The sequence below is a fragment of the Streptopelia decaocto genome, assembly GCF_964273445.1.
Source record: "Streptopelia decaocto genome assembly, chromosome: 23".
Taxonomy (NCBI): domain Eukaryota; kingdom Metazoa; phylum Chordata; class Aves; order Columbiformes; family Columbidae; genus Streptopelia; species Streptopelia decaocto.
The window spans coordinates 278599-506694 of NC_138678.1; the positions used below are offsets into that span (position 1 = coordinate 278599).

Here is a 228096-nt window from a genome sequence, read left to right on the forward strand (position 1 = left end):
GCTCTCCCAGCACAGGGGCGTCAGTACTGGGAGATCTTTGACCTCAACAGCAGGAGGAAAATCCCAGCTGCAAACAGCTCAGCCGAGGAGGGAACGAGCTCCCCGAGACCCGCATCCACCGCCCCAGCAGCAACAGACAGACAACAAATTTGCTTTTTGTTGTTTTGGGTTTTCTTTCTGAAAAAGCTACTGACAAAAGACAAACGGACAGCGCAGCCACCGCACGCCGGCCCCGAGCAAACGCCGCGGCTCTCCCAGCGGCACCAGCGTGTGCCAGCTGCGCTGGGACTCGCTGGGGGGTTGCAGCATCACTCCTGGATTCCACCAGGTCCCGCAACAGCCCGGGGGAAGAACCAGGAGCTGGATCCTTGTCCTGGAGGCGCCGAGCTCGGACCGCAGGCTCAGCAGCTCGCAGGAAGTGCCGCGACACACGCCGGCAAACGGGGAACGGCACCCAGGCCGGGCGGCGCATCCTCCTGCCCGCGAGGGCCCGAGCGCAGCTCCAGCTCGTGGCCGTGGTGGCAGTTCTGTCGCCTCAGAGGCCGCAGGAGGGACACGGATCCCTCTGGTCGCTGCTGCTCAGACCCCCCGGCTTGCCCGGTGCCTGGGGGTCCTGGGGGGGCCGCAGTGGCCCCTGCTCCCCCCTCACCCCGCGCTGCAGGGGAGCTCAGATATCGGGGTACGACAGAGTTGGGTTGCGAGGGCAGCGGCCGGGCCTCGGATTTGCCATTTTTTGGTGATAAACGCAGCCGGGCAGCGGGGGTGCCTGGCCCTTTAAGAGCGCCCCCGTTGCGCTGCCGCGCCTGGTCGCGCGGGGGCGCTGATTGCCCCCCCCACCAAGTCCTCCGCCGGCCCGGCATGCACCGCGCGCCTTCCCCGCCATTGTGCCTGGGAGCGCGGCGCGCGCGCCGTGCCGCGTGACGCCCGGGGAAGCGCGTGTGGGCGCGAGGCGGCGGCGCCTGGGCCGGAGACGCTGGGCCGGAAGGAGAGGCGAGAAGGGGGGGTGGCGGCTGGCTAGAGCGTCACCCCAGCCAGGCAGCCGCCGCCGCCGCCGCGGGCGAGTCGGAGTCCGCCAGGCAGCCGCGCCGCGCCCGGACAAAGCCGCCGCCGCCCCGCCCGCCACGGAGCCATGTCGGCCAGCAGCCTCCTGGAGCAGGTAGGAACCTCCGCCGCCACCCCCCGGCCTTCCCCCTGGCGGCGCCGGGCCTGGCCCGCTACGCCAGGCCGAGGCTCTGGGCCTAGCGGCGGGGGCCGGGCCCGGAGGCCGCGGCCTCTCCTCCCTCCCTCCCCCGGGCCGGGCCCATTGTGCTGCGGCCGGGCCTTGTCCCCGCTCCCCGCCCGGCCTCACGCTCTCCTCTCTCTTTCCTTCCCGTGCTGCCGCCGCCGCGCCAGAGACCCAAGGGCCAAGGCAACAAAGGTGAGGCCCGGGGACCCCGCGGGCCGGGCAGCGCCGGGTGGCTGCGCCTCCACACGTGTGGGAGCAAAACAAACGTGTGGCCGCTGGTGGGACGGGGGAAAGTTCGCGGATAAAGAGCGTTTGTGCGGCGCTGAGGCGTCTCTGCCGGCTGACGCGTGGGGTATCCCCAACTAGCGAGCGGTAGTAACGTGACGTGGTCTGTCTTTAAGCACTTTTAAGTTGGTAAGTGTTCGATTTTATCTTTCTAACGCTCCGCATCTTTTTCCTCAGTGCAAAACGGATCCGTGCACCAGAAGGATGGGTTAAACGATGATGACTTTGAACCCTACCTGAGTCCCCAGGCCCGGCCGGTGAGTAAGAGCAGAGTAAGAGTGCGAGTACCTGCTCATGGGCGGGAAGCGCCGGGAGCCCGGGGGCTTCCTGCTGCTCTCCAGCGCAGGCGAATTGGCCATCTGTGCGTTTCCCCTTCTCTACTTACTACATTTTGATGTTTTCCACCTTTCTTATTGTAATATGCTATTTTACATGTGCCTTTCTCCAGGTGGAAAACAGTAGAAGTGGTGGATGAGGTGTAAAGGTTTTGGCAGCTTTTGGGGGGTGTAAGGGCTTCCTACAGTTCAGCTCGGGTTTTTTTCGTCATAACTGCCTTGAAGTTCTGCACTTTCAGTTTTGCTGTTACAACCGTGTTTCCTCGCTGGTTTCTGGTCCTTCGCGGTGCCGCGTTGTGAAATGGCTTCGCTCGGTGCAGTTACGCTCCCGAGGGCTTTTGGAGGATACGATCAACATTCTTGTCTCTCCGCCAAGTAAACTGAAAACGGGTGTCATGGGGTTTTCTTGATTTTTAGATATATTTTTTTTTTTCACCGAAAAACCCCACAGAACACACACGTGATAAAGGCTGTTAAGACTTTTTGAGGGCTTTAGTTAGAAGTCAAGCTGCAGAAAGCTTGTGATCGGCTCCTGAAAGTCAGACAACCAGGTACTTTTCCTCTTAACTTTCTGTTTAAGATCAGCTCTGCTGTTAACTGATTTTTGTTTGTTTTTCTTAATGAGCTGTAGGAGAGTGACACACAACAGATGGGGTTCACCTGATTAGGTGGTACCAGTAAGGTTGCAGATAAACATCTCCAGCAGGGCTGCAGCAGTTGGTTCGTTCTCTTGGCTTCTCTTTCCAGCTACGATTAGTGAAAATAACCTGTTCTGCTTTTCCCTTTCTGTATTTTTGATTGCTTTTCCTAGGCAATGTATATTTTTCAGATAAGTGGTGCGTGTCTTATTGGAACACAAGAACAGCTTTCTGTCTGAGTTGGATTTTCAACAAGTATTCTAGTTCGTGCTGAAGATGTGAGGCTAAATACTCTTTAAGGTTCTGTCAGCTGATCTATAACCTTCAGAATTCAGCCTGTCCATTAAGATAGCTCACTGCATTCAGCTTCCTAAAAGGTTACAACTCCACCTGCATAGGGTGAGATAGTGTGATTGCTTCCTCAAGCCTTGAATGAAACCAGCTGCTTTCCTGGGAGCTGTCATTTAATGGGGTTTTTTCTATCCCAGAAGTTAACATCACCAGTCTCCAGCTTCTATCTGAATGTGGACATATCTCCTGCAAAGTGTAGTTTTATTTAAACCTCCTATAGAGAATGGAGGTTACTATAATGTTAGAAGCAACATGGTATTTTACCTTGTTTTTCATGTTTGAAGAACAACCGACTATTTAGTATCTTTTAGTGTGTTTCGTACCGGTAAAAGTCCATTTTAAAAATAAGGAAGGGATTGTCTTGAGAAGCAGAGCTGTTGCTCTGTAAATTCAGTAGGAGTGAGGTAAAACCGCCGTGTTCACTTTGAATCACGTTTTAGGGTGACTTTATCTCCCTTTCTCTCCATGTTGTGTCGCTCATCAACTCCCATCCAGGATTTGACACTCGATATCGTAGAAACCAGAACCTGGAGAAGGCTGCGGTTCTGCTGAGCCTGCCAGCCAGGTGCAGGCGTTGGGAAGTATCGAAGCACGCATCTCTTTGCTGAAGATGGGACTTATAGACACAGCGCTGAAAAATTAATTAAATGAAGCTCGCTGCCATGGAATAGCACGAGTGGTGTCTGAAATGGTTTTCGGAGCTCTCGGCACGAGCAGGAGGTGACCAAGTTGTGAAGTTTTCTGGCTCTTTGTGCAGGAGCTGCTGTTCCAGGGGTGACCGTTAGTAACTTGTCAGCCTAGGAAATGAAGTTAGTCAGTGTTTTGAAGCGCAGATATGCAGTAAGTGATTCTTCAACAGTTAAAATGAACAAATAAAAGGTCAACAGCAACAATAAGTAAGTTTAAACCCTCGTCCTAGTCTTGAGGGGAAGAGGAATAGTGAATTTGAGGAAATAACTGTACAAAAGGTCTTAGTCATTGGAGAGAACGAAGAGGTGGTGAAGCTTGATCAGCACCCTGCTCAGGAGCTGTGTCAGCTGTGCGAGCGCAGCTTGCAGGTTTGGCAAAGCGTGGTTTAGATGTTCAGGTGACCAACAGCAGGTTTGTCTTAAACCTGCTTTGAGCTGGCACTTGTTGCTGTGATGAACTCAGCTGTTCTCTCCTCGCTGTGTGAGTGCAGCTGGTCACTGCTCTGCCTCAACACGGACTGCGCTGAAACGTCTCATGGTGATTTACACGCCGCACAGGAAAATATTTAGAGGTGACTGAACAGGTTTTAATCTGGCAGTGATGTGTTTGAGGGGAACGCTGCGGAAACCGCTGCTCTGCCCGCTGGGCTCAGGTTTTAGGTGTGGGCCGATGTTCGTCTTCCATTAAAGCCAATAACCAGGAGGGTATATTGTTACTCTTCTTTTGAAGATACTTTGGCTCAAAATAATATTTAAGTCCTTCATTTACCTTACAAATTAGTCAGCATCAGTGTTAGTGCTTTCGGACAGATTGAGCCCTAAAGATTGCTCGTTGGTTTGGGTTTAGCAGGACTGAGCTCCTCAATTAGTACAACTGTACCCTGGGTAAGAGTTAGTTTGGGTATTAATTTGCTTTTGGGGCCCCTTCTTTTGGGGAGATGGAAATAGTATCTCTGTGTTTTCATGCATTCGCACCATGAAGTACCACAGAAAGCTTTTTAATACAACAAAGCAAATCTTGTCTCTGCACACATTATGATAAATAATTCCTATTAATTTTTATTAAGTTGGGGCTGGCTTCGCCCCAAGCCTCTTGCTTTCCTCGACCTCTGTGGAAGGTGGAGAAGCCAACCGACTGTTCTGGAGGGTGCCAGAGCCATCCCAAGAGCCTCCATGGGTGTCAGTGTGGCCGTGAAGTCCTTCGGGAGCTGCACTTGGCACAGGAAAACATGATTGAACCAAAAATGGAGTAGAGCCTGCTGCAAGCCAAGCTTTACATGGGAATTAACCCTGACTTTGATCTCCTCTGCACTGGGGTGGCTTGTGAGCAGCTCTGCAGCGCGAGGCTGCACACAGGTTCAAATTACGGGATGATAATGTCCATTAACGTGGCTTTAACCGCTCCCCGGAGGGAAGCCTGGTTTGAATGCGAGATGACAGGTGGTTTTCGTGTAAGCTAACTGTGGTGATGGCTGAGCCTTCCCTAATTGTAAAATTAGCCATTTCTTTTCGTAACCTAAAGGCTACTTGGATGTTAAAAGGGAAACAAAGGCACGGAGCAGCTTTTTTCCGCTCTGAATTTGGCGCCTGCTCTCTTGGGCTGTCACCACGCTGCAAAAGGCTCCTATTGAAACCTTACTGATTGCTCCTCATTTTCAGGTATTTTTTTCTAGTTTGTGCCCAAAGCGCTGTGGCAGTTTGTGTTTGGAGGGTGAGGCTTTGAGTCCCTGTTTGTTTGCAAGTTCTTGGGATGGTTTGAGCCCTGAAACCTTAAATTGGAGCGATAAAGCTGTTTTCATGGATAACAGGTTTAACAGAGGGACCGAGGAAGGCAATGAGGGACACTCATGATTTTGGCACATGTTCCCACTGCACCTTTTCCTTCATATTCCACTTATCTTTGAGTCCTTTCCCCACCCCCCAAGCAGCAAAATTAAGGCGGATTCGTGTGCTGAGCCCTCTTTGGTAGTAGCTCTAAAAAGGAGAAGATAACGTTGGACGGTAGGTCGGTCCTGTTCTCGTGGGAGCAGCGCGGTGTGCAGTCCCCGTCAGGAGCGCCGCACACCGCACGGGAAGCTCGCTGAGCCTTTGTGGTTAATCTTCCTGGCAATTAAACATTTTTTCCGAGCACTTGTAACAAAGGAGGTGGTTCAGGGCCAGGCCTGTTTACCTGCCCAGCCTGCAGGTAGGGAGGGGTGGGGCATGGGAAGCCTAAGATGACTTTTATTCCTCATCCCTTAGAATCCGTTCAGCTCATTCCAGCTATTCAGCACTTATTTGTTGTTACTCTTTTTCTTTTCTTTTTTCCAGAATAATGCATACACTGCAATGTCTGATTCCTACTTACCGAACTATTACAGTCCCTCCATCGGATTCTCCTACTCCTTAGGCGAGGCTGCCTGGTCTACAGGAGGAGACCCCCCCATGCCCTACCTGACCTCTTACGGACAGCTGAGCAACGGGGAGCCGCATTTCCTCCCAGACGCCATGTTCGGGCAGCCAGGGGCCCTGGGCAGCACCCCGTTCCTCGGGCAGCACGGCTTTAACTTCTTCCCAAGCGGGATTGACTTTTCAGCTTGGGGGAATAACAGTTCTCAGGGACAATCCACTCAAAGCTCTGGCTATAGCAGCAATTACGCTTATGCCCCGAGCTCGCTGGGTGGAGCGATGATCGACGGGCAATCCGCCTTCGCTAATGAGACTCTGAACAAGGCTCCTGGCATGAACACCATCGACCAAGGGATGGCTGCTCTGAAACTGGGCAGCACCGACGTTGTGAGCAGCGTCCCCAAAGTCGTGGGTTCGGCTGTGGGTAGCGGATCCATTACCAGTAACATCGTGGCATCCAACAGTTTGCCTCCGGCCACGATCGTTCCTCCCAAGCCGACCTCCTGGGCTGACATCGCCAGCAAACCGGCCAAGCAGCAGCCCAAGCTGAAGACCAAGAACGGCATCGCGGGCTCAAGTCTTCCACCGCCTCCCATCAAACACAACATGGATATTGGAACTTGGGATAACAAAGGGCCGGTGGCAAAAGCCCCGGCGCAGGCTTTAGTTCAGAATATCGGCCAGCAGCCGGCCCAGGTGTCCCCGCAGCCCGTGGGGCAGCAGATCAACCCCAGTCCACCGGTGGCACAGGCTTCGAGCGGGCAGCAGCCGCAGCCGCTGCCGCCGCCGCCCCCAGCGCAGCTGCCGGTGCCGCAGCCCGCGGCTCAGCCCGCCCGCTGGGTCGCCCCTCGGAACCGCGGCAGCGGGTTCAGCCAAAACGGCGCGGACGGGAACGGAGTGGGACAGTCTCAGGCCAGTTCTGGTGCTGCTCCTTCGGAGCCGCACCCGGTCTTGGAGAAGTTGAGATCCATCAACAACTACAACCCCAAGGATTTTGACTGGAACCCAAAACACGGCCGGGTTTTCATCATTAAGAGTTACTCTGAGGACGATATCCACCGTTCCATTAAATATAACATCTGGTGCAGTACAGAGCACGGCAACAAGAGACTGGATGCTGCCTATCGCTCCACGAACGGGAAGGGCCCCGTGTACTTACTGTTCAGTGTCAACGGTAGCGGTCACTTCTGCGGAGTAGCAGAAATGAAATCTGCTGTGGACTATAACACGTGTGCGGGTGTGTGGTCCCAGGACAAGTGGAAGGGACGTTTTGATGTCAGGTGGATTTTTGTGAAGGACGTTCCCAACAGCCAGCTGCGGCACATCCGCCTAGAGAACAACGAGAATAAACCAGTGACCAACTCCAGGGACACTCAGGAGGTGCCTCTGGAAAAGGCTAAGCAGGTGTTGAAAATCATTGCCACCTACAAGCACACCACCTCCATCTTTGATGACTTCTCACACTACGAGAAACGCCAAGAGGAGGAGGAAAACGTTAAAAAGGTAATTTGTTTGTGTGTCTCAGCAAAGTCCTGTGGGGCAGATGGAGCAGGGGCTGCCTTGTACTGGAATCAATCTGTGGCCTGAAGGTGTTGACTTGCTGGGTGGGCATCAGGCTGCTTTTTGGCCAGCTGTGCTCGCAGGTGGAAGCCACCACCCCAGTGGCAGCTGCAGTTTGGGGTGGAAATGGGGGTGTGGAGGCTTCCCCAGGCCCTGCCTGCAATCAGTTGCTCTAAACCTCAGCCTTCCCTGAGCGCTGTGTTCTAAGCAACATTTATTTCTGTGCTCTTGTCAGCTCCTGGGTCGGAACAGTGTAAAGCAGGAGATCAGCGGGGGGCTCGGGGAGTTGTTAGGAAGCAGAGCTGGGTCTTTGAACGGCCGCCTAATCCACCCCCTACCCAAAGTGGGGTCAGCGTGACAGATGTTTCCCACCACTTGTAAAACCTTCAGGAACCTACAGTTCCTGTCCCTCCCCAGGCAATCTATTCCTATGCTTAATTATCCTTCCTGTTAGAAGGCTTTGTCTAATGCCCAGCCTAAATCTCCCTTGCTGCAGTTTAAGCCCGTGACTACTTGTTGTGGCTGCGGTGGCCGCGGGCTGTTCTGTCCCCCTGGGCAGCGAGCTCTGCCGGGGTTGGAGCCGGTGGAAGCTGCCGGTGTGGGCACTTGGGTCCATCGCCTCCGAGCTGCTGCCATCCTTAGTTCATTAACGAGAGGATTGCTAATCAAAAGTTCTGCCTGAAATTCAGTGACCAGTGTGGGCTTTGGATCTGACTTGGGTACAGCTGTGTTACCCACCTGTGACCGACCTTCCCCACAAGAGGGGTCTTGCTTGTATTTGATCAAAATAATAATTACAAATGAGCATCAGCACAGCTTTCTAGTAGTTTGGCAAGTTTTTCCTGATGGTCTCTTCAGTTTCAGCAATGGGGAATTTTCCACCCAACAGCTGAGGAGCTGAATCAGGAGCTGCAGCTGCTCACCGTGACAGGGAATGCAGTTTTGGTTGGTTTTTTTAAATATATTTCACTTGGAGCGTTGTCTGGATGAACAGCATCACCTGTCCACAGAGGTGGTCACGTTTTGCAACTGATACACCCAGTGCTTGGAGAAAATCTGCAAGGGAGGAATAGATTATGGGGTCTTGAGGTATAAACTTGATTTTTGTGAGAACCTGAATATTTTGCCAGACTTCACATCCTGAAACTGGTATCCAGCCTGGACCGAAGCGGTGATTTTCTCTTCTACTAGCGGAGGTTTTGAATGCAATCAGAAATCTGGTCTGTGCGGGAGGTCTTAGGAAGTTGAGCTTCACCGTGTGCTCCAGGCCCGGCTTTGGGGAGCAGCGGCGTGCGGTGCAACAGGCACAGAGCTTGGCCCCATGGCAGAAATGGCGCTGGGGGCAGGTGGGGGTGGTCGGATGGATAAAATGAGTTAGGAGTGGGTAAGTGTCAGCAGAAGGAAGAGCAACGGAGTGGGGAAAGCTGGACAGACCACTGGTCTGCTGTGGGAATCTGCTGTGTTTGCCAGTTGGTAATGTCAGAAAATCATTAAGATATGAAAAACATGGGTTTCAGTTTTAAGAAAATCACTAAGCCGTCTTTCCTCATCTTTCAACCTGCCTTTGGAAGGTTCCTCTCCTGCTTTCCTCAGTTCCTTTGGGACGTGCACAAACAGAACTGCTGGCTCCGAACGGTGCTGGAGCTGATTCGGTGTCGTGCTCCAGTGCAGAAGCACTTGATTAGGAAAACATTTATTCTTTGAAAGGGAACTTAGTCATACGTCTCTGGAATTCCCGGGCGAGCGGCGAGTCTCGTAGACACACGGTTGTGTTTGCTCTTGACCATTGACTCACACTTTGGGCGCCCGGGGCCCCTGTCCTGTCACATCCGCCACAGAGGAAGTGACTTGGTCTTTCTTTCTGCAACAGCCTGACCTCCTTGAGCGCTCGCTGAGGCGGCCGGGGATGTGCTTGAGGTTTCTCTAACTGCTCGTTCATGGTTTGGTGGAGAAGCAGCGTTTCACAGAATCACAGAATGGACTGGGTTGGAAAAGCCCTCAGAGATCATCCAGTCCAACCCTTGGTCCAACTCCAGTCCGTTTACTAGATCATGGCACTAAGTGCCATGTCCAATCTCAGTTTCAAACCCTCCAGGGCCGGTGAGTCCAGCACCTCCCTGGGCAGCCATTCCAATCCTGACCACTCTCTCTGCACAGAATTGCTTTCTCATCTCCAGCCTCAATTTCCCCGGGCAGAGTTGAAGCCCGTGCCCCCTTGTCCTATTGCTGATGCCTGGGAGAAGAGCCCAATCCCCACCTGGCTAGAACTGCCCTTCAGGTAGTTCTAGAGAGTGCTGAGCTCAGCTCTGAGCCTCCTCTTCTCCAGACTGAACCAGCCCAGCTCCCTCAGCCTCTCCCCATAGGGCTTGTGTTCCAGTCCCTTCCCCAGTCTTGTTGCTCTTCTCTGGACCCGCTCCAGCACTTCAATCTCTTTCCTGAGCTGAGGGCCCAGAACTGAACACAATACTCCAGGTATGGCCTCCCCAATGCAGAGCACAGGGGAAGGTTTCTGCTCAAGAAGGGTGTTTTTATTGTTAATCTAGAGTGAAGGCTGATGGTTATGCTGGCTGGCAAAAAAGCCCAAGCCGTTTATCTGCCCTGGAGCATCTCAAGCAATCACCTGGCTTCAAAAAGTAAAGCAGAATGTGGAGGAGCTGCTTTTGTGTCGGGGAAATAATCCCATCACTACCAGCTCTTTGTCTCTGCCACCAGCCTTTGGACTGCAGCAATATGTCCCGCAATAATATGTCCTGCATTTCTGTTCCTTGAAGCTGAAATGTCTCCAGGTTTGGCTTGGTTTGAACTTCTAACAAGCTGCAATTGTTTCACTTGGCTTCAAATCTTTGTCTGATTTGCAGTTTGATTCCTACTTGGTACCAGAGCAGACGATGAGCGTTTGTGAAAACCTGCAGACTCTTGAATATTCTTTTATACTTCTCGCTCTTACAGTCACTTCTTCAGAATTCCCTGAAATAGTGCCCAGAAATGATGAGAAAAATGCTTTGCTTAGTGTTCACATTATTTCCTTTGCCTGGTGAAGGAGGAGAAGTGATTCAGCGGTGAAAATGCTGAAAACATGCTTGTCCTTTCCTATCGCACGTGCCCGTCCTCATCTCTGTTTCTTTCCAGTGTCTTGCTTGGCTCCACTAATCCAGTTTTTTAAAGGCTCTGGGTGTTCTCCTGACCCGACACGGTGGATCTCCCAGTGGGATGGCACCTGGAGCAGCTCAGGCCTCCTCGAAACCCTTCACAGCTGCTGGTGTGGCAGAGCCTGTCACCCCCTTCTTCCCCATATGGAAAAATAACCAAGATCCCTAGCCCGTAGTGTACACGTGTGTTTCTAGGAACGATGCGGTGACCTCAGTGTAAAGATCTGAGCTGTTGATCTCCTTGCGTGTGGAAGCTTTTCTGGAAAAGCAACGAACATCAGCGCTAAAGGACGTTAATTTTGGGTCCTTCTCCCATTGCCGTGCCCAGGGTCGGGGCACTTGGCTCCGTGCAGGTCCCGGGGATCCTTAGGAAGGACAGAGCGGCCCTGTCCCCTCGCAGTGCTCGGTTGTCACGTTTGCGGTTGATAAGAGACTTTGGTGGGTGTCAGGTCGGGGTGCGCGGTGCAGGGTGGGTGTTGGGGGGTGTTTTTCGTGCTGAGGTCCCCCAGCCTCTGCAGAAAGGGGAGATTTGCCGGATTGGAGCCGTTGTTTGTGCGATGTGCTACTTTGTGTCTCGGCTGCCGCTTAAAGGAGCGTTGGTAGCGCCAAGTGTCACCGCTGCCCTTGGGAAATATGGTTGAAGGGAAAACCGAGTGGTGTTGTGAGCCTGTTGGAAACGAGCAGACTGTTTCATAGTTGATACAGAAAATTAATACTCTTTTTTTTCTTCCCAATTTTTAATCTCGGAAGGGAGGAGAGAGGATATTTCCTATAGGGTGGGCTAATGCTTTTCTCCCGCTGTTACATTCATCCCGGTGAGTGTCGAATTTGCTTTGGCTTCACTGTATCCAACAGGACCTTTCTGACTGTCAGATTTGGTTTTTAAATACTGCGTATTCAACCAACTGTTTCCTATGACAGCAGAGGCACTTTGATCCTGCTGTCCCAAGGCTGTTTGCTTTTTCTGCACCAAATCCCTAGAAACAACATGGAAGGATTTCTAGGAGAGAAGGAAGTATGGAAGATAAGTATTTACCAGGCATCTTATCCATTGAAAGCCCCGGGACACGGTCCCGTTTGGTTCCCTGGATTTTCTTCGGTGCGGTGGGTCAGGAGATGTTGCTGAAAGCTGATTTGGATCCCAAGAAAACCACTGAAGTGAGCCTTGGATCTACCGCTGCATCAAGAACAGCTTCACGCACCATGTTTCCATTGTTCATAAGGAAAACGTAGTTCTTCAGCTGTTTGGTTCTGTCTGAAAGTCGCTTTCTTCTTTTCCGCCTCCCGTAAGGTGGTAGATGACAGGTATTCATTTAGGAAGCTTCTCGTTCTGTACCGCGCAATTGTTTTCACCGCGGTTATTAGAGCCCTTGCGTTTCCCTGGATGTTCTTGCCCGTACCTGGGAGTAATTGCGCTGTCAGAGTGGCTTGGTGAATTAATAAACCAGTTTCTTTGTGGTGCAAAACGCTGGACACGTGGCAGCCTGAACACCCCGCTTGTCCTGCGCATATTTACCCGGGAAACCTCCGCTAACGAGGATTGTCGGGATCGTCGTTATCCGTGCGGACGGCTGGAACGGAGCGCTGACCGGAGCTCCTGCTGCCCCTGTGAGGTTTGTCATTGCGTACAAGTCACGTCACAGCGCGGTGGAGCAGTTAATAACGTGGTTGGGTTTTGGAAGCCGTTCTGCAGCCAGAACCTGGAAATGAAGACTGTGTTTCTGGTTCCGTATCATTGGAACGTTTTTTAATTAAAATGGCAGTGCTGAGCTGCTTTTTTGCGGTTAACTGCAGGGGTATTTCTTACCATGTTTAGAAGAGTTAGATAAAATCTACCTAGAACTCTGTCTTTTGTTTCTTGTCTTGAGGGGAAAAGAAACCACAGTGCTTTAGTTTCCTTCCCTGTCTATCTGTACACATCGGGAAGACTCCGCTCCCTTGGCTCTGCCGTTTGTAACGTGTCCATGTTTTTAGAGAGCTTCCCGTCATCATTGCCAAGCCTTCCAAAAATCACCAACCCTTTGGCTGCTGCACACCAGCCCCATTTGGGGTTCAGCTGCTTCCATTTGCTACATTTAAAGGAGGGGGGGAAAAAAAGAAGTTGGAATATAAATCTGCGTTCCATTGAATCCTTTGGAGTGGCAAAGAAATGCGGGTGCACACCAAGGGCCGAGGGGAGTATTGGCTTTTCTACTGGAGTTTGTGAACTCAGCTCTTCATGGTTGCCAGAAGTAGGCAAGTAGATCTCTTGTCCTCTCCTAATACAAAATATTTGGGTGGAGGGAAGTGTTGGAGCCTCAGACAACCCCAGGGGTCAGACCAGGAGTCTGTGCAGTGTAATGTGATCTTGGGGCTGCAAAATCTGCAGATGCGATGGATGCTGCTCGGGCATCCTTGCTCTTTTTCCAGCGGAAAGCTCCGTGTGCTGCTCACAGTAACATGGTCCAGAGCAAGTGCCTGTAAGGATGGTACAAGCACAAACTTTTACCCAGCTCCAAAGGTTTTCCTTGCCTGACAATTTGTGGCTCAGGAATTTCTTAGACCCAGAGGATGCGTCTTTAATAGTTTATGATTTCTCTTGGCCAAGATTTTGACACGTTCCGTGAGCATCCTCAGGATCCTGCAGCGGCAGGTTCTTCAGCTTAATTATGTCTCGTGTAAAGAAATGTCCTTTTGTTTTGCTTGGAGTCTCCCTGGTTGTGGTGAGCGGTTCGTTCGACGTTCTGCGTGTCCCTGCTCTGCTGTTACAGTCGTGTCTTCAGGCTGAGAGCCGGAACGCGGCGGCTCTGCCCGTGGAAAACCTTCCGTCCTTGCTTGTCGCCGTTCTCTGCGCCTTTTCCTGTTCTTCTTGTGCCCGTAGGGATGGGGAGGAGCAGAGCTGCCCCTGCGCCGGCGTTCTGTGAGGGCACGGCGGTGTCTTCCCTCCCAAATGGTGTTTTCTTTCCTGGAGTTACAGACTCTAACCCTGAGCTCGTGTTTCTGGCTGATAATGGTCAGTTTGGAGCGTGTCGTCGTGGAGCTGGGACAGGGATTTATCCCACATGCGTTGTTTGGTGTGTCTGAGCCAGCCTGACCAAATTCACTCTAACGTTCCGCTGCTTTTCTTCTCACAAAATGCTCTGTTTCTTCACAGTCGGATGCTATTTCTATCACCCCAAATAGCTTCTTTTGCCACTTGATTATTCCCTCCTTTCTCTAGATCTTGTATGAATATGTGGAACCAGAAGTGAAGCTCCAGTTTTCTCCGCACAGGGTCATTCGGTCCTTGCCGTTACTCACGTGGTGTGACCGGACAGCGCAAAGACTTTAATAACTCTGCAGCAGCGAAGATTTTGAACCATTCAAGTGAGGGTCCTTCCTTTCCTACAGTGGCACAAATTTTTCGGTGCTAATACCGTGTGAGCTGTGATTCAGGGTAACCACAGTCATGCAACACATTTCATGTGAACCCAAATGAGAAGGAACACTCATCTGTTTAAAACAAAAAGACACCTTACCGCATCTGGTGTTAAAACTCTGGCGTGCTGCTCGTGGTAGGTGCTGTCAGCAGCTCAATGTGCTTTGCTTAAACTATTCCCATCGCTTTTGCCCACACTATTCACTTTCTTCCCTGCTCGATGAGGATTTTGGGTGGACACATCGTGCTCTGCTCGGCAGTGAGGACACCCAGCTGCCCAAAAGAAACGCAGCAAAGTTCTTATCCCTTGTAGTGATGGTAAAGAATAAGATCTCCCTGCTGTAAGACAGGGCGGATTGGATTTTCCACCCTGATGACCCGAAAGGACTCGTGCCGTTGGTATTTTGCGTGTGCTCCGAAGGCAGCAGGTCCGGTTCCAGTCCCCAGTGGATCCCACTGGGGCTCCTCCTGGGCTGCTCCACGTTGCTCCAAGTGTTCATCTGTGTTCTTAGTTGTGGTTTTCAGTGGTTTTTGCCTTTTTTTACCATTCTGTTTCCCGCACAAACGTTGCCCTGTGGGCCCAGGCTCTCTGCAGACGGGTAATTACAAACGTTTATGGGAATTGGGCTGGTTTATTCACGCAATCCAATGGGACGTTTGAGCAAGAAGAAGGTTTATTCTTTGCAATGGTTGCATCAGTTTGAAAGCTGCCAGGACCACCTTGCTTGTGTAAAACCCGCTGCATGGAGAAGGCTTGTGGAAAACCCACTGCATGGTGCTCTGCGCGTCCTCCTGCCCCCAAGCTGCTTCCTTCGACGTGGAAATGAGACGTCTGACATAAAGCGTGTTGCTCCCGTGGTGTTTGTGTTCCCTCGTGTTCAGGCGCCTTTTGTGTTACAGCTGTACCTGGCGAATTGCAGCTTGCTGCTCCTGGTTTATTCTCCGCGACTTCATATTGGGGCTAAACGGGGAGGTGAGCGCTGTGCACCAACACTGGGGTGCGCTGAGTTCCGAAAGGAAACCAGAACGTCCAACCCGCCAGCCCTGTGTGCTCGCGTGGGGCCGGGACGCTCAGGAGCTTTCGTCTGCGTTTTCGGGGGCTGCCCGGGCACAGCCGTGTCCCCGCGTGGCTCCTGCTTTCTCAGTGATGTGGGTCTGTCCCTCCTGGGGTTATTTGGTTTGACTCCGTTAGATTTCGATCTGTAAAACAAGAAGTCTTTCCTGCTCTGACAAGGAGTCACTTTTGTATCCCATCTCCTGTTCGTGGTGCTGAGCTCCGTTATGCGAACAGGAGGCGGGATGAAAACATCTGGCTGTACCCAGATCCCTGGGTTTTGTCCCCTTTCCTAGGTGAGGCCGACAGACCAGGATGTAGTTTTCCTCTGTAACTCTTGATTTCCTAATGCTGACAACAGGAAAACCTCATGTTTGGTTTGTAAATCAGTGGAGACTCGAGGCTGTTTGTGGAGCAGATGAGCACAATAAGCAGGCGATGCACATTTGTGCTGGGCTGGGGCCACCGGAACCCCCACTGGTGTCCAGGTCAGGTCAGACAGGTCCAAACAAACTGTTGTTTGTGCTGCACAGCTGGGACCTGCACGCTTGGTCCTTCTCCAGACCCTCCCTTTGGTTATAAATCTCTGTTTCACTGTGTGGCAATCGTACCTTTCCCTGTACCAGAGGAGCACTGAGGTTGAATGATTGTCATTAATCAAGGTAAGAGCCTTTGAATGTGCAGCATTACAGGCCCCATTTCTCAGTACAAACTCCTGCGCCTTTTGTTGCTGTTGGCAGCGCGATCAGATAACACAATCTCTCATCAGCCTTCTCCAGCAGCTTTGCAGTTGCCGTTATCAGGACCTGGCTTGTGACGCCGCCGCAGCCCCCCCGCGGACGGGATGTGACACAAGTGGCTTGAGCAAGGCGGTCACAGAAGGCTCGTTACCCACGCGCGGTGCCGGTAACCACGGCCGGCAGTGACACGCGGGTGCCAGCGCTCGGTGCGAGCGGTGGCGCGTGTCTCTGCAATTCACCAGCACATCGCGGTGACACCCATCGGTGCTGCCCCCGCTCACCCAGCGCTCCGGCAGATGGAGCTGAGTCTGAGCTGGTGTTTTGTTCTTGCTCCTCCCATGTAGATCGATAAGACGTGGCCCATGTCTAATGAAAATGCAGCTGAAGAGAATAAAATGCTTCCGGATGGATCCTCTGTGCCCGCCAGGGTCTGTATGGCAGAGCAGAGCCCGTTGTGTGTGTGCAGAGCCGCTCGGCCTCCTGGGCTGTGCTTACACCGTCCCCTCGGTTCCGGAGGAGGACGAGCCGGGCTGAACGTTTGCAACAGCACTGAGCTTTGCTCTGTGTTCCGGTGGATCCGTTTGCTCCTCGCTGTGATGTGGGGGCTCGCTTGTTACTCCACAACGCCCCGAGGACCTACATGTGCTCACGGGACGTGCTGCAGTTGATCTGGCACATTAGATGGTGTAAAAACCCGAGTTGGAGCTAGAATCCGAGTTGGAGATAGATAACCTCGAAGGTCCCTTCCAACCCAAACCATTCTGTGACTGTAGGTGCTGATGTGGGGGAGCGTTAAAAGGCCTTTAGACGCAGTTCTCAGGACATGGGTCAGTGCCAGAGCTGGGCTGTGGTTGGACTCGATGATCTTGAGGGTCTCTCCAGCTGAAATGATTCTACGACCATGATTTTTCTGTTACAGCCTCCCTGGGGTGCTGTTTGCAGTGTTGGTGGAGGGGTCTGGGTAGTTCTGTGCTGGTATTTGGATGTCGGTTTTTTTGTTTGGTTGTTTCTTTTGAGGTTTGTGGGTTTTCACTCTCATGCTGGTGGTTTTCAGCAACAAGTCCACGTACACGAGGCAAACACTTCTGAAGGAACGTGTGCCCTTGTCTAACTCCTCTCCCTAGCAGGCGATTGTGCCATGGGAAAGGAAGCGGAGCTGCGGTGCCAACATCCCTCATTACGAGGAACCATAACAAGCCGGCGGACCCCAGCACATCACGTTCCTTATCCTCCTTTGCAACAAAAAATCCCAGAATCACACAGAATCCCAGAATGTGAGGGGTTGAAGGGCCCTGGAAAGCTCATCCAGTGCAATCCCCCCATGGAGCAGGAACACCCAGATGAGGTTACACAGGAAGGTGTCCAGGCGGGTTGGAATGTCTGCACAGAAGGAGACTCCACAACCCCCTGGGCAGCCTGGGCCAGGCTCTGCCACCCTCACCCCAACAAGTTTCTTCTCATCTTTAAGGGGAACCTCCTGTGTTCCAGTTTGCACCCATTGCCCCTTGTCCTGTCCTCTTGTTTTGGACTGTATCCCCTTGGCACAGGGGCAGCTCCCCCTGTTGAAACAGCGATGTGTGAAAATGGCAAATACCATTATTCCCGGCTAACGTGGGTTTTCTCTTCTCTGTTTTAGGAGCGCCAGGGCCGTGTCAAGTAAAGGCGGCTCCTCGCCGAGGCCGCGGCTGCGCCCGGCCGGCCGTCCCCGTGCAGAGCGGAGCAGCGAGAGGGAATCCCGGAGAGAACAAGGACTTTTGTTTTCTTAATTTCATTGACTTCAAAAAGACTCTGACAAACTCGCAGTTACAACAATATTGGAATTTCACAAGGCATAGGACTTAAAAAACAAAAAACTACAAAAAAAAAAAATCCCTTCTAGGTAGAGTATAGTGATAACTGTCCCCGTTTTTGGCTTTGGTTGTGATTTCAGAGCATACGCTTTTGTTTTTTTGTCTTTTTACGATGTTTTTTTGGATTTTCAGGTCCCTAAGTGGCACATTGCCTTGGTTTTTCTCTTAATTTTGAAGCCCCGCCGCTTCCCGTCCTTCGCCCCCGCGCCTCCTCCCCCGGTTTGACATTGCACTTGGAACACCGAGCTGTAACACCCGCCGTGGAATCGGAGTCACTTCGGTTGGGGTTTTCTCCCCCTCCCTGGCCTGGAAAAGGAGGAAATTGTATGAAAAAGTTGAGGTTTTGACCTAAGGATTGAGCAGAAATTGCCCACGAGGTTGTGTCCTAAGGGTGGTTCATTTTTCTCTGACCCTTTGTTACTCAAAAGTCAAGTACTAGGAGTCCTAAGAAATGTTCTGTTCTTGTGCATTATACGGATTTACAGATGAAGTCTGGATTAATTTGATTTTTTGGAAGCTGAGAACAGCGGTAAAACTCATTTTGTTTACAGGAGAATGAATTCTGGACAAAAAAAAAAAAAAGAGGAAGAAATATTGTAAAATGTGTAGTGAATGTTTCTTCAGTTCTTGTTAAGCCAATGAGGAATGGGCGTTGCCTTTCTTTTCACCATTAATCACTTCTCAATAATAAATGTGAGATCCTGTTGAGCATCACCCGTGTCTGCCGCTCCCTCCCCCTTCGCCGCTGCCTGAATATCTTCAAATAATGATTAAATACGTTGTTGTTCTTTATGTTTGAAGCAGGAGCTGCAGCTTGTCGCTGGCGTCCTGAGCTCAGGCCTGGTGCTAAACTGGGGGTTTTCCCAGCGTTTTCACAGCATCACACAGTATCACAGGATGTTTGGGGTTGGAAGGGACCTCAAAAGATCATCCAGTGCAATCCCCCCATGGAGCAGGAACGCCCAGGTGAGGTCACACAGGAACATGTCCAGGCGGGTTTTGAATGTCCCCAGGGAAGGAGACTCCACAACCCCCTGGGCAGCCTGGGCCAGGCTCTGCCACCCTCACTGAGAATCACACAGAATCACAGAATGGACTGGGTTGGAAAAGCCCTCAGAGATCATCCAGTCCAAGCCTTGGTCCAACTCCAGTCCGTTTACTAGATCATGGCACTAAGTGCCATGTCCAAGCTCAGTTTAAAACCCTCCAGGGCCGGTGAGTCCAGCACCTCCCTGGGCAGCCATTCCAATCCTGACCACTCTCTCTGCACAGAATTGCTTTCTCATCTCCAGCCTCAATTTCCCCTGGCAGAGTTGAAGCCTGTGCCCCCTTGTCCTATTGCTGATGCCTGGGAGAAGAGCCCAATCCCCACCTGGCTAGAACTGCCCTTCAGGTAGTTCTAGAGAGTGCTGAGCTCAGCTCTGAGCCTCCTCTTCTCCAGACTGAACAAGCCCAGCTCCCTCAGCCTCTCCCCATAGGGCTTGTGTTCAAGTCCCTTCCCCAGTCTTGTTGCTCTTCTCTGGACCTGCTCCAGCACTTCAATCTCTTTCCTGAGCTGAGGGGCCCAGAACTGAACACAATACTCCAGGTGTGGCCTCCCCAATGCAGAGCACAGGGGAAGGGTCACTGCCCTTGTCCTGCTCACCACGCTATTTTTGATAAGTTTTTTTCTCAAATTTAAGTGGAACCTCTTGTGTTCCAGCTTGATCCCATTACCCCTTGTCCTATCAGTTTGCCACCGAAAAGAGCCTGGCTCCATCCTCCTGGCACTCACCCTTTATATATTTATATATATAAAGGAAGTGGGGTGGATTTTGCTTGTTTGTGCAGGACGGCGCCGGCAGAGCTGGGCGAGACCCGTTCCCGGGTGAATTGGTGTGTGGGGCGCAGCCACCTGCCTGCGGCCACCGGGTCCCCGGGAAACTGCCCCAGGACAGGGAAGGGAAATCCAGGTTTTTCTGGTTTTGGCAGTTGGGAGGGAACAAAAAAAGCCACAAATGGATCTCCCGGCTGAGGCGGTAACAGCACTTTGATTGTCTGGACTTAAGGAGGAAAATCGTGCTATCTTGAAAAGGACTATTAAAGCGCAGTTGGGAAGCGTGGAGCCAGCCAGCTGTGCCGTGCGCTCACCGGAAAGTCTGGTCTTTTAAGTGTATTTTTAAAAATGATTCCCTGTTTCTGAAAAGCAAATGTACGAGCCCAGCTCCGAGGAGCCCAGTCCACGCGGGTGAGGACCCGGAGTGGGTTTGAGTGGGTGTCAAAAGCACAAATCAGTCACTTTTTACTGGGATGTTTTCTGGACAATTTCTGCCCTCCGAGCTCTTTGAGGCTGTGGCCTCGTGTTGCCCCAGAGCTGCCCCCGAACCCCAATTCGCTGCTGTCCCCCTGTGTTTTCAGAGCATAAACCCCCCAGGCTGGAGGAAACACGGGCGGAAAGTTCCACTTGCTTAAAGGCCCAAATGAAACAATTCGGATTTTAAGAAAAACCTTAATTTTGAGTAAAAAAAGCCGGCGCGGTTTCCAGGCAGCGACCCAGGAGGGACGGGAGCGGAGCAGGAAGGTGCGGTTTGAAAGCCACGATATTCCAGATGTTTCAGGTGTTTTACCTGCGATTATGTAAGAAAACAATAACTGTGCAGTCACTTTAATCACAGGTCGTAGATCGTGTCTCGTCCTGCAGCTTCAGTTTCCCTTTGCATTTAGCTGCTTGAGACCTAAAATACGCTTTTTTCTCTATCTTTGAAGGCAAAGCGTGGGAGCCCAGCTTTGGGGGGACCTGGAACAGCCCCGTTTCACCCCAAACTGGAGAGGGGAGAGGAAAAGTGGGTAGTTCTGTAGATCTCTGCCTGGCTGTGCTGCTGTTGTGCTGGGAGACCTGTGGGGCTTCTGGAGGGGATAACAACAAAATTGGGCTTGATGTTAAATATTAGGAGGGGTTTTCTTTTGAAAAGGGGAGAAGTAGTTCTGGAAAGGAGGAATAGGTTGGAGCTGGGGCATAAAGTGGGTGTTGATGTGTGTCTTTGAGGTCACTGCTTCTGCCGAACCTCCTGAGGATGCTGGAAGGCAGGACCAGGGGAACCGTCTGGTCTGGGCTTTTCTGCTCTAAACTGGGGCAAAAATGGGGATTTTTGAGTAGAGCTGAGAAGGTTTTGCTTTCAGTGTGTCCAAAGCAGCCCCAGCCCTTCCACTGAGCGCTGTCCCTGTGCACGTGGCGCAGGGAGCGGCAAAATGGTGTTTATTGCTGCTGGGTTTGATCCCTCAAATCTCCCACCAAAATATTTGCAGAGTTCCCTGAGCTGTGTGGGGAAGGGGCAGTTTGGAGGGGAGTGTTGTGTGTGCACATCATCTCTGCTCCTGCTTATCACACAATGTCAGGGGTTGAAGGGCGCTGGAAAGCTCATCCAGTGCAATCCCCCCATGGAGCAGGAACACCCAGATGAGGTTACACAGGAAGGTGTCCAGGCGGGTTGGAATGTCTGCACAGAAGGAGACTCCACAACCCCCCTGGGCAGCCTGGGCCAGGCTCTGCCACCCTCACCCCAACAAGTTTCTTCTCATATTCAAGTGGAACCTCCTGTGTTCCAGTTTGCACCCATTGCCCCTTGTCCTGTCACTGGTTGTCACCCAGAAGAGCCTGGCTCCATCCTCCTGACACTCCCCCTTTCCATATTGATCCCCAGGAATGAGTCCCCCCTCAGTCTCCTCTTGTCCAGCTCCAGAGCCCCAGCTCCCTCAGCCTTTCCTCACACGGGAGATGCTCCACTCCCTCCAGCATCTTGGTGGCTGCGCTGGACTCTCTCCAGCAGTTCCCTGTCCTGCTGGAACTGAGGGGCCACAACTGGACACAAGATTCCAGGTGTGGTCTCCCCAGGGCAGAGCAGAGGGGCAGGAGAACCTCTCTGACCTACTGACCCCCCCCTTCTAACCCACCCCAGGTCCCATTGGCTTCCTGGCCACAAGGGCCCAGTGCTGGCTCATGGTCACCCTGCTGTCCCCAGGGCCCCCAGGTCCCTTTCCCCTACGCTGCTCTCTAACAGGTCATTCCCCAACTTACACTGAACCTGGGGTTGTTCCTGCCCACATTCAAGACTCTACACTTGCCCTTGTTCTATTTCATTACATTTTTCCCCGCCCAGCTCTCCAGCCTGTCCAGGTCTCTGATGGCAGCACAGCTTCCAGTGTCACCACTCCTCCCAGCTTGGTGTCACCAGCAAACTTGCTGACAGTCACTCTATTCCCTCATCCAAATCATTGATGAATATATTGAATAATACCGGCCCCAGCACTGCCCCCTGAGGCACTGCACTAGATCCAGGCCTCAACTGGACTCTGCCCACTGACCACGACTCTCTGGCTTCTTCCCTTCACCAGTTCACACTCCACCTCACTCCCGCTCATCCAGCCCGCACTCCTCAGTTCAGCCGTGAGGATGCTGTGGGGACTGTGTCAAACGCCTTACTTGGAAAAGGGATATTCACGCATGTCCCCATGATGGGGCAGGGGGTGAAGCTGGAAAACGTGGACTCTCAAGGCTTCAAATCTGAAAAGCAAAAGCAAAATCCCTGCGGCCGGCGCAGCGGTGGGAGCGGAGCTGGGACGCCGCGGGAGGGCTCCTGTGCGCCACTGCTCATATGTTTTGCTTTTTGAGCAAGAGGCATAATGACATTTGGGATCATCCCAAAGTGACAGCATGGGAGGAGATGGCCTCAAGTAGCTCCAGGTTTAGATTTGGGGTCTAGATTATTTTCTTCATATACCCAAGGGTTATCGAGCACAAGGGATGTGGTTGAGTCGCCGTCCCTGGATGGCTGGACTCGATCCCAAAGGTGTTTTCCAGCCTAAATGACTGTGATTCTGCGGCTGCAGGTCTGTGCTTAATGCTGGGGGCAAAGGGTGCGTGAGAAAAACCCAGAGCCGTGTCTCGTGTCCCATGGGGCGGGAGCAGCTGGGCTGGAATTCTGGTGTCGGGACTGGGCCGATGCCTCCCCAGTGCTCCGGCTCACTGGGTGCAGCTGGGTCGCTCCTCTTCCTCCTCTTCCTCCTCTTCCTCCTCTTCCTCCTCTTCCTCCTCTTCCTCCTCTTCCTCCTCTTCCCCCTCTTCCTCCACTAACGAAGGCTCATTAAGGGCTTTTGGCTGCTCTCTTCCTCCAAAATGTCCCTCTCCGCGTCCCCCACCCATCAGCTCCAGCACCCCTGGAGGCAGCAGCTCCTGGAGAGGGAAAATCTGGGAAGGGCCAAGGGTGGGGGCTCTGGGTGGAATTTGGGGTGTCCTGGGCTTGCACCCCCTCTCTGCCCCTTGGGGCAGCTGGGGGGTCCTGCTGTGCCCTGATGGTCTCGGGTGGGAGGGGACAGGGGTGGGGGCAGCTGGTGGGGTTTGGGGAGCAGGAGTGGAAATGAGGTTTCAGAGAGTTGGGGGGAAATGGGGAGAGGTCCGGGGGGGGCAGGGGGGCTGGGGGTCCCTTACCGGCCCGTGGCGATGGGGTTGCGGCCGCTCGGGCGTTTTGGCATCTCCGCGCTCCTCCTTTGGCGGGTGCACCCCCAGCCCGGGCCGCCCCCCCTTGGCATTCACCGCGTGCCTTAACTGTGTGACGCTAAATCAAGGTCCGCGGTGAACACGAAACGTGGGGCTGATAGTGGGGGGCACACAGCGGTGAGGGGGGGTCCGTGTTCCATCTGCAAACCCTCATCACCCCCCTGGGATCCCTATTTACCCCCATGCTGGGACCACGCTGTGTCCCCCCCCACAGCTGGCACTGGGGGAACAACAGTCACAACAGATTTGGGGGTGGGGGCTGCTCGCCCCTCTGTCCCTATAGAAACCCAGGTGCATCCACACCCCCCTGCAGACCTCATCCCTATAGGAGAACTGTAGCAGCCCTATGTGAACCCCCCTGCATGGCTGTGGTGCCGGGGTGAGTTGGGGGGGCTGCACCCCCAATCTGGCCCCATCCATCAGGGTTGGCTGGGGGTGGCTCCCTGACCCCCCTGTGCGGGATCCAGCGCGGGGGCAGCTCTTCTTGAATGAGATAAAAGCAAATCTTGCCCCCCCAGCTGTCCTGGCCTCCCCCGGCTTTCACCAGAGCCACGGAAACCGGGGGGGCTCTTCCTACAGACTTAAACTGCCCAGCGGATCAGTCCGGGGGGGATTTGGGATCTGGGGGGGCTGCGGACTGCTCGGTTGCCGGGCCGGGGGAGATGGTGGAATATCAGCTGACGCAGGGGGGGTCTGGGTGCCTTCAGGTGGGTTTGGTGCACTGGTGCTCAGGGGTTGTGGGAGGGGGTTAAAACCCAACAAAACCTCATCTGCTCTATTTCTATGGTGCATTTAGCATTAAAATAGTTGAAATTGCCTCAAATTCCCATCCTATGGGCTGGACCCTCCTCCCCCGCCCAGGACTGGGTCCCAAGGAGCAGCAGCGAAGGGGCAGTCGAGGCCTCACCAACTCAGCACAGGTAACGTGTCCCCCCCGACTGGGTCCTGTCCCCATCCTCAGGCTGGAGCCATGCGGGGGAAGGGGCAGGTTTGGGGTGGGGGGGTCGGTCCTTTCCCCCCCCATCCCCTGGGTCCATCCCAAGTGCTGCCAATAAATCTCACTTTCCACCCGTGATTTTTTCTTGGGGGGGGGCAGGTTTTTTTCAGCGCAAATATTCCCAGGCTGGGGGAGGTTTGGGAGGGGGGGCCTTCTCCTTAGCAGGGTGTCCGAGCCAGCCCTGGGGGGGTGAAATTCCTTGCAAGCCCCTTACCCTCCCCTTCACCCCCTTCCCCACACCGGGTGCTCGGGGGGGACACCCGGGACACCCCCACCCCAGCCACCCAGCGGATCCCACAGCGCCATGTCCCCCCCCGCCGGGAGCGTCCATCGGTACGTGCCCCCCCCGCCGTTACCTCGGTGCCCGCGGGGCTCTGGGGAGGAGGAGGAGGAGGCTGAAGGGCACCGCAGGCAGACCCGGTGATGGGGACGTGCCAGCGGCGTTGTCACCTCCCCAGGCAGAATGAGGCCACCGCCCGGCTGGGGGGGTGTATGTGTGTCCCCCCCGCCTGTGCGTGTGGGGTTAACCCTTCCCTGCTCGGCTCGGGGGTGCGGGAGCCCCCGGGGAAATAGGGGCACGGAGCGATGGGGGGACTCCGGGTGTCCCTGTGTCCCCCCCCGGATCACCCCTTGTCACCCTCCTGGGGCCGGACCAGCGGGGTGGGGTGAGATGGGATGGGATGGGATGGGATGGGATGGGATGGGATGGGATGGGATGGGATGGATGCGGGGGGGCAGTCGGGCTGTCACCTGGGTCGCGGCTTGTTGGGCTTGTCGGTTCCTGGCGAGTCGTTGGTTGTGGCCCGGGGGGTGGGGGCGCTACTTTTCGGCTCAGATCGCGGTTAAACCCCGCGGGTGTGGCGGGTGCGGGATGTCCCCGCGGACACCCCCGCAAGGGCCGGGCGGAGCGCGGGGCTGGGGCGGAGCGGGCCCGGCTCTGCCGAGCCCCGGCACCCCCGCGGGGTTTAGGGTCAGGGTGGCCATGAGGGGACACGGGCCGGGCCGAGGAGCCGCAGGGGACACAGAGCAGAGGCAGCTGTAGTTTGGGACAGGCTGGGGGGTCGTGACGCCGTGTCCCCCCCACAGCCACCACGTTACCAACGGGAACCCCACGCTCCCACTGTTCCCAGTGGAGATGCAGATGGCGATTTTTGGTGAGTGTCCTGCAGCCCCTGCCCTGGCTCCCTGTCAGATGCTGGTTCCCCCCTTGTCCCCCTCCCCAGCCCCCCAGCCCGCACAGCCCGGCTTAGCCAGAGGGACATTTTGCAGGGGATTATCTGTCTGCAGGAAATATTAAACGGGCTGCTGTCTCCAGCCGGGGATTTATCCCAGTGCAGGGGGGGACTCGGGCATCCCCTCCCCACCAGGCACATGGGAACGTGGTCTGGGGGGGCCGTGGGGTGGGTGGGTGCTGTAGCCCCTCCGCGCCCAGCGCCTCCGTTCAGCCCAGCCCGCTCTCCCGCCTTGCTCCAGTCCCACCCATTCGCCGGGTCTCAGCTCCGGCGGGCGGGCGCGTCGGGTCCTGGTTCCCCCGGCCCGGGCAGCGGGGGCTGAGGGGCAGGAGGCCGCGGGGAGGGGCTTCCCGATCCCCAGAGGATCAGCTGCGAGGAGCTTCTCAGAGTCTTCTGGGAGAACCAGGACCGCACACAAGGTAAGGACGAGCCGCCCGGGCGGGGAAGCGGCTGTGGGTCCCCCTGCAGCCCCGGGGCAGCCCCAGAGTCCGGGGCTGGGGGGGCTGAACCCCAAACTGGCCCCAAGAGAGGGTCATTGGCATGTCCGCCCCTTGGTGCTGGGGGGGAAGCTGGCTGGGATGGGGAGGGATCACCGTGTGCCCTGCGTGGGGCTTGCTGTGCCCATGGCTCTGCCCCGGGGCGACGGGGGGCTGGGGGGCTGCTGGAGCAAGAGGAGCTGATGGTCTGGCGAGGGGGAGCAGGGTCCATGGGGCTGGCGGTCCGCAATGCCCGTGTCCGTGGGGCTGGCGGTCCGCAATGCCCGTGTCCGTGGGGCTGGCGGTCCGCGGTGCCCGTGTCCGTGGGGCTGGCGGTCCGCAATGCCCGTGTCCGTGGGGCTGGCGGTCCGCAATGCCCGTGTCCGTGGGGCTGGCGGTCCGCAATGCTCGTGTCCGTGGGGCCGCCGGCGGCGGGGCTGCAGCCCCGCTCTCTCCCGCCAGGGGGCAGTGCAGGGCTGCGCCCGCTCTCTCCCGCCAGGGGGCAGCGGCGACCCAGACATTGTGCGCGTATATACGGTACATACGGTACATACGTTACATACGGTACATACGGTACTTGGGCGCGCACAGCGAAACGCGGCCCGTGCGGCCTGTACAGGTGTGTGTGACATGCGGGGACAGAGGACACGTGCGTGTGCATGCACAGGGACATACAGCTCACATACATACATGTACACACCTGCACAAGCACATACACATACGTGCACGCACGGGAACATACAGCACACGCGTGCATACACACACAGGGACATAGAGCTGACATACACATGTATGTACATACATGCACAATGACATACAAACATACATGTACATGCATGCACAGGGTCATGCAGCACACACAGGGACATATAGGTATGTGCATGCACAGGAACATGCAGCATGTGCATACATACATGCACATACGTGCCCAGGGGCATACAGCTCACATACACACATGTACATATGTGCACAGGGCTGTACAGGTCAAATACATGCACGCACAAAGACATACAGATCACATACACACGTGTGTGTGTGCACAGGGACATACAGCACATCCAGGTACCCACAGCCCATGTAGGTACATGTACATACATCATGGAGGGGGGGACGACACTTTGCAGGACTCTCGCCCTTGGGGGACGCCCTGGGCCCCCTCCTGTCACCTGTCCCCAGGCCACATCCCTTGTGTCCCCCTGTGTCCCCAGACCTGTGCCTGAGCAGGTGGGATTTGGGGAGCACGTTCCCCCCATCCCCTTGCCCTGACTGCAGTGACAGTGATGACGGACACCCTGGGAGGGACGGGGGTGTCCTGGGCTGGCTCCCAAAGGGTTAATGGCCCCGTGAGCCCAGTTAGAGCTGAACTGGCCCCAGGTGTGTGCTGGGGGGCAAAGGGAGAGCAGCTGTGGGGGCTCTGCTGGTGGCCCTGGAGGTGGCTGGGGCGGGCAGGGGATGTTTTGGGGTGTCATGGTGTCCCCCACCAGGGCAGGGGCGTCCCTGACTCGCTGTCCCAGCACAGGCGGCTCTGTGGGCTGCGTTTGGTGGATTTACAGCAAAAAGACTGTCGAGAAATGAAAATAAAGCTGAAACCTTCCCAGAAAGGTTGTCAAGGGTGAGTGAAAGTGGAGAACCAAGATGCAGCTTGGGGGGGGACGGACAGAGCCCCAGGGAGCACATGGGTGCTGCAGGTGCCACATGTTTGGAGCCTTCCCACCCCCCGTTGGCCAGCACTGTGCCGGTGTCCCCTCGACCTGCCACCGTGTCCCATGTCGCAGGGTGTGAGGGGAGCGGGGGGGCTCGTCCCTGACCCGGCGGGGCGACACGGGGACAGGTTTTAGAAAGTGAAGATCTCTGGGTCAATGGAGGGTGAACAAAATAAATAAAGCCGAGAGCAGGCGAGCGCGGGTGGGCAGGGGCACCTGGTCCCGCCGGCTGCCCCCCCGCGTCAGGGAGGAACAGACCTGGGGACCGAACAGGGGACACTGGCCTTCAGCCTTGCACCCAGCATCCTCCTCATCCCTGTCCCAGCCAACTGCCCCCATGAAGTCGCACCATGGGTGCCCAAACCTGAGCATTTGTGGGCTGTGTTCTTATATATATATATATATATATATATATATATATATATATGTAAAAATCGCCAGCTGTTGGAGTCAGGGGACGGGACCCAGACAGGGGTTAAGGGACAGGGAAGAGCAGAGGGAAGCGGGATCTGTCCCCAAGGTGCTGGGAGGTGGGGGGCACAAGGGGGACCTGCAATGGGGACAGACCCTTTGGGTCAGGTTGGATTTTAGGGGAGGGGTGATGAGAGTTTGGGGGACCCCTGGGGTGCCAAGATGGGGCTCCCCATCCCCAAACCCTGGCACTGACCCCCTCCCTGCCTCAGTTTCCCCACTCGGGGTCTGAAAAGCGTTTGCTCCCCCACATCGGGGCTGGAAATGACCCAGGGATGGCCCAGGGCTGGAAGAAGAACGTGGTCCAGCACCCGAACCCCACGGGGACGCTCGGGTCCCGTTCCAAGAAAGCGGGGTGACGGGGGCGGATGAGCGAGGCCGGGGAGGGGATGCTCCCGCATCATTTATACCGAGCTGGGGGAGAAGTATCTGCAGGGCACTTCACCGAGCGAACAAAATAACAATTCGGGGCAGGTTTGAAAAGCGCCGAAACCGCGACAGGAAACCCAAATTGTACAAATGCAGATGTGAGTGGAAAAAGCTCTTGAGCTGGTTGCTCTGGCTTTCACCTTCGCTAAAAATAAAGCTGCCTTATTAGGGGCCGATGGGGGCCGCGATAAAGCATCTTCCCGCTCCCCCCCCGCCCCGTGTTTTTCCGTGGGGGGGCTGTTCCACGCGATGCCGTGGGACACGGCTTTCCGGCCGTGCCGGGGGTCATGGGGATGGATGGCTGGGCTGGGGCTTTGTGTCATGTTTGGGGGGGGCCTGGGGGGGTTCAGGGTGCTGGATGGGGGGAGTCAGGTTTTCTGGGGTGGTTTTTGCAGGGGACGGTGCGATTTGGGGCTGGGCAGCGCGGGGCGGGGGGTGCGATGAGTTGTAACGGTCTCTGGGTGTAACGAGGCAGCCTGGCAAAGCCACATCCTGCAGCGCCGCAGGACCCGGGGGGAGGAATCCGGGGGGCTGAGAAAGGGAGGGATTTGAGGGGGGCTGGTGGGGAGCAGCAAACCCCTCTTGGGACCTGCCAACCTGCGTAAACCCCGGCTGGGCTCTCCATCCCCGTGCCTCAGTTTCCCCTCTCCACATCACCCCAGGCTGGAGCGCCAGCGGGGGGGTGGGAAGGCGGTGCCGGTTTTGGGTGCCGCTGCCCCTGCCGCCGCGGGGAGGATGGCGTGGGAGGTGGGAGGCCCTTCGCTTGCCACCCCGGTGGTGGCAGCGGGGCCCGGGCTCCTCTGAGTCACCCGTGTCCCCACACCTGGGCATGTTCACACCTGTGGCCTTCGCACCCCCCAGCCCCATCCTCCTCCTCTTTGTGCAGGGGAAGTGGTGGATGCAATGGGGGGGAAAGCAAAGGGGTAGAGGGAGAAGGGAGCAGAGCAAGGGGGGGCTGAGTACCAAACTGCGGGTGCAGCACCTTGGCAACCCCCCTGCTGCCCATGGACCCCTCCCAGGGCTGTGTGAGTGGGGAGGGGTCGCATGTCACAAGGTGTCCTTACCCCATGGTTGCCCTTGGCCCCATGGGGGTAACGCGGGGGGTGATGCTCCAGCCCCCCCATAGCACTGAGGATGTCCTGAAAGCATCAAGGGGTGTAGATGGGGCATGGAAGGCTGCTGCAGTGTGGGCAATGGGTGGGGGGAGCAGGGGCTGCGGCCGGCCTTGGGGGGAGGCCGTGAGAACGGTGGCCGAGGCTGGGGGGGCAGCGCAGGAAGCGCTGGGGGGGGTGGCTGCTCCCGGCTCCCCCAGATGCGCCCGTGAGATAGGGCGGCAGGAAGCAGCTGCGGAGAATCCCGGCGCTGGGAACGGCTGCTGCGCCCGCCCGACGCCCCCCAGGGCTGCGGGACCCCCGGCCCCGCTGCCCCCCATGGCTGGTACCACCTGGGGATGCTCTGAATCTCCTGGTCTCTCCCTTCTGGGGAGCTGGGGTGCGCGGGGTTCGCCCCGGAGAGGCAGCTCCTCTTCCTCGGGGGAAGCCGCAGTCCCCTCTGGCCCTGCCGGCGCTGTGGGGGTGCGGATGGAGCCAGAGCCCCGATCCTGGCTGGGCTTCGGAGAGGAGGGCGCCTGGGGAAACTGAGGCACAGCTGCCGGCTACTGGTCAGGCTGTGCAGCTGGCCAAGGCCTTGGGTCGTGGCTCCACTCCAGAGGGATGTGCGTGCTCCTCTCCCTAACTCTGGAAAGAGGTATCGTCTCCCCGCGTTCACTCTGGCCCCTACTGACATCCCTGCGGTGCTGGGCGCCGCCCGCAGGCCCAGCAGTGGGGCTGGGCTCCCTTGGGCAGCTGCAGGGCAGGGTGCTCAGCCCCTGCCTCGGGGTCCCCAGGGCTAATCCCCTGCACTAACAGCTGCACATTCCCCAGGGCCAGATCCAGTCTCCTAGAGACAGGGCTCGGGGGTGGGGGGGGGCGATTTACTGCCCCTTTTTGGGTGCAGCTCCCAAAAGTGCTGCTCCTTGGTCCCTCATGGTTTTCTCCCTGCGTCCCTGCACATCCAGCGCTGTGCACGGCCCAGATCGGAGCCCCCAGTGCCGTCTGGCGCCCGCGCTGTGTCCCTGCGCTGGGCGAAGGGGTAAACTGAGGCAGGGGGCAGGGCGAGCGGCCAGGGCCGGGCTCCTTCCCGCGCCGCGCTGCCCGCACGTCTCACTGATGTACGTCCACCCAAGTCTGCGAGCTCCCGTTTCGAATCCCCGTTTATCCCAAAACACCCCAAATCTGGGCCGGAACACAGTAGCCCAGGACGGGTTTGGCAAACCACACTGAGGCCTTTTGGCGCATCCTCCCTGTGACCAACAGCCAGAGTGGGACCGTGACACCCACCCTGCCCGTCCCAAATGCAACGCCCACCCCAGAGCGCTCTGTCCCGCTGTGAATTGGGGTGCTGGGAGAGCCGGCGCCCTGGGGAGCAGCGCGGTCCCCAAACCTCACCCGCGCTCCCCATAGCGGCTACGGCCCCGGGGACGAGGCGGGAAGGAGATTTCAGATTTAAGAAGCCAGAATCCCTTTTTTCCCCTGAGCACCCATCTGGATTTCTTCTCTAGCGCCAGAACTCCTTCGGATCACACCCGTGCCAGGTGGGTGCCCAGGCTGGGCAAAGTCGATGCATTAAAGCAATGGCCCTGAGCTCCGGCTCCCAGCTGGGTCCCTCAGATCCCTCACTCCCGAAGGATCCCGAGGGCCTCCAAACATCCCAGGGAGATGGGATTTATACCCCAGCCCTATCCTGAAAGCGAATCCAGATGACCCCTGGGGAAGAGCCCTTCCCTTTGTAGCTGCCTCGGGCGCTCTGCCACGTCTTCGTTCCTCCCCTCTCCCGTCCAGATCCCTTCCCTGCAGCCGGCGCTTCCAGGCAGCCTCTGGCTTCCAAAACACAAGAAATTCCCCCCCAAAAAGCCGCCGAAGTCCCCTCGGGAGCACCGGGACCCCCGCGCTCGCCCTCCCTGCCCCGCAGCAGCCGGGCTGAATCCGGCCCTTTCCACCCCGCTTTACGTCCTGCACATCCTGCCACCTGTGCGACTTATTTCAGGAAAAAAAAAAAAAAATATATATATATATATATATATATACATATATATATCTCAAACCAAACCCAAGCCTGAGGGGTAGATTTTTGGGGCAGTGGGAGCGGGGGAGCTGCTTGTGAACCCCCCAGAGCACGATGAGCCACGGGGATGTCCACAGATACATCTGCAGTGCGGAGACAAATTGCACAGGATTAATGACTCCGGGAAAGGGGGAAAGGTTGGGAGCCACGGGGGGGACACATGGACACCCCCCGGGGGACATGGGGAGGCTCTGGGGGGGCTCACCGGGCTGTGTAAACCCCAGCTCCTGCTCCTTCTCCTCCTTTCTTTTTTAACTGGTTTAATAGAACACCCAGTGTGGGCCCTTTTCGCCATGAAATCATCGCGCTCCCGTCCTCCCCCCTTTTCCCTCCCCCGCGCCAAGAAATCCGCTCCCCCCCAGCCAAGGGAGTGAAGACACCCCAAACCCCACCTTGACACCCCAAAAGTGTCGGACCCCCCTTTAGGACCCCCGGAGGAGGGGTGGGGGGGGGTGCTTTAAACCCGCAGTGATGGAATGATGGAAATATCCCCTCGCTCCCATCTCGCACCCTCGGGGGGGTACCCCCAAAATTGCCGTCGCTTCCCCCCGAAATCTGGAAGCGGCGCTGATTGGGCGGCGTGGCCGTGGAGCGGGGGGGGTGCTGGGAAGGGGGTGCTGGGAAGGGGGGGTTGCCTTGGCCACGCATCCCTGTGTGAATGCATGACGTGCGCGGCGCTGGCGCCAGGCTGTCTGGGGCCGGGAGTTAGATCAACACAGCTGGAGGGCCCGGGCCACAGCTGGGCAAAGGCAGCGGGTCCCGCCGCCCAGGCAGGGCCTGTGGGAACCGCCGCCAACAAAACCCCCCTGCAAACAAAAGCTGCCCCCCCCCCCACTTCAACAGCCCTTCCAGCCCCCCCGCCCTTGGGAAATGGGGGAATGGGAATATGCGGGGTCGTAGCTCAGCGCTTTGGGGATGGGGGGGGGGATCCTTGAAGAGGGTGAAAAGCATTTTTGGGTGGTTTGAAAATAGTTGTTAATGTTTGATGTTTTTTAATTATTCTTATTTTTAGAATGTTAACTTTTCTCTTTCAGGAGGGGGTCCCGGGCGGTGTAGTTTGCCCCGCAGCAGGTTAATGAGGGTAATTATGGCTCTGCCCGAGCAGCCACCCTTCACACGGAGCTGATCTCGTAGGAAATGCGGGGGGGGGGGGAAATAAAAGAAGGGGAAAAAAAAATATACACACACCCCCCCCAAAAAAAATGTCTGGATGCTGCTTTGAGGGGATTTTAGGGGCTGGAGAGAAGCAGAGAGGAGTGGGGTGGCTGCCCCCCCGGCCCGCAGCCCCCAGACCCTCGGGGGGGTGCAGGGGAGGGAAACAAACCCCAGCGCCACCAAACTGGGATTTGGGCAAATCTGGAATAAATTGCTGCTGTGGGCAGACGTAATTCGGTCCAGGTGTCTCTGCCCCCCCCATAATAGCTGGGACCCCCGGGCAGAGTCCCAGGGTGCCCCCCACCCTCTCAGCTGTAACATCCCTTCCGTGCATTCACCCCCCCATGACCAAAACCTATGGAAATTCCCCCAGAAGGAGATGGGGGGGAACGACATTGCCACTTGATTTTAACAGCGATTTGCAATTTGGGTGCTGTGGGACTGTCACCCCCCCCCAGGACCTTCCATGTGCTACCGCCACCCGCTGCCGCGACACCCGTGGGCACCGGCCACCCCACATCAGTCCAGCTGTGGACTTTTTGAAGCAGCGATGACTTGGGGGGGGGGAGTTGCCTTCATCCCTCCCCATCACTTCTACTGAAATAACCCCCTTGCCTATAAATCTCCTCTTCCCCCCTCTCAAAACAGAACTAAACAAAATAACCCCCCGAACAACACCCGACCCAAACCCTGCAGGCCTCGCAGGCGCTGACCTAAATCTGGTTTCTCCATCCTAACCTCAGTTTTACCGCAATTAATTTTTTTCTGCTGGTCACAAGATAATTCCTGACGCCAGAAAGTCTGGAGGTCAGATGAGAAGCGGATTGAGGAACAGGGCGGCACTAATTTCCTTACGAGATCGCCCGGTAAAAAACGGGGGGGGGACAGAATAAAAAGCCCCATCGTCCTGCCTAAAAATAGGGGGGGCTCGCTGGGATGGGGGGGGCAGTTTGGGGGGACGGGGGTTGGGGTGTCCAGGGGGTTTAGGGGGGAATCCCCCCGCCAAGGGTGGGGTTTGGGGTCTGGCTGTGGGGTGAGAAACCTGCATGGTCGTTTTTGTGCGTGTGTCCCCCCCCCGCGTGGGGCCACCCCGGCCACCAAGGGTCATTTGGGGGGGTGGGGGGGGTGAGGGGGCGGGGTCTCTCATTTAATTTAGATGCAAGGGTGGGGTTTAGCGCTTCGTTTACATACAAGAGGTGGGGCTCCGGGCTCATTTGTATGGGGGGGCGGGGCCCCGCGGGGCTGCCTATATAACGAGCAGCGCTGGGCTCCCCCCGCTCTAGAGCGCCAGCGGGGTCTGAAGGGTTTGGGGTACGAGGGGGTGACGGTCGCAGGGGTTGGTGGTCCAAACTTTGGTGGTCCCGGGACTCGGAGGTCCCAGCAGAGCCCCCAGCGAGGCACCCAGGCACCCCCCCGCTACTCCTGCACCCCCAGCCGAGCTCTGAGCCCACCATGAAAGCCATCAGCCCGGTGCGGTCCGTCCGGAGCTGCTACGAGGCCGTTTGCTGCCTGTCGGAGCAAAGTTTGGCCATCGCCCGGGGGGGCAACAACAAGAGCCCGGCCCTGGAGGAGCCCATGAACTTGCTGTACGATATGAACGATTGTTATTCCAAACTGCGGGAGCTGGTGCCGGGGATCCCGCAAGGGACCAAGGTGAGCCAGGTGGAGATCCTGCAGCATGTCATCGACTACATCTTCGACCTCCAGATCGTGCTGGAGGAGGGGGCCAAGGGCCGGGACCCCTCCTCCGAGGCCACCCTGTTCTCCCTTAAGGTAAGGGTTGTTTTGGGCTGGGGGGGTGGCGGGTACGTCGGGCTGGAGGGGGATGTGTCGGGTTGGACGGGGGGATATGTCGGGTTGTGCGGGGCTGTTTGGCGGGGGGATGCCCGGTCCCGGCGCGGTGGGGCGGGGGGGAAGGGAAGGATGGGCCCCGACTGTCGCCGGGGTGGCCCTGAGCCTTGTCCCCGCTCTCCGCAGGCGGCCGAGCTCGCCTCCGAACTCTGCTCCAAAGACGAGAGAAGTTTGTGTCACTAACGGCTCCTCCATCAGGTGAGTGTTCACCCCATTTCCCCGCACCCCAATCCCCTCCATCCTCCAGCACCAGCATCCTCAGGGGACCGACACCAACCCCGCTGCAACGCGCTCCCGACCCCCAAATACACCCCCCTCTCCAAACCCAAAATTACCACAACACTAATGATTTTTTTTTCCCTCTCTCCCCCCCTTTCTCTCCCTCCTCCCCCTTTTCTCCTCTCTCCTCCCGGTGCCAATTAGCAAACAGGCAGCGAGTGTCGGTTCCTGGTTCGTTATCAGCCGGAGGTAAATAGCAGCTTCCTCCGTGGCGCCGGGATGTCTGCGACCTCACCGGCCCCGCCAGCCCCCCCCGGGCACCGCAGGCGGGGACCCCCCCGGCTCACACCGCCAGCATCGCCCCCGGAGCGCAGCGTCCCGGCTCCAACTGGACTTTTTGGACCCGAACCTAAAGGAGACACTTTTAATCACAGACTGATGAAGAGGCGGTTGTCTGTATATTTTTGGATTATAGCAGCGTGTCCTTTTTTTAAAGGTGTTTAATATGGGGTGGGAGGGGGGAACTAGGGGGTTTTGGGGAGGGAGGGGATATCCTCGAGTATGAACCAAACTCTCTGGGGCCGTGGCCTCGTGTATTGTGGAGCTCTATACTAGAGTATAACTTTTCGTACCTTTTGTGCAGGAAGGTGAATTTCTGCGAACATGCCTTGTACTTGCTTTATAAAAACTTTTTATAAAAGTTACCATTTTTACGTAATAAAAAAAAATAGCTTGTTTTGAATGCGTTTTCCCCATCGCTGGGCTGGAGGGGGGTGGGATGCACCCATGGGGTGGGAGAGCAGCACCCTGGGGGTGGGAGCCCCGAACCCTTTTGCTGAAGGTTACAGTAGGAATCTCATTAATTGTTTAATAGCTTTGAAATGTCAGCTCAGGTATGGGAGGAATTAACCCTAGGCTGCCGACTCCCGGCCGAGGTGTCTGCCAGCTATTTTGGGTGCTGCTCTGCTTATCTGATATGGAAGGAGTGAAGACACCGCCGAGCCCCGGGGACCATCTGGAGATGTAGCTGGAGCCCTGGTCGTGGGGGGGGGGGGGGGGCGGGAAGATGCTTTTTTTCCACGGGTTTCCACTATCTCTCTTGCAAAAAAACATCCCCAAAACCTGCCAACTGGTGCCCTTGGGCTGGATTTGAGCTTCTTTTGGGCTGGAAGGGGTGATGTTGCTCCCCCAGGATACTCCCCTCACGGGAAGGGGAGTTTCTAGGCTGCAGCTGCCCTGGCTCTAATTACGGCTGCTCTGAGCCTCGCAGTTCCCCAGGTGGCATCCACACCACACAGCCCTGCCTGGCCTGGCCCCCCCGGGGCTGGGAGGGGGGCAGCACCCGGAGGAAGGGGTTTTAGGAGCAGAAATGCCTTTCTTTTCCCTTTGGATAAATGCTGCGGTTTCCCTTTGGCCCTGGCTCAGCTGCGGAGCCCCGTGGCTGCAGCACAGCTGGGCTGGATCCTGCTCCCTGGGGAAGGTGCTGGCCCTGCCTGCAGTTCGGGTCAGGCCTGGGGGGGCTCTCCGTGGGGTTCAAACCCTCCCACCTGTAGCAGCATCTGCTCCATCCCCTGCATCGGGCTCTGGTTTTGCTGCCGTTTTGAAGGCTCAGTCAGGCATGGCGTGGATGCTCACCCTGCAGTATTGGGGTGTCCCTGGGGTGCTGCAGGATCCAGGTGAGCCAGGTCGGGGGCTGTGAGATGTGAGGAGGAGGAGGGAAGGAAGAGAAAGGCAGGAGGGGCCTTGGGGCACAGGGGGATCAAACCTTCCCCCGCACGCACCAGCTTCAGCCCCCGGCCCTGTAATGGCCAAGGTGAGTTTGGGGTGCAGCTGGCACCCCCAAGCACCCCTTGTCTGTGGACATTTCCACAAGGAAAAGCAGCGTGTGGTGCATCTGAAAAGCAACAGCTGGTCCAACAGGATCAGGAACCCCTGGGAACATCCCTCCTGCCTCCCAGCTTGATGTCCCCAGGCTCCCCGAGGGCAGGTTACCCTCTGGCACCCACAGATGGGGTGGGACCGGGTGACACGGGGCTGTCCCAGCGCAGTGGGAGGCAGGTGAGGGTGTCCAGCTGGAAGCTGCTGCTTCTGGGAACTGCACTGATGGCTAAAAATAGGGTTTTGCCTTCTCCACTGGCTTTTAGCTTGGGAGGGGAAGCGAGGGGTGGGTTAGGGGTGAGCGTCCCCATGCTCACCCCAGTGCTGGAGTCCTCCAGCTGGGCCAGTGATGTGCCAAAGAGATTTAATTGGGGTGAGTGGGAAAGCACCCCAGGAATGAGCCGGAGGGGTGTGAGTCTAAGTAGCCGCCAAAAAGGGGGTCCCTGCAGCGTGAGCACCCCAGCTCATGATGGGCCCCCCCAGCTGGGATGAGAGAACCCATGGGAGCTGTTAATGAGCCAGCTGGGGCTGGGGTTACTGGGAGCAGTGGGGACAGGCACTGGTGGGATGGGAGAAACTAGTTCTGCTGGGGCTTTTGGGACGGAAATGGCACTGGGGAGGCAAAAGGGGACTCCCAACCCCAGGGAGCGTAGGTGGCCCCTGTCCCTGTCCCCTCGCTGGGGGGTCGGGCTGGGGATTCCCTCGGCAGGGGCTCCCTGGGGGCTCTGGTTCTTGGCAGGGTGAGGGTTTGGCGCCGGCTCCCGGGGCCATCGCCTCCTCCCCGGGGCAGACGGATCCCGGCGCCTTTCCTGGAACCCGCCCGCTGTTCCCAGGCCCCGGGGATGGCCGGGGGGCACAAACCTTGCCCGGACCCCCAGCCAGGGCTGGGGCGACGCCGAGGCCTTTGCTTGGAAACCCTGGTTGGAAAGAGAACAAAACAAAAAAGAAAGAAAAAGTAGAAAAAACACAACTAAAAATAGCCGCTGTTGCCCTGCTGGGACTGAGATTTACCTTGCAGGGCAGATTTAGTGCAAGAAATGCCCCTGGCCACCCCAGCTGAGTAAACCAGGCTTTACTTTTATCTTCCCCACTCCATATCATGGGTGCAAAAAGAGGATGAGTAGAGCAAAATAACAGCCCCGGGGGGGGTAAAGGCCACTGTCCCCTGTCGCTGTGCCGGTGGCCGGCCCGGCCGGCTCGCTCGCCTCTTGGCAAGAGCCGCAGTCTGATGCAATCGGTTGCGCTGACGGAGGCCGCGGTTCCCCACCTGTATTTGCCATTGTGTGCCCGGAGCTGTTTGCAGGTGTTTGCTGGCGCCGCACTGTCTGAGCCGCACTTCCCTCCTCCTCCTCCTCCTCCCCGCTGCCTGCCCCGGCCAAGGCCTGGCCCCCCCGCCCCCCCGCCGCCCCGGCTCCCCGCCAGCGGCCGCCGCCTCGCTGGGACGGATGCTGCGCTCACACGCGTGGCCTTGGGCGGGCGTGCACGGCCGGGCGCGCTCACGCGTGGGCTCGGGGCACGTGGGGGTGCTCGCAGGCTGCAGGGTGGGCGTGTGCTTAGTGTGAGCGTGCACGTGATGCGCACATGTGTGCGTGTGTGCACACATGCCTGCGTATGCTTACACACACATCTACACACACGTGCCTGTGCACGCTTATACACACATGCACACACGTGTATTTGCATGTGCATGTGCACTTACACACATAGGTGCAGGAATACACACCCCAGTGAGGGTGCTCACATGTGCACACACGCGTGCTCTGGCAGGCACACGTGTGCACACGCACTCACAACAAGGTACAAGCTGCACACGTGGTTCTCCAAAACACGTGTGTGCACATGTATATACGCGTGAATATGCATGGGCTGCAACAGGGGTGCAACACACACGTGCACCCCTTAAACAAGGGCACCCATGTGCACACACACAAACGCACATGCATGCACACCCCAACCCAGCCAGCAGGGACACACAAGCACATGTGTGGAACCCCGAATCCAAACACACAGCCCCCCCAGCACCTTGTCCCGATCCCTCAGTGCCGTGGGTTTGCTCCCAGCCCTACAAGCTGCCCTCCCCTGTGTCCCCCCCGATGGTGCTGAGGGGCTGGAGCCCGGCCTGGTTCTGTGGGTGGGGATGAGCCAGGGCGCCTGGTGTGTTTTGGGCTCTGCTGGGGATGGCACCTGAGCCAGCCCACATGGCCTGTTGGCCCCATCCTGTCCAGCACAGGGTGTTCCCAGTGCCCTCGACATCTGCTGAAGTCACACCCTGCTCCAGTTCCCACGCTGTAAATGAGTGGGGAAACTGAGGCATGCTTGGGATTTCCAATGTGGGAAAGGCGTGAACAAAACCCCCACCTCCCCTCCCACCTTCCTGGAGGCACCCAAATTTCCTCTGGCACTCTCCACCCCAGAGGCTCCTAATTGACATCTCTGTGTCCCCCCATCTCCATGTCCCTGTATCTCCCTCCCTGCATCCCTCGCTCTCTGCATTCCTTCTGTCTCTAAGTCCCTCCATCTCTGTGTCTCTGTATCCCTCTGTCTGTCTCTGCATCACTCCATCCCTCTGTCTTTGCATCCCTGAGTTCCTCCACTCTTGTGACCCCCCATCACTCTGTCCTTGTGTCCCTCCATCCCTCTGTTCCTGCATCTCTCCTCCATCCGTCTGTCCCTGTGCTCCAGTGTCCCTTCATCCCAGCTTCCCTCTGTCCCTCCGTCCCTCCTTCTCCGTGTCCACCAATCCCGGCACCTCCCATCCCACGGTCCCTCGTCATGCCCGGGGATGCCGGTACCGGGGTCGGGCCGGTGACCGGGCCGGTGCGGGCTCCGCAGCCGCGGCTCGCTGCTGCCGCCTGCCGGGGACATGGGGAACAGCCGCGCTCACCGCCGGGCTGCGGTTCCCCCGGGAAGGACCGGGACCCGCTCCGGTTCAAACCCGGCAAGGACTGGGACCCGCTCCGGTTCAAACCCGGCAAGGACCGGGACCCCCTCCGGTTCCCCCCCCGGAAAGGTCCGGGACCCGCTCCCGTTCAAACCCAGCAAGGACCAGGACCCACTCCGGTTCCCCCCCGGAAAGGTCCTGGACCCCCTCCGGTTCCCCCCCGGGAAGGACCCGGACGTTCTCCGGTTCCTCCCGCTGTGGTGGTTCCCTGTAGAGATGACCTGGGTGAAGAGCTACACGGCTCTTCCACCACAGCCAAAACTCAAGAGTATTTTGATAAAATGAGTGTTTCTTACAAAAATTATCACTGGGGGTGGGGAGGAAGAGGCTGGAAGTGGAGATTTGGAAGGTGGTGTAGCAGAGATCTGCACTTTGCACCCACCATCAGCCGGGATTTCCATCTCCGCAGTGCTGGACTCTGGGCTTGGCTTGTTTGATGACAAGGGTTGGTTCCTGCATGCAGCCAGGGGAGAAGAGGACATGGGGACACCTCTGCGTTAACCCTTTCGGCTGAACGGTGGGGTGTCCACATGAACCCTCAGCTCTGCCCAAAGGTGATGGGGACGGGGTCTCCAGGTACATCTCCCAGGACCTGCTCACCTACAGTGAGTGGGGCGAGCTGAGCGAGGAGATCTTGCATGAAGTCCAGTGTCTCTTGGGAAGCAGCAAGAACATCAGAGTGCAAAGAGATCCGTGAGGAGCTCAATGTGTAGGACCTGCTGCAAACCTCTTCGCTGCCTTGGTCATAGGGTGGACGGGGTGGAATCAGCCTAGTTATGCACAACCGAGGCAAAACCTCTCCAGAGAGAGATGTCTCTTTTGGGTTGGGGGGGTGGCAACTGGTGGCTGTCACGCATCTGGAGATTGTAGCATGGAGGGTGTTGGTCTCTTCTCCCAAGTAGCAAGTGACAAGATGAGAGGAAATGGCCTCAAGTTGCGCCAGGGGAGGCAGAGGTTGGATTTGGGAACAATTTCTTCCCCAAAGGGCTGTGGGGCATTGGAACAGGCTGCCCAGGGCAGTGCTGGAGTCACCATCCCTGGAGGGTTGGACAGACAGACATGAGGTTCTCAGGACATGGGGCAGTGCTGGGGTGGGTTAATGGTTGGACTCGATGAGCTTGAGGGGCTTTTCCAACCAAAATGATTCTTTGACCATCTTCTTGGACAGTCCTTACCCCAGCGAGGTCACATTTATGATGTGTGGGGACATCATCTCCACTTTGTCCAAACTGGAGGAGGTAGAGGCACATCCTGCCAGCCTGAGCCCCCCCAGAACCCTTACCCCAATGTCCTTGTCCCAAGGCTCACTCAGCTGAAGCCAGCCCAAGGCAGCCAAGTGACACTGATTTATCCGCCCTGCCAGGCATGGCATTGTCTTTGTGCCCTGACATGGTGACAGCAGCGGCCTTCTCCCCGTAGGGAGGAAGATGAAGGTCTGGGTGGGTTGAGCTGCCAAACTCAGCCGTGCTGCTGGCACAGGGACACGGTGTCCAGCCGCGCGGTGGCTTTACTGCTGCCAGGCGTTTCGTTCCACCCCAAAGCCCCCGCGCAGCAGGAGGGACACGTCTGTCCAGCATCAGAGGCTCCTGGCGAAGTTTTGGCTGTCCCCCCCGCCGAGCTGGGTTGGAGTCTGGAGGTCTGGCATCCATCCTCACCCACAGCAGAGGCGGCGGTGCTGGTATGTGTGTCCGTCCATCTGTCCGTCTGTCTTCCAAGAGGCTTCTTTGCAAGAAAGTCTGTCTCTGCAGCTGAACGTCTGCATCCCAGACCTGGAGATGAAGCTACCTCATGTTGGAGAGCAGAATGGTGGAGAGGAGAATGATGGAGGAGAACCAGGTGATGGAGAGGAACCAGATGGTGGAGAACAACCAACCACTGTGGCTTGGTGGCCTCAACAGGGTTAAACTGGGGCTCAGCTCAGTGGCTGTGGGGGCCTTTTACTGGTCCCAGTAAGTCTCGGAGTTGCCCTCACCCAGGGATTTGCCATTGCCTTGGTGCTTTCTCCCACCGCTGCACCCTGAAATACCCTCTGGCCAAATGGGGAGTCCTGTACCCCCACCTTCCCCCCCCTTTGCCAGGCAGACCTGACGCACCCCAAGGACGTGGCGAGTGGCTGATGGCTGGGGGCTCCGTGTGGTGGGTTGTGTGAAATGGTGTGAGCGAACCGGGGGCCAAACCTGCTCACGCTGAGTCCCTCTGGGGTCCCTGCCCCCCCCACCAGCGCTGACCCCTGCCCAGCCCCTGCCTGTGGGGAGGTGGGGGGGCACTGCTGCCAGACCACCCTCTGGCTGGAGGACCCCAAAATGTTTTGTCTCCTAAATAGTTGCAACTCCCCTGCACCTCAGGGTCCCTGCAGCTGGTGATTGGGGGGGGCAATGGGGATGGGAAGGGTCACAGTCTCCCCAGACTGGAACCCAACAGATTGGGGGGCGGGGGGGGCGTGTCCTCAAATAAATAAAATGATTAATAAAAAAATTAATCGCAGTCCCGATCCCAACCCTAGTGACCCCCCCCCACCCCCGAGCAGGTGGTGCCAAATAGCCCACGCCCCCTGCTTTGCATGCAACCCCCGCCCCTCCCTCCCGCCTCCGCGCGGTCCCTTTAAGGCCCCTCCCGGCGAGGCGCCGCTGGCTGCCGCATGGGGGCGGGGCGGCGGCGGCAGTAGCCAATCAGCGCGCGGCGTCTTCCGCGGGAAATCCGAATTTCGCGGGACGGCGTTTGGCGCTTAAAAAAAAAAAAGGGGGGGGGAAGCAGCAGCGATCGGGCGGGGAGGGAGGGAGGGGTCGGGCGGGGAGGGACCGGGCGCGGGGCACCGGGCCGGGGGGGCTGCGCTCCCGCTGCCCCGGCCCCAATAAGGGCGATTTCTGGGGTAAAGACGCTTTTTCCGCCCGGTTTTAGTGACGCCGCCACCGCGTTGCTTCTCTGCAGTTTTTTCGGGGGGGCGGTGGTTTTGGAGACCGGCTGGGGTCAGCGCCCAGCAGACCGCCCCCCCCCCAAAAAAAAAGAATGCCACCACTGAGATTGTGACCCATCCTTCCGTTGCAAAATCGCGGGGTGCTTCTGCCCCCTCCCCCTGCCCGGGCTTCTCGGAAAGGACTTTGCAATGCTGCGGCTCTCCAGGGGAGTGTCCCCCGCCCCGGGGAGGGGGGGCGCCGCCCTCCCGCCCCCCGCACCTCAGCACCACCCGAAGAAGGTCATGTCGGTGATGGGCTCCGTGGAGCGGGGGGTTTCCAGCCTGGGCAGCCCCCTGGTGCCCGCCGGCTCCTTCACCCAGGTCTACACGCCAGCGGCTGTCAGCGTCCCCGCTCCCCGGGACGGGGGTCTCTATGGCACCCCCCAGAGCCCCCAGCTCAGGACCCTCCGCTCGGCCTCGGCGGGACGGCTGCCGGTAAGGTGTCTGCACCCCAGCCCCTCCTTGGGCATCACTTGGGTGGGACAGGGGGCTGGGGTCTCCGTGCAAGGCAGGGAGCAGAGGATGGGTGACCCCAGGAGGTACAGCACCCCCCCCTTCCATATGTGCAGCTTCTATTGGGGTCCACACCCCCCTCAGATGTCTCTTTGGGGTGGGGGAGGGCGAGGTTTGAAATCAGAAGTCGCAGTGAAATGGCTCAGGCGTTTCTCAACTTCCCTTCCCCTGCAGAACTGGCTCCCGGCTTCCGCTTCTCAGCCTTTTTCGGCCCTTTCTTTCTCTGTCCGCCTTGCAAGCGCTTTGGCTCACACCCCCAAGCCCGGCCGTGGCGCTCGGGCCCTTCGCAAACCTTCTGTCCAGGTTAAGGAAGTGAGGGCTGGGGGCACCGTCCCTGCCTGCTGCTTGTCCCCACTTTGGGGCTGCGACCCCTGGGGTGACCTGTCACCTGGGGAGCTGTGGGGACACAGGGCAGGGGTGGTTCAGTGTTGCTGCCCAAGCTTGGTTCCTGCCTGCGGTTACAGTGGGGCTTGCAATGCCTTTTTTTTTGTTGGTGGGGGGTGTGAATTTGAAGCAATCCCCTTCCTCCACGGACACCCCAGGCACCAATGCTGGGAGCTGTGCGGGTCGGCACGGGAAGGGAGTTGCTGGCTCTTGGCTGTGTCCCTGTCCCCCAGCCCCACGGTCGGGGCTGCATTGCAGAGCCCAGCTGCCCCTAAAGGGGGAAACTGAGGCTCAGGCCGGGCGCTGGCCCCATGCCCAGCACTGGGGTGCGTGGGTGGCTCTGCCCACCCCCATTCTGCTCCCGGAGGGCCCCCGCAGAGCCCCCGGCTGGTCGGACCCGCTGGCAGCTGGCATTTAATTCCTGCCCGCCCCGGCCCGGGCGCGTGTCCAGCCCTCACTGTGGGGCTCTGTTCTCCCTGGGTCCTGGGAGGGATCCCAGACCCCTCCAACTTCCATTGAGTTTTTTCAAGGCTTGATTTATTTATTGATTCCCCCTCCTCTCCCCGGTCCCTGACACTCGGTGCCAGCTGGGGACATCGCCGTGGCTGGGGGACAGGGGGTGGCTTTGCTCCCCCGCACCGTGCTGTGGCTGCGGGGCTGCTGGGCCGTTGCCATCCCCGTCCTGGGGGCTCCAGAGCCACCTGTCTCCTTCCCGGCCTCTTTGTCTCTGACACGTGTGAGATGCCGAATCCTGCTTGACTGGGGGCTGTTGTGTGGGGAGAGACCTGTGCTGCTGTCCCCCCCACTAAAGCGCCCCCCAAACTCACAGTCCCGTTTCCGTGCATCACTGCGGAGCTGGGTTTTGGTTAACGACCTCCTTGGCATCATCATCATCACCACCATCATCATCACCCACACCAGGCTCCAGCCAGGAGATGCTCAGGGTGCTCCTGCCCACAACTGCTCCCTGAATGGGGTCTTGGGGGACTTGTGTGACATCTGGGGACATGAAGTGCGTGTCCTCAAGTGACACTTGGGGACAAGAGGTTTTTGGGCTAATGGTCTCTTTGGCATCATCATCATCATCACCCATGCCAGGGGATGATGGGGGGGCTCCTGCCCATGACTGTCCCCTGAATGGGGTCGAGAGGGGCTCGTGTGACACTTGGGGACATGAAGTGCTCCTACATCCCCCTTGGTGGCTTGCACGTGACATTCTCCTCTCTCCCCATCCCATTCTCTGAAGTCGTGATCTGATTCCTGCTGCTGGAGATCCCATTTCCAACCTGTGACAGTGGCATCTAGGGCTCCCCCCACCCCCCACCCCGTTTATGGGCACAACCTTTGTGTGCAGATCCGGGGCAATCAGATAATGAGTGTTTCCTCCCGATTCCCAACCAGGGCAATTGCAGCCGCTCCCACCTGCTTTGCTGGATTTGTACCCTATAAACGATCCAGGGTTCACCTGGTCCAGCTGGAGGGAGCCCATCACCCTGCGTCCGGCCACGGGAAAGCGGGATGAGTTGTCTCCCATGGTCCGAAAAAGTCTCAGATTTCCCTTAGTCTCTCATTTTGTGGTCCTGGAGCAGGTAAATGAGTTTCCCACCATTAAAACGCAATTTTCAGAATAGCTTTAGCTCGTGCCAGTCCCATCCTGAGTATTCACCCTGCTCCTTGGCTATATGGGATCTGTAGGGGCCTTGGGATCTCTTATAGGGGCTCGAGGCTGCGAAGGAGCCCCAGGAGAGCGATGTGTCCATGTGGCTCTCCCTGCCACCTCCGTGCCAGGACAAGGACGTTCAGAGTCCGCTGTGGTTTCATCGTGAGCCGGCAGGGCTGAGCCGCCCCTGCAAAGAGCACCCGGGGCAGCAGGAGGGGGGCAGCCCCCATGGGTGCTGGGCTGAGCCCCTTCCCTGGTGGGAGAACCGCTCAGCAGCACCCCCTTTGCTGCTGGGGTGACCCAGGGCCATCCTGTCCCACTTTGATCCCATCCAGGGTTTTTCTGCGTGGGCGGGAGGGGAGATGTTTTGGGGTGCAGGGCCTGGGGGGATTGGGATGGGTGGAAGGGTGGTGACCGTCCTGTTGCCCTTGGGGGGCTTTTTGTGGCTCAAGCCTTCCAGCCGTCCCCGGGGAAGGTCTCTGGCCAGTCCCCCTGCTCTGTCCATGCTGGGATGGGGCTGGGGAAGCGGATGGAGATGCTGCATCTTGAATGGTACCCAGGGTGGGGGTCCAGCCTTTCTTCCCCACACAGGGGGGTCTCCCCATCCTGGGACTAGGGCTGGGGTCACCCTCCCTCCCCTGCCCAGGGTGGGGCTGAAAGCCCCCAAATCTTGGGGTTCTGCATCCCTCTGTACCCCCCTAGCCATCAGCCACCCCAAAGACAGGGAGGGAGCAGCTGGGCGAGCCTGATCCAGTGGCTCCTTGGCATGAGCAGTATCCCCGGTGTGGTGACACAATGCCGGGGTGTCCTGTGGCCCCCCCGCCAGCTCTGGGTGCCCAACCCCGGGCGCCGCGTTCCCACACCCTGGGGTGGGGATGCTGGGCTGGCACGGGGGGGCAGGGGGGCCAGAAGGGCCGGGCAGAGCCCAGGCAAGCCCGGGGAAAGCAGCGGGTGCTGTTGAAAGGAAACGTTGGCAGGAGGAGCTGCCGCGGCCCCCCCGGGGGAAAGGGCTGCTCTGATGCTTGGGCTGGGCGCAGGGTGTAGCCTCTGGCGCCAGGGCTGGGCCCAGGGCTGCTTGGCAGGTAGAGCTGGCGGGGGGCCCAGCCTGCACCCCCCTGGCTTCCTCACCCCCCCAGCAGGCTCCTGCTCTCACCCGGGGGGGGTCGAGCCTCCTTTCCCACCCTCAGCATCATATCGGGGTGTAGCTGCTGTGTCCCCCCCATCCTGAGAAGCCGGGCTGGTGTACAGTGTGGGGAGGTCCTGCAGTGCCCTGGGGGGATCTTGGGGTTTGGTACCTGCCCCCCTGTCTGCTGTAGTTCCTTCTGCACCCCCCCAGCCTTGGCAGGGCGCAGGGAACCCCTCGCCGTGCTCTGCTCAGCTGTTGTGTGCCTAATCCTGCCTGGCTGGGGGGACAGCAGCTGGGACACAGGAGGGACCCCCTTGTCCATTGTCCCTCGCTGGTGTGTCCCAGTGCTGTGGGGTCCTGCCCCTGCCCGAGCCCACTGAGCTCCCCCCAGGCCGAACTGCCCGTGGGGGAGCAGCAGGGACCCCCTCGGTCCCCCCCTGGCACACAGGTAGGGGACACCACCTCGGTGGCTGTGGCTCTGAGAGGTCAGCTGGGGACACCAGGACCTGCCCTGTGTCGCTCCCGTGCCTCAGTTTCCCCATAGCTTGGGCGGATGGGTGCAGCTGACCCCTTTATGTTAGCTATGGGGACACACAGGGGGCCACAGCCCTTGGTGTTCAGAGAACCAAGGGTTTGGCTGCCAGCAGCAGGGGGGCCCCAGATGATATCGTGCCCCCCGCCCCCCCCGCCCCGTCCCAAATCGCGCTGGCAGATGCGTTGGGGTCTGATCCGGGGCAGGTGTTTCCCATGCGCTCGGCATTAACCGTTGGGGTGCCGGCAGCTCGGGGGCAGATCCGGGGGTGCGGGGGCTGGGGATGGAGGCGCGTTCGCTGGGGAAAACCTGCTCGGGGAAGGGAGGGAGGGAACAGATTCCCACAGGAGCTCGGGACCAACCTGGCTCCCTGGGGGGGCGGAAAACAGCCCCCGGCGCCTCTCCCGCCGGCCCCCTCGGGTGGGAACGCTGCCCAGCCCTGCCCTGCAGAGCGGGGTGCGCTCCCCGGGGAGCTGCTGTGGGAGCTGTGCTGAGCGGGCACCATGCGGGACGTGCTGGGGGGGACCCTGTGGGACAGCCCGGGCTGGGAGCAGGTAATGGGGCTGGGGGGGGGGGAACGGGATGGGCTTTGGGGTTGCTTTCTGGTGCTGAACCAAAGCGTCCCCCTCCCCCGAGTCCCCTTGCTCATATTTGGGGTTGTGAGGGGGTCCTGGGGAATCTGTGTCCATTAGTGGGGTGGTTTGGTGACACCCCCCCCAGCTTCTCTCTGCATCTGCTCTGCTGCACCCCCTGCTTCCCTGGGTCTTTTGTCCCCGAGTGATGCTGCGGGGGGGTCCCTTAGGGGTGATTTCAAGGACCCGTTTGCCCTGGTGATGGAACAGTGTGTGTGGGAAGGTGTCCCCCCTCCCAGGACCCAGCACCCCCCACCTCACCCCGATTTCACTCCAGCTGGGTGCACGTGTCTGGGGCACCCGTGGGTCCGGGGGGGCTGAGCCAGGCTGGCCCCAGGTGTGCTGGCGGCAGCTGGGTGCCCTCGGCCTCTGATGGTGGTGAAGCGGGGGGGTTAAACCCTGCACCCCAACGGGGGGAGCGTGAGGATCTGACCCGGAGCCACAGCGTTCTCAGAGCTCAGCCCCGAGGAGCTGCCGGGAGCTGGAGACGAGGGGGAATCCCAGGGGGGTTCCCTGCAGAGCCGGGGGGGCTGGGGGCTGCAGCACAAGCGGGCAGGAAACCACAGGGGGTGTCAGCACCCCCCCCATGCTCTCCCTGCCGGGTGCTGCGGGAGCCCTTCCCAAAAGGGGTTTTGCAACCAGATGAGTGTCTTGTGAGATCCCCCCATCCTGGGCTTGGATGATGCCCTGAGTGGGGGTCCAGGGGGCTCGGGGGGGTCTGGCTCAGCCCTGAAATGGGGTTTTCTCTCCTGCTCCAGGCCAAGAGGAAGCTGGACCTGGAGGGCCTCGAATTCCGCACGCCCAAGGGGAAGGGCAGGACGCTGGTGCAGGTCCCCAGCCCCAGGAGTAAGTGACACGGTGGGGGGGTTGGGAGAGGGACAGACCCCCTTGATGTCCCCTCTTAGAGTGCTATGATGTCCCTTCTAGCACCACCCAAAGTGACCCGAGGTGGCACAGTGGGAGCAGTGCCCATTCCCCCACCCCTCCATGCTGCTGCTCTCAAATCATCGCACTGGCAGAAAACTCCCTGGGAGGGTTATTTTTCCATCAGGTTAAGGATTGTACAGTGTTTAATGTCCCCAGCATGTCCAGCCCTGTGTCACCTCCATCCCCCGTCCCGCGCTAAGGAGACAATGGGGTACATCTCGTTTTCCTGCAGCCCCCAAGTCTCCCGGTGAGAAGACTCGCTACGACACCTCGCTGGGGCTTCTCACCAAGAAATTCATCCGTTTGCTGAACGAGTCCCCTGACGGCGTCGTGGATCTGAACCGCGCGGCCGAGGTGCTGGAGGTCCAGAAACGGCGCATCTACGACATCACCAACGTGCTGGAGGGCATCCAGCTCATCCGCAAGAAGTCCAAGAACAACATCCAGTGGATGTGAGTGATGCTGAGGGGGAGGGACACGGGGACAGGTGGCTGGGGGACATGCTGTCACTCAGGTGCCGTCTCCGCTGGCAGGGGGACGGGGATCTTTGAGGACGCGGCGGTGACGGCGAAGCAGCAGGCGCTGCGGGAGGAGCTGGCCGAGCTGGCCAGGACGGAGAGGACGCTGGACCAGCTCCTGCAGGACTGTGCCCTGCAGCTGCGGCAGCTGGCTGGTGACAAAGCCAACCAGAGATATCCTTGCTGGGGACAGGGGGAGGGAGGACAGGGTCCTGGGGACAAAGGACAGGGACCCCTCTGAGCCCCTTCTCCTCCAGCTGGCTTCCCCTGGGGTGGGAGGGTTGAGCTGTCCTGCTTGCAGTCGCTCTTTTTCCTATACTGTCCCCGTCCACGCTGGCGTATGTCACCTACCAGGACCTCCGCGCCATCAGCAGCTTCCAGGAGCAGACGGTGATCGCCGTGAAGGCCCCTCCCGAGACGCAAATGGAGGTGCCGGACCTCAGCGAGGTGTGTGGGGCGGGAGCTGCTCCCCCTTGCAGCAGGGTCGGGGCTGGGGGTGCGGCGGGTGCTGTTGTGTCTGTCACACGAGCGTGGTTTTGGGGTGTCTCCGGGGGGTCGTTTGACCCTGAGCGGGTTCTTTAGGGGTTGCGATGGACCCCGCATGGGCTGGGGACAATGGGTTGGGATATGGGTGCCCATCTGGATGCCCCCTAAACTTTGCTCTGCCCCCCCCTAGGACAACCTCCAGCTCCACCTCAAGAGCACCAATGGCCCCATTGAAGTGTATCTGTGCCCGGAGGAGATCCCGGAGGACAGCCCCACCAAGGACCACGGCGTCCCCTCTGCTGTCACCTCCCCACGGCACCACACCGCACCCCCTTGCCTACTAAACAGCCCCGAGCCAGCCCCACACCCACCCCACCCCACCTCCCAGAGCTGGGGGTGCACGGGAACCCCCTCCTCACCCCCATCTCTGCCTCTCGCCGTGCCAGGGGGGGCTGGCTCGCTGTTGGAGGTGGAAGCCGGGCTCCTGGGCTCCCCCCACCACCTCCTGCAGCAGACAGAGGACCAGCTGCCCTGTCCCCCCTCCCACCTGGACTCAGGACCCTTCATCACCTTCTCGCCCCCCCTGGAACAGGACGACTATCTCTGGGGTCTGGAGGGTGAGGGCATCACCGACCTCTTTGAGGCGTATGACCTGGGGGACCTGCTGAAGCACTGACCCCCCGCCACTCCCCGTTGTCTTTGTTCCCTCTGGTCACTCGTGTCCTGAGCGTGTGGGGTCTCTGTGGGGCGGCTGGAGAGCGTGGGGTGGGGCAGGGAGTGCTGGGTTTTTGGCAGGTGGTGGGGGGGGGTCTGGTGTCGGCCACCTTGGGTGGCTTCTCCTCGCTCTCCTGGGTTGGTTATCACCTGCGGGCTGTGTTTGTCACCTCGCTGGGCTCTGGGAGGTTTAAGTCCCTGGGAAGGATGCAGCCAGGTCCTGTTCCAGCGCTGGGATCCCCGCCGTAACCCCGCACTGGTTCTTCGGGGTCACACCGGGTTGTTTCGAGCAGCGTTTCCCGCCGCCACGGGTGGAATATCCTTAAAAAAATAATCAGGTGGCAAAGCTGAAGTCACCTTTGGGTGACAAGGGGGTGAAGCTCATATGTGGGTGCTGTACCTGCAAAGTCAGCGGCTCTGGCAAATCCCTGGCCAGGCCATGGAGAAGGGGCCCCTCTCCCCCAGCCTGTACCAGCCCCACACAGCCTCTCGGAGCCACTGGTGCTGGGGATATCCAAACTGGAGTGTACTGGGAGGAGGGATTTGGAGCTACTGGTGCTGGGGATATCCACACTGGAGCACACTGGGAGGAGGGATGCTATCAGCTGGTGACTGGGAGCATCACTCGCGGTGATGGGCTTGGGATGCAGCACGGGACAAACCCCAGGACATGGGGCTGGATACGGCTTTGAATTGTGTCATTGCAAAATATATGTAATTATTGCACTGTATTTATACGCCCCCCCGTCCAGCACAGCACTGGTGAGGGCCGGGTGGGTATTTTGATTTTTAAGCGAGTGTATTTAAGTTGTCCTTCCTTGGGGGGTTCTGCTGTGGTTTGGCTTGGAGGCGGCATGGGTGGGAGTGTGTTTTGGCGTGGAAAAACTTGTGGCACTTGATGTCTTCTGCACGGGAGGGGATAAAATAAAACTTTGGAGTTGTAAGGGGCTGTTTTCCTCTAACCAGCCAAATGCTGGGGTAGTCTGGGAAGAGAGAGCTGTTGGGCTGGTTTTCTCCTGTTTTAAGTGTAAAAAAACCTGTTTTGGAGCCTTTTAACTGGCCAGCCTGTTCTGGAGGACCTGGTAGAGAAGGGAGTTGAGATGTAGCCATGGCTGGAGCAAGGGAAACGGGTCTGACCTGCCGCAGGTCGGTGATCTCCAGCTCAAATCTGACCAGGATGAGCCCCTTGAACCAGGAGCATGGGAAAAGCCCCGGGGCAGGACCCTGCGGGTACTGGAGCTGGGACAGTGCACCCAAATTTGAGAGCAGGATTGGAGGCTGCACGGCAAGACCCTGGTGGGCTGTGCCTGTGGAGGGTCCTTCTCCAGGGTGCTGCCCCAGGTCACCCACCCCTCCAAGTCATCTGGTACCCAGTGTTGTCTAGTGGCACCTGGTGATGGCTGACGGTGTCTGGTGGTACCTGGTGATGCTCAGTGGCACCCAGTGACGATGTCTGGTGGTGCCTAGTGATGCTCGGTGGCACCCAGTGACGATGTCTGGTGGTACCCGGGGTCATGGCACATGCTGCCGTTCCATCGCTTGTCTGGCGGGGCGGAGGAAGAGGAGGAGGAAGGAGAGCCCCAGAGCAGGTGAGCCGGGTGAGGAGCACAGAGTGCTGCAGTCACGGTCCTGTCCCCATCCCCCGTGGGGCTGCGTGTCCCGGAGCCTCTTGCAGGGGTGTCCCCGGGTCATGTCGCCCCCCCGCTCCGCAGTCCCCAGGCCGGCCAGGAGGTGGCAGGGTCACCCCAGCAAAGGGGGTGTCCCCAACCCCGCGGCACCGCGCGGAGGAGCGGGGTGTCTGGGGGGGCTCTTGGCCCTGCCTGCAGGGTTGGGGGGGGTTCAAGCCCGGCCCACGCTGCTGTGAGCCTGGGCTGTCCCTATGGCTGTGTGTGTCCCCCAGAGGATGCTCCGGGGGTGCCTGTCTGCTGGGGGGGGCTCGTACCCACCGGGAACCCCCAAATTCCTCCTGTTCCCGTCCAGCCTCTTAACCCCGTGTCTACCGCAGCCCTGCCGGGGCAGATGTGCGGGGCGGTGCCGGTGGCGGGGCGGGTGTCGCCGGGTCGCTTCGCCTTTAACGGGCGGGCGGGCGGGGCCGCTCACGTGACGGCGGCGGGGAGGGAGCGATCGGGCTGGGCGGGCGGAGGCGCTCCCGGTGCGGCGGGACGGGCGCTCCCGGTGCGGGGCATGGGGCGCTGAGCCGGGCCTGGCCGGCGCTCCCGGTGCGCTCCGAGCGCCCCCCGCTGCGCCCTCCGCTGCTGTCCCGGTCGCCCCCCGGTGCGGCCGCACGATGCCCGAGCAGCTCAGCGTGGCCGAGTTCTTGGCCGTGACCGGCGAGGACCTCAGCTCCCCGGCCGCCGCCGCCTTCGCTTCCAAGATGCAGAAGTGCCGGGGGGCGGTGGGGGCTCTGGAGGAGGTGAGCGGGGCTGGAGGGGGGTCGGGTTGCGCTCCCGCACCCCGGGGAGCACCCACCGCTCAGGGGCAGCCCCTGGCACCCATAGGTGCTCGTCCAGCGCCCAGTGCTCACCTCGGGGGGTACCTCCTTTCCTTGGGCTGCTATTTATTGGGGTCCCCCCTTTGCCCTGGGAGCCCCGGGGGGAGATCGGCCAGGCCCAGCTTGTGCTGGCTGTCACCGTAAGTGAGTGCTTTGGGACCCTCGGGCCAGGGTGGCCATTTGCATCTTCCAAGCAGCCCCAGCGTAGGCTTTTTTTGGGACCAAGTGCTGCAGAAATAGGCAAAACTCTTCTTTAACGGTTTTGTCTCCAGGGCATCCCCCCCTCCCGGGTCCAGGGCATCCCCCCCTCCCGGGTCCAGGGCATCCCCCCCTCCCGGGTCCAGGGCATCCCCCCCTCCCGGGTCCAGGGCATCCCCCCCTCCCGGGTCCAGGGCATCCCCCCCTCCCGGGTCCAGGGCATCCCCCCCTCCCGGGTCCAGGGCATCCCCCCACCCGGGTCCAGGGCATCCCCCCGGGCAGGGCAGAGCATCAGCCCCACGGCTCTGGCTACTATTGAGTTCCTATGCTGGAGCCAGCCCTGATGCGATGTCCCTGGGGGGGGATCCCCTTGTGATTAAAGCCTCTGGAGTATTTTTAGCCAGCCCCGAAATCTCTGGCAGTGTTTGTGGGAAGAGTGGAGGTAGTGGGGTCCTATCGTCCCCCTTCTCCTGCCTGGAATAAAGGCAGTTTCCAGCTGGTCCCGTGGCTTTTGCCAACTCCTCTAAGCGAAGGAATAGCTTTGAAGGGGAGCCAGGGCTGGGGGGGAGCGGGGGGCCCCAGGTGCTGGGGCTGCTGGGATCCGCCGGGGGACAGCAGGATGGGCGTCCCCAGGCTGGAAATCTGGGGGCGCAGCGTGGAGCATCGTGGTCCCTGCCAGCACGTGCTGGTCACTGCCGTGGATCTGCCTCTGGAGGGGGAGGGGGGGCAGCTCCAGCCAGGAGGAGACAGCAGGAATTTGGTTTGGCTGCTTGGAGAGGCTGTGGCTGTGGGGGACAGGGATGGGGGGAGAGGCGCCCCCTGGGAATGGTGGGGGTTCTCTGTGGGGTGTGCTTAGGAAAGCTCCGGCGAGCGTGGCTGAGAGCTGGGAGTTGTGACCGATGTTGTGTGTCATGGGGGACACAGGGCCGAGCCCCCGTCCCACCAGAAGCTACGAGGAACCCTTCGGGGGGCAAACTGCTGCCAGGCCTTTGGCATCCCTGTGCTCCAGCGAGAGGTGGGGGGAAATCCAACCAAACCCACCCAGCCCCATGGCGCCCTCTGAGCCCCGATGGGACGAGAGCGTCAGGCAGAGGAGTAACCAGGGGTGGCTTTGGAGAGGGCTGGGGGGTGGGAGGGACTCTGTGACCACACGGAGCCGTGGGGCTCTCTGTCACCTCCAGATCCCGGCTGGTGGCTTCGTGAGCAGGAGGGAGTGAAGGTTCCTGGTTTTGCTCCAGCAGCTGCTGGGTGGGAAGGGGTGACCGTGTCCCACCAGAGCCCTGTCTAAACTGAGGGGGCAGGAGTGATGCAGGTGAGGGCCAGAGGCTGGTGCTCGCCATCAAAAAACCATACTGGTGCTGGCTGGAGCTGCTGTGTGTCTCGGTTTCCCTCCTGGGATTAAAGAGGGCTCTCCCATCCCAGGGGTCTTGCGTGACTTTGGGGTCCTCAGTGCAACTGTGGAGGCAGAACCCGAGTCTGGAGTGAGCTGGAAGGTCGGATCCAGCCCGCCGTGGTTGGGGCTGGGTGCTCTGCACATGTCACACGGGACTTGGCACCTCTGGGCCTAGGCGGGGTGGCATGGCAGAGGCCGCTGGCATGTTCAGTGGCAGAGCCGGCAGCCGGGCTCCCAGCTCACCCCATGTCACCCCATGTCACCATGTAAATAGCACCATGTCCCTGCCACACGCTGCCCTTTGCACCCAGGGCAGCGCTGCATCCCGCTCCCAGCCCCTGGCACCCGCGGCGGCTCCTTCGCTGGGCGGCACGAGCCAGCGGCGAGGGGGCAGGCAGAAGAATGGCCCCTATTGAGCACCCTGCTGGGGCTGGGAGGGGGTGGCGGTGGCTGCTCGGGGTCCCCAGGCTGCCAGCCCGGGTGGCTGCGGCGCCGGTGCCGATCTGTCCCTTTCTCCCTCGTGTTCCTGTCCCTGCTCTGCCGATGTCACCCGCTTCCCCCGACCGGCAGCCCTCATCCAAGCTGGGCTGGGGCGTGATGGGTGCTGTGGGGTCTTCAGACATGGCTGTGCCCAGCTCCGAGCGCTGTCCCCATGCAGCCAAGGCCTGTGTCCCCAGCAGCCAGCCCGGTACCTCGGGGATGCAGCGATGCTCGCAGCCTTGGCAGCACCGTGCACTGATTTCCTGTGCATTTACCACCCCGGTGCTCAGCTCCGCCTGTCCCATCCCCGCCGGTCAGCTCATGGACCCCTTCCCAAAAGCCCCTGTGAGTGTCCCCAGGTTGTCCCCTGTCCCTGCATTCAGCCCCCTATGGCCGTGAGCTGCCACTGGGGTGGGTGCCCTGTCCTGGGTGCTCAGAGCAGCTTCTTCCCCCACTTGCACAGTGATGCATCCATCATGCTGCCTCAGTTTCCCCACCAGGTTTGTGAGCCTGGGGTGTCCAGGCAGAGGATGCCTCTGCCCCAGCCTGTGGCCCCGGAGAGTCTGGAGCACGCAGATTTGGTGCAGAGCAGGGGGTATGGGGCTTTGGGGCACCCCAACATCCTCCCCATTGTAGATGCATTACAAGGCCCCTCTGGGCGGGGGGTTTGGCTCCTGCTTCAGCCCCTGGTTCCCTCCCAGCCGGCTCCTCCTGGCCAAAGCTCGTCCCCGTCCAACGGGGAGGGCCTGGGAGAGCGGCGCCGGGGCCGCCTGACCCGCTGTCAGGAAATCGGCCTTGACATCAGCCCGAAAGCCTTCGGCACAGCGCGAGAGAGAGAGAGGGCGCCTCTTTATTGTAATTCCTCCGCGGTTTCATCTCTCGCCCTTCTTGCTGTTCACGCCCTCTAAATATTTCCAGCCTGTTATCATGGCTCTGGTACCTGCAGCCAAGCCGCCCTTAACCCTTTCCTGATGGCGGGGCCGGCCTGTGTTCAGCTGAGAGGCTCCGCGGGCGGGTTGGCGTTGGGTTGGCGTTGGTGTTGAGTTTGCCCTCATGCTTGGTGGGGGCAAATGAGGGTAGAGAGGGCTGGAGCAAGGACGGGGTGACCGGGTTGGGATGGGGAGTGCTCTACGTGAGCACAAGATGTAGCCGGGGGGGGCTATGGGGAGGTCTGTGGTGCTGGGGCCACAGCCAAGACCCAGCACGAGTTGGGGGGGTGTGGAAAGCCTCATCCCTGGTTGCAGGATTGATGTGATTTTGGTCCCTGTTGGGTGTTGGCAGGAGGTGGGTCCCATTTTTGCCTCTGTGGAGCTGGGCACCTTTGCTGTGCCTTGTCCCAGGCCATGGGGACACACGCTGCGGTGGCGGGGACAGGCTGGCGTATTGGTGCTGCGTGACGCTTTATCCCCTCCTCAGTTGAAACAGCCCCTGCTAGAGCCAGGGAGGCATTTTCCGTGGTTGCTGGAAGCTGCTTGGATCCAAAGAGCCGCTCACCCCCTGCTCCCCTCTTGCTCCAGCCCGCCTCCCCGGGGCAGCCAGAGCAGCAAAAACCACGGGGACCACAGAGCTGGCAGCGGAGCGGCTGGACACGGCGGCTCCGGTGTCCCCGGGATGCCTCCGGCTCCTCTCACAGCCGCGGAGCTTGGCCGCTGCCCCGCACATCTGCATGGCAGAGCAGCTGGGCCGGGGGGAGCGGCGGCCGCGCTTGGATAACGAGCTGGGTTTGTTTTCTTTCTTTGCTTTCGCAGAGCCTGGACGGGGACCAAGCCGTGCTCCAGAGGATCAGGAAATATGTGAAAGCCATTCACGTCTCCGGGCTGAGTGAGTTGGGCTTGGAGAGCTCATGGGCATCCCTGGGCTGGCAGGGTTTGTGGTGGTGCCATAGAACAGTTTGGGTTGGAGGGACCTCCCCAGCCCCCCAGTGCCCCCCTGCCATGACAGGGACATCTTCACCAGCTCAGGGTGCTCAGAGCCCGTCCAGCCTGGCCTGGGATGTCTCAGGGATGGTTCATCCACCACCTCTCTGCCCAACCTGGGCCAGGCTCTCACCACCCTCAGGGCAACAATTCCTTCCTCATGTCCAGCCTGAATCTCCCTCCTTTAGTTTAAAACCATCACCCCTTGTCCTGTCACAACAGCCCCTGCTCAAAAGTCTGTCCCCATCTTTCTTATCAGCCCCTTTTAAGTCCAGAAAGGCTGCAATAGGGTCTCCCCGGAGCTTCTCCTCTCCAGCTGAACACCCCAGCTCTCCTCCACCAACCCTGGTCACATCTGTTCATGGGGCGATGCATCTGTCCATTGGGTGGCCATGGGTGCTGGCACTATGATAAGGTGCCAAAAAGTGGCTTAAAAAAGGATTAAAAGGGAAATTAAGAACCTTGAGGAGGCAGTTTCGGGCACAGCGCTGTGGTCACAGAATGTCACAGTCAGGATCTGCAGCAGGATCAGCCCAGCTCTGCTACGGAGGGATGGGGCAGTGGCTGCTGGTGGCACCTGGTGATGTGGCCATCGCCCAGGGCCGGGCGCTGCAGGGTCACCCCGTGTCCCTCACCGGTGTGTCCCCACGCAGCCCACGTGGAGAACGAGGAGCAGTACAGCGAAGCCCTGGAGAACTTCGGCAACAACCACCTCTCCCAGAACAACCACGAGCTCTCCACCGGCTTCCTCAACCTGGCCGTCTTCACCCGCGAGGTCACCGCGCTCTTCAAGAACCTGGTGAGCTGCTCCCGGACACGCTGCCGGCGTCGGGGGGGCTTGAACCACCCGGGGGGTGGAACACGGGGTTCACAGTGTCTCCAGTGCGACCTCAGGCTGTTCTCTGCAGCCAAGCTGGGGAGAACCTCCAGGATCCATCTGCATTTGGAAAAACACCCCGTGCTTTCCCTAAACCCCCTCCCAGTTTAGCTGCCCTCAGCCACCACCAGCAGCCCCAGCACCCACCCCGGGCTCGGGAACATGCTCCTGGTGACCAAACCACCCGCTCCCCCCGTGCTGGATTTACAGCTCATCCCGAGCTCCGCTGGAGCCGCTGGCGCTGGGACTCGACGGGCGGTTCGGCTGCTCTTTGCTTTTCTTTTTTCCTTTTTTTCCTTTCTTTCTTTTTTTTTCCCCGTTTCACATCAATTGCAGCTCTGATCTCGCTTGCCAAGAAGTAAATCAAAGCCACGCCGGGCTGTGCGGCAGGGCCTAGGGGAGCTGCGGCTGCGCGGGGAGCAGGGGAGCGGGCAGGGGAACAGGCAGGGGAACAGGGGAACGGGCAGGGGAACAGGGGAGCGGGCAGGGGAACAGGGGAGCGGGCAGGGGAACAGGGGAGCGGGCAGGAGAGTGGGCAGGGGAACAGGAGAGCGGGCAGGGGAACAGGGGAGCGGGCAGGGGAGCGGGCAGGGGAACAGGGGAGCGGGCAGGGGAACAGGGGAGCGGGCAGGGGAGCGGGCAGGGGAACAGGCAGGGGGGCAGGGGAGTGGGCAGGGGAGCGGGCAGGGGAACAGGGGAGCGGGCAAGGTAACAGGGGAGCGGGCAGGGGAACAGGCGGGGAGCGGGCAGGGGAACAGGCAGGGGGGCAGGGGAGTGGGCAGGGGAACAGGGGAGCAGGCAGGGGAACAGGGGAGCGGGCAGGCAGAGGCTGAGCCGGCAGCATCGTCCCCACCACGGAACAGCTCCGGTGCAGAAGTAGGTTCCTGGTCAGATTTTGGTCCATGCATGACCAGCAGCAAAGCCCTGGGGGTCCCATGTCACTGGTCCCCTCTCCAGTCCCTTTTGCCACCCCCAAAAAGGGTGGTTTTTGCTCTGCTTAAGGAGGAAATTTATTTCTACAGCCCTTCCCCCAGCAAGAATTCCAGATTTCAGCATCTTCCACTCCCAGTTACCCCAGTCTGGGCCTCCCCACTCGTCCCCTCCCCACTGTCCCCTCGTGCTCAGGGGGGCTCTATGGAACATCTCAGCAGAGGAGTTGGACCAGTTCCTGGCTACCCCGCTGTGGGAGCAGCCGTGTCCCCTGCTCCCCGCAGAGGGGGTTACGTACCGCGTCCCCCAGCCAGACCCAAAAAGCCAGGTTTCCCCCCCCACGTCCCCCCGGAGCTGTGGGAAGCGGGGTGCCCGTCAGAATGGGGGTGCCCCATTCCACCTCATCTGGGGCTGGTCCCGCACCCCTGAGCTGGGGTTGTCCCGGTGACCAAAACCCTTGGGAGCCTTTGAAAGCAATCTGGGGGGGGAGCGGCCCTGTGTGGGTGCTGCAGCTGCTCTGACAGCACTGAAATGGGGTCCCAGCAAAAGGGGGACATTTTGAGACACCCCTTGAGGTGGGGTGTGGATCTTTGCATCACTGTGGAGGGGCTGGTGGTGTCGATGGGGATGGGGACAGAGTGGCGACCGACGGGGAGCAGGGACAGGGTGGCGATGGGGGGAACAGCTTTTGTTTTGGCAGTGGCTGCGCCGATGCGGTTTGTGGGAAGGGCCCCGTGTCAGACATCTTGCAGCCAGCCCGACAGGCCCCGGCCTGCCCCAGCCTGAGCCGGCCCCGCTCCTGCCTCCTTAACCCTTCACGGGGCGGCCGTGGCGCTGGGGAGACCCCAGCACCGGGACAGACACGGGGCTCCGGCTCCTCCACCTGCCCTGAGCGGGGAGTCCCGTGGGGTGACGCCATCTCTGCCCTTGGCAGGTGCAGAACCTGAACAACATCGTCTCCTTTCCCCTGGACAGCCTGCTGAAGGGACAGCTGAGGGACAGCCGCCTGGTGAGTCCCCTCCGGCACCGTCCCCAGGGCTCTGAGGCTCCAGGTCTCACTGTCCCCGGGGCTCCAGATCTCACTGTCCCCGGGGCTCCAGATCTCACTGTCCCCAAGGCTCCAGGCCACACTGTCCCTGGGGCTCTGAGGCTGCAGGTCACACCATTTCTGGGGCTCCAACGCTGCAGGTCACACTGTCCCAAGGGCTCCAGGTCACACTGTCCCTGGGGCTCCAGGTCACATTGTCCCCAGGGCTCTGAGGCTCCAGATCACATTGTCCCCAGGGCTCCAACGCTGCAGGTCACACTGTCCCTGGGGCTCCAGGTCACACTGTCCCTGAGGCTCCGACGTCACCCATTTGGGGACATTCTGCAGGTAGATCCCTGTGACGGGCTCAGGAGAAGGAAGGAGCGATTCCCTGGGCCTGGATGGAGCTTGGGGGCAGTAGCACAGGCTGGGGGTGACAGGAGCGAGGGTGAAGACCTGGTGGGGACATTGCTTGTCATCAGAGCACAGCGATGCAGAACAAAGCCCTCGGTCCCTTTGGTGCCACTGGGTCCTTCCTTACACCTTCCCTGACAGCTGCTGTCCCCTCTGTCCTTTTGCCTCAGGACTCTAAGAAGCAGATTGAAAAGGCCTGGAAGGATTACGAGACCAAAGTGTAAGGAACCCATTGCCACCGGCAAAATCCGCCTAATCCCGCACTGCACAACGGTGTTTTGTCCCCAGGCACCTGGGCACCAGTTGGTGCCGCTTTGCCACGGGGTGGGCTCAGGTCCAGCCTTCCCGGCTACAGGGACTGGAGATGTTTCTCCTGATCCCGTCCCCACCATCGCCCGTCCCCTGGGACACCCCTCGGAGCAGGGCTGTCCCCAGCCTGCCACTGCCCCGTCCCACAGGGGGAAGATGGAGAAGGAGAAGGAGCGAGCCCGCTTGGCGGGGGTCACCCCGGCCGAGCCGTCAGCGCTGGAGGCGGCCGAGGACACGCAGAAGGAGCGGCGGCTCTTCCAGCTCCACATGTGCGAGGTAGGGGCTGTGCTGGAGGGGGACGTGGGGACAATTTGGCACTGGGGGGCCACAGGGAACTGCTCAGAGCTTGTCCCCATCCCCACCACCAAAGCAGCCCTGTGTGGGTGTGGTGCGGGACCCTCGGCTGTCCCCATCCCATCGTGTCCCCACGTGGCTCCATCCCGCCCTGGTGCTCCCCAGCATGGAAAACCCCGGGGCTGCCTTCCCCCCATCGTCCCCGCTCAAAGGCAGCTGTGCTGGGCTGGGGAGGAGCTCGTGGGGGGAAAATCTCTTCCCCCCGCTTTGTTTTGCTCGGGGCGATTGAGGCTCCATGTCTTTTCCGCCTGGGTTTGATGGATGGAGCTGAAGCTCCTTGTCCCATGGGACGCCTCGCGAGGGCTGCAGACCTCCGGGACTCATGTGCCGCAGGCGCTCGCCGCTTGAAATCGGATTTTTTAGGAGCAAAGGGGTCGTATCTCAAAAAACATTTGAACTATTTCGCCGCTTTATTTTTTTTTGCCTTCGCGAGCTGCCTTCGGTTTTGGTTATTTATTAACTCCAGAAGTAATGAGCAGCGGGAGAAGCACGCTGGGCTGGAAACCCTGGGGACCTGCCTCAGCCCTTGAACTTCTCAGGGCTTGGAGGACTCCAGAGCCAGGTTTTCGGAGGGTGGTCCCCAGCGAGCTGCCGTCAAATCCCAACGTCGTGACTCGACTTTCTTGAAACGCAGCCAGCACTAAACCCTCCTCCCCATGCCGGGAAGGAGGCGAGGGCCGGCCAAGGCCTTTGCTTTTTCCTCCGGGATGTTTTCAGCTGGTCCTTGTCTCCGTCACCTCACCGGGTGTCTTCTCCTCCCCCAGTACCTGCTAAAAGCCAGCGAGTCGCAGATGAAGCAGGGACCAGATTTCCTCCAGAGCCTCATCAAGTTTTTCCATGCTCAGCACAAGTAGGTGTCACCTGGGTCAAGGTGGTTCATCCCCAGGGTTGCTTGTCACCCCTGGGAGGTCCCTTGAGGGTCTGGGGACACTTTGTCCCATCCCAGCTCCATCCAGCTGTTGGTGAACATGCTGGGCAGAGCCTGTCGCTCTCTGGTTGTATCCAAGGGGTTGAAACGTGCTCTGTTGGCTGGAGGAGCTGTAAATGTGTCCGTGGGGGCTGGGGTAAGGGGGCTGGCTCGGGGTAGATCGGATGATTTGGTTTCTGGATGGGTTTCCAGGGATGAGTTCAGCCGAGCGGCTCCACCATCAGCCGCAGGGCTCGTAATGAGGGCGTTTGGAGCGAGGTTTGATGTCCCCTCGCCTTTCCCGTTGCTCCCTGAGGCTGGAATTGCAGCGTGTGGGTGTCGTGTCAGCTCCTCCCGCTCTCGAGTGGGGAAACTGAGGCAGGGAGGGGGCAGTGGCGTTGGCCAGGAGCCCCATGACTGGGGCTGTGACCCAGAGGCCCCAGGAGGGCTGGTCCCTGGTGAGATGAGCTTGACTCGAACAAGAAGCCAATCGTGCATCCCAAACACCCCAAATATTTGGGGTATCCAGACCCTATGGGCTGGACTTCGGTGGAGTCTCTCCAAGGGAACCACAAAGCAAGAGCAGCTCCCCAGGGGGGTTGCTATGGTCTCCTGCCACGTTTTCTCTAAAAAACCCCTTTTTCTTTTCCTCTCCATCCTCCCCATCTGCATCTTAATCCCATGAAATAAATGCCCAGTTTCTTCCAAGACGGCTGGAAGGCTGCCCAGAACCTCTACCCCTTCATTGAGAAGCTCGCCGTGTCCCTCCACGCGGTAAGTCTGCCATCCAGCGTCACTCAGACGTGTCCCCCGAGATGCCACCCCGCGTCCCCCGAGATGCCACCCCGCGTCCCCCGAGATGCCACCCCGCGTCCCCCGAGATGCCACCCCGCGTCCCCGGCGCCATCCGCCAAGAGCGCCCGCGCTCAGCGCAGCAGAGAGAGCAGCTGCCTCCCTCTGCAGCTCCACCAGGCGCAGGAGGAGGAGGTGAAGCAGCTCACACAGACCCGTGATTCCCTGCGCAGCATCCTGCAGCTGGAGAGCAAGGAGGTGAGAGCCTGGGGGGATACCCCAGGGTTGGCTTTGGGGACCAAAGGGGACATTTGTGGGAGCAGAGGAGGAGATGTGGGAGATGCCCAGAGGGAATTTGCAGTCTCTCGCATCCCGATGGATGCTGCGCCCACCTAAGGACGAGGTCACCTGGGGACAGCAGCCACCTCTGCACCTCTCACTTTGCTTTTTAATTCTTATTGTTGTTGTTTTTAATTTTTTCCCCCTCTCCTGGTGAGCTCAGGAAAACCTGAGCAGGAAGAACTCTGGCAGCGGCTACAGCATCCACCAGCACCAAGGGAACAAGCAATATGGGACGGAGAAGTCAGGCTTTCTGTACAAGAAGAGCGATGGGTGAGGATGGGTGTTACTTGCCCATATTGCTCCTGGCTCTGTCCTGATGTTGTCTTGAGCACCAGGCTCATGGGAGGCCCCAGAGCTGGGACGTTCCAAGGTGGAACTGTCTGGGTGAGGTTTTTGGTTGCTGTTAGATGGGTTTTTGGGTGCAATTGGTCCCACCTGGTCTTGAGCATCCATCAAGGCTTGAAGAATAGGATTTTTCCCCAAGCTGGAGGAGACCTGAGAGCTGGTGATCAGGGGCTGCAGCGCTTCCTCACTCCTCCTCTTCCTCCTCCTCAGGATCCGCAAAGTGTGGCAGAAGAGGAAATGTGGTGTGAAGTACGGCTATCTGACCATCTCCCATAGCACGGTGAGGAGCAGTGGGGGCTCCAGCCCCGACCTTCAGTGTTCATAGAACCTTTAAGTGTTCATAGAATCATGGAATCATTTTGGGTGGAAAAGATCCTCAAGCTCATCGAGTCCAACCATTAACCCAGCCCTGTCCCTGCCCCATGTCCTGAGAACCTCATGTCCGTCTGTCCAACCGTCCAGGGATGGTGACTCCACCACTGCCAGGGCAGCCTGTTCCAATGCCCCACAGCCCTTTGGGGAAGAAATTGTTCCCAATTTCCCATCTAAACCTCCTTTGGTGCAACTTGAGGCCATTTCAGGTGTTGATTTCAGGTTTAATTTTGTTCAAACTTATCACCAATCTGCCTGGCTTAAAACTCAGTGCAAGCCAGGACTGGATGCACTAAGTGACATCCCCATGTTTGATAAATGTCAGTGGGTGGGGATGGTGGGTTTGACCGGGGCAGCGAGTTGGGTGTTGAGGTTCCAGACAAGACCAAAGGGGCTGGGGTGGGATTGGGTGGGGGTTCTGCCCCCTGGTGGTGGAGGCTGCGAACTGCAGCAGGGACCAGGGACATGGGGACAGTGGGTGGGTCTCAGGGACCTCTCCGAGCCCTGTTCTCCTGCAAAGGCTCGGAGAGGGTCCTGCTTGCCTGGTTATCCCAAGACGGCCATCCGGGGATGGTTGTTGTTCCACTGGCGTGGCCATCAGAGCACGCACTGTGTGATGCTCGTCCCATCCCTCCCTGGTCCTTTAACCTCCCTCCGTCCCCCTGCCCTGCAGATCAACCGTCCCCCTGTCAAACTGAACCTCCTCACCTGCCAAGTGCGACCTCACGCTGAGGAGAAGAAATGCTTCGACCTGGTGACGCGTGAGTGCCCGGGACGGGGTGCCAAGGGGTGGGGGCGTGTGACCCGGGGGTGGCCGAGCTGGGGATGGGTGCTCCCTTTTTGGGGAGAACATACTGGGCAGGTTTTCTCAGCAGCCCTGCCATGGCTCCTGGGCACCCTCCACCCTTTCAATCCCGCTCTGGGTGTCTCTCCGGCTGCATTTGCAGAGAAAGGACCAACATCTCCGAGGAGATCTAGCAAAAAAAGGTCACAAACAGGGCTGGGGTGATGGAAAAGTGACATGCAATGATTGAATTTTAGTTTAAAGTAGTTTCAGCTTCTTCCTGCTGTCCTGGGCATCCCCAAATCACCTTCTCCCCCCTCTTCCCCATCCCTGCAGACAACAGGACGTATCACTTCCAAGCGGAGGACGAGAAGGAGTGCGTTGTGTGAGTGTCACAGCCTGTCCCCACGCCTTGTGGTTCTGGATCCTCCTCCTCTTCCTCCCTGTCTCCCTGATGGGGTTTTCTCCTGCGCAGGTGGGTCTCGGTGCTGCAGAACAGCAAGGACGAAGCCCTCAGCAACGCCTTCAAGGGGGAGCCCAATGGCGGCGGGGGGGCGGCGGGAGGGGGGGCAGACGGCGGCGTGCAGGACCTGACCAGGGTGGTCATCGGCGAGGTGAAGAACATGCCGGGAAACAAGCAGTGTTGTGACTGCGGGGCCCCGGGTAGGTCCGGCCTGGGGTGTTTCCCCTCCCTGGAGGGGGTTGCAGCATCCTGTGGGGATGGAGGAGGTGCTGAGCCCTCCCCCTTGTCTAGATCCCACCTGGCTTTCCACCAACCTGGGCATCCTGACGTGCATCGAGTGCTCCGGCATCCATCGGGAGCTGGGCGTACATTATTCCCGCATCCAGTCCCTCACCCTGGATGTCCTCAGCACCTCCGAGCTGCTGGTAAAGCTGCTCCCTGATCCCTTGATGCTCCCCAGCCGCCGGGATCACCCTCTGCAGCCCCGAATCTCCCGGGACGCAGAGTTCATCCCTCCTCCTCCATCCCGGCTCAGTTTGCTCCAAATTTGTCTCAGTTTCCCCAAGCTGCGGGGGGCTGTGCAAAGCCACTTGTGAAGGGGGGACGCTGGCATCTCCCTTTTAAAACAGACCTCTCCTGCCATGGAAGTGCATCGTCCCCAGGGGAGATGCTGCTCTGGGAAGGTCCTGGGCGGTCTAGTGGATTCTGTCCCTGTGCCTCCGGGGTGGGATTGGGTGGGGTGAGCGTGGCTGGGGGGGCTCGTCTCCCCCTGTCCCTCTCTCTCCAGCTGGCCGTCAGCGTGGGGAACAGCCGCTTCAACGAGATCATGGAGGCCACGCTGCCCGTGCCGGACTGTCCCAAGCCCTCGGCCAGCAGCAACATGTGAGTCGGGCCCGGGGTGGGCTGGGAGGAGGAGGGGGAGGAGGAGGAGGAGGAGGTGTGTGTGGTGCACGGTCCATCCTTGTCCTCATGCCACCGCTCGTCGGCTCTGAGACAGCCTGGGGATGGGAGAGGGGGGTATCGTGGTGTCATCACCTGCATTTTGGTGGGGATCTGCACCTTTTTTGGAGGTTTCTCCCCCATCCTGAGACTTTAGCAGGAGGCAGGAGCCTCCAGCTGTGGTCCGTACACCTGCCATCCCCACCACAGCCGGGCCCAGGGTGGGCTGGGAGGAGGAGGAGGAGGCAACCAAAAACCTAACCCCACATTGTCCTTCCTGCAGGGCCGCCCGGAAGGAATACATCGTGGCCAAGTACATGGAGCGGCGCTACGTGCAGAAAAGCGGCCGTGACGACCCGCACTGCCTCTGGGACGCCATCCGCACCCGCGACCTGCTGGCGCTGCTCCAGGCCTTCGCCGAGGGCCACGACCTGGCCAAGCCCCTGGCCAGCCCCGAGGGCCAGGTGAGCCCCAGGGCACCAACAGGATTGTCCCCTCTGGGTGCCCAGGCTCAGGGTTTTCCCAGCCTTTGTGTGGAGATGTGCCCTCAGGGACACAGGCATCCTCAGGTCCAACACTCCTCCCTCCTCTGTCTCAGGGGACATGAGGATCATGTCCAGTCCTCTTGTTCCTTCCATCTTGGGGGAGATGGAGCATCTTTGCGTCCAGCTCTCCTCTACCTTTCCTCTTGCAGCAGGAGCCGAGCGAGCTGGCGCTGCACATGGCCGTGCGCCATGCCGACAGGTTGTCCCTTCCTCTGGTGGACTTCATCATCCAGAACGGGTACGTCCCCCCATGGTGTCCCTTGTCTGGTCCCCAGAGCAGGAGGGTTCACGGGCGCAGGGAACCGATGCTCATTTGCTCTTGAGCCTTGAATTTCTCTCTGGTGGCTTCACCCAGGGGGATGCTGGACCGGGTGACACAGGATGGGAACACAGCTCTGCACTACGCTGCGCTCTACAACCAGCCCAACTGCCTCAAGCTGCTCCTGAAGGGCAAAGCCACTGTCACCACGGGTACGGGGCTGGGACGGGGCGGGTTTGAGGCTCCTGAGTGCGTGTGGAGTAGTGAGGGCATGACCCAGATCTGGCTCCTTTTGTCCCCCCTGCAGTGAACGCGGCGGGCGAGACGGCTCTGGACGTGGCCAGGAGGCTGAAGCACAGCGAGTGTGAGGAGCTGGTAGGTGGGATGAGGGAGGGGGAGATGCTCAGGCTGATCAGGGAGAGGGCTGATGCGCCGGGGGGGGCTACTGGGACCTGTCCCACCCCTGCTGAGACCCCCTGACCCGCCCCGTCCGGCAGCTGGAGCAGGCGCAGGCGGGGAGGCTCCCCCCGCAGATCCACATCGACTACGACTGGGAGCCCCCCCAGGAGTTCCCATATGACAGCGAGGATGAGCTGGAGGAGAAGGTACCCGTGGAGGGGGTGCAGACCCTGCCGGGGGGGCTGGCGGCAGTGGGACGGCCCTGGAGCCAGGTGTCTGTCCCCAGGTGAGCCCCCTCCAGCGCTCCTTCAAGGGGACGTCCCCGCTGGCTGCCAGCCCCCCCCCAGCCTGTCCCCAGACCCGCTGGAGCTGCGTGGGGGGGATGGACATCACCAACAAGACCTACGAGAGCATCCTGGTGGCCTCGCGGCCCCCGCCCCGCCGGGCCCACAGCGAGGAGATCCCCCCCCCACTGCCCCTCAAGAACCCCACACGGGGCAGCTCCCGCCCCAAACCCACCCACAGCCCCACCGGTGAGTCTGGTGGGGGCGGGGGGGTCACCCGTGGGGGGCTGTCCCTTCACCCAGGCATCATGTTTATTGTCCCCATCATGTGTGTGTGTCCAGAGCACGCCGAGCTCCCCCGGCAGGTGTCGGAGCCCTGTTTCCAGGGGCTGGGGGAGGCTCCGGCACCGCGCAGCCCCCCCTCTGCCGACGGCACCCGCAGCCCCCCTGAGAGCAGACGGGCAGCGTATTGGGAGACCCGCTCGGAGACGGAGAGCAGCAGCGCCCGGCGGGGGCCGGAGCTGAATCCCTCCCCAGGGCAGCCCCCGCCGGGCAGCACGGCCCCCGACATACCCCCCGTCAAGTTTGGGTAGGGACCCCCCTCCAGCCTTGGGTGGCGGGTCATTGCATGGTGCTGGTGGGTTGGCTTCAACCCCTGCTGGGTCCCCCCTAGGTGTGGGGGACCCCAAATTGTCCCTGGGGGGGTGTGGAGCAAAGGAGTCCCCACCCTGACTTGGAGTCCCGAGGGAGTTGGTGCTGGCCCTGGGGTTTGGGAAGGGACAAGGGCCGTCACAGGGGTGCTGGGTTGTCATTGGAGAAGGTGACACGGATTATTTGGGGGTGACACCAAGACTGTGATACCCTGCAAAGATATTTTTTCCCTCTTTTTGGAAATTGGGGTGTTTGAGGGGGGATGGGTGCTAGAACCCTTCTCCATCAGCATCCAGGGTGCTGTGGGTGGGACCCCTGGGTGCCATGAGGGAGCCGTGACCCTACTGAGACTGTGTGGGGAGGGGGACAGGGAGAAAGGCGTCAGCAGTGGGGTGACACTGTCCCTGCTGTCCCCCGCAGCTCGGAGAGCACCCGCTCGTACCGGCGCATCAGCAGCGCGGTGGGCAAAGCGGGGTCACCCGTGTCCCCCCAGAGCCCCAGTGGCCCTGAGGACCCTGCTCTGAGCAAGGTCCCCCCCGTGCCCATGCCCAGGAGATTTGCTCCGGTAGGTGCCACCACTTGGGGGGGGGGGCTCAGAGGGGCTGTGATGGGGTGGTGGGGGTCTGCATCCCCCGGCATCCCAGCTCCTGTTATCCTGGGGTGGCAGATAGAGGGATCAAGGGTGTCACACCCCTGCACCCTCCCTTGGGGTGGCCTTGGGTGGGGGTTTGTCATCGTTTGTCACCTTGGGGGGTCTGCCCGCTCCTTTCCAGGCCAAGGGGAGGCAGAAGCGAGTGAAGGCAGTGGCCGACTGCAAGGGGGACAAGGCGCGGGAGCTGACCTTCTCCAAGGGGGAGGTGATCGTGGTGACGCGGGAGGAGGACGAGCAGAGCTGGGTGAGTGCCAGTGGGACACCCACAGACGTTGGGGTCCCTACCCTGGTCCCTTTCTCCCACAGTTCTCTTCCGGAAGGGGCTGGGTGTTTCTGGGGGACATGGATGGGCGTCCCCTGCCCCATCTGTGCCTGACATGTCACTGTGGCTTTGCCTCTCTGAGTCCATTTGGGAACTGGAACATCAGCCCTAAAGCTTCTCCCCTGCCCAAAATGGGACTTCTGCCCCCCAGGTCGGCTTCATCGAGGGTGACGGCTCCCGCACCGGTGTCTTCCCAGCCAGCTTCGTCCACCTCTTGCAAGACTGATGGGGTGGCAGTGTCCCCTCTCGTCCCCGTCCCCTCGGCCGGGACTCGAGGCAGCGTCCTGTCCCTCGTCAGGGACACACAGCGGGGACCCCGGTGTGGGACTGTGCAGCTCAGCTGGACACTGCCCTCCGGGGGGCTCAGAGACCCCCCATGGGAGGACTGTCCATGGACTGAAGGGGGGTGCTGCCCCCCCGCGGGTACGGCAGAGAATGGACACACTCATTACAGTGGTGGGCTGAGATTTGTGCTGGCCCCCACTGTCCCCTGTTCCTGTCCCCTCCGTGGGCTCTGCCCATCCCTGGGGCTTTCTTCTCCCTTGGGGATGGGGGGGGCTGTGTTTGGTGCCCCCCACCCTCCTGTGCTGGGGTGCCATGACCCCCACTGCAACCTGGGGGGAGTGGGGAGCAGCTGTTTATCCCCCACTTCCTCCTGTACCCCAACTGTGAAGCGTTTGGGATGGGCAGGGATGAGGAAAGGGCTTTTGGTGACCTCGTCTTGGGGGGCTCCGGAATGCTTCAAAGGCCCCCAAAACTGGGAGCAAAATGCCATTCCCTGACGTCGGGGGGTTCAGGTGACCCCGTGTCCCTGGTCTGGGGTGGGTGCTGGATCGCTGCCCCAGCCCGGGGGTCCCCTGGGGGAGAACGTTGCAGCCGTTTGTGGGACCAATGTCACCCCGTGCCGGTGTCCCTGGGGAGCCGCCTGCCCCACGTCCCCGCGCCCCCGTTCGCCTCCTCCCTTTCTTGTTTGTGCGTCGAATGTTTCATCTCAAAAAACAGCCTCTTTTTCTACTTTTTTAAATTTTTAAACAATGTTTTCTGTCTCTGGTTTTTAATCAATCCATCATTTTGTAAGTGCCTGGGTGCATGGGGGGCACAGTCCCTTGTCCCAGGGGACCCGGGTGACGTGTCCCAGAGTCTTTGGGTCACCAGGGTCCCCATGACCTCCCGGTGCCCATGGGGGCTGTGACCCTGAGCTTTGGGGGTGGCGTGTGTGTGTGTGTGAGCACTCTTTGGGGGGCTGTGTGTTGGGTGTCACTGAGCAGTGTTGGGGGGCTGTGTGTGTTGGGTGTCACTGAGCTCTATTTGGGCGGCTGTGTGTTTTGGGTGTCATTGATCACTGTTTGGGGGGCTGTGTGTGTTGGGTGTCACTGAGCTCTGTTTGGGTGTCACTGAGCTCTATTTGGGGGGCTGTGTGTGCTGGATGTCACTGAACACTGTTGGGGGGCTGTGTGTGTTGGGTGTCACTGAGCTCTGTTTGGGTGTCACTGAGCTCTATTTGGGGAGCTGTGTGTGTTGGGTGTCACTGAGCTCTATTTGGGGGGCTGTGTGTTTTGGGTGTCATTGATCACTGTTTGGGGGGCTGTGTGTGTTGGGTGTCACTGAGCTCTGTTTGGGTGTCACTGAGCTCTATTTGGGGAGCTGTGTGTGTTGGGTGTCACTGAGCTCTGTTTGGGTGTCACTGAGCTCTATTTGGGGGGCTGTGTGTGTTGGGTGTCACTGAGCTCTGTTTGGGTGTCACTGAGCTCTATTTGGGGGGCTGTGTGTGTTGGGTGTCACTGAGCTCTGTTTGGGTGTCACTGAGCACTGTTTGGGTGTCATTGAGCTCTATTTGGGGGGCTGTGTGTGTTGGGTGTCACTGAGCTCTGTTTGGGTGTCACTGAGCTCTGTTTGGGTGTCACTGAGCTCTATTTGGGGGGCTGTGTGTGTTGGGTGTCACTGAGCTCTGTTTGGGTGTCACTGAGCTCTGTTTGGGTGTCACTGAGCTCTATTTGGGGGGCTGTGTGTGTTGGGTGTCACCGAGCACTGTTTGGGTGTCATTGAGCTCTCTTTGGGTGTCATTGAGCTCTATTTGGGGGGCTGTGTGTGTTGGGTGTCACTGAGCTCTGTTTGGGTGTCACTGAGCTCTATTTGGGGGGCTGTGTGTGTTGGGTGTCACTGAGCACTGTTTGGGTGTCATTGAGCTCTGTTTGGGTGTCATTGAGCTCTATTTGGGGGGCTGTGTGTGTTGAGTGTCACTGAGCTCTATTTGGGTATCATTGAGCTCTGTTTGGGTGTCACTGAGCTCTGTTTGGGGGGGAGTGTGCGTTGGGTGTCACTGAGCTCTCCCTTCCCTGCGCTCCCCAACCCTTGGGGGGTGCCAACAGACCGAAAGCCGCTGCAGCCATAGCACCTGCCGAGCTTCACAGCTGACGGGAGCTGTTGTTGTGTCCCTTGTCACCGCGGGGTGGAAAGAACCACACCAGAGCTTGCGCTGGCACCCATTGGGTGGCAAAGCCACGTCCCCAGGTCCCGTCCCTGCCACCCCGGGTCCCCTCTGGTGGGGACGGGCGCGTGTCCCCGTGTCCCCGCCGTGCGCCTCCCCCCCCTCCGGCCATGGCGGCCCCGCTGGGTGCTCCGGGCTATATTTAGCCCTCCCCCGGGTTATTTCGCCTGCCTGGCAGGAGTTTATAACTGGCCGGGACAGCCCCACCTCCTTTCTGCTTTCTCTCCCTTCCCTTCCCTTGCTTTTCCCTTTCTTTTTTCCCCTTTTCTGCTCCTTTCCCCCCATTTCCCCACGCAGCCTGACCCCCATGCCGGCAGCACCCGGCTGTGCCGGCGGCCGCCGCGGTTTTGCCACGGGAGCGCGGTGAGGCCGAGCGCCGGCATGGGCCCTGCCGAGGAGCTGGTGCGGATCGCCAAGAAGTTGGATAAGATGGTGGCCAGGAAGAACACGGTAAGGCGGCCGAGCCCCCGGGGGACGGTGCACACGCGTGTGCAAATTTGCACGCCTGTGCATATTGACATGCATGTGCATATTTACATACGTGTGTGTTTGGATGTTGCAGGGTGGCTGGGGAAAGGAGGGCTTTGGTCTACACCCCAAACTCCTGTTGCTCACAGTCCCGGGGGCGCTGAGCACCCACAGGTGCCCCCAGCACCCCGGGGTGCTGCCTGTGTCCCCCCAGCCTCGCGATGCTGGATCCACCACCCAGGGGTGGTTTATTTTGCCAGCAGTTCGGGGCTCTCCTGCACCCGTCACTCCTGATCTGGGGACAAGGGGGGTCTGTCCTGGGGGTGGCAGGTCCAGGCACCCTCAGCCGCGAGGGACCGTGGGTGACAGGTGCTTGGCCACCAGCCCGGCCACCAACACCCGATCGGTGCCGCGGGCTCAGCCTTGTGCAAGGAAAAGCTCCCCGGGGGGGGACAGGCTGGAGGACACAACCCCCAAGCGAGGGCTTTGGTGCTGGTGTGTCGGGGCGGGAGGGGCAGGATCGGGCCCGGCCACCCCTGTGCCAGGTGAGGATCCATCCGGGGCTCCCAGGGACGGGTGACGCGTGGCCGAGCAGAGTCGAGCCCGGCCCTTGGAGTTAATATTTGACTGTTTGCGCCGCCCTTTGCCCCAGTGAAGCGCGGGCTCCTGGGCGGGGGGGCAGCTGCTGCACCCCCAGATCTAGTAACTTTTTGGGGTGGCAACACTAGGAAATAAATCAACCCCCCCGAGATGGGCTCTGCCCCCAGATGGGAATTACCTCGGGCTCGCAGGACTGAGCTGTCCCCCGCCCCCTTGCTTGTCATTTGGGGAGGGGGACAGAGCTGGGGTCCAGCTGTAGTGCGGGGGTGTCCCCTGCACCTCTCGTATGGGGGCCCCAATCCTGCCCAGTCCCACACAGGGCTGTGACCCCAGCCGGGGGGGACACCCGTGAGCTGGAGTTTGCTGCTGGACTCTGAAAACACCCCCAGGAGGAGGGGGGGGCTCTGCACTGGGTTTGTTTAACCCTGCAGCCGCCTGTGACCCGGCTGGGTGACAGCCCGGGGGTGTGTGTCCCCTCGCGCCCCTGCACGGGGACATTAGGGTGTCCCCAGCCCCCACAGCCCAGGGTTTCCTCCCGGGGGGGGGGTGGCTCCTGCTTCCCAGCTGGGAGATGCGACCCCCCCATGCTGGGGTGGTCTGGAGGGATTGGGGTTTATCTGTGAGTGCATCTCGGGGGGGGCTCAGGTGTCCCCCAGGGAATGGCTCATGGCTGCTTGTGTCCCCTTGGGGTGTCCCCCCCAGCACTGGTGAGAGGAAAGGGGGGATGGGGCTGCCTCGGTGTGCCCCCCCCGTTTCTCCCCTGCTCCTCAAGGGCCCCCCGTGGCCTCTCGCTGCTCTAGGAGGGGGCTCTGGACCTGCTCAAGTCCCTCACCGGCTACACCATGACCATCCAGCTGCTCCAGGTGAGGGGGTCTGGGGGCACAGCAGCTGCTGGTGGGGGGACACGCCCCGTGGGGCGGCTCGTCCTGTCCCCCCTCCCCATGCCAGCCGGCACATCCCTAAGGACATGTCCCTGCTGCGTGTCCCCAGACCACGCGGATCGGGGTGGCCGTCAACTCGGTGCGGAAACACTGCTCGGATGAAGAGGTGGTGGCTTCGGCCAAAATCCTCATCAAGAACTGGAAGCGGCTGCTGGGTGAGCGATGCCGGGGTGGCAGGAACCCCCTACACCCCCCACCCTCCCCAGGCTGTCCCAGCACCCAAACCCCTGATGCTGGGGGGGTCAGGGTGGGACCAGGGCCACGTGGCTGCCATGCCAGGTGACGCACAGACTTGATGGATTTTCCCTGGGCTCGTTCTTGCTCTGGGATGGGGTGGCGTAAATCAGTGTGTGCCCCCCCGCCTCGAGGGCTGAGCAGCCCCCTGCCCTGGGATGCAGCTCCCCAGATGCCCTGTGCTGGTTTGGGCTGCACCCCTGACACCCAATTCCCCCCCCAGAGCCCTCCAGCACCCCGAAGAAGGAGAAGGATGTGGATGGGAAGAAGGAGAAGGACACAGACAGGGAGAAGGAGAAGAAGGGGAAGGGGCTGGATTTTCCCAACTGCCCCAACGAAGGGGCGAAGCACCCCAGGAGCCCAGCTGAGAAGCACAGGGAGAAGCACAAGGAGAGGTGGGGGGTCCTGCCCGCTCTCGGGGGCACCAGCCGTGGGTCTGAGACATCAGTGGGGCCAAGACGGGACCAACCTCTGCTTGCTCCTTGCTCAGTCTGTCCGTCTCTGCCTGACCATGGGTGCTGACAGCACCGCTGGAGAACCAAAGGGCAGCACCAGGGCAGCTTTTGGGGAATCATAGAATCACTTTGCTTGGAAAAGCCCCTCAGGATCATGGAGTCCAACCATAACCCACCCCTGTCCCTGCCCCATGTCCTGAGAACCTCATGTCCGTCTGTCCAACCCTCCAGGGATGGTGACTCCAGCACTGCCCTGGCAGCCTGTTCAATGCCCCACAGCCCTTTGGGGAAGAAATTGTTCCTAAATCCAACCTCAACCTCCCCTGGTGCAACTTGAGGCCGTTTCCTCTGCTCCTGGCGCTTGTTCCTGGGGAGCAGAGCCCGACCCCCCTGGCTCCAAGCTCCTTTCAGGCAGTTCAGAGATCAGAAGGTCTCCCCTCAGCTCCTGTTCTCCAGCTGAACCCCCCAGGTCCCTCAGCCGCTCCATCACACTTGGTCTCTAGAACAAGTCTGGAGGGAGAAGTGGCTGTTCTTCCTTCTCCCTTCTCTAGAGCTGTTTATTCCCAGGGCGAGTGCTGTTTGGCCAGCGCTGGTCCGACCCTGCCCTGCTCTCCCCATCCCTAGGAAGCCCAGCAAGTCTGCTTCTTGTGCCACCACTCCCCGGGGCCACCCTGCCGAAACTGTCCCACCAAAGGGCACAGGGACCCTTGCATCCTCGAAGTCACCTCTGGATGGCAAGAAAGAGCGGTGTGTGCCTGGGCTGGGGGGGGATGGGAGGGGTCGCACCCAGCCCCTCACCGGGCTGTGGACAGGGGGCTGGACCCACCGCCTGGTCCCTGTGACATGGGACTTGTCCTGCCAGGAGAGACTCTGCCGACTCCAGGTCCTCCAGCGCTTCGGCCGTCTCGTCCTCATCCTCCCCACAGAAGAGACCGTCAGGGGAGAGGTGAGGAGGGGTGTCCCTGGGCAGCCTTGGGGGTGCTTTGGGGATCCCCCTTGGGGATGCTGTGACCATGGAACACACGTCTGGGGGGGGTGGCGGTGGCGGGGAGCCCTGATCCTGCCATGGGCACTGGGACATTTCCTGTGATGAGCAAATTGTTGCCCTGAGGGTGGTGAGAGCCTGGCCCAGGTACCCAGAGAGGTGGTGGCTGAACCATCCCTGAGACATCCCAGGCCAGGCTGGACGGGGTCTGAGCACCCTGAGCTGGTGCAGATGTCCCTGTCATGGCAGGGGGGCACTGGGGGGACTGGGGAGGTCCCTTCCATTTTGTGATTCTATGAAATCCTCCCCTGGGGAGATTCCTCTTAGCTTCCAAGTGCTTTCATTAACATGCTGGTGTCATCCCCTGTGTCACCCCCAGACGAGCCTCTGTGGGCACCAGCCCCTCCCCAGCTCCCACCGGCTCCCGGAGAAACTCCAGTGACAGCAAAGAGGAAAGGTGGGAGAGACCCATCCCCCCCACGGGACCCCCGGCAGGTCCCCTGGGGTGGCACCGGGACCCTGACCCTACCTGTCCTCCCGCTGTGACCCGGCAGAGCCAACAGCAGCAAAGCCAAAGCAGAGACGCCGCGGACCCCCACCAGCCCCACCTTCTCCCCCAGCCCCTGCCTCCTGGCCCCCTGTTATCTGACGGGGGACTCGGTGCGGGACAAGTGCATCGAGATGCTGACGGCCGCCCTGCGCATGGACGGTGAGCGGGTCTGGGGTGCTGGAGCCCAAGCTGGGCTGTTTCTCCTATGGGACAACCCCAATAGGAGCGACCCTACAATAACAAGCGAGGCTGCGTGTCCTGGGGCACCCCCAGCCCTGGACTTGCAAATAAATGACAGCTGCAGCTCAGAGCTCAGTGTTCAGCCCCAAAATGAAAGGAAAGGAAGTTGGGAGAGTCTCCAATAAGGGGTTGGATGGGGTCTTTATAAGGAAGTTAATTCCAGGTTCAAGTTGGGTAAAAATGGGGTTTTTTAGAGGTGGGATGTCTGGGACAAGTTGAGTGGGAGAGGGGAGATTTTTGGAGGTTTCTCGGTGCGTGGTGACACCCGCCTGGTTTCACTCCCTTGGCCTCTCTGCCCTTCAGATGATTACAAGGAATTCGGTGTCAACTGCGAGAAGATGGCCTCGGAGATCGAAGACCATATCCTTTGGGGGGGCTGGGGGTTCCCAGGCGCTTTCTGCTGGGACACACACACGTGTGGGCTCAGGAGAGGTGACAGGGACAAGGACAGAGGGTGACAGGGACAAGGACAGAGGGTGACAGGGACAAGGACTGAGGGTGATGGGCTCTGCTGTCGCCGTTGCCTGCAGAGGGAGCCCAGAGCCCGGTTAGAAGCTGATGTTGATGCTGATGCTGAGCAGAGCATCCCCTGGGCACCCGCTTTAGTCTGGGGGGTCTGTGTGAGCCCTAAACCCCTCTGCACAGGGACCCACCTTTGTCCCTGGGCAAATAAACCCCAAACCCAGCCAAGGCCCCTTCCCTGCGCCTGCTGTGGGTGCCCGTGTCTCCTGCCAGCCCCGGTCCATCATGGTGCTGAGGATGGAGCCACCTCCCTTCACCTCCAGCTCAAGGCCTGGGGGTCTCCTGGGACCAGCCCCAAGGTTGTTTCCCCCTCCTGGATCCTGTGCTTTGATTTTTGGTGCATCTCGACTCTGCCCGCGTGTGCCTGGGACCTCGCGGGACCCCCAAATCTGCCCCCAGACTTTGTCCAGCCTGGGAGGAAAGGAGCAGGTCACCATAAACTCATGTCCCAGCACAGTGCTTGGTGACGGTCCCTGTGCCCCGATGGCCTTTGGGTGTCACAGCAGGGAAATGCAAAGCTGTTTTCCTCCCCACATCCCAAGCTGTGCTTCATCCTCCTGCGCCCGAGGAGGGGGAGACCCCACACGTGGTCCCCCAGGGAGCAAAGCCCTGTTGTCACCAGCCACCTCCACTTGGTCACCAGCCCTGGTGACAACCAGCACCACCTGGACCGGAGCAGCAGCGGGTGCCCGTGGGGCCGGCACCCCCCACTCCACCGTGTCCCGTTGATTCCTTGATGAACCCCCACATATCTTCCAGGAGCTGAAGAGCACGGACATGAAATATCGCAACCGGGTGCGGAGCAGGATCAGCAACCTGAAGGATCCCAAGAACCCCGGGTTGCGGAGGAACGTGCTGTGCGGGGCCATCGCGCCCGACCTCATCGCCCGCATGACTGCTGAGGTGGGCACGGGGTGGGGGGCACAGGGATGGCTCCTGGAGGGAGGCGGGACCCCCCAACCTCTGTGTTGGTGCCCAAGGGACAGGGATTGTTCCAGCGTCTCTCTGTCCCACGCTGGTGCTGGCTGGAGCACCAGGAGCATCAGGCACAGGGGACACTGTCTGGTGTCCCCCCGCCAGCCCATTGCAGAGCTGGACGTGTGATGCCACACAGGCCTGAGGGTCCCCATTCCTCCTCCTCAACCAGGGTCCCCAAATCAGTCTCCTGGGAGCGCAGGTCCCTCCGTGGGGAGTCAGGTCCCTCTTTCGTTTTCAGTTTTGAGGATGGGGGTGATTTTTTTTTCATCTGGATGGGTCTGAGCCCTCCAGCAAGCACAGGACCAGTGCTGGTCCTGGTGAGGATGAGGAGGGTGCTGGGCAGAGCCCTGACCGGTGGTGGTGGCAGGAGATGGCCAGTGACGAGCTGAAGGAGCTGAGGAACGCCATGACCCAGGAGGCCATCCGGGAGCACCAGATGGCCAAGACGGGTGGCACCGTCACCGACCTCTTCCAGTGCGGCAAGTGCAAGAAGAAGAACTGCACCTACAACCAGGTCAGCCCTGCAAAACCCCCCAGTGGGCTTCCCCCCATCCCCAGGGAATCCCAGTTTGGGGGTGCTGGGGGGTGCCTGCTGACCCGGCTCTCCGGCCCCCGCAGGTGCAGACGCGCAGTGCTGATGAGCCCATGACGACGTTCGTGCTGTGCAACGAGTGCGGGAATCGCTGGAAGGTGTGTGCCCGGCTCTGGGGGGTGCTCGGGGTGCCCCAACCCTTCCCTGTGGGCTCTGGGCTGTGGCAGAGCCCCCCAAAATGGTGCTGGGGGGCTGGGGAGGGCTCACTGCCTGCTCTGCTACTCCCGCAGTTCTGCTGACGGCGCCGGCGCTGGGGCTGGAGGGGACACGGCGTGAGTCGAGATGCTGCGACAGCCGCATCGGGGTGGGGAGGGAGAGTGACGGGGTGACTCCGGTCCCCACATCCCAGCGACCTGTTTCCTTGCACTTGAATATCCCAGGAAACCGGGCTCTTTGCCTGGGGTGACCCCGGGTATCTCTGCCTTTTGCTGGGGTGCTGGGACCCCACAGGGAACAGACGCGTCCCTGGAGAGGGGGACCGGTCTGAACCGGGCGGCTCGTCCTTCCCTAGGGAAAAGCTGGACTTGGATGATTTGGGGTCAGGAGGGACGTTGCTCCGTGTTTGTGCGTCTGTGCCACTGTCCTGGGGGTGGGAAAGGGCCAGGTGTTACTCCCAAACTCCTTCTTCTTCATCAGTGGGAGGACACAGAGGGGGACAGGCTGGTGGCAGCAGTGTCTGGATGCCGGAAAGATGCCACCGTGTCCCTCCGCTCGGTGACACGTGCACCTGGCTGGAGGATGCTGTGCCCCGGGAAAGGAGAAAGGATGAGCGGGGAGAGGATGGGGAAATCCCTCCAGCAATAGAGCAATAAAGGTGTGAACTGTCTCTGCAGCACAAACTGCTTTCTGAAGGGGGGGCACCTCGGTTTGCACCCCCCGGCTCAAGCCCCGTTGTCCTCCCAGAGCCCCAACTTCTCCCAGCAGCTCCATTTGGAGGCAGCAAGTGTGACAAGGTCACGGTGACCATGGGCGATGGGGGATGAGGACGCTGCTCCTGTGGAGCTGTTGGAGTAACCCATCATTTATTTTTTAATCTTGGGGTGAGGTGTGAATTTAATTTTCCCAAGACAGAGCTCTCTGGGGCCCCTGCAGCCCAGGGAAGGGTTGGACACCCTGGTTCAGGCTTCAGTGCTCATTAGCACACCAAAGTCATTAATAAGCCTTTGAGGCAAAGTGCGTGTGGCTGCCACTAAGGGACATAGGGGAGTGGGGGGATGAATAAAACGTCATGGTGACCTCGTGCATGGTGACCTCTGGGGGAAGTGGCCACTTCAGTTCTGGTTTTCCACCACTCGAGAGGTGTAGCCGTGGCTTCCAGCAGCAAACGCTGATGCTGGTTCCCCCCATCATGGGCAGGGGGCTCAGACAGGAGCTCTCAGGAGCCCCCAGGCTCCGTCATCCCCCGGGCTGAGCTGAGCTCTGGAGTGCAGGTGCCCCATGTCCCCCTGGGGCTCTTGGTGACCCTGCAATGATGGAGAGACCCATGGGGTGCACAGAGAGCCTGGGGACTCCTATGGGAGCTCCAGGTTTTGGATGCTTTGAGGCTGGTTCCTGTCCCTACAGAGACACTAAATCCTCATTGTGACGGATTGACGTACAACCTATAACACCTTAACCAGCCCCGCAGCGTGTCCCCCCTCAGCCAGGTCCCCACGCCCCTGCGGTGACAAAACAGCGCCCACCATTCCACCAGCCCTTCCCCGTGCCCCCCGGGTGACAGTCTGTCCCGTGGGTGCAGGATCGGGCGCCCAGCCCCGCTCGCACGGGCCGTCACCGCTGCCCTCACCCCATGGTTTTTCCAGCCTCGTTTGGTAAAAACAACAAAACCCCATCCCTGTGCTGTTCAGCGGTTTCCGTGGCAACCCCGTTTCCCCATCCTCTGCTCCGCGCTGCTCCAGCCCCGCTCGCAGGTCCCCGAAGCGCGGTGGCAGGTCCCCGTGCGCCCTCCATCATCGCCCAGCCTCCTCCCAGGCTTCTTGATGATTAAATGCACCAAACGAGGCCAAACTGGACCCAAACCTTTGCTTCTAAAATGAAATGTACCGCATGGAAAATTACAGAATAAACCATTCCGAAGGCAAAACCCGTTCCCTTTTGTTTCCTGGACAAATTTGCTGAGTCTGCAGAGCACTTTGATCTCAGCCTTCCTAAAATCGCAGCCCTTGGCTGAGGCTCCTTTCCCCTCCCTTAGCGGAACAGGCAGAGGAGGAAGAATTGAGCAAAGATTCCTCATTAAAAACGAAACAAAACCCCCCAGAAATCAGCTCTTCTCGACATGCAGCTGGAGCCACGTGCGCTCTTCCCTCTTGGGGCCGGGGCGGAGGAGATACCAGTGAAAAAACCCCAATAAGTTCTACATAACCACCCCCTGCTCCCCAGGACCACATGAATTCCCATCCCTCTGCTTCCCATGTCAGTAAATTGACCTAAATATTAGAGAGGAAAAAAATACCACATTTGCTTTTTCACCTGACACTGATTTTTTCCCCCTGCCAGGAGCTCTCGGGCACTCGGCAATTAGGAGCAGCAGATTAATCCTGAGTGATATAATGAAGCGCCACGCGGCGGGGGGAAAGGGCTGGCGAGCAGGGGGTTTGCTCTCAGGATTATCACAATTTAGGGCAGATTCGGGTGCGGGCAGAGCACCCGGGTGATGGGAAAGAAGAGGGGATGGGGGAGCTCAACGGGATGCTCAAGGCTCAACCCATCCCCTGGTCCTCTGCACCCACCGCATGGACCAGGCAGGGTTTGAAGTGACTTTGATTTGCTTGTCTGCAACATGCCCAAGGTATCGTTACACCCATTTTGAACCATCACAGCATCTCCCAGCCACACGTAGCCCCTGGCTGATCATTCCCTTGAGCAAAAGACACCCGGGACAGCAGGCTGGGGTTGTCCCCAGGCTCTGGTTCACCCCGGCCACGTTTGTGCCGCCTTTCTCCAAGGTCCCACCAGCCCAAAGCCGAGAGCAGCTGCCACTGAAGGCCACAGTCTTCCAATGAGCTTCCTTGTCTTTCCAAAGTGCAAATATAAATAGCTCGCCCTGTAACGAACGCTTCCCCAGCCGCCGTGCCACCACCGCCAGCCTCCCAGCAAACCATTACCCACGGCAGCCAATTTACTGCCGAGTCTGGCAGGGTCAGCAGCCGGCAGCGAAGCAAATGCTAATTAATTGCAGTCTGCAAAGCAGCCTGGCCGAGCACGAACACGCAATTAGTGAGTTAACTGCAACCGCAAACCGCTGCGATCGTGGCTGCAGGGGCAACCGAGCTGCTGCCGCTGTGCTGGGGAGGGACCCGCGGGTCTGCAGCAAAGGCTCAGGGTGAGGGCAGGGACCTGGCGCTGGGGACACGGGGGTCACGCTGCGCCCAGGGCGCATCCTGCACGTGCACCCGCGCTGCGCCATCCCCGTCACCAGCTGTCCCCTCCGCCACGGGGCCGCGCTCCCTCCGCCCCGTCATTCTGCAGGTAAACATGATATTTCCTTGGGGCGGGAGAGCTGTTCGGAATAGAAAAACTCCTGGTGATGGGAGATGCGGAGCCCCGGGAGGAATCGTGTTAATGTCCTGACATCGCCGCGGTGACTCATCGCGGCCCCCCCAGGATCCAGCTGCGCTTGGATACAGAGGAAGGTAGAGACGAGCACAAGGCGAGAGGAGAAAAACTGTTTCGCTCATAAGACATCTTGCCTACAAGGAATTCATAACAAAAAAGAGACGTTCCCTTGCCATCCGCCCACAGCTCCGGTCCCACGGCCGCGGGGAGGAGGGGGTGTGGGGTTTGCTGTGGGGTGGACAAGGAGAGAGGCTCATTTAGCAGAGAAACGGGAGCACTTAGCCTGGGAACGCTTCAAGTCATTAACGGAGTGCAATTATTAGCGGTTTTCTTTCCCCTGGTAGCTGGGGTCGCTTTGCAGGCAGGAGGAGGATGGGGGGAAAAAACCCATCCTGGGGTTGGGAATGGGGTTGGAGCGAAACCGTGGGGTGGTTACGGGCACATGCTGCCCCCCCTCCACCTGGCAGCCCCCCTGCTCCGTGCAGGCTAAAATCCCAAATAATAATATAAAACAATCCCTTGAATCAACAGCGTTTCAGCTAAGCCAGCAGCTCCATGAGCAGCCGACGTCTCTGCCCGCGCGGGGCCGGGGACTGAGAGAGATTTGCACATCAAACGCGTCCTCTGCCCCAAAATGCCGCAGCCAGAACCTCCAGAACCTCGGGTAAGGGGAAAACCCGTCCATTTCAGCCTGCTTTCCTCTCCTCTGTAAATGAACATCTCCTATGGACAGAGCCCAGGGGTTCGTTAGGCTCCAGCCGTTTAATATTGCTTTTAAAGTACTTGTGGTTGGCTCTCAGCCGCTTCACCTGGTTCTGCGCAGGGATGCTGGCGTTTCGGGTTTAGAAAATATAGGTCTATATTTAGATAGGCAGACAGATAGATACAGAAGAAGAGCTTTCCCCATCATTACACCAGCACATTCACTTTTTCCTGATTTGTATTCTTTGTTTAACTGCAGGGCTGGGCTGGCCAGCGGCTCCTTGGGGACGTGGCAGCTGAGCCGCGCAGGTTTGCAGCCCTGAAAGGGTTCTCGAGCAATAAACCTGATAACCAGAGAAGAAGTCTTCCCTGTAAATGTGGTCCCAAGGCTGCGGCATGTGGGAAGGGGACGGGGACATGGGCAGAGGGACGGGCGGGTGGCCCGGAGCTCAGTCCAGGCTGCTGCGGCTCCGGGAGCGAGAGGGAGGAAGATGCTGCAGAGCTCTGAGATGCAGGAGGAGGGTGAGGGGGGGAGTTTTGTGCCTTTTGGGAAAGAAAGAAAAGGGGGAGAGAAATCTCCTTGTGTGGACAGGCTGAGAGTTGGGGTGTTCAGCTGGAGAGGAGAAGCTCCGGGAAGACCTTAGTGCGGCCTTTCTGGACTTAAAAGGGGATGATAAGAAAGATGGGACAGACTTTTGAGCAGGGGCTGTTGTGACAGGACAAGGGGTGATGGTTTAAACTAAAGGAGGGAGATTCAGGCTGGACATGAGGAAGGAATTGTTGCCCTGAGGATGGTGAGAGCCTGGCCCAGGTTGGCCAGAGAGGTGGTGGATGAACCATCCCTGGAGACATCCCAGGCCATTGATGTATTGCAGGATCATTTTGGTTGGAAGAAACCCTCAAGATGGAGCTCAGACTACCCAGAAAAGCCCATCCTCAGCCCCTTCAGGGTGCCCCGGGCTCACGTTCACCCCAATTCCCTCCGCCGGCAGCTGAAAGGTTTATTTCTCCACCCCAGCTGTGTCTGGGAGCCGCATCCCGCCCGCATCCCCCCTCCCCAGGATGCTTCATTTCCACGATGACTCACAGGTTGTTAACGCTCCCGACGCGGGATGGAAAGCAGTGGAAAGCAGTGATGCCACTGCCAGAGCCAGACTGGGGGGGACAGCCCAGCCCCCCGGTCCCCGAAACCCAGGGGGACGCTGCCAGCTCCCAATCAATGCTCCATTGTCAGCCGAAGGCACCGAGCTGGCGGGGGGGGGTGAAAATACCTAAATAAGCAACAATCAGGGAAAAAAGGGTTTGGTGGGGATTGAGTCCCCTGGGGATACGGTGTTGTGTCCTTCGCTGCCGGCACGGCGCACCCTCCGCCAGCCGTGAACTGGGGTGCAGAAAAGGGGTCAATATAATAAAATAATATAAAGAAATAAATAAAAAAATAAATAAAAATAATAATTAAAAAGTAATCAGTTTGGAAGCATTTTTCAAAGAAATGGGATGAAGGTATTTGTGAGGACCCTGTGTGGGAGTGGGAGGCTCGGGGCGGGCTGGCACTGTCACCAGCTCGAGCCCAGCAGTGTGACTCTCCCTCATGTCCTGGGGACACTGAGAACAGCACGGGGACACTGAGAACAGCACGGGGACACCGGTGGCATCGCCCCCGGGACACGCTGATCTCGGGAGTGCGATGGGTGCCTCCCGGCCTGGCTCCGGCGCCGTCTCGCAGCGCACCCAGCGCTACGCAATCCCCGCCTCGCTGTGCACAGCCTGGGAAAATCAGCTTGCTGCAGAAAACAAAGCCAACCCAACAGCAACCCTCCCTCCTCGCCATCCAGCCACGCGTGGCGGGGAGGCAGAGGAGGATCTCGTCTGATTTGAACTCCCCTGACGGCTGGGCTTTGTTCTTTCCCAGCAGCTGCCCCGCAAGGTATGAAAACACCCAGATCTGTTGACGTGGGGAAATAAAAACTCACAAATCAGCCCATTTTCCTCTTCAAGGCCGATTTCCCTGGAGCTGTCGGCAGCGGGAGGGGAAGCGATGGGCCCCGTGGGGCCGGTGAGCAGCCTGGACCCAGCTCGGCGGGTACCGGTGCGCTTGGCTGATGCTCGGGGAGCATCTGGTCCATTCATCCCTCCTCTTGCAAGCCCCCAAACATCTCAGACCTATAGAAAACAGGGTGACCCTCAAGATCGAGTCCAACTGTTAAGCCACCACTGTCACTGCCTCTTCCTCGCAGGACGGGTTGTATTTGCTACTAAGAGCAAAGCCATGGAAAAAAAGCCCCTTTCTTGGCAGGGTGTGGATGAAACATTCAGGAAACTTTCCAAGCAGCATCTGATTTTGACTTTTGGTGAGGGGTTTATTCATTTGATGCCACCATGGGGTTATTTTGGCTCCTCTTGAGCCCCTGGGGATAGAGCGCTCCATCAACAAATGCTTTTGTTGAGGAGAAGTGGAAAAGCAGATGAAAAGACGGAGGAAAAAGACACATTACACACATGGGGTGTCCCTGCCCGTGGTCCCATCCAGCATCGGTCCATGCCAGGGCGATTGGGGGTCATGGGCAACGCTGGGACGCGGATGCAGAGCCCACGGTGGCATTTGAGCCGGTCCCCATCCCCGCAGGAGCGACTGCAGATGGTCTGGGTGGTATTTGCTTTAGAAGCAACCCCTGTGTAAATCAGACACCTGCGCGAGCAGCGTCGGGAGGCGAGAAAGCAGCACACGAACCGCGGCGCAAACCAAGGAAACCTGCGCATCCAGGGCTGCTTGTCGTGCCGAAACAACCGCCAAACCAACTGAAAGTCATTGCATCTGGCTGCCCCAGCACCGCTGCTTCCCATTTTGGGCAAAAATCCAATAAAAAAGGAAGTCAAGCACCGGGGAGAGGGAATAAGAAAATCATTGTTTCAGCTTTATGTATCATAGCCCTGAATTGTCACAGGCAGAACTTGAGCTCGCTGCCAAACTGGAAACTATCTCAGTATATAAATATGTGTATATATTTTTATGTTGGTATATTTATACACCTGGCGGAGCTGTCCCGGCTCCCACGTGGGCCCCGCGGCCACCGGCACCGGCCACAGCCATCCTGGCATTGCCGGAGCCCCGGTTCGAATCCACCGGGACCACGGCAAGACAAGGTGAGCAGCACGTGGGGAGACTCAGGGTCCCCCGAGTTCCAAAAATCCCCAGGGAGAAACCATCTCCCCCATTTCCTCCCCCATTAACCTCCAGAGATTCCCGTGGATTCTGATTGGAGTCCTGCCACAGCAGATTCATGACTCCCACATGTCATTTTTACGGCCATTTTAATTAAAACCTATAAATTCCAGAGGGGAAGAGGCTCTCCCTGCAGGGAAATACACTTTGTCAAGTTTGCAGCCTCTCGGTAAATCAAACGCCACCGTCGGCAGCCGTGGCTGTAAATCCCGCAGATGGACCCGAACTCACCGGGCAGACGCGCTGTGAGTTATCACAGTATCACAGTATCACAGTATGTTTGGGATTGGAAGGGACCTCAAAAGCTCATCCAGTGCAATCCCCCCATGGAGCAGGAACACCCAGATGAGGTTACACAGGAAGGTGTCCAGGCGGGTTGGAATGTCTGCACAGAAGGAGACTCCACAACCCCCTGGGCAGCCTGGGCCAGGCTCTGCCACCCTCACTGAGAAGTTTCTTCTCAAATTTAAGAGGAACCTCTTGTGTTCCAGTTTGAACCCATTACCCCTTGTCCTCTCATTGTTTGCCACCGAGAAGAGCCTGGCTCCATCCTCATGGCACTCACCCTTTATATATTTATAAACATTAATAAGGTCACCCCTCAGTCTCCTCTTCTCCAAACTAAAGAGCCCCAGCTCCCTCAGCCTTTCCTCACACGGGAGATGCTCCACTCCCTTAATTATCTTCGTTGCCCTGCGCTGGACTCTCTGCAGCAGTTCCCTGTCCTGCTGGAACTGAGGGGCCACAACTGGACACAATATTCCAGGTGTGGTCTCCCCAGGGCAGAGCAGAGGGGCAGGAGAACCTCTCTGACCTACTGACCACCCCCTTCTAACCCACCCCAGGTCCCATTGGCTTCCTGGCCACAAGGGCCCAGTGCTGGCTCATGGTCACCCTGCTGTCCCCAGGACCCCCAGGTCCCTTTCCCCTACACTGCTCTCTAATATGTAATCTCCCAACCTCTCCTCCTCGGCACCGCGCTCGCCGCCTCCGTGTGGTTTAATTCCTGAGCTGGGGCTGTTTGGAGGGGGTGGGAGAGGCAGCATCCTCCTGTTATCCGAGGAAAAAATACGAGCTAAGGCGATGCCGCAGAGAACTTGGTAAGAGGAGCGATCCCCGTGGGACAGCAGGGCTCAAAGTGTCAACGATAGAATTTGGGGTGCAAAGGAAGCGGGGAGCCCTTGGTCCTGGCTGGGGACTGAGCAGCACCGGTGATGGGGGTCAGGATTTGCAGGAGCCGTCTCTGCCCTGCTGCCTGCGCTGTCCTCAGGCTCTGCACCCCACAATGGGCCACACTGTCCCCTCCAAAGTGACTCCCTGCCTCAGTTGCCCCAGTTTTGAAGCCGTACCCATGGCAGTCACCGGCTCGACAGGTGGAGCAGCAAGGACTGAATGCAGGCAGATGAGCGGCAACGCTCTTTAAAGATTTTCCATTTGTTTTATGTATCCGCTGGGTTTATTTTTAGCATTCCAGCAGAAAACAGAACAAAACAAAACAAAACGCCGGAGCTGAGCGGAGAGGACGTGTTTGCTGGAACCTGCCAGGATGATTAGTCCTTTGCAGATAACCCTTGGAAAAGGGTCAGTGTGGGGTCTCTGGCCATGCCGGGAGCTGAGAAAAGGGATGAGCCTCTTCCCAAGAGCTCCGCACCGACACTAAAACCTATTTTGCACTCCCCGACCTGACGTTTCCCTCCCGCCGGGAGCGATGCAGCAGCCAGGCTGCATCAGAGCTGTGCACAGTGGGACGCGTCACCTTCCCCGGGGCCTGGGAGGCTGTTTGCACCGCGGGAAGGTGTTTAAATCCATGCCCCATGGGACACGCGTGTGTGGGACGTACCCTTCCGCCTCACCTGGGCTTTCGGTGCCTCCTTGCAAAAGCAGGGATGGAAACACCTTCTCCAGCCCGTGGAGGCTGTTGCAGCTCGTGAGGATGCAAAGGGCAGGACCCAGGGCAGATTCAGCGCATTAAAGTCATCCCAGGCTCCCAATTACTGCCTGTTCCCACCCATCCCATCCCCTCCCACCCACCCCATTCCACCCCATCCCATCCTACCCCATCCCATCCCATTCCATCCCACCCCACCCCATCCCACCCCATCCCATCCCACCCTATCCCATCCCATTCCATCCCACCCCATCCCAACCCACCCCATCCCATCCCACCCCATCCCATCCCATTCCATCTCACCCTATCCCATCCCATCCCACCCCATCCCATCCTACCCCATCCCACCCTATCCCACCCCATCCCATTCCATCCCACCCCATCCTACCCCATCCCACCCTATCCCACCCCATCCCATTCCATCCCACCCCATCCCATCCCATCCCATCCCATCCCATCGCACCCCATCCCACCCCATCCCACCCTATCCCACCCCATCCCACCAAAACCCTCACTCCGTGATGGCAAAACCCAACCGTTCATCGTTGCTGCCTCCTCGGTCAGTGGCCCAGGAGCTGTTTAGCATCTCAGCCATGGGATGAATGAAAAGCTGTTAATTCCCTCCTCGGCAGTTTGATGAGGCTCTTGATGAAATAAATATCTGGTTGTTTCGACACCGCAGGAGTTTGATGCTGGCAAAGTGCTGCACAGCCAGAACACCCCATCTCCAGGGTTGAACCAGCTGCCGGCTCTTCCTCCACGTCCTGTGTCCCCTGCCCTGTCCCTCCTGGGCCAAAATCACCCAAAATTGCAGCAAACCCTCCTCTCTGGCTGAGGAAGTGCTGTCCCAGGGAACAACAAGGAATGAACCCTCCCCAAAGTGACAAGGCGATAGTGGCACCTGAAACCCATGTCCCCAAACCCCACATCTGCTGGGTCTCCAGGAGAAATGAGACTGCTGCCACTCTGCTTTGCGAACCATGAACCGGGGACACCTGCTGGGGGGGTCCCCAAGGAAGACAAGGGGGATGGCAACCCATAAACCCAGCTCTGCTGAGGAGGGGGTGCTGAGGGGTCCGTGTTTGCACCCCCACCCTGCAGCATCCCCCTAAATCCCCCTGCAGCAGCATCACTCCTTATCCCCCCAGCACCCCCCCTGAGCCCCCAGCACCCCTCCTGAGCCCCCCAGCATTGCTCTCCAGGTCCTTCTTCAACAGCCCGCCCCTGCCCCACCGAACCTTCCCCCCAGCCCCCACCCCACAGCATCCTTCCCAAATCCCCCTGTAACATCCCCCCAAACCTCCTCAGCGTCCCCCAAATCCACCCAGCACCCCCCCGAACATCACACCCCACAGTATATGGGGGGACGAGAACGAGGGGGAGAAGAGGGGCAGGTCGGTGGGGGGATAGAAGAGACCCCGGCTTTGCTTTGGGGACAAGGGGGCTGTTTGTCCCCTCTTCCTTCTTCCAGACAAAGACAACCTGAAACAGCCGAGATACATCGCACCCCCTCACGCCCGGGCCCCCCCGGGATGCTCGGGGCCGCCCCCGCAGCCGTCGCCGGCTCAGAGGGAGGGAGGCAGGCAGGGATGGGGGGGGACAGACCGGGATTGGGGCAGGCAGGGATGGGGGGCAGGCAGGGATGGGGGGGGACAGACCGGGATTGGGGCAGGCAGGGATGGGGGGCAGGCAGGGATGTGGGGGGACAGACCGGATTGGGGCAGGCAGGGATGGGGGGGACAGACCGGATTGGGGCAGGCAGGGATGGGGGGCAGGCAGGGATGGGGGGGATGCAGGTAGGGACCCGGGGGGTGGATGTCAGGCAGCGGCTGGGAAGGCAGAGTTGAAGTGGGGGGGTAGGCAGGGACGGGGAGGTGACAGCGACACGGAGGAAGACACGCAGGTAGGGACCCGGGCGGGAGAAAGGCAGGAACGGGAAGGCAGGCAGGGATGGGGGGAGGCGGACACCGGAGAGGGTGACAAGGACCTGTCGCGGGGAGGAAGGCGAGCACGGAGCGGGGGGAGGAAGACGGGAGCGGGAGGACAGACGGGGAGCAGGGGGAGGACAGACAGGGAGCAGGGGGAGGACAGACAGGGAGCAGGGGAGGACGGCGGGCAGGCGGCGGGGAAGCAGGCAGGGAGCTGCGGACGGGAGGTGGGAGCAGACGGGAGGTGGGAGCGGGCAGGGGAGGGGGCAGGCAGGCGGGCAGGGCCGCCCCCGGCCCCACGTGGCTCGGGGGACACGCCGGGTTTATAAAGCGTCCCCGGCCGGCGGGCGGTGCGGGAGGCGGCGGCTCTTGCTGGGAGCGGGGCGCGAACCCGCGACCCTCGGATGAGCTCGGCCGCCACTGCGGGGCCGCGGCCGCCTACGGGCCATGGAGCTGCCCACGGAGATGCCCACGGAGCTGCCCACGGCTGCCGGCACCGCCTGGGGCAATGGCACCGCCTGGGACCCCCTGCCCGGCCATGAGGCCAACGAGACGGGGCCACCGCGGGGCAAGAACGCCACGTCCATCCTCATCGCCATCGTCATCACCGCGCTCTACTCCGTGGTGTGCGTGGTGGGGCTGCTGGGAAACGTCCTGGTCATGTACGGCATCGTCAGGTGAGAGCGGGGCGCCCCGGCGGCACCCCACGCCGGCCTGGGTGTCGGGGAGGGCGTGAAAAGGGGATGGGGGTGTGAAAGTGGAGCGGCCGTGGGGTGAGTGTGCATCATGGATGAGATGGTAGCCAGAGCCAGTGTGCACCAGGGGTGAGCGTGCACCATGTGCAAGGTGTGAGATGGGAGCAGAAGTGAGCGCGACCCCGACCTGGGTGTGCGCCAGGGGTGAGACAGCAGAAAAAGTGAGCGTGCACGGGGCGTGAGCGTGCACGGGGTGTGAGACAGCAGCGTGAGTGAGTGTGCACTGGGACTGAGTGTGTCCCATGTTCAAGACAGCAGCAGGAGAGAGTATGTGCACCAGGACAAAACATGTGCCGTGTGCGAGAGAACGGCAGAAGTGAGTGTGCGCCGGTGTGCACCAGCAGCAGCAGCAAGGCTGGGTGTGCACCAGCACTTGTGAGCACAGGTAGCACTGAGATGAGCGAACCCGACGGGTGTGACACGTGTGGACAGTGTGTGCGCGAGCACACATGTTGGGAACATCCAGATGCTGTGCAAGAGGAAAAAGCAAAGACTGTGTGTGCACGGAGCAGCACGAGGGCTGCGTGGGAGCCAGTCCGGGGGGTAAGCTGGGGGACACATCTCAACCCTAATGGCTGCGTGTTCCTCGGCCCCGCTGGTCACACCACAGTTTCAGAGGTGACAAGCTGGGGGGATCTATTTCCCTATTTATTTCCAGCACACAAATGGCCCCGCTAAGTGCTGCCCTGTTCAGAGGGAAGCTCCTGAGTGCCCCCCCCAATACCCCCCAGCCGGGGGAGAGGGGCTGGGGGGCTCCCATTGGTACCTACCCCGATCCATCACTGGGACCTGAGATGCTCAGAGTGCGAATCGCCCATCCCGGCCCATTCCCGGCTCTGCCACAAGCTCCTGTTGGTGCTGTCAGCGGCTCCTGCAGCCGCCGGCTCCTGTGTTTCTCTAACAAAGAGCCGGGGCCGCATCGCCCAGCCCCAGCTCGCACCACGGCCGAGCTGTCCCTGCCCCCCCCCGCGGCAGAGAGACCCACTCGTGTCCCGGGGGACCCCGGACCCCGCTTTGGCTCTGTCCAGCCAGTGTGGGGGCAGAGGCACCTCTGCCGAGGGTTTCCCTGGGCAGGGAGGGGTCTGCTGGGTCCCTGCACCCCAGGATACGCACCGGGACCCCACTGCCCCCCTTGTTGGTAGATGGGGGCACGGTGAGACGCTGCTGTATCCATCCCAGCGTTTCTGCCAGGGTGCAAAATTTCTTGCCTGTACCAAGAACCTCTTTGTCCGAGATGTTGGTTGATCCTTTCTGGGTAAAATGGGTTAATGTGGCCAAGGTTCAGTTTATATGGGACAAAAAAAGCCAAGTCCTGCAGACCACAGGACCCCCGCCAGAGCACTCCATGGCCCCCGACCCCGCTGGCAGTGGGGACGGGAGCCGTGGTCACGGTCACACCGCTGTCAGTGATGGGGCAGAGGCTTCGCCAGCTCCAGCCCGGCAGGAGGGAGCCAAGGTCTCTGTCCCTCCTCCTCTACACACCCCTCCCAAGGGCTTGTCCTGGGGGGGACGATGGGATTCATGGGGCTAATCCCAATTCCCATCACCCCAGGAGCTGCTGAAACCCCAGCCAGGGCAAAAACCCCAGCCTGTAACTTAATTTAGGCAAAGCCCAAGACTCCTTATTTTTAACCATTTCCAATCCTTCCCCCCCCAGCGCCTCCAGCCCGTTCCGATCGTTACGGGAGGTCAGCCCGGCGCTGCGCTGCCTGCGCACGGAACGAACGCAGTGACTCCCCGAGGGGAAGGAACCAGCCCGAAAGGTGCCCGCGAGCCGTGCCGGGCTGCCCGGCCCCTGGCGCCCCGCTCCCCGCTCTTTTGGGGAGCTCTGCGGTGTGCTTTCACACCCCAGAGGGTGGGCGGAGGGGCAGCGGGACAGGGGTGTCACTCACTGACCCTACTCCACACCAGATGGGGTTTTTTCATTGATTCAAGGCTGACTTTTCAGCCCTGGACTGAAGAAGCAAATTAAGGTAATTGTTGGGGAGCCATAACGCCACGCACGGTGTCACGGTGAAGGATGAGGGTTATTAGACCCCCCCCCAGCTGGATCTGCTCTTGAGAGGAGGGAAGGCGCTGTAAAGAGACAACGTTAATACAAACAGCATCCTCCCCATTTAACTCGCTCGTTAAGCTGATGTTACCCAGGCTTCAGGAAGCCTGGCTCTACAGCACCCAGAGCCCATCCCCGTGGTTTCTAACCCCTTCTTCCCACCTACCAGCTGATGCTGGAATTAAACACATCTCCCGGGAATGAATAATTACTGTCCTCTGAGCGGCTGGATGGCGGCGCTGTGGACAGGCATGGAGCCCAGCACGGAGTCCTTTGCACGGCTGAGCCCACCTGGAGCTTCCCCGGGGTTCAGCGGCACAGTTGCTCCATGTCAGCAGCGGTTAGGTCAGGACTAGTTAGGCTCCACTGGGGGAAACCTGTGTCCGCGCACGATAAGGCTGTGAAATGGGATCTGTTCGGGTTCAGACCTGGCTGATGGGGAGCTGGTTGTGGCCCTGGGGACATCTCCTGGTGTCACCGCTCGATTCCCTCACAGCCCATGTGAGCAGGGCTGGAGCGCATCCTGTGGGCTGCAGGGACCTCGGGGTCCCTGGGGACACAGCGCTGAGGATGCTGCAGATCCCCTACGTGCCGGGGAGCAGGTCCATGCAGGACACTGCTCCATGTCCCCAGCCGAGCTCCCCAAACGGGCACTGGCACCCCAGAGCACCCAGCACAGCCCAAACACAACTCACCCCTTCCCTGGAGCAGCCAAAACACATCCGCGCCCCCAGAGGGAGCTCAGCATCCCCCAGCACCCCCCGACAGCGACCGGCGCTGCAATTACCGCTGCATTGTCAGGCGCTTTTAAACCCCCCCGGCAGTGATCTGCAGCTGCGAGCTCTGGCGTGCGAGCGCCCACGTCACCGTCACCGCAGAGCCCATCGGCCCCCGCCAGCTCCTGCACGGTCCGCAAGGGCATCCCTGGCCTGGGCACGGGATTTGTTAAGCCGGGCTCTTTAAGCCAGTGGCTTTTAGCAGCTCCAAGACCTTTGCAAGCGGTTTTCTTTCACTTATTTTCCGAGAGGTTTGGAGCGCGAAGGGTCCTGGGAGTCCATCCCCTCCAGCCCCATCTCTCTCTCAGCACCTTCCAGATTGTTTCGTTCAAGTGCATAACTTCCCAGTCAAGGCACTCGCTTAATTGCGAGGCACTTGCTTAATTGTTTGGCGGCCTGGGGAGCTCCATCAGCAGAAGCGGCCAGTTCGCTTTGCTGCAGGGGATGAACCTCATTCCTGGGGCACCGGCTTCGTTACAGCTCTGGGGGGGTCAGCAGGATGGACCCCCAGGTGGGTTTGACCCCGAGCTCGGTCCTGGAGGGGGCTGAATCCTGAACCAAAACCCCAACCCAAAGCCTCCTAATTTAACTCCAGGGACTAAATTGTCATCTCCATCATCCCCGTCATCTCCATCATCCCCATCACCCCCATCGCTGCTTTGCCGTCCCCAGCACAGCCCCGTCCTGCCCAGGGTTACAGCCCCGTGTCCCCCCCATCCCACCGCCGTGGGCACATCTGGCGGAGGCTGGGAAGCGCTTACCCAGCACGGCCGAGCACATCTGGCAGAGCACGGCATGAATAGCGGATTTTTTCCACTTTGCTCAAAACAAAGCAGAGATCAAAGATCAAAGAAGTGTGAGTCTACCCGAAATTATTGTTTTTTTAATCTAGGTGAGCCAAAACCTGATAATAACACGAATTCTCAGCTTTTTTGTTTAACCTGGAATGAAACATTTCTAAGAGATGCATTGGCAAAAAGAGCTTGAAAAATAACACTAAACAGAATTGAAAAGGGCTTTTCAAGGGAAATACATTTTTTATGCTGTATTTAGAATTAAAAAATATAAGTTCAACTCATCTCTTTGCACCCTTGGGCAAGTGGCTGCTGTTCGAAGTCAAGGCCAACGAGAAGGGAACGCCCTGGGCAGCCTGTTCCAGTGCCCAACAACCCTTTCCAGGAGGAAATAGTTCCCAATATCCAATCTAAACCTCTCCTGGTGCAAGTTGAGGCCTGGGCATGACCACCTGTAATGGTTCCCTTCTCTGCCAAACCCCAGGTACACCAAGATGAAGACGGCCACCAACATCTACATCTTCAACCTGGCCCTGGCAGACGCATTGGCCACCAGCACGTTGCCCTTCCAGAGCGCCAAGTACCTGATGGAGACCTGGCCCTTCGGGGAGCTGCTCTGCAAGGTTGTGCTCTCCATTGACTACTACAACATGTTCACCAGTATCTTCACCCTCACCATGATGAGCGTGGACCGCTACATCGCCGTCTGCCACCCGGTTAAGGCCTTGGACTTTCGCACACCAGCCAAGGCCAAGATCATCAATGTGTGTGTCTGGGTGCTCTCCTCTCTCATTGGGGTGCCCATCATGGCCATGGCGGTCACCAAATCAAAAGGCAAGTGGCTTTTGGGGGAAGGTCCCCTCCTGTCCCATCTGTTCACCCCGGGGGTGACCTGGCAAACCCAAACCGTCTGTTCCTGGAGCAGGTTTGAGCTCAGTTGCACCAGGGGAGGTTGAGGCTGGGTTTAGGAACAATTTCTTCCCCAAAGGGCTGTGGGGCATTGGAACAGGCTGCCCAGGGCAGTGCTGGAATCACATCCCTGGAGGGCTGGACAGACAGACATGAGGTTCTCAGGACACGGGGCAGTGCCAGGGGTGGGAAATGGTTGGACTCAATGATCTTGAGGGTCTTTTCCAACCAGAATGATTCTGTGGTCTCTCCATGGGACCACAAGCATCCCCTGCCATGGAAAAATCATCACCGTGTTATTTTCCACCTTGGCTGCAGTGGTTGGAAACTGTTTCAGAACTTGTCCTCCCCGTTCCCCATCTCCAGTCCAGCCAGCGTGTCTCCCCAGCTCCCGGGGTGCGAACTGGGTGCCTAAAACTGCTCCTAATTACAAAGTCCCCAACTGTCCCACACTGAGATCTGCAGCTCCCGTGGGAGGACACCAGCCCTTGGCTGCTGAGAGAGCTCTGGGCATCCTGGGGAAGTGGACAGGTCTCAGTGGAAGGTGACACGGGGACGTGTCCACCATGGGGACAGCGTGGGGATGGCCCAGGTGGCTTTGCAGGGAACAAGTCCTTGGGTCGCCCCACCCACGACATCCCCTCGTCACCCCAAGGGCAGGGGGTTGGTGGCACAACTGGGAAATTGCAGCAAAGTGCCGGCAGGTGGCCATGCCTCTCCTTGTGTTTTTAACAAGGAGGGACGTGTCCAGCCATGATGATGCAGGTGACATTCTCAGCAGACACTCCACCTCTCCCTCTTTGATGTCTTCCACAGACGGGAAGGTGCTGTGCACGCTCCAGTTTCCTGATCCCCCCATATACTGGGACACCGTCACCAAGATCTGCGTCTTCATCTTCGCCTTCATGGTCCCCATCTTGGTCATCACCATCTGCTACGGGCTGATGATCCTTCGCCTGAAGAGCGTCCGGCTCCTCTCGGGCTCCAAGGAGAAAGATCGCAACCTGCGCCGCATCACGCGCATGGTGCTGGTGGTGGTGGCCGCCTTCATCATCTGTTGGACGCCCATCCACATCTTCGTCATCGTCTGGACGCTGGTGGACATCGATAAGAAGAACCCCTACGTGGTGGCCAGCCTCCACTTCTGTATCGCCCTGGGTTACACCAACAGCAGCCTCAACCCCGTCCTTTACGCTTTCCTGGATGAAAACTTCAAGAGGTGTTTCCGAGAGTTCTGCCTGCCCTTCCGAGCCCGCGTGGACCAAACCAGCTTCTCCCGCGCCAGGAACGCCACCCGCGAGCACGTCTCCACCTGCACCCCTTCCGAAACACGCAACAAGCCGGCATGACTAGCCGTGGGCAGCCTCCAGCGGGGCTGCCGGGGCCGCGGGGGGGACGACCTGCCCTCGGAGGTCACCCAGGTCACCACCACGGAGCTCTAGCAGAGCGGTAACTGCCGATAACGCCGCTGGGTTTCTGCTCAGACTGACAGCAAGTGACTGCAATGAGGTTTTTTACATCCTGGAGAAGCAGGGATGGGGGAACCAGGACTCACCCAGCAACCGAGGGACCAAAACCAGGGGAGGCTGAGGTTGGATTTAGGAACAATTCCTTCCCCAAAGGGCTGTGGGGCATTGGAACAGGCTGCCCAGGGCAGTGCTGGAGTCACCATCCCTGGAGGGCTGGACAGACGGACATGAGGTTCTCAGGACATGGGGCAGTGCTGGGGTGGGTTATGGTTGGACTCCATGATCCTGAGGTTCCTCTTCCAACCAAAATGATTTTACGAAAACAAGAGGCAAAGTGGGCAGAGCTGCTCTGCTGCTGGTCCCGCTGTGGCTGGGGACAGCCCCAAATACCCAGCAAGGGCTGTCACCTCCAACATGTGGCTATCGGCAAAGCCAAATCACCCGGGGACACCGCGATGCAATGACCGTGTGCTGTATGGACCGAGGTGGAAACGCTCTGGTGGCAGGAGGGGACCGTGCTGGGGGTGATGCCACATCTTGGGGCCTCGCTCCATCCCCCCTGAGCTGTGTCCAAAACACCGCCAGAGATGGGAATAGAAAACGATGCAGCTCCAGAGACAGCATTATCAAACAGCCTCAAATCCGGAGAAAAAAATTTCACTGCAGTCCTTCGAACCGGGACAGGCCCCGGAGGACAATTTTCTGCTGTTAATGTCATTACTGAATTATTTTGAGACCTCTGACCGCAGCCGGGGCAGCCCTGGACACGGGTACGGCCGGGGACGGGTGGCAGGACAGAGTGGGACACGTCCCGAGCTCCCCCGCGTCCACCCGCCGGTGCCAAATTCCTCCGGCCCAGCACCCGTGGGGTGACAGGACCGCTCCTCACCCCTCTGCCGCCAAACACATCCCGCCCAAGAAAAACAGCTCATTAGGGCAGCGATTTGGGGACGGGAGGAGTTTCCCACAGCGCTAAAGTGACCGGGATGGGCTGACCAGCGCTGCTCTCCCCCCCTGCGCTGGGTGAGGGGTGAACAGCACTGCCCACGTCTCCTTTAGGTATCACCACCATTCCCTAATTCCCCAAGCAGGGGACTGTAGGTGATTTCTGTGACCATGAGAGACAGATATTCGGGATTTCATGGAGCATCCATCGCTCTGAGCCCCAGGGCGGCGCATCCCGCAGGAGCCACCAGCCAGGGACCCCTGGACCACGTTATCTATCACCAAACGATGACCGATGTGTCCCCCCTGCTCCCCGCATCCCCCCGGGAACTGCGACTTTCCCTTCCTCTCCCCTTCCCGCCGCCCTGGAGGTGGATGGGCCGAGGAAGAGGAGGAGGAGGCAGCAGTAATAGCGTTTAGCGGACAAATGGATGCAGCTGGAGGAAGCAGGCGAGCGCGCTGCACCTGGGGCTGGCGGGATGCAGAGCCTGGCTTGTGTCTCCGCTCTTGCCAGTTGCATCAATTTAGCCTAATAAAGGCCATTACCTCTCCTTGCCAGCCCCACCGCCCTCCGGAGCCGGTGGAAATCGCGGCCTCTCCTCTCGGAAGGCAGAGCTGACGAGGCAGCCCGAGCAGATTCTTTTCTTTCTCAAAGGAACCAAATAGGGTGAAATTGCCCGTTTGGATCTCAAAGGAATCGCTGCCCGAGTGTGTGACTGATCCTCCTCGTCTCCCCCTTGAACAAAAGCTTCTCACTTGGTGTTGCATCAGCCCGGACACCCCCAGCCCTTGCCCGAGGCTCCTCAGCATCGGTCCCTTTGTCCCCTGCCAGTCTGTCCATGGGAGGGTGCACGGAGCATCTGGTGCAGGAGGACAAGCAGGATCAGCTCCAGGACTGGAACTGGGGGAAAAAACCCCCCAGGATCCCATGAGTTTGAGCTTCAGCACCATGAGAAGAGAGACTGAGGTGTCCGGGAGGAGCTGGAGACCAACCTCCGGCTCTTCACCTCCCTGAGCTGGGGTACAACCCTCGGCAGCGAGTGCTGGGAAACGCTCCTGGTTTGGAGCCGGTTCCTGGTGAGGTCCTGGCAATGGCCCCAGCCAGTGCCTCAGTTTCCCCTGGAAACCCCGACCTTGTCACCAGGGCTGCCAAAGGCACGAAGCGGAGCCGTTTCCATCCGCAGCAGCTGCGGTTGATGGGAACACGGTGAAGAAACGGGGGACACGGTGGGGCTGAGCTCCCGACATCCGGATGGGGCACCTCTGCCCTTCGGGGACCCCCCGTCGTGTTGGGGGGCACAAAGCTGCAAGTGCCGGGGGCCACCCCCAAAGCTCAACCCCCCATTTCCCATCCCCGTGGGGGCTTTTTTCCTGCTGGGAACGTGCCTGCGATGGCCTTAAAGCGGGTTAAAGGCTTCAAAGCTCAGGGTGCAGGACACGGCGAGATTCGCGGCTTTTCTCAGCTTAGGTTTTGCTGAATTAAAAAGAAATAGAATATTCCTGAGGAAAAGGGGACGCGGATGGCAACGGAGCCCTCGGTGACACGGACCTGGAGCGTCACCCACCGACGTCGCGGTGGGCGCCGAGGGCTGATCCAACACCGCACCCACCGAAAACCAGCCCCCCCAGTTTGGGCTGGGAAACGGGGGTCGGATCCTGACCCCGGGTCGCACCCTGGGAGCTTTAACTGCCCACACAGGGCTGTGACGCTGCTCAAAGGGCGCTCTGTACACTTATATGTTTATGTATGTATATATGTCTATAGCCGTATGAAATTACAGCCACCCCATCCCACCCCGCTACTCCGTGTGACGGGACTCGGGTCTGAACCTGTGTCGGCCGGGACCTCACAAAGCGCTTCAGCCGGGATTTCCAGCCCCGGCCCTCGCGACTCTGGGCTTTTCAATGGCATTTCCATATAGGAACCACGCTTTCTGAAAAATAAATGTATTATAATAAGCGCTAGCAAGCAGTTTCCAGCTCTGCTCCGAGTCCCGGGTGCTCAGAACAAGGAGGGTGCTGCGCTGGGGTGATGGGACAAGAACCGTCTCCGCAGTTGGTGCATCTGTAATGGGAAAAACTCACCTTTATGGAGCCCTAAATCCCTGTATTTTACCAACCCCGGTACAGAGGCCCTTGCACCGCACGGCAGCTTTTGGGACGGTCATCAAGATACAGTTTTAATAGCCCAGCGGCTCAAACTCCGGCTCTAATTACATTTGTAATTTAAATGCAAATGAGGATTTAGTGAAAACGTAACAGCAATGGGTGTTGGAGCCTGTAACTCCGCTCCCGCTTAATGAGACTTCGGATTTCAGAGCATTTATCGCTTCTGCCGCGTCCATTCGTGGTTTGTGATTTCCCAAAGAACAGAAGCACAAAGAGACGTGAAATTCAGGTTTCCAGCCTGGAGTTTGTTTCTGGGGGGGCACCAGAAAACGAACCCAGGCCCCAAATCCAGTTAAACCAGCAGCCGAATGTCGCAGCAACGGGCGCCGCGTCCCAGCCCTTTCCAGCCCAACAACACGTTTGCTGCTGCAGAAAATGTGGTTGTTTTTTTTCCTTAATTAATCCACCAAATAACGTACCCTAATGTACCAGGCTTTGTTCTTCCGCATGTGATTAATTACGAAGCCGCCAGTTCCTTTGTCTGCGCTGCAGGTTCAGGGTGATGGTAACTGCACGGTGATGCAGGTGGACATGAGGGAATGTGGCTGCAGCCGGGCTCTCCAATGCTTATTGACTCCTAATTCATCGTTTAAAATGGAAAATGGAAATGGAAAATCATTTAAATAATTTAAAATGGAAAATCCAGGTTCCAGTGTAAGTTGGGGAATGAGCTATTAGAGAGCAGCATAGGGGAAAGGGACCTGGGGGTCCTGGGGACAGCAGGGTGACCATGAGCCAGCACTGGGCCCTTGTGGCCAGGAAGCCAATGGTACCTGGGGTGGGTTAGAAGGGGGGGGTCAGTAGGTCAGAGAGGTTCTCCTGCCCCTCTGCTCTGCCCTGGGGAGACCACACCTGGAATATTGTGTCCAGTTGTGGCCCCTCAGTTCCAGCAGGACAGGGAACTGCTGGAGAGAGTCCAGCGCAGCCACCAAGATGCTGGAGGGAGTGGAGCATCTCCCGTGTGAGGAAAGGCTGAGGGAGCTGGGGCTCTGGAGCTGGACAAGAGGACACTGAGGGGGGACTCATTCCTGGGGATCAGTATGGGAAGGGGGAGTGTCAGGAGGATGGAGCCAGGCTCTTCTGGGTGACAACCAGTGACAGGACAAGGGGCAATGGGTGCAAACTGGAACACAGGAGGTTCCACTTGAATTTGAGAAGAAACTTGTTGGGGTGAGGGTGGCAGAGCCTGGCCCAGGCTGCCCAGGGGGTTGTGGAGTCTCCTTCTGTGCAGACATTCCAACCCGCCTGGACACCTTCCTGTGTAACCTCAGCTGGGTGTTCCTGCTCCATGGGGGGATTGCACTGGGTGAGCTTTCCAGGGCCCTTCCAACCCCTGACATTCTGGGATTCTGTGATTCTGTGAAAAAGAAAAAAAGACACCATGAATAGTAATAATTATCAGGGATTATTATTTTATTTCCATCTGCTTTCATAGTGACAAGTTCTGCTCAACTCGTGCTGTTTTTCTGGGGCCGGGAGGTTGGGGACCAGCCCTGGGGGGGTTGGTGTCACCGGGGCTCCTGTTTCCCAGCTCCCAGGGTGTCCTGAGCCGGGCGAGACATTTTCTCCATCTTTATCTCATTAAAAGAGACGATCTGGGACTCCAGCGGCTCTGGGAGGGGACAGAGTGCTCCACACGGTGCTATTTCAACCCAGTTTCCATCCCAAAAGGGCCAACGTGCTCCCACCAGACCTGGTTATACTGGGATATACTGGTTTGAGCTTTAATGCTGGGACTCAGGGAGGTGAGACCATCACGTGCAATGACCAAACTCGCCTCCATTTGCAGGCCCATCATTACAGGCTGGTTAATTAGCTGCTTCCCAGGGAAAACCACCGGGCCCTGCCAGTGGGCGATAATTAAACCTCGTTTCCTCTCCGAGGCAGGAAAAAGAGGCCGAGAAATCCACTCAGTACCCCCAAACCCCCTTGAGGACGCAGCTCCCTCCTGGTACCTCTGCACAGGCAGGTTTATCTGCATCCCAAGAAGCATCATGTGAAAGAACAACCAAAATCCCACCCCACCCATCGATCAAACGCCACACAAAGTGCTTTTATCCCAGAGACAAAAGAGCCTCGTGACACCAGGGCTCGTCCTCTGCCATGCGAAGCCCCAAATCCCACGTTTCTATCTTTTTTTGTCTGGAAATTAAAAGCCTTTTGCGCTCTTTGAACAGCACCGGATGGGGACGGGGAGCGTGGGATGGGGTGATGGAAACGGGTCTGGCTGTGGAGCCTCCACCCGGGGACCCCCAGACCCAGCGCGGGACCCCAGTTCCTCCTCCTCCTCCCCAGAACGCCAGCGCGGAACCTCGTTAATGAGACGCTTCCCTTTTGTCAATTAAGCCGTTTCCCTTCGCCCAACCTGTGCGGGGGCTCGTCCTCCCCCCATTTCCAGCAGCTTCCCACTGAAGTGCCGCTGCGGCTCCCAAGACAACGCGGCTGATTCACCAGCTCTGAATATTTTAAACTATTGTTCTCCCCAGCCCTGTTTTTCCCTCTGTCTTGAAAATACCAACGGGCTCCTGCTCCCCAAGGGGATGTTTCCCCTTCCCAGCAGCAGGACCAGCCCCACAGGGATGATCCCACCCCTCTCCATCCCATCCCTCTCCATCCCATCCCTCCCCATCCCATCCCATCCCATCCCTCCCCATCCCATCCCATCCCTCCCCATCCCATCCCATCCCACCCCTCCCCATCCCATCCCATCCCTCCCCATCCCATCCCATCATCCCACCCCATCCTATCCCACCCCATTTGGGAACGATTGGGGTTTTTGTCCCCAGCTGCAGATGGAGGGAATTGCCAAAACGTGGGGGGTGGATGCAAAAACCTGCCTGAGCCAAGGGGATGAGGAGCCACTGGGAGCACTGGGATGGGAAGCCCCTGGGGACAATTTGTCCCCTCGCAGCAGCTTTTCTTGGTTCAGTTTTGCATAATCAAACGTTTCTGCCCCAAACGGATGGTGAGAGAGAAGCGGGAGTGGAGCCGGACCCAGCGGACCCACCCGAATACACCAGGAATCGGGGTCCCATGGGGACAGGGAGGGTTCCATCCCCATGTCCCCAAGTCCCGTTGTCCCTTCTCCTGCTGCCATCCCGTGGCCATGTCCCACAACTGCACACGGACACCCGCGTACCGGACACGGTCACCAGGGCAGCGGTTCCAGAGGATGCCAATACAGTGACAGGCACTTTATATATAAAAATAACCCACGGTGTCCCCAGTGTGTCCCCACACCCGCTGAGCCTCGGCCTGGGGACACCCCAGTGCAGGTGGCAAAGCTTGGGGACAAGAATGTCACAGGGTTTGTGGAGAGATGTGGCAGGAGGGGACCCGGGGCTGCCCACCCCTCCCACCCCCAGCGCAACTCGGCCTTTATCAAAACTCCGTTTATTCCAAATATTAAAAGATTACAGTTTTTTTTCCTCTCTTCCTCAATGAATCAACCAAAATACTTTACATTTTCTTTAGAAAACAATTTCAGCCTATGAGGAGCCAATCCCAACCCGCCCTGCACACACCCCCGCTGCTCCTATTGCTATAGCTTAATGTATAAAATGTAACCTTTGCACACCCCTTCTCAGTGCGGGTACCCGGGGGGGCAGCACGGAGAGAGAAGATGGGGCAAGGCCGGGCCCAGGGAGGGAGACCAGTTAGACAGAGACCAGCTAAAACAGAGACCAGCTGGACCAAGACCAGCTGCACCGAGACCGGTGGCGATGGAGAATGATTCGCTGCAACAGCTGGGTCTGGGTTCTGTCTTCTCAGCGAGGCCCCAACAGCAAATGAAGCTCCTTCCTCGGCAAAGAGAACAAGAATTAAAATGACAAGTTCCCACCCGTGGGCTGGATTTTGTTGGGTCTCTGGAGGCGGCTGATCCAGGGGGGGATCCCTTTCCAGCAGCGCAGGGACCGTCCGGCATTTCCCCGTCTCGAGCGCCGGGTGCGGGAGGAGAAACCCCCGGAGCGGTGCCGGGACCCGCCGGGTTTGGCGGGCGGCAGGAGACAAGTCTGACTTGGTGAAGAGTTTAGGCCAAGGAGCACCCAGAGCTGGGGAATGCGGGCGGCTCAGAAAGGCCAGTGCCCAAACCTGCTTGTGCAGTGAAGGACGGACCTCGGCTTTGCCAGGCAAGGAGATATGAAACAGAAATGAGAAGTGGAAAAGCCATCCAGCCACAGCGCTGAGATCAGTTTGGGACCAAGCTGACCGAGCCCCGGGCACTGCGGGTGGACAGACAGACGCTTGCAGGGAAAAAATGAGCATCCCTGAAGCGCCCCGGGGCGTCCCGCCCTCCCCAGCACCGCTGGTGGGAAACCAGAGCTGGAAACCAGCGGCCAGAGGCGGGTGGAAGGTGGGGGGTGTGTGCGGGTCCCGCTGGGCTCGGCTGCGGGGTCACTTCATCAACTCTGCTCCTTGTCCCTGACCAGCAGCACCGTGTGTTGGCCGCCGCTGGACACGGCCAGGACCGCCCGGTTCTCCAGCTGCTTCCCCGTCATCTCCACGGGGCTCCAGACATCGTCCTCCTCCCCCGTGCTCAGCTGGTAGTTGGTGCCCATGCCCCAGGCAAACGCTCGACCTGCAAGGGAGGGAAACGCAATTTTGGCTTCCACATGGGACAGGATGAGGTGGGAAGAGGACCCAGCACCCAAATCTGAGGAGACTTCACACCCAGACAAGGGGGGTGAGTGATGGTTGCGAGATGCAGGCAAGGGGATGAGCAGCAGTGCCTGGCAACTCACAGATGTGTTTTATAGAATCACAGGATGGTTTGGGTTGAAGGGACCTCCCCAGCCCTCCAGTGCCCCCCCTGCCATGACAGGGACATCTTCACCAGCTCAGGGTGCTCAGAGCCCCGTCCAGCCTGGCCTGGGATGTCTCCAGGGATGGTTCATCCACCACCTCTCTGGCCAACCTGGGCCAGGCTCTCACCACCCTCAGGGCAACAATTCCTTCCTCATGTCCAGCCTGAATCTCCCTCCTTTAGTTTAAACCATCACCCCTTGTCCTGTCACAACAGGCCCTGCTCAAAAGTCTGTCCCATCTTTCTCAACACCCATTTAAGTCCGGAAAGGCCGCAATAAGATCATCACACAGTCAAGGCAGTTCTACCCCAAGGAGCAAAACAAACCCCCCTGTCCCCTGCAAACCCCCTCCCCACAGCCAGGGGCTGCGGGTGTCACCAGAGCACGGGGCTCTTGAGCAGCGGAGAAGGACCTGTGGGAAAACGACCCCCTCCTGGTCAACACCCCGTTACAAACAGAATCCCAGAATGTCAGGGGTTGGAAGGGCCCTGGAAAGCTCACCCAGTGCAATCCCCCCATGGAGCAGGAACACCCAGATGAGGTTACACAGGAAGGTGTCCAGGCGGGTTGGAATGTCTGCACAGAAGGAGACTCCACAACCCCCTGGGCAGCCTGGGCCAGGCTCTGCCACCCTCACCCCCAACAAGTTTCTTCTCATATTCAAGTGGAACCTCCTGTGTTCCAGTTTGCACCCATTGTCCCTTGTCCTGTCACTGGTTGTCACCAGAAGAGCCTGGCTCCATCCTCCTGACACTCCCCCTTTCCATCTTGATCCCCAGGAATGAGTCCCCCCTCAGTGTCCTCTTGTCCAGCTCCAGAGCCCCAGCTCCCTCAGCCTTTCCTCACCCGGGAGATGCTCCACTCCCTGCAGCATCTTGGTGGCTGCGCTGGACTCTCTCCAGCAGTTCCCTGTCAAAACCTCACTGCCAAGGCCCTACGGAAACACCTGAGCAGCTGCTGCCCACGTGCCCGGGTGCTCCATGAGCGCCAGGACCTGCTCCAGTCCCGATGGACCGGGGGGGGCCAGGACGGACGGATGAGGAGGGGGGAGGGTACACAGGGTGACGTTCCGCAGCCCACGGGGGTCCCCGCACTCACCGTCGCTGCTGACAGCGTAGCCGACCGACGCTCCGCACGCCACGGAGGAGATGCGGGGGAGCTCGGGGATGACGGTGGGCGTGCTCTTCTCCTCCACCCCCGCGCCCAGGCCCAGCCGGCCGTACTCGGCCCTCCCCAGGCTGTAGGCTTTACCTGGGGCACGAAAGACGCGCAGAGAGGTGACTCAAGGGAGAAAAGCTCACACCAGGTCATAACCAGATCTTCTCCCCCTGTCCCAAATCCCAGAGGAGCAGCCCTGCTCCCTGCAAAGCCCATCGGCACACCCCAGATCCTGACCAGGGGCTGCGGGGTGGGATAGAGACCCCTGGGCTCCCTAAAATCAGTGGGGTGGGCAGGTGTCTGGAGCCAGAGCAGAGTTCAGCAGTGACTGCAGGTTGCTGTCATCCTCCCTAAATTCACGTCACCCTCATTGCCTTGACCACTGAAGACTTCGAATCGCAGAATCATGGACTGTCCTGAGCTGGAAGGACCCACAGGGTCAGAGTCCAACTGCTGTCCCTGCACAGGACACCCCACAGCTCACCCCGTGTGTCTGGGGACGGTGTCCAGTCTCTTCTCGAACACTGTCAGGTTGGGGCCGTGACCCCTCCCTGGGAGCCTGTTCAGTGTCCAGCACCTCTGGGGGAAGAACCTTTTCCTCATGTCCCACTGACCCTCCCCTGATGTGCTTCAGCATGTCACCCTCACCCCAACACCCCCCGTCCCAATCTGTGCAACTCCCGGCCCCCCGTGACGCCAACACTCACCCTCCGAGTCGACGCACACCGTGTGGTGCTGCCCGCCCGAGAACCCGACCCAGGACTTGGTGGAGTTCTTGAAGCACGTCAGGTTCTGCGGGGAGAAGCAGGGCTCGGTGTCCTGGGTCCCTGCGGGTGGGACGCACAAACCCAGGCAGGTCAGCTCCGCGGGCACGGACAGCCCCAAAGATTAATGCAGCCCCCAAAGCCCCGAAAATCCAATTTCTTATCAAACCCACCAGCTGCAGGGGTTGAGACCTAAACCCTTGAGCCCCCACCCCAGTTTCCACCCCTGGTGTGTCCGGCAGCTGTTTGGCGTTCAAGCCAGAGCAGCACAAGACAGGGGAATCTACAGCCAGACCAGAGCAAGCAGATCCGGAGGGGTGTTAAGTGAAGCTCACCCAGCTGGTGGTAGTTGGAGAGGCCGAAGCCGTAGATGTGTCCCTCCTGCGTGACGGCAAAGGTGAAGTAAGCCCCGCAAAAGGCGTCCTGGAAGCGCATTTTGCCTCTGTTGCCTTTGCCCCTGACAGGGACGCGCTGGGGGACCAGCAGGTACTCTGGGGGCAGGAGACACGGGCGTCATACAAGGTTCAAACAGAATCACAGAATCACAGAATCGACTGGGTTGGAAAAGACCTCAGAGACCATTGAGTCCAACCCTTGGTCCAACTCCAGTCCGTTTACTAGATCATGGCACTAAGTGCCATGTCCAATCTCAGTTTCAAACCCTCCAGGGCCGGTGAGTCCAGCACCTCCCTGGGCAGCCATTCCAATCCTGACCACTCTCTCTGCACAGAATTGCTTTCTCATCTCCAGCCTCAATTTCCCCTGGCAGAGTTGAAGCCCATGGCCCCTTGTCCTATTGCTGATGCCTGGGAGAAGAGCCCAATCCCCACCTGGCTGGAACTGCCCTTCAGGTAGTTCTAGAGAGTGCTGAGCTCAGCTCTGAGCCTCCTCTTCTCCAGACTGAACAAGCCCAGCTCCCTCAGCCTCTCCCCATAGGGCCTGTGTTCAAACAGAATCACAGGTCTAGTGATTTACACCCTTAGATCCAGCTCGCTGAATCCAAACAACCCATTTACACAGGAGATCTTGAGCAGCAGGGGAAGAGACTGGGTCTCCTTGCTCCTCTGCAAAGCGCGCACTGGGGTTAGGGACACAGCACCCTGCGCCTCCGAGCACGGCAACAACTCACGCAGCCCTCTCCTTCCTCCTCGGTCGGCGAAGAACGCGGGCACCCTGCCCAGCTGGCCCTGCTCGCCGCAGCCGCACGTCAAGAGGTCACCGTCCACCGTCAGCATCACTAAATGGTCGTTCCCTGGGAGGAGATGGGGAGAAGAGTGAAGCTGGAGTCACGTTCCAGATCCCCCAGCAAGACCCAGGGGCTGAGATCCCACAGGTAAAGCCCACCTGGCCCAGGTTTTTAGAATTCAGTGGGTTTGCTGCACTGAATACCCTGACAGCAGCTTCTGGCACAACTTAAACCACCAGGATTTCCCTCTTCCTGATCCCAGTTTCCCACCTGAAACTCCAAAGACATTTCTCTGGGAAGGTTTAGGGGCACAGGTCGCCCACAACCTCACCTGGGCCCTGGAGAAGCTCCTGGGCTGCTCTGCTCAGTTTGCCCAAGTCTAGAAGAGGATGAACACCTTGACCCCACAGGGTCATGCTTAGGGCACTCTCGTGAGGCATTTCACATCAGATTGGGGCAAATATTAACAATATTTAAAAGAGATACAAGGTCTGTTCTCTGAAGAGCCAGAGGAGAGCAGCCAAGAGAGACGAATACGGACCTCCTGGACCTTCACCTCCTCCTCAGGGTTCCAACAGCCTCGTGCACCCCAGGGCCTGGCTCACCTGAGACAATTTTAACGACGGGCGCTCCGAGCTGGAGCTGCACAGGAACGGAGCTCGGCTTCATGGGCTCCAGCAAACCGATCACCCCGTTGTTATCCTGGGTGGAGAGACATGTGGGGACGTGAGTCACAGAAATCGCGACCGCCAACAGACCTTCCAGCGCCTGAGGAACCGCCGTACCCGGAAAGAGCCCCAGACGAAAACCCTGCCGTCCTCTGTGAGCGCGGCCGTGTGACTGTCCCCCGCAGAGACCTGCACCACCTTCTCCTCCAGCTCCACCAGCCCCGGCGTGGTCTCTGAGCCGTCCGCTGACGTGTCGCGCCCAAGAGCGCCCTCGTCATTGCAGCCGAAGGTGTAGATCTGCAGGCAGAGAGCAAGAGGGTCAGGATGGGATCTGAAGGGGCAACAGGTTGAGTATGAAGCCAGGGGACTGGCTCCGCGCTGAATTATCCTTTGGAACCCTGAAATTGTTGTGGTCCATGGGATGGAGACCACGCTCATTCCCAGAGCTGGAGCAAGCTGCAGGGCTGCGCAGAGCAAGGTCCGGTTCTGATCCCCTGTACCAGAGCCGGCCTGGCCCTCCCGCTCCCCCCACTGCTGTTCCCCCCACCACACTCACTTTTCCCATCTGGCTGAGGCACACGGTGTGCATCCCTCCGGCCTCCGCCTGCACAATCATCTCCGGCAGCGGCACCAGGGCTGGTTTCTTCCTCTCCATCACGTTCACGCCCAGGCCCAGCTGGCCAACATCCCCCTGCCCCAGCGTCAGCACCAGCCCCGGCTGCGTCCGGTGGGACGGGTGGCAAACTGTGGAGAAAGAGGGAGATCACAGTTTGTGTTGAAGAGACCTCCCCAGCCCCCCCAGTGCCCCCCTGCCATGAGCAGGGACATCTTCACCAGCTCAGGGTGCTCAGAGCCCCGTCCAGCCTGGCCTGGGATGTCTCAGGGATGGTTCATCCACCACCTCTCTGGCCAACCTGGGCCAGGCTCTCACCACCCTCAGGGCAACAATTCCTTCCTCACGTCCAGCCTGAATCTCCCTCCTTTAGTTTAAACCATCACCCCTTGTCCTATCACAACAGCCCCTGCTCAAAAGTCTGTCCCATCTTTCTTATTGTCCCCTTTTAAGTCCAGAAAGGCCGCACTAAGGTCTCCCTGGAGCTTCTCTTCTCCAGCTGAACACCCCAACTCTCAGCCTGTCCCCAGCAGAGCTGTTCCAGCCTCGGATCATTCCTGTGGCTCCCCTGGCCCCTCTCCAGCAGCTCCATGTGTGTCTGTGCTGAGGACCCGGGGCTGGACCAGCTCCGCAGGAGGGTCTCACAGAGCAGAGGGGAATGAACACACAGAACACGCAGGGAACGGCCGTTGTGTTAAAGCTGGTCCCTGGCAACCGGGAGGGAAAACTCCCAGGGATTTTTTAAATGATTTTTACCTTTAATCTTCTTCCTCCCCGGCGACTCCTCCTCCTCGGGCACTTGGCTCTTCTTCGCCGAGCGTTTCCCCGGCATAGTGTCGGCCCTGAGCACCACACACCTGTCAGGGCACCCACGGCTGCTGGGGGCTCCCCCCGTCCCCCTGTCCCAAATCCCCTCAGACACCTGCGGGGCCGGCGGCTGAATTCTGATTTAAGCACCGATCCCCACTCCCACTTGGGCTAAATGGCGGGTTTTTTTCCTCGCGTGTTTCACCCACGGCCCCCGCAGCCGTGACCCCCCCACGGCGGGTGTCGGCAGCCCCGGGGGGACACGCGGTGACACGGGGGGGGGGGAAACAGACCCCTCCAACACTGACTCCCTCCGTGTCCCGCACCCCACGCAGGAACACGGCCCGGCGTGGGGGGGGGGGGGCACCCCCAGACCTGCCCCCGGGCCGCTCTCCCCCCAGCCCGTTCCCGCTGTTTGAATTCCCCGCGCCGCCCCCCCCGCCCCACGTGTGCCCGCGCAGGCCCCGCGGCCCGGCCCGGCCTTTCCTCCCGCCGGCCGCCGCTCGCCGCGGCACGGACACACCGAGGGGCGCCCGGGGCCCAGCGGGAACCCCCCGCTTCTCCTCCATCCCCTGCTCCTCCGCCCCCTCCTCCCCCCGCCCGCCTCCCGGCCGCCCCGCGCTCCCACCTCCGCTCCGCACCGGCCCCGCTGCGCGCTCCCGCACTGCGCATGCGCGGGGAAGCGCCGCCGCGGCACAGCGCCCCATACCGGGCCGGAGGCTCCACCAGCGCTTGAGCGGCGCCCTGATTTCCAAGGTGTGCGGATATCACGCCAATAATTCAATATTTTCCCCTTGGGAGTAGTTACGCGCTTCTCTTAACAGTTTATACCTTAAATAAGCTTGAGGTATTTCTTAGTGGCTTATGGAAACTGAATCAGATGGGCTTAAAGTATCACAGCACCCAGAATGTGAGGGGTTGAAGGGCCCTGGAAAGCTCATCCAGTGCAATCCCCCCATGGAGCAGGAACACCCAGATGAGGTTACACAGGAAGGTGTCCAGGTGGGTTGGAATGTCTGCACAGAAGGAGACTCCACAACCCCCCTGGGCAGCCTGGGCCAGGCTCTGCCACCCTCACCCCAACAAGTTTCTTCTCATCTTGAAGTGGAACCTCCTGTGTTCCAGTTTGCACCCATTGCCCCTTGTCCTGTCACTGGTTGTCACCCAGAAGACCCTGGCTCCATCCTCCTGACACTCCCCCTTTCCATATTGATCCCCAGGACTGAGTCCCCCCTCAGTCTCCTCCAAGCTAAAGTAACTCAGGACCAGCAGGCCTGTGCTCTGTACCCAGGATCACAGCCAAGATACCCCCTGACAGAGGGTGTTCTTGAGCTGTTTCATAGAAAACACAGACTTACGTCCTATTCAATTAGTTTGTATAAAAGCAACAAGTTCAGTGACGCACCCCCTGCAACACCAGGAGTCACTCCAAATCCTGCCAGTTAACTCAGAGCCAGCTGATGTCACATTGCCAATTTTTAAAAGCTTTTACGGTCATATTTTGAAGCATTTTGAGTGTAGCAGGGACACTCATGATGTCCTTTGCTGGTGGAAATAACCATGCATGAGTTGAAACCTCAACCGGGTCACACACGGCCAGTACAGCGGGCTGCCCAGTGCAACTGGTACTTTGTCAATTGTAAGGCGTGGAACTAGAACCAATTCATTTATTTTTGACAGTTTGTGCCAAATGTTCCAAATTCAGGATTCTGTTTATGTGAAAGCAGCGTAATGTGTCACCAGATTCCTCCTTGCAGCTGGATTCCTGAGTCCAGTTACTGGAGCTTTAGAAGCTTATGGTCCTGATAATTAAATGGAGACAAAGCCAAGTGCTTTGCACACTGGGATGCCCCTGAGGGGCTGCAGGCTGTCGAGGGCACACACAGACCATTCCACCTTCTCTAGGATTCCACTGCCAAATGGAAAATCCTGCTTTTATTCTTGAGTGGGAACAGGAAGACCAACCTTTCCCTCTGGGTGTCAGGTGGGGCCAGGGCAGGATATCCAGCCAGCTGGTCACTCATTAAACTTTGGGTTTTAACTATTGAAGCACAACCCCCCACAGAGGCTGCTGATCACATCAATTTTATTCCCTTTTTGCAGGGGAGTGGGCTTGCCCCACCCTCAGAGCAACAAACCTGGGGTACAGACTACATTATCTGCTCTGGGTTTAGCTTTTAATAGGTGATATAAAGGTAAATCTGCCATTAAATGATCTAAAACTAAAGATACCTCCTACTCCTAATCCAGCTCAGTTAATAACATGGATTCAAGTGGGTTTCTGCACCTTTCACCACACTCCACAGGACGCATTTAACAGGAATCCCACTTGTGCCACCAAGAAAGAGGCACCAACAAAAGCATCTGGAATTTCTTTCACATTCCAGGACTCATCGAGCAAACGCACACAAAGAAATGTACACCAAGCAAAAAAAATTAAAGTCAGCTTTATTTAGTTCTCTGCTGCAGTTACATACAGGTTTACAACCCATCAGTACTTGAAGTATCTTGTGCTTCCAGCCCCGTCTGGTTTCTGTGGCTACATTCATTATATACACAGCATGAATGGAGCCTTAGCTACCACCTCTATTATTCAGGCTGGGACTTGCACTATACTCACCCTCCTCCACTAAACACGTAGACTCTCTCCTGTTGTTTGCATCTCACCACCACCAGTGACTGCAAAACTTTAGAAAAAAAGATAAAATAAACTTACTACTTGGTAAGAAACACACGCTCTATTGGCTATGGGATTATCAGGCAAAGCCCAGGCACATGTTCCCAGTCCTAAGCAAGCTCAACATGTGCTGACCACGTGCCTTCCCATTATCCCAGCACTCCACCACCCACGTTAATTAATAAAGACATTTCAAAAGCCTCCCAAGACCCATTAACATGAAATAATGGTTGATTACAGGGGCTTAAGCCAGGACCTTCATGGCTTTCCACGAGGTTTGCATCTGCTTTTTAATAAATTCCTACATTGCAAAAATAAGGCTTAAAGCTAATCGAGCAAATAGTGTTCACCTTTACTTCACCAAGGATTGCCCCCCCAACTTAAAAACAGAATCAGCCTCTTTCCCTCATCCATCTAAAGCCCAACAAAATCTTAGCAGCTAGGGAAAGCCTAAGGTAAGCTTTCACTGTTAAGCAAGACCTACAAAGTCTTCAAAGGTCTTAAAGCTGATCTGATTCAGTTTCCCTAAGCCCCTTAGAAACGGCTCAGGCTTATTTAAATTTAAAGAGAAGCGTGTAACTACACCCAGGCAACGATATTACATTGTTCATGCAATATTACTTGCCTTGGAAAACAGTGCTCCACTCCATCTTCTCACATTTAGGACTGGAAATAAAAAATAAACGGTATTGTAAGTAATTGCTCAAGGGCTTTTTTTCTCTTCCGTTCCCTCCACAGCCGCACAAGCTAGTGCATCCCCCCCATGACACCCCAAAAGGCATTTTGGGTGGTAAAGCTGTTTCCTGCATGGTTTATCTCCTCCGTCACGGCCCGGGGGCTCGGAGAAGCAGTAGGAATATGCAGGCTGCAGGCTCGAGGCCCGGCTTGTTCTCCAACGTCGTGGAAAGGGACCGTACGTCACGGGCCCGAGGGCCTACGCTCCCGTGCGCCACACGGGCAGAGCCGAGAGAGAGCGACTTCTCCGGATGCCCACGTCGGGTCTGCGGCTTTAAAGCACCTTCACCCCCAGCCCACAGAGGTGAGCCCACGGGTGATACTCACAGCAGGAGCGAGCCGGAGGCGGCTGGGGTGGGGAAGGCGGCAGTGCAACCTGAGGGGAGAAAAGGAGGAGGCGGTGAGGAGCGGCTGAGGGCAGCGCGGCCTGAACGTCCCCTCATGAGCGCCAAGCGGGGAGCGCTCACTCACAGCCCACCAGCACGGGAACAGGCATGCAGCACCCCTGCATCCGGCCTTCCACGGCCCGAGGGACCCCACGCTTACAACCCGAGGAAAGGGAATTAAAGAAGAAAGGGAAGAAGGCGAAGGCCGCGGCCTCGTCACCAGAGCCAGACTCACCTCCCGCCAGCCCCGCTCCCGACGAAGAAAGAGAGCGGGGTTACCCACGCCGCGGTATTTATAGGGCGGGAGGGGCGGGGCCAGAAAGGCGCATGCGCCGTGCTAAGGGAGGCGTGGCTAGCAGCGCATGCGCAGTGAGTGCACGGGGCGGGGAGGCGGTGCTGCGCGCTGTGGGGGGCGGCGGTTGGCGCATGCGCGGTGGGAAGGCGGGAAGGGCTGGCGGGCGGGGCGCTTCTCATCAGGTAAAACACACACAACCACAAAAAGCCCTTAGAAAAAAAAAATCCTAAAATACTTTTATTCAATAATTAAAATCTGTTGCTGAGGAGGCCGATATACAATGCAATGATTTAGTCTACAGGCGTACTGTACAGGGAAGCCGTGAGGGAAGAACCCCCCGCCGCCATCTTGCTGGCCCTGAGGGGACAGGGACACCCCCCAGGGCCACCCAACCGCTGTGAACACGGCGAGTCCTCTCCCTTCCCACACCACTCCCTTCTTCACAGTAAGTGGCACCTCACACATGGGTTGGTTTTGTGCATGATACAGCAGTGGCCGATACCGGGTTATTTTTAAAAAATATCCACATTTAGGAAGAACAATACGAGATCATTCTCAGAAGAGAAAGAATATCTTGTTAAGGTCACTTTTAAAACCTCTTCTTCCCCTCCCTTCCACCCACACAGTGAAATTATCAAGTTTCCAGTAGGTTTAGCTGTAAAAATGAGAAAAGGCAAGTTTCAACCTGATTTGGGAGAGTAAAAAACATCCGTGAGGAAGCCACAGTAAAGAGAACCAACTGCTCTCACAGCTTCCCCAATTAAAAAGGCAACAGTCATTTCCTGGTTCTGTAATTTAAGCCTAGATATCTCAAGATCGGTTAACGTCACAGCGAGTGTGAGAGAACGGGCAGGGAATGTTTTAGACATTTGTGGGTTTTGTTTCTCCTTTTTTCTTTTTACAAAAAAGATGCAGCATATGTTAATATCTATACAATTCCCTTCCAGGACAAACAAACCGTTGGTCAGTAGTGATTCAGGACATTAAGGACATGACGGAGACGCAAGCAAAACCAAGAAAGAAACAGAATTATGAGTGACAATGTCAGTTGTCTGCCAGGTCTGTACACACCGAATATACACACGTGCTGCCGCGCACACCCCCGTTCTCAGTTTTCCTGGTGAGGAGGAGGAAATGAAGGAGTTTCGGCCCCAAAAGGAGTATTTACAGCTGAAAATTGGGCCTGTCCGGGCTGAGAAAAGGATCCGGGGAAGGAAATGTTCATTCCCGTGTGCGCGGTCTCCTGGCAGAGGCGAATTGCTGAGCCGCGCGAGGTAATTCATAGTGTTCGGTTCCAGCCTGATGGCACTCGAGACGTGTTTGTTCCAGTGAAATGCTACATTCAGGCAGGGTTCTCCTTCCCTGGCTGAAAGCCCTTTTTCTGGATATGTTTTTGAAGGCAAAGCTTGGAAGAGCCGAGGTTCCACCCTCGCTGTATTGCCTCGGAGAGGGACGCAGAGAGCTCCCAGTCCTCTCGGGTCTCTTGCTCCCTTCTTGGAAGATTATGGTCGATGGTACCTAAAAGCCAAGTGGAAAAATCAGAGTTTCGTCCTTGGAGCTCAGGTTAAATGGTGACTGGGGCACTACAAATGGCCAAAGAGAGTAAACTGAATTATCTCTGAACTCTCAGCGCTGATAGAAGCTGTTAACACCACATGATCTCACCTCTGCCTTAGTAAATCTTGTGCTCTACAAACACTTGGCCACACAGTGCGACTGTTTGGGGAAAAGAATCACTTGGGCCATGACCCACAGGCTGCTTCACAGATAATACCCGAGGTAACTACCACGGTGTTTTATGGCTGTGGCTTCTGCTGAATGTCCCTGCGCCCAGAAAAGGACATTCCAGCTACAAGGTGACACCGGTGTCATGCACATCTCCAACCAGCCACTGGTCACTTTGAGTCTCCAGGACTGAAGCCCCAGTTTAGGGAAGAACAACCTCATTTATGTCTCCTACTTCTCCAGTCCCCAACACTGCTAAGGCAGAAAGGGACATTAAATCTCCAACTGCCGTACAGATATTTTTTGTAAGGCTTTAATATTTTGCCTCTCAGCACCACGGCTCTCCCAGCAAGACTGAAACTCTGAGTGATGTGTTCCCACTCACCTCGTGAACTGCTTGCTGTCCTCGTGGACTTCCATTTCACAGCTCTTGAACTCGTTGAGCTCCTTCCGGATGGCAGCCTGCACAAGGAGAGAGATCTTTTGTTGTGTCTGGCTAAGGCATATATATATATAAAAATATATATATATAACAAGTGCCAGGAGGAGAGGAAATGGCCTCAAGTTGCACCAGGGGAGGTTGAGGTTGGATTTAGGAACAATTTCTTCCCCAAAGGGCTGTGGGGCATTGGAAGAGGCTGCCCAGGGCAGTGCTGGAGTCACCAGCCCTGGAGGGTTGGACAGACGGACATGAGGTTCTCGGGACAAGGGGCAGTGCCGGGGCTGGGGGAGCGGTTGGACTCAATGATCTGGAGGGGCTTTTCCAACCCAAACGTTTCTGTGACTCAGTAATTCCTTTTGCACTGGACACCCTGAGTGAGCTCCCCACGCCTGGGGACAGGACACTCCTGTTACCTTGTCAGCTGGTGTCAGCTTTGTCCACGGCTTATCCGCTCGCCGGTCGTAGTCTTGAGCATCTGTTACTTCCACATATTCGTTAAACCTCAGGATCTTCCTGGCCTGCAGCTCTGCCACCGTAGGCCTTTGGCTCAGCTGAACACCAGCGAGAACAAAGAAAATTAGTTTGTGTCTCATCCACAAAGCAGCTCAGGACTAAGCAAAACTACCGAGCAAAACTAAAACCAGTTTCCTCACTGGGCCTGAACTAGAGATTCTACTAGCGAACAGGAAAAGCCTCTTACAGACAGTGCGATCTCGTGTGGATCACCAGGCCAGGGCAGAACCAAGACCATGTTGCCAAGGAGAAGGAAGACACTGAGGGGTCTGGGAACAGCGAGCCCTGCGTGACACCCCTAAACCACGTCACAGCCCGTTCTGCTTCACCAACGGCAACGCTGACATTTCGTACCACAGGCCCTTGGCGAGTGTTTTTTTCCAAGGACGAGTAACAACCACAAGTAACTAGGACATAATAGCTAAAAGCAGCTGTTGCTTTGCTCAGCTTCTCATGCTGCTGTTAAAATCAAAATAGATTTTGGGGAGCCTAGTGTGAAAGTCGCGGCCACTGAAGCGCTGTGTTCAATCAGCCAGGCCAGCAGCAGCAAACCTTTCAAGTGCCAGGTGCCCAATTTAGTTCTCATCAAGCTTGTTCTGCCCGATGCCAGCTCAGATCTATCACTGACAACCGGCACCGTTGGTGACAGTCCGCGTTCCAAAGTCACCGCAGTCAGAGGGCACTGGGGACACTTACACAATAGCCCCGTGACCTCACCCACAGCAAGGAACCCGCGACGTGCCTGCGGCCACCACCGTCCCCGACAGCTCTGCCAGATGGCGAGCGCAGCGTGGAGCCGGCCGTACCTTTCTGGTGAGCCTGCGCTTGATCTCTCGCTTCTCAGCCTGACGGTCGGCTTCGTTTTTCGCTGCCAAGGGAAAGGGGGAAATAAAAAGAAGAAGAAAGAAATTTCCTGTAAGCACCACAGGCTTTGCAAAGTGCTTTCTGGACTGGAACAAAGGAGAGTGTGGAGCTACATGAGATTATTTACGTATCTGAAAGCTCGCTGTGGCATTTCTGCACTTATGGTCCAACTCAATGCTCTTTCTCACCAAGCACCCCCGAGTGACAGTGGCAATTTGGGCCTTTACACAGCACGAATGAGTCATTCCCTCGAGCCCTGGGTACGTTAAAGATTCATGGCCATATTGTCAAAAATACATCCAAGCCACTTTACAGATTGCTCCTCCCTAAAGCTATTATACCAATGGCTCGAAGAGAATAACAGCGCAGATAAATATTTTAAATGGAAACTTCCTGAACTGACGTTTCCCGTTCCTCAAAGATGTTTATTTAAAACTTCTGCAGGGCAAGGAATGGCCAAGAGAAACACCCTTGACTGAGCGATGAGCTGCTGCTTTTTGGACCGTGCAATACAATGCTGTAATGTCTGGACCGCAAATAAAAACCCAGCCCAAACAAAAACACCTTTAACAGTCCTTGCTATGTAACATCAGAGTCTCAACCAGCCCACGGACTCTTCCCTGAGGTGGCACGCAGGGGACAGGCAGCCTTTCTACAACATGATGCTTTGAACTGTGTTGCTCGGTACCACAAATCACTGGGAAAAAATAGCAGAACCTTTACTCCAGCAGTATAACCAAAGCACGGTTCTCCATCGCTACATTTCAAGCAGATTCCATGTACACCTGGACTAAAATACTAAAGGCAAACTGATTTTCTTACTTAGGACCACTAGAGAGGCGCTACTCACGTTGAAGTATGTTCCTCTGCTCCAGTTCTTCCGCTGTTGGTCTCTGACTCAGTCGCCTAAAGAAAAGGGTGACAAGTGCGTGATGTTTTATCTGGTCACTCAGCAGCAGGGGCTGGAGGGAGGATACAACCGCCTGGTCTCAGGGCACTGGAAAGCCTTCTCGACACCCCCATTCACTGTGGAAATCACTGCTGCTCCGCATTGCGCTCCCCTCCAACAGCTGCTCACCCGTGGCACAGGTTAGGGAAGCGCTACGGCCTCTCCAAAGCTCAGAGGCAACTCTGCAGGGAGCTCAAGCAGCCAGCAGAGCCTGGACTATCACCAGACCCAGCTTAATCCACCCCCTAAGGCGCCTGCACTCAGCCTGCATCTACCCACATCTTTATTACAGCAGTAACGTTTCTGTAGTCCTTGAGATCTTCCCCTCCCAGTCCATTCAACCTCTGCAAACAGGGCCTGTCAGGGGCTACTGCTCAACCCCAGGAGGAACTTCCAACCTTTATAACCGAGGAGGAAAAGCACCACTTCACCTCCCAGCCCTGACCAGCAGCAGCGCCCAACCACCCACCACATCCCAGCACGAGGCTCAGACGAAGGCGACAGCTTGGTCCGATCCCACCTCCCGCTCGCTGTGCCAGTAACACCCTCCTCCTTTCTTCCTACCTGATCAGCGTCGTCCCGATCTGGTGCCGAATTTCGTTCCACTCCTCCTTGCTCTTCCGAGGGAACACGACCTTCTCCTCCTGCGGCGCGGCTGCGGTCCCCAGCTTCATAGCCAGCGTGTCTTTCCTCTTCACTTTGTTGGCCAGCGTGCCTGCGGGGAGGAAGAGCAAGGGGATGAGACTGAAAACGGCAGCGCCTGAGCGCAGCAACACCAGCCGCGTGCCCCTGGCAGTTGTGCTTTCCCCGGGGCTTGTTTGCAAGTTCCCACTGCAGCTCCCGAGAGAGTCACTGCAGCGATGGCCACACGCTCCCCTAACGCTGTCCCACCTGCAGGGAGGGACAGCACAGGCTGTTGGAAGAGCCATCTGCAACTGGAGCCGGGGGGCACGTCAGCAGATGAACGTACAGGTTTGGCTGTAGAGCCTTTGAAAAGTGAGGAAGAGGACATGTGGTACATCATGAAACCAAGAAGCAGCTGCTTTTAAGCGCTGTGTGAACCAGCTCTTTGATCCAGATCTCACTCCAGCCAGGCACGGGTTCAGCAGAGGGAAAAAGCCAGCTGCGACGTCAAAGCCTTACTGTTATGGCTTTCATCTTCTTCCTCATCCTCGTCATCTTTGTACAGGATGGGCCCCTCCGAGTCAGAGTCGCTCATCCCTTCATCTCCTTCCTGCTCCTCCGGCAGGACCTGGGGTACCAGTTTTGGGATGACTGTGACAGATGGCACATCTCCAATGTACACACGAGGGCCCGAACTCTGCTCCTCTTCCCGGTCATCTTCTTCCTCTTCCTCATCGTCTGGACTAACGACAAACACACTATTACATCCCTGACACATGCCACGGGGGCTGGGGAATAACCCCGAGATCAACACCTTGTGAGCTGCCCTTGGATTTGTGGGAAGCCCAGGAACCCGAGAGCCCCACCATCCTGCACCCTCTCCAAATCACAGGGAGCTCCGGCAGAGGAAACGCCAGAGGCAGGTTATTTACAGAACCAAACAGCCCTCCCACTCCTCTGCTCTGGAATTTTCAGGTTCAACCCTGTTATAACACAAGACAGTCCCTTCCCCACTTCTGTTTTGCAAAATGAAAGGCTAAGGAAGGCCACAAATGGATGAAATCCAGGACCTTGTTTTGTCTTGGTGCAATTAAAGCCAGGCCCGGATTCCCGGCATGGGCCTGTGTTTATCGTCTGGAACCCATTTCCCTTTGTGAGCAATAAAATCCCAGAACCAGGGTTGATTTCATGGGGAAGATGCACCAGCCCCTTAAGAGGCTGAAACACAGATTCAGCCAAAACAGTTCCTAGGCTGTTACAAAAAAAAACCCACCAAAAAAAAAACCCCAAAAGCAATAGAAAAGAAAGCGGCACTGCCCACAGCCCTTTTCACCATCGCAGCCTCGCAGGATACAACACCAACGTGTCGGCGTGTTGCGGGGAGCGATTTCGGGTTCTAGTGTGTGGGTTTTCACCAGGTTTAATGCGTGGCACCCACCACACAGCGTGAACCCCCGCGGGCAGGTGTTTACTGCACACAGGAAGACACTCACACTTTGAGCATCTCGATGGTGACAGGCAGCGACCTCGTCCTGCCCAGGGTGCCGTTGTCTTCTCCAAAGCCGTCGTTCTCGAAGAGCAGCGAGTGAGCCCTGTGCGAGCCCTCGGCAGGGGGGGTGACAGGCAGGGGACTGGCCAGAGCCTGCTGGATACGGATGTGCAATGGGATTTGGGGCAGGCGAGGCAGCATGTGGGGTTCACCAAACCCTTGCTCCGCCGTCCTCCTGGACACTTCCGAGGACATGAAGTCGTCGGGAGGAGGAGGAAGAGTCTCTTTGGGCAGGTCCAGGGAGCGCGGAGGGTCCAAGGCGGGCAGGGGCAGGCGCGGGGGCTCGGGGGGGATGTGTGTGGGCAGCGGTGGCGAGGGCGAGGGCGGTGGGTAAGCGGAGGCCATGTGCATCGGTATCGGTGTGGGGCGGCTCGCCGGCACCGTCCTGTCGCTCGGGGGCTTGGAGGGGACGGCTGCCTCCGGCGCAGCGTTCGGCAGGAGGCCTCTCTTCGGTGGGAGAGGAGGGGAAGGCTTGGACAAGCCAGTACCGCTGTTCATTGCTTGAGAAAGTTCAGCTGAAAACAAAGAACACAAAAGCCACTCTATTTAACGAGGCGTTTCCAGATACCAGTGTGGAATAAGCACGGCAGAGCCTCGGACCACGCGATTTTGGCTGCTTTTGCAGCTTGCGAGCCTCCAGTTTGTCCTTCCTGCAGCCAAGGTCAGAACTGGAAGAGCAGCCAGAAACAAGCAGACAGGGAGAGGTCTGCGCGTCCTGCTGCTTCGGAGAGAGACCCAGCACCAGGGACGGCAGATGGAGCTCACCCGGGTCGCTCGCTGCCTCGGCCAGGGAACGCGGGCATGTAGGGCACTTTATGGCTATACTTACAGCATCAATTTGCAAAGGAATCTGAGACATCCCAACACCCACCCCACAGACTCCAGTTGTGATAACGGCTCCTTTGTATATTAAAAAAACACATTTTGGGAAGTCTCGCTCAAAGGTAAAAGCTGAACTGCAAGCAGCAAGTGCTCTCCCTCTCTCCATTCACCTGCCCGCAGCTCCTGCCCGCCTGAGGATGAGCTTCTACTCTGCTCCTGAAGTCATATAATCTTCCCTGCAGCTACGAAATAAAGAGCAAAACTTCCAAATGCTTTATGTGCTGTGTGACGGAAGAGAGAGGGAGAAATGGAGACCGTGTCATATCACTGAAGCAGCAATCTCAGGTTCCTCACACACCCCCTGGCTCCCAGGAAGAAGCTGCACCAGTGAAAACTCCTCTCGCTTCAGGAGTTCACAGCCCTTAATGTCCACGTATCAATGGCTTCTTGGGCTCGGAAAGGTTTTGCCCACCTGAAGATCAGATTTACTGGCTGTTTCTCCTGGAGCAGGTGACGGTGGCCCCGGTGCGGAGCCGGAGGGACCCGCAGCACCAGGCACCACGAGAGGGTGCTGCGAGCGGGAGCGCTTCGCCCAGATAAGGCTGCATAGCTGGAGAGAGGTGCGCGCATTTTTGGGATGTTTAGCATTTTCAGACTTTCCCCTTGTAGATTAAGGGGCAGATTGTGCAAAACACCCAGTGCCCTCAGCTCCGGTCAACGCCAGCCCAGAGGGATTCCAGGATCTCCTCAGCAGGAGGAGCGCCAGGCGGGACCAGGCTCGAGTCACCTTTGGATAATAAGAGAATTTGAAAGGGATCAAGCAGCTGGCAGAAGGAAGAGGCAGAGAAAGGCTGCGTGCTGCTCAGGGCATCGTTCCCGCCAGCCCGTCTCTGTTCTGTGCGATAAACCCAGCGCACCAACTGGCCCAGCTCGTGTGACGTGCCACCGCGGCCAGACCCGCTGCTCTGGCACCGCTGCAGTCACTGTGGTTCCTGAAACCGGGTGCCGCGGCTGCCACCAAGCTCAGGCCCGCGGGACAGCGCCCTGTGCCCTCCTTGCTTCTCAAGCTGCTGCTGATTAAATTCCAGCTCCCCAACGGCAAGTGTTTCCTGAGCCTTATTGTCAGCTACTGCACCAGACACACCAGAACTGCTTCAAGAACAGAAGGGAACATCTTCACGAGGGAGCACAGGGGTGACCTGCACATTAACAGTCCTCCCCTGCCTGAGGTTGTAACAGCACAAAAGCGCACACGTTCCTGCGTCAGAGCATGCAAAGCCCCGCGGAGAGCTCGTGAAGCCAATTCTGCTGCTGCTGTTTATCCACAGTGACAAAACAAGGCTCATGCAGCAATGCCGGCTCGCCTGCTGCAGTTACAGCTCCATCCAGCCCCAGGTCCTCAGCACAGGACACACATGGAGCTGCTGGAGAGGGGCCAGAGGAGCCCCAGGAATGACCCGAGGCTGGAACAGCTCTGCTGGGGACAGGCTGAGAGTTGGGGTGTTCAGCTGGAGAAGAGAAGCTCCGGGGAGACCTTAGTGCGGCCTTTCTGGACTTAAAAGGGGACGATAAGAAAGATGGGGACAGACTTTTGAGCAGGGCCTGTTGTGATAGGACAAGGGGTGATGGTTTAAACTAAAGGAGGGAGATTCAGGCTGGACATGAGGAAGGAATTGTTGCCCTGAGAGCCTGGCCCAGGTTGGCCAGAGAGGTGGTGGATGAACCATCCCTGGAGACATCCCAGGCCAGGCTGGACGGGGCTCTGAGCACCCTGAGCTGGTGAAGATGTCCCTGTCATGGCAGGGGGGCACCGGGGGAGGTGGGGAGGTCCCTGCAACCCGGACTGTCTGCAGCACAGAGCTGCAAAGCCTCTCTCCACATGTGCATTCTCATCCAGGAGACAAAAGCAGGACTGGCTCCACTCCTCCGCAGCCACAGGTGCACCCAGCCCAGCCCCGGATTGCTGGGGAGAAAGGCAGGTGGGGTCTGAACGCAGGTTTGGACGACTGCTGTCTCCAACAACATTCTTTTTCTTCCACAAGTACCTCCTGCAATTAGCGCTGGGGCATTTCAAATACCAGCTGTGATGTGTGCAAGCAGCTTAAAGAAAACAAGCAAGTATTTCATCAAGTGCTCAGGCACGGTCAGACTAATCGAGCTGGTCTGGCATACAGGAGCGGTTAACACCAGAGCAAGGTCACTTGCAAAACCTGCTGGAGCAAGGAGAAGCCCTGAGCAGAACGGAGCGAAGCAGTTTGTACTGAAAGTAGCAGCTCCGGCTACTTCAGACGGTAACTCGCACCCTATTTAAACTTGTACCGCTGCCTCCCGACCCACACCTGGTAACGCCGCCGGTTTCTGTGATAACAGCACAGACCTGTCTGATTGATCCTCCTGGGCTGTACCGGCCTCTCGCTAATCCAACCCAAAGATGAGCAGCTGGTCTGGGAAATACGAGCAGACCATCAGCTGCAAGTTCTCATTTACTCCAGCAGTGTTGCATCTTTATGACCTCCAAAATTCCCAAGTAGAACAGGGACTCAATCAGCTTTAAGAAACTCTCCCCAGATCTTCTGCTTTGAAAAGTTACAGAGATAAAGATATTTAATTCTTTAAGTGGGAAGATTCAGCTTAAATTACAGTTGAGCTGATTTATCCATGGGCCAAGACTTAAGGACAAGATTAATCCAGCAATACAGCCACAGACCTCAAAGAAGGTGCTTGATTATAATCAGGGAAGTCCTAATTATCCCTGCCAGCTCGCACCGAGTGGAAAGCACCCGGCCCCGCGGTGGCAGCCAGAACAGACATCACTGGGTGCCATGTGGACTCTTTTGGTTTTCCTTTTTGCAAAGACCAGCTGAAAGCATCAATTCTCACTGACCGCAGTCTCGCAAAGCAAAAAATCTCATCCACCATCCACCCATCCCAGCTGAATCCCAGCCCTCAGCGAAGCATCGACATCCAGAGACAGTGTCCCGCATGGAAAGATGATCAGACGCTCCCAATCTGCTACATCATACTAAAAATCTTCTTTTACAAAGGGAAGAGACTCAGAGCATCCCAGGGTACAAAAAAACCCAACTTACGGAGGCACTTACCTATTACTGAGCTGCTATTTCTGTTGACAGGTTTGGGAGGAGGGACGGGAGGCTGTTTGGCGGGAGCTGTGCTGGTTGTACTGGTGGGAGCAGTAGTGTTGGCACTGGTGAGAGCTGGGGGCAGAGTCCTGGGGGCCGGGGAAGGGGCAGCCGTGGAACCGACTGGTTTTGCCGTAACAGGGGCTGCGGTGGAGGGTGCAGTTTTTGCAGTGCTGTTGGCAGGCGTTGGATCCTTGTCCTGCGCCTCGTTTGCCTCCTGGGAAGTGGAGGGAGGTCTTTTTGGAGGAAGCAGGTGCTGTCTGGGAACATACGGCTCCTGAAGGGGTTCCAGTTCGGGCCCAGAGTGGCTGCTGGAAGAGTCTGCAAAGTGAAACAACTCATTTTAAGAGACTGGAGAGCCCAGAGCAGGGTGGGAAGAACCAGGTGGGAATTCAAAACTGGTCACAGAATCACACACAGAATCCCAAAGTGTCAGGGACTGGAAGGAACCTGGAAAGCTCATCCAGTACAATCCCCCCATGGAGCAGGAACACCCAGATGAGGTTACACAGGAAGGTGTCCAGGCGGGTTGGAATGTCTGCAGAGAAGGAGACTCCACAACCCCCCTGGGCAGCCTGGGCCAGGCTCTGCCACCCTCACCCCAAACAAGTTTCTTCTCATCTTTAAGTGGAACCTCCTGTGTTCCAGTTTGCACCCATTGCCCCTTGTCCTGTCACTGGTTGTCACCCAGAAGAGCCTGGCTCCATCCTCCTGACACTCCCCCTTTCCATATTGATCACCATTAATGGTCCTGGGAGAATGTGAAGCAACCGATTTTACACAAATCTGGTTTCTTACCGTGCCTCTTCTTTGGTTCCTCAGCTGGAATGGGCTTCTTAAGGCCAGGTGGCTTTGTGGCCTCTTCCTCCTGGCTGTCGGGGTTACAGACCCCGGGACCCCCGATGGGGACGGTGTGGCCGTTCTTCAGCACAGGTGGGTTCAGCTTGTCTGATTCTTCATCATCTGCAAGGAGAGAAGCAAAGAGAACATGTTCAGAATGCGTGAGACGCAGGAGACGCAGCTGAGCTGACTGAGCCGCCATCCATCTGCACCGTCTTCTCTCTGGATTCTGAAACAGCTGGTGCTCAGTTTACCTTCTACAGCAGAGAGCACAGCGACAGCAAGGAGCTGAAGCTGAGAGCCCTTGATTTCATTATCGACGAAACAGTACAGCACTGTATCCCCATCCCTCTTAACCCACCACCTCGATTGGGAAGCACGCTGCTGCACTGCAGACCAGCGTGCCCGGAGCTTCGCCGCAGCTCCAGGAAGCTGCATCACAGCTGGAAACCTCCAGCGGCTTCTGCACGTCCCCATGGTCACCGAGCGCTCCCAAACCCTCTGCAAGACACATTCCAACACCAGGCCAAGTGATCTGCTGGACATGCAATAACAGATTTTGATAAAGCCTTAAAATGAGCTGAATCACCTCTGTTTTCCTTCTGTTTCTACCCTGAATTTTGCACAAAAGCCGCCGCTCTACCCCAAACGCCTCACGGCAAGGCGTATTTCCTCACTCCTTTACCTTTGTTTTAATCAGATGTTACAGTGCTGCATTACCAAAAGCTGATGGAGTTCATCTTGACTATTTCTGCTCTTACAGATGGAGCTTCCCAAATGTTCCATATGATCTCTTTTGCGGAGGGGAGAAATCCTCTTTATAGCCCATGCTGCTGATAGCACTTAAAGCTTTGGTTGCAATCAGGAAACCCTCAGCCACCCTCTGCCCCTGTAACTGCCCTGACAGGACAAACCGGTGATAATACTATTCCCCAAAGCAGACTCAGCATGGACTCCAAGGGGACATTGCCCATTTTGACTGCTTTCCCACTCGAAAAAACTTGGACACATCAGCAATTTTCTGGGAAATCCTCAGGATTTTCAGCCTCCCGTGTGTGCCAGCACGGCCGCAGGGGCAGACCCAGCACCCTCCGCCGCTCTGATTGTCGATGATTTATTCCACTCTCCCGCCCAGGCGTTGCCTCCCCATCCCCATCCGGGTGTTATTCAGAAGCTGAACGCCAAGATGCCCAGAAACCAAAAGCTCCCTGGGCTTTATTTTCTGCAAAGCCCAGCCTTGGTTCTGTCCTGGTTTTGTTAAAAACAAGTTTCTCTTTCAGTGAATTTTGCTTGTCAGCTAAAACTTCATATTAACTGCATTTTCCTGGAGAACCAGACCCATGTTTTGGTAAACCTAGCGATGGAATGCAAACTTATTGATAAGCATGGATGGACATCTCGCGAGAGGGGCGACGAGAAACAAGGGACCAAGAAAGTGACCAACTGTGTATAACATTCCATTCACGTGAATACTTCATAGAAAAGTGGGAGATCACCAGGATCTCGTCCCTTTTCCCTATGGTGACATTAGGAGAGGACCTTGTGAGTCGTCCCTGCGAACTGAGGCCAGTGACAGACTGAATCCAGCTCCGGTTGGCTGCAGAGTCCAGTCCAGGACTTCGGGTGCCGGCTCTGCAGTTGCTGAGACTTTCAAGATTGGTTTTGTATATTTTGTATTATTTTCTCTATTCTTATTAGTAGCATTAGTAAAACATTGTTGATTTTTCCAACTCTCTTCTCTCTGTCCTTCTTTCCCTCCCGATCACCTGTCCTTAGTGGAAAGGGGGAGAGGGAGGGGCAAAAAGGGGGAAATGGGGGGGGAGAGGGGGTTAACAATACATCTGCCAGGGTTTTATTGTCACCCCGCAATCTTAACCCTCGACAGGTTCCTGAGAGGAGATGCCAGACCGTGCTTATCTGCCCTTCCCTGAGACGCAGCAAGCGCAGGCAGCAAGAGGAGCCTCCTCCCCGGCCAGGGCTGAACCCGAGAGAGGAGCCGGAGCTTTATAGAGCAGCAATTGGCTCTGGCCAGTTGAGGTTCCCAGCGAGGGAACAGTGTGATCTGCTGTCCTGCCCCCCCGAAGCTCGCACGCCGCCCCCCGGCAGGAGCTGCGGGGCGCTCCCCACGGCCTCACACCCCTCGCTGCAGCTCCACTCGTGTCCTTCAAGGTCAAGAACACCCAACGCAATCTCTCCTCACCGCCAGCGCAGCACAGCCCGGTGACACCAGCCCGGTGACACCAGCCCGGTGACACCAGCCTCCTCTCCCAGCCGCACCAGCTTTGAGAGCCTCCGCCATGCCCTTCCCTGCCTCCCGCTCACTCATCTCTGCATTGTTTCCCCCCTAAGAAAATGAACTGACCTCCTAAGAGCAGGTTTTATAATTGTGAGCAAATACAATAACTCACCACCACCGTCTCATGACTGCCCAAGTGTCTTAAGCTCACAGGAGGGATTAAGATAATGCGCTTTCTAATCTGACCCTCCCGACAACACCGACTGCTCCTCGTACCTCGGCTTTGCACTTTGTCCAGATTAGACCCATCTTCTGCTTCTTAAACCAGCTCAGATGACTCAAAGAAGAAAATAATCCCAGATCTCAGCCACGCTTCTCTGACACCCTTACGGTTCGGAAGGTCTCTCCTCTGCCATCTCCAGCTGGAAGTTTGTTACCCAAAGATCAAATCTCTCTTCCAAATGTTCATCCTGTGGCCTCACACGTTTGTACCCCCGTGAACTCCTCCCGCCCAGCGCTGACACCCGCGGGTGGTACATGGATCCGTTACAGCGCAGCCGCCAACAACCGTGTTCAGGCTTCTCCTCCGCCAGTTTGGCTTTCGGTGGCCTGCTCTGAAAACCACTTTTTCACCTCCACTTTTCATCTTTCTGAGAAGAGCCCTGAAACTCGCGCCAGGCTGAGGTGCCTGTGCAGCCTGTCCTCGCGCTCCAAGCCGCAGGCCGCGCTGTCACCCGACGGGTGACACATTCCCACCCCCTCCCACAGCACCCACCAGGTGACCAGAGGGTGAACTGATCTGTCCGAAAAGTTATTTTGGCAGGGTGGCCCCAACTCAGAGACATCAGGGAGGACAGAAAAGGGGATAAAAGACTTCTTTGACAGCAGGGCGAGCTTTAATAAGCTTAGCTGTGACTAACTATGTGTCCTGGTTTTGATAAAAACGAGTTTCTCTTTTGGTGAATTTGCCTGTCAGCTCAAGCTTCGTATCAGCTGCATTTTCCTGGAGAACCAGATCCATGTTTCGGTAACACAGCAATGGAATGTGAGGTTATTGATGAGCACGGATGGACATCTGGAGAGAGGGGCAACGAGAAACAGGTGACCAGAAACTGACCAACGGAGTGTAACATCCCATTCACCTGATACTGCATAGAAAAGTGGGAGATCACCAGGATCTCGTCCCTTTTCCCTGTGGTGACATTAGGAGAGGACCTTGCGAGTCGTCCCCGCAAACCGAGGCCAGTGACAGACTGAATCCAGCTCCGGTTGGCTGCAGAGTCCAGTCCAGGACTTCGGGTGCCGGCTCTGCAGTTGCCGGGACTTTCAAGATTGTTTTTGTATATTTTGTATTATTTTCTCTATTTTTATCAGTAGCATTAGTAAAACATTTTTAATTTTCCAACTCTCTTCTCTCTGTCCTTCTTTCCCTCCCGATCGCCTGTGCTGAGTGGGAAGGGGGAGAGGAGGTTAACAATACATGTGCCACGGTTTTATTGTCACCCTGCAATCTAAACCCTCGACACTATGACACTGTGAAGCGTCTCGCCTGTAACGCTTTGTGGAAAACTCCTTACCCAGGCAGCTCAAAAGTCATCAGTTGGTTTATTTTCCCAAGCCTGAGGCCTCCAGAGCCGAGCTGGGGGTCGCGGCTCTCGCGGGAGCAGCACCAGGGGGACACAACGGGACAGAGCAGCTCAGCAGGACAAGCGGAGCGGGACACGTACAAGAGGGACAGGAGAAGTGACACCCAGGACACCCCGTCCCTCCCCGCTGGCAGCAGCCAGGAAAACGCCCAGGACAGACATTGCGCTTTCTTAGCGCGATCTTCCCAAGCAAACAGGCCGCCTTCCTCGCCAGGTGCAAAAGTCACCCGAGAGACTATCTTGAAAAGAGCAAGACAGGAAGAACATTCACAAAGAGCCCTTAAATTTATCTCCCGAAGAAGAACGGCTGCAAGGGTGAGGTTTTGCTAGAGGAGGATCAGCTACACAGAAACAGAAAGGAGGAGAAGTGCATTTGCAGACTCACCCTGCTCAGGGTCTTCCAACAGAACCCCTCTTTTTACCAGCTCCTCTCTTGGCTTTCGCATAGAAATCTTTCGCTCTAAAACTGATATTAAATTGAAAAAAAAAGCACTCAGCAAACAGGGTAAGCTACAAGTTCAAGATACTTTTAAAAAGGGATCCGCTGGGGGAAATAAAGGCTTTGAATTGCAGTGGTTTTGCACGGATTAGGAGGAGGGAGGAAGAACGGCACGTTCAGACCTGCACTTCACACTAGATTGGTGCCGGTGGAGCGAACCCTCCCTCCCCACAGCTGCTCGGGGAGGTTTCTTTGCAAGGAAGGAATGTATTTGTCTGAAACTCCTGCCCCATGGCAAGGTGTTTCTGGGGATGCTGGCGATGGGCTGGCACCTGCAAAGGCACATTTTGGTTCATGTTTTGGAACCCGTCAGCAGCCACATGGTGTGTTTCCCGAGCGGAGGAAGGGACACCGGCCCAGCCCCACCACTCTACCTTCCGAAGTCTCCTTAAATTTGTCGCTGCTTTTCTTTTTCCTCCACTTCCAGGGTTTGAAGATCTTGCCAAAGCTTGAAAACTTGCTTTTCCTCTTGGTGGGAGGCGTGGTGTCGCCCGATTCCAAAACATCGACCCCCATGCCGGCATCAGCTGGGGGGTGATCCACCTCTTCGGCTGCAGGGAAAGAGAAGAGACGTCACCGTGGTGCTGCGAACGGCCGTGTCCCACCAGCCCGCCCTCCACGTTCATGCAAAGGAACAGCAGGACTCCATGCCTTCACGTAACCCACCGGCGTCTCACGTTAGCTCGGGGAGGTGAGAGCGGGGTTTCCAGTGTTAACAGTGCAAAGGGGAACCGATAAAGAGGCTTTTTCAACGGAACGAGGATTAGTTTGAATTTGCAGCAGCGCAGCTTCGCCCGAGGAACACAAATCGTTCTCATCTTCAACTGGAAGCAACTGGCGCTAGACACAAGTAATTACACGAACACAAATACCTTCCAGACTGCGGAGCCGACTTCCCCGCCTGGCTCCACGCACTGAAACTACCCACCCCATTACAACAGCGGGATGTGCTAGAATGGAGCGGCTCTGATTCTTCCCCTCTATAAATACGGCCGGCAGAACCGGCCAAAAGCAACAACCACACAGGAAAGCAACACAATACGGGCCCGTGCTCCACCTACTGAGCTCCAGGTCTCCGGAGAACGACACCGGAGGACATGGAGGTGGGGAGGGACACGCAAAAAACCCCAACGCGCTGCAACAAGAAAAGCTCATATAAAGAAACAAAACTTGTGGAGCAGAATGAGAGCACGAAATGCTAAGCTGGTGACTGCAATCCTTGCTGTTTTTCTGGCTGTTTGATGAAACATAAGGGAACAGTTACAATCAGCAGAATCGGCAAAAGAACAGAAAACTCAGAGCGCACTGGAGCTAAGTGGAGCCAGCTGGGGGACTGACACTCGAGCAGCCCTCGGCTCCAGCGCCGCAAAAGATGGAGCGCCCGGAACTCTGAAAACACAAAATACGGAGAACGGAGCGCGGAGATTCCCTACGGACAGCGGACAGTGAACGGCACGTCCCGCGGGCTGGGCGCCCGGCGCGAACCGCACGTGTCTCATTGTTGAGCCTTGAAGTCGAGTGTTGTGGAGTTCGCAAGGTGTGCGGGACCATGAGCCTGCAGAACAGACAAGGCCTGGAGGCCCCATGGAGGTTCAGCCGAGAACCCTGGGACCCAGGGGTTGGGAAAAAGCCATTTTGCTCATAGGACAAAAAGCTCATAATGTATCTGCTACATACTCCAAATATCCACTGAGTACATAGAGCCAGAGGTGAAAGAGCAGATTGTCCAGGACAGGAGAACGAGCTGTTTGATGGAGCTCTACCTGCAGCGCTTCTCAGCGCGAGACCTGACACTGCTGGGTTAACGCTCGGACTTGATGATCCCAAAGGGCTTTTCCAACCAAAATTGTTCTACGATTCTATGAATTCGGACGCCTGAGATTTCGCAGTGAGGAGGCTTTTCAAGTTTGCTTATTGGTCGTGTTTATTTTCTTCTTTAAAATCATCTCCCTAGCAGCAGGCTCACTCAGAACCGCTCAAAAGCTGATGCCAGCCAACGTTTATTTGAAAGAGTCAGAACAACTCAGCATCTGAGCTGCCTCAAAAAACCCAAATCTGGCTTCATAACAAGAGAGAAATTGGGTGGAAAGTGACATAGATGTCAGCACCGATCTGCGATTTCTGCAGCTTTATTCTGTGATTTTCTGCCCGGAGGGAGGGTGGGTACAAGTGGGGACAAAAAAACCCAACAAAATAGCATTTCAAGCTCCCAGGAACCCAAGAGGAATTGTCTGCATGCTTAGGGGCGCTTTCTTTAGAGCCTCCAACATCAGCCGTTGCGCTGTACGTGTAATTTTCAAATGCAGCGTTCACTTTGTTCCCCCAGTTTACCAGGGACAAGCTGGGGCTCAATTTGGATCCCAGAGGCGTTTCCATCACCTTTCCAAGGAGCAGCCGGAGGCCGTCGCGCCAACATCACTTTGTACACATCCCCTCCCAAACTGCTCTTAGGAACGGAACCTCTGCCCTCCCTGCCGCCCGAGGTGCCGGAGCGCTGCGCTAAGCAAAATAAGTAATTAAAAGAAAACTCAACCGTCAGGCCGGCGGGTTAATGAAGGGAGAGCTCAGCAAGCTGGGATGTTACATTTCCAATTAGAGGGAGAACGACGAGCGGTTCCCGGCACCTCGGGGCAGCTGGGGACACCAAAGAATGAGCCGAAACTGCAGGGGAGATGCGATATCCCCACAGGGTGGGGAGAGCCCGGGAGCATGGCAGAGCCTCTGGAGCCGTTCTGGAGCCGTTCCGGAGCCGTTCCGCAGCCCGGCTCTGCCCGTCGCATCAAATACCAGCTCGGGGCGGAGCTCCACACCAGCTGCCCCGGTGCCATTAATTGCAATCACGCAGGTTAATGCAAACGCCGGGTTTCACAATGACGTTCCGCATCTACACCCAACAGTGCTTCTTGTGGGCTTGTGCTGTGCGCCTCGTCCAACAGGAAAACACCCGTGGCTAAAAACAGCCACGGGAAAGGTGGAGACAGCCAAACCGCGCACCCCCTCACGGCGTCGATCCACAGCCCAAAGCGCTTGCGCCATCCCTTCTGCTCTGTGTAGAACAAAACTCAATACACGTTACCGAACAGGGTGAACATCCCGAGACCACCAGTCCCCACCAGGCAACACTGATGCTGTGGATGCCATTTCTGTCCCTGACACCAAATGGGATTTATTCCAATACCAAATGGGATTTATCCCATGCTGCACTCTTCCTTTTACCGTCCCTAATTACCACACGGACACAGACATGTAAAACAGTCTGTTGTGATGCAATTACGAAGCACATTTACTGCTAATTAGCGGGTGGCTCAGCAGCTGTAGGTGTGCTTTACTGATCTGCGTTTTAAATAACCTCATTGTGCGGTGATTGTTCACATTAGATAGCGCTGTATGCTCCAGCAGAAAAGGACCTTCCCTTCCCAGCCCGTTTCCAGCTCCGATTTCCATGAAATGGTGCAGAGAGGATGTTATTGCCCGAGCTGCCCCTGTGGCGCAGGGACCCGGGCGGGCTGGACGCTCCGTGTCTCCTCCTGCTCTGCTCCCCAGGTACAGGGGTCCCTGAGCCGCTTTGCGAGCGAGGCTGAAACCCCTCGTACCTGAGCTGCGCTCTGGGAAACTGCTGAGAACCCACAGCACACGCTTTGGGGAAAAAAGAGTGAGATGGGTTTTACCTGAAGGGTGAGAGGCATCAGGAAGCCGATGGCCTCACCCAACCCAACCGAGGCTGTTGAGCTGCATGGCAAGGCCATGCCCAAGAGACAGCGTCACCTTCGCTGCGATCCAGGCTGGAAACCCATTTAAAACCCATTTAGAAGGCCAAGAGCTCACCAACACACAGGTCTCTGCTGGGCCCCCCACCAAAGCACGATCTTGTTCAACAGTTCTGCAAGAACTACGGGAGACTTGATGATCTCAACAGTCTCTTCCAACCAAAATGGTTCTATGATTCATAGAATCACAGAATGGAGTGGGTTGGAAAAGCCCTCAGAGATCATCCAGTCCAACCCTTGGTCCAACTCCAGTCCGTTTACTAGATCATGGCACTAAGTGCCATGTCCAATCTCAGTTTAAAACCCTCCAGGGCCGGTGAGTCCAGCACCTCCCTGGGCAGCCATTCCAATCCTGACCACTCTCTCTGCACAGAATTGCTTTCTCATCTCCAGCCTCAATTTCCCCGGGCAGAGTTGAAGCCCGTGCCCCCTTGTCCTATTGCTGATGCCTGGGAGAAGAGCCCAATCCCCACCTGGCTGGAACTGCCCTTCAGGTAGTTCTAGAGAGTGCTGAGCTCAGCTCTGAGCCTCCTCTTCTCCAGACTGAACCAGCCCAGCTCCCTCAGCCTCTCCCCATAGGGCTTGTGTTCCAGTCCCTTCCCCAGTCTTGTTGCTCTTCTCCGGACCCGCTCCAGCACTTCAATCTCTTTCCTGAGCTGAGGGGCCAGAACTGAACACAATACTCCAGGTGTGGCCTCCCCAATGCAGAGCACAGGGGAAGGGTCACTGCCCTTGTCCTGCTGATCACGCTATTTTGGATACAGGATTCTGTAAGTTCCCCATTCCAAAAAGTGACCCCGAGGCAGGGAGAGCCCCACGGAGCCCCCGTCGACACCAGCACCACACCTTGGTTGAGGAAAGCCCCAGAATAAAGCACCTACGGGAACTTCTGCAGGTTGCACCAGGCAAGAGATGATGCCCTGGAGCACTCAACGGCCACATCTGGGACACAGCTGGTCTGCGGACAGAGCTGTGACATGGCTGGCACCTCCCCGATCCTGCTGCCATTCCACATCTTTGTCCTGAAACACTCACCATGCTCCAGTCCTGCTCCACTGAAACCAGCAGGTGAATTTGAGCTGTTGAAACAGCAGATTTGCATTAACCTGGAACGTTTAGACCGAAATAGTCTGAGGAAACGTCCCAAAACGGGCAGAGCCTGGAGAGCCGAGGCGGCAGAAAGCGCCGGCGGCGCCTGGACGTGATTCTCCAGCAGCTGCTCCTCCAAACCCTCTCCCCGCTCCGCACATCTACACTCAAATCTTGCCGTTAAAACGCAGACAGAAAACCCCCTGTTCTCTCACCACACCTTGCGTTAGGTGCGAACTGTTGTGCAACAACATGGGTGGCGCTGAGCTGCTGCTGTCACGGTTGTTTTTCCAGAGAAGAGAAACCATTTCAACGGGAGAAACTGGAGACTCAACACTTGGGCTCCACGCTCATCGCACGGTCGGTGCTGCGTGTGTCACCTGCTCCCAAAGCTTTGTCCGGCTTGGGGCAGCCGTTCCTATTCCATATGGCAAAGGGTCAGTTCTGCCGCTCCTCCCCATGGGTCAGAACCAGCAGAGCCAGGGTGTGCAGATCAATTAAAAATATCGCCCGTGTTCAGATCTTTGTCACGCACGTAGGCTGCTCAAAACAGCGAGCAGCTGCCATTTAGGAAATACCAACATAGACGTGTAATGGTGTGAGGGAGAGAGAGCCATCACATCAGCAAATAGAGTCAACCCCCATCTGCAGAGATGAAGCCCCAGAACACGGGTTCGTACAGCAACGCACTGCCAGCCCAGCAAAAGGCACCGGGAACCAACGCGAATTAACACAAAGCGTTTCCTTTATTAAGGACCATCTGTCAAAGCGCGATGATACATGAGCTAGAGGCGCCTCTGATGCGCTTTATTAAAAAAAAAATTAAACGCAAACTGCATGTAGTGTAGATCACCACAGAATTAATCCTGTGAATATTTAAGCCATTTCAACTCAGGCCACACAGCATCCAGAGCCAGCGCGGCTGTGGTTTATCTGTTTTTTGACTGGCACACAGAATCACAGAATCCCAGAGTGTCAGGGGTTGAAGGGCCCTGGAAAGCTCATCCAGTGCAATCCCCCCATGGAGCAGGAACACCCAGATGAGGTTACACAGGAAGGTGTCCAGGCGGGTTGGAATGTCTGCACAGAAGGAGACTCCACAACCCCCCTGGGCAGCCTGGGCCAGGCTCTGCCACCCTCACCCCCAACAAGTTTCTTCTCCTCTTTAAGTGGAACCTCCTGTGTTCCAGTTTGCACCCATTGCCCCTTGTCCTGTCCCTGGTTGTCACCAGAAGAGCCTGGCTCCATCCTCCTGACACTCCCCCTTTCCATCTTGATCCCCATGAATGAGTCCCCCCTCAGTCTCCTCTTGTCCAGCTCCAGAGCCCCAGCTCCCTCAGCCTTTCCTCACACGGGAGATGCTCCACTCCCTCCAGCATCTTGGTGGCTGCGCTGGACTCTCTCCAGCAGTTCCCTGTCCTGCTGGAACTGAGGGGCCACAGCTGGACACAAGATTCCAGGTGTGGTCTCCCCAGGGCAGAGCAGAGGGGCAGGAGAACCTCTCTGACCTACTGACCACCCCCTTCTAACCCACCCCAGGTCCCATTGGCTTCCTGGCCACAAGGGCCCAGTGCTGGCTCATGGTCACCCTGCTGTCCCCAGGACCCCCAGGTCCCTTTCCCCTACGCTGCTCTCTAATGGGTCATTCCCCAAATTACACTGGAACCTGGGGTTGTTCCTGCCCAGATTCAAGACTCTACACTTGCCCTTGTTCTATTTCATTAAATCTTTCCCGCCCAGCTCTCCAGCCTGTCCAGGTCTCTGATGGCAGCACAGCTCCCAGTGTCACCACTCCTCCCAGCTTGGTGTCACCAGCAAACTCGCTGACAGTCACTCTATTCCCTTGAATATTCCCCCACCATTGCATAAACTAAAAATCACCTCAACACCCAAGCTAAAGACCCTAACGAAGCAAGACTGAAGGCTGGGAAGAAATCAAAGAACTGTACTCCAGATGCTGATGATCTGTATTATATCGCTATGTGCCTGGAAGGAACATGAAGAAAATGGCACAAGCCTTGAAGGAGGAGGGTCGGGGAGCCGCGGGACAGGACCGCAGACCACTGCTGTTTGGAAAACACTGCAAACATGCTGCTTTTCTCCCCAAAATCTCTCCGCAGACATCCAAGAGTTGCTGGAACACACTTCAGCTCCAAAAGATGCATCTCAGCGCTGCCTACACTACCACAGGCTCTTTGCCCCAAGATGTTGAGATCTGTTAAACTCTATATTAATTAAGAGACATCCTTGCAAAGGAAACAAGCATCAGTATTTTGCTTTGTGACAGGACACGTGCAGCGTGTAAATCATGAGCTTGAGCCACATTTTCCACCTGCAAACCGCAGTTCACCCAGCACCTCATCCATCTCCTACCGGAGTAGCTACTACAGGGGTTCACACCCCCCGAGTCTCTGCTCCTGTGAGCTCCCCAGGGTTGTTCTGTCCCCGGTCGTAGCCTCCGGGCCACCGCAGCACCTGAAAACGCATTGGAAATGCCGCTATAACAGATTTTTGGGCTTGTTCCCTCATGGTGCACGAGGGGCTTTTGCTGAGCAGCTCGTTTCCCAAGAGGTGCATGAGAACTTGAGCTGCTCATCGCACACCGAGGCAGGTCCTGCAGCCCAGCCTGGACCTCAGCGCCCCCGAACCCTCCGTTCCAAACCGCATCGATGCGCCGGCCGAGAACGATTCACTTCCCTCCTCCTTGGCTTTGTTGTGCCCGGCAGAGCCGGTAAAGAATCCAAAAAGCTTTCAAGTAAACAGCTACAACTCAAGAAGCAAACAAAGAGTCTTTTGAGAGAAATGCTGTTAAGGTGAAAGTATAAAAAAGGCGCTTTAGGTGAATATTTCTAAGCTTCCTATAACAGCTTTAAAAACTCCATGTGCATTTCCCGAGTGGTCCAGGGAAGACGCGAATCCTGACCTTAAGCAATAAAGTGCTGTGGTCACAAACCAGCCTCAAATAGTCCCAGCCTTCCTTGTCTTCTGTACGTTCCTAATCACAACCTTCCCAAGTCTTTCCTGCCCAAGTTAAGACACGAACCATCTCTTCAAGGTCATGATTTATTGAGGATGAACGATGTGCCATGAGAAGAGACTTCTGATAGGAAATGTCCATTTGTGGCAACACCAGGTGTGCTGGTCTCCAGCAAAGGACAATGTCATTACACCCACTGCCCCAAAATCACCACCGTCCCTTGTGCTTGACGACAAAAAGAGCCCCAAACTGAACAGGTCAGCTCCGAACAGCACAGGAACCCAAGGAGAAGATGCTGTTAATCCCATGGATGGTAGGACTGAAGTTTTACTTTTCCCACTCTCTCAATATCACTTATTTTTAGCAGCTCTTGAACGAGACCGGATTGAACTGGGGGTGGGGAGGAGAGAATCGCTGGTTTAATCTGAGCCCTAAAAACACGTGGTAGGTTCAAAGTTATAAAAATGAAAAAACAGGAAAAAAATCATACATATCTCAGGGAGCTCTCCATGTGCAAACGTCAAGTGTTCCTCTAAAAATCAGATCATTCCTCTTTACAGGTCCGAGTCCGCAGCTCAGCCCTCCCAGCTGACTGTGAGATAAAGGGGAACGGAGCGATGTGTAAGGGCCGTGTGGGGCAGCCCCGGCGCCGGAGCGGCTCCGGCACCGACAGCGCTGCCCTACGCGCCGTGTTAACCCAGGGGTGTTTACTACAGCCTGCCAGCTGCTCGCAGAGCGCAGAGGAAACAAGCTGGGGGAGGATTGCCAAGCCCCTTCCCTCCCCAAAACCGCTCCAGAAAATCGGCTGTCACCGCACACAACAGCTCCGACCCTGGCAGGTGGTCAGAGCTGCTCCTGCCCCTCTCGGTGAACTTTAGTGCTGTCCAGCGCTTTGCAAACTCCTGTCCCTGAACCTGCCCACGCGGGATGGAGTTTATCCCTAAAACCGCAGCTGGGAGCCCGTCCGGAGAGGACAGAACGCGCTGCACAGCGACTGCATGTGATGCGAGTAGGAGAAAGGAAGGAAATGAAGCTATTTCTCGGGTTTCTGTCCGCAGCTGCCGAGCCGGGCGCAGGTTACACAAGCCCCGCGTTCCACTCCCGCTTCACCTGCGATCCTGCCCGGCCCCACGCTCTCCCCGTCTCCCTCGCCCTCCATTACTCACCCAAAGCAGCTGGATTTACCGGTCTCGAGAAGCGCGGCTGCCCCATCAGATTCTCCGGGAGGAGGCGGGAGGGCGAGAAAGGAGGAGAAAAAAAGTCTATCCTGAGAGAGCACTTTAGTCTTTCCAAACGATAGATCCAGGCTCGGCGGAGGGGACGAGCCCACGAGCGAGGCGGCCGCCAACCCTCAGCCGCGGGCCGGGCCGGCGCGGGTCCCGCCGTCCCCGCAGCCCATGGTGGGACACGGGGCTCTCCCCAAAGCGCGGCCGTGGCGGCTCCGGCTCCCCTGGCGCAGGAATGCCTGTCATTCCAGAGCTGGTGGAAGCTCAGGAAGGGGAGGAGACAGCAGCCATGCTCCAGCCCCCGAGCCGCACAGCCCGCAGCACCAACACCCCGCGCTCCTTCCTCCCGCAGCTCGAGGGGAAGAGAGAAGAGCTGAGAGCGAGGAAAGAGCTCCCGGCAACATAAGCCAAGGAGACGGGGTGTTCTGCTCAAGAGGAGGCTGGTATGTCAATGCGCGGAGGGGTTTCGCCTCCCAGATGGGATCGAGGAGGTAAGAGTGTTCCCCCCAAGCCAAGGGGGTGATGAATGAGAAACCTTAAAGGTTTCCTGCTCTGTGGTGATGAACAGGGGTGGGAATGATGTGCAGGTTTCACCCAAGTCCTAAGACAAACGTTGATGAAAATTTAAACCATCCAAGCGGACACGAGGAGCCGCGCGGTGCCGAGCGAAGGGAACGGCGGACGGAGCGTCTCAGCCCACACGCATCTAGCCAGGTGTGTAACAAAAATACAACTCCACAGCAATTCCCCTCACTGCCAAAGCAGCAGGAATGTCGGAGCAGGGCGCGTGTCTTCTGCCATTTGAATTTAACAAAGGCAAATTTAAATTAAACAACTAAGAGTTTCTTTTTTATAGCAGATCTTGATGGTTGAGGTAACAAATATCCCCCTCACCAGTGGCATTGCGATAAGAAAGATCTCCGGAGTTTAAACGTGTCCACTTGGATTCTTTACTTTTTCATCAAAATTTGTGTTGGGACTGTAGTGAATGTACAGATCACATCACCCTGTTCACCCCCGAGTGCGAACCTTCAAACATCCAGGAGCTCCAGCTTAACTTGGGGGAAACGGAAAAACCACGTCCAAAAACATACAGGAGCTGGCTGCAGCGCCACACCAGCGAGCGATTGGGAACCCGAACCCATCTGACAATCCACAGTTCTCTCCACCATAGGAAAATAGTGGTTTTTAAGACCAAGATTTAACACCAGCTTTAACACCAGTTTTAACACCAAGCTTTGTACAGCCCTCAAGGTCCCAGAAGCTGCAGTGCTTCCATATCGCTGAATATCACCCCAGCAGGCAGGAAGGGTTCAGGACCGCGGTGCTACCAATACTAAACATCTTCTATTCCGGGAAACAACCAAAATCCAGATTGTCGATTCAGGCGGCAAACACCGGCCGCATGTCACCAGTCCTGCAGCCAACACACCCCCAAAAAGGGGAAGGTGGTAGTTTGGTGATCTAATAAAACTCCGCCTAAGCCACAAACACACCTGGGAGATGCTGCTGGTATTGGCCCCTCCACACTGATCCACAGGCGCACTCCACCTCGTCTAAGACTTTGAAACAAAGAAAAAAGCCATTTAAATACCTTCCCATCTGGCAGAGACCCACAAATTCAGTGACAGAGGCTGAGAGACTTGTCCGAGTCTGTAAATCCCAGAATCACAGCACCCAGAATGTGAGGGGTTGAAGGGCCCTGGAAAGCTCATCCAGTGCAATCCCCCCATGGAGCAGGAACACCCAGATGAGGTTACACAGGAAGGTGTCCAGGTGGGTTGGAATGTCTGCACAGAAGGAGACTCCACAACCCCCTGGGCAGCCTGGGCCAGGCTCTGCCACCCTCACCCCCAACAAGTTTCTTCTCATATTCAAGTGGAACCTCCTGTGTTCCAGTTTGCACCCATTGCCCCTTGTCCTGTCACTGGTTGTCACCAGCAGAGCCTGGCTCCATCCTCCTGACACTCCCCCTTTCCATATTGATCCCCAGGAATGAGTCCCCCCTCAGTCTCCTCTTGTCCAGCTCCAGAGCCCCAGCTCCCTCAGCCTTTCCTCACACGGGAGATGCTCCACTCCCTCCAGCATCTTGGTGGCTGCGCTGGACTCTCTCCAGCAGTTCCCTGTCCTGCTGGAACTGAGGGGCCACAGCTGGACACAAGATTCCAGGTGTGGTCTCCCCAGGGCAGAGCAGAGGGGCAGGAGAACCTCTCTGACCTACTGACCACCCCCTTCTAACCCACCCCAGGTCCCATTGGCTTCCTGGCCACAAGGGCCCAGTGCTGGCTCATGGTCACCCTGCTGTCCCCAGGACCCCCAGGTCCCTTTCCCCTACACTGCTCTCTAATAGGTCATTCCCCAACTTACACTGGAACCTGGAGTCAGCTGGAAGGAGGGCTGGAAAAAAACATCCCTGCAGCTGGAAATGCTACAGAACGCTGAACGCTGCAGCTGGACCTGCCTGGCTTACAGGACACGAGTGCCATTGCATTTAATATCGCATTTGCTGTGAGTTAAGAGGGCACAAACAGAGCAGATGACGCGTGGTCGGTTAAAGCACAGCAGCACAAGTGGATATGCCTGAGCTCTTATTTCTGTGGTAGTAAAACGTGAGACATTCACTTAAATTTCAATGAAAGAGGTTGAAACGGATGCATCTGAACTGACGTCCAAGAGCGCCCGCAGCTCCAGCGCCCTGAAAACAAAATGCAATAAAGCCCCTTTGCATTTCCATATCATTGATCAGGCCCTAGGAACCATCACTAAGAGAACAGCAAGACTGTTTGGCAAAGGCCAAAGGTGCTTGTAATAAGGTTTGTACCAGAAGCGTTAACGCTGGGCTGTGGTCCCCAAGGAGCGAAAAACCCACATTGCAAATTGCAACTGGGTTTGGACTTGAGACGTCGCATCCGCCACAACCCGCTCCTCTTTGGGACAGAAAGGACAAGAACTCCAGCAGCAGAGATGGCAAAGCACAAAGAACAGAAATCCAGCCCAAAAGTGGGTAAAGGAAAGTCCACATTCCAAGCACGGACAAGTAACAAGCGTCCAAAATTCCCATAGAAATGCAAGAAGGGCCATTTGACATAGCTGAAAAACAAGGAATGAAATCTTTACTTGCTGAGGGACAGGTGTCCTTTAGGAGAAGGAAAAGCTTGGAATAGCAAAGAGCGACAGAGCTGATAGTCCCTTCAGCCTTTTCTTCTAAAATGCAGTACCCAGGAAATCCCAATTACATGAACACTTTGCAGGATCTCAGGAGTCAGATCTCTAAATCAAAGCCAGCGAGACGACGGGTCACGGGTGTAAACGCCCAGTGGGTCCAGCGCTTCCCTCGGAAGTTTCATTTCCTCCCCATCCAGGCCGGCATCCCATTAAAAACCCACCATCCGCATGTTAATAGCCTGGAAAAGGAACTCTGCTGGATTGTTTCACTTGAAGAACCTAATGGAACCCATAATGAGCGCAAATATTAGCTCCTCTAATAAAGGCGCTGCTGTTCGCATGCCGGTTCACACCGACGTGAAACGCCGCATTCATCGGCCGTGACTCAGACGTTTCTGTTCCGTGATTCAGCCCCGGGAACATTAAGAGGGCTCTTGCACGGTCCCGTCCGCGCAGCTGGGGCTGTTTGAACCCGGCGATACTGGGCGTTTTCCTCCAGAGCCCATCGAAGGAGCCACCGGGAGCTGCAGGAGGTTTGAGGCTCTTTCCTCGCTGGAGATGCAGCGACCCAGGTTCCTGGGACCATCTTACCAGGGGGGTTGGAAGGGAGAAGAACAAGCGGCAGCGCCACGACTCCGCATGCATTTCACCACAATCTGCTTGCTAGTAACCACCATCAGAACAAGGAGGATACAAACCAATATATATTATATACAGAACAGCTCCGGCTACTGACAAAGTGACCGTTTCTGGGCTGCGCTCTGAAGCGGCGCTTTGGCAGAGCCATCGGTGACCCCGGCACGGCGAGGGGAGCGGCGGGGAGGCCGGGCGGTCAATCTGATACATCACGAACGCCAACGCAACGTGACGCTCGTCCTCTCTGCTCACGCGGTATCGAGTCAGCGCGATAGCCGGGGTGGAAATGGAAAACGGTTTATTTATAAGGCGGCTGGCACGGCATTGTTCAGGATCTGTGCGCCTGGATGAAAGGGCGCAGCTTGGGATGAGCCAGAGGTGAGGGAACCGCTCCCGACCCGCCTGATTTCCTCCGTCCTTCCGGTGACATTTCCAAAAGGGAAACTCCTATTTCCCAGAGCATTCCTGTCCCCTCGGCCCCACCAATTAGTCAGCACGACCTCAGATCCACCACACCTGGGACTGTCTTGGTGCCACCACGTACAGAACTATAGAGGCATTTTGGTTGGAAAAGATCCTGGAGTCCAACCGTTCCCCACCCCGGCACTGCCCCACGTCCTGAGAACCTCAGGAGCAGCAGCAGGTTCAGCCCCACGTTTGGGAAGGGACAATAAAGCCGAGGACACGCTCCGGGAAAGGCTCCTGAGCACGGCGGGCGGCTGAGGACGAGAAATCGCTTCATTGTCACCAGGACTGGGCTGAAGGAAATTGTGCAGTGGTCTTGGGGCCAAGAGGAGAACAGGCCAAAATACCCCCCGGCCTTGTTTTCCACCGGAAAAAGCGCAACTTTTAATGAAAGCACATCCTAGGCAGCACTAAAAGCACTTCAATGCCTCCTCACCGTCCACTAATTACAACATGTGCTAAATATTTTGTTTACGAGCAAGGGAATGCTAAGGAATGCAATCCTGACAAAATTAAAGATTTGGTCACATCTTGGCTAACTGGATCCCCGCGGTGACTCATGTGCGGGCGAGGGAACCTCCAAAGCTGACGAGCTGCTTTCGGGAGCACCTTGAAACGCTGGTGAGAGGCCGAGGGAGGCACAGACACAGGACACGTCCCAGCAGGGACCAGCGCGTCCCCTGGGAGGCAGGATGCCTGTCTGCCACTTCCAGCGACGTTATTAGCAACACATCCAGCAAAAACAGAGGAGAAAATGACATTAATTATTCCATTGTTTCGCAAAGCAACAGGCACGGCGTTCAGCTTAATTTCTGTTGAACCCTCTCCCGCAAAAAAACTAAGATACTTGGAGAAGAACCCATAAATTAATACCACCTAAGGCTTCCCATTGGAAATCACTGGGGATAAAGAACAACAAAACAAACAGAGCTTCAGCACTAATCAAAAATATATCCCTCTCCTTTCAAACCACCACCCAGCACGTGCTTCTAGTCCAGCACAGTACTCAGCCCTATATAAGTTGGGGAATGACCTGTTAGAGAGCAGCGGAGGGGAAAGGGACCTGGGGGTCCTGGGGACAGCAGGGTGACCATGAGCCAGCACTGGGCCCTTGTGGCCAGGAAGCCAATGGGACCTGGGGTGGGTTAGAAGGGGGTGGTCAGTAGGTCAGAGAGGTTCTCCTGCCCCTCTGCTCTGCCCTGGGGAGACCACACCTGGAATCTTGTGTCCAGTTGTGGCCCCTCAGTTCCAGCAGGACAGGGAACTGCTGCAGAGAGTCCAGCGCAGCCACCAAGATGCTGGAGGGAGTGGAGCATCTCCCGTGTGAGGAAAGGCTGAGGGAGCTGGGGCTCTGGAGCTGGACAAGAGGAGACTGAGGGGGGACTCATTCTGGGGATCAGTCTGGAAAGGGGGAGTGTCAGGAGGATGGAGCCAGGCTCTTCTGGTGACAACCAGTGACAGGACAAGGGGCAATGGGTGCAAACTGGAACACAGGAGGTTCCGCTTGAATATGAGCAGAAACTTGTTGGGGTGAGGGTGGCAGAGCCTGGCCCAGGCTGCCCAGGGGGGTTGTGGAGTCTCCTTCTGTGCAGACATTCCAACCCGCCTGGACACCTTCCTGTGTAACCTCATCTGGGTGTTCCTGCCCCATGGGGGGATTGCACTGGATGAGCTTTCCAGGGCCCTTCAACCCCTGACATTCTGGGATTCTGTGATACTGAACAAACCCACCACTTTACAGCTTTATACAGATTCTAAATAACCGAGTCCTTTGGCAAAGAGGTAAGTCCATCTACGCCACCTGTAAAACTGATGGGACAAGCTCCGTTCAGCACTACACTGGAGATTGCAAATTAACAGCAAGGACAGCAGTAAATATTAAACCTCTAAATAAGATTAAATTGAAATTAACCCTCAGAGGTAGCGGTATCTTTATCTCTAGCAGCCAGTCTGCAATGTATAGATCACGGTCCACAGGCAATATCCCTGCTCTGATTCATTAAAGGACTCATGACCCCAAATTTCTCTTCCTACCTCGAATCCTTCAAGGCGACGAGCTACAACCGGAGCTGCCGGCCGCTCTGCCCACACGCTGGCTGAGCAGAAAGGCAGCGCCATCCCTCTGCAAACGCTTCTTTCTGCTTTCAACCCTTCACAAAAACCTCAGCACGCGCACTCGCTCGTCACGACCGAAGATGAAACCGCAGCAAACCACGGGAACGTTTCCCCTGCCACCCCAAAGGGCTCACTGCAGGCAAACCGCACCGATGCAGCAAACGGTCCCTCAGCACCTCGAGCTCCTCAGGCTGAAGGTGCTTTTTGTCCAAATGACGGCGTTAGGCAGCCGGTGCCAGCGCATCCCACCGTTCTGCCCCCGGTTCGGCTCGGGGGACTCACAGAGCACCTTGGTTCAGCAATTGGGGAACCCCCAACCCCCCCGCACCTGCTCGCCCTTCGTTATTGCCCAGGCTGGAAGCTCCGGATTGAAATGCAAGGCAAGCTCGGCACACGGGCTCGGCTTCTGGTCACGGCAAGCAGACACGGCTGGGAGAGCATCCTGGTTTTGTTAAAAACAAGTTTCTCTTTTAGTGAATTTTGCCTGTCAGCTAAAGCTTCATATTAACTGCATTTTCCTGGAGAACCAGACCCATGTTTTGGTAAACCTAGCAATGGAATGCAAACTTATTGATAGGCACGGATGAACATCTTGCGAGAGGGGCAACGAGAAACAAGTGACCAAGAGACTGACCAACTGTGTATAACATCCCATTCACGTGAATACTTCATAGAAAAGTGGGAGATCACCAGGATCTCGTTCCTTTTCCCTTTTCTCTGTGGTGACATTAGGAGAGGACCTTGCGAGTCGTCCCTGCGAACTGAGGCCAGTGACAGACTGAATCCAGCTCCAGTTGGCTGCAGAGTCCAGTCCAGGACTTCGGGTGCCGGCTCTGCAGTTGCTGAGACTTTCAAGATTGGTTTTGTATATTTTGTATTATTTTCTCTATTCTTATCAGTAGCATTAGTAAAACATTGTTAATTTTTCCAACTCTCTTCTCTCTGTCCTTCTTTCCCTCCCGATCGCCTGTGCTGAGTGGGAAGGGGGGAGAGGGAGGGGCAAAAAAGGGGGAAGTGGAGGGGGGAGAGGGGGTTAACAATACATCTGCCAGGGTTTTATTGTCACCCCGCAATCTAAACCCTCGACAGAGAAAAACCCGAATCCCTCGCTGCGGTTCAGAAATTAAACAGCAGACAGATTGGGCTTAAGGCACTGAAATTCAGCAAGAAAAGGACTTTTCGCACCCATGCAACTGAAAACTCTCATAAAATTTGAAATGGTAAGCCTCAACTTTAGATTCACACACAAACATCAGGTTTAAAAGCTTCCTTTCAAACATGCTGTGTTTTTACAAGCCATTTCTACCCGAGCGAATCTAACAGGTAATTACAGGTTTGACCTCCCTCAATTGCACAAATATGCCTTTTGAAACAATGCGGATAAATATTTGCCCAATACAAGAAGACAACTGGGAGAGGAGCCATTCCAGTTTATCAACTTTGTGATGCGTGTTGATACAAGCTTTATTCTCTATTTCAGGAACGAGATAACGCTTCCGAAGTTCATTTAGCCAAATATTTCTCATAGACCTGCCGTGGACCACCCTAAACAGCGACCGCGGGTCCCACCCAGCCAGGAGCCGCGAGCCGGCGCGTGAACCTCAACCCCGGCTCTCCAAACGTTGCTCAAGCACCAGCGAGGCGTGAGATGGAAACGTGGCGAGGGAAGATTAGTGCCAGCGCCATCACGGCGAGGCGTGGGGTTCGCGTTGTGAATCACCCCCTTCCTTACCCCTTCGGAACTGGCTCGTTGGGGAGGGAATGATGGAATTATGGAGGCCCAAAGGAGCTGAAAGCAAAATGTGAGGATCCTCCCGAAGCGGGTGGCAGAGAGAGCTCAGAACCAGCCCGCAACAAGGCGCGAAATGCGAGACGGACAGGGGCAAACTGGCAGCCCAAGAACGGGTCCCCAAAAGCCAAGCGCTGCTTACGCATCCCGTTGACTCACGCGAGCTGCAGGACAATGCCATGGCAATTGTTTACGGCGTCAAGGTCGTTTCATATAATTAAAGGAAATGTCAAGAGATGAGATAACACTAACAGTTCAGAAGGTAGAAGCCAATCCAACCTTGTGAGAAGCTGTTTCTCCCAGAGCTCCTCAGCCTCTTGCAGATGTCACCCTTCACATATCCCCAGAATCCTCACTTCACATAATCTCACCTCATCCTCTTGCTCCTGTGTTTGCAGAGCAGTGACCTTGTGTAGGACCAAGTAGCACCATACCAAACCAGCAACCAAAAACCCTTCCTGAGACTATCGAATAACGCTCCATCTACTCGCACGCGGGGCTGGAGACAGTCTGAGCTCTGCTGCCGAGGGGAAACGTGCTCCAACTGAAACAGGAGCGTTCCTGCCAGTGAGGGGTTTGCCCACCGCAGACCCTCAGACCGGGTTTGAACCAGCCAGCCCGAATGCCAACCGCTCCGCGAGGGCGAGCTGCTCAAGTATTTGCTTACTTCTCAGACAACACTTGAAGCGTAAGAGTTCTAGCACACGACTATTTCAAGTATGTAAGCGAACCAGCTTACAGCCAGCGCAGGAGGTTTGTGTGAGCAGCAGTCCCACCTTCGCTGGCAATGGGATAACCCCCAAGGCAGCGGGATTCACTGTGCAAACCTCGCACCTCCGTTAAACACCTCGAGATACGGGCTCGGATCAAAGAACCAAAGAGTCCAGCGCAGCCACCAAGATGCTGGAGGGAGTGGAGCATCTCCCGTGTGAGGAAAGGCTGAGGGAGCTGGGGCTCTGGAGCTGGACAAGAGGACACTGAGGGGGGACTCATTCCTGGGGATCAATATGGAAAGGGGGAGTGTCAGGAGGATGGAGCCAGGCTCTTCTGGTGACAACCAGTGACAGGACAAGGGGCAATGGGTGCAAACTGGAACACAGGAGGTTCCACTTGAATATGAGAAGCAACTTGTTGGGGGTGAGGGTGGCAGAGCCTGGCCCAGGCTGCCCAGGGGGTTGTGGAGTCTCCTTCTGTGCAGACATTCCAACCCGCCTGGACACCTTCCTGTGTAACCTCATCTGGGTGTTCCTGCTCCATGGGGGGATTGCACTGGATGAGCTTTCCAGGACCCTCCAATCCCTGACATTGTGGGATTCTGTGAATCCCCCAGCAGAGATGATCCACAGAGCTCCAGAGCATCCCGTGACTCCATGAGGTTACAACTCGCACTTCCCGGCGCTGCTGGTGGGGGAGAAAGACTTGACAGGCAAATATCAGAGCAAACTCCCCACCATGGCACCCAAAGAGCTCCCACCTCGAGATCAGCAGCACCAAAACTCAGTTTTTGCTCATTCTTCCTGCAAGCTGAAAACCAATCTCTAAGTGGTCCAAAGGAAGCCGTGGTGAAAAGCAGGTCCATGGGGATTAACCGGGCAGGGTCCCGGGCCTGTCCCACGCTGTCCAAAGCTGCAGACCACGGCTCCAGGGAACGTTCTCCGAGCAGCAGTTCCAGCGAGGATACATCAGAGCGAGCATTCCAACCGGTGTACAAGATTTAGGGTGTATAAACAGAAACGTTAAACCATTTCTCCATGCACTTTGGGTGTGAAATAGAAACTTTGCTCTTGTGCTGGATTCCCATCTAAACAACCTTGCAGAAGGCGCTGGCTCCCTCAATGCAAGAGCATCATCCCAGGGGCCTGAAATTACCCATCTAAACCCATTACCTTATCAACAGTGGGACGAGCTGGCCCCTGGGCACCTAAATTGAACCCAGCTGGTCCAAAATATCAAGTGGCCCCTTGGCTACCCCAGCCCATGTGCTCTCCCCGCAGCCCAGACACGAGGCAGCAGCAAATGCCATTCTCACCTTGGTCAAGGGAGCAGGAAAGAATCAAACGTCACCAAAAAATCCTGCAGTTCTTACCAAGAGTCAGATTAGCCTTAAAAATACCCCAAACAACCTACAAAAACAAAGCTTGGAAACGAAAGGCCGACTGGCCCTTTGATGGAACTTTCCCATATTTATGGAAATTTCTGGTTTGGCAAACAGATCTGCTCACTTAGTGGGTGTTGCAGAAATCACTGCTTTACTGATGCTGAAAGAAAGAGGCCTGTTTCATTGTTCATTGAGCCTCTGGCTGCAGAGTAGAGAAAAACGTTTTCCCTGACTTCAAAACTCCAGCTGTAATTCTCTCCAGGGTGTAGGTTTTACCTCTCGCACGACACGCAGCAACCTCATCTCTGTCTGTAACCACGGGACTGTAAATGGCTGCGTTTTGCCCCAATGCAACTGTCCTGGTTTTGTTAAAAACAAGTTTCTCTTTTGGTGAATTTGCCTGTCAGCTCAAGCTTCAGATCAGCTGCATTTTCCTGGAGAACCAGATCCATGTTTTGGTAACACAGCAATGGAATGTGAGGTTATTGATGAGCACGGATGGACATCTGGAGAGAGGGGCAACGAGAAACGGGGGACCAGAAACTGACCAACGGAGTGTAACATCCCATTCACCTGATACTGCACAGAAAAGTGGGAGATCACCAGGATCTCGTCCCTTTTCCCTGTGGTGACATTAGGAGAGGACCTTGCGAGTCGTCCCTGCGAACCGAGGCCAGTGACAGACTGAATCCAGCTCCGGTTGGCTGCAGAGTCCAGTCCAGGACTTCGGGTGCCGGCTCTGCAGTTGCCGGGACTTTCAAGATTGGTTTTGTATATTTTGTATTATTTTCTCTATTTTTATCAGTAGCATTAGTAAAACATTTTTAATTTTCTCAACTCCCTTCTCTCTGTCCTTCTTTCCCTCCCGATGGCCTGTGCTGAGTGGGAAGGGGGAGAGGGGGTTAACAATACATCTGCCACGGTTTATTGTCACCCTGCAATCTAAACCCTCGACAGCAACCAGGACATGAGCTGACCCGGCAGTGACGACGCTGCCGTTCTGGCTCCTGACAAACCCTGCGCCAAAGCCGTGGAACCTGGAGCTCTGTGAGTCCGATGGAAAAGTGACCCTGTCTACAGTGAACGAGCAGCCGAACGCACGTCAGGGCTTTTCTCTCTCCTCCCTACATGATCATCTCGCTTCTCGTGTTCTTGGTCACTTCTTGTGTTTTCCTGACATTGGTTACCTTGCAATTTGTCAGACTGATTAATAATAAAATCAAGATAATCCTTTAAAAAACCCCACTAGTTACATTTGTTTAGGACAACTGCAACAGGCGATCGACACATAAAAATGAGCCTTTCAAACCAGGCCTGATTACACTCCGCAAACGCGATGGGAACAATCTCCGGTACAGGAACTCGAGGCCAGGAAGGGTGACGAAGGGAAGTCTCCTTTGTCCTTGTTCTTCAGTTCTTTTCCTAGACGTTTATTTCGGGATCCTGGAGTGAACGGCTTCATAAGGCAACAGGGTGCTCATTATCAAACCCATTAGAACAAAAAATCCAGCACCGCTAGAAAATAGTGCCCCAGATACCACCTCCCAAAATTAACTCTAGGAACACTGGTCAATACTTTATCCTGAACAGGAAAATAAGAAAAAGCCTGGAACTGATAGGGAGGGTGGAGGGTGCCAGACTGACTAGTATAATCCCATTACAGAGTTATCCAGAACAAGCAGTTTGCTCAAAATTTGAGAGATAACAGGATTAACTTCATGTTCAACATCATTTCAGCCTAATACCTGCAGAATCACCCCTCAGGCTCTAATGTCACTGATTCAACAGGGGATTCCCATCAACCCCCCACCACCCCCAGCTTTGAAAGCCTGTTCATTAGCGTCAGCATCTTAAGTTAATTACTTTGAGAGATTTTCCTTTCCTCCCCAAAGCAAAATGTAACTTAACCCCTGCAACACACAACCCTTGAGCAGCACAAGCTGCCGCCTTCCCCCAGGAAGGGACCAGGTTTACTTTGCTTATCACCACTAATGTCTCCAAGATTTAATGTCAAGATCAAAGGGCTGGGCAGGGGGAAAGCGGCAGTTTATTCACCATTTTGGTTGAATTTCAACAAACAGCATCGCAGAGGCTGGTTACAGTCCCCTCAATGATGAAGGGTCAGCCTTGAGTCTGCCCAACCAGCCTCCCTGAGATGGGAGAGGGTGTTGAGACCTTTGAGAGCAGATGGGCCCAGCGAGGATCACCCCAGGTCTCCAGGAGCGATTCTCCTTGCCAGCCCATGACTCACCGCTCGCCTTGGACACCAGTCCCTTTTGCAGCCCTGCTGGGGAAGGAAAGGGAAAACATACAAAGCAAACAGCACACGGAGCCTGCGGGAGAGAGCTGGGGAGAACCACAGGAACCGGGCCGGGTTTTTCTATGGGATTTTTATATGGAGCACAGCGAGTTATTAAATTCCACCTTTTCAAGTGCAAGGGGTGGCTTTTGTTCGGGTGCACTACAGCCGCTGGGCCACCCTGATTATTTGGCCCCTAATCTGATGCAATTGCAGCACAACAGCAGGGGTTGCGGGCACACAATAGAATCACAGAATCATTTTGGTTGGAAAAGACCTTTAATATAATCCAGTCCAACCGTCCCCCACCCCTGTCCCTGCCCCATGTCCTGAGAACCTCATGTCCGTCTGTCCAACCCTCCAGGGGTGGTGACTCCAGCACTGCCCTGGGCAGCCTGTTCCAATGCCCCACAGCCCTTTGGGGAAGAAATTGTTCCTAAATCCAACCTCAACCTCCCCTGGCGCAACTTGAGGCCGTTTCCTCTGCTCCTGGCGCTTGTTCTGGGGAGCAGAGCCCGACCCCCCTGGCTCCAAGCTCCTTTCAGGCAGTTCAGAGCTCAGAAGGTCTCCCCTCAGCTCCTGTTCTCCAGCTGAACCCCCAGGTCCCTCAGTCTCCATCAACCTTGTGCTCCAGCCCCTCACCAGCTCCGTTCCCTTCTCTCCACTCGCTCCAGCACCTCCAGGGTTTCTCGGAGTGAGGGGCCCAGAACTCGGGGTTCGGTCCCCCCGGTGCCCAGCGCAGGGTCGCTCCAGCTCAGGGTCCCCCCCGTTCCCGCCGTGTCCCGGTCCCGCCACCCGCCCGCCCCCTGGCGGCCGCAGCGCAGCACCGCGCCCGTTCGCGCATCCCGGGGGGTTTGCGGGGCCCCGGCCAAAACCGCCCAACGCGCCGCACCCAGGGGGCTCAGCCCCGGTCCCGGGAGGGGAACTCACAGCTCTCAGCACCATTCCGGCCTCTTTCCGTGACTTCAGCGCAATCTGCTTCTATTTCCACCTCTAGATTTCCCTGTCGACCCGCGGGGCCGGGAGCAGCGATGCCCGCACCCCCATACATATGTACAGGGGACTGCAGGCTGAAATGGGAAATACTGACAAAAGGAGCGAGCCGCTGTGAGGAAATCATCCAGCTGCTTTACACCAACATCCAGCTTTACCTCACACCCTTCAACAAGCTCAGCAGGCACCAGCATCCTCTGCGGTCCCAAATCTGCAAAGCTCAGCTCAGAGATAAATCAGCCCGAGTACCAACACAGGCTAAATGCACCTACAAGTGGAATTTAGTAACGCCTATAAATATTATTTCTCATGTACAAGGGAATATAAATTTATCACAACCCAGCTAGTAAGCCCTTCCGAAATCCTAAAATCTGTGCTTCACGAAGCCAGACAAAGCCAGGCTGGGCCGAAGAGCAACATTCTGACCACGCCGTGGTTATCGCTCGCCCCATCACAGCCTGTAGAAAAAGCCACCCCAGTCCTCGGGGTTCTTGTTGCGCTCAAGTGTTTTAGGGGACAAAAGACACCTTAAGAAATGAGAGCCAGGCTCCTTTTCACGCCAAATGAGAAAGAAACAGCTCAAACGGTGACGTGGGCAGCGACAAGGTGTTCAGGCGGCTTTGTTCAGGCAGCGGCTCGGGTAACACGGTTTACAGCTCACCGGGGCAGCGACGGGAACGGGAACATTCAGTATTTGGTTTTTAAAAGGCCATTCAGCCCGGACACATTGTTGCTGTGTGAACCAAGGAAAGCAGTAATAACAGCAAAAAAAATCACTTCATTTCTATTAAACCCACGTACCTCTGGTTTCAGGCTGGTTCCTCTTCTACCCGCAGCCCCAGTAAAATCAGCTGCTAAAATCCTTTGATGGAATAAATAAATGGTGTCCTGTCCTGTATCCAAACTGGCGTGGTCAGCAGGACAGGGGCAGTGATCCTTCCCCTGTGCTCTGCATTGGGGAGGCCACACCTGGAGTATTGTGTTCAGTTCTGGGCCCCTCAGCTCAGGAAAGAGATTGAAGTGCTGGAGCGGGTCCAGAGAAGAGCAACAAGACTGGGGAAGGGACTTGAGCACAAGCCCTATGGGGAGAGGCTGAGGGAGCTGGGCTTGTTCAGTTTGGAGAAGAGGAGGCTCAGAGCTGAGCTCAGCACTCTCTAGAACTACCTGAAGGGCAGTTCTAGCCAGGTGGGGATTGGGCTCTTCTCCCAGGCATCAGCAATAGGACAAGGGGGCACGGGCTTCAACTCTGCCAGGGGAAATTGAGGCTGGAGATGAGAAAGCAATTCTGTGCAGAGAGAGTGGTCAGGATTGGAATGGCTGCCCAGGGAGGTGCTGGACTCACCGGCCCTGGAGGGTTTTAAACTGAGATTGGACATGGCACTGAGTGCCATGATCTAGTGAACGGACTGGAGTTGGACCAAGGGTTGGACTGGATGATCTCTGAGGGCTTTTCCAACCCAGTCCATTCTGTGATTCTGTGAATTTACAGGCATTCCAGAGAACAAGGGGAATTTAATGTCCAACAAGTTGAATATGAAAAGGAGAAACTCCGGAAATCTGACCCTTCTGGTCCATGTCCTACTTACTGCACCACAATAACTCCGGCCTGAACTATCCGCAGGATTGATTACGTGTCCTACGAGGTCTTATCTCTTAGCACAAGGAATAAGAGTATTCAGCTCAATCACAAAGCACTTTGGCAGACAGGACATTTCCCACCCACCATCAGCCTTTGCCCCTGTCTCGCTCGGGCCGGCCCGGGGACCCAAACATCGCATTCCCAGCACACCCCAGCTTAGCCGCGAAACCACACAACCAGCAAAACTCCCCTCCGGGCAGAGCTATAGAGAGAAACGGCACGGCCGTTCGCTACAAAACAGCCTGAAAAGTCGCTGGAAATGGGGCGCTGCAGAATCACGAGGTCTCTGGCAGGTCGGCAAATAAACCTCTGTAAAGCCCTTGGCTTGTAGGCCAGGGGGAAAGGCGGCAGGAGTTCAGACACCTGCGCAAATCACGGAGGGCTTGTTGTTAGTGGAATTATTGGGTATTTATTTCCAGAAATGCCACACCAACTAGGATCCGGGCAGCAGATCCAAATAACTCGAAAATAGAGCAGGCAGGACCCCCTTGCTGCCCGAGCACCCCGGCAGCACGTTAATGACACTGAGAACAACGCCCATCGCAAATTTAAGAACAAAAGGCTGTCAGAATAATGTCCCCAAGTGTTTTGCCAGCTTGGCAAGCGCACTTGACTTATTTACAATAATGCTTTCAGGCAGGTGAGCAAGTGTTCTGTACTGCACCTCGTTTACAAGTCAAATGGTCTCCATCGGAACTGGGATCAGTTCAACCCTCCGGTAAATCCAACTAAGGAACAGCAGAATTTTGCCTTTCTGCGTGCTTGCAAATTAGCATCCTTCAGCTGTAATTAAATGCTTAATCCCAGGCACTTTGACCCCTTTGGCTCTCTCTTGTATGGCACAAAGCAGTCACATTGCTATACACCTCATAGACAGGATCTCAGAAGGGAATTCTTCTGTGTCTTCCCGGAAGAAAAACCTCTTCTTTTGTTCCAGAACAGACGTTATAAAGAGATTTCCAGTGGCTCGCTCACATCAGCTGTTTTCTCTGGCAGAATCCAGGGCTCTGTGACAGCGAACACTCAGCACCGCAATGCTCTGTGTTCCACCCTGCGGATCCACCCAGAAAACACCCAAATCCAGCAGCCCGGCTTAAACTGCGAACCACCATCCTCAAAACACTCCAGCTCAACATCAAGGTGCATGTTTGACGAGTTTGCCCTAAATGATGCTGAACGGTTCATTAATACCCCGTCCAGCAGCCTCCAAGCAGCTGATTTCAGCTGAAACTGAGGCACCTGTCCTGGTTTTGTTAAAAACAAGTTTCTCTTTTGGTGAATTTGCCTGTCAGCTCAAGCTTCATATCAGCTGCATCTTCCTGGAGAACCAGATCCATGTTCTGGTAACACAGCAATGGAATGTGAGGTTATTGATGAGCACGGATGGACATCTGGAGAGAGGGGCAACGAGAAACAGGGGACCAGAAACTGACCAACGGAGTGTAACATCCCATTCACCTGATACTGCATAGAAAAGTGGGAGATCACCAGGATCTCGTCCCTTTTCCCTATGGCGACATTAGGAGAGGACCTTGCGAGTCGTCCCTGCGAACCGAGGCCAGTGACAGACTGAATCCAGCTCCGGTTGGCTGCAGAGTCCAGTCCAGGACTTCGGGTGCCGGCTCTGCAGTTGCCGGGACTTTCAAGATTTTGTATATTTTGTATTATTTTCTCTATTTTTATCAGTAGCATTAGTAAAACATTTTTAATTTTCCAACTCTCTGTCCTTCTTTCCCTCCCGATGGCCTGTGCTGAGTGGGAAGGGGGAGAGGGGGTTAATAATACATCTGCCAGGGTTTATTGTCACCCCGCAATCAAACCTCAGCAGTCACCGACAGGGGATTCCAGCGGCAGCAAGCTGAAGAACCCCCAATGGGGCTGCTGGGCTTTCGGCAAAGCTCTTCAGCAAGCAGCTCCGCTCCAGAGGCACGAGGTGGGAACTCACCATCTCTCTCCTCAGGTTCAATCTAACAACCTACAAGCAAAACATTTTACATCCTTCCACTGCAGCTTTCACTGCTGCTAAACACAAAAGGCTTCATAAACAACGGAACAGCGAGAAGAAAGTCACTTGGCAGACACTTTTGAAGCAGAAAACTGGCTTTCCTGAGCAGGTCTTGTTTTCTCCTAACAAGCTTTGCGCATCTGTAGTTTTCTGTTCTCTTCTACTTGTACATCTGTTTTGTGTAGACGGGTTTCTTCGTGACGTGGTTCAGAGGTTGACTTGGCAGTCAACTCGATCTTACAGCTCTTTTCCCACTAAAATGATGGGATGACTCTCTGATTCTACACGGTGCCTGCCTGGGGGAGATGCTGAGCATGGTGGGCTTGGCAAAGAGCATAAGAGGGACCCACACACATTCCACGCAGTAGCCATATGAAAACCAAGTTATTTTCAGATCCCACGGCAGCAGATTGATGGAAACCGGTGATTAAAGCACCTTCGGGACAAGTCACAGTCGTCGCAGCTTTACCATTGTGTCCATCTCCCTCTGAGCATCACTCTTCCAAAAGGCAGCGACGCCAGAAGCTGATCGGACAACCCAGCCCTGGAAGAGCTTGGTGATGTCTTCTTGATCTCAGAATCCCTTTCAGACAGCAGGGCTGTGAGGATGTGGGCAGCGAGGGGCGTAAACGACAATATATTGCCTCTGCAGACACGCTTTGACCCAGAAGTGATCTAAAACACCCATTACCCATGCACACACGATGATCATCCACTCATTTCCACATCGGTTTTGAAGCTCTGAGCACCTGAGGGTATTGCTCTCATTTCCAGGGACACAGATGGGAATGGGGCCACCGGCCACGCGTCCTGACCGGGACAGGCAGCAGAGCTGGCGGCAGAAGGAGCAAGTCCTCACCTTTTAGCCATTTCCCCTACTCAGACTATAGTTGGAGTCTCAGTCTCCAAAAGCAGCAGATTCATATCACGCCGATTTCCTCACGAGGCAAGTGGCCCAGAAGTCAGCAGAGATGCTAAAACCAATGACTTCTTTGTTTGCACAAAGGTGAAGGAATCAAAGAGTATTTCCTATTTTGAGCAGGAAAAGAATTGGAAAAAATGTAGCACAGCAGGAGATACAGGGGATGAAAGTCAAAGGGGAAGAGAGTCAGCTTCGAATTAAGAAATAACCGCAGAAGATAAACTTAGCACCGATAAACTTAGTAATTCAAGTGCTATTCTAAAACACCCCAGCTCTGTGCATGCAAAAGCTACACCAGTAATATCCCAAAACGCATCGCAGTGCCCCACAGAGCCTGAGACCTTTCGGGGAAACTACCCAAAGGTTCATATCCCAATACCTGCAGAGGGTTGGGTTTAGTTTTGAAGATCTCACAGCCTTACTGTCAGACGAAATGCCACATAAGACAATCCTGTGGCTAAGAAAAGGGTCCAAACTAGCTCAATATCATACTAAGACGTGTGAGCGCTCTTTGGGAGGGGTCTGGGCAGCGGGTGGGACAGCGGAAACAACCTCCAAAAACAGAGCGTGATCTTCAGCCGCACGGCAGGAACCACCTGAAGAGGGGAAAGGTGTCGCAGCGACACTTCAACACGTCACCCGTGTAGGTGGGACCCTGGACAAACTTGTGTATATTTAGATTCCATGTATTGCTCTCACTAAGCTCCGTCCTCCCGCTGACGACCCGGGTCTGCACAACCTCGCACCGAGGGACAATCCATCGCCACCACCCCCAGCTCCCGCGGGACCCGCGGGTCCCAGCGCTTCCAAACGTGCTCCATGTCCAGCAGGTCTCACAGCACGAGCCGGGAGCTTGGGCTGATGACCCACACGAGCTGCTGCGACCCGAGCAGTCTGCGCATTCACTAGGTCAATGCCAGTCAAGCAGGCACGGCCTAGAGCAGAGTAACTTGGTTTTGCTTAAGTCCAGCATTAGGGTGAAAAACGAAGCCAACTGATGCTGCCCTACCTATGACATACAGACATCCGAATTACCGCGGAGAGACGACACGTGATAAATTATTGCAAGAAGTTTCTCTATATTCTTCTCCATACAACCCAGCGTAGGATAGAGAACAAGTTTTAAGTTGCATACCTGTTTTAAACTAACCGTGTAGAGACAAGCTCTGAAACTTCGCTGCAGCTGCCTGGAGACGGTGCTCCCACCGCTCCTCAGGGATGAGCGTGAATTAAAATCTGAAGACACCAGCAAATTTCTCTTTTAATTAGCCAGGGCAGGCAGCCAAGGAGGGCTCCCCACCCCATGGCCAGCGAGGCCTGACAGCGAAAGGATTGATGCTTCACGGTGCGGTCCCAGCGGCCACCCGAAGCACAGCGACCGCGACCACGCGCCAATGCGGTTAAAACAAAAGCCAGCCATGCAGCGTTGTGAATGCAGTTAATACACAACCAGTTAAGGACAGCGGTACGGCAAAGAGCACCAGGCTTTGGGGAACAAAGGGCATTGAGCTCAGCTCCGCTCCTGCCCGCAGCTCCGCCTTACCTCGTCTCCAGCCCGGAACAACCCCGCGGTCCTGAGCTTAGCAGCGCCTGGAGAATGAGCGTCCTTAAAAGCAAAGTCATTTTAAGGAAATCATAATAAAAGACCCATCTGCTTATTGTGTCTTTCATACGGGGCTCTGAGCTCCCAGCACAAATAAGGCAACAGGTAAAGCTTCACAACCAGCTGTGTGGGGTGTCTGTGCGTGCAAAGATCAAGTACAGAGCCTAAGCTTGCACAGCTGTATTTGCTCAGAGGGAAAGGGGAGGTAATTTTCCTTAAATCGGCAAAATGCAAGCAGAACATACGGCCTTTCACATCCCAGGCCACCAGCGCTGCCCAAATGAGGAGTCAAAGCTCTCGGGAACCTCAACAGGCTCCGAGCCCACAGACCTACCCGCAAAACTGAGCTCAGCTGCACGAAAAAGGGACAAAAAGCCTCGCGGTACGAACGCAGCTGGCAGGGCCGGCAGAGGCCGAGTCCTGGCGAACAGGCAGAGCCCAGCGCTGCTCGAAGCCGTCCCATGAGTGTAGGCTGGAGGGATGAAAAGCTCGTCCTGCTGCTGTCTGGGCCTTGTCCTGGAGCCGTCAGCTCCACGCTGCACCACGGCTGCTCGCTTCACCGCCCTCCCCTCCCAAAGCCAGCATTTGGGATTAGTTTGCCACGAGCAACCACCACAAATTAACCGTGCACCTTACAGGGCAACAATTAGAGGGCACCGCGGCAATTCTCGCCGCCAGGATTATCGGCGTGACGTGGTTTTGTGCATCTACACTTGGCTCGTAGCTGTTCCAGCTGGGCCACCGGCTTCCAAGAGCCCGGCTTTGCAAAGCCGGCCTTCAGCAGACAAGCCTGGGCCATGGGCCACGCCAAGCACACCACGCTGCTGCCAAATACGGCCATTCTCCAGTTTTAAGGCTGGCATCACCTGGCTGCATAGGAATAATCTAGAAATAACATTCATGGGCACAGAGCTGCACTTCATTGCAAGTTAAAAGTCGCCAACTGCAACATCGTGGTCCTCGACATGAGGTCAATATGCTCCATGGAGACTCATTGAAATGAGAGGGGAAAAATGGCTCTTCAGCTGCTTTCTTCCACAGCCATCTTAGGCAAACAGATGGAGAAAAACATTCAAGGCAATCTCTGCATCAAAAATCTCCCAGTTTTAGTTACAACCATATCCTAACCACAATAAGCTTGCTTGCCTCAGGGCAAGCAGCACACGGTGCCTAAAGCAAGAGCTTTAAAGCCAAATTTTGTTTAATTAAACAAATAATCCTACATCTTCTGTAAGACAGAGCAGCCTCGAGAAATAAATACAGAAAGATGTCAGGAGCTACCGTGAGCTGATCCTTCTTTGCAGCCTTGCTCAAGTCACGCACCAGCTCAACTCCTACCCAGCAGAAAAGGGATTTTATCTGGTTTCAAGAGCTTGGGATATCCAGTAGACTCGTATTCCCAGACTGCACACTTCAAAAAAGATCTCCCAGAGGTCCAACACGGCTTTAATCGGATCTGGTCCACACCAGTAGTGCAGTCCCATTGCAACCAATGCACCTGCCCAACCAGCTCATTTTCTAACCGGTTACATCGAAGACACAAAGTTCAAGGTAATAAGGTTGTTTATAAAGGTTAATCGAGGAGGAAATCACCAGTCCACAATGTAAGGTATCTAGGAGCGTACTCACCGGTGTTCTCTTCCATTCCTCTTGCACACAAGCTTTCCGAGCAATTCCTACAAAAAAAAGGAAACAAAATTGACACATGAAATTCCAAGTGTGAGCAAAACCCGGCTTTAGTTTCACTTCTGTACCAGCTCCGCTCAGTCTACACAGAACCAGGAGGGACCTAGAGCAGAAATCCTGCCCCAGCAAACCGGGAATGTGCGGCATCTTCACTCCTCTCTGGAGACACCCCGGCCTAGAATCACCCACAAGAAAAGGGAAACAAAATTGAGGTGTAATAGTGTTTGTTCCCTGGGAAAACATCCCCCATCTGCCTCTTCAAGAGGACATGTAAAAGGGAACAGCTAATGCTTATCTAGCAAAGGCAGAACAGCACGTGCTCAGGAAGCATTTTAGATGTCACACGACACTGAGACAGTTCTGAACGTACTGGGGAAAAACAGACAAAAGGAGGAATTAGGATTTTAGCAGCAAAGCGGCTTTTCTCTGGAGAAACTTCTGAAATGAGCTGCAAGAGGAACTAAGTTTGGGGAAATCAGGAGATGTCTCGATTCTGATATATAACGTAGCACGGTAAAAATACACACGGCATTTTAGAAACAGACAGAGGTTGCAGTTCAAACTAAGACATCCACGATAGGAAACGTCAACGGGCCTCCTCTTCTCCAGACTGAACCAGCCCAGCTCCCTCAGCCTCTCCCCATAGGGCTTGTGTTCCAGTCCCTTCCCCAGTCTTGTTGCTCTTCTCTGGACCCTCCAGCACTTCAATCTCTTTCCTGAGCTGAGGGCCCAGAACTGAACACAATACTCCAGGTGTGGCCTCCCCAATGCAGAGCACAGGGGAAGGGTCACTGCCCTTGTCCTGCTGACCACGCTGGTTTGGATCCAGGACAGGACACCATTGGCCTTCTTGCCCACCTGGGCACACTGGTGGCTCCTGTTGAGCTTCCTGTCCATTAGTCCCCCTGGGTCCCTTTCTGCCTGACTGCTCTCCAGCCACTCTGTGCCCAGCCTGGAGCGCTGCAGGGGGTTGTTGTGACCAAAGTGCAGCACCCGGCACTTGGCCTTATTGAACTTCATCCCATTGGAATCGGCCCATTTTTCCAGTCTGTCCAGATCCCTCTGCAGAGCCCTCCTGCCTTCCAGCAGGTCGGCACTCCCTCCCAACTTGGTGTCATCAGCAAATTTGCTGATGATGGTCTCAATCCCCTCATCTAAATCGTCAATAAAGATGTTGAACAGGACTGGACCCAACACTGACCCCTGGGGACACCACTAGTGACCGGCCGCCAGCCGGATGCGGCCCCATTCACCAGCACTCTCTGGGCCCGGCCCTCCAGCCAGTTCTTAACCCAGCGTAGAGTGCACTTGTCCAAGCCACGGGTTTCCAGCTTTTGCTCGAGTATATTATGGGAGACAGTGTCCAAGGCCTTGCTGAAGTCCAGATAGACCACATCCATGGCTTTCCCCTCATCCACCGGCGCTGAACCCGGCCCAAAGAGCCAGCGCCAGCAGCGCTTTTAGGCTTCGCTTTGCTGAACCGCGTGGGCGAAACGCTTCCTTTGATCAGACAAGCACGCTGCAGGCTACTTCTCTCCGTTAGAGCTCAAATAGCATCGCCGCAATGTTCTTAGATGGGGGAACACGTTACACTCTCAGAGCATCACTGGTAATCGCAGTGTTTAAACAGCTCGGCAAAGAGAAGCACTACCCGTGCGGACCCCCGGGCAGCTCGAGAACATCAGGTCGTGGTTTCGGAGGCAGATCACCACGAGGTTACATGAGAAACACCCTCACAATCCCTCCAGCTTAGTCCATTAACACCTAAAATCCGGCTTTGGCACACATTTTGGATGCGCAATTTGGTACATCCAGGCGATGTGTCTATTCTGAGGGCAGCATTTGCAAAAACTAGAACGAGTGCTCCTCACTGAAAGCAGAAGAGCCATGATGGTTTTTATAAACACCATTAGCAAGTCAGCATCTCACCCAAAGCCCAGTTACAGCATCTTTGCTGCACAGGTTTGCAGGCAGGCTCTCCCGTCCTGCCCCTTCAGCAACCCCTTCTGGGGAGGGAAAATAGAACAAAACCAGACACCTCAAAACCTACTTGAACCTCAGGACGGGTGACAGCAACCCTCCCGCTCCCACAGATCACTCTAATTTGCCTTTCAAGGGCATTCCTGCACGGGCTGGCTCAGCTTTGCGTATTCCAAGGGGCACAATTGTGCCTGGAATGCTAATTGGGGCATTGGGACGCTCGCTGGACACGCCAAGGACACCTGTCATGGCCCAACGGAGCGATCCTGAGCCAAACGCTCCATCCGCAGTCATCTGTGAATGGAATGAGCATCAAAGACACATCGAGAGCAAAACAGGACAAAGCGATGCCAAGGTAGAGCAGGGGGGCAAAGGCCGGACTGCCGGCACCGCCACGGTGCCAAAGCGGGAGCACACGTCTCCAGCTCCGCTGAGACACAGGCACCTTCCCACCGAAGCGACGGGTTACGCGGTGCGGATCCTGCTGCCAGCACGAGCCCGGACTGGCTGATCGGAAGCTGTTTGAGACAACCTGCCCCGCAGAACAGAAAGTCACTTTTATCCCCTGCTGGCTGATGCTTCCCAGGTACGTAACCCTGAGAAAAAGTGGGGTTTGCATTTCTTTCAGCACGACACACGCACTGCTCCTCTGAATATTCATGTCCTCAACGTGCTCGCACATTCCCTGGCCCTGACGCTGTGTGAAATTCCTCTGTTCGCGGCACAGCTCCTTTCACTGCCCGGGATCCCCGGCCTTGCAGCCCCGTGCTGCTGCTCAGCACCGCAGCAGATCCGCAGCCTTCATCTGCCTTGCTAATTCAAACACTTCACCTTGGTTTTTTCCAGCTCTTCATACCAATCTAAGAATATATTCCTGTTCCATTGACCCGTCTCTGAACTCTCAGCAGCAAGGTGACGGCTTTTTTCCAGCCAGGCAGCTAATCCACACATAAGAGAAAACGACAGCCCCGCAGCCACGCTGTAGTATTTTCTATGCTGGTTTTTACCCTTTCTCCAGCCTCATCGCGCTCTCTGCTGAAGTGACAAGTTCAGCTGCCCCAGCGCGTGTGCTCAGCTCCGTTTCAGCCCCCTTGGGATGCGGCTCCGGGGAAACACAAACCCACCCAAGGCCAGTCCGGGTGCACCCAGCGCAGCCGGGCCGGGGGGATTGTCCCACTCTGCTCTCCTCACCTGGAGCATTCACTGTGTGCAGGGCTGGGGACACAGGACAAAACCAAGAGATGAAGATGCTACAGAGTGTCCAGAAGAGGCTACGAAGCTGGTGAAGGTTTGGAGATGAAGCCGTGTGAGGGGCGGCTGCAGTCCCTGGGTTTGTTCAGCTGGGGCAGAGCAGACTGAGCGCAGAGCTCATGGGCTGCAGGTTCAGCAGGAGCAGGAGGGGCAGGGTGAGCTCTGCTCTGTGACAGTGACAGAGCCCAGGGAACGGCAGATGTGCCAGGGAGGGTCAGCGGGACATGAGGAAAAGGTTCTTCCCCAGAGGTGCTGGACACTGAACAGGCTCCCCAGGGAGGGGTCACGGCCCAACCTGACAGTGTTCAAGAGACTGGACACCGTCCTCAGACACACGGGGTGAGCTGTGGGGTGTCCTGTGCAGGGACAGCAGTTGGACTCTGATCCTGTGGGTCCTCCCAGCTCAGGACACTCTGTGATTCCAGACCTCCTCCCATGCCTTCCCCCCCCTCCAGCACCGATCCAGCCGCCCGGGTACAGCCAGAGCTGACCCCGCTGCAAACTCAGCTCTTCCAGAGGAGCACACGGTGCGTGGGGAAGGACGAGCCCCTGACAGCCCCAAACACCACAAAGCCGCACACTGAGCTGCCACTGTTTTTTCCAGCCTCCATCAATCCACATAGGTCAGTTTTACCCACTTTCCCATAGTCTCATTTTCAGCAACACATCCCCATACTGATTATATTTTCAGCTCCTCCCCAGCAAAGCTCATCAGCCGAGCCCCTGTCCTCACGAGCATTCCTGAGCCAGCACTGCTCGTCTCCAGCAACACCCACCAGCTTCAAAAGACCACGGGATGCTTCCAAAAGTCCAGCTCAAAACCAAGCCAGCGTTGCTTGTTTTTCCCAACTAAACTAGCGAACTGACAGCTCCTCCGTACAAAAGTGGCACGTTACTTCTCCGCAGCATCTGCCAACGGGTTTGCCTCCGGCGTGGAGAGCCGGTTTCCATGCTGGCTCAGCTCTAAATCACCACTCCAGAGAGGGACGTGACAGCAGCCGGGCAGCTACTCCAGGGTTTTACTGTAATGAGACACAAAACCGGAGGCTGTATGGGGAAAAAAAAGCATGTGGGGGAGAGAAAGGATGTTCTTAAAGTCTTGAACTGCACCCACCAGCTGGAGGGAGAGGGAAGCATTAAAAAACACCCAGTAGCCTGAGGAGCGAAGTTCTGCATTAATACAGACCATTAGCGATATAGCCGTGAAATGAAACCAAACCTAGAATAGATTTTATTTTGACCTAATACGGCGCTAGTAACAGTCAGTAAACAAGTATAATGCTATAATTCATTATGCTCATTCAGTCCTTGGCTTTACGCTGTTAAAAATGGTGTTAGTGCAGCAGCAGCCCCAAGGCCAAGCCAGATGACAGCTGGGCCCAGCGAGGGATTGCGAGAATGGCAATGATAACAACCAACAGGGACGAGAAGAAGGCAGCCTGCTCTCCCAGCACCCAGGTTATCCGGGGAGGTTGAGTTTTCATCCCCAGCTTGGCACATTTGCCTTGAAAGGTTGAACCAAACCATCGCCAGGACCCTTCTCAGTGCATCAAACCCAGACGCCGAGGTTTCCAAAGAGCAAAACCTTCCCAACTGCCCCACCGGATCTGCCCGTCCATCCCGTCTTATAGATGCAATTAAAAATCAGAATCACCACTTTATTCTCTCACCAATCAATGACTCATTCCGGGCAGGCAGATGAGCGGATTTTTGCAAAGCTGAGATAACTCCCCCAGCGCTGCGGGTGCGCCGGCCGCGGCGGCCCCGGGGAACGGCCAAAGTAACTCCATTGATCTGCCAGCCCTGAGATTAAGAGCACGGTAAACAACATTAAAATTCTGTTCTACAAAGCAGAATAACTCGGCAGCACAGAGCAGCTCTCCCGGGGCAGCTTACAGCGCGGGCGCACAGACACCGGCTTAAACAGCACCAGGGAAATTCTTAAAAAGCCTAAACAGCTCGATCACGCCAAACGCACCACTATAAATCCCAAGACAAGGTGCGGGGGTGAAGTTAACCTGCTGCTGGGCCGAGCGGCGCAGAGACGCACGAGCCCTGCGGGTGCCAAACAGCTCGGCTCTTCTTCTGGCTTCATCTAATAACACATCGACACCACCTAAAAATCTTGGTTTGCTCCTTCAGTTACCACGTTTGAACATCTTTTGCTACAAATGGCCACACGCCGGTTTCCAAATCCTCCAAGCTGACCCAGTTTGTCCTGTGCTGATGGCGCCCAGAGCAGGGATCAACTCCTGCGCGTCCCGGAGGAAAATCAGAATGTTCCCCCTCAATGCAACGACACAGATTAAACCAAGTTGTGCTCATCTGGCAACACGTTAATGAGTGGGGTGCACGATTAATTAACAGCCCTGCAGTTTCTCCCTCTTCGCACTGGAATGTGGCTTGAATTTCTGCACTGGTTGGAGAGCAGTTGCCGTTGGGCAGGAACACGGCAGCTGCTCGGCACAAGGGCTTGGGGACGAAGCGCAAACAGCGAATAAATCAGAAACTAGTACAACAACTAGAAATGCAATTTAAATAGAATGCTAGAATAACTAGGTTTGAGAAATCCGAGTACAGTAGACATTGCTGCAAATTAAACCGGTGGCTTTTCATCACAGATTTAACACGCGATAACTGGCTCCTCATGCGAACAGCGAATACTTTCCAGCGGCGTGGTGGCTGCCTGTGGGTGGCACAGTGATCTTACATTACCGGAGAGGAGCTGGGAAGGGAAGGGAGCTGTGAGATGTGAGGCGAGCGAGTGTTTCCATCGCTTGTGCAAAGTGAACCTTCAATCCCACTGTGCAGAACGCAGAGCCGTTCCAGACCCACCTTCACCCGCAGCTCTGCCACGGAGCGGCACGTTCAGCTCCGGACAAAGCCCTTTCTCTACCCGTGCCTCAGTTTCCCCCTCTTCAAGCCAGGATTAACTCACCTTGTAAAGCAATTCAAAACCAATTTAGAATTTGCGATACTATTTCCTAGAAACTGCTGCCTCGCATATGACTCCCCTGGTAGCTCCTGGGCTCCTTACCCAGCTAACAAGCTAAACACAGTGATTTTTGTTCATATTTCTACTTGAAACAGATCATACAAACCCTCAAAAAGCCACTACAGCCTCTCCCAGGTGTTTCAGTTAACTGAACGAGCCGTATTTACCAAAGTTTAAACCAAAAGCCAGCAACCGATAGGAAAGGAAAGCGTGGTGATGAACAAAGGCAGCTCGCAGTGACAAACGCTATTTTTGTTGCGCTATCAGTACAGTAAACACTTTAATTCGCCTCCAGCCCTTTGGCAGCGGATCAAGCGCTCTGGGGGTGTGGATGCAGCCGGGAAAAATCCAACCTGCGGGATGAATATAAACCAGCTGCCCGGCTCCCTGTCCTTGACGCAGCTGAAGGGCTTTGCCGCTACCAAAATTACCTTCCCGACTAAAGCGGAGGGGAAAATTAAAGCAGGATGGCTGATTTGGTATCTTGTCCTGTATCAAACCAGCGTGGTCAGCAGGCCAAGGGCAGTGACCCTTCCCCTGTGCTCTGCATTGGGGAGGCCACACCTGGAGTGTTGTGGTCAGTTCTGGGCCCTCAGCTCAGGAAAGAGATTGAAGTGCTGGAGCGGGTCCAGAGAAGAGCAACGAGACTGGGGAAGGGACTGGAACACAAGCCCTATGGGGAGAGGCTGAGGGAGCTGGGCTGGTTCAGTCTGGAGAAGAGGAGGCTCAGAGCTGAGCTCAGCACTCTCTAGAACTACCTGAAGGGCAGTTCTAGCCAGGTGGGGATTGGGCTCTTCTCCCAGGCATCAGCAATAGGACAAGGGGGCACGGGCTTCAACTCTGCCAGGGGAAACTGAGGCTGGAGATGAGAAAGCAATTCTGTGCAGAGAGAGTGGTCAGGATTGGAATGGCTGCCCAGGGAGGTGCTGGACTCACCGGCCCTGGAGGGTTTTAAACTGGGATTGGACATGGCACTTAGTGCCATGGTCTAGTAAACGGACTGGAGTTGGACCAAGGGTTGGACTGGATGATCTCTGAGGGCTTTTCCAACCCAGTCTATTCTGTGATTCTGTGATTTCCATCATGTCTTTCTGCACAACCGACTTCCGCACAATGGGCTTTGTCAGCAATTCAAATTCCTGTGTGATCAGTCCGTACCTGCTCATTACAACAGTTTGTTCTCGTACCGCGCCCCGCAGGGAATCTCAATTTACTCAGAAACCCCTCTAACCAACTCCATCCATAGGGAAGCACGGACACAACCGAGACCAGAGGATTACTGACTCCTGGGTGAAGAAACTGCAGCAGCCCGGGAGCACTGGACAGCTTGTCTGACAGTAAAATCCGATACTGCAAAGCAAGCAGAACCATTATAGCAACGTCGCGATACAAATAAACGCACCTGCCAACTTGCACATAGTTAATTTTTTTCCCCACCAGTTTTATTATTATTTTCCAGCCTTTCTGGATTTGTAGGGAGCACCGAAGAATCTCACACCTGTTCCAAAAGGCTGAGCAGAGATAATCACCATGTTCATTAGTCTCAGCGCTGATTGAGTGAAAAAGCTTCACCGGTTCTGAGGAAGCTTTTGAAGGACAAGAGCTGCTTTTACAGCCCAACGGGGCCTTCCCAAGACAAAGTGCATCTATTGAACAAATCCACGTTAACCTGACAAACGCTACTGAAAACGTGAACTCAGGGCTGCCCTGAAGCATAAGAATGAGCTTGTTTGGATGTACCAGCAACAAAAATCTCCATCCCGGACCTGCCGTTAAGGCGGCGGTTGAGGGCTGTGGGCTGCACATCTGGGCTCTATATAATCTGTGTCTGCCCAGCACTAGAACATGCACCCAAAAGGCTCATAATAATAAGGTTACTAATTTGCTTTTGGGGGAAAACACAAACCACCTTTGCCTTCAGTTTTGCGGTTTCCATTTTCGTCAAACTTTCAGTGCAAACAGAGCAGCCGAGTACACACCGCGGTAATGCCCCCGTAATTACGACTCCATAGACGATTTCATTTGCAACCAGCGTTTCCTCACCAAAATGAGGCCGCTTCTCGCCTCGCAGCCACTCGCAGAGCCAGTTTCTGTTTAAGAAGCAACGGGAATGACTTTGGCTGCTATTAAAGCACTGAAAATTGTCAGCAAGCTCACCTGAATGCTGAAGAGCCAGCGGGTGGATCTGCAGCCCTGCATACGGGTCCTTCCCCAGGAACCCCACACGTTCCTTCCCCGTGTCCTTCCCGGATAAACCAACCGCAGGGAAGGCGCCATCTGATTACACCCTGTGCTTCCACCAGCGCACTTTCCAGTACATAAAACAGGCACCTCTAATCGGATTCCACACTGGAACGCAACACGATGCTCCCACTCAAAGCGAGATACAGGAAACCTGCGCTGTTGAGGCACCTTCATCAACTTAGAGAGTCAACACTCGTTAACTGGACACAGCTCAGCTAGTCCCAATTAACTCTCTCTCGGAATGGCCACTCTGGAATCACGTCACTGTACCCAAGGAGCCTTACGTTCAGTCTTTTGGTTCAGATTTTGGCAAACGGTAAGCAGTTCAGGCAGAGTTTGTAATTCAGTCGTAGCCTTATTTTTTCCTTCACAGCCTCACTATAATAATGTCTAATTATTTCTAATTAAGATATCGAATGTCCTTAAAGAAATTTCCTCCCAGGCCATTTATTCTTCTTGTGTTCCGCAGCTCCAGCTCGAACAAAAAGGTGCCCCAGCCATAACCAGGAAAACGGAGACATTAATTCCCAGTACCGACCTGGCAAACTCCCCATAACACACACAGGCAGCGAGGAATCCCACGCGAAAATAACCCAATAAAGCCTCTCAACAAGAACATTTCCTTTTAAAAAGAATCCATTTGTAGTTCTCCTTGCTGCGGTACAAAGTTTATGAAGCGGCAACACTGTTTGCAGGAGGATCGTGCTCACTACAGCAATCTGAGTTTAATCTCTAGGGCGAGTTGCGCCTTAACGCTCGTCCAAAGGGGAAGGATCAATATTATCGCCAATTCGCACACGGCTGTTCATCTTTCAGGCCCATGGGAGGTTTTGCACCAAACCTCAGGGAATATAATATGAAAAAAGGCAGCGGTGACCTCCTGAAACTCCACCAAGAACAGCAAAGCTTCTTCCAACCAGCTCTCATTGCCGCTCTAACAACTCTCCGTTTTGAGATTACACTTTCCGACCAACACATTGAGCGGCATTAAAGAGCTCAGCAAACTATCACGGCCTCTTTTCGGCCACAAAAGGCCCTTCCACCGTGACAATGGTTAGAAAAACAGGCGGCCCAGCGAGCAAATCTCACCTCACGCCGCCGAGCTGCTCCGGGCCAAGAAAACACAGCGCAAACTGCTTCTCCAACCACGCAAGATTAAACCAGAGGAATCCGCTTCAGCCCAGCAGATCAGGGCACAGACACGATGTGGAAGAGAATCAAAATGCAATAAGGAGAAATAAAAAAACCAACCTTAAAAAAAGAGCAGCTTGACCTGTAGCTGCGACGTGAGCGCTGATCGACGCCGGGTTTCTGTTCTGCTCAACTGCTGCGTCCTTGGACATCAGAGCAGGTTTGTTAACAGGCTCCGTGACCCCCCGCACCCCCCAGCAGAGCTATCGACACATCACAAACTGCTGGTTTGCTCAGCAAACAGGAGCTTTTGAGAGGTGCCAGCGCAAGGAACGGTTACAAAAGTACCCCCTGCTCCCTCCAACTCCACCGGCACTGCCAGCACTTCTTAAACAAGGAGCTTTCTGGCCATGGACTCAGTATCAGAGCAAATAGATGAAAAAGGAGTGAACTTGAAGGAGAATGTGATCACTTCGAGATGTAATGTTGAAAAGGCATGGTAAGAAAAAGTGTTAACGCTAGCAGGACCCAAGGCCATGCTGAGCCATAGAAACTGAAAATAAACAAAAAGCACTTTGCTCGGCTTTTAAGACTTCAAAGGGAGCTCTGAGCAAGGCTCAGGAATCCCAAACCTGTGTGTGCATCAGGCAGGAGCACAAGCTGACGGCATTTCTGGAAATGTAAAAGTATGCTGAAATCACGCTCAGACTGTGTCCTTACCTGGGAAACTTACTGATTTTCAATGCAAGCTGACATCAGTCATGTGAAACATGCCCTGCTTCAGTCCTTACAGAGGGCAGCAGGTGGTGAAATATTCCATTTTAAGGAAAATAAAAGATTTTTCAGCATGGCCCATGCTTCCACAGAGATGCTGGTACCCAGAGGGAGATGGCACAACACAAACCCACTCCCGTCCAAGGCTTAACCCCCTTAGATGTGTCCACAGAAAGCCCAACGGCCTCTCCATCCCCTCCCCAGCACAACATGCCCTTCCGAGGAGCAAAGCCCACACGTGGCCCTGCCAGCCCTGGCCAGCACGTACACGACTTGGCACACACACGTACACCACGACTTGGCACACACACGGTCAACAGACCTGCCGCATTCCTCGGCCACGCGAGATAAGGAGCTCGGCTGCAGACAGGTTGGGTGGGAGTGTTGATCTGCTGGAGACTGGGAAGATTCTACAGAGGGATCTGGATCAATGGGCTGAGCCCAGTTGCCTGAGGTTCAACAAGGGGAAGTGCCAGGTCCTGCACTTGGGTCACAACAGCCCCATGGACGCTCCAGGCTGGGGAAGAGCGGCTGGAAAAGGAAAAGGCCCTGGGGGTGCTGGTGCCAGCGGCTGAACATGAGCCAGCGTGTGCCCAGGTGGCCAAGAGGGTCCTGGCTTGTGTCAGGAACAGTGTGGCCAGCAGGACCAGAGAAGTGATTGTGCCACTGCCCTCAGCACTGGTGAGGCCAGACCTGGAATCCTGGGGTCAGTTTTGGGCCCCTCATCACAAGAAGGACATGGAGGGACTAGAGAGAGTGCAGAGGAGGAAACGGAGCTGGTGAGGGGCTGGAGCACAAGGGTGATGGAGACTGAGGGACCTGGGGGGTTCAGCTGGAGAACAGGAGCTGAGGGGAGACAGGGACACAAAGAAAAGAGCTCAAGTTGCGCCAGGGAAGGCTGAGGTTGGATTTAGGAACAATTTCTTCCCCAAAGGGCTGTGGGCATTGGAACAGGCTGCCCAGGGCAGTGCTGGAGTCACCATCCCTGGAGGGTTGGACAGACGGACATGAGGTTCTCAGGACACGGGTCAGTAAAAGCCCTCCAGTGACAAACCACCCAAACCCGCCGAGCCCAGCCCAGCACAGCACAGCGCCTCCACGCCTGCAGCATCACAGCTTTTTTCGGGTTAGTTTGAACTGAAAACCAAACTGGAGAAACAGCTAAACCCGAAAGCTTCCTTGGCCAGCACCAGGTGAGGGCACGCAGGCACAACCGCCCAACACAAACCAGAGCAACTGCACACGGACCCCAAACCAGGATTGAATGAAACCTGTGGTTTCCGAGGCGCTTGGCAGCACACAGGGCAGCTCTGCCCGCGGCACAGGGAATCCCAACAGGCAGCTGACCCGGGCAAAACCAGCCCGGTGCAGAAACAGCTGCTTTTAATCCACTTCAGGTCCTTAGTTTGTTTGTCACGTGGCCCACAAACAGTTGTGTGGGGATAAGGGGCAGCAGTGAACGCTCAGGACCTCTTCTGCAGCAGCTCGAGCTTTTAAGACTTCAAAGGGAGCTCTGAGCAAGCCTCAGGAATTCCAAACCTGTGTGTGTATCAGGCAGGAGCACAAGCTGATGGCATTTCTGGAAATGTAAAAGTATGCTGAAATCACGCTCAGACTGCGTCCTTACCTGGGAAACTTACTGATTTTCAATGCAAGCTGACATGAATCACACAGCTGCAACCCCAACCAGGCGTCTCGCACAGAGAGCAGGGTCTGCTGGCGTGGAGAAAGGGATCAGTTCGGGTTAGGAAGGCACCAAGTCGGGCTTGCAGCTCCACAACCGGGCTTAAGAGATCTGACGTGAACCATCAGATCCCGCCCACTCCTCTGTTCCTCTTTCCACACCAAAGCGAAGGTGCCGGTCTTATCTCTCTAAGCTTTTCGAGCCAATCACATGAGGATCTATGCTGGACACTCTCAGAGTATCTAATATTGCGACAAAACAGGACCTGCTTACTCACATTTATAAGAATACTTGAGATTTGCTACAAAATTGTTATTCAATTCCTTCGATATATTTAGGAGCAAAAAACCTAAAACAACAACCAATCCCAAAGTGTCGGGATTTGCCGTTGCCGCGTTTTGAGCGAGCAGGGCCTTGCTGGTCACAGCCAAAGGCTGAGGCTGACCCGGGAATTCCAGTTCAACCAGTTCCACCCTTTCTGCCCCTCATTCCTCCCGCTTTCTTGGAACAACAGACAGCAACAAAACCCTGCCCCAATCTATACCGGAATAAACAATTCACTGCAAACCCACGCAGCGGAAAGCCACCTGCTCCCCCGCACAATTAAAAGCATTTCCAAACTCCAGCTCTCCCTCGGCCAGCACAGACAGATGGACACGAGAGGCACGGACAGCACAGTAAACCCGCTCCAGTCCCAGCAAAACCTTTGTACCGCGGCGGCCCGAGCCACAAAGCAGAGTCTGCCGCCACAAGAGCTGTTTTGTTAAGGGATCACAACATAAATCAGCCACAAAACCAGCTCAAACTCGCATGTTGGCCAATTAAACTTGCAATCCGCTAAAGCACACAAGCACTCTGATTTCTGAGGGCTGTGCCTCTCCACAGGCACATCCAGATGATCAATTCCCAACCCCAGCCGTCCCCAGACCAACAGTAAATGTGACTAAATTTAAAGTGCAACGGCTCAGTCCTCGCCACAGACAACTACAGATGTCGCTTTCTCGCACAGCCTCCTCTCATTCAATACCATGTTACAGGAAGGAAATAAGCCCTTTGCAAAGGAAGCGATAGCCCTGAGAGCAGGCAATAAACCGCTGAGATGGGAAGCGATCTGCCCCGCTCGCTCCAGCACGACCTGTCCCCAACATCATGCAGCATGTCCCCATCATGTCCCCATGCAGCCCCTGGGGCTGCAGGTATCGAGGGCAGAGCTGGATCCTCGGCGGGAACAGGCACCGCTCAGAAACCGCTTGTGGTGACTTCTGGCTTTCGATTCATATTTCTCTGAAGACAAATGCTAATAAAAGAAATTCACCAATCCAAACCCAAAGATTCACCGCTCCTATGAATCACACAACATCCTTATTCCTCCTGCCCGTCAAAACAGAAATGTCTCACCTCGCAAAACAATTGCTGCGATCGCCCAGGCTCACAAAAATCTATCCCATCTGTTCAAAAGCCGACTGCACTGAATGAAACTATTCGATAAGCGCTCTGCTAAAAGACGGCAAACATTTCACCCCACAACGGCTACTTCAAATACAGACAACCAGCAACAAGGCAGCCAGGTCGGTTAGCACGAGGCAGCAGAAACGCAGCTTTCTAGCAAGTAATTCTGTTTGAAGACAGAGCTCGTGGAGACGCTGAATTTCAGACTCAGGCCTGCAGCGGCGAGAAGGCTCCACAAAGGCAGGTTTAGAAGATCTCGTGTCCCAGCTGCTGCAGTCAGAAAGCAAGAACTAAAGTGTTTCTGCCTCCGAACGGAAAAGGCAAATAAACCAGGGTCCTCTGCCTTACCTGCAAAGTGTAAGTGGCAAAGCTGCTGCGGTCCCTGACTGCAAGGGAGAGGTGTGGAGGGGACACCAACAGTAACACAGGAGCCCGGCAGCACGGAGGGTGACACCAACATCACTGACAGAGCCCCACATGCCATCCCAGCTCCAGAACTGTGTTCCTGAGTGTTTTACTGCCCGTTTTTGCACAGTAGTTTAAACCCAAACACAATTGACCCTGGGGACACGGGCACGAGTCAGCCTGTTCAGTTCTGGGCCCCTCAGCTCAGGAAAGAGATTGAAGTGCTGGAGCGGGTCCAGAGAAGAGCAACAAGACTGGGGAAGGGACTGGAACACAAGCCCTATGGGGAGAGGCTGAGGGAGCTGGGCTGGTTCAGTCTGGAGAAGAGGAGGCTGAGAGCTGAGCTCAGCACTCCCTAGAACTACCTGAAGGGCAGTTCTAGCCAGGTGGGGATTGGGCTCTTCTCCCAGGCATCAGCAATAGGACAAGGGCCCATGGGCTTCAACTCTGCCCGGGGAAATGGAGGCTGGAGATAAGAAAGCAATTCTGTGCAGAGAGAGTGGTCAGGATTGGAATGGCTGCCCAGGGAGGTGCTGGACTCACCGGCCCTGGAGGGTTTGAAACTGAGCTTGGACATGGCACTTAGTGCCACGATATAGTGAATGGACTGGAGTTGGACCAAGCGTTGGACTTGGTGATCTCTGAGGGCTTTTCCAACCCAGTCCATTCTGTGATTCTGTGTTCCCGGGAACCAGCACACAGCCAGCAACGGTTTTCAACCAGCATCTCCCTGACAGCCTGTTGGCAACGGACACGTTCTCCTTCTGTTTAATGCAGATACAAACGCGTTCCCAACAGATTCCCATTTCAACCGCCCTCGCCGTCACAAGCAAGTCACATGCCCTATCAGAATCAGGACGCTTTATTTGCTTTTAAAGCGTTCGTGCTCCAAAGAGACGCAAAAAATGAAGAGAGCGGACGATGGGTGCAGAAAAACAACACGTTGGTGCTTCCCCGAGAACAATCGCAACACCAACTCCAGACGAGGTTGTGTTGAAGCCCAACCCATCAGAAGCACGTTCAGCCATTCCCCAAGTGCTGCCCGCCCAGGACACATCCAGCTAAACGCATTTCTCCAGGACCAGCGTTGTGCTCCGAGTTCAAGAATGCACCTTATTTTTATAGGACACAAAAGCAGGACGGCATGTGGCTTTAAATACACAAAGCAGCACTATCCACCGCATTAGCTTCATCATGCAAATCAACCCCCTCGCTACTGGCGCCAAGAGTGAAGGCTCAAATAGCTTCCTGCAGCAAAGTCACCTTGGAAATACCGAGGAATTGGAGTTCCTAGTAAAACAGGACTGAACAGCAGCTGTAAAGAGTGTCCCGATAACTTATGAGCCAAAAGATAACGTCAAACCCTGAGGGAACAATTTGTGGAGCGCGCAGGACTCGCTCATCTTATACGATGAGATAGTTCTATCTTAACTGCTAATCGAAAGGTAATAAGCTAAGCATCTCACACCAACATGAGGAATCCTCCTCTTTGCATTTACTTAGCGCTGCGGCCACACAGCAAGGTGCAAACCTTAAGAAACACTCGTGCCAGTTATTAAACAAGCCAGAACTGTTTCAGTACCCGCGACACGCGCTGCAAACGCAGAGTATCTGTCAACATTAGTCCCCCGTGAAAACGCCAACTCCGATCAGAGCACATGAACGAATGAGCCATAATACTCACGAGAAAGCCGCAGTGAACTGAAAGTGAACTCCACCCTCTCGGTAAAGATTTCACTGCTATAGAAACTATGATTAAACACACAGGGCTGTGAGTCAGCTACCTGGAACGAAGGGACGCCGGGGCAACCACGGGAGCACCGAGCACCAGCCGGCAGACGATATTTGGGTCACCAAAGACACCCCCCAGCATCCCAAACCTGCAGCATCGCTCAGATGCTTCTCAGTTCGCGTTAACACTTAATCTTCCTTACTTTGGGGGTTACTTTGTTCAGGGGGTTTTTGTTTGGGGTTTTCTTTGGCAGCACTCAAAGCTGCACACACTCGTCACAAGAACCAACAGTTTCCAAATCCATTTTGACACGAACTGGGTAAAGCACCGAAAACCCAAGCGCAGATGCCTCCGGCCCAGCTGTGTCTCTCTCCACGGCGTTTCCAATCGAGGCCGCAGAAAAGCCGGAGGACGACGGGCACGGCTTAGCAGCAGCTCCCCGTTCTGGAGTCTGAACAAAGTGGATTTCAAAGAGGTTTAATTTTCCCAGAGACTAATGCTCTCAAATCAGAATAAATCCTCCAAAAGAAGAGATTATCCAGAAATTTACTAGTTAGAAATGTTAATACATCCAGTGTTTATGCAAGGATTGCTGCTCTCTCCATGCAAAAGCATCACCTGTACAATTTCACACTAAAGGAGAAGCAGATTTCTGCTGGTTTCTCCCTCACCTCCCTTTCCACACCGAAATGTAGCACAGCAGCTCTGTAAATACCACTTTCCAAGAGCAGCAGTAATTTGGTGAAGAATCAAGGCAAACTTGTTCCTGTCACACTAGGAAAGCTCTGGATAATCCTCTCCTGCAAAGGAACTTAACACAGAAAACAAGATCTACAGGCAGAAAAGTCCAGTGTGAAACCTGGAAAAACACTGAAAAAAAAAACAGAGCTAAAAGTTTAAATCACATGTTCATAAAATACAGGACATGGTGCAAATGAAGAACGAACGACTGGAACACTGCTGATTGAAGCAGAGCACGGCAGCAGTGCCGGAGTTACCAGCACATACCTGCTACTCAGACCAGCGCTTCCTCCTGTTATTCATATTCTACTCACTGAACGCCCCGTTTATACACCGTCCAACACGTAGCACGATGGGACCCAGACCTGTATAACCTGGCTGCTAATTGCAGCCCTTGTGGCTGAGATGCATTAATTCATCCCTCTAGCTACGAACACGAGTGTGACTACACCCAGATGTAACCTCAGCGAGGACAGAGAGGATACAACAGGTACAGGGACCTGCCTGACGTCCAACAGCGCGGCAGCAACTCCGCTGGGAGCAAAATCGCTCCTCCTGTCCACCCAAGCAGCCTCATTTTCCCTGGACTCACCCTAGTTGATAGGTACACAGGACCCAGTCATTAGAATCCAAATTGAAAGCTTCATTTGGAAGCTAAAAGCAGATGAGAACTAGTGGTGATTAATGTAATCACTACTGTCAACTTGATTTCGGGGATCTGGCTGTCTCACAGCACTCCTTCAGTTTGTTTTCCAAGCCTGATGCGTTCACACAGGCTTCTGCGTGCCTAACCCTGCAACATGTTCAAAACAAGCAAATTAATCTTGAAAATTCCCCGATTTCTTTCCGCCAGATGCATTCTGCATAAAGCCACCACCCTCCAGAGGAGCTGGGTATCTTCTTAATGCTCCCCAGAAACAGCCTCGCTGGGCGAGGTACCAAAGGAACCAGCCTAAACTGAGAGACCAGCAACAGCAAACTGAGCTGGTTCCAGTGTAAGTTGGGGAATGACCTGTTAGAGAGCAGCGTAGGGGAAAGGGACCTGGGGGTCCTGGGGACAGCAGGGTGACCATGAGCCAGCACTGGGCCCTTGTGGCCAGGAAGCCAATGGTACCTGGGGTGGGTTAGAAGGGGGTGGTCAGTAGGTCAGAGAGGTTCTCCTGCCCCTCTGCTCTGCCCTGGGGAGACCACACCTGGAATCTTGTGTCCAGTTGTGGCCCCTCAGTTCCAGCAGGACAGGGAACTGCTGGAGAGAGTCCAGCGCAGCCACCAAGATGCTGGAGGGAGTGGAGCATCTCCCGTGTGAGGAAAGGCTGAGGGAGCTGGGGCTCTGGAGCTGGACAAGAGGAGACTGAGGGGGGACTCATTCCTGGGGATCAATATGGAAAGGGGGAGTGTCAGGAGGATGGAGCCAGGCTCTGCTGGGTGACAACCAGTGACAGGACAAGGGGCAATGGGTGCAAACTGGAACACAGGAGGTTCCACTTAAATATGAGAAGAAACTTGTTTGGGGTGAGGGTGGCAGAGCCTGGCCCAGGCTGCCCAGGGGGTTGTGGAGTCTCCTTCTGTGCAGACATTCCAACCCGCCTGGACACCTTCCTGTGTAACCTCAGCTGGGTGTTCCTGCTCCATGGGGGGATTGCACTGGATGAGCTTTGAGGTCCCTTCCAACCTCTGTGAGCAGCACATGCAGGAACAGTATTTTTTTCCAGCCCAGGCACTTCCCTCCCTGCAAATCCTATTTATCTTCATACTCTGAAATATAAATCCCAAATTTATGAGACGAGTAAAATGGAACAGTAACAGCAAAACCCACTTCTTGCAATGTTAGGCGTCAGGTTGAGTTAGCAGGTATGAATTTTCCTCAAGTTTCCCCTCTCTGGTCCTCTATTAACTCTCCTTGCTTTGTGTTGAACAGGTAACAGAAAAGCCAGATGGCCCAAAGCCACAGATAATTTCAAAACTGCTGTGAAATAGCACGAGCCAAGAGAGCCTGACAGCACTCAAACAACAATTCCACCCAGAGGCTGATATTGCTCTATAAAGGCACAGCTGAGCCAAGGGAAATTGTGTTTAAACATGCCTGCAACCCCAGTTTTTCTGTCAATAATGTGGGACTGGACGTTAAAAAATTGATTTGGAAGTAGAAGATGAAAAATTCTGTGACCTCCCTCACCTCTGGCCCTGATCCACAGCCGGGAGAACAGGATGCGGATGCACTTGGGAGCAGGATATAAGCACTAATTTAACTCTCAGCACAAGGTGAACGAAGCTGCAGTGAGTCTACGGGGAATGTGCCACTTCTCAGCTGCTGCTAATCAAAATGTGTAAGTGAAAAACACTTTGCTTTAATTATTTGTTCTCTCTTTTGGCATCACACAAATACCCTTTACAGGAGAACAAACCCAACTGGACATAACAGCCCTTTTCCTCCTTCTGCTGTTTCCCACCTGGCAGTAAATTACACCTGCTCTGCAACACGCAGACTGGACTTAATATCCCCGACAATAAAAGACCAACCTTGCTGGCACAAATCAGACAGTCTATCACTGATTTCAGTAATTATCCTCCTCCTCCTCCCAGGTCCCAGCTGATAAAGATAACCCAGGCAGCACAAGGTCACTGCACACAGGAGCACAGATCAGGAACTGAAATTCCGTGGGTCCATCCACATTTCCACTGCCATTTTTTTAAACGCATTTCCACAGCGCCCGGGGCAGCGTGTTCAGCCAGCAAAGACCGGTCCAAACCCTCTCGACCCCACTTTGATCGCTGTGTAAAGCCGCTGAAGTCTCTTCTGCGCTAGGGCACGATGCTGGTAATCGCCGTACCTGCAAACCCGTGTCCTGCTGATCTTGGCAATGCACCAAACCAGCAAAAGCTTTTTGATGGCTCTGGAGCTGGGAGTGATCAATAACACAGCACCAGCAGCACTTCTGTGCACCTGCACGGAGCTCTTGCCAAGGCAGAAATGATATTGATAGGAATCCCCCTTCCAGCAGGCAGTGCTACAGCAGCCCGTGACCCCACACCTCCCTGCGACAGCAACGTTATCGATTTGACTTCAAGTGGAAGAATTAGACAAGAGAACACGAGCCATCCGAAAGCACGCGAACACAGCAAATGCCAAAGTCCCCTTAAAATTGGCTTAGACAGTTTGTTCAAAGCTCAAATTCTCTGAAGGTGATGACCTTTGGCTTTGCCCCCTCTGGAAACTCCACCTCCAGGAGCACAAAACAGTTTGCAATCCTCACCTCCTACCTGAAAGCCACTTTTAGCAAGAAAAAAATGAGAGATTATTTCTAAGACACTCTCCACAACACTGTGTTTGTAACACCAAGAGGCCCAAGCAAAACACTGTGCAGACACCAAACAGGACGGTGCCTCTCAGACTTTGATCCAAGTTTATATTAATAAATCAAGGCTCCTCAGTAGAACTCAGGCCAAATTTTTCTTGCTTGCACCCTCAAATGCTCGCTGCCCTCAGGGGGGAAAACAGAGATTCACCTCTCCTGCAGACAAGTGGAGGGCAACATTGGTTGATATTAAACAACCAAATCCATGGCAACACATCTCTAATGAAGGGGTTCACTTTTGTGGGTTAATTAACTAAAGGAAAATGTGGCTGCCAGTACCTGTCCAGTCTGCAAAGAAGTTCATATTCATAGGAGGAGCTTTCTGGAGCCGGCAGAGTGAAAAGGTTCAAACCCTCTAGTTTAAGTGCTGTTACACTTTACCAAAGTCCAACGGTCTTTACCGAATCTGTCTCAAAAGGCACAAGGAGAGGAGCTCAGCGCAGCAGCTCGAGAAGCGCCAGACATGCACAAACCCACCTCATCAGTATGCACCTTATTTTGCCCCACGACATCCAGCAGACATGGTTAATTAGTTCGTGATAATGCGCTGCCCATAACGACTTCTGAACTTGGCTGTGCAGCTGGTAGGTAAGCAATGCTTCGCTGTGGTTTGGAAGCAGCATGCCAAAAAGCACAAACACAAAAGAATAAAGTTAACAATCACCCAGTCCCTCTTTCTCCTCCCATTGCTGCTGCTGGCCAATGGTTGGGCAAAAAAAAAATACATATATATATATATATATATATATATATATTTCTAGGATTCAGCAAAGAGAAATCATTTGGACTGCTCTCAATTTTCCTATCTTTGCCACCGGTGCTTCATGTTATTTCACACCATCCATCCAGTCACGAGATGAAGCCTGTTCCTTTGACTAATATCATTAAAAGCCTCTCTCTGGAGATAATTAGTCCTCCCTCCCCCATCCCTTCCCCAGCGCAACGTGGACAGAGCAGAGTCAGCAGCAAACAAAGAAATTCAAACAGCGGGACAGCCAAAGCTGCCTCTCACCTCCACATCTCACCCTCAAAAACAAATCCACACCTCAAGCAACAGAACCAGGAACGCAAGAACAGGATCTATAGATTAAGGGCTTCGTCGTGTAGAGAACAGGAAAACAGCAATTCCTCATTTGCAAGGAGCGTAAATACCAATGCATAATTTGCTATTGCTAGAGGTTTTGCACGGTCACCTTTCAACCCCGAAAGATCAACTCGAGTCATTCAAAACCAGCGGATAAGAGCCAGAATCGGGAAATGTGCAAACTTTTACCTGCGGTCCCCAGCCGGCAACAAATCACACCAACCTCCACGCCTCACATACAGCAAGTCCTGAGGGCAGAGACAAATGAAGGACAGTCACCATTTGAGACCCACGGCTAAAGATTCACAAAATCCTGTATATCTATACGCTCACTCCTCACCTGGAACCTGCCCTTGGGTGTGGGGGTGCAGCTTGGAAGGAGTTAAACCCCCAACCCCGAGCCAGCCCAAGGTCCGACCACGGGCCGGTGCATTCGCTGCCGGACTAACGCGTGACCCCACCGCGCAGGAAAGAACTGGAAACTGTTATCGCCGCGGCACTGACAAGTCAGCAAGAGCGACTAATTAAATGATAAAAATAGATCTCTGAAAGAGCTGCTTTTTTTTCCCCTGACACAAAGCTGAGGCCCTAACGCTGCCGCACAGCCATTAGTTTTCCACGGGATCCAAACACACGAGCGACAAACAAAAAGCTTTTTCACACCCATTAAAAAAGAAAAACCCACGTGGCACTTGTTTGTAGAAAATCTCAACTAAAAATTAGGAAACCAATTCTGAATGACATGGAGCATCTCTCCACCACGTACGCTTCAATGGAAGCAGAAACAAGGTGACATCTTTGCCCCCACCAGCCGTATCAGCTTCTTTACACTCCCTGTAGCCCAATGTTCTGGTTTTGCCTAAAAAATGACCATGTTTTGAGGTGACCCAGATGGTCCCAAGGATATGTGCAACTTGCCCCGTGCATGGCACCCCTTAAACCAGCGACAAATACTCGTATCGGTGCAACCTCCACCATTGTGTGGGTTTTGCTTCACACCCCCCACCAGGCACAGGTTTGGTACAGCTCAGAACTGAATATTCATCACTGACTAACAGACCTGCAGGAACTGCAGCGTCAGTGATTTTTAATACACATAATGCCCCAACACGCGCCAAACACAATGAAATCTGATCAAAATAGAAGCCGTTTGTTTAAATACAAGTGATTTGGCTCTCAAAGCTGTCATCAAATTAAACTGGAAATCAAATTAAGCAGTGATTGAATGAAGGAGGAGGCTGTATAATCACAGATTACTGATCCAGCGGCATGAAAACAAGGACGCAATCACATTCCCCTTGTTTTGTGGCAGCCTCAACCATATTCCCAGAAGGATTCCCCTCCTCTCCCAGGACTCGAGGATGCTCTGTGCCTCACATACAGCTCATTTCTCGGTAGCCCAGAAGGAAAACGTTCCTTACACAAACACCCTTTGAGATATTACCTGATAACGAAGCCAGCCCTGTGAAAGTACAAGCTGACACACTTGAAACTGCGCTAATTTGGGACAAACCAGAGCAGTCATTTCCAGCGCTGCTGGGAAGAACAAGTTTAAACCTCCTCTGAATGGGAAAAGGGGTTTGTTGCCATCAGCGTCGTCCAAGGCATTATTTTAAATTGGCGTAACTGTGTGCCAACGAGTTCCCTCCGAAATGGCCCCATTGGGCTTTATTTACCCCTTTTTTGCACTGTCATTAGAGAAGGAATTTAAACTATGTAAAATTACAATTTTAGGTCTTGTCTACTCTTAAAAATAATTTTGATTAATTTAAACAGTAGGTTTGAGGAGCAACAGACACTTATAGTGAAATGATAGGCAGAGGACTGTAATTCCACTCCAGTAGAACTTACACAACACTAACATCAGGCTAATTCAGCTGAACCCTCCCTTTACCCACCAAGAATGGACCATGACAAACTCCATCATTCTCCTTCCCCTGGGAGCAAACCTGAGTCTGCCCAGGACCTGCTGATGTTCAATTTTCAAGTTTAAAACTCACTCCTGTACAAGTCAAGGTTTCTTTACAGAGAGAAGCAATCACTGGCATTCCCACTTCTCTTTCTAGGCTTGTGGAAGCAGCATTTAAACTTTCTAAGGTTTAAGAGGAGCTTTTACTTATTTTCAGCCTCGATTAAGCACCTTCTCACCTCATTCGCTTTATTTTTTCAGCTCCTTCAGCCCCAGAGAGGGGCACCAAGCCCTCCCCTACCTTCACCTGGACAAACACACCCCGGCGCAAAGCGGAGAGGTCAATAATTCATCTGCACACAAACAGAGGGAAGGAACAATTAAAGGAGAAAGCACAGCAGCGGCGTTTCGAATTTCAGCCAAGATGAAGACGGAACAGATCAAACAAAGAAATACCAAAGGGGCTGCCACGGAAACAACTTAAAGGTGAAAGCGCTCGCACAGACATCAACAGGACGGCAAATAAATGGGATGAAACACCGGGTTTGACTTCCCGCCGCGGCCCGAGCCCCCGGGCGGGCGGCAGCGCACGGAGCGCCCGGCCCCGGCTTCCACAGCCGCTTCTGGAGTTGGAGCCGTGAGGCGGGTCCCGGAGGAGTTTCCCCAGCCCGGCCCCCGCGGAGCTCCGGGTCCCCGGCGGGCAGAGCACGGCCCGGAGTGCCCGCTGGGCCCGGCCCCGCTCCCCTCACAGACCCCGCGGAGCTCCGGGTCCCCGGCGGGCAGAGCACGGCCCGGAGTGCCCGCTGGGCCCGGCCCCGCTCCCCTCACAGACCCCGCGGAGCTCCGGGTCCCCGGCGGGCAGAGCACGGCCCGGAGTGCCCGCTGGGCCCGGCCCCGCTCCCCTCACAGACCCCCCGGCGCTCCCCTCACACCCGGCACCCACACAGGCCCCGGCACCCCCACAGGCCCCTCTCGCCCCCCGCCCACACACCGCCCGCCCCCCGCAGCGCTGCCGCCCGGCACAGGAGCCGGGCCCGGCCTGGCCGCCCCCCGGCGGTGCTCCCTGCCTGCCCGCCCGCCCTCACCGCCTGCCCGCCCGCCCTCACCGCCTGCCCGCGGACACCGGCGCCCTCCGCCGCTCCCGGGCCGGCCCGCCGGAAACCTCGGGGGGAAGAGCCACGCGGAGCATGCCGGGACATGTAGTCCGCCCGGCGAGACCACGCCTCCCTCAGGACAAGCCACGCCCCTTGTGGCGGACCTCGCCCCCTATGGCGGGCCACGCCCCCTCGCTGCGTATGGGGGCAGCGGGAGGGACGTGAAGTGGGATCAGGGAATTTGGGGGGACGCTGCCGGGGGAGCTGGGGGCCATGGGAATTTGGAGTGGCGGTGATAGGGTGCTGTGGGGGTTGCAGTGAGGCTTTGAGGTCAGGGGGTGACCGGGTTCATAGGGGTTTAGGGGTGCTGGGGGGGCGTGTGGTAAGGCTTTGGGGTCAGGTGGTGCCCTGGGTGGCAGGAAATATTTAACGTCCTTAAGCCAAACAAGATAATATATTTATTTACATATATATATATATGTCAGAGCTCAAACGTCACCAAACCTCCGTGCCCAGCGCTGCTGCGGGTCCCCAGCGAGCGGCGCTGCCGCCCCGGGAACGCGGGAGGAGCGGCAGCTCCGGCCCCCCCGGGCGACCGTGGAAACGTCCCGGGGGCTCTTAGGGCTGCAGATCTATTGCCAGGCAAGGAAATAGAGGGTTGAGGGGTGAGCGGCGCCCGTGGAGCTGGTTTGTTCCCCTCTATTGCCCGAGCATAGAATCATAGAATCACTTCGTTTGGAAAAGACCCTCAATATCGTGTCCAACCGTTCCCCAGCCCTGTCCCTGCCTCATGTCCTGAGAACCTCATGTCCGTCTGTCCAGCCCTCCAGGGATGGTGACTCCAGCACTGCCCTGGGCAGCCTGTTCAATGCCCCACAGCCCTTTGGGGAAGAAATTGTTCCTAAATCCAACCTCAGCCTCCCCTGGTGCAACTTGAGGCCGTTTCCTCTGCTCCTGGCGCTTGTTCCTGGGGAACAGAGCCCGACCCCCCTGGCTCCAAGCTCCTTTCAGGCAGTTCAGAGATCAGAAGGGCTCCCCTCAGCTCCTGTTCTCCAGCTGAACCCCCCAGGTCCCTCAGCCTCCTCCTCCCTCGCCTGTCCCTTCCGCACAGGTCACAGTGCGGCACTCCAGCTGCAAAGTCCCAGAGCGTTCCAGTGTCCCCAGTGAGGGTTTGACAGGGTGGGAGGGAAGGGACCGGCCCCTGGTCACTGTCTTAGCTCACGGGGACAGAATGTGTCCTGCCCATGGAGCCCAAAATATCCCCAGGCACGGTCCATCCCGGCGCCAGCCCCAGTTCCCTGTGTAACCCACACCGTGCCCAGTGCCACCAGGTCACCATGGGACAGACACCATCACCAGGGGTGTTGCTGCTTCTGCAGGTTGTTTCAAAAAGATAAACCCAATTTGAAAACATTAGATATGAATTAAAGTATTATCTCATCACTGTCTGTGCAGCAGGTGGAGGGAATACAGACCCTTGAGGAGCTGCTTTGTTTCCAGCCTGAATTTATCTACTTTGGACTCTGTCAGCCTTAAAGGCTCATTTAGCACAGCCCACAATCATTATTATTATTATTTTCCTATTGCATTACTGCATTTTTAAACACCACTAACATTATATTTTTAAACTGAGGGCAAACAAAATGCATACATTGGGATCATAACTATCAGCTGCAGGTAGGGAGATTATTAACATGCCTATTGCCCTGCGAGACGGACAATGAAAGCTGCGGATAAATTATAGGTGTGCTTACAAATTGCAGACCTTGGTTAAACACAAGGTGAGGAATTGATTCGTTTATAATTGTGACCATCTGAAAAAAGGAAGGGGGTTAAAATGGCACAATGACCCAGGCAATGAGTTAAAGGAGACCCACAGTGCCAACTCACCCACGAGCTATTTGAAGCTGTAGTAGAAAAATGAGAGAAAAATAAAGCAAGGACCGGTCCTTCCTGGGCGCTGCTGCTGCTGGGGGGAGCAGCACAGGAACTGCTGGGTGCCCATGGTTAATCCTTTGTGGATTTAAAATAAATCTGGGGAGGAAAACTTGGAGCGCAAACCAGGACTTGCTGCTAAGACCAAGCTTTGCAAGACCGCAGGGGGAAAAAAAAGGATTAAAGTAACACTTTTAAGAGCCGTCATGCTTTGCAGCTCCCCGAGTGAGGGGTTTAAACATAAGCCGGGGCTGGAGGTTGGGTGCTGGGGTGGCATCAGCGCTCCATGGGGACACGGCCGGGATGCACCTTGCTCTGCAGGGGCTCCCTGGGGACACGGCCGGGATGCACCTCGCTCTGCGGGGATGGGGCTGGTCCCTCCATGGGGCTCTTATCAGCGCCTCCCAGGGGCTCCTGCTGCACCCCGATAGGCGCTGGGCTCCAGGTCACGGGGCTGCGGCGCCCCCAGTGCCACGTCCCCCCCCACCCCGGCAACAGGGTGTCCCACAGGACACCCACCTTGGGGGGAGAACCGGTGCCCCAAATCCTGGCTACACCACAGGGAGGCTGCTGCAAGGAGGGCGCACTGGAGCTGAGCGCACCCCCTCATACAAATGGGGAGTGCACGGGCTCCCCCCCTTTTTCCCCCTTGAACAACCCAGGGTGCTCCCACCCACCCCAGAGCTGTGAGACCCCCATCCCAAATTTTGCATGTGCAGGATGAGTCCCTGGGGCTGAGCAAGAGCAAAGGGAAGCCGCGGCTCGCGGGCCCTGCACAGGCGCCGGGAAAAAAGAAAGAAAATAAATTAAAAAAGAACAATTTTATTTATTTCAAACAAGATCTGTAGCAAAGTCACAGTGGCATTTCCACACCCAGTCAGGAGTAAATACACCCCCCAAAAAAAATAAAGGAAATAATTTAACTGGAGCTACGGTTCAGCAGAGACAAACCTGACACAGCCGGAGTGGCCGAGCAGCGGGCGACGCTGCCGGACGCGGCCCCGCGCTCCAGCAGAGCTGGGAGGGGGGGCTCTCCCAAACCGGCACCCCCGGCGACCCGCGCTGCTGGGAGATGCTCCGGCGCATCTGGGTAACGCCACGGCCACCCACGTCCCGCACTGTCACCTCCCAGCAGGCACTTCACAGCCCCAGGCACAGGACGGGGCTGGTTTAACCCTCCCGCAGCCCCCCAGGGCTGGGTTGGGGTCTGGCTGCACCAGGACCCATGGGGAGCAGCAGCGAGGGGCTGTGAGCACCCCCAGGCACAGAGGGGACACCCCCGTGTCACAGCAGACACGCACGCAGTTGGGACACCCTGGAGGAGCCACCGTCTGTCCCCCAGCCACAGGGACACCGATGTGGGGGGACCCAGCTCGGAGGCGAGTGTCACCAGGGCTGGATCCTTCTCACCCCCCCGCGGGGCCTTCCCAGGGTGCAAGGCATAAATCTGGGGACGGGGTCCCAGGGCAGCATCCCCCCCAGCAGCTGCAAGTGTTCCAGCACAACGAGGCTCCAAGAAGCCGGGGTAAAGCCCACGATACCCGCGAGGACAGTCCAGGTGCCAGCAGGTGACACAGAGGTGACACCACGGCGAGGGCAGCACCCCCGGTTTGGCTTCGTGCAGGCTCACCCCAAAAAAGGCACAGAGCAGTTGAGCACCCCCAGATCTCAGGGGGCTTCCTGGCACTGGTGGCATCTCAGTTGTCCCTTCTCCTAGGCTGGGGGCAGGGGAGCCCCCCCTTTTCTTCCACAGCTCCAGGCCCCTTTTTGGGGGGAGACAATATTCCAGCAAAGTCTTTAGGGTCCCAGCTCCCCCCTGGCTTCTCGCCCCAAAGCTGGGGGATGAGGAGGAGGAGGGAGCGAGGCCGGTCAGGTCATGTAGCGGGTGACGGCTCTCAGGGCGTAGAGCAGAGCCGCCTGCATCCGCGCCTCCAGCAGGAGCAGGTTGACGTGCACCTGCAGGAGAGAGCGGGGTCAGGGCGTGGGGGCTCAGCATCCCCCCCCCAGCCTGCCAGGAGGGGCAGGAACGGGGCAGCACCTTTTCCGAGTGCTTGAAGTGTCTCCAGAACTGCGTGTACATCCGCTTGGTTGTCTTCTCCGGGTAGCAGGCCACCGTCTTGATGTAGACCTTCAAGCTGCGCTCCAGGAGCTGGTTCACCTCCCCGTAGTCATAGTCATCATAGCTGGGGGAGGGAGGATGATGTGTTACTCCACATGTAACCCCCACCCATTGACACACCCCAAGGGCTTTCTGGACTGACTCCGAGCCCCCGAACAGCATCGCCCTGCCTTAGTCTAAGCAGCAGCAACAGCATCACCAATACCAAGTCTTAGAATCGCAGAACAGTTTGGGTTGAAGGGACCTCCCCAGTCCCCCAGTGCCCCCCTGCCATGAGCAGGGACATCTTCACCAGCTCAGGGTGCTCAGAGCCCCGTCCAGCCTGGCCTGGGATGTCTCAGGGATGGTTCATCCACCACCTCTCTGGCCAACCTGGGCCAGGCTCTCACCACCCTCAGGGCAACAATTCCTTCCTCATGTCCAGCCTGAATCTCCCTCCTTTAGTTTAAACCATCACCCCTTGTCCTATCGCAACAGGCCCTGCTCAAAAGTCTGTCCCATCTTTCTTATTGTCCCCTTTTAAGTCCGGAAAGGTCTCCCTGGAGCTTCTCTTCTCCAGCTGAACACCCCAACTCTCAGCCTGTCCCCAGCAGAGCTGTTCCAGCCTCGGGTCATTCCTGGGGCTCCTCTGGCCCCTCTCCAGCAGCTCCATGTGTGTCCTGTGCTGAGGTTCCCAGGCTGGACCCTCACGGGCTCTACCCAGGGCCTGGGGACCTTGGGGACCTACCGAATGCCAAAGACACAGTGGACGTAGTTCCAGATGGCCCTGCGCAGCATGGACGTGTCCACGCCGCAGTGCATGGCGATGGTGTTGTACGTCAGGTTGTAAACCACCTGGAACTTCTCATCCAGGAGCTGCCCCACGTCGGGGTACAGGCGGTTGATCAGTGAGTAGCCATGGTCCTCCCATGTGTAATCCTGCCACAGAAAGGATGCTGGGGTAGGGGCTTGATGGGGAAATGTGGGGTCCCTTCAAATCCAGGGATGTAAGCTGGGGTCTCCCCCAAAACGCTGGCCCCCAAAATTATTAGCAACCAGTCACGCTGCTACTCCCAGCCCTTTGCTGTCTGCACCCACGCTGTCCACAACGCTGGGGACACCCCTGCTGTCCCGCACTGACACAGGCAGGACCTGTCACCCAGCCCATCACCCCGTCCCCTCCGGCTGGCGCGGGACCACGAGCACCCACCTGTGCCCGGAAAGTGGGGGGCGCCTGCTCGCCCCTCCGCGTGAAGTCCTTGTAGCCAAACTCGGGGTCCTCCACGAAGCAGAGGACATTGGACTGCAGGGAGTGATCCGGCAGGTCTACAAGGCAACGAGTGCTGTGTGACACCAGAGCAGCAGCCCTGCACTGGGGGCCCCATCCTGCTCCTCCCTCCCTCCCCTGCGATACCCCCAGCCCGCGGGGACCCCAACCCAGCCAGCTGCACCCCTGCACCTCCTCACCCGAGGGAGCAACCAGCAAACTCTCCGTCTTCTCCAGTTCGAAGCGCGTCGCCATCTCCTCCTGCGTGACGCCCTCCTCCTCCAGCTGGCTCTCCTGCAGCAGCTTCATCCTCTCCATCAGCGCCTCCACCTCCCGCAGCCCGTCCTTGCCCTGGCCGAGCAGAGGGCAGAGTCAACAGAGGGACCGCAAGCCCAGAGCAGCCCCAGGGATGCTCTAAAGAGTGCATTTGCCTCTGGGGTTGTCCTGCCCAGAGCGCAGCTGCTCCCCTGCCCCATCGCGGGGACTGTGAGGAGTGGGACGCCCTGCGGAGGATGCGGCTGCACAGGGGATCATAGGACCATGGAATCATTTTGGGTGGAAAAGACCCTCAAGACCATCGAGTCCAACCATCCCCCATCCGTCCCTGCCCCATGTCCTGAGAACCTCACGTCCGTCTGTCCAACCCTCCAGGGGTGGTGACTCCAGCACTGCCCTGGGCAGCCTGTTCCAATGCCCCACAGCCCTTTGGGGAAGAAATTGTTCCTAAACCCAACCTCAGCCTCCCCTGGCGCAACTTGAGGCCGTTTCCTCTGCTCCTGGCGCTTGTTCCTGGGGAGCAGAGCCCGACCCCCCCTGGCTCCAAGCTCCTTTCAGGCAGTTCAGAGCTCAGAAGGTCTCCCCTCAGCTCCTGTTCTCCAGCTGAACCCCCCAGGTCCCTCAGCCGCTCCATCATACTCATGCTCCAGCCCCTCACCAGCTCCGTTCCCTCTTCTCAACTCACTCCAGCCCCCTAGGGCCCCCCCTTACCCGGGAGCCCCCCGTGCTGTCATCAGAAGCAGAGCTGCTGTCGCTGTGGGGCGAGGGGGGCCGGCAGCCGTGCCCCCCGTCCTGCTCCTCCTCGGGGTTGATGCCGCAGCCGAAGACGAAGGAGGCGAGCGAGTGGTAGTGGGTGAGGAGCACCAGCGCCTGCACCAGCTCCGCCAGCGACCAGCTGTGCTCCCCCGTCTTCAGCAGCGCCTGTAAGGCACGGGGGGGGTTGGAGAGACCCGCCAGCCCCCCAGCTCACTGTGCTGTACCCCCCATCACAGCCAGGCTAAGCCAAGGGAAGGGGGGCATCTGAGATGTGCTTCCCCAATAAACCAGCTGTCACCAGGACAGTCTCAGCCAGGGGGGTGTCACCAGTTGGTGATTTAGGGTCCTGCTTGCCACAGGGTGAGGGGGTTGAGTGCATCTGCCACAGGGGGACAAGTCACCCCTTCCCCATCCCTCCGAGCAGCACAGCCCCTGCCCTCCAACCCTGAAAGGGTTAAATCTGGGGGGTTGTGCAAGCAGGGATGTGACCGCTGGGGTCAAGCCCCCAAAACCAGAGTGTATTTGGGGGGGTACACACACCCTGCAGCAGCAGCATCTGCTCTCACCTCGATGTGCTCCTTGGTGATGAGCCAGGGCCGGTGCGCCAGCAGCTTGTTGATCTCGTTGAGGTTCCTGAGTTTTTGGGGGGCACAGTGCAGCCCCTGCAGCCAGGCTGGGTTGCCCCCCACCTGCAGGAACTCCCCCATGTGCAAACCCACCAGGTAGGAGCACTGGTGCCGCGCCGCTGCCTGCGGGAGAGCCAGGCGGTCACCCCCCAGCACCGCCCAGGGACCCCCACAACAAGGCCTTGGAGAAGCCAAGGCAGGAGCCCCCCCACATCCCCCTTGGGGAGATGAGCCCAGACAGGGCGCTCTGCCCACCCCCCACCCCTATTATCAGTTCAGGTCCCCAGCGCCATGGAAGCAGGGGGGGCGCTGGTATACCCTGTGTGGACACCAACCCCAAAGGGACCCCAGAGGGGGCCCCAAATATCTTCTTGCCTCCAGGAAAAAATAAAACAAAGAAACAACCCCAACAACCACACTGGGACCATATATACCCCCCTGGGACCCCCCGTCCTCACCATGATGGCGATGTAGTGGCGCTTGTGGTAGGGCAGGGGCCCGTCCATGCGCAGCAGCAGGTACTGGGTCTTCCAGAAGCTGCTGAGATACTGGGGGTGCAGCCCCATGACCATGGTGATGTTGTCCACCCTCCCCGCCGACACGAAGGCTTCGACCAGGAGCTGGTGCCGGCTGCTCTGCGCACCTTCCTGCAGGATCTGCCGGGTGGGGAGAGGAAGGGGGTGACGGGCTGGGTGCTGCTGCCCCCCATTCTGTAACAGCCCCCCGAAAATACAGGGAGACCTCCACCCCATCAGCAGGACCCAGGAGCGCCCATCGCATGCTCACCCTGTTGGTGCTGCCCATCCGCCTCCCCGCCCGGTACGGACACCTCCGTCCCCCGCTGCCCGTGTCCCCCCTCCCGGCGCCGGGGGACAGCGGGTGACCGGGGGGCTCCATGTCGGACCCCGCACAGCTCAGCCCGCAGGTCGGGTTGTTTGTTTGGGCTCTGGTGTGGAGCGGGGAGGAGATGGGGCTCAGCCCCCCCAGCATCTCCACCCCCAGCGCGGTGACGAAAGCCGGCGCTATCTCTGTCAAAGGGGGAACCATCTGGGACAGCGGCAGCGGGTGCCAAGATAGGGCTGGTGAGCCCTGGGGATTTCTGGTCACGGCTTTTGGAGGGCGGGGGGGTGGAGCAGGACAGGGGCTGCAGCCCCTTTGCAGCACAGGGAGAAGACACCCGCGTTGTGTGATTGGGGAAACTGAGGCACAGGCGGGAAAACACCGGGGTGGAAACAACACAACTGCTCCCCCAGCCTCTAAAACAAGGCACCCCCGCCCCCTGCTGCCACAGGGGTACCCCAGGTGGGTGACCCTTCCCCATCCCAACCCCTTCCCCAGCATCCCCCCCCAGCTGGGCACTGGTAACTGAGGTGTGGGGATCCCTCCTTACCAGCCCCCTGTCCCCAACCAGGGCAGGGGGTGTTGGGGAGCCCCCCGGTAGGGAGGGACGTGCCCACCCCAAACCATCCCCACGGCTCTTACCTGTTCCAGGGGGATGAAGGCGCTGGGCCCCCTCCCCAGCTGCCAGGGAACCTTCACCCCTTGATCCTACGGGGGAAAAAGCAGCAGCTTTAGCCTGGGAGCTGGAGCCACCGAGTGTCACCGGTGGGACGAGCGCGGTGGCACCGGAAGGGGTGACGCAGCAGCCATGGGGACACGCGGCCATCGCCCTTGCGTCAGGCCGGCCAGCGCCTGATGAAATCGGGCGGGGGTGTTGCTCCGCACCCCCGGGAGGCGTGTGTGACACACGGGGCCCGTGCCAGGACACCGGAGCCGTGCCAGGACACCGGAGCCGTGCCATCCCATGCCAGGAGAGCAGAGACACCCCCTCGCTCCCAGGTCTCAGTTTACCAGCTCCTCGGGAAAACACGGGGGAAAGGGAGCCCGGGGGGACCCGGGGGGGCCAAGGGGCAGGACGGCTCCAGCATCGGCCCCAATGCAGGCGCCGCAGTTTGCAGCCACCGGCATAAACACAGCGCCCGATAACCCCCCCGGGGCACGAAATGCCAATACACATCACCAGTTATTTTTCCCCCCTCCCCTCTTCAGACCCGTTAATGTAATTAAAACAGAAACGAGTCACCTGCTTACAGGGCAGCTGCTGCTCCCTGCACTCCAAACACAAGGTTTAGCTCATCTTTCCTTGACCCCCCATGCCCCATCTCCCCAAACACAAGGTTTAGCTCATCTTTGACCCCCCATGCCCCATCTCCCCCCTCCCAGGGAATAGTTTCCATGCTATATTTTCTCCAAGCAGATATTTTTCTCCAGGGAGGGTGCACATGGGGGATGATGCAAACAGGAGCATAATGGGGCCAGGACCCCCCAGCCCTCCTGCTGCAAGGGTCTCTGTGCCCATGGGGACCCCCCAGCCAGCCAAGGAGCTGAATCCCAGGGGCACAGCAGAGCCTGAATCCTCCCCCGTCCCAATTTTGCGCTGCAGCGTCCCACCAGCTCGCAAGGTCGCAGCCGTGCAGGGGAAACTTCACCTGCATCACAGCAGCACCCATGGGTGCCAACGGGGGGACACGGCACCCAGCCCCAAGAGCTAAAATAATCCAATAACCCCTCCCAAAACACCCACAGAGAACACAGGAGCCGGTGTGGGGCTGGGAGAAAAGAGGATGGAAAAGGTTTCAAGTGCTCCGGGGAGGAGGTGAGGGGGAAGGGGGCTGGTGTGTGGTCCCCCCAATACAGGGGGACAAGGCGCTTGTGTGACACCAGGGCTGAGAAAGACGTGCGCCCGCAGCATCACTGCACCGCAGGAGATGCTCAGGGGGGAAGCACCCCCCTCCTCCACCCGTTCCTGCAGAAATCCCCCAGGTCCCCTCACTAACAGGAGCCAGGGTGGCACCGCACGGCTGGGACCCGTCCCCGAGCACAGGGGACAAAGGCACTGACCCCCCGTTTCTGGGACCACTCAGTGAGGCAGGTGCTCCCCCTGAATCACCAGCCCCGTGCCCCGGGGCGATTCCCCCCCCCACATCCCCTCCCTGCAGGGCTGGTGGGGGGTCCCGGGGCGGGCAGCGCACAGACCCCCCGCATCCCATCCCACGGCACTGAGACAGAACAGCAAGCACGGCACCCAGCAGCGCGTCCCGAAACCGAGAAGCCTTCAAAAAAACCCAACGGCACGGTCAGTCAAACACCTTCCAGCCCATTAATGACGGGGAAGCTCAATGGGAAATCTGTTTCCCACCCTGAGCTCAGCATCACCCCAGCACCCCCACAGCCAGGCAGGAGAGGTGACAGCGATGGAGTCACCTGCAGGAGACGGGACATGTCACCGGGGGCCAGAGGGAGGAGGGTACCCGGACACCCGCGGCCGGGGATGCCGACGGCAGCACCACACGTCCCGCTCTCCAGCGTGGAGCGACGGGCAGGGAGCCGCTTCCCCGGGTCTTTTCTGCAGTGCCCTGCGAAGGGACGAGCCCCGGGGCCGTCACCCGGCGTCACCAGGAGGTACCTGAGAGCCAGGGCCGGGCACAGCCCAGGTGACAGCAGGTGCTTCTCCTGCCGCTGCCTCCAAACCACTGTCACAGCGGTGGGCACGGCCTGGCACCCTCTCCCGAGCGGCACAGGGGTGTAGGGTGGCACGAGGTGACAAGGCAGCAGCTGTCGCGGTGCCACATGCTCCCCACGTGTTGGGCAGTGGGTCACAGCGCTCCTGCCACCCCAGCAAAGCCACCAGCGCCCAACTGCCACATGCGCGGGATGCTCCTGCCCTGAGTCACCGCGGAAGCCGGAGCGGGGTGACAGCGGGAACAGGCTGATGCCATCGCTGCTCCCGGTGCTGAGCTGGCTCTGCACTGACTCACGGTTTGGGGAGAAAGAGCTTTTTCAGTGCTTTGAGAGGTTCCCTGGGAGGGGACGGCAATGGAGAGACACCGGGAAGACAAGTCCACGGGGGACAGGGCACGACTGGTGGCTGTGACAGCGAGGAGGAGCCGGGGAGCCCGGCCAGCCCCGCCGCTTGTTGGTGACAGCTCAGGGTGACCTTGGAAGGTGCATTTTAATCATCGCTACTCAGAGGCTCGGTGTGTTTTACTGCATTGAGCAATCCCCAGGGCGCTGCAGTTAACCCTGGCTGCGCCGTCACCGGGGATGTCTCACCTCCCGCTGATGGGGAAACTGAGGCACGGGGGCGATGCTCTGCCCCGCACCACCACGCCACCCGCTCCCGGCGCCAGGGGATTGATGGAGCCGCCGAGGGAAGGAGTTAATGCCCTGGGAACAGGAGGACGGGTGCGCTGAGCAGCGAGCCCCCGCCGGCACCACTGCCAGTGCTTAGTCAGGTGTTGGAAAACCATTCCCGATAAGGCGAGGTTAAACAAACACCATGAAGCCACCTCATAACCCAGCTCCTGCCAAAACCCGTCGGGAGGCTGTGCCTGGGCCGTACCGGGCGAGAACCGCGTCCAGCGCCCAGCCTGCTCCAAGCACCGACTCCAGGTTTCGGCTCACGAGTGCCGGAGGTCCCCAGCAGCACCGCTGTCCGGGCTCCTTCCCACCCGCTGTCCCAGTTTCCAGCCCATCAGGAGTAGCTGTTCGTGCAGCTACACTGCGAACGGCTGTTTGGGGAGGCAGGGAGACCCCGCGTCCTGGGGAAGGGGAATGTGGAGCAAGAGGAAAAACTGCAAATGTTTGGGGTTTTTTCAGATGGGAAAATAAATCTTAAAAGCAGAGGCAATTCCCAGCGTCTCAGGGAAGTCGGCAGGTTGGTGCACTGAAGCCTCAGGTGGGTTCAATGGCCCCGGAGGGCCCTGCAAAGCTCCACAGACATTTCAGGCTCGTTTTGCACACTCGACTCCAAACGCAAAAAGCCTGGACAATGCAAGAGGTTTCCCAGACCTTTGGGTTAATGGGACATCAGACAGAACCACAGGCAGCCCAGGAACAAGCCAAACAACTGGACGGAGCCCCTTGGTCTCCTGCCAGCTCCACAGCCACCCACCCAGCGGGCACGTCCCACCGCCAGCTCCTGCCTCAGTTTCCCTTTGCTTCCCAGCCCATTCCTGCGGGCGGGACCTCTGCCCGGCTCCCACACACATCGCAGCTCCGGGAGGGATCAGGGGACCCCAAGATCTCCCCATCCAGCCACCCCAATGTGCCAGGACAGGGCCACCCCAGCAGCCCTGGGTGGCATCCCAGCACCCCAGCCTGCTCCCACAACCCAGTACCCTTAGTTTTAGGCTCGCTGCAAATAAGCACCATGGTTATTTTGGCAGCCCGGCCCCACATGTCCCGGTTTCACCCCTCCCTGCAGCCGGCCGAGGGGAGGTGGCCGCGGGCTGGGGACGGGGACAGCGGTCCCAGGGTGGGGGGACACCAGCAGCCCCTCCCTGAGCGACCCCCGGGTGGGCTGCACGGCGGCAGGGGACGCACGGGGAGGGGGAGGCGAAGCGAACCGGGCAGGCGAGCCCCGAGCCGAGCCCTTACCTCGGCGCCCCGCCGAGCCCCGCAGCCCCGGTACTCCTCCAGCCCCACGGGCGGGCACGGCGCGCCGGCCAGCAGCATGGCAGCGCGGGGAGCGGGGCCCGGGGCTGTGAGCGCCCCCGGGCGGGGCGGGGGCTCCCGGTCACCCCCAGCCACCCCGGTCACCCCCCGGCTCCGGAACGTCCCGCAGCCCCCGCCCGCTCCGCTTTCATAGCGCGGCGGCGGGAGGGGCGGGGCGGGCGGCAGCCACGCCCCCAGTCTCCACCAATGGCAGCGCGGAGGAGTGGCCAAGTCCTAGCTGTTAGCCAATAGGAAGCGGCGGAGCGGGGGATGCTGGGGGTTGTAGTTCGGCGCGGCGTCGCTCCGGTGTGAGAGCGGCGGGTGTGAACGGTGCGAACTGCAGCGGGACACGGGCAGGGAGCCGGGGGGGTCTGGGGCTCCTGTCGGCGTCCTCTCTGCCCCGAGAGGAACCACAGGATCACAGAGTGTCCTGAGCTGGAGGGACCCACAGTATCAGAGTCCAACTACACAGGACACCCCACGGCTCACCCCGTGTGTCTGAGGACGGTGTCCAGTCTCTTCTTGAACACTGTCAGGTTGGGGCCGTGACCCCTTCCTGGGAGCCTGTTCAGTGTCCAGCACCTCTGGGTGAAGAACCTTTCCTAATATCCAGCCTTTTTCTAATATCCGAACTTTTCCTAACGTCCAGCTCCTGTTGCAGCACCTGACACAGGGACCCATGGAAAAAGTCTCCTGGGGCCAAAGGGAAAAAAGAGAAAGCTGATGGAAAAGGCACGCGAGGAGCCTGCGTGTTTGCAGGGAGTGCTATTTGTCAAAATTGCTCAGCTGCTCTCAGCCTGTGCACAGTGTGTCCCATGGCTGCATGTGGCCTCGAGCCATCGCTGTGTCCCCCCCCGCCACCCCACTGCACCCCAAGGCTCCCTAAAGCTTTGCAGAGTTTGAGCAACCCCAAGAGCTTAAGAGCAGCTTTCCCCTCCCATCCCCTACAAGGCGCCCGCCCCGCACCAGATCGGCCGTTTGAGTAACAAACACCAATAAAACCAGGTGAAGGAAGGGAAAAAACCCCTCCCGCAGCCCCGGGCAGCCCCAGACAGCGGTGCTGATAACAATCTGGTGCTGCTCCACAGGCTGCACATGGCAAAGTCCAGCAAACAAGAGCCGCTGCACAAACAACTCAGGTTTTGCCTGGCAACAGCCTCCTCCAGCTCCGGCCGCAGCTCCTGCCAATGGAGCGGACGTGTCAGCGCCTCGGCAGCGCGGTGCTGGCAGCACAGCAAGCGGCCGGCATGGCACGGCACGCCACGGCACGCCATGGCACGGCACGGCATGGCACGGCACGGCATGGCATGGCACGGCACGGCATGGCACGGCACGGCACGCTGCAGCCGCACCAGCCTCTGCAGGGACACAGCGCGGAGCCAGTTTCAAATGTCCCCGTCCTTGTCCCGTTCCCGGTGCAGCGCAGCCCGCAGACACCCGTGCTATTTTAGGGGTGTTTTGCACAGGGAGGCTGTGGGTCTGGGCAGCGTTTGGAGCGAGGACGTCGCCTCCCGCTCGCCTGGCTCCAGCCGCCCGAGGTGTTTGCCTCTGCGGTGACGCTGATATCATTTGAGAGGAATGATTTGATTTGATCTGATCCAGGTTGTTCCTGCTTTGGGCGAACCTGCTCCCACACTGCCCGGGGTCAGTTCAGCCCCTGTCACCCAGGTCCAGCTCCATCGTTTGCTCCTTTGGCCGCATCTCACCCCGCGGGGGCCCTGGAGCTGCTCACACGTGGGGCAAGAGCCAAAATGCTGCCAGTCCCTGGCCAGCACCGGGGCCACCTGAGGCCACGAGCTCCAGCTTTGCTCTGGATAAACGTGTCAGCCCGGAGAGGAAAAGCTGCCCCTTGCTTGGCAGGAGTGAAGGCAACACGGGGCAAGCAAAGCAGAGGGGAGTGCTGCCCCTCTTCCCCCCTTTTTGCCCCCCAGAAAGTGGGGGGGCAGGCTGAGAGGCACCTGGGGACCCCAGGGCTGTGGGTGTGCGTCAGGCGCTGGTCCAGCTGGAGAGACCGGCCGGAGACGACGCCAAATATTTAATATAAAAATATCCCGTCAGGACACAGCGAGGGCCGTGCCAGAAGGACACTCGCAGGGCCGGGCGGCGCTGCGTCCCCTGCGTGCGGAGCAGGGGCTGGAGGGGCTGAGCCGGCCGGGGGTCACGAAGCCGGGCAGGGACCCGCTGGGGGACACGGAGCAGCACACGATGCCCCATCTGCTCCGCGCTCGGCCCGCGCTACTGCAGCCTCAGCACTTTTCCCGGCCTGTCTGCAGCGCTCCTGCCCACGCAGCACCGGCTCAGGCTGTCACCGGCGTCTTCTCCTGTCCCTGGCAAACGGGGTGACCGGCCACCACCCGCGCGGCCGCAGGCTCGTCCCCCGCGCACCAGGAGGCCAGCACTGAGTGCCCAAAACGGGTGACAGCGGGCAGTGCCAAAGCGGCTGCAGCATCTCAAATCCTTTCACCCCACAAGCATCACCCAAGAAGCCTTGAGGTCCCACTTGTTGTCCCGGTTTGAGCCCAGCAGTGCTCGTTCCTCAAGGAAACGTGACTGGGAGGGTTTCTCGGCGCGGGCTGATTCACAGCCAGGCTCGTGACAACGTTCATCGGCAACAGGGTGGCGAAGACGAGATTTCCTCGAGAGAGGAACCCAAGAGCTGAACCCGAACGCCCTGTTTCCAGAAACACCCGTCATGGGAAACAGGCGACCGCTCAGTAATTATTGTGGGACTGACAGTGCCCTGGTTATCAAGGTGTTGACTGTAGTTCAAAGGTGCTGTGAGAAAGCTAAACAGGAAGGCAAAGCTGATTGCTCAGGTGAGTCACCTCGAGCAAATAACAGGGTTGGCTGGGGACAATCCGTGTCTTGTCCAGCCTTTGGGCGCTTCACCAGCCCGGTGGGTTCGTCCGGCCCAGAGCCCGAGGACAAAGAGAAGCAGCAGAGAATCACAGAATCGTTTTGGGTGGAAAAGCCCCTCAAGACCATCGAGTCCACCCGTTCCCCACCCCTGTCCCTGCCCTGTGTCCTGCGAACCTCATGTCCGTCTGTCCAGCCCTCCAGGGATGGTGACTCCAGCACTGCCCTGGGCAGCCTGTTCAATGCCCCACAGCCCTTTGGGGAAGAAATTGTTCCTAAATCCAACCTCAGCCTCCCCTGAGTCAGCAGATTGTACTGGTTTGGACTGGTGGGTGCTCCTCTTGCTCTGGAGCCCCCGTCTCCAGAACAAAGCTTGTGCTCACCTGGCTCAGCTACAAAACACAAGTTACTGAAGCTTTAAAAGGATTTTAAGATCCTTGGTGGTTTTGGGGTGTTTTTTTAAAGCCGGTTGCCCCAGGGCGTGTGCCTGAGCCAGCAAGCTCCAGCAATTAGGGAGGAATGGAAGGGAGCTGTTTGGGGGTAATTACCGGTTGGTTAAGTCAATTCAGTTCTCCTGCGGGTTTAATTCTGCCGGGTACCCCCTGTTGGGCTGCAAAAGAGTTCACGGTCATTTGCGTACAACAGTTTCAGATCCTTGCCAGGGGGTCTAGAAGTTTGGAAAGGATCTATTTATTCGAATAATTACTTTTCTTAAAAAGAAATCTCTAATCCTCTCGGTTAGGAGGTCTCAAAAATGCTTTGCCAAAGGTTTTCATTGTGCCCTGAGAGCCCAACCAGCTCCACTCCCCACGGTCAGTACTCGGGAAACTCCGAGCTCCTGCATCCTCAGGAGAGATTCCTGCGGGAACGGGGGCCAAGCGCCCGCTCACCCGAAACAGGCGGAACGGGGAACACCACTGACCAAAAAATGGGAAATCTCAGTTTTGACCTTGATTTCGTGGCTGAGATCAGGATGTAAAATTCAAGTGTGTTCAGTCACTGCCCAAAGCATATTTTGCTAAAGCTTTGAAATACAAAGTAAAGCAATCACAACCTAAAATAAGTAAATAAAGAAGATACATCCTTGTGCAAACACTGAAGCTGCTTTAGAAGCAGTGGATAAACCACCGAGAGAAGGAAATGAGGATGTTAGGCTGGGCCTGGCTCTACCTGCTGAGTCAGACCCCGCCTTAGGCACATCAGCTCGGGTCTATCCCCCCACACGCTGTAAACAGAATCGGGCACATTCCAGGGTCCGGCAGGTTTGTGCTGCGCTCAGCACAGATAACGCGCCCTGCGATCGCTCAGCACCGCGCACGCTCCGGCAGGACCGGGCAGGATGGAGAGCTGGGTGGGGAGAAATCTAGTGCAATAGAACAAGGGCAAGTGTAGAGTCTTGAATCTGGGCAGGAACAACCCCAGGTTCCAGTGTAAGTTGGGGAGCAGTGAAAAGGGACCTGGGGGTCCTGGGGACAGCAGGGTGACCATGAGCCAGCACTGGGCCCTTGTGGCCAGGAAGCCAATGGTACCTGGGGTGGGTTAGAAGGGGGTGGTCAGTAGGTCAGAGAGGTTCTCCTGCCCCTCTGCTCTGCCCTGGGGAGACCACACCTGGAATAGTGTCCAGCTGTGGCCCCTCAGTTCCAGCAGGACAGGGAACTGCTGGAGAGAGTCCAGCGCAGCCACCAAGATGCTGGAGGGAGTGGAGCATCTCCCATGTGAGGAAAGGCTGAGGGAGCTGGGAGGAGCTCGTTTGCATCAGTATCTTTAAAAAACAACGTCCTGATCCTCTTGTCTACCAAAACCAAATTGTTTCTGTGCTCTGGCTTCATTCGTGCGGCTGGGGAAGAAAATAGAGAATAGATCTCGTCGGATCCAGCCGGATGGGCCCTGGGAAGCGGGACGTAACCAAGTAACAGGGATCCTGGCAACGGGCTTGGTGGGGAGGATTGAGAGACAGAAACAAAAGTCAGAATGAAGCAAACAACAGAAAAACAGCGTCTCCATCCCACACGCACCAGAGCCACGGCACCAGAGCCACGGCCGACGCTCCAACCAGGCAGGACATTAATCAGTTCCAGGCAGGGAAAGGTGCTTTGGTTGAGCAATTTTTCTCCTCTTTAAGGCAAACAGAAAGTACCAGACACAGCTGAGGAGTTTTTTTAAAACACTTTTACAGTTGTCAGAGTTTTGTACAAATCAAAGCGTCCCTTTTAAAATCCGCATTATTACAAACATACAAAGAAACAAGGTTATTACTACAAATCATCAGCTACTCAACCGCAGGATCAATTTATCACAAACCCCCCATAACAGTATATACAGGGCCTTCCTCCCTCTGCTTATTTCTGTATCTCGAGGGAAGCGAAAAAAGCAAAGCCCCCATTTAAAAAACATCCCAGCGACGCGCCTCGTTTTCTAAAAACGCGGGAAGTACAAAATCCGGTATTTTCCGGCCGTCGCACTCTGGCAAAGTGCAACTATTTTGTCTTTCTTGTTTTCACATCAGAAGTCTCTTTTAAAAACAAATAAAGGAAGAAGAGCGCACCCGGCAGCGCGGGATGCTGCAGCGGCTCCTTCCACGGCCGAAGCCAACGCCAGCAAAAAAAGTGCCTTTGAGTTAAAGGAACGAAATAAAGGATGCAAAAGAAATAATAAATGACAATGTCTAGTTAAAAGCTCAACAAAAGCCCTGACGGAGCAGCCAGCCCCGCAGCAAAAGGACAATTTCTCTTCTCCATAACCCACCTTTGACTCTGCACTGAGGTTTCAGCTTCTGCTCCTCCGTCCTGATGGTCTCGGAGCCCTGAGATGTTTCTCCAGCCCTGGGTGGAACGCGGTGCTGGAGCCTGTGGTGCTTTTCCCACCTCCACAGCGGCCAAGTGCTCTTTATCCCTCCTGCGCCCCAAAAAGCTGGAGCCTGGGGAGCCGGCCTGGCTGGAAGGGCCCGTGGTCTCTGTGCTGTTTTGGAGAGGCACGTCCCTGGTGCAGGGAACTTCCGTAGCCCTTTTATTCTGCTGTTTGTTTTTTGTGGGTTTTTTTTTAATCAGCAGTGAGAAATGTCCCTGGAGAGCCCCAAAAAACCACTCCCTGGCTTGGGGTGCTGCCTGAGTAAGCGCTTTCCTGGAGCCAAACTGGCTCCTGCGCCTGGAAGGGAACGGGGCAGGGAGAAGGGAGCTCGATCCAGGGATGATCCAAACCTTGAACTCTCCTCCTCTAAAGAAAAGGAGTAAGAGGCGCTTGATCACACCGAGCTGCAGAAGCCACCAGTGTCCCAAAGGTCACCAAGTCACCGAAGGGGGGAAAATGGGGTGTGTTGGGGTCTGTATCATTACGTTCTCGCTCCCAATGCAAAAGCTCTCGTAACAAAAGAAGAAAACACAAAACGAGGCAGTTTGGTTTGCCAAGCTGACGTGGAAAAGAAGAAAAAAACCCACAAAACAAATCAAACCAAAATAAACTTCCAAGATAAATACACAGCCTCCATTTTGGAAGCATCTTCAAAAAGCTGGATCAACCGTTCTCAGCAGTGGCACAACCTTCCAGTAACATCTGTTGGGCTGGTGATTTATCGGTTTCCTTTTGAAGAGGGAAGAGTCCAGGGGAAAACAAAACTCAAGCTCCCACCACACGCAGCTCCTGTCTTATCTGCGTAACAACCGGCCACGGCTATTGCCTCCCAGCAGCCGGTCGGGAACCAGCGCGAAGTCTCTAATGCAGCAGGTTCCTGTTTGCTAATGAAAAGGGTTGGCAGTGGTAGCAACTGGTTAGGCAAAGAAAAATACATTTCATCCAAAAAACAGTACTTTGGGGGGGATTTCGGACGGCTGGGACCTCTCCCCGTGGATCAGATCAGTAATTCGAGAGAGATGGAAAGCAGAGGCGCTCACGCCTGCTGTCAAAAGGCAACGCGCGCCAGGCGTTTCCAGCGGGTCCACGGCAGCGACAACGCGGAGGTTTTACTTCCAGCCATAGGGCAGGTCTCCCAGACTCCTTGGCCAGAGCTCCCATGTGGGGTTTGGTTTTAAGGGGAGGTGATTGCTCCTGACTTCTCAGGCTTTTTGCCCTTCGATAGGGCAGCTGCTTGCTTCAGGAGTTCCCTGTTCTTGGCCTGGAAACACAATGAAAATGGGTATTTAATGGCATGGATTGTTAGTTTTAGGAATCCTAGAATTGCCTGAACATGCAGACAAGAGGAGGAGGGTGATGCTGCACAGCATCGCAGCACAAGCTCAAGTCCAGCATCTCCTCTCCAACCGCCTCGAAAAGGCTCTTCCCATCCCTCCCCTCGCATCCCCCCACTGTAAGCGAGAAGTTAACGGCTTCCACAGCGAGAGGGGACAACCGCGTGACTCGTGTGAGCCCAGCCAAGGACACTCAAAGGGCAGCGGATGGGCTGCCCCCCTCCCCTCGCTCCAGCCACCGCGCAGAGCAAAACTCTGGTGACTCCAGGTCCCTGCAAACCCTTGGTTTGGCAGGTTGGGACCAGCTTCCCCTGCCCCCGCTTCTTCCAAACCGCAGGGTGAAGCAGCTTACGGCTCTCCAGCTTCACCCTCGGTGTCTCCACATGCCACCGACATTTTACTGTAGGCTGTTTTCTCAGGGGCAACATAAGCCTTTTGTCTTATCCCCTGCCATTTCTCATGGCTAAGGCTTTAGATCATTATAAACCTCAGAGTAATTAAAGGGTGCAAAGTTCATTTCTGTGTCTGATTTCCACGCTGGAACCAGGTCTCCTTTGACCCGATCTCTTGGGTGCCTCGGAGCGTGTTTCTGACAGTCTGCCCAGTGTTTCTGTGGCCGTGACGAGAATCCTGCTCTCCCTGCTCCCTCCAGCTCAGGGATTTCTCTTTTTGTACTAGAGATACAGTGCTAAAGGAACTATCAAGTGTTCCTTAAGCTTTGTTCTCTCTGGTTACCAGTCACATCAATCACATTAAGAACAGTGCAGGGAACTGACAAAGGTTCTGCAGTCTGGAGAAACAGGTTCAAACCTGAATTTGGCAATAGGTGAAATGAGTGTGATGGTTTCTCTCTAGTCCACAGGGGACACAACACAGCACTTTACAATACAGTGAGTCTGAACCCAAGTAGAGAGCAGCAGGGAGGATATAAATAGGGGTTACGACGCACTGCAGATGGTCCAGAGCCAGGGAGGGGCTGTGGGACAGGGCTGGGATGTGTTAGCAGAGCTGTCTGTGCAGAAACTCATGGGCTGTTGTGATCAGGGTGTCCTCAGTCACTCCTGGGTACAGCACAGCTCAGCAAATAAAAACAACAATGCTGTCACCTGTAACTGCTCCATGACCTCCTTGTGCGTCTTCTCCATTTGGTTCATCTTTGCCCTCATCTGCGACTCCTGGTATTGCAGGTCGGCTTTTAGCTCCGTGATCTGCAGAAAGGAACAAGTGAGCTGGAAGAAGAAACAAACACCTTTACCCCAGATGCACCCTGCCACAGAAAATGCTTTTGCAGAGATTGCGGGAGACTGGAGCAGCTTGGAAATGTGCTGGGGTGGGCAGGGGCAGCTCAGCAAGAGCAGAGCCGGTTCACAGAGCAGCACAGAGAAGCAGGAGCAGCCAGGGCTCTTTCTGCACAGAGCAGCATGTTTTTTCTCAGTCCCACATGGAGGTCCTGGGACAGCAGTCAGGAAATGACCCTTTATGAAATGAGATCTCCTGGGTGGGTCCAGAAAACGTCTTCGACATTGGAAAGGAGGCAGCCTGGAAAGAGCCAGAAACTCTCTTGCTCGCTCCAAGATAAAAAGCCAGACTCCCCTGGAGCGTGATCTGTGTGAACACGTCCGCACGCTGCGGGAGGAAGAAAGCCAAGGGCTGTACCTTCTTCTCCTTCTCCAAAATCATCTGATCTTTCTGGTGTAGCATCTTTTTTAAAGTCGCCACTTCCTCCTTCAGCTGCGCGATGATGACAAAGTGGTCAGTGCCAGGAGAGTCCAGGGCGAGGTCCGGAGAGAAACTGCAACAAAGAAGAGGGAAAGACTCATCACAACCCCTTCTCTGCATTGACACAGGGAAACTCCCACAGACAGCACTGGAAGGAAAATGGAAATCATTTAATGACACACGTTGTGTCCTCCAAATTATAGAATCACTTTGGTTGGAAAAGACCCCCATCAAGTCCAACCGTTGCCCCACCCCTGGCACTGCCCCGTGTCCTGAGAACCTCATGTCTGTCTGTCCAACCCTCCAGGGATGGTGACTCCAGCACTGCCCTGGGCAGCCTGTTCCAATGCCCCACAGCCCTTTGGGGAAGAAATTGTTCCTAAATCCAACCTCAGCCTTCCCTGGCGCAACTTGAGCTCTTTTCTTTGTGTCCCTGTCTCCCCTCAGCTCCTGTTCTCCAGCTGAACCCCCCAGGTCCCTCAGTTGCTCCCATCACACTTGTGCTCCAGCCCCTCACCCTTTCTTGGCGTAAGCTGCCCAAAACTGACCCCAGCGTTCGAGGTTCAGCCTCCCCAGTGCCCAGGACAGGGTGATGATCACTCCCTGGATGCAGGAGTTATGTGTATCCCTGCCCTGGCTGCCACATGGAATTTGGGAATCACATGGTATGACAGATAACAGAGATTATATGTGACATATCGTGTTATTGATTGATCAGCAGGGACATGGAACTTCTATGGGTGACCATCGACCAGCGTGTGCAGCAACCCTACAAACAGCTAAGGGTCCCTTTTCAAAGCCAGGAGTTGTGGACAGCAATCAGAGTTCATGGAACCGCTTGGGAACTCTCTTTGCTCAGTCCCTGGATGCCCAGCAACACTTTTCACTAAATATAAACAAGCATTCTGGCAAGGAGGGAACATGAAAGAGAAACAACCTCCAAGTTAAACAAACATAACCAAGAGAGACAGCTCTGTCCTCAGCAGGGAATAGGGGTGAAAAGACACACTGGACTTTTGTATTTTGATTCCACTATGACAGAGTTAATGTAGGAAGAAGCTTCATGACCACTCCAGAGCAAGGAAGACTCCAGGAAGACAGAGAAACAGCTGAGCACACCACTTGTACACCCCCAGGAACTCTAAACCCAAGCAACCAGCTGAAAACTAATCTGGATGCGAGTCACTCCCCTGCACTGGTAATTCATAAATCTCCCTACGAGACACCGGTGATCTGGGCAGCCACAAAGTGTCGTGTGCTACAGGAATATTTCAGTTCATAGATACGACAAGCTGCAGCCACAGGCCCGGGGAGCTCACCTGATCTTCGCCTGCCTTCTGTTCCTTACCGCTGGAATGATAAGCCTGATTTTTATCTCTTGGTGCTAAAAGGGCAAGCACACTCCCAGCCGCACACACCTGAAGTCGCTGTATAAAACCTTAACAGTAATAACGCAACAAAGCTTCACCTAGAAGATTAGTTTGAGTCTGGCTGTTATCAGACAGCACTGCTGCTATGAACAGGTTTATACGAAGCCTGAGTGTTTTTTAAAGCCTCCAGAGTAGGTCGACACGTCCTAAAGCCAGCATTTAGTTCTAAAGCCGGGACGTGGAGTGGACCGGGGTCAAATCGCTGCCTCCCTCAAGTACACTCCCACCTCCGTACTGGCTGCTCCCCTCACACAGGGGTTTCATCCTGGAAATAATCAATTTTCTATTTAAAAGCACAGTCTGAACTGATTGGACTCGTTAGCAAGGATGTGGCACAAGAAAAAGCTCTTTCTACCACTGCGCTGGGGTGGAAACTCAGCAGGAGCAGCTTCACAGATCTGAAAGTCACAGGACAGCACCAGGAGAGAGAGTTTGGCAAAGGAAAACTCAGCTCTGAGGGTCTGTAGCCCACAGGGGAAGAGTCTTACAGGGTTAAAGCCCGCTGACAGCAGAGCCCACGGCACAGGACCGGCAGGTCTCTGGGGACAGCAGATCTAGCGCTGGGCTCGTCACGCTGGGCAGCTCTCGAGGGCAGGAGAGGTTCGTACACGCACACTACCACAGGATAACATCTCCATTTTAAAGCTGTTCCTGAGTAGTTTCCCCGAGTGGAGGCTGTGCAAGATGGTGGTGGGTGCTCTAGTACATTGCTGTGTGCAGGCATGTTACTAACAGTAGCTTTAATTTCCCACTCGGTGCTTGGGAGAAGAGAAGGAAATAATACAAAAACAGCCTCCACAGAGAAAAAAAGGCTTCTTCGCTGATACCCTCTGGCTAAAACCAACCTCTTGCTTACACCACTCCTCTGTCCAGGCAAGCTTCACTCCTGCCGTATCCTGGCGTGAGGACGAGTGCCAGGAGTTGCTCACATTACCCTGAGCAGGAAAAATTCCCTCCTTGGCAGCTCCTGCTGCAGAGCACGCTGCGGAGAAGGGAAGGTGACAGCCGGCCCTGCCACCCAGCGGGGAGAAGGGACAGACGGGCCACCAGCTGTCCCCAGAGCCGCTCAGAGCTTGGCAGAGCCAGTACAGACACCAGGGGCTTCGAGGGTGTTCTCCTGCCCCAGGGTCTGCACCCACAGTGGGGAACAGAGGGCTCAGGGTGCCCAGGCAACTCCAACAAACACACTTAATGAACCACCGTTATTATGCTACTCAAGAAACACAGCCACGTGTCTATTTAAGGCAGCTGCAGCTTGCCTTTTCCACAGCACGTTGCTGGAGCTCTTCAGGAGTTGCTAAAATTACCCACAGCCACTGGGATTCATCAAAAAAAAGCGCCCGTGGCGAGGACCACAGCCAGGCTGAGAACATCTGACACAAGAACAAAACAAAGGCGTTTGATTTCTCTAATACCTGCTCCTGTTTTGCAAACAAATGGCTGAGCCACTGATGCCAGAACATGAGACTTTTTGCTTCTTGGATAATTTTCAAGCCAGCAGTGGTGTTGCAGTGAGTTGTCAGGTCTCAGCCCAGGCTTTAGCGAGCAGATAAAAATACATGGTGGTGTCCTACAGCCTGGAGAGCAGCCTCCAAGTGAGCAGGAGCCTCAGCAGGGCTCAGCCACAGCTCCCAAGCCACAGTTAACCCTTAAGATGTTCATGCTTTTAACTGAAAACACTGTTCAGATGATAAATGGTCTTTCAGAACACTCTGCCTTACGAAATTATTTAAGTTCTATTTCCCATCGTTGCATTTCGGAAACATTGACAAGGTGTCAATATAGGAGAGACGCAACTTGCGCTCTCAAAGGAAAGACGTTCAAGGTAGGTAGTGATTAATTAATTACCAGTGGCTTTAACAGACCATTTGGCACTAATGTGGCTACGCTCTGGTCCATGCCCAAAATTCACTGCTGTTTGGGAAGAGAGGGAGAGTTTCCATGGGAGGGAGGGCAAGAGGGGAGAAAACAAGAGGTGATCTCACTTCAGGATGTCAGTGCCTTGAGAAACAGGACAATGGTGGGCACCGAGACTCTGTTGGGAAGCAGCCCACTGCGCCAACGTGGACGGGGCACTCTGGGCAGGGGGACAAAGCATCTCGGGAGAGGAAGGAACGCTGAGAATCAGAGAGGAAAGGCAGGAATGAAAATATGCATGTACAAGACGGTAAAAAAATAAAAATCCATCTCAATCTCCTGTTTCTGCTAATGAATCCCACTCCGCTGCGCATGCAGCTGGTGTCAACATCATCCAGCACAATGTGTGACAGCGGGATGGGATTGGAAGGTTTGATTGTTTGTCCCTCCCCCAGAAGGCAGGAGGGGAAACGGGAGGTGGTGTTGATCCTCTCCTCTGAGATCGTCTCCCTGAAGACCAGCCTGACAGCCCCAAAATCACCAACCCCGCAGAGCTCGACTCCCCAGCGCAGCCAACAGCATTTTCTATTCTAGTAGGTACAAGCACTAGGTATTCTGTTCCTCTTCAAACCGAGGTCTAAATGTCAAGTCACGCTGGTCTGCTGGGTTTTGGAAACCACTAATACAGCCCCTCGATGTCCCAAAGCCCGAGATCCCTGCTCTTGCGTATGAGCTTCCTGTGATTTGCAAACTCTGTCTTATATAAATGTAGCAAACACGACCGCCCACCCACAATTTCCCTATGTAACAGGCTCACCTGTCACCGTTGGCAGAGATGGCATCGAACTTGGCTTTCTTCTTTGGGATTTCATTCTGAATAGAAGAGGTGGATAAGGTTTTCTGGCTAGAAAAATGAGGAAATTGTATGTCAGAACCTGAATGACTTGCAGTCTAAGACATAAATATTCCCACCCCCGTTGAATCTATTAAGACAAGATTTCCTAGCGCGAGAATGAATGATAAAAAATTCATTCCCTGAAGAGTAGCTGGAGACCAAAAATAAACAGAAAACAATGTGTCAGTCAGATCAGTAGGTAGGTGAACAACTCACACTTAAAATCTACATTTCAATCATTAAATTTTACAAATGCAATTTAGCTTTAATTGTGTATGAGTTCAGTAAGTTGAATCACTAAGCAGCACTGTTGGACTACAAGCCTATGCCAGAACAGTGGGGTTTGCAAACTAGTAAAGCCTGACTTAGCCAGATTCTCCTAAACAACAAACAACTGCCAAAACCCAACACCAGCGTATGGAGGCCCAGACAGGACCAGAGGAAACAGTCTCAAGTTGCGGCAGGGGAGGTTGAGGTTGGATTTAGGAACAATTTCTTCCCCAAAGGGCTGTGGGGCATTGGAACAGGCTGCCCAGGGCAGTGCTGGAGTCACCATCCCTGGAGGGTTGGACAGACGGACATGAGGTTCTCAGGACACAGGGCAGTGCCAGGGGTGGGGGAACAGGTGGACCCGATGATCTCGAGGGTTTTTTCCAACCAAAATGAGTCTGTGATTCAAAAGTGGCTTTAGGAACTGCACCGAAGGAGCGTGGAGCAGCCAGGCACCCTCTTTGCTCACCCCGCGCACAGAGAAGCTCAGGCACGTTACCTGTTGTAGTGGCTGCCGCTGCTGAGCCTGCTGTACTGCTCCTTCTCCTGCAGGCTGGCCCGGGAGGAGCTGCTCAGGTGTTTGCACTGCTCTTTGGTCTTCTGCAGGACACGTTTGTAGGACAGCGTGCACAACCAGCACAGCAGCTTTCCATCCACCTGCAGGATGAAAAAGAGAGGAGAAAAAGTTTTGGTCTGGCTTCCTGCCCACAAGCCAAATACAGAGAAGAAGCACCTTCGGACAAAGGAGCAGAGGAGCTTGGAGATTAAACAGCTCCAAAACACAGCACTGACAACAAAGCTCAGCTCCAGAAAAATCCGTTATAACCGAGAGACACCCCTTTTGGAAACACTAGAGAATACGTGAAGGAGATGGACAGACAATCGCTGTCATCAACTCTTTTACCTTTCTGGCCTTCTTTTAGAGTGATACTGACCTTCTTTCTGTCATCCTTCCGGTCAAACGCACACTGCTGCTTGCACTGCTCGCAGGAGTGCGGAGGTCCGTACTTCTTTTCAGAGTTTGTGCAACGCTGGCACTTGTTTCCAATAAATGCTGCTATAATGTTGCAGTACTGGCAGGGTTTGGGCTTTAAGAAAGAAGAACAACTGATACAGCAGTGCCTTCTAATTACATTAATACATTACTCTGTCCCCTTCTCTCTTGCCATCACTTCAAAACTTTTATTTCCCCATTTCAAGCTAATCATCATGCTGATCCAGGAACCATAATTACACTTGGACCCCTGGTCTCCTGCTAAGTGTATTTATCTACGGCACCCAGACCATTTAGCAAGTGCTATGAAATTTTTATAAAATGTATAACTCCAAAATAGAAACAATCAAAACCTCTTTTTTAGATTTCAGACAAGCAGGAAAGCAAGACTTATCACTGCTTCTGCAGCAATCTCAGTTTGTGTAAGCATGCTCTTGTTTCGACTGGATATCGAATAGGTCATTTCCTGGCCTAAAATGATGCAGAGCTGCTCTTTTCAGAACTAAGAGGAGAGAAAAGGTAAAAGCTTCGTGCTTGAGCCCACATATTATTGATCAGTCATGCTATAACAACACAGCCAGCCCATAAACTGCCTTGGGATTGGGCAGGATAAAGATAAAAACGATGAAAAGAGGCTGGTGAGAACGAGCCCCCTCACTTACTGTGCCATAGAGCTTCACATTCTGAGCACACTTCTTGCATATTGTGTTCGTTTTGCTGTTCAAAAGAAGGAAAGTTTGTTCTGTTAAAACTTCCCCAAAGGAAATTCGGCCCCTGTGGTGAGGATCCCTGTCTCCCCCGGGCTGCATCTCGCATGGTGAGGTTGTATTAATCCTCACTACAGACTCATAACAAAGGGCATTTTCTGTCCCCATCTGGTTGAGGATAATTTACCAAAAAGTGGAATTACTGCAAAGTACCTTGTAATCAAGGCAAGTCAGGACAGAGATGTATTTGTTCAATAAACACAGGAAAAAACCCACACAATGCCTGCATGCAGCCACTGGGTTTTCTAATCCTTCCTCTGTAAGCTATGTAACTTGCAAAAATGCAAAAGCACAGCTGAAGGAAATACATAAGGAAATAATTTTTGGATACTAGAAATCAGAGAAGAGGAAAACTCGTGGGAAGGTGCACCCAGATCCTTCACTGGAAGATGCATCTGAGCACTAACCAAAACTAAACCCCAAGAAAACGGTGCAAATTAAGGACACCTCAGGGGCACAGTGACTCGTCCAGCAGCCCTTTGAGGAAGGTGAAAGGTGCCCCAAGTCTTCCACAGCAACAATCTACAGGTTAAGCCTCAGTTAAAGGTGTGGAAACACTATGGTTCTGCGGGTGCATCTGTTCTAAAGAGAACATCAGTCTCCCCAGTTCAGCAACATTTACCTTTCCTGCTGGAATTCAGTCCTGCAGTAAGTGCATTTAACAATGGGATGCGCAATCCGGCACTCCTGCAACAACAGAAGCGTTGGGTGAGATTCAGTGTTTCTTCCGCACACCGCTTCCCAAAATCCCAGGTCACCTGCTGACCTCTGCTCCCATTTCACCCGTCAAACTCAAACTATTTCCTCCCTGTACAGTCACGCTGCTCTTACGAGGGCTGAGAGCACAGGAAGGGTGACAGGGACGGCATGTGTCACAGGTGAGCCAGAAGTAAACTTGAGATGTGTAACGAGGGCTTATTTGCACCCAACACCCACAGACAAGGGTCACGGTGGTTGGTCTCACCTCCCCGGGCAGGAACAGAAAGTCCTGCTGCAGTTATTGTCACCTCTGCCCTCCACCAGCCTCCTGTGCCCATGGTGACAGTGGTCCTGCTCTCCTCTCACCCCACACCTCACAGGTTCCCCTGCGCCCACCTGCTTTGCCCCGTGTTTCTCAGCAATCCCGGGCTACTCCATATCCTGCCCCCCAGCCCTGATCTCATCCTTCCCCACTCAAACTGTCCCTCAAGACCCACCTCCCCCCTTCAAATACCATAAGGCTTCTCCCAAATGTCCCCAGACCCTCCCAAACACCCCAGGATCCCCCAGGCCTCTCCGCTTGCTAACAGCCTCCCTCACAAACAGCCCTTCACTTCTCCTCAGTTCTCCCCCAATTCCCCCATGGCTCCCTCTCCAACACCCTCCAAGCACCCCCAGCAACCCAAACTGCCTCAAGTGCCCTCAGGTGCCCCTGACAAACAGCCCCCCCAGTGACCCCTCAATACCACACACCTCCCCAGCAGCCCCCATGCCTCCAGCCCCCCAAAACCTCCCAAATGCTCCCAAGGCCCCAACCACAAAGCCTCTAACTAGCCGCTCTGCACCCACAGATTGCCCCAAACCACCCCCCCGAAAATCAGCCCCCTCGATTAGTCCCAAATAACCACCCTGAGACCGCAGCCGCCCTAGATACCCTCAAGGCCTCCCTCACAAACAGCTCCCACTTACCCCAAGTCGCCTCCAAACCCCCCCTCACAAACTCCCCCTCACAGAACCCCCACTCACAGAACCCCCTCACAAAGCCCGCCAGCGGCCCCTGCCCCCCCAAGTAGCTCCCTGACAGACAGGCCCCCCGGTCCCCTTCCCCCAAGTCCCCTCACGGTCTCCCCGGGCTCCACCGGCCGCCCCGGACCTTGCAGAGCTGCTGGCCCTGGCTGAGCGCCTCGAAGGGGAAGCGCTGGTGGCACTTGGTGCAGGCGTAGAGCGCCGCCATCCCGCCGCCCCGCTGACAGGCGCAGCCCTGCCCGGCCCGGCTACCCGGCTCCGCCCTCCCGTCGCTCCTCCCCTACCATTGGCCAAGCGTAGCATCACTCACCCCTCTACCACTTCTCATTGGCCAAAACGTCCGTCACTCCCGAGAGGGGGCGGAACGGGGCCGCCCCGTCCCTCCGCGGGCGTTGGGGAAGCGTTAACGTCACGCGGGGAGCGCTGCGCGGTGACGCACCAGTCCCGCCCTGCCCGGCCCCGCCCCTCCGCGCGACGCGTCACGGGGTCACGCGAGATCGCGCCCGTGGGTGGGGGCCCGGCCCACAAGGCCTTGCGGGAGGGACCCGGAAGTGGGTTGGGCTGTGCTGGGTTAGGCCGGGCCTGGGGAGAGGAGCGAGCTGAGCTGAGCTGGGCCGGGCCGGGGCTGAGGGAGGGGGCTGGGAAAAGGGGCTGGGAAAAGGGGCTGAGCCAGGCCAGGCTGGGGTTGGTGGAAGGAGCTGAACTGCGCAGGAGAAAGGGGCCAGCGCAGCCACCAAGATGCTGCAGGGAGTGGAGCATCTCCCGTGTGAGGAAAGGCTGAGGGAGCTGGGGCTCTGGAGCTGGACAAGAGGAGACTGAGGGGGGACTCATTCCTGGCGATCAATATGGAAAGGGGGAGTGTCAGGAGGATGGAGCCAGGCTCTTCTGGTGACAACCAGTGACAGGACAAGGGGCAATGGGTGCAAACTGGAACACAGCAGGTTCCACTTGAATATGAGAAGAAACTTGTTGGGGTGAGGGTGGCAGAGCCTGGCCCAGGCTGCCCAGGGGGTTGTGGAGTCTCCTTCTGTGCAGACATTCCAACCCGCCTGGACACCTTCCTGTGTAACCTCATCTGGGTGTTCCTGCTCCATGGGGGGATTGCACTGCATGAGCTTTCCAGGGCCCTTCAACCCCTGATACTCTGGGATCCTGTGAACGGCCGAGCTGGGCTGGGCCAGGGGGAGGGTTTGGGGGGGGGGGCAGGGCTGAAACGAGGTGGATCTGTAGCTGGTGTGTGTGAGGGGGTTGAGGGAAAACTGCGCCTGAGAGGTTGAGGGAAAGAGAATTGGAGGAAAAGGGAGAACGACGTAGGAAGTGGCGTCTGCAGCGAAAGGAAAAGCTCCCGGTGCACTCGTTTCCCTCTGTGCTGCAGCAGCTGCGGGTCGGGGCAGCACCGCAGCTCCAGGCGCTGCGAAGGTGTTTCCTCCGTTTCATCGCAGGGATGAGGTTGGGCTGCAGTCGCTGCAGCGAGGGCAAATCATACACTGCACACACACTGAGTAATTGCTCTTTTGTAATTGAGTAGTTGTCATTTTTTACAGCACGACACAGAACAGATGCTGCGAGCTCACATATGTGCTGCCTGCCCAAACAAATGGGGGGAATTCAGGCATTTTGGAGTTAAAAGTTCACTCTGTAGAGCCAAGATCGAGTGAACACAAAGCAGTAACTACTCATGGTTCTGTTAATAACCCCGCAGGAGCGTGATTTGGTCTTTTTTCGCCTGACATTCCTGTGTCCTTACACCCCGCTCGCTCTCAGGCCATCAGGGATCCCTTGAAACTCCTTTCCCCACCTTTTTAATGTTTTCCACACCAAACGACGGAGCGTTCCCGGCGCGAGCGCTGGAGCTGAACCAGCTCCCTGCAGCCTCAGCCGCTCCCAAGCAGGACCGGGGGAGTGTCTTGGGTGCTCAGCGAGGCTGCGTGGGTGTGCATATTAAAGTGAAATTCTGCTGTGCTCGGCTACCTCGGGGACTGGTTATAATCACCCGGCAAACACGCTGCATGGAGGAGAAATACTTAATTTAATGAAATGTGTTGTGTTGTGCTGGCAATTGGGAAATACTGGGTGGTGGAAGCAGAAGGAAGAGCTTGGCAGAGGTGGTGGCGGCTTTAAAACAAACCCCTCCTCGCTGCCCAGGGCTGTGGTGCTCCAAGGAGAGGGTTTTGGGGAGAAATCAGGCAGAGCCCTGCGCTGGGGCTGCCCCGATTTCTGGGGTTTGATAACACACCTGGAAAACATAAATGCTGTGAATGATTTGTTATAAGAAATTAAAAAAGACCTAAAAGTCAGGAGGGGGTTGCAAACCTCTGGAGCTGAAGGCAAAGGGGTGATTATTTCGTTTCAGAACGTGAACAACAAACCTGGGGGAGCGCTCATGGTCACCAAGGGAAAAACGTTTGGTGAAGGAAGAGGGTTTGTAACGCTGCTACCGGAGGAACTGTCATAAGAAACGCTTAAAAAGCCGCCGCCTCGGTGATTTTCCAGGACATCCTCGCAGTAAAGAGTTTGGAGGGTTGCAGAGCTGGGAAAAACATTCAGATTGTAGAATCATTTTGGGTGGAAAAGCCCCTCAGGATCACCGAGTCCAGCTGTTCCCCAGCCCTGTCCCTGCCCCGTGTCCTGAGAACCTCATGTCCGTCTGTCCAACCCTCCAGGGATGGCGACTCCAGCACTGCCCTGGGCAGCCTGTTCCAATGCCCCACAGCCCTTTGGGGAAGAAATTGTTCCTAAATCCAACCTCAACCTCCCCTGGCGCAACTTGAGGCCGTTTCCTCTGCTCCTGGCGCTTGTTCCTGGGGAGCAGAGCCCGACCCCCCTGGCTCCAAGCTCCTTTCAGGCAGTTCAGAGATCAGAAGGTCTCCCCTCAGCTCCTGTTCTCCAGCTGAACCCCCCAGGTCCCTCAGCCGCTCCATCACACTTGTGCTCCAGCCCCTCACCAGCTCCGTTCCCTCCTCTGAACTCGCTCCAGCACCTTAAGGGCTTTTTTGCTGTGAGGGGCCCAGAACTGCCCCCGGGGTTCGAGGTTTGGCCTCAGCAGTGGCCAGGACAGGGGGACAATCACATTGGATGCAAAATTTGTACCCCCACAAAGCTCCAGTTATCAGCAAAGACGAGGTGGCCTCACCCTGCACCACAATCCTCACCCCCCTAAAACCTCAGGGCTCCACAACATGTGTCGTTTCCCACTGTGAACCCCCCAGCTCTGTCCTGACACCCAACCCCCCCGGGACCCCCTTCCCAGGGCCTGGGAGAGCTCGTGATCAGCCCCCCCCGGGTCATCTGGGAACATTTGGTAGCCAAGAAGTTGCCAAAACAAGTTGGATTCAGCTGTTGTTCCCTCACACTGTCTGTGGTTCCCTGCAAATCACTAACAGATAATATTTTCATCTTCTGTCTCTCTCTGCGTCTCCTGCTTTCTGAATAATTACCTTGTTTTGTGCGAGGCTCTCACAGATCGTTCATCCAGCGCTGAAAAGCAGCCAGTGTTTTGGGGGCTGGAACACGTTTTTCTGGCCACCTGGCAGTGCAGCGGCCTGGCCCAGCACAGCTGCTCGGGAACGCGCCCAGGACCGCGAGGGCCGGGCGGTCACCGAACCCAGCTGAAGCGCCGGCGGGATCCCGCCCCCCCTCCGCGGAGAATAACCCAGCTTGGCAAACTGGCCCACCCTGCGTGTCTGGATGTGTGGACAGATTGATCCCGCAGATCTGGACGCTCTCACCCACAGAGAGGCTGTGTTGCTGGGAACAAAAAGGCCTCTCGGGAGCTGTTTGCGGCGCTGGGCTCTGTCTCAACTGGATCCCCGTGTCCCGGCCGGCGCTGGGCTCTGCCAGACTGGGGGGGTTGGAGCTGGGATCACCCCAAGGTTCCCATCCCAAGGGACGAGTTGCTCCAGGACAGGCGGGAGGAACAATCATCACTCTGCCAGTTTGTCACAGGATGGTTTGGGTTGAAGGGACCTCCCCAGCCCCCCAGTGCCCCCCTGCCATGAGCAGGGACATCTTCACCAGCTCAGGGTGCTCAGACCCCGTCCAGCCTGGCCTGGGATGTCTCAGGGATGGTTCATCCACCACCTCTCTGGCCAACCTGGGCCAGGCTCTCACCACCCTCAGGGCAACAATTCCTTCCTCATGTCCAGCCTGAATCTCCCTCCTTTAGTTTAAACCATCACCCCTTGTCCTGTCACAACAGGCCCTGCTAAAAAGTCTGTCCCATCTTTCTTATCAGCCCCATTTAAGTCCAGAAAGGCCGCACTAAGGTCTCACCGGAGCTTCTCTTGTCCAGGATGAACAAACGTGACAGCTCAGGACAGCCTGTGGGGTGACCACACCAGCTCCCACCTCCAGCACAAAAGCCACCGCCAGCTGGGACTGTCCCTAAAGGCATCACAGAGTCACACAGAATCACAGAATCGATTGGGTTGGAAAAGCCCTCAGAGATCATCCAGTCCAACCCTTGGTCCAACTCCAGTCCGTTTACTAGATCATGGCACTAAGTGCCATGTCCAATCTCAGTTTAAAACCCTCCAGGGCCAGTGAGTCCAGCACCTCCCTGGGCAGCCATTCCAATCCTGACCACTCTCTCTGCACAGAATTGCTTTCTCATCTCCAGCCTCCATTTCCCCTGGCAGAGTTGAAGCCCATGGCCCCTTGTCCTATTGCTGATGCCTGGGAGAAGAGCCCAATCCCCACCTGGCTAGAACTGCCCTTCAGGTAGTTCTAGAGAGTGCTGAGCTCAGCTCTGAGCCTCCTCTTCTCCAGACTGAACAAGCCCAGCTCCCTCAGCCTCTCCCCATAGGGTTTGTGTTCAAGTCACCTCGTGTGCAAACACAACATGTGCCCAGCTTGAGCACCTGAGCATCCATCTTGTGGTTGGCGGGTGCCAAGAAGGGGCGGCAGATCAAGGATGAGACCCTGGAGGTGGCAGAAGACTGAGAAACACCAGGACCGCAAGCTGCCCAAGGCCCACCTCCCCCCCGCTGACCTCTGAGACACCTCGAACCGCTCCAGTGCAGACCAAGAAGACGACAGGATTTTCAAGGGGACACGAGGGAGGTGGGTGCCAACTCCGCTCAGTGCTCGCTCCCCCTAAAGCACCTGGTATTGCACTGTCTAGGTAGCAGATTTGGGGAGTTTCCCCCCTGCCCCACATTTCCAGCTCTGCAGGCACTGTGCCACTTCCAAAGGAAACACAAACCTTTAGGCTCGGCTTTCCGTACAAAGCCGGGTTCAGAGCTTGTTCTTTGCCGCGCTCGGCTAAACCCGGAGTGACCCTGAGGTTGGGGTGTCGAGGGAAACCTGGAGGTGCAGCTCCCCCAGGCCAGAGAGCCCAAAGCTGGCTCTGCAAACAGCAGATCTCTCTTCAGGTATGTCCTTTCTCATTTTCTCCTTTTTCCATATATAATAAAAGGATCTTTTTTAATTTCCCAGCCATCCTTAATTCCCCACGCTCAGAAGCTGCCGTCCTAATGCCACAAAATGCAAAACTTCAGGCTAAATGCTTCCTGGGGGCGGAAAAACCTCCAGCTCTCAAACCACCTGCGTGTTCAGCAGCAAATTCAGCACATCACCTGTCCAAAGGGAGCCGGGAAGTCACGGTTTCCTGAAAGTCAAAGTGTGTTTTTATTGACTGCAGCCAAGGGAATCAAAGATCTGGAGACCTGAACTCCCACAGAATAAACCACATTATTCCTGCGCAGTGATCGTTTCTCTCCCAGCCGTGAATTCGAGTCAGCGCCCCTGCTGAGAATGATTAAAGAGCACTCCAGAAATCAGGGCAGCAAATTGGAAAATAAGCAGGTGAACAAGCGAAAGAAAACAAGAAAATATGATGACCTGCCACCCTCAATCAGGAGCAATCGCGTCTCCTGGAAGGAGGCGCCGATCCCCGCGTGCTGCTGGTCGGTGCTCGCGGCAAACAGCGGTTTGCTGTCCAAAATACAGGTGGAGCCATGGGGAATGTTGCTTCTCAACCACCAAAACCCCATTTTGGGGGAAGATACAGCCTGTGTACGCTGATAGAAGCCAGGGCTGCCTTTTCCCCTTTGGTCGGCTCCCTCCCCAGCTGCTAATTGGGCTTTTGAATTGGGAAGGCAGAACCAACAGCCCTCACCTGGGAGCTCTGGGCTGCCCACCCGGCTCCATCCCCATGGTGGACACGAGCAGGACATCAGAGCCCGAATAAGGAACCCAATAACCAGCCTGGACACCCCAAGAGCACGATAGACAGAATCATTGCTACGGGTTTTTATTGCCAAAATGGTAAAATAGCTCTGCAGAGGGATGGGAGCATCTTCCTGCCCCTCTGCCCCACAACCGCCTCCCGGGGCCCCACATCGCTCTGCCAGCCCCACATCCATCTGGAGCTGCGCAGGGACCGGGCAGACACGGGGCTGTGTCCCGTCAGGCCAGGATGGGGAAGGAGGCGGCGGTGGCCACACCGCAGTTGTTGTCCCTCATGGCCATGAGGATGTAGCCGTCGTTGCCCCAGTACGTGGACCAGGAGTTCTTGATGAGCCAGTAGCTCTTGCCGTGCAGGACCCCGTAGCCCACGGCCAGAACCGCGTGGTCCAGCGCTGATGGCTCATTTCCTGGCCAGGAGGAGAGAAAAAAATGGAGACACAGAAGCACACAATCATGGAATCATTTTGGGTGGAAAAGTCCCATTGAGTCCAACTGTTCCCCACCCCTGTCCCGAGAACCTCATCTCCGTCTGCCCAACCCTCCAGGGATGGTGACTCCAGCACTGCCCTGGGCAGCCTGTTCCAATGCCCCACAGCCCTTTGGGGAAGAAATTGTTCCTAAATCCAACCTCAACCTCCCCTGGCGCAACTTGAGGCCGTTTCCTCTGCTCCTGGCGCTTGTTCCTGGGGAGCAGAGCCCGACCCCCCTGGCTCCAAGCTCCTTTCAGGCAGTTCAGAGATCAGAAGGGCTCCCCTCAGTTTCTCTTCTCATCTGAACCCCCCAGGTCCCTCAGCCGCTCCCATCACACTTGTGCTCCAGCCCCTCAGTAGCTCCGTTCCCTCCTCCCAACTCGCTCCAGCACATCCTTTGGAGCTGGAGGTTGTTCTGGATGGAATGAATGACCCTGTATCCCTGTCCAGGAGCTTCACGGGAAGGGAAATCCCACCCTACAGCTGTTTTTGCCCACGCCAGCCGCAGTGAGGGGGACACAGAGCCTCCTGGCTCGCAGGACTCACCGCAGCGGGGCTCCTCGTAGACACCGTTGGCGTAGAAGGCGAAGGATTTGTGCGAGGCATCGATGTTGACGGCCACGGGTCCGTGCTTGACCAGCGCGGCCTTCAGCGCCGCGGCGCTGCCCGGCTCCACACTGGCGTAGCCAGCCAGCTGGGCCACCAGCTCCGACTGGTTGCAGTGGCAGTAGCCATTCTGGGGGGCAAGGGGGAGGCTGAGGTGGCACCAGAGTCCCAGGGCAGGTGGGGGTTCCAACGCACCCCAGTGAGGGGGAAGGAGGGAGGAGGAACAATTCTGATGGGGCATCCATAAACCAAAGCAAAGCCTCCACCTGCTGCCAAGGGCTGAGTTGGGAGAGCCTGGGGGAAAGAAGTGGGGAGGGGTGACACTGGACACCCCCCTGAGTGTCACTGCCACCCTCACCTGCCCCAGGTACGGCCCGTAGGACTCGGTGGTGGCGATGCCGCCGTGTTTCTTGATCCACTCGTAGGCTCGCCACTCCTCACCGCCGTCACAGCCGTAGTTCCCGAAGCCCCAGGCGCAGTCGATGAGGACTTGTTGGGACAGGGGGGTCAGCACGCCGGTCTGGGGGGACACACGCTGCAGGGCCGGGGCCGGGCATCACCCGGCGCCCCGGCCGTCCCTGCGCTCACCTTGAGGAACAGGGCACCCTCCATGGCACCCGCCGTAGCGAAGCTCCAGCAGGACCCGCAGACGGCCTGGTCCTTCACGGGGGTCACGGCGCCTGGGACAGCGGGGGGGCTGAGAGGCCGCGCTGGCCCCGGGGGACGCGGGCGGGTGGGGGTGATGGAGAGCGGGGCAGCTCGCTCGGACTTTGCGCTGGCCGGGATGGGGAGCGCTCGCACCCCCGCACCGCAGGCTCACACCACCCCAGCGGTGAGACCCCCAGAGCCCGCACCTACCGTACATGCGCCAGTCCAGGCTCTCGGGCAGGATGAGGCCGCTGTAGAGCTCGCTGGGGAAGGGCTGCCCGTTGTTGGGGTCCCCGCTGCGCCGGCGGCCCCGCAGGGCGGCCAGTTCCTGGGGCGTGCGGTCGGCCAGGTGGTTCAGCGCCAGCGTGTAGGAGAGCGCGGCGCGGTTCCGAGAGTGCACGAACCTGCCGTGGACACGCAATCACGGAATAACTTTGGTTGGAAGAGACACTCAAGGTCTCTGAGTCCAACATTTAACCCCAGGTCCCTCAGCCGCTCCCATCACACTTGTGCTCCAGCCCCTCACCAGCTCCATTCCCTTCTTTCAACTTGCTCCAGCACCTCAAGGTCTTTCTTGTCATGAGGGGCCCAAAACTGACCCTGTGGTTTGAGGTTTGGCCTCCCCAGTGCCCAGCACAGGGGGACGATCTGTGAGAGGGGAGCAGGGAACCACACTGGACACCCCATCCCTGCCCCCCCAAACCATGCCCATGGCATCCCGTACCGCATGTTGTGGATGAAGGTGCGCTTGCGATGCTCATGCTCCTCCTCGCTGCTGTAGCTCTTCCCAAACCGCTCCTTGTAGTGGTGGAAGAGGTGGTGGTGGACACGGTCCGTCTCCGGTGCCCTCCCCACAAACTCCTGCATGGGGTTGGCCACGATGCGATGCTCGGGGCCGGCCGCGGGCCACTGCTCACACTGCATCCCTGCCACGAGGCACGGACGGCGCTGATGCCTCCCGAGCGGGGACGGGCTCTCCTGGCCCCCGCTGGGGTGCAAGGCATGGTGACCCCCAAAACCATGGGGGCTGTCCATCCCCTATAGACATGTGCATGCAGGGGGGATCTGCACCCACACCAGAGCTGGTCCCCGAGCACCCGCCATCCCACGCAGTGCCCTGTGCTCCGGCATGGAGGAGCCAGCACCAGCAAAGCACCCACAGCACCCCAGCTATCGTAGAATCATGGAGTCATTTTGGTTGGAAAAGCCCCTCAAGATCATCGAGTCCAGCCATTCCCCACCCCTGTCCCTGCCCCATGTCCTGAGAACCCAATCTCCGTCTGTACAACCCTCCAGGGATGGTGACTCCAGCACTGCCCTGGGCAGCCTGTTCCAATGCCCCACAGCCCTTTGGGGAAGAAATTGTTCCTAAATCCAACCTCAACCTCCCCTGGCGCAACTTGAGGCCGTTTCCTCTGCTCCTGGCGCTTGTTCCTGGGGAGCAGAGCCCGACCCCCCTGGCTCCAAGCTCCTTTCAGGCAGTTCAGAGATCAGAAGGTCTCCCCTCAGCTCCTGTTCTCCAGCTGAACCCCCCCAGGTTAATCAACATTACATTTCTCCCTGCTTTTGTTTTTTTCCCCAACTAAATCAATTCACTCAAATCATCAAGCTCAAAAAAACAAATTCCAAAGGGACGCTCACCCTTGGGGAGGCGGAAGACGCTGGGGGGGAAGCGGTGGCCGAAGGAGAAGTACTCGATCTCGTACTTGTCGTAGTGGGAGCCCAGGAGGCTGTTGAAGCCCCTCACCTCGTAGTGCAGGGGCACGGCCCCGCGGGCAGAGCTGCCCACCCGCAGCGTGTACACGTTCTTCTTGTGGCCCCAGTAGGAGACGTTCTGCCAGACGGCGCAGCGCTGCCCGCGGAAGCGCTCCTCCCGCACCCGCTGGGCGCAGAGAGCGCGCTGGCCACCGCGGTGCCGCGGCGGGGACCGCGGTGCCACGGTGGCACCGGTACAGACACCGCACCCTGGCGAGCTTGGGCACTTAGCGGTGATGGTTCCCCCCCACGCGCCCATGCTGCTTCATGCCAAGCTGGATGCAACCCCTCCATCACCCATGGCCACATCCAACCTTGTATTTACCCATCCCAGCCAGGGAAAGATGCTCTGCCCTCATAGAGAGGTACCATCAGACAGGCTGTACCCATGGGGTGTCCCTTGTCCCTGCCCCATCCCGCGTGCCAGGGGACCATGTCTGGAGCTCACCTTGAAGTTCTCCAGGCTGGGGAAGACGCTTTGCGGGGCAACGAGGTCCCTGTCGGTGCCGTTGATGCGGAAGCACTTACGGACGTTGACCTCTGTCTCGGTGGTCTCGGGGGTCACCTTGAAGCTGGCACCGAAGGGCTCGATGGAGCCAAACTGGTAGGTGACCACTTGGCCTGGGGACAGCGCTATGGTCAAAGCCAAGTCCCCAGGTCCTGGCACTGCGGTGGCTCCCAGGGCTTTGCTGGGGCACCCAAAGGTCCTGGGGCAGAAGGAGGGGGACAGTGAGGGGTCCAGGGGGTGGTGAGGGGTGGGGGTTGGGCCCCTCTCTGCACCCACCGCCATAGTACTCGATGCGGCTCTTCCCCCCGGTGAGGTTGTACCAGGCTTCAAAGGGCTCCCTGATCTCCGCGTAGGGCAGGCTGATCACTCCTGCGGGGACAGAGGGGCTGGACAGGGGGGCTGAGCCCCACGGACCTCCCCGACCCCCTGCCCGTGTCCTGGAGAGGAGCACAGGACAGACAGGGAGCACCCCAGGACCCCTCAGTGTCACCCCCTGCTCCCACCCATGGCGTCACCCCACAGCAGTGATGCACCTCCAGGTTTGGGGGGGCATTGGAGCCCCTCGGCTGGGGCACATTGGGTGGGAGCCGGTGGTTGGAGGTGCAGGACCCCCTTGGGCACCATCCCTGAGGGGTTTCCCGTCCCCAAGCGGTACCTGTGACGTGGTAGATGTCCCCAAATGTGGGTGTCTCCAGAGGCGCTTTGCACTCTACTCCTAGAAGAAAAAACAAAATCAAACCACAACCCCCTTCACACTGCTGATTGTCCCCGTGATTGTCCCCCCTCCGCGGCACGGGCTGGTCCCTGGCTGGCTGTCCCTCGGGACAGGGGACAGAGCTGGGCTCCCACCAGGGTCCCCAAACTGGGGTCCCCACTTGTTCTCCAGTCTCTGGCTCCCCCAGAGCTCCTGCACACACCCCAAAGCCCCCCCACACCCCAGGGTGTGAGGAACACCCTGTGAACCCCCATATGCCATGCACAGAGTGTGCCCACTGCGCTGGGCGTGGGGACAGGGACAGAGCAGCCGCCCCCGTGGCAAGGGACCCCCAGCAGCCCAGGACCACCGCAGTACCCAGGGTGGGGGACAGGGTGGCATCACCCTGCGATGGGGACACGGCATCCACGTCCTCCCGAGCTCAGCCGGGGGGTGCTCACCCAGCAGCATGGCAGCCCCCAGCACCAGCAGCACCCCCAGCCCCTCCATCCCGTGCCCCCAGCCCGTGCTGCTGCCCTGCACCCACGGGTGCCTTAAATCCCAGCGCTGGGTGGGCTGGGAGCTGCCGGCAGCCAACGGGCAAAGCCCCGTCCTTCCCTGGGCTGGGGCTATACCAAGGGGGGGTGTGGCTTTATGTTGTCCCCCTGCCCTTCTGTGGGGACCCATGGGTGCCTTTTCCACCCCGCAGCAGGGTGGGTGCCAATGCCGTGGGCTTGGGGCAGGGGGAGTAGGGTGGGAGCCAGACTGCTGTGGGCACGGGTGCTCCCTGGGGAGAAGGTGGGTGCCCCGTGGATTGGGGGGCTTGGGGTGTGTGCTGGGGGTCCCCCTGTGCTCCACCCACCCTGCAGGGCAGTTTGCAGCCAGGTTTTGCTGCATGAAGGGTGCTGTGAGCAGGGGGACCCCAAAACCCTGGGGTGGAGGGGTGCAGTCAGACTCTGCCAGGCACCCCAAAAACCCTCTGGGTGTTGCCCACCCTCTGGGGACAGAAGCCGAGGTGTCCCCATGTCCCCACGCATGCCGGGCAGCAGTGGGAGGTGGGGACCGTTTGCATCCCTGCATCCTTCAGATCCAAGCCCAGGGCTGCAACGAGGGGCTTCTCATTGGAACAAAAAGGGGAAAGATGCAGAGGAATTGTCAGGAGCTGCATGGAAAAACAGAGACGGGGAGGAGAGAGCAGCACTGTCACCGCGGCACAGTGGCCTTCACCCCTCCCGCTTGCTGCGCACCCAGCTGGCACCCAGCCCAAGGTGACAGCGAGCGCCCACGGGGCCGCCCCAGCCCAAAACAAAACTGATAAGGGCTCTGTGAGGGGTGGCTGCACGTGCCACTGGGGACAAACCAGGCTGGATTGGGCTGCAGCAGCTCCCCAGGGGCCAGCAGCACTGCCTGGGGTGCATCCGGAAAGGTGGGAGACCAGCGGGGCCAGGGCAGGGACAACGTCCCACCCTGTCTGCAGGACCCTCGTGCAGCGACCCCGCTCTCCCAGGAGGACTCCAGTCCAAACCGGCAGCGCCGAGGTGACCACGGTCATAGAACCGTGAACACATTTGGGGTGGAAAAGCCCCTCAAGATCATCGAGTGCAACTGCTCTTCTACCTCTGTCCCTGCCCCATGTCCTGAGAACCTCATGTCCGTCTGTCCAACCCTCCAGGGCTGGTGACTCCAGCACTGCCCTGGACACCCTGTTCCAATGCCCCACAGCCCTTTGGGGAAGAAATTGTTCCTAAATCCAACCTCAACCTCCCCGGGCGCAACTTGAGGCCGTTTCCTCTGCTCCTGGTGCTTGTTCCTGGGGAGCAGAGCCCGACCCCCCTGGCTCCAAGCTCCTTTCAGGCAGTTCAGAGATCAGAAGGTCTCCCCTCAGCTCCTGTTCTCAGCTGAACCCCCCAGGTCCCTCAGCCGCTCCATCACACTTGTGCTCCAGCCCCTCACCAGCTCCGTTCCCTCCTCCCAACTCACTCCAGCACCTCAAGGCTTTTCTTGTCATGAGGGACCCAAAACTGACCCCAAGATTCGAGGTTTGGCCTCCCCAGTGCAGGTCATGGTGTGCAGTGTCATTTTCCGGAGGGGGCAGCCCCGGGCTGGGGGCAGCCTGGCTCGTGGCATTGGCAAACACCGCCTGTGCCATCCCTCCCCGTAGCCACAACAGGCGCCCGGGCAGTAGGGCAGAGGCTGGATGCCTCTCCCCACTCCCCAACACCCCACGCCAGGAATTTCTCATCTCAGCAGAAATCCCTGGGGTTGTTTGTGCTCCACCTTGAGAAATCGGGCTGGAAAAGCCGCTCCCCGCCCCCCGGTGTCTGCGGGAGCCAGCGGGCTGTGCCAGCCAGACACCGTCCCCTCCCCAGGAGGCCCCCGCCATCCCACGGCACAGAAAACAAGCCTGGGGACAGGGACCTGCGTGTGTGGGACGAACGAGTCACACGCTGGGGTCTGCAAAGGGCGCAGAGCGGGTGGGCAGCAATGGAACCCCTCCCGTAGAAGCAAACCAGTCTTTTTCCAGGGGTTTATTAGCAAACTCACAGCTGGGTCCCTGCGGCCCTGTCCCACCACGTCCCCAGCATCCTCCTGCGCAACGTGTCCCACCAAAGGGGCTGGTCCAGGGGTGGGCGCTGAGACCATCACCAAGGGCTGTCCCCGCAGAGCCAAGAGATTCTTCAGGCCAGGATGGGGTAAGTGGCTTCGGTGGCCACACCGCAGTTGTTGTCCCTCATGGCCATGAGGATGTAGCCGTCGTTGCCCCAGTATGTGGACCAGGAGTTCTTGATGAGCCAGTAGGTCTCTCCCTGCAGGACTCCGTAGCCCACGGCCAGAACCGCGTGGTCCAGCGATCCTGACTTGTTTGCTGCAGGGAACAAACACAGGAGATGGTTTTTGGCTGGAGAGCATCCCTGCTCAGAGAGCATCACCCCTGCGCCCGGGGCTGGTTGCCTCTTGCATGCCCGCTCAACAACGAGGAGATCTCGGGTGTCCTGGCATCTCCCCATGTCCCCCGTGCCACCCGGCTCACCGCATTTGGGCTCATAGTAGATGCCGTTGGAGTAGAAGGAGAAGGTCTTGTGGGAGGCGTCGATGCTGACGGCCACGGGGCCGTGCTTGTAGATGGCAGCTTTGAGCGCTGTGATGTTGCCTGAGGTGACGTTGACGTAGCCTGTGATCTTGGCCAGCATCTCAGACTGGTTGTAGTGGCACAAGCCATTCTGTGGCACCCAAGGAGAGGGGACACTGTGTCATCCAGAGCCCCCAATGCAGGGAGTGATCGCGGACGGGGGGCTGTGACAGCATCCTGGCTCTGGTCCCCCTGTCCTCCCTCACCCACCATGCTGGGGACGTTTTCCCAGTTGCTGCAAGGACACAGCACCACCTGCACACAGCGCAGAGACCTGGGGGGCTGTTGCCCATGCCTTGCAGCCATGTCCCTGTCCCCAGGCCACCCTGCTCCATCCCTGCCCCCAGGGGCACAGAGGGACTGATGTCACCACCCATGGGTGGAGGAGCCTTGTCCCTGTTTTGCAAGAAGAGAAACTGAGGCACACAGTGATGAAAACACCCAGATGAGCCCTGGGGTTTGTTTTCAGGCTGTGCTTTGAACCACAGTGAGCCTGGTGCCTTGGAAGTGACATCCCTGTCTCAGGTGGCATCCCCATCCCCAGCGCCTGCTAGCACCTCTGACCCATCCTGATTGGCCCCACAGTGGCTTTAAAGCCATCCCCAAACCTGGGGGACCCTGGCAAGGACACATGGCCACCCGCACCTGCCCCTTGTAGGTGCCATAGGACTCGGTGGTGGCGATGCCGCCGTGTTTCTTGATCCACTCGTAGGCTCGCCACTCCTCACCGCCGTCACAGCCGTAGTTCCCGAAGCCCCAGGCGCAGTCGATGAGGACTTGTTGGGACAGGGGGGTCAGCACGCCGGTCTGGGGGGACACACGCTGCAGGGCCGGGGCCGGGCATCACCCGGCGCCCCGGCCGTCCCTGCGCTCACCTTGAGGAACAGGGCGCCCTCCATGGCACCCGCCGTAGCGAAGCTCCAGCAGGACCCGCAGACGGCCTGGTCCTTCACGGGGGTCACGGCGCCTGGGACAGCGGGGGGGCTGAGAGGCCGCGCTGGCCCCGGGGGACGCGGGCGGGCGGGGGTGATGGAGAGCGGGGCAGCTCGCTCGGACTTTGCGCTGGCCGGGACGGGGAGCGCTCGCACCCCTGCACCGCAGGCTCACACCACCCCAGCGGTGAGACCCCCAGAGCCCGCACCTACCGTACATGCGCCAGTCCAGGCTCTCGGGCAGGATGAGGCCGCTGTAGAGCTCGCTGGGGAAGGGCTGCCCGTTGTTGGGGTCCCCGCTGCGCCGGCGGCCCCGCAGGGCGGCCAGTTCCTGGGGCGTGCGGTCGGCCAGGTGGTTCAGCGCCAGCGTGTAGGAGAGCGCGGCGCGGTTCCGAGAGTGCACGAACCTGCCGTGGCGGAGACGGCATCAGCCACGACCAACCGCAGCAGAGATGCAGCTCCGCAGGGACAGGGCTGGTAAAACACTGGCCCGGGTTCCCCAGAGAGGTGGTGGATGAACCATCCCTGAGACATCCCAGGCCAGGCTGGACGGGGCTCTGAGCACCCTGAGCTGGTGAAGATGTCCCTGTCATGGCAGGGGGGCACTGGGGGAGCTGGGAAGGTCCCTTCAACCCAAACTACTCCATGATTCACCCAGGGGGGTTGGCATCCCCCGTACCTCATGTTGTGCACAAAGATGCTCTGCCTGTGCTCCAGCTCCCGTGCAGAGCCATATCGCCGCCCCAGCTGCCTGCGGTACTGGTGGAAAGCCTCGTGAGCCCACGGCTGGTGCCGTCCCACCAGGTCCTCCATGGGGTTCGCCAGCACCCGGTGCTCCGCTGTGCGCCCCGGCAGGTCCCCGCACTTCTTTGTCTCTGGGGAGCAAAGAGGTGACACCATCAGCCTGAGCCCCACGGGCAGGATGGGGGGGTCCCCAACCCAGCTCACCGTTG

The 228096-nt window shown here is 56.8% G+C and overlaps 12 protein-coding genes and 2 long non-coding RNA genes across 28 annotated transcripts in view; 6 read left to right on the top strand and 8 right to left on the bottom strand.

Moving 5' to 3' along the window:
• Positions 1-889: 889 nt before the first annotated feature.
• On the top strand, positions 890-18375 carry YTHDF2 (YTH N6-methyladenosine RNA binding protein F2). Of its 2 annotated transcripts, XM_082071342.1 has the most exons (5): positions 890-1156; positions 1393-1417; positions 1688-1767; positions 5834-7414; positions 17448-18375. In XM_082071342.1, the coding sequence occupies exons 1-5, from the start codon at positions 1130-1132 to the stop codon at positions 17469-17471; spliced, it is 1737 nt and encodes a 578-aa protein (XP_081927468.1). In that variant the 5' UTR covers positions 890-1129; the 3' UTR covers positions 17472-18375. The 2 variants fall into 2 exon arrangements, with proteins under 2 accessions (XP_081927468.1, XP_081927469.1); XM_082071343.1 differs by lacking the exon at positions 1393-1417 and having other exon boundaries at positions 938-1156.
• Positions 18376-34087: 15712 nt separating this feature from the next.
• Positions 34088-35317, top strand: ID3 (inhibitor of DNA binding 3). 2 transcript variants are annotated; one of them, XM_082071536.1, is made up of 3 exons: positions 34088-34592; positions 34797-34868; positions 35101-35317. In XM_082071536.1, exons 1-2 carry the CDS (start codon positions 34272-34274, stop codon positions 34851-34853), a joined length of 378 nt encoding a protein of 125 aa, XP_081927662.1. In that variant the 5' UTR covers positions 34088-34271; the 3' UTR covers positions 34854-34868; positions 35101-35317. The 2 variants fall into 2 exon arrangements, with proteins under 2 accessions (XP_081927662.1, XP_081927661.1); XM_082071535.1 differs by having other exon boundaries at positions 34089-34592; positions 35094-35317.
• A 7198-nt stretch (positions 35318-42515) lies between these two features.
• On the top strand, positions 42516-50884 carry E2F2 (E2F transcription factor 2). The gene is made up of 6 exons (XM_082071380.1): positions 42516-43096; positions 48267-48354; positions 48668-48887; positions 48969-49127; positions 49286-49400; positions 49630-50884. Exons 1-6 carry the CDS (start codon positions 42812-42814, stop codon positions 50113-50115), a joined length of 1353 nt encoding a protein of 450 aa, XP_081927506.1. The 5' UTR covers positions 42516-42811; the 3' UTR covers positions 50116-50884.
• Positions 50885-52301: 1417 nt separating this feature from the next.
• ASAP3 (ArfGAP with SH3 domain, ankyrin repeat and PH domain 3) lies at positions 52302-69675 on the top strand. Of its 5 annotated transcripts, none has more exons than XM_082071436.1 (26): positions 52302-52566; positions 56464-56536; positions 57285-57430; positions 59373-59447; positions 60050-60099; positions 60338-60464; positions 61307-61392; positions 62148-62223; positions 62413-62499; positions 62744-62853; positions 63139-63208; positions 63974-64061; positions 64421-64469; positions 64560-64747; positions 64839-64972; positions 65335-65429; positions 65770-65950; positions 66181-66269; positions 66387-66502; positions 66598-66665; positions 66788-66895; positions 66976-67222; positions 67316-67562; positions 68045-68189; positions 68398-68520; positions 68750-69675. In XM_082071436.1, the coding sequence occupies exons 1-26, from the start codon at positions 52441-52443 to the stop codon at positions 68822-68824; spliced, it is 2979 nt and encodes a 992-aa protein (XP_081927562.1). In that variant the 5' UTR covers positions 52302-52440; the 3' UTR covers positions 68825-69675. The 5 variants fall into 5 exon arrangements, 4 of the variants coding, with proteins under 4 accessions (XP_081927562.1, XP_081927563.1, XP_081927561.1 ...); XM_082071437.1 differs by having other exon boundaries at positions 66184-66269; XR_014185943.1 differs by lacking the exon at positions 68045-68189.
• Positions 69676-71248: 1573 nt separating this feature from the next.
• Positions 71249-78477, top strand: TCEA3 (transcription elongation factor A3). Its single transcript, XM_082071458.1, has 14 exons — positions 71249-71536; positions 72955-73017; positions 73145-73250; positions 73553-73724; positions 74409-74531; positions 74647-74730; positions 75149-75226; positions 75324-75478; positions 75863-75918; positions 76829-76984; positions 77427-77573; positions 77678-77749; positions 77882-77923; positions 78288-78477. The coding sequence occupies exons 1-13, from the start codon at positions 71468-71470 to the stop codon at positions 77888-77890; spliced, it is 1290 nt and encodes a 429-aa protein (XP_081927584.1). The 5' UTR covers positions 71249-71467; the 3' UTR covers positions 77891-77923; positions 78288-78477.
• Positions 78478-89394: 10917 nt separating this feature from the next.
• Positions 89395-95583, top strand: OPRD1 (opioid receptor delta 1; the record flags this gene model as incomplete). The annotated part of the gene is made up of 3 exons (XM_082071522.1): positions 89395-89624; positions 93810-94159; positions 95051-95583. 3 exons carry the CDS (start codon positions 89395-89397, stop codon positions 95581-95583), a joined length of 1113 nt encoding a protein of 370 aa, XP_081927648.1.
• Positions 95584-102185: 6602 nt separating this feature from the next.
• RCC1 (regulator of chromosome condensation 1) lies at positions 102186-109485 on the bottom strand. Its single transcript, XM_082071348.1, has 10 exons — positions 109447-109485; positions 108768-108853; positions 107955-108142; positions 107516-107695; positions 107336-107432; positions 106674-106796; positions 105880-106035; positions 105488-105607; positions 104721-104873; positions 102186-103396 (listed from the first exon to the last, which is right to left on the bottom strand). Exons 2-10 carry the CDS (start codon positions 108841-108843, stop codon positions 103221-103223), a joined length of 1269 nt encoding a protein of 422 aa, XP_081927474.1. The 5' UTR covers positions 108844-108853; positions 109447-109485; the 3' UTR covers positions 102186-103220.
• A 1761-nt stretch (positions 109486-111246) lies between these two features.
• On the bottom strand, positions 111247-112945 carry LOC309449506. The gene is made up of 2 exons (XR_014185962.1): positions 112121-112945; positions 111247-111505 (listed from the first exon to the last, which is right to left on the bottom strand). It is a non-coding gene; the product is annotated as an uncharacterized lncRNA (long non-coding RNA).
• A 178-nt stretch (positions 112946-113123) lies between these two features.
• PHACTR4 (phosphatase and actin regulator 4) lies at positions 113124-183127 on the bottom strand. Of its 7 annotated transcripts, XM_082071357.1 has the most exons (17): positions 183076-183099; positions 180250-180308; positions 164136-164268; positions 159178-159224; positions 157489-157551; positions 129135-129311; positions 128647-128727; positions 124338-124502; positions 123501-123860; positions 119522-120092; positions 118548-118771; positions 117969-118119; positions 117306-117361; positions 116398-116459; positions 115492-115629; positions 115022-115098; positions 113124-114429 (listed from the first exon to the last, which is right to left on the bottom strand). In XM_082071357.1, the coding sequence occupies exons 6-17, from the start codon at positions 129274-129276 to the stop codon at positions 114414-114416; spliced, it is 2043 nt and encodes a 680-aa protein (XP_081927483.1). In that variant the 5' UTR covers positions 129277-129311; positions 157489-157551; positions 159178-159224; positions 164136-164268; positions 180250-180308; positions 183076-183099; the 3' UTR covers positions 113124-114413. The 7 variants fall into 7 exon arrangements, with proteins under 7 accessions (XP_081927483.1, XP_081927480.1, XP_081927484.1 ...); XM_082071354.1 differs by lacking the exons at positions 157489-157551; positions 164136-164268 and having other exon boundaries at positions 183076-183127; XM_082071358.1 differs by lacking the exons at positions 164136-164268; positions 180250-180308 and having other exon boundaries at positions 157489-157535; positions 183076-183108.
• A 2677-nt stretch (positions 183128-185804) lies between these two features.
• SESN2 (sestrin 2) lies at positions 185805-195647 on the bottom strand. Of its 2 annotated transcripts, XM_082071217.1 has the most exons (10): positions 195461-195647; positions 191504-191569; positions 190480-190677; positions 189962-190144; positions 189351-189560; positions 188564-188714; positions 188307-188422; positions 187845-188035; positions 187037-187181; positions 185805-186954 (listed from the first exon to the last, which is right to left on the bottom strand). In XM_082071217.1, exons 1-10 carry the CDS (start codon positions 195536-195538, stop codon positions 186868-186870), a joined length of 1425 nt encoding a protein of 474 aa, XP_081927343.1. In that variant the 5' UTR covers positions 195539-195647; the 3' UTR covers positions 185805-186867. The 2 variants fall into 2 exon arrangements, with proteins under 2 accessions (XP_081927343.1, XP_081927342.1); XM_082071216.1 differs by lacking the exons at positions 191504-191569; positions 195461-195647 and adding an exon at positions 190808-191083.
• Positions 195648-200506: 4859 nt separating this feature from the next.
• FAM76A (family with sequence similarity 76 member A) lies at positions 200507-212462 on the bottom strand. Of its 2 annotated transcripts, XM_082071446.1 has the most exons (10): positions 212339-212462; positions 211109-211173; positions 210382-210436; positions 209661-209813; positions 209225-209382; positions 208378-208464; positions 207689-207820; positions 204211-204346; positions 203661-203762; positions 200507-202481 (listed from the first exon to the last, which is right to left on the bottom strand). In XM_082071446.1, exons 1-10 carry the CDS (start codon positions 212417-212419, stop codon positions 202395-202397), a joined length of 1056 nt encoding a protein of 351 aa, XP_081927572.1. In that variant the 5' UTR covers positions 212420-212462; the 3' UTR covers positions 200507-202394. The 2 variants fall into 2 exon arrangements, with proteins under 2 accessions (XP_081927572.1, XP_081927573.1); XM_082071447.1 differs by lacking the exon at positions 207689-207820 and having other exon boundaries at positions 200510-202481.
• Positions 212463-214268: 1806 nt separating this feature from the next.
• On the bottom strand, positions 214269-215750 carry LOC309449419. Its single transcript, XR_014185955.1, has 3 exons — positions 215649-215750; positions 214581-214741; positions 214269-214447 (listed from the first exon to the last, which is right to left on the bottom strand). It is a non-coding gene; the product is annotated as an uncharacterized lncRNA (long non-coding RNA).
• Positions 215751-218587: 2837 nt separating this feature from the next.
• On the bottom strand, positions 218588-223591 carry LOC309449432 (digestive cysteine proteinase 2-like; the record flags this gene model as incomplete). Its single annotated transcript, XM_082071549.1, has 11 exons — positions 218588-218807; positions 219417-219606; positions 219835-219996; positions 220065-220156; positions 220335-220528; positions 220849-221050; positions 221766-222006; positions 222328-222500; positions 222664-222756; positions 223043-223102; positions 223543-223591. 11 exons carry the CDS (start codon positions 223589-223591, stop codon positions 218620-218622), a joined length of 1644 nt encoding a protein of 547 aa, XP_081927675.1. The 3' UTR covers positions 218588-218619.
• Positions 223592-225607: 2016 nt separating this feature from the next.
• LOC309449433 (procathepsin L-like) overlaps positions 225608-228096 on the bottom strand; it is a gene marked incomplete at its 5' end in the record, with an annotated part of 3264 nt that continues 775 nt past the window's right edge. The window contains 6 exons of the mRNA XM_082071550.1: positions 225608-225947; positions 226113-226302; positions 226857-227018; positions 227087-227178; positions 227357-227550; positions 227823-228018. Of these exons, the coding sequence (XP_081927676.1) occupies positions 225760-225947; positions 226113-226302; positions 226857-227018; positions 227087-227178; positions 227357-227550; positions 227823-228018 (1022 nt within the window). The 3' untranslated portion in view covers positions 225608-225759. The remainder of the gene's footprint in view (positions 225948-226112; positions 226303-226856; positions 227019-227086; positions 227179-227356; positions 227551-227822; positions 228019-228096) is intronic.

Coding starts and splice junctions, on each gene's coding strand:
- YTHDF2 (XM_082071342.1), top strand. CDS start 1,130: ATGTCGGCCAGCAGCCTCCTGGAGCAG. Junction 1,418..1,687: donor CAAGGGCCAAGGCAACAAAG/GTGAGGCCCGGG, acceptor CTTTTTCCTCAG/TGCAAAACGGATCCGTGCAC. Junction 1,768..5,833: donor TGAGTCCCCAGGCCCGGCCG/GTGAGTAAGAGC, acceptor TCTTTTTTCCAG/AATAATGCATACACTGCAAT.
- ID3 (XM_082071536.1), top strand. CDS start 34,272: ATGAAAGCCATCAGCCCGGTGCGGTCCGTCCGGAGCTGCTACGAGGCC. Junction 34,593..34,796: donor CCACCCTGTTCTCCCTTAAG/GTAAGGGTTGTT, acceptor CGCTCTCCGCAG/GCGGCCGAGCTCGCCTCCGA.
- E2F2 (XM_082071380.1), top strand. CDS start 42,812: ATGCTGCGGCTCTCCAGGGGAGTGTCCCCCGCCCCGGGGAGGGGGGGC. Junction 48,355..48,667: donor GCAGGTCCCCAGCCCCAGGA/GTAAGTGACACG, acceptor GTTTTCCTGCAG/CCCCCAAGTCTCCCGGTGAG. Junction 48,888..48,968: donor AAGAACAACATCCAGTGGAT/GTGAGTGATGCT, acceptor CTCCGCTGGCAG/GGGGACGGGGATCTTTGAGG.
- ASAP3 (XM_082071435.1), top strand. CDS start 52,441: ATGCCCGAGCAGCTCAGCGTGGCCGAGTTCTTGGCCGTGACCGGCGAG. Junction 60,100..60,337: donor AAGGATTACGAGACCAAAGT/GTAAGGAACCCA, acceptor CCCGTCCCACAG/GGGGAAGATGGAGAAGGAGA. Junction 61,393..62,147: donor TTTTTCCATGCTCAGCACAA/GTAGGTGTCACC, acceptor ATAAATGCCCAG/TTTCTTCCAAGACGGCTGGA.
- TCEA3 (XM_082071458.1), top strand. CDS start 71,468: ATGGGCCCTGCCGAGGAGCTGGTGCGGATCGCCAAGAAGTTGGATAAG. Junction 76,985..77,426: donor TCGCCCGCATGACTGCTGAG/GTGGGCACGGGG, acceptor TGGTGGTGGCAG/GAGATGGCCAGTGACGAGCT. Junction 77,574..77,677: donor AGAACTGCACCTACAACCAG/GTCAGCCCTGCA, acceptor CGGCCCCCGCAG/GTGCAGACGCGCAGTGCTGA.
- RCC1 (XM_082071348.1), bottom strand. CDS start 108,843: ATGCCGGGGAAACGCTCGGCGAAGAAGAGCCAAGTGCCCGAGGAGGAG. Junction 105,608..105,879: donor CTCCAACTACCACCAGCTGG/GTGAGCTTCACT, acceptor TCCCACCCGCAG/GGACCCAGGACACCGAGCCC. Junction 103,397..104,720: donor CTACGCTGTCAGCAGCGACG/GTGAGTGCGGGG, acceptor CCTCCCTTGCAG/GTCGAGCGTTTGCCTGGGGC.
- PHACTR4 (XM_082071353.1), bottom strand. CDS start 137,805: ATGGGGCAGCCGCGCTTCTCGAGACCGGTAAATCCAGCTGCTTTGG. Junction 120,093..123,500: donor AAATAGCAGCTCAGTAATAG/GTAAGTGCCTCC, acceptor CTTTGTTTTCAG/CTGAACTTTCTCAAGCAATG. Junction 117,362..117,968: donor ATCGGGACGACGCTGATCAG/GTAGGAAGAAAG, acceptor CCTTTTCTTTAG/GCGACTGAGTCAGAGACCAA.
- SESN2 (XM_082071216.1), bottom strand. CDS start 191,068: ATGGTTCCCCCTTTGACAGAGATAGCGCCGGCTTTCGTCACCGCGCTG. Junction 190,678..190,807: donor GGATGGGCAGCACCAACAGG/GTGAGCATGCGA, acceptor CCCACCCGGCAG/ATCCTGCAGGAAGGTGCGCA. Junction 186,955..187,036: donor ACTTCAAGCACTCGGAAAAG/GTGCTGCCCCGT, acceptor TCTCTCCTGCAG/GTGCACGTCAACCTGCTCCT.
- FAM76A (XM_082071446.1), bottom strand. CDS start 212,419: ATGGCGGCGCTCTACGCCTGCACCAAGTGCCACCAGCGCTTCCCCTTC. Junction 210,437..211,108: donor ACTGAATTCCAGCAGGAAAG/GTAAATGTTGCT, acceptor TCTTTTGAACAG/CAAAACGAACACAATATGCA. Junction 203,763..204,210: donor TTTTGGAGAAGGAGAAGAAG/GTACAGCCCTTG, acceptor TCCTTTCTGCAG/ATCACGGAGCTAAAAGCCGA.